This window comes from Bombus vosnesenskii, unplaced genomic scaffold (genome assembly GCF_011952255.1).
Source record: "Bombus vosnesenskii isolate JDL3184/JDL3185 unplaced genomic scaffold, Bvos_JDL3184-5_v1.1 scf7180000016261, whole genome shotgun sequence".
NCBI classification, from domain to species: Eukaryota; Metazoa; Arthropoda; class Insecta; order Hymenoptera; family Apidae; genus Bombus; species Bombus vosnesenskii.
Window position 1 is genome coordinate 2,136,439 of NW_022884330.1, and position 227,788 is coordinate 2,364,226.

The 227,788-nt window shown below is 39.4% G+C and overlaps 8 protein-coding genes and 1 long non-coding RNA gene across 32 annotated transcripts; 3 read left to right on the forward strand and 6 right to left on the reverse strand.

Annotated features, from left to right (window-relative positions):
• Positions 1-8,561: 8,561 nt before the first annotated feature.
• LOC117241743 (sodium- and chloride-dependent GABA transporter 1-like) lies at positions 8,562-22,873 on the reverse strand. Of its 2 annotated transcripts, XM_033507813.1 has the most exons (11): positions 22,432-22,873; positions 18,521-18,826; positions 17,739-17,873; positions 17,539-17,667; positions 17,304-17,448; positions 16,668-17,039; positions 15,808-16,024; positions 15,119-15,271; positions 14,840-15,043; positions 14,154-14,324; positions 13,532-13,669 (listed from the first exon to the last, which is right to left on the reverse strand). In XM_033507813.1, exons 2-11 carry the CDS (start codon positions 18,819-18,821, stop codon positions 13,532-13,534), a joined length of 1,965 nt encoding a protein of 654 aa, XP_033363704.1. In that variant the 5' UTR covers positions 18,822-18,826; positions 22,432-22,873. The 2 variants fall into 2 exon arrangements, with proteins under 2 accessions (XP_033363705.1, XP_033363704.1); XM_033507814.1 differs by lacking the exon at positions 22,432-22,873 and having other exon boundaries at positions 8,562-13,669; positions 18,521-18,821.
• A 1,002-nt stretch (positions 22,874-23,875) lies between these two features.
• Positions 23,876-26,524, reverse strand: LOC117241780. The gene is made up of 4 exons (XM_033507893.1): positions 25,933-26,524; positions 25,770-25,865; positions 25,076-25,326; positions 23,876-24,669 (listed from the first exon to the last, which is right to left on the reverse strand). The coding sequence occupies exons 1-4, from the start codon at positions 26,176-26,178 to the stop codon at positions 24,291-24,293; spliced, it is 972 nt and encodes a 323-aa protein (XP_033363784.1). The 5' UTR covers positions 26,179-26,524; the 3' UTR covers positions 23,876-24,290.
• A 402-nt stretch (positions 26,525-26,926) lies between these two features.
• Positions 26,927-44,746, reverse strand: LOC117241744 (laccase-4-like). Of its 3 annotated transcripts, XM_033507816.1 has the most exons (10): positions 40,179-40,346; positions 36,976-37,204; positions 36,525-36,624; positions 35,180-35,300; positions 33,795-34,005; positions 33,161-33,556; positions 31,432-31,788; positions 29,927-30,205; positions 27,586-27,801; positions 26,927-27,314 (listed from the first exon to the last, which is right to left on the reverse strand). In XM_033507816.1, exons 2-10 carry the CDS (start codon positions 37,097-37,099, stop codon positions 27,163-27,165), a joined length of 1,956 nt encoding a protein of 651 aa, XP_033363707.1. In that variant the 5' UTR covers positions 37,100-37,204; positions 40,179-40,346; the 3' UTR covers positions 26,927-27,162. The 3 variants fall into 3 exon arrangements, with proteins under 3 accessions (XP_033363707.1, XP_033363709.1, XP_033363708.1); XM_033507818.1 differs by lacking the exons at positions 36,976-37,204; positions 40,179-40,346 and adding an exon at positions 44,610-44,746; XM_033507817.1 differs by lacking the exon at positions 40,179-40,346 and having other exon boundaries at positions 36,976-37,292.
• Positions 44,747-44,988: 242 nt separating this feature from the next.
• Positions 44,989-52,612, forward strand: LOC117241748 (pre-piRNA 3'-exonuclease trimmer-like). Of its 4 annotated transcripts, none has more exons than XM_033507828.1 (12): positions 44,989-45,118; positions 46,338-46,572; positions 46,681-46,959; positions 47,027-47,225; positions 47,292-47,396; positions 47,478-47,585; positions 47,664-47,760; positions 47,846-47,945; positions 48,019-48,102; positions 48,178-48,266; positions 50,999-51,097; positions 52,304-52,612. In XM_033507828.1, exons 2-12 carry the CDS (start codon positions 46,366-46,368, stop codon positions 52,377-52,379), a joined length of 1,443 nt encoding a protein of 480 aa, XP_033363719.1. In that variant the 5' UTR covers positions 44,989-45,118; positions 46,338-46,365; the 3' UTR covers positions 52,380-52,612. The 4 variants fall into 4 exon arrangements, with proteins under 4 accessions (XP_033363719.1, XP_033363717.1, XP_033363718.1 ...); XM_033507826.1 differs by lacking the exon at positions 44,989-45,118 and adding an exon at positions 45,994-46,259; XM_033507827.1 differs by lacking the exon at positions 44,989-45,118 and adding an exon at positions 45,994-46,228.
• A 669-nt stretch (positions 52,613-53,281) lies between these two features.
• LOC117241784 lies at positions 53,282-54,757 on the forward strand. The gene is made up of 2 exons (XR_004495116.1): positions 53,282-53,741; positions 53,821-54,757. It is a non-coding gene; the product is annotated as an uncharacterized LOC117241784 (long non-coding RNA).
• Positions 54,758-69,490: 14,733 nt separating this feature from the next.
• LOC117241735 (calcium-transporting ATPase sarcoplasmic/endoplasmic reticulum type) lies at positions 69,491-121,753 on the forward strand. 5 transcript variants are annotated; one of them, XM_033507776.1, is made up of 14 exons: positions 71,328-71,563; positions 73,561-73,616; positions 74,143-74,330; positions 101,217-101,234; positions 107,250-107,332; positions 109,452-109,838; positions 110,117-110,604; positions 110,778-111,783; positions 111,880-112,100; positions 112,186-112,321; positions 112,398-112,550; positions 112,615-112,748; positions 112,833-112,950; positions 113,044-113,244. In XM_033507776.1, exons 3-14 carry the CDS (start codon positions 74,213-74,215, stop codon positions 113,242-113,244), a joined length of 3,063 nt encoding a protein of 1,020 aa, XP_033363667.1. In that variant the 5' UTR covers positions 71,328-71,563; positions 73,561-73,616; positions 74,143-74,212. The 5 variants fall into 5 exon arrangements, with proteins under 5 accessions (XP_033363668.1, XP_033363667.1, XP_033363669.1 ...); XM_033507780.1 differs by lacking the exon at positions 71,328-71,563 and adding an exon at positions 119,865-121,753 and having other exon boundaries at positions 73,245-73,616; positions 113,044-113,161; XM_033507777.1 differs by lacking the exons at positions 71,328-71,563; positions 73,561-73,616 and adding an exon at positions 69,491-69,921.
• Positions 121,754-125,221: 3,468 nt separating this feature from the next.
• LOC117241775 (actin-binding Rho-activating protein-like) lies at positions 125,222-129,711 on the reverse strand. 2 transcript variants are annotated; one of them, XM_033507884.1, is made up of 4 exons: positions 129,497-129,711; positions 126,692-126,822; positions 126,336-126,585; positions 125,222-125,607 (listed from the first exon to the last, which is right to left on the reverse strand). In XM_033507884.1, the coding sequence occupies exons 1-4, from the start codon at positions 129,512-129,514 to the stop codon at positions 125,500-125,502; spliced, it is 507 nt and encodes a 168-aa protein (XP_033363775.1). In that variant the 5' UTR covers positions 129,515-129,711; the 3' UTR covers positions 125,222-125,499. The 2 variants fall into 2 exon arrangements, with proteins under 2 accessions (XP_033363775.1, XP_033363776.1); XM_033507885.1 differs by lacking the exon at positions 129,497-129,711 and adding an exon at positions 127,965-128,134.
• A 17,021-nt stretch (positions 129,712-146,732) lies between these two features.
• LOC117241733 (myelin regulatory factor-like protein) lies at positions 146,733-212,065 on the reverse strand. 8 transcript variants are annotated; one of them, XR_004495109.1, is made up of 19 exons: positions 211,409-212,065; positions 158,381-158,474; positions 154,370-154,579; positions 153,832-153,923; positions 152,782-153,104; positions 151,991-152,254; positions 151,494-151,672; positions 151,082-151,298; positions 150,574-150,732; positions 150,163-150,492; positions 149,736-149,995; positions 149,300-149,647; positions 148,984-149,155; positions 148,824-148,899; positions 148,594-148,706; positions 148,264-148,517; positions 147,850-148,078; positions 147,558-147,755; positions 146,733-147,480 (listed from the first exon to the last, which is right to left on the reverse strand). XR_004495109.1 is itself a non-coding variant. In XM_033507771.1 (18 exons), the coding sequence occupies exons 1-18, from the start codon at positions 211,455-211,457 to the stop codon at positions 147,681-147,683; spliced, it is 3,432 nt and encodes a 1,143-aa protein (XP_033363662.1). In that variant the 5' UTR covers positions 211,458-212,065; the 3' UTR covers positions 146,733-147,680. The 8 variants fall into 8 exon arrangements, 7 of the variants coding, with proteins under 7 accessions (XP_033363662.1, XP_033363659.1, XP_033363658.1 ...); XM_033507771.1 differs by having other exon boundaries at positions 146,733-147,755; positions 154,382-154,579; XM_033507768.1 differs by having other exon boundaries at positions 146,733-147,755; positions 148,594-148,703.
• Positions 212,066-214,747: 2,682 nt separating this feature from the next.
• Positions 214,748-224,182, reverse strand: LOC117241746 (tyrosine-protein phosphatase non-receptor type 5-like). Of its 6 annotated transcripts, none has more exons than XM_033507824.1 (9): positions 223,936-224,182; positions 222,696-222,906; positions 217,116-217,308; positions 216,827-217,004; positions 216,535-216,750; positions 216,047-216,457; positions 215,653-215,948; positions 215,359-215,568; positions 214,748-215,253 (listed from the first exon to the last, which is right to left on the reverse strand). In XM_033507824.1, exons 3-9 carry the CDS (start codon positions 217,136-217,138, stop codon positions 215,139-215,141), a joined length of 1,449 nt encoding a protein of 482 aa, XP_033363715.1. In that variant the 5' UTR covers positions 217,139-217,308; positions 222,696-222,906; positions 223,936-224,182; the 3' UTR covers positions 214,748-215,138. The 6 variants fall into 6 exon arrangements, with proteins under 6 accessions (XP_033363715.1, XP_033363713.1, XP_033363714.1 ...); XM_033507822.1 differs by having other exon boundaries at positions 223,894-224,182; XM_033507823.1 differs by having other exon boundaries at positions 223,890-224,182.
• Between the last annotated feature and the right edge of the window lie 3,606 nt (positions 224,183-227,788).

A 227,788-nucleotide genomic window follows, 5' to 3' on the forward strand; every position in this document is an offset into this window, starting at 1 on the left:
AAAACGCTCGTTTTTTATATCGATTTGAAAGGAGAAATTCATGCAGGATACGACAAACGAAAGATGTTACGAACGTTTGTAATGAAACGTTTGTAATGAAAAATGTTGACGAAACGCCTCTTTAAAATCGCCATCCGGAACTCACTGACGAATTTTCCGCAGAGACAGAGTTAATTTCTAAACCGATAGTCGAAACTATTTTTCTTTTTTTTAAATTCGTACGAGCTTTTATATTCGATTCGCAGAAAGTAAGGAATTTAATACAACTTCGTCCTGCAGCGAATCGCGAAAGAAACAAAGTTTCTTTGGAAACAAAGTTCTACGATTGGTACAGCGTAATGTATCTGGCAGAATTTTTGACAACCGTCAAGATGATATTGTAATTTCACAGCTTGTAACGTTCGATCAACGAAGCGTGTGGACGAGCGAATCTGTTCGATTCTCAAATCGATCCACCGCGTAGCGATGCAAAGTAAGCGTCGACGGGGCGTCTGACGAATATTTCGATGGTCCGGTCGAGGGACTTACTCGATGAAAGATAAACCGAAGATGAACGACGCACAGTTTCGGTGATTTATGTGCCATCGGGTCAGTTCGCGTGGAAAATCGACGTTGAATCGAGTTTAAAGCGAATGCATTTATATCGGTTTATCGGACTTTGCTGCACGAGGGGATTGCGGTTGTTAATGGACACGAATCGATCGATTTTCCAGCGATAATCCAAAGATTCGGTGGCGCCGGTTCAACGGTCAAGCCAGACCAGCTTTTCTAACTTTTTCAAATTGACTTCCTCTTCGGATAATCCTGCGACTTGCGACTTCCTAACGATCTCGAAAATTAGATTGGTGATCGTGGCGAAAGAAAGGCGTGGCATACGGTTTACGTTTCGATCGCCGATCAGCTAGAAAATTTGTTCCTGGAGATTCCTTTTTCTCGTTCGTGTTCTCCACTTTACGTGGCAAGATATTTACCCTGGGCTTGCTGTTCTCGCCACTCGATACTTCGATATCGGGAAGCGACGTTAACCGAGTCCGAAATTATGCGTTTCTTGAAATTATCGGGTCGTTTAATGACGTAGTTAAGTTATGCTTTGACAAGATGCAATTTACGGAGGCAGAAAATTGAAACGCTACAGCGTATGAGGTTCCGCCGAGGTTACGTACGAACAAACGCTTCTCGATACGATCATCGAAGTGCTTCAAGCAATCTCGGAGTTAATTTACTCTAACGATTCCACGATTGCTCCACTGGTTCACAAACAGCGAAGACGCTGCAGATGTCCAAAGCAAACGAAGCAGCTGGTGTTAAGGAGTGCTTTTCTTCCAGTTAAAACACCCGAGCTTACTGTTTCATTTAAGAAGACGTTTACATTATCTTACACTTCCTTCTCACCGTGAACAACACCGTTTCCGTGTTAAAGTCCCGTGACACGTGCACATGCACACGCGAGAAACGCGAACGTTCGCGGCTTTAAACCAGACGCTTGTAAATCAAGTCACGTATCTTGGCTACGAAAACAAAAAAACGCCGGCTCGACTTTTCGCCAGCTGGTCGACCATAACGCGCTAAAAAATATAGGACTACTTCGCCGCGGATTTAAACTACATTTTTCTGTACGAGTGGCTACCATTTTTCACCGCTGTATCGCCATGCGGCTTACTAACTTGCATGCAAACCGTCGCCAATCGATGGAACTGCCAGACGATTCGATCTCGAGGATCGTTGGAAAATTTATTGCCACGTGCCTGTTGATCTAAGTTTTCATTATCTGCTATAAATTACACATATATATATATAATATCATTTTACGAAGAAAATATAGTGATCGTAAAAACGAACATAATCATAAATTACGTATTGCAAAGCTTTACGCGCGTACTTGACGCGTGACTGATCACGAAAGTTCTTTCTCAGCTTTTACGATTCTCCGCCCGCGGTTTTGCATTCGTACGCGACCAACGAGCCGGAAGAACCTGATGCATCTTTGATTTTGTCGCGAAACTATGTGTCCACGTCGTGAGTACGCACGCTGCTGGAAAATTAGTTTCTCTGTGATACGAAATTTATCAGTGCCATGAATATACCGATGCAGAGAAACGTAGAGTAACGCTGTAATAAAAATGTACATAATTTTCGCAAAATATACATAAATAGTTTATTTTCGTATATGAGAATTATCCGTGTAGCCAGTTGGCCTTGTGCGGCCTGGGATTAATTAAACACACTCGTCCCGAGACTTTCTCATTCCTACAGCAACTTGATTGACAACGAGGGATGCCGTTTTACGGGCAGGGGCGAACGTCTTAACTGCATTCTTTGAGCAACGCGAACTACATTATTCGAAACGGAGGCGCGTACTAGGGTGTTGTCATGGCGACGACGGCGACGACGACGAACATTTGGGGGTCGCATCCCTAAAACTAAACGTCCTTCGGTCCCTAAGAACGCGTGGGAACATTTTCTTAACGAGGATCGATTTTCTGATTATTCGACTAACCCGCACGTGATTCAACCCTTGTGATTCTACGAGGCAATTTGATTCGTGCGCAGAAGAATAGTGGTATACGTTTTTAAGCCACCGAGAGATTTAACAAAAGAGGGAGGAATGAAAGGGAAAGAAAGTAAACGCGATCTAATATACGCTACTGGCTGTACAGCGAGAGCCAAAAGAATTCCTACAGTTCGAATGTAAAAATAAAGGTGAAATATTTTTTATATTCTTAAATATACGCGAATAATAAATGCGTTTATATTGTTGCAGATACTTGCAGTAATAAGCATAATTAATTTTTATTCCTACAAATTTATTATCGTAAATGTCTGTAGATATATTAGGCTGTCCGAGTTTCTTTCGTTTTATAAGGAAATAATAGATTTTTCGTTTTATATTATTTTATCGAATTACGTAGGATTCATTTTGTTCCAATAGAACAAACATAAGTTTATATTTGCTTATAAAACGAAAGAAACTTTTGATGCAACCTGATATTAGTAATACAGAAAACAGAGACTTTCTTTTATCTCTACCAACTGTACGAATACTTGCGTCCTTCGCTGTAATTATTCGGACAACTAATCGTCATGTTTGTGTCTCGAAGAACTCTATCAAATTCTACTCTTTTTTTTTTTTAATACCTACTTTACATTACGAGCTATACATGTTTCAAATAATACAGCAATTACAGTAAAACAACCAGCACCTAAAATACTATAAGCAGCGAAAAGCGTTCAATTTGCAATATCAACCAATGCGTCGACTATGGCTGGATGAGAATTGCGACGAAAGTTAGCGCGCTGTTACTTGTTATAAAATGATACTCTACATTTGTCACCGTTACAAACTCGTATCGTTCCAATACAATGAAAACGTACGACACGGCAGAGCAAAGTTGCAACTTAAACGACTATGAGACCATAACGAGACGATACTGCTAAGAATTAAAATGTTTCAATGGCTGAATCTAAGTTTTCCGAATCTTCGTTTACGAAACCAATATCTTCAACTGGTCGTACGATACTTACGCTGCACTGTGTAGCTTCGAATCCATCGAGCACATACAGAAAGCGTTTGGTTTTTTCAAAAACGTGACGCTGCTAAAAAAATCTGAAAGGAAGCGAAGGTTCGGCTGTCGAGTGGAAAAAAGGGCAACGAACTAATTGGACGGAAATTCCGTCGCACGAATGTCCCAATCCCTCCTCCTCGATCAACCATCGGGAATCAATTTGCCGGAATGACGGCTCGGTTTTTCAACGCCATCCAAGGAGGGCGTTGTATGATTTATACGCGTCGCTGGTTCGACAGAGAACCGCGCAACGAAACCTTGGCAACGCGTTTGCTCGCTGAAGGCACGGGTGCCAGCCTGATTTCGATACGCGACGTATCCACAGGTGATTCGCAATTTATTCAGCGCGCGGACTCGAATCATCGATCGGACTCGCGTCACTGCCCGTCCGCGTTATTCCTTCGGACGAACGACTGCTTTGTTGTTTTGATATTACTAAGATCTAAACGACACGCAGAAACAAAATTGCCTGCAAGTTCGATAGAAACAGGTCCATTGGGTTGTTTGACGCATCGTCGAAATATTCATATTGGATTGGCAACCAGGTGATTGCGGGTTTTGTCATTAGGTGGTGATTAGTTGTCAACCCAGTATGAATATTTCGACGATGCGTCGAGCAATTTTCTGCCTACATCAGTGAAAGTGAGAGCATTTTCCAATTACTCGAAACAGAGATGGCCTCACCGATTCCGATGATCTTGAAATATATCGTCACAGTCGATAGATTGGATATCCTTTTCCTATACGTTGTCGCCATTACTCGACTTTAGCTTTCGAGTTACAAAGCTAAAATCGAGTTACGTTTAATGATCATTTTTCTATTTTTCTATTGCGAATAATTGCGAAGCGTTATTTAGTAATTTAGTTAGTAACGAGGTTGGAATAGTTGTCGCGCGGTTTCAGCCCCAGCAACTAAGTTTACAGCGCAGAAGTTGGCTACGAGTTCTGTATAATAATGATCGGTATGGGAGAGAATCGTTGATCTACGGTAAAAGTCGACTTAAATCTCAGAAGAAAGCGGAAAGAAATTGACTATGACGAAAGCCTGTCGTCCTCGACGTTCTTTGGGATCTTGATTTCCAGCTCGACAACGTTCTTCGAAGCTTGAAAGTTACCGTTCGAAAGCTACAAAGTTGGAAGATTCGAAGGCTCTGTAAAATCCAGGACTTGGGCAATTTTTATTTGAAAAATTGATAGAGGAATTACGAAAATAATTAGCCTTGGAAAAATCGAGCAATCGGAGGAAGATATTTGCTCGGTTAATACGAAAAGGGTAGAAGTTCGATTCTCAGATGAAATTACTCACGATCGAATGAAAAACCATACGACTTTTACAATTTTCAAAGGGAAACTGCATGGAAGTGGATCAACGATCGTGCGAAACTTACGAACGGGACAAATTGCCGATAAATTCGTATCGATCGGCCGTTTTGCGAATGACCAATGCGACAGAACGTTTAATCGAGGCAAGAAGGACAAGTTATTTAATCGAAGAAATTTGCAGAATTTTCATTAAATCGCTCGACGATCATTTTAAAATCGTAACTTGCTCGCGATATAGCGAATGATCGACAGCGATATTCTTACGAAAAAGGAACGATCCTCTTTAATATTAAAACGAATTCCGTATACGTTCGGATAAATCGCGTTTGAAAGTTAAGTAAAGCCTGGTTGGACATATGAATAACTGGGAATCGTTGAAACAGAATAAAAGATATGTAACGTGGCTAGTGAGCAATCGTTATTTATTCCGTTAATATCGTATTGCGGATGTACGATGATTCGATAAAAAGATAAATTGCAATAACGATGCAACATAAAACAAGATAATTCGTAATCGATGTTCGTTCGAAACGAAAACCGTTTTCAGTAACCGTTTTAACTCGCAATCTGTCGAAAAATATCTACCTTTAGAAAATAGAGAAAAAAGTTTAGTAATTGAAAACGAACGTTGCAAGATTCCAGTCATGGGATTCTAATTTCTGAAATATACAAAGATATTTGGACACTTTTAACCGCTAGCGATTTGTACTTTTAAATTACTGCAAATCTCGCTTAAAATTCCTGGAACAAGTTTCCATAAACAAAGTCGACAAATAGAGTACTTTGCTCGATTTTGATGTACAGAGTAACCGGTACGTTCTCATCGATCTTCGTAACAACGTGATAAGAGTAATCCCATCGATGGAAAGGGGAACGTCTCTCCACCGCCATACTCCATGGTTGGTAGTAGTTTCTTTCTGGAAATTCCGTTTGTTTGCCACGCGCGCAAACAGCACGATGCAATTGCACGAGACAGCGGACTAAGTGGTCTGCCAAGTATGGATTACTTCATCGCAACGTAGCACTGGGCCAATACCTTTCCCATCATTGCATCAGACGTTTGTCAAACGTAGTTTCCTGTTTGGACGAGCTTCCAGTTTCGTCTGACATCCGAATCGTGCTTCGATTCGTTTCTTCCATACTGTTCCGCATTTCGATAAACTTTGAGCTTTAAGATATTGCTCGTCATCCGCCAAGTTCCTTCTTTCTATACTATTTCCTCGCGATAATTTAATTTATCGCGATAAAGGAATCTAGGCAATTTCGACCGAGAGTGGAAGGATTCTGAGATCGTAAAGTTCGGATCCAAACTTTCGCATCGTCTCTATACTTTCAAAGAATTCTATATTTCGAATCTCGCAAGTTCAAAAAATGCTTCGAAACCAGTTCTCCAACAGCGTAAGTAGAAGATCTTTTGTTTACTATGATGTTACGATTATTTACCGATGTTAATTGCTCGCCAATATTTGCTATCGATATACGTACTTCCCACCGATATATTTTCTCGTATTTTCTACCATCGTCTGTCGTCTTTCCACTCGGCTCTCCATTCTTCTCTCTACGAGCCTCGTCATAACTTTCGCGGTTCTTGGAAAAATCGTGTTACTTACTTGCTTCGCCTAATCCACGACTACAACTTGTTCGATATACGAATCGAACTACCTGGAAATACTGCACCGAGTTCTTGGTTCCCTTCGACCAGACTGCAAAATGAAATTTCGCCAACCGACTCTAAAGCCACTTGTTCAAAAGCCTTCAAAGTGTACGCAGAGCGATAAAATAATTCGAGAGTCAAGCACCTATTTTGAAGGACGCTGTGAATATCCGAGATCCGGACTTTGAAAACCTGACAATAGACTTTTGGGAGAACACCGTAAGGACCTAGCTGGCGCAAGACGAAAGATGGAAGAGCGTGAGAGAGGGGAAATCGCGAAACCCTGTACAGAATTTCCGATTGAATTCGTCCGGTGACAAAGGCTCTATTCACTGTACAATCAACGCGTACCGCGTTCGTGCCGGTTTTCATTCTCCTTTCTGGAATATTCGTCGGCGCGAGGTCGTTCTCTTTCGCGAAGCGCGCTTTGAATTTTTCACGGACACGCTGAGGATAAAATGTGCGCGGGCTATGGTGGCGACAGACTGTATCAATTTTTCTAACGGCAAATAAATCCCAGTCATTCGTTCACGGGTCCTCCATTCGCGCTGATCCTGTTATCCGGTCACGCGTTCACTCGCAAGGTTCCCAAATTTTATGAAGTTTGTTTTTCGGTCCCGTCTGTGACGAAAATTTTCCCAGTAATAATTTAGCGAACTCGAGGAATATCGATTTCGTCCATAATAAATACGCAAAGGTTCGTCTGGTAACGACACGTTTGTTTGTCTCGAAGTTAATATGCGAAAATTTTATAGCGGAGAAGCACGGTAGCTACAAATTCTGTTGGTTTTCTGACTTTTATGTTATTTGGTCTTTAAGGGGATTGCTTTGGCAACTTGTATATTCGGTCCCGTTAAAAATCTGCGTCTTCCATGCAGGGTGTCTCGTAATAAGCGGCCGATGTTTAAGAGACGCCAGATTCAGCGTGTAAAAAGACAATAAAAAAGTATTCGTGTCAACGTGTTTTTCCAAATAAACCGATCGCCGAAACGATTTGGTAAAATCGACCCTTTCGTCCATTTAGTTCGCATACTCTTGAAGAATATTTTCGTCAAAAACATTGATTTATATACAGGCTGTTTCATAATATGCGAGCAATAATTTCGACTCAGCTCGTAAATACGATAGAGAAGATCGTACCCAGCTTATGTTAACTACCTGATCTTGTTTACGAGACTTAACGAGTATTCTATCGTTTCCTTACATTTTAACGCATCCGTTGGATTTTTATTTGTACGAATACTCGAGATGCGCTGTATACACAACGCGTGCCAAAAGCGTCGAAACATCTGGCCATAAAATTGAACGAGATTTTCAACAAATTCAAGGAACTTCTGTGGATATTGATCGAGTCACCGCATCGATAGCAAGATTTCTCCATTCACGCATTCAGACGCAAGCAAGTCGTTTTGAGCATCTGCTACGAAGCTGACAGTCGGATAAGAGATGATAACACTGAAAACTCGCTATATCTGGTAAACGAGATCAAATAGGACGTACGTTGATACGAAGCTTTTCGTGCTTTTTAGGTGCTGAATCCGTCACTTAAATATTGATCGTTTGTTATGAAACGTCCTGTACATAAATCAATATTTTTGACGCGAATGTTCTTCGGGAGAAGCTCGGCTAAATCGACAAAAAGATGGTTTCGGTGATATACGACTGGTTCGCGAGCTACTGAATTTTAAAATTGCTCTCGTGTATGAAAAAGAAAAAAAAATATGACACGTCGTATCTTTTCCCTGTGGTTCTCAGATGGATAACGTTATACATATGTAAATTCGTAAAAAACGATGTTCGTAGAAGGAAAAACTTAACATGCATCGATATCGTTCTGGTTTCGGGTAATTTTATCAATTCGTTGCGAGTATTTTGTTCTCGAAATGATTTCTGCCAGTGATTTTGCAAATTAAACGTTCGACTGACGAATAAAACGAAATAGAAGTGGAATATAACAAAGGGAAAAATTTGTACGAGGATCATCACCTTGTGAAAACGAATTAAAATAAATGAAACACGTGTCCATTGTAGATACATTTAATTTTCGCTTACAAAACAATACTGTTTCGAGACAGATTCCATTTCTTCGCACATATGTAAATAATTGAATTCTCCGATATATTCCATTCGAAGGTAAAACGGGAAATTTCCATTGAATTTCTTGTCGCAGTAATCAGGGTGGTTGCAAGGATAAGATGCGAAGAGGTGCAATTTGCAATTTTGTTCATCGTAAGGTGGCAACGATTATTTGAGCGAAATAAAAGATATCAAAAATTCGGAACGTTCGAAAAGATAAAAAGATGTCAAAAATACCGTATCATCAATTTACTGGAACGGTAAACGCCGAATTCAGGCAACCGCGAGTTATGACGCGATCTTGAAAAACCAACCGCTCGGCAAAAGACCGATACGTAAAAGATACGAAACGTACGAATGTGAAAAGGACCGTTCAAAAAAGCATCGAACAAAACGATACTCGAAACCATCGAAAGACAAATGTTTGCACGCGATGAAAGGATTTGAGAAAAATGGCGAACGAAGTCATCTTGTGCTAAAATGATATCTGCGCGTTGTTGTTCCCCTTCGCATTTAATCTCCTCGATGCTTAACCTATCCTTTGTGAAACGGCTAATTCGCATTGGGTAATTAACCGAGTTCGCACGCTGATACGAGCTTCCATGGCGTATTCTATCGTTCGCAGCGCAACGAGCCTATTATAAACGATTACGTACACTACCCACTGAAAGTTTGGAAGCAACTTGACTCTGCAAAGGTTAAACAACACGATAAACCGAACGCGTTCTTCGCGCTAACCACAAATGTAACTTATCGCTAATTCTATATGCTACGGTAAATAGATAAAACGACGAAGTATGTAACATAGATGGATACAATACGATCGATCAACGAGGCAATACCGCGAATATATTTCTTTGCAATATATTCGAATAAAATGTTAATTTATATCTTTATAAACGAGTGGTATAAATAAATACCACGTAAGCCGCAAGTTACCATCCTAAACCGAAAGGCAAGGATTACGATAGATACAAGTGACGGAGATAAAATAAAAGAAAATAAAGAAGACCTGCTGCTTTGAAACTTTTCGTCGATAGTATACAAACGCGCGCGTATGACATTTACCGGCCGAAACGTATTGGCACGAAACGAAACATCGATGTCGAGGCGATACGATTCTGCTCGTTTGGATTCGGTTTGCGACGCACCGTGGATATCTATGTCAGCTGTTGATTCGTGCATGGGAATACTTGTCACGCATCGCGTACAGCTTAATCCGTAGAGAAACGATCAAAAGTACATATATTGATTAACGTGACGGTAATTAGCGGTCATTCACTCGGTGAATTGCTCTATGCTCGGCTAATCGTTCGGTTGATCAATGAACGAGATTAGACGCACGAGGGCCGCTACTAAATTCCGATGAACCCGCGATACTCCATTGTTTTCGTTTAAGCTGATTTACGTTGTTTATGGTCTGCCGAGTCGAGCGATTCGACGCGTTGCGATTAATCTCTTGTAATTCCGTTTACCACCAGAATCTTTCCAATCCACGCATCGATCGATAGTTTGATGCCAGCTGTTCGATCGAAACGTTTCTCTTCGAAATATTCTTTACGCGTCTCTGTTTATTTTTAATTTCGGACATACGCCAAGACTTTCGTCAGCGATATTATTATTTCGACAATTTTTAGAAAAAATATCCTCTTGCCGTAAAATTTCTGCGTCATCTTTATCGTTTCCCTTCTGTATCTTTCAGATTGTGAATTTAATGGACGATTTATCCGTTATCGATTGATCGATATGTCGTTTTATACTGGGTAACGTCTACAAATGTGCGGTGTATGTTCGCATCTTGCTGCGTCTAATCCGTTCAGTTTACACAAAAATACACGCAGTCCACTAAACTATCGCAAAAATAAACGGCTTCAGAGCTTTCTGTACGAAAGTATAGATGTAACGAAACGATGACAACACGCGGTCATCGTGGAAAATATTGAACCACGTGGACTTGCAGTATCCTTAGCTCGCTATTAAAACGTCACTCGCGGCGTAACAATGCGACAATAAAATATACATAAACGAACGTCGTATAAAGCTTTCGGACGATCTCTCGATATCGTACAACATCAACAACTGTTAAAACTCGTTTAAATAGGGCGCAAAGCGTGTAAACGATTTAAACGACAGAACTATTACTTAGGCCTGTTTTCAAACTTGTAACGTTGCGTTACGAGTATCTTTATTGCTCATGTTCGCCAACCAAATAAATCCTGAAACATCCAGTTTTGCTAAAAACCTGACTTTTTATTTATATACAGCGTGAGTCAACGATCTAATCGTGTCTTTGACGAATGCAAGGTTGGACTTGAATTGGGTAAAAAATATTCAGGGACACGCGATTTAGCTCGTTCGATGCCGTACGAGCTTCGTCGATTCGTTTCATTTGTCCTACAAAGCGAATATTACTCGCAGCTAATTCGGTAACAGATTAGACGAGTTAATTTTAGCATATTTAAATAATTATAACCGATACTGCATAACTGAAAACATAGAATCTAATATTCATAGCTGGCAATTATTAAAGCGAGCATGCATAAATTGCACGGGTAAACAACTCAAACGTTTATTATTAAACGTTCACCTTTCCGATAACTTCATTTCGAAAATGTTGTACGCTCTATTTAAATTAAACTTAATAATGCAGCCACAAGTACAGGTCGTGTAACAAGTCTACAAATAGATCGATGCAAGATTAAAAGAAAGTATACGTATGTATCGTACGATCGACGTTTGACCCACTCTGTATATACAAATTTATAGATCGATTTCGATAATATTTTCAAACTCGTCGTTCGTTCGAAACGATATTATACTCTTTCTCGTTTGTTCGAATACTGTTAATTGGTCGTTCGAATTTCATTCGCAAAAAATATACTATTAATGCAAGTAACAGTGTCTCGAATAATCAATATTGAAATAGCTCTTATAGTAACTTTAGGATCATATATCGATAAATCCCTATATATATATATATCCTTCGATAAAACTAGTTTTATATATATTTTTATCTTACACTTATATCTTGGAATTACGAACCTTCGTACGAAACCACTGCGATCGAAACAAAGCTTTGATTTCTTCGTTAAAAGAATCAGCTAACAAGGAGTTTCCACCTAAATTCGAACATCTTCGTCGAACAAACATTTACTAAATATTAATCTCGGTTGTCGACCTTCTACGAATTGATCGTGAAATTTGTAAATGTAATCGTTTGTTTCGAACTCGACAGCTTTTAGGGATTACGGTACCAACGGTTTCTGCGAGGCACGTTTCTTTTCTCTGATCGACTCGATCGGTTTTAGTAGAAAAATCCTCTTTTCGTGGAATCTCCGTGGAAAAATTCTGTCTCGTTTTTATGGTACGATATATCACAAACTTGCCTTTATCGATTTTAATCAGAACGTAGAAGGAAAACGTGTAGAAATAAATTTGTCAGAGGTAGCTAACATTTTATAATTAACATCGATTCGAATATGTAAAATTCGTAAGAAAGTTTCGGGTAAAAAAGACGAAAGACGGCAGAATTTTCCAATAGATCTAACGTGTCGTTAAAATTTTTTCCATCTAAAAAACTGGTCGCAACGGTGTCAGCGTTGAGGCACAAATGTTATTATCTGTAATTTAATTTTCAACTGTTCTAACGATCTGACTAACCGCGTCATTCGCAAGAATTTCTTCGTGCGTTCCGAAAAACAAGCGTCCGTCGACTAATAAAAATGCTGGTAGAAATTTCGGTAGAAATCGGTTCGCGCAAATTCAATCTCGTAAAACTTCCGTTGAGCGAAACTCGCGTATTAAACAACATCTTAGAAAAAATAAACGAACGTTTTAAATCCGCAAATATCGATCGATCTAAATAAAAAGAAAAAAGAAAAAAACACGTATCTTTTTATGAGAGACACGTCCAACCATTTCTTTCGTAATCATCATTAGAATTCATCTTATGATCGAGACTTTCAAATCGATTTTCAAAGTTTCAAAACGTTCGTCCGCTGAATAAAAATACAGTTGCTCCTCCAAAAATTATTTCACGTCTCGACGTTTCTTTCTGCACGTCGGTTTGATCAACCCTTTGCCTCGTGATTTCCTTTCGTAGCTATTTAAATCAGTGTAATTACGACTTACGATCTTCATTTTTTTTTTAATTCAAATCACTTACGTAATTTTCAGTTCGAAAAGTTAAGGTTAAAATTAGCGTTTCGATTAAGCCACGTTACAGAAAATAAAAAAGTAAAATCTGTTTTTGTTGGACTTCAGTTATGATCCGTAACCTGTCTCTAGTTTCATATTACAAGGCAAAGGTTCAAGCTTTATTTTTAATCTCTCGTTTGCTCTCTCGAAAAAAAAAAAAAAAAAGAACCAGACTATCAACTAAATTACGTTTCTCGCGTTTAATAATCGTTCGTGGGAGCATCGCGATTAAAAATCGCGATAGAAAAATATACACACCTCTTCGACTTATCTTGGAAAACTAACGATATCTGCTACTATCGTAATATACTTTAGATTTTGTGTTCAACTTTTCTTCGCTCTCTCTCTCTCTCTCTCTCTCTCTCTCACTTTCTCTCTCTCTCTCTCATTTTTCTAAATAACTCTTCTTTTTACGTGGTATCAGTATCGTTTAAATATATCATGTAGAAGGAACGAGGCCAGTATTTTGATTGCAGCAGTCGCTCGAATTACGCTCGCTCTAATTACGCTTGCTCTACCGTACACTGTCGTCGTAGTAATTTTCTTAACGTCGATCGGTCTGCGGATATCTTCCAACAGTTTGTCCAATTAAACCGCGAGACTAAGTCGAGCTGCTCTGCGTGTTCGACACATACTTCGATTTTGAAATTCTGTTAAAAATACTACACTTACGGTAATTACAACCTATGACAGGGGATAAGAAAGCCGTTTACGACGATCATGTTTGACTTAGGAAACTATTGTTCTTGGTGATTAATCCGGCGCTGCTCTCTGACATTGGTATCACCGCTGATTTCTCGCCCTTCGGTAACTTTGGATGCGTCTTTAAGTTCGGCTTCAAACCTTTCAGGATATTCTGAAAATTATCACGTGCATGTGTTTACTCTCGAAAACGGATCTTCAAATCGCTAGAAGTTGAATAAAAGAATGGCGAACAAAACCGATTACAACTTTTAACAACGATACCAATCACAAACTACGTAGTTTGATCGAAACGGTATAAGAGATTTGTAACGAATCTGGAGAGAGATTTGCGTTTCCGAATGTTAAACGTTGCTCGTGTTTTCTATGTTCTCGACTTATTTCACTTTCGTTCAATGTCGAGAAAGATTCCATCGAATAAAAGAATTTTATCTCCAACGACAAAGATCGATACGTTTGCCTAGAATATATTAGCTTGTCCGAAAAGTTTCTTCCGTTTTACGAGGAAATAATAGACGCGCAACGTTTTCGTTTTATTTCGCAGACTTGGTTTCACGTTTGTACGTAGCTGCACTGTTGTACAGAACACGTTTGCGAAAGAAAGACACTTTCCGGACAACCTAATACTAATGTTTCACCTCCTTGATGGATCCCGGAGTAACGATGACGTAGTAGAGAGCGTAACCCGGTATCCAGATCATCGATGACAAGCTGAGGCAGACACCCACGATTTCCGCCCATGTTGGATACTCGTAACTGTTCCCGTATTTCAAGGGCTTGTACTGCACGCATTGGAACACGAAGATGAACTGGAAAAGAAGGAACGTTGAGAAATTTTCGAATTCGAGTTTAGAAGCAGCTTCGTTTCTCGCAAATCTCGCACAGTTATATAGATAGATAGCAAGGGACGAAGCTATTAATCTCGACTATTTAATTAATTTTCGCTCGCGAATCGATCTTATCTTACGTTTGCAATGTTGAGAGGGGATCGTTAAGCGTAAAATCGATGGAGCATAGAAATGCGCGATATTGCGCGAGGACGACGAGATAAATAGCCCTGTCATCCACCTTCGAGAAGATTACCTATCCGATCGATCAGGCTGTTCTTCGTAGACAGAACGCGAGAAATTAACGATCATTCGTCGAATCTTTCGCAGATCGGTCTTTTCAAATCGTTCTACGTTCGTACGAGAAAATTCGATCTTCGCTTCGAGTCCGGTCGCTTTCTTCTACCTTCGAACGATCGAAGAAGAACCGTTCGAAAGAGGAGAATCTTTCGTGCTGTTTCGCAAATTTTTCTTCTTGATACAAACACGATACTCACAGCCATGATCACTGGCGCGAACACCACCCAGCATATGTACCAAAATTTGTTCAGTCGTACGCCCATCATCTGATGAATACAGTCGCAGAACTTCTTCGCGCCGAAGATCCACGATATCGCGATCGTTTGGAAGAAACAGACCCACAAAATCGACATTCCACTCGCCGAATAGAAATCCATCAATTGGAATATGTAGACTCCACCCTGAAATGATAAAGAATTTTCCAAATATTTGCCCTTTTCGAGTAGAAATTTGAGAAATAGTCGAGCGATGCTAACGTTGGTCACCATGGGAAGACCCAAGAGGAACATGAGACTGCAGATTGCGACGGTGAACTTCTTCCTATGGGGACGAAGAAGTTCCGGCCAGTTGTCAACGACTCCAGTGATGAAGGATTCCACGATACAGAATTCGCTATCGATGCCCAGTATCTGTCAGAGAAAATAGAAAACCATGTTGTTTTCGCCGTGTTCTCGGATGCGACTAACTAGCTAACAAATGGCTGATCTGTGATCCTCTGCTGGCCGAGCTCATTGATCGAACGACGCGGCAACGATTGCCTCAAAACTCGTGAAACACGCATCTTGCGATGTCCTGCGATTCGACCTGATTTCATCGCCAGTTGGAAAATTATTCGTCCGAAAAGAGACACACAACGGATGATATTTATATTCAAAGATAGTGTGTGTACATATATAAAAGAAATACGTCTTCCATTTAAAAAGGCGATGAAGTTAAATCAACTTCAACGATAGATTAACATAAAACTATAATTATCGCGGAAGAAAAGAAAAGCGGACTTTAATCGCGTTCGAAAATGAAAGCGGTTGGAACGACGAAACGAGTCGAACTCGAGGACCTAGATTCACGCTAAAGTAGTGCATAGAATGTAATCGATTCCGATAAACAGACATTGATCATAGAAGAAGCGGAGTGCGATCGTTTAGCTAAGTCGAGTATGCCTTACAAGTAGCATGACGAAGAAGATGATGGCCCACATCGAGGCACCGGGCAACTTCAAAACCACCTCTGGATAAGTGAGGAACACCAGTCCTGGCCCGCTTTTGACCACTTCCGACACTTGAGTGCCTTGCTCCAAAGCGATGTGACCCAAGATAGAGAAAGTGACGCAACCAGCCAGTAAGCAGGTTAACGTGTTGACTATGCACGTGATCAGCGCGTCTCTGAAACGAAATCCGCGTCATTCAGTACGTCCAGCGATCGACATTTCTTAGATTTCTTTCGTAATTTGCGTTCTTTTTTTTATTTATTTTACTTTCGTTCGAACGACACTCTCGATTGCGAATGGACCTACCTGAACGCGCTCGTTGTGACGATAAAAACCAGAAGGGAAAATCAAACGAATTTTCCATAATGTCGCTACTATCGGTTAAAATGTATTGTCTTTTGTGGCGAAACGTTCGATTCGGAAATATGACAATGAATTTAGTTGCACGAAACGTGGAAGTTCGCGAGAAAAATTCTGAACTGGCCGTTAGTCGCCGAGACAATCGTCGAATCAGTGAGAAATAAATTTGTTGAGACATGTATAATTTTCTGTGCTGGACTGGGTTAAATGCGTACTTGTATGTGAATATCAGTGCGTGTAAACTAGTCAGTCGGTTAACAGTCGGGTATAGAGGAAAGTGCTGAGACGCGTGCAAGTGTGTATCGATGAATATAGAGGAAATCGTCCATGAAATAAATATATTACTATTTTAATATTAATCCTCGGTATAAATTTAGTGTTCCTATAACATTATTTCGGCTTCAAAGATCCACAATTCTTAACAAAATTACCATAAGATAAAGAGTGGCGACGCTTACTTGTAACAATTGTGGTGAAACTTGTTGTACGATCCGAGAGCAGGCAGAGCCCCGGTGCCGATACTGTAGGCGAAGAAAATTTGCGTGGCGCCGTCGATCCACGGGCCAGGCGATAGCAATTCGCACCATCTCGGCGTGACGTAGTACAGCAAGCCGTCGTAGCTGCCGTCCAATGTCACCGCTCTTCCCAAAAGAATGAAAAGCACCACGTAGGGGAACAAGGCTGAAAACCAGATGATCTTACCGCTCTGATGCAGACCCCGTCGGATGATAAAGTAAACGAGCAGCCAGCCGACGATCAGAGAACCCAACAGCTCCCATTGCATGCCACCGATGTTCTCGATACCGGAAGTGATGCCAAGAACTCTTCGTCTAAAATCGTCGAACACGCCATAGATTCATATATGTCGTTGTTTCACACCCATCGACGATTATTACGCTACAATCTCACACTTTATTCCAATCGTTGCGGTCGATAGATTTTTCGAGAAAATGAAAAACTGTTATCATCATTAAGTAAGTAAATTTCGTGCCGTAAAAATGTTTTCGTGGATCTGTTTGATCTTTTCTAACGTTACATATCGAATGTTTTACTCGAACAGATTAGTAGATTTCAATTTACGAAAGTTCGCTTACTCCCAGTACTCCTCTACCGGAGTAGTATGATGAGGAACAGCTCGAGTATAGTTGTCGTAGGTGGAATTCGTGGTGTTCGAGCTATCGGACGATTCGTCGATCTTTCTCAGGCCGTCGGAACAATTTTCCGTGTTCCACCAATTTTCTATAAAATATCGTTGGAATACATAGAAACATAAATAATAATTTTTTCGAAAGAGTAAAAAATTCCATTGCTATTAATCGTTTAACCAACCACAACCCCTCCAGGGTACGCTCGGTATGTTGGCGAAGGTGCTTATGAGATAGAAAAGCGTCCAAGCGATGATTATGCAGTAATACACGTCCAGAAAGAACACGATAGTCATCGTAGCGTATCCGACTCCTAAACGAAAGTATCTTTCGAATGAAAATGAAAGATGCCTGTTAGAAAAAAGTGATTTTATCATAGAATACCTTGCAGCAGAGGACACAACTGTCCTACCAGAGTCATCCCGCCTGCCCCGAGGTACTGGCCAATGGCCACCTCTTGGAAAAATATCGGAATGCCACAAAACAACATGGCAATTCCGTACGTGATTAGGAAAGCACCTAGAATTTGCGTTTCAACTTAAAGCTTTGAATTTGAATTTGTAGTTGAAGTTGAATCGGCATTTGCTTGATCGATAGAGCAATGCGGAATACGCGACTACCGACGCGATATGTCATTGTTAAAGGTGAATCGTCGTTGCTCGTTAGGAACACGATGCGTTCGCCGATACGCCCGATCGCGCTTTGTCCCACTTCCAGGAAATCGCAAATGTTAGATAATTCATGGAATTTCATAAGATCGAATCTCGTGATTCCACATGGATAACCATATTTCGTAATCTTCTCGAATGTGAGTTCGATCGAGTCGTTTCCTCGACCTTGTCCCCTCGGCGTTCTCAACTATATCATTTGCATATCTATACGATCGTTCGAATATTACGAAAATGACGAGCATCGATTAAAAGTTGAAATTGCACCAAGCTACTAGCCATACTAGCGATAGATTCTACGAGTAAAAATTCTTCTACCCACCCGATATGAACGAACCCCCGCAAATACGGAAAAGCAACGCCGACGCGACGTTGTTACAACGAGAGGCGGACTCGATGTTTTTCAGACCAACGAGCTTTCGCCTTTGACATTTACGCAATGCTCTAACGTGACTCAAACGGCCGAGTTCTAAAAGCTATGGTAATTCTCACACTCACCTCCGCCATTTTTGTAACACAGATACGGAAACCTCCACACGTTTCCAAGTCCCACGGAAACGCTGATACAGGAGAACAAAAAGTCCAGCTTGTTGTCCCAGCCTCCGCGTTCCGCGTCCTCTTCTCGATCCTCCACTTCCGTCGCCCTGTTCTGCGGCACGGAAACGATCGTCTTTGGCGCACCGTGACTCGAATCTCGTCGTCTACTCGAGCCAACCGATTTCGCCTTGAACTCTATGAACGTCTGCTCCGGATCGACCTGATCTTTCTGCTCTCCCCAATAATACATCTTCTCCGCCATAATTCCTGAAATCACGCGATACGTCTTTGTCGTTTTGCATGCTCGTGACCTTGAACGTGGTTCAGGAGACCGACAGCAGCAGACTAATTCCGCGTAATTGATCGTGATTGCGGCTGAGATTACGTAAAAGTGTCCTGCACGTGCCGAGCCATCTTCGTCGAGAGTGACACGCGACAATAGTGAAACACGCGAGTTATGAGACATAATCGAGGTTAGTTTCGCCTGGAGATTACTTCGTGGCCGTTCTCCGGTAATTGCTGCTACACGTAATCGCTTTTTTAGTTACAGCTTCGAATTCCGCGGTTTCCGCGAGGGTAGGTTGCGCGTGGGTGGTATACGGTTTCACGATTCTCTGACGTTCTTTTTACTTCGCGTCAAACGTCTTTCGCTGTCTTCGAGTTTTTGCAACGAACGATCCTCCTTTTTAACTAAAAATGCAACGGTTTCTGCGCTTCGACCGACTTTAATTCGTATTTCCCCGCTATCTCCTTTCGTTCGTTCTCCTGCATTATGATAGAAATTTAAAGCTGCAACTGGCGACTTCAACGCGTACTAAAATATCTTCTGCACAGTTAATTAACCCCTTAAGCTACGATTTACGTTCGAGAATTTTGGGCCGTAAACCTAAACAAGCTATTATATATTATATTTGGCCCGATCATCGTACTACGGGCTATGCCCGTAGTTGTAGGTTAAGGAGTTAAAATACGATGAAAGTAAATAGGCATACGTACGATTGCGATTCTGTTCCTGTGAAAATAGACATCGATAATACCAGAAACGCTTGCTCGTTCTTAACTATAAAAGCGAAAATCCGAGCTATTTCGACCGATCGATAATTCCAGCGTGAAGAATATTTTCGTTCTCTGATATCGTTCCCTCTAGATGAGACATAAAATTTGTTATATTTGCTTAAACGAATTTCGTCTAGTCTACCTTCCGTAAACAGACGTTAGAATTCGAACGTTTCAACATTTATCGTTTGCAGGATGCAAACGGACGTAGTAGATCAATTCGCAACGCAAACATTGTAACGTTCTGTCAGTTTGGCCGCATAATCCATACAATTTTCTCGTCAACCAGCGAAAGTCGATTTCCAGTCGATAAACAACGCAGCGTTATCTGGTTACTGCGTCGCGTCGTTTCCTAGAAATCGAAGCTAATGGGTACTCGTGTTCTTATGGTTTAACGCGGAATCGATGTTTATTATCCTATGAATAAATAAAGGAAGCTTGCGAAACGACGCGTGATTTCCGAAGAATACGTGAGCAGCGTAAAAAGCTTGGTCAATTTTCTAGGACGCGTACTCTCGCTCGCGCGGATTTACATTTACTTTCACATCGAAATCGACATTAAAAGCTTTGATTCCGATCTACCTACGTCGTTGCACGTTTCAACAGCGGTCGCAAGCACGAGCAAATAAGTAAAGATTATTGCATCACCTTGTGTATCGCGACGTAGATACGCTGTACAACTCAGTACGCTAGAGACTAAAACTCGCGTTTATAACGCGTTTCACTTAGTGTAAAAAGTAACGATATGTTAATAAGGTTTCATTTAATCGATATCGCCTGTTTGCGTTGTACGAAACGCGTATAAATGTTGCGAGCTGAATCTCCTGTGCATCTATAGAAACGTAAATGTAAGAATATCGGCTATACACGTATATGTATCCTTCTAACCGATAAGGATTGATTAAGGGTTCAATAAGAACGAAGAGTCGATCAAATGATATCGTACATGGATTTAAATGCCGCGCGAGACATACGTATTTTTAGACGTAGAAAGAAGATATAGAAACGAAGATTCAATGGAACAACGTTTATTTCAGGCTTGTAAATCTCTGAAAAGAATTCATTAAGTTAATCGAACTGTATCGTGGACGAATCGTGTACACTGTTCAAGATATTACACGTTGCTTGGCCGCGAGCAAAAGCAGCACGTAGCTACATACGTAAATAATAGATTTAATTACCATCCGTCTGATTCAGCACACGCGACATCGAATTTTCTGTTTCGACGTTGCATGCAACGTTTATAAACGTCTATTCCGATAAACCTCTCAATTTACGACTCTATCACTGTCACGCGTAACCTTTATTCTCATTAAATGGCATTTCACTCACATGTCCAGTCGATGGGAATGAAACTTATGCAGCCAGACGAACGTACCAAATTGGCAATGACGAAGCGCGAATTATAGCTCGGTTCAGCGATAAAATTCAAATCTCAGCGTTTCCATGTTCGTACTCGAAATTATTTCCACTAACGAGATTGTACGTAGGTCGTTGATTCAGTTCCTCAAAATCCTTCGCGATAGTTTGCCGCTATAATTACAACGATATTCGATGAATGTAACTAAATTGGAATGTCGTGTGTCGTTAGAACGTTCGTAGGTAATTTTCAATGAAACCTGATCGAACAAGAAGTCCGGGATCTCGCGCTGAATCGATGGCGTCATACATCGACGATGATGCTCTTGGCGGATGACGTTCAGCCAAGACAAATTTTGCGTACGAATCGTTCGTATTCCTATATACACAGTGGTGAAAAAATATCTATAATCCCTCGATTAATATTTGCTTCGCTAATGACAACAGCTACTCTATCCCTTGATATCCAGTTCTCGATATACTGCTCATCCCTTAGGAATTGATATCCAACCCTTCGATACGCGCAAAGTACGCTTCGCTACGTCAAACACAGCGGTGTCGTATGACACGAAAGTATCAATAAAAACACCCACCAGACGATTACGACGAAATGAAATAAAACCAACGAAACTGTAAATTCGACGAGTGGATCGATTTCTCTCGTCAATTTCCCTTGGACCGTATATCGTCTACGATCTCAGAGGATTATTTCTAATGCGATCTGTCGCACGATAGTCGCGATAACCGGCTCCGGCTCAATAAAAACCCGCCCCCTTTCCTCGAAAGGGTTGATTCCTGCGTGACGCGCGTCCCGCTACCCCTATTACCACCCAGCCGATTCAAAATGAGCAAACAGGAACTGCATAGGGAAAATGTACACGTGTCCCGCATCCGTGTGTCCTACAGGCGCAACTATTTGTATTCGTGTGGTCACGCGTGTTTCTACGCTGTACCATACGTACGGTGTAAGTGTGCGCGTGAGATCGGCACACGTGTGCGTACACGCGCGGTCGAGTCTGCTTGTATACAAATACTCGTGCGCGCGCTACGGATGCTGAACGCAAAATCAATAACAGCTTCGTGTCACGTTACGCCGTACACGTGGATTTGTATATTCTTCTAACTGCTCGTTTCTTTGCAAAATTCTCTGCCGTTTTTTACAGCTGTTGCTATTCCTGTTTACATCGTGTATTGGATCAGCGAGGGATGGTGTAATCTGCGACGTTGTAATCGTAGATTCGCTTGATTCTCATGGCAGAATAATTGGCACGGTCTTCGCGTCGTTATTGAAAAACGATGTTAGCGGGGAGGAGGATTGAAAAGAAAGACGTACGAACCTGGAGAGACAGATCTGTTCGCGAAGATGGTAAAAACGATACGAGGCTCGCGCGTTTCTTGGCGAATTACGGTATTAGCAAATTAGATTAGATTAGACAAGATGCTCCAACTTATCTTACCTGAAGGCTGCGAGATCTCAAGGTAACCACGAGATCCACGATTTTCGATTCGGCTGAAATTTCTTCGCAACGCACCTAAGCTTCCGTGGCTCGTATATTCTTCGAATTATTCGTCTTTCAATCGATCGTTTACATTGCTCGATGCTCGGCAGCCCCTTCAGGCAGCGGAGTACGACGTCCCCAGAGAAAAACAATCCGTTCACGCCCGATCTCTCAGCGTCGTGGACCACAGTTTCTCCTCGTCTTCCTGTCCGCGAGAGTCCAACTACTCAAAATCTAGTTTATCCGATGTTGATGCTTCCGATCGAAATCGTTCGTACAGACGACAACCGACGCGAACGACGCACTTTCGCCTGGAAACTGGTTTTATTACGTGTCAGATCGTGGAGAGTGTGCCTCGTGTCGACCTACCCTGCGAGGGATGTCGTTACGGAATAATGCTTTGCCGCAAGACGGGGAGTGTTATCCCTTTGAAACGCATGCGCGGCCGCGAACACCCCCTCCAGAAGCCTGGAACAAAGCTGTCCCTGGGCTTTGAGCCCCCAGGACCCTTAGATTCGGTAAATAATCAAACTGGGTGGCGAGAACACATCATAGATGATACATGTTCGACGTGTACGTCGAAATTACGTAGGGGTGGCGTTCGGCTTTATGCATTTACGCGCGGTCTGATCGTTTGTAATTGAAGATCGGATGGAAAGAACGTGGATCAGTAGACTGCGGAGAAATTGAAATGCGCCAAAATGTGCGGAATACTCGCGGAACGTAAGAACGTGGTTCTTTAATTGCGTTCAGCGGAATTTGAGTTTGCAGAGTAAGATTCGTTGATTTTCTCATTTTGACAAGCAGCACGATATCGCAGAGAGACTTTTCATAGGCTAAGAAGAAAAATTCGTGTAGGATAGGTCAGGTTTAATGCAGGACAAATACGTCAGAACGATTAAACGTATATATAATTATATATACGTTGTTTTCCGGATATTCCATTTGCCAGAACGCACTGTATCGCAGCATTAGACTTTGTGCGTAGGCACCATCGAACAACACGAACTACGTGTATATCTTTCTGATGAGTATAAAACCTTAGATTGTACACTGTACATTCTTCGATATTAGAGAGATACGTCTGTACATCTTAGAGACTTAACCAGGCAATAAAAAAGAGCATCAAGATTATGGAAAAATACGTAGGCGTATAATTTTTATGGTACAATACAATAGTTTCTATAATATTTTACACCTACATCGTTCTATCTAATCGTTCCTACCATAGATAGGAAAGATCAAACGAGCACTATATTATATAGTTTCTAAAAGCTTTTGAATTTTTCTGTGGCCTTTAAAAAAAAAATATAATACGTCGTCGACCAAGGATAGTTCATCGATAAACACTGTGCTATCCTTCCGCGTCTGTATTAAAAAATATACGACCATGGGCGTCCTTGCAACTGAACTTATCCATTTCCTACCCCACAGCCACGAACGTCTATCGAACTTCCCCTTTATTTATACCCTTGGAACCGGGTCGTTCGGCGTGTCATTGGAAGAACACGCGTAGCGACCCAATTTGTACCACGTCTCTCGGACCTGTCGCCAGTCGAATCCATCCTGAGCACGCAATGCGCTCATAAACATTCCGATTTACTCGTCATTGGTACGTCGTTGTTAATCTTCGCGTGTCGCGTATAAAAATCAATTTCTATATTCAGGCTCCCGTCCGAGCAACAGCGACCCAGAAAATCGGTCAAAATTTTCCATTGCCAGCCAGAATATCGGATCTCGTTTAGCAACGCCGTTTATCGTACAACAGCACCTTTAACGTTGGCCATTCAACGACGCGCAGCTTAGTCGTCCGTTCGTCAGCAGCCGCTCGACTGGTCGCTCGAGTTGTTAGGTATCACCGTGTGACATCCGCGTTTGTAACGTAATTGTCGGGGCGATAGGTCGTCGGAGTCCTGGATGTCGTTCACCACGGCTACCGTGTGCAGAGACTTCATGGACGCTTTCCTCTGAGCGTCCTTGTAGCCGGAGAAACTCGGCTTTGGCATCCAGTTCGTGCCGTAGGATATCGGCAGGATTTCTCTTCGAGATTCGTTGATCAGGTCGCTCGAGATCTCGGATCGGCACTCGTCGCAGATGGAGCTGGCCTCGCTGTCGTTCATCGGCGCGTTCATCTTCTTCTCGATTAGCAGGGGCTCTTGTTGCGGCCAGTGTGGTTGCAGTACGCACGTTACGATACTGGATTCAAGTGGCAGATGGAATTCTTAAGGTTAGGATCCAAGGGTGCAAGGTGTTTAGGTTCGTATGATATCGAGCGGATGTCGTTTTTGATCAAACAAACACGATTCAACAACGAAGAGCAGCAACGTGAAATTATTGGGATTATTCGTATTTAACTTTACAAGCGTTTGTTTGAAAACGTACGAGATGTAGGAATTACAGTTTGAACGCGTCTACTAAAATTCGCGATCGCAGTTGAATTAATGGTTGTTTGAAGATGTTCGTTTAACCAGTCGGTTCCGTTGACATTGCAGCGAGATACTTTTGAATTAAGCGAATTATTGCGCAATTTATGCATAACACGCGAAACTCAATTTGGTGCCTTCATACGTTTATGGCAGCTAGTTTATGACGTTATACCAACCTCTTGAAGCATGACTTTGCGTAACGTTTCACCATCACGAGCGCGTCCTTTGCTCCAGCCATAGATTCCGTGACCAAGTTCCACACTCGATTCGCGGAAATCGCGCAGCCTAAGACAGTTGTGGCGATCGACATCGATATCAACCAGCTGATCAGTCCAGCTGACATCGCTGGCGGTCGCAACGGCGGAGGATAATAGGATGACCAAACTTGTTGCCACCACTGGTAGGAGACGTCTCGATATTCGGATTCCTGAACGGAACAAACCCTTTTTAATTAGAAAACATATAGCAAACAGTCGATATACGAGAAATTCGTCAACGAAGAATTATACATCGCTTGTTTTCTGAACTCTTTTTGAATGCGACAGTCTTGATAAATATGGCTGTTTGCAACAGTGTAAATAATTTAGACGACGTTAGTATACGTTTCAATATATCGCAGCTGTCGGACCAAAACCATACCATACTTAGATACCATAATTTCTTCATTCGATGATTCCTTATCTTTTCACGCGTCCTTTCATATAAATACGTCGTGTCAAACTTCACGTTAAATTACTCGACGAATTCCCCGAATAACTGGATGTGGATTACGTTGCACGGAAAACACCGTAAAATGGCGAGCAACCTCGTGGCCCTCGAAGGCCACGAACGCAGCGATCGAATAGGTTACGCAAAGCTTTCGTAACTTACGTAACCCCAAGACGTCCAGACGCAGCAGTAGAGCAGCCTCTGCATCATGAGCCAGAGCCAGAAAACCGCGATAGCGACGACCCAGCTGACCAGCAGCTTCAATCAGAAACACGTGTAACGTTATCTTGCACGGACTATCCGAAACTATGCGATACGACGATACCTGAAGACCTTTGTACACCATCGTCGAGGCTACGCTTTCAGCTAACCCGTTGCAACAGGGTGGATTCCTCCACAGAACGATCGCCATAGAAGTCAGAATTAAAAACGAGGGCAAGGTGTGGATGAAGTCCGGGCCAACGGCGATCTTGGCATACTCTCGAAAGACCTTGTGCTGCAGGAAGAGAATCTCGTGCGGCACTGAGAGCAGGGAAACGATCTGCGAATCGAGAGCGGTCAAACAGGACATCGCTGCGGAGGCTGTGCACCAGCCTGGTCACTGGCTATTTATTCACGCCAACATCGACCACGATGGTTAGAGTTTTCGACGATAGAAACGTGACGTTGCGGTCGAAATGAACCGCGTCGCCGATCTTCCTCTATTTCTCCCCTCTTCGCTCTTGATCGGTAGGATCCGTGATAGCGATCGAGGTTTCGACGAAAGCAATGGTCGCGGACAACGATAACAGAGTGGCGTTTTTCGGGGTGAGAAAACGAGGTTTCCGAGGATTAAGAGGCAATATGGTACGGAGTAACCCTTCGCGTCATTAGAGGATCGAGTATAATCGTCAAATATCGAGTTCTTATTAGCTAAATATTAGGTGGTCCAAAAAGTTTCTTCCGTTTTATGAGGAAATAATAGTTGCGCGATATTTCTTGTTTTATATTAATACGTTGGATTACGTGTGATCCATTTTATTTTACTTATATTATGATGATACGTAAAATTGCCTATTCTTCTGTTTAATATCTTTCGTTGGCTAACCTTTATGGGCTACTTTTTCATCTGACGATGATATTACACCAGAGGGGTTAACACACCTAAAACACAGGGGAGAGAAACGAGCAGTTTCTGTTCGAAGATGGCAACATGACAGAGAAGGGATGTTTTTATCGCCCGAGATGTATGCGCGAAGCGATACGAATATGCTACATTGAATGATACAAAACAAGATTGGCGAATACACAGGGAGACGAATATAACTAGGTACTGGTACAAAATTGAAAATAATATTTATTGGCTAATGTTTATGCGAAAGTACATGATACATAGAAAAGTTCTCCGATGTTTATACAATGATAAAGCCACGTTCCGCGTGATTAACTTTTTACTTACAACGAAAGAAAAATGCGAATAATACAAAATCCTTGCCAAGGTGTGTAACTTTCAGTCTGGCCGCCTTTATTTACAACTATGTACACGGCGTACGCGATTCTTAGGGCAACTAACAGTCTATATAAGGAAGTAATCCGGTCCAACGAAGGATCCACATTTAGGGAAATCTTCCGGAGCGGGTACCATATCACTCGTGTGTCCAACCTGAAGGATCACGTCCAACCCACGCGTCCATTCAGCTGCATGCTCGTCTCGTAACATCCAGTAGCCTGAAGATTTAATCGAACGATCGTTTAGAATTAAGAAATTAATAATTATTCGACAAAAATAAAAATGATGAAATAATCGAAACCATCTTTCATTGTGCGTCTAGTCATCTGGTATCGTAATTTTCTCGACTAGAACATTTTTCCACGATTATTTATAGGAAGAATTTTGAAATGGAAGAGACGAGATATTTTTTTGAAAGATCGAGTCGAGAAAGGGCTAATACAGTGAAAGAATATTTTCTTAGACGATAACAGACAAATGATGTATTACCTGGATTATCCGCTTTAAACCTGAGGGCGACTGCCCCGAATTTCGGAACAACTACGGTATCTTTAGCCACGGTGCCGTCGAGATCCCGAGAAAGCAGTTGACCTCTGTCGTCCAGGCTTTTTAACTCTTGCAAAGACACGCTGCGACCGAACTTTCTTGCACCCACTACGTAGAAAGTGTATCCGTGCAAGTGGTACACCAAGTCGTCGAGACCGCCTTGTAAGAAGGAGAAGGAGATGTTAAAAAATATTACGAAAAGAACTGATGTTTAGAAACAATATGAAATATAACGCAAAAATATCAAACTGATATGGAAATTCGAATTTCTCTCTCTCTCTCTCTTTCTCTCCTGAACATTTCTATTCTTCGAGGACTAAGAACGTACATCAATTTAAAGAAACAGAGATAAGTCACTTTCCTCTCATAGAATTTGAACCGCTTATCGAATTTAAGTTACACACGAACGTTAAAATAATTACTTTTCGAAATTTGCTTTGAATCGAATTTTTATCATTTTTAAATGGAATTTGAAGCTCCAAGTACATTTTATCGTTTGAGAAATTTCTCCAGTTACACTTTCCCAGTTTACAGTTATTTCTTTTGAATTTGCGAAAGCGTTACCAAAAACAAGCTCGAAAACTATAAACGAGAAAGTTGAAAGGTAATACTCGTCAAGAACGGGAATGGAATTAAACGAAGAAATCGCGTTTCCGCTTATCGTGAGAAACAATCGTCCGGATGGAATAAAGTGGCGATCAATATACCCAGCCTCCGCGACGTAGAGAAATATGGATCAAGGTTCTTAACTCGAGGCAACGCTTCGGTGAGTTAATCCGGCTCGTCTCCTCGTCCGATCCCTCCAAAACACTTGGTGCCTTCTACGTACCCTTATACAGGGTGGTTGGTAACTGATGGTACAAGCGAAAAGGGGGTGATTCTACGCGAAAAAAGAAGTCGAAAATATAGAAGAAAAATTTAAAAATTTGAAAATTTGAAAATTTAAAAATTTAAAAATTTAAAAATTTAAAATTTGAAAATTTAAAAATTTAAAATTTAAAAATTTGAAAATTTGAAAATTTGAAAATTTAAAATTTGAAAATTTGAAAAAAAATTTAAAATTTAAAAATTTGAAAATTTAAAAATTTAAAATTTAAAATTTGAAAATTTAAAAATTTAAAAATTTTAAGAATTAAAAAAATAACGTCAATCGAGACAACGGTCTACAGTGAGATCCGTTATAACGAGACGCGATAAAGTGCACGCGTACCGAGCGAAAATTCAAAGTCGATTTTCTCGAAAACAAAGCCTCAAATGAAAAATTGTTATTCTATATTTTCGACTTCTTTTTTCGCGCAGAATCGCCACCTTTCCGCTTGTAATACCAGTTACCAACCTTAAACAATTATTACATAATTGTAATAAAATTTTCGCGTAAAGGAACTGGACGTAAACCTTTCTATTTTTACGAAGGAAAATTAAACATCGAAGATTATTTCCTCGAGTTGCTTACTCTTCGCTTCTCTACTCAGTTTTCAGAAAAAAAAAAAAAAAATAATATTCGTTCCAATGCAAGTAATTCGAAATTCGATTTTAAATCAGACCGGTTCTATCGACGAATAGAAATCGATGAAGGATATTTTGAATCGTGAAATCACGATGTTTGACAAGTTAGATAGTCGAGGAAGGCTAGAAATATTTATTGCAGATGGACGCGCGAACGTTCGCCACGATGGTAACTGAAAACCTAATTTCTCGTTTCATTTTATGACGAAGCCTTAGGACGGTACACGTATGAGGTATCTTCCGTAAGACGTCGATACGTGTTAATATAATCAGCGCGATATAGACAAATGTTGGAACAAGAGGAAGCGTAATTTGTTTTTCTTTCCGCGATTTAGCCTATTTTCACGCTGACTCAACCAGTCGTTCAACTACGCGTTAGTCGTAGAGAATTTTTAATGACGCACATGAGCAGCGAAATGAGGAATCTTGTGTATTTTAAAATGTACGATGGTAGATGCTAAGAAAACAGAGATGCTATTCCGCTCGTCGTTTCTTAGCGGTTCGTTTAAACGAGCTAACATTAGCGAAGGATGAATAGTTTCCTTCTCATTTTCGAGATCGCCTCGCTATTCTATATCGTATGTTGCTCTACGAAATTTCAAGAAGCAAGAAAGTAAAAGAAACGAGCATCTTTTTCTGAAATTTCGCTACGATGTTTCCGAGCAGCGTGACGTCATCTCAAAGTAATCGAGCAATTACATTAGGAGGTTTCGATCGGAGCGGTGTTTAATAGAAAAATTGGATCATCCGATAAAAGCGACGAATTAAAGTTAGTTACCTTGATCGAGGAGAATGATCTCGACGGTCGCCCCGAGCGGTATATACCTCACATGAACACACTCGCAAACGTCTGAAGCGGTAGCGTCGCTACGGCGGCAGCGTCGCGACGACAACGACGCAGTTTCGTTGTTCTCGACACGAGCGTCGTCCTCGTCGGGGGTGGAAGAGCACATAGTCTCTTCGGAGACGTCGGCGCCCTGTGTCAACAGCGGTGACGACGGGTACGTGAACGTGGCGTTGTTCACGTTCAGAACTCTCATCTCCACGCCGCTGTTTCCTTCGATAACGTTAAATACAACGAATTAAAATTAATTTCATGTGTACGAACAGTTTTCTTTATTTCTAAATATACAACGTGTTCGGTTCGCGCGAGAACGTTGAAATAGATGGAAAAATGCGAACGACACGAAAAATTGTCGCAGACAAGGATCGTGCGATATCGAGTCGTCAGATGTCGAGGACACGTTACGTTTTCCTTTATTTGTCCCTGCGAACAACTTGAAACGTGCGCACTGCGAACGTTGCAGTCAAATCTTCGAATGGAAACCTGTATTTTTTATGACATGCAAATTACGTCCTGCGAGAATGTTTTTCAGTATATTCGCGTATGATGGAATGTATGACGTTATATAGGCTGTGAAAAGTATATTCTACTTTCTCGCGTATACATTCGGAAATAGACGAGAACGTCGAGTGGACTGTCATTTTTTACTACGTTTGGAATAAAACTATGGAATAACGCCGACGCGGTATGAGTATAGCGATGACGTCCGTAAAGAGGATGCTAGCGAGAAATGAAATTTACATTCACGCTATTGCATCTCATATGGTAGGAAGAGATCGCCTGGTTGAAATTTCTTAGAAATTACGAACCTTCGTGACGCTCTCTTTCGTTACCTTGTCAGACGCGTGTTCCTCGTAATTATTGAAAGTAAAATAAGATGGTTAAGGTCAGACACACGAAGACCGCTCGTTAAGTAGTTTCAACGTCCGTGGACGTTGCAACGCAGACCGAAGTTACCGCGATATGTGATAAACCAGGGATTAACAGTATCCGTTTTCTCTGCGGCATTGGTTAAACGTAACCTGTCCTCGATTTTTCATCGTTTAGCATATCGACCGCGTGCGTGTCAGATTTCGCACTTTCCCCGCGTGTCATTAAATCGAGTTACAGAGAACTACACAGAACCATATAGATTAAATCACGCCGTAACTCGAAAGTTCAGTGGGAAGAAGAGAAACGAGGCGCGTGAGAAGAATTAGAAAGAAGAAACGGAGAAAAAAGTCTGTTACGGTTGACAGCATTCATTTTGGTACGTCTATGAAATATCCACGTTGATCTTATAGATCTGACAGAGTTTTTCTTCCAAAGGTAATTAAAGACACGCGCGAACAAATCAAATCAAATGGATAAATCAAAGAAAATTCATAATTTTAATTCACGAAACATGGTCGTGCGTTTCAAGAAAATTACTATTTATTTACCGGTTGTTGGTCGCTTACCAACGATATCGTTCGTCTGCAGCTTGTAATTAATAGGCAAACGGATGGTGACGTCGGTTTTCGGTTTCCCTAGAACAGCTGGTATCTTCCGCAATGCGTGCAATTCCGTCACGCACAGACTCTCTGGATTTTCGCACTTTGCCGCGGGGTTCGTCGTCATCGCCACTCCAACTTCCTCGACTTCCGACTGTTCAGTAGCTTCCGCCACGGGCAACGGATCCTTCGTTGAACTTCCCTTGTATTCTAAGATCGCGGCACCGTTTATGGGACTGATCGCACATTCTTTCGACGTGTACACGTTCATCCAGTAGGAAGCAACTCGCTTGTTCGCCTTCAGGACAAAATCTGCTCTCTCGCCTGCGATACATTTTGCAATTTTTCTGTATGTGTCACGGTCTGCGTGTGCAGTTACGAGAATGAAGCAGTAGCTGGTCTGTCGCTTACTGATAAAATCAATATCTTTTGGAAAGACAGAAAAGCGAAGTTTCCATAATCTGAGAATCGTTCGCTTCGGCTCTTTGAAAGAAAGAAATCTGAAGAACCAAAGTTGTAACTTTAATCTTATACGTTTGTAGCGATTTTAATTGCTACATATTCGTTGCAACAATTATAAATGCCAACATTTATGAATTTATGCATTTATGCGCAAAGGTGAGCACCAGTGCGGAAATATGTAAAATAAATACACAAAAATAAAGTACGCGCAATAGCTAAGAAGATAAGGCACACTTATTCGCGTTTCGCTTCTTTATGCGTAAAATATATGAATTTTCATATCGATAAGCAACGTCTTTAATTTCCATTTGCTTTGGAAATTAGCCTGTTAGGATCTGGTACATCCTACATTATACAAGGTGTCCCAGTATTGATGGTACAATCTGTAGGAGGTGATCGTACATGAGAAAACGAGTGGAATATATGGAATAATATAAATTACAATCGAGTGATATTTCAAATATTCGTTCGAGGTTTCGTCTTCGAGAAAATCGACTTTGAATTTCCTCCGAGTACGCTTCACTATGCCGTGGTTAAACTCATCTCGATGCAAACTATTATTTACTTTACCCATTTACGTAGAAACGTACATATTAAATCAAAAGTTTACTCCGAGGACAACGCAGGTCTTGGACGATTAAGAAAGCGAAGATCATTTCGACGTTCGAAGAACTAAAAACGAAGAATACGTTGAAAATCGTGCACGAAGTATTAATTGAAAAAATTAAATTAACTCGAATAAGAAAGATTTATTCCATATTTTCGACTTATTTTCTCATGTATTAAGTTCACAAAGGATATAACCCAACAAACACGAAGATGGTACCCCGCTGGGGGTAGCCACCCGCGTGATAATCAAACAGCCAAAAAATTCTACCAAATGTCCAAATCGGACAAATTGTGAATGCAGACAACTAAATAAATAAAAATGTATTAGGTTGTCCAAAAAGTGTCTTTCTTTTACAGACGCGTCTTTTACAACGATGCATCTTCATCCAAACACGAAACCTAATCTGTCGAACAGTGTGATCTTTACTTTGATAGAACCAAATGGACCATACGTAATTCGATAAAATAATATAAAACTGAAAATGTGCATCCATTATTTCCTTATACAACGAAAGAAACTTTTTGGACCACCTAATACAATCACCCCCTTCAGTTTGTACCACCGATACTGGAACAGTCTGTATTTTATATACAGAGAATACACGGTGCATGCGACAACACTCACCTTTCGCCAATGTAATCGATGCAATTTGTCGTGGTTCCACTGGCTGGCCATCGAGAGCGATCAGAAGAAGGGGATGAGCATCGACGGAGATCGTTATTGGACAGGATCCAGCACCACCAGCGTTCGCAACGCGGAATCTGTGACGTCGTCCCGGGATAACTGTGAACCTGGTCAAAGGGACGTTCGGCCCATTTGGCTGTCGTCCCCTGCCATTCACCAAAAGGATCGCTGGTTTCGCGTGGCCGTCGGTGAACGTGATTTCGGTGGAATGTTGCCACTGGCTCACGAGAACCACATGATTCGAATCGTCGATATCGTAAAGAGCGCGATGAGGATCTTTGATATCGGCTTGCTTCACGATCAACGCGCCAAATATGCCATTAGTAACGTCGGCACCTACAAATCGAACGAATGTCCTTCTAATTCGCCGTGACGTTGTTCATACAAGTAAGAAGAAACAATTCGTAGATTCGTATGGAAGTATCAATTTTTGCAAAGTATCGCTCACTGTACTTTCACCAGCAGGCTTCGTTGCTAATAAAAAGAACGATTCAAGTAATCGGAAATATGGTAATTTCGCTATCAGGCTGTTACGATCGTTCGTAACTGGCGAACAAAAGCATTAACTACTTACCAGCGTGAGCATGCCATAGATGAGTTCCAGCGGAAGAAGCGCGGAATTTATATTGGAAGGTGGTGTAGCTCGGTATCGGGCACTGAGTGACCAGAGGTGCGCCGTCCATATGCGGCGTCTCAATCTGCGTTTGGCCTCGCCAGTGCATCGCCGCAGTTTTACCCGGAATCCGATTAATCACGTCCACTACCAAGATATCGTTCTCGCAAACCTAACAACCAAAGAAACATTCGGTATGCGTTAATTGGCTAGAGATAAATCTTGTTTCTTATCTGTAGCTAGTTTCCAAGAGTTTTTTTGCAAGACCGCTATCTAAATAACGTACGATACGACAAAAACCAAGTACGAATGCTTGTTCGAACATTCGCGTGAAACGTCGGTCTTTCGGGATACAAGTTGCACGGACAGATACGATAGCGGAGAAGATAGCGATTATCCGCAAGCACGTGATACGACGCACGAGTGAAAATGGCAAATGTATTTGAGAAACCAACATAAATTGATTCGACACGGTTGTCAGAGGAGAGAAAGTCAAAGTGATTCTGCATAAGCGACTCTAACGTTTCTGTTTCTTTGACAAAGGAATCCTTCGGTGTAGTTTCGAATTCTTCGGTTCTCGAATTCAGTGAATTTTCCACTTCAGTTTTTGGAACTGCGGTGTGTTTCACCATCTCCGTACGATCTCTATATTCGTCTTCTGTAACCTTGAAATTCTCCGCTTGGAATTCTATCGGACGGGACCCTCTATTTCAATTTCTATCGCTGCCAAGCTCTTTATTTTAATTCATACAACCCCCTTGGTCGCTCGCTTCGGTTTCTATAACCCCCGGGGTCCCCTATTTCTGCTCATACGACGCCGGAAATCCACTATTTCAATCTCTATAACCTTCAAGTTCTTTATTCCAACTTTTACGATCGCCGAGTCCTCTACTTCCACTTCTGTAACCTCGAGCTTCTCTCTTTCTTACGATTTTTTACGGCTTCGGCATCCTCTAACTTCACGGTCACTCGGTATCGACTTTCTCCTTACAAACCACGGTAAAACCTCGATTATCGGAATATTCCTGGAATATTTAAGGACTCTATCTTTTAATTAAACAAATCGAGACGCAAGGATAGAAATTGGAAAAGATCGCAAAATTTTTATTCGAGGGTCCGCCTTCCCATTTAATATCGACATTTACCAAACAGCTCGAAACGATCCTCTTTAATAAAAAAAAAAAAAAAAACAAACTGAATTTATTCTATTCTCCGAACAATTAGTTCGAACGACCAAGATTCCGTGGCATAAACGTTTCCAGTTATCTCCCACGAATCGCAACTCTTCTCTCTTTCTCTCCCTTTCAACTTCGTTTCGATATTCGTAAGAAAATTTCGAGAAATACCTGAATGGTGGGGCCAGGCAGCTGACGATTCGCCGTGAGGATCCCGCGTCTTTGTCCATCCGCCGAGACGCAGTGATCGGACAAACATGCCGTTTCGTTTTGTGGACAATCGCCGCACGATCTATGGAGCAGAGATTGCGAACAATGAAGAAAAACAGGTAGCTGTGTAAATCATAGAGATTACAGTCGGAGCGTGAACGATAGGACAGCGAGTAGCGGCGCGAAAGATTTCCGCATTTCAGCGCTCGAGGAATTGCGTAACAGTGGTTCGTGTTGGTAACTCGGTCGGTGATTCTGATGAAGATGATCGCTGGATGCGGGAATCGTTGCGTCGCTGATATAACTAAACGTAGCGCGCTATAACGCGATGTGATGTGGAAAACGGTATCTTCGACGCGTATTTACTGCAAATTACGTACAAAATATATGCATAAATTTATCGCGAGCTACTTTCAAAATTTGAAACCTTTGAAAAATTGAAACGGTCGGAGTCTTCCTCGAGAAGTTAGGAGAATTGTTCCGGCAGATGAGGCGTAAAAGAAATTTGAAAAAATTGCAGTTGGTCGAAATCACGAAGGGACGAGCGAATGCCGCATTTTTCAACTTTTTTCTCTGGCATCGTAATGAGAATTTAAACAACACGTGTTCCACAAACAACGATTTCTATAAAATGTTCGCCGTATATAAATGTTGCACACGTATTGTTTAAATTTTCATTAGAATCCCAGACGAAACAAGTTGCAAAACGCGACCTTTATTTCTTTGTTCGCCATTCCGATCGATTGCAAGTCTCTGAAACAATTTTTTTATACGTCACTCTTGGCGAACTAAACCTCTTAACTTCTCGAGTGAAACGAAGTCGTTTGATCCAATTTTCAAAAAGTTTCGAAAGACGTTGCCACCGGTTCGAAAGTCACCTAATATACATTATGGAAACGATCGGCCAATATTTTCCCCCTTTTTCTTCGCCTTTTCCTTGCTTTTTGCATGATAAGGAGATTTAGCCGAGCGTCTATAGAAATTTGTAATATACAGAGTGTCCAGGGTTTAACGGTCAAACTTCATCGATATTTTCTATGTATACGATTAATCGTATTTTCATGCTGCGACGTGTCCAAGAAGCATCGAATGACCCGTATTATACGTAACGTTCTTCTTCTGCTTGATCCTCGCCAGTGAATGTACCGGCACATCGTGATCGCTAAAACCTGGGATACCCTGTACATTTAGCGGTTTTGTTACAGCTTTTTTAACACGTTCGCGGCCACCGATGCGTGCATCGCGACGAAATATTACGGTCAGTTGTAAATAATGAGATGGAGAAAGAGACAGATGATAATCTTACTTGCTGAGCGACTGGAACACTTCCAGAGTGAGCTTCAATCGACAAATCATTGGCCAATCCAAATGGTGGCATGGTCTATCGCAGGAGAGGAATATTTGTTCTATAATAAACACAAAAGCAAGAAAATAAATCATCGTGTAAGATCGATCGAGCAAACACATGCGCACATTTCTGTCGTTACTTTTAACACGATTTCTCTGAAAATTTCGCTCGATCCATTAATTATCAGGTTTCCACTTTGAGAACTACGAAAGGAAAATTGCTACGAATTTCACGATCCTCGAGATTGGATTTCGGATGGTACGGAATTGCGTATTTTTCTCTATCGATAGAATTACGATCAAAGATTCTGATCAAAGATTAGATCAAAGATTCTGTCGGATGGCAAAGATCGGTTAAAATTGTGTCTCGCGTAGCTGTGCGAAGGAAAACACGCGAAACGAGCACTTACTGGGCCTATAATTGTTCACGTGCAAAAAGGTGGCCGCAGCCGCGATCGTGAAGACGACCACGAGAAATCGTAGACCGTAGGTGGCCAGCATCATCGGCAAGTCGGCACTCGTTGACGCGCGCATCGTCTACCCGAATTGTTATGCAAGGATAACAGCAGGTGACTGCATTCTTTGCAGGATCATTCGACTCAGAAAGTCTGAGAAGCAACCTGCTAGCTGCTTAGACCTCTGATGTATCGCAGTCGTGTTTCGTTTTGACCATGCGCGTATGAAATTATAAAAATCAGGCGAAACGATTATTGAGAGTAGACGAAACGAAACGAATATTAAAGGATGATCGATGGAGAACGTCGGACGAAACAGGAATTAAGGAGAAGCGGAGGGGGGAGTTGGTCGATTACGAGGATGAATTTTCAAGCGGCTGAAGATGACGGTGAATCGATAGCCAGCGACGAAATTCTGATGTCAGCGCGGAGAAAGTGAACCACGTGGAGAAAAAGAGCGAAAGGAATAATCGTTCGGCTGAGGATGAAAGTCGGAGCTGTTTGACTTCTGCTCGCGTGGCTAGCTAAGCAAATACGCTCGATTCCCGAATTTCTTTTTTTCTCCTCTTCGCCTGGAAAATGAGAAAGAAAATGAAATTCCGAAGATATATATACTTTGCGGATTATTACGTACGAAGGAAAAGCAATGTAAAAGATGATGTAACGTATTTAACGATGTTGCCTCGATGTAGAGATTACGATTAGCGAGATGTTCCTTTAGCGGCCTGCTAAGCAGAGTGAACGCGATTGGTTGCTTTAATAAAAGAGAATGTTACTACTTTTTACAAGTCGGTATACTGAAAAACTTTCTATTAATTCTGTTAAGCAACTTTCACTCGATCGTGATTAAAGAGATATTTTGATAACTCGTGAAACAGAAAGAAAACGTTATCCTTTCTTATTCGTGGTCCGCGTAATTTCTCGTTGAAGAACGAACGATTGTTGAGAAAATGAGCGAACAACTGTCAAGGAAGAGGGCAAACGGATACTTGAAAATGACCGGTTTTACTGCCGGCAACGTACATGATGTAATTTAATGAATTTTCTTTGCGAGTAAGAAAGCAAGCAGGAAAGAAGGTTGAATAACGTCTGAGGCAGATGCACGAAGGCCATCTAATCGCGTTCCCCATTAAATCCAGCCGTTATCATTACGTAAAAATTTGTATAATCTTCGCGTAACAGAGTCCCATCGTAACGTGATTGAACCGCGCGTCCAGCATAACTCGAATCGCTCAGCATTCCTATCAGTTAGCTTCCGATTGAAGTTACTCCACTGTGTACTTATGTAATTGCGCTAATTTCGATCAAACCGACAGGCAACGAGAACATTTCTTCCCCTAAAGCAAGAAAGAACGACGATGTAGTTTCGAACTGGCGTTGTTTCCAAGGAATAAAATAAAACTCGCGAGTCTACTCACGAGATGGCATTGATCGATCTTGATATTTGGATTTCAGCGAAGAGCGAAAATGACCTGTTTCGATTCGGTTTCACTGGAAAGTCGTTACACCAAGGAAAAAGTAAAAGGAAAAAACAAATAGCCGAGAGTTTTCTATCGAACTTCACTGGCTGTAAAAACGGATTCCGATGAGAGGACGAAGAATCTTCGTTCGATCGAAGAGGGACATTTCGAAGAGATCGTAACTTTGACAAGTGGCAGATAAATGCAAGGATTAAATCGATGGTACGGAAACCCATATCAAACCTGAACAAGGCACGTGTGAGCTCGCGAACACCGTTACGCTTTCCGATGTACAACTGAGTAGGCCGAATTTTCGTAGCCAGAACTAAACTCGGTTCCTCTCTCTTCCTCTCCCTTTCCCTTTCTCTCGTTGCCTTTTTTCACAGACGACCAGATGCCACATGTAGATCGATTATCGACACCTTTTCTTTTTATTTGTCAGGACCAAACCGTGCATGAGAAAAACAAAAGCGATAAAATTGTTCGTTATTTTCACAGAACGTCGCGATAACAATCCGTACCGTCACTTCGCTTCGTCCACTATCACGTCGAAGACTGTAACAAGGAACGACTTCTATTTTTTCTTTCGACTTTCTATTCGGATTAGAGAACGATCGTGCGTACTGTTGTTGTCTGGTTTTTTTAGTCAAAAAGTATCAATCCGCGTGAAACGAAGAATTACATCCACATGACGTAAAAGGTCAATTTGGAATCAAAAACGACGTCCATAGGAATCTGAAAAAGTAAAACGTTAGAGGTGTTCGTATAAATTTACGCAAATACTCGACCATCTCTTCGCTTTCTTTCAACAACGACGATCAGATGGAACATAGAAACGAAGCTAAAAGAGAAACGAATTTCTACTATTTTTCGAAAATCAAATATGCTAATCGCGTGAATATATAGGCCAATCAATTTCGTAATCGTACGTAATACAGCGTAAGAAGTTTATCGAACGGGACTATTAATATGATTTAATCGTCATAGCTGTCTGAAAGTCAGTGGTCAATTACGTAACAATTATAGTAATTGCCGTTGACCGATAGGAAAATTTGATTCGCGTGAGCCGCGTCGATTAAAACTTGCGTAACGTCCGCTCCATATAGTCGAACGAAGCAAAACTTGAAAAAGTTAAATCATTCGCGTAAACGTTCGATCTCTGCACCGAACTGACATTTCCACTGCTAAGCGAATAACCGGTGAAGGATCCTGCGAAACGACCGATGGAAGACCATCTCGACCGCGTAACTAAACGAGTTTCCGCTTTTCGCAAAAGTTCAATCCGATGTACTCGGATAATGGAACGGTGGATGATTTGAATTAAAAATTCAATCGAATGATTTACTACGATCGAAGGATCGAACGATGAAACCGAATGATGCAGGCGAATTAAAAACGAAAGGTAATGACAGGGACGATGAAAGTAATCGAAGAAGGGTAGAAAAAGTCTAGTCCGAGTCTCGGGCGAAGATACGAAAAAATGAAAATGTCTAACTCGACCCAGATAGTGGAAGCAATGAAAAATTCCAATGAAAAATTCAATGAATACAGCAATTAAAACGACGAATGGAACGGCAAATCGAATGAACGATAATACAAATGAAAATGAGAAAAAGAATAAAAAATGTTGCAATGTAGAAGCGATGAAGACGACGATGAAAAACCAAAGAGAAATTGACAGTTTCACTACACAGATACCAATTCAACACGATCAAGCCAGAACGAGAGAGGAGACAAGACACTGTCACGGTTCTCGTGAACGACTGACGAGCAGCCAGCAGTTTTGGCAGAAATTTCATTGCCAGAACTGGAAATAATCTTCACCCCTCTCTCTATCTGACCTTCCATTCCCTCTTCTGCCTCTGCGTGACTGCATTTCGTGTATTTCCATTTTCTTCTCCTCTTTTTTTTCTTTTTTTCAGCTCTACGCTCTCGTTTAGTCATCGTCGAGGCTCTTTCACGATAGTCAACGATTGGACAGAGACGATAATACGATGGTCAGTATCGTAGTTGCCCCCTCTTGGTTCTTTGAAATCGTGCGACCATGTGTATATCGAATATGTGTCAGAGACGGCGATATGGCGAGTGAAAGTTGGCCTGAAGGGAGCTGGTAGAGGAACCACTTCACGCCCCGTGTGTATCTTACCTCTTCTCTGATTACGTTTACTCACGCATACACATTTATTTATCATTTTTCATTCTGCATTTTTCCATCCACCTGCCAGATACGTTTCTGCCTTCTTCCAGATATTTACCTTTCCCCTTTCTATTTGTTTTATTTACTTTCGCTGTTTCTTTTATCGAGTACCAGCATCGAGGAGCTTCATCGATTAGGTCGTCGCGTGTCCCACAAACTTCTTGGCATTTGTGGAAGCTGCAACCGTGATTTACGAGTCTGATATCTCCTAACGAGTTAATCAGCTGCTCCTTAAATCCAACTCTCGTTGCCTTTTTTCACAGACGACCAGGTGCCACATGTAGATCGATTATCGACACCTTTTCTTCTTATTTGTCAGGACCAATCCGTGCACGAGGAAAACAAAAGCGAATGGATTAATCCCTCGCTTCTGAACTTTTGAACCACAGGATACGTAACTCTTTCTCTTACTCTCCCAATCCATCAGGCTTCGTCCCTGTCTGCATCCAACTGTATCTGTATACGTTTCAACTTGGATATCTCTACATCTATCTCTGCTTTATAGTTACAAACTGCTTTATGTATTTCTGCTTGCATACCGACATCTGTCTCCGTCTTCGCGATTATACGCATATCCGTCTCTGTTCGTATACCTATACTGGTATCATCAAGCCCGGTTAGTCCGTTAGATCGATTGCCACGAAACAAGCGTGGCTGTTCGAGTCTGGGAAATACGAATCACAGCCCGTTAGCTATGACTTTTCTTCTCTCTTCATTCGTTACGTCGATATCGTTTAACGGTAATCGACAAAACTTTTATGTGATTTTCCAAGCGCCGTGCAATTTGATTTATATTTTTAATTCGCCGGTCTCCTTCGTGATTTTCATCTCGGTATCCCTCCTCTTCTATCGCTGTGCAACTGTCTCTGTCTGCGCGATCGTGTCTATCTGCATCTCTGTCTCTTTCACTGAGCAGACCGCGACGGGTCCAAGAGATTTCGATTTCGCTTTCGCTGATGCTGACGAAGGGAATTCCAGGTTGTTTGCTCTGCTCACTCGTGAAGCGAGTGCCGTTCTGCCAGTTGAATACCGCCGTGACACTTTCTACTTGTTACACCGATTCGTTTAGCTAGTTAAAAAAAAAAAAAGACCCGCTAATTAATATCGCTATTGCGATCTGATCGCGGTAATTCCCGATAAAACTGTCGTAATTCGTTACTTATTCGGAAAATAACGGGGTCGCAACGTTTTCCACTAGAGGGATCGCACGTGGAGAATTTATGATCTCTCGATGAGACATACAGAGTCGTAATATACCTGGTGTAAACGTTTAAACGAGCGCCGACTATCTAACGAAAGCTTTGAAGAAAAAGATCGTACGACTTTAATACTGGCTATTTGATACTTGTTAACTGGGATTTCTAATTGCCAATTATAAACTATCGTCTCTGAGACGAAATAAAAGATCGTGTTCTATTCGAAAAAGATCGACGTTTGGATTTTTTATACGTCGATTAAGCAGAGGTTTACGCAGTCCGACTTACCGCGTATCTCGTGTGAAGTTTCTAAAAAAAGATGCACTTGAGATCAGAAATTTCTAATATTGAAGTAAGTGCGTGTAACCCAGACAACGTACGCAATGTCGCTGCAACAAGCTTACTCCGCCTTGCAAGACAGAATCATCCCGATCATCGATTTCTCTCGGCGAACGTTCATACTATTTTCTCGTCGCGACGAACGGATAGTCATTAATCATTGGTTGCGGTATGTTCTGAATTAATTCCAGTAATTTCCCGTGCGTAGCTATATTCGTAGTAGAGCGACCTATATCGATAATTATTTACGAGACGAAAGCGTCCGAAATGCCTGTGTAAAGTTAGACGCGGAAATCCAGCGAGCTACGAACTCAAAGATGTCTTTTCCTTTTGTCGCCATGGTGTTTCGTTTCCAAGACGGTAGAGCCGTTAGAAAGCCGATCGATGAAACGGATACCAAGGCGCGCGTTTTAAGTTTCACCAAGGATCGCTTAACGTCTTTTTAATCGACCTGTATCGCACATAAAAGCGATTTCCCCGTTGATACAAGAAAACAGACTAACAGAGAAAAAGTTAGAAAAATGCACAAAGAAAAAGCTACAATAAAATACAAGGAGGCGTTCACGCGTGAGTTGGGAACAATCGCCTTACGATGTTCGCTCGCTTTCACTTCACGCTGCAGGGATGTCAAAGCTGCGTTCTATTAACGAGCTTCTGTCGTTTACGATCTTCGCTGGCGATCGTAACCGAGCAAAACCTTCAGCTTAGGATCGGTGACGCGTCTTTTTCGTAAGAAGAACGCGCGAATGAAGAAAAACTTTCTTCCTCGTGGAGTTATGCAACCTGTTGCCAATTACTTTCCCCGAAAGCAGGTTTCGATCGATTGTCATCCTGTTTTTAATTATTCTCCAAAATGACTTCATCGTTCGCTTTCTTCCTCGAGAAAGAAAGTGATTTATCTGCGGATACTGCGAGAACAGGAATCGATTAAACTTTCCTGTAACCTTTCTGGTGGCCACGAATAAAAGGCCGGGTGTCGAGGAGATCGTAGAGCGAGTTTGCAGAAGCCTGTGTACCGTTTAGATGCTCGATATCGTTGCTCGAGGGTGAAAGTAAAGCGCTACACGATCGCGATTTCATGTACGAATAAAGGATAATGGTCCGTGTGTATAAGTAAGGAAAGAAATTGGCTCGAGTGGTAACGACTGGTACGGGACAGGAGTTTAATGTCGTAGAGGAACCGATATCAAAAGCGGAAGAAAGCGAAGATGCTACGTATTGGGATGAGAAGCGGATGGGAACGATACGACGCGCTTTCTCGCGCAACTTTCGACCATTTCGATCAACGTATGCGTGTTTACAGCTTCACTCGCGTTGAGACGTTGCTAACCCTAAGATATTTATTGGACAAAATGCAAGAGGAAGCTTTAGTTTCCAACTTAACGCTTCCTTTTTTCAAGTTCGCGTTCGCTTATTTACTTCCTTGTCTGATTAGTGGGAAAGATACCGACGATGCTTTTCGAAGATAAAAATACTAAAAAGATATTAAGCGGTCCGGTATGTTCGGAAAATACAGGAAACTCGAAAATATATTGGAACGTTGCAGGTGCAAGGATATTTTGATAGATGTCGGAGATAGTTTCAGTTTCGTAATAAAACGAGTTACGATATCAAATGGTAGGATGAACTGACGTGATGCGACCAGTTGCATCGCATCTAGCATACATAACGGTTATTTCACTTTTTTTTCTTAATAATATCGTATCTATAATTACTCGTTGTGAATGGATATCCTTACGTAGCGATATCTGAGTTGCTGAATCTTGGCTCAGGGTCATTCGCCTCGGTGAATTCCACGCGAAATATTTGCTACTTTATGTCGACGATTTCTTGTAAACGCAACTCGGTTGCACGTTCGATAAGCATGAACTATCAGTATTCCCGAGTGTTTACTTCGTTCGCTACGTATCTCATTTTCCTCCTCACCGTGATTTTAGAATTCTATGAAACGTTCTATCAGCTTTGCATAATTTTCAATTTTCCAAATAAGCATCGTTCGCATTGGTACAATTCTAAAGAGCAACACAGGCGAACATAACAGGGACAAACATCACGTTAATTAGGAAATTATCACTTGGAAAATGTATCGCAAGAAAGGTACGATTATAAATCCCTCGCACACTGCGAATACGTAAATCTCACACTAAAATTGGAAATTCAACTTGAACGAGATGAAGAGTAAAATCGTGAAAAGAATCGGCCGCAGTGATTCGAGTAAATCCATTTTCACCGTGTATTCGCAACAAAAGTAGCCATTCTCCTAATTCATTTCACGCATAATAAATACGACGAACGTTACTTTCCACTTTCATGTAGCCGATCTTCAAACAACACGTGACTTTTATCAATCTTCCGAGAAATGAAAGAAAGAAGGAAAATATGAAAAAATACGCTAACCTGGTATAGGCGTCAAGTAGATGATGGTTGCGACGACGGAGCTCAGGCCGACGAATACAGCGAGCCTGAAGAACATCGTTGACGAACTCTGGCTCGGTTCAAGGATCCTGTGTGTTCAACGACGACGTGCACTCGGCTCAAATACCAACGAAGGATCGAAACGATCAACAAGCCGAACTAGCCAGTTTCGTGGCCGCGGATACACTAGGCTACCACGATAGAGGCAAGTTCATTGCCAGAGAGAGAGTTGTATGCCGATTAAAAAGAAAGATCTTTCGACTGCGGAAACATACGTTTACCAGCTGAGTTGCGCGCGCTTCCGACACTTTTTGCTCTTGCATAAAGAATTTATCTGTCGCGAAACACGTGAAGACTGACCACGATCGTTCGATGCTTCGTACGCGGCTGAGTGCTGACAACGACGATGATTCTCGAAAGGGAATGTTGCACCGAACTGCACGAACGAAAAAGGCCGCGTGTACGAAAGGATGTTGATATGTAATAAGGAAGTCAGTATTGCCTTCAGTTTCGTATCTTAGTTATCGAATTACTTTACACGAAGTTCCTCGTACGCTATGACCGTATCGAAATTGATCGAAATAAATATACGTGTAATTGGTTTATTTGTTTAATGACTTTCAGTCGATTATTTCAAACGAATTATTCGATCGATTAGGTACACTCGTTCTGTATCGTTTCGTTACTTCACACTGACAAAAGTAAAGTAGCTTTTTAACGATCGTTCGATTTGGAAAGTTTTTGAGAAAGAGATTGTCGAGTTGAATTTGTCTCGTAACACGTGCAGATCCTTCCTGTCTCTGGCTACCTATTGAATTTGAATTGAATGAAGTTGTTGCTGCTAATTAGGAAATTAATAAACCGCTACTGTGAATTTACTCTCGTTAGAGAAAGTGGAATGTATTAATCACGACCGTTGAGTAGGTGATTTCTGTTATGATCGATTGTTCGATTAATTATGTCCGTATTCAAAGTTTTAAGCGCCTCGACTGACGCCGATCATGTATATTTTTAGTTTCTATAATTATGATTTTTGTATATTATATGTATATTATATTTTAATAAATTGCGAAAATTTATACAATGAACGAGTATTTTATATAAGCGATTAAATGTATTAGACGATAATTAAAGATGCTGTTTGATGAACTAATAAAAACAAAATAGAGAAGCACGGTAAATTGAAGGATAAGAAACGTGGACTGTAATGTATTGATTCCTAATTCATAATTCTATTTTTGATCCTGTTCAATTCCTACTTCCAGCGTCTATCATCTTGTCATTTTTTTTATTGTTATTAATATATTTGAATCTTTAAGAATTTTTTAAACTAATCATATTTTCATAAATAAAATTTGGATCGGATAAAACTTCGTGATTTCGTTTGATTGCAATATTCATTTTTTGTAACCAAGTAATACTGTAGATCAGTTAGGTTATATTCACGTGATTATTCGTTGAAAGTCAGAGTTACTGTGTACATAAACAAACCGAATTTAACATGAATGAAATTTTGAATAGCAATTTTGATGCTGTGTATCCACGGATAGAGAATGCTATAAACAATGCAGCTTTCATTGCGATAGATGCTGAAATGTCAGGTATACATTCGGAGAGAAATTTGAAAAATAGGTTAGGTTTACTCAGGATTGTAAGGTTATCTTAATATTAGTTGTACTTCTTTTCATACTAATCTTTTCTGTATTTCAGTTTATTTGATACTCTCAATGATCGTTACATGGCATGGAAAAGAAACATTCAGCAATTCGTAATTGTACAATTTGGCATTACAACTTTTTACCGTGTTCCTTCTAACAATGCCTATAAAGCGGACAGCTTTAGTTTTTACTTGTTTCCTAGATCTATTCCATTAAAAAATAGACAATTGTCGTGGGAAGTGGAAGCGATAGATTTCCTTTATAAACATGGCTTCGATTTTAATAAAGTATGCTCTCAAAATACAATTGGGGTAAAATGTTTGTATGTTCGCTTAGGCAAATTTTTTAACTCGGCAGTATCAAATCTGTCATAGAAATATCGATATATTTTTTAGTTCTTAGTCGGAGGTATTTCGTACGTTGACGAAATAGATGAGAGTTTACTGCGTGATCACATGGTACATGGCGATGTAGAAAATTATTTATCACTGTTATCCTATGACGAAGAAGAAAATTTCAAAAAGTGCAAGAGCAAGGTTTATGAATGGATTTCTAATAAGTTAGAAAATGCACCATTAAAGTTGGAAGTTATTACTCCTATGGTACAATATGTACTACATAAAGACTTAAGAAATAATTACAACGATATTTGGATTACATCAGACAATAAATCAGTACGTATGTAATATTATTTCTATTTGGATACTAATGAAACATTATATAAGATCGTCTGTTTTTCAGATAAATGTTATGAAAATATCGAGTAATGCGCAGGATGATTTGTTCAAGAAGGATAATTTGGAAGAAGCACTGCTAGGTGTTTATTTAGGTTTTTCCAAAGTATTTAAACTTTTGTCCTCTAGTAAGAAAACGATAATAGGGCACAATATACTTTTGGATTTAATGTTCATGCATCAACAGTTCTATAAGCCACTACCAGGTATTAAATGAATACATATTAACAATAATTGATAAATCATATAATTCGAATTTGTATGTGTTTTAGATTCATACAAAGAATTCAAAAGTAATATACATACATTATTTCCACAAATATATGACACAAAATTCTTAAGCTTTGAATTGCGAAAATTATATAGCAGAGATGAAGGTAAAGAACATTGATAAAGAAACGTAAATTGTAGACCAATAATGTATCTGTATAAACGTGAGAACATGTTTTTTTTTTAAGTAAACTGGAAAATAAATTCATTGAATATTTTGTACGAATATTTTACAACTCAAGGACGAATTACAACTTATAATTCACCAGAGATTATCTTTAATGAAGAATTTTCACGTAATTTAATTTTATGACGACTTGTTAAACCCTATTGTATTACATGGCACCTTTTTCTCATTTCAAACTATATTGTAGATAAAAAGAATTATCATAGCGCTGGGTGGGATTCTTACTTTTGTGGATATGTATTTGTGAAAATGGCACATATATTTTGTGTAAAGAAATTTGGGACGTATGCTTCATATTCATATAATATTTACATTGCAACATATGATAATATGTACTAATCGATCATGAATAATGTTTATTATCTTTAGGGGTTTAGAAGAAAGGACAGCGTCCCATTCTGAGTTAATGAGCAGTGTAAAAGATTTTATAAATTCTATAAATATAACGAGAGGCAATGAAATGTATATGGTAGGAAAGATATATTTTTCCATAACTACAAAGCACACAGGATAATACTTTAATTGTACTATAAACATTTCAGAAACTTGATGGAGAAGATCCAATGTTATCGAGACCACAATGGCTTCATGTCAAGTTGAAGTCACCATCTCTAGATATTAAGCAGGTATTCTCAAACATGAAATTATATTTGAAGGCTGTACTTTCAACATTTTTTTGATCAGTACCAACTTTTTTTCAGTTAATGGAGAAATTCTCATCTTATGGTTCAGTGGATGTAATGCCTTTTGCTCGGAGACGCGTTTTAGTAGCTGTCTCAAGCCACAATACGTAAGTATAGTTTTTGAACTTATCAACAGTATGTCTTATCGTTACATAAGACAAAAACATTTCACAAAAAATGTTTAATCTCGATCCGTAATACAATAAAATGTCCTATTTCCGCCGCTCTTTGGAGTTAGTAACAAACGGAACAAGGCGACTGACAGTCCGCAAATGATAAAGTACGAATCTACGTAAGTACTTTTAGGTAATCGGCTTATTTAGCTTGAAACAAATTTAAACCTCGTTGTCGTCCAGCATAAATATCTTCACGGTTGGCCGTCAAACTGACACAAGACAAGCTCCCAGAAACTCGTATTTCACGTTTTACACATCACGGTATTCAGGTTAGCAAAACAATGAGGTGAGATTAAAGGAAAGGGGCAAATACGGTGAATCCGTGCAAAACTCGTGACACGCGCGATTTTCGTTGATATTAATTCTTTCGGTCGTCTTTCATTTTTCCGTTATATTTTCCCTCACGCATTAAGCAAATATAATTAGGCATTAAGTACGCAGTTGGTATTTTAGTATGAAGCTGCTTCGATGTAAGGTGCCGGAACTATTTTGGATCTTATCCAAGGGCAACCACGTATACTCATCATTGCACTTGCAAAGTGTGATATCGATGCACGTGATTTTATATGACGTAACCGTATTTTCGTTTTGCCAAAATTTGTCCTAGTTAATTTACTCTTAATATTTTAGCCGCGTATTGTCTTGTGTGATTTTAGATGCGTACATTATATATAGTTCTCCTCGAAGAAGCAACGATCGAAAGACGTTTGCTTCAACGTTCGAATAAGTACATACCATCAGAAGCATAGAATCTTGTCTTTCTTGCTACACTGTTAAAACGTAACGAGACCGATATAGCATTACTCGGAAACGGATTAATTATAATCGTACGTCTTGTCAGCAGAGCATCAGCAGCAAAACTATAAATACCAGTGGGAAAGGTGAACGACCTAAGATCCCTTAAAGATAGTACGGATCTCATTGATATTCTTATATCAAATTATAATTTGATACACATTACGCTCTTCTAAATAGAAAGATATATTTTTACAAATAATATTACACAAACTCTAATTTCGCTCGATTAATATACCGAACACTCTGTATTTCATTGTATGTATAAAGTCAAAATTACATTTGCTGTTTCAGAACATCGCTTGATTTTCAACGTGAATATGGTATAACGTATATAACTTGTTGACAAGTAGTTAATACAACAACGTGATCGATGAATCTTATTTCATGCGAGTATCGAGTTGTTCCAACTCCCTCTTCCTTGCGGTTTATTTCTCCGGTCGGATCGATTGATCAATCGATCGTGTTTTCTTAATTCAGACAGCTTGAAATCACAAACCACCATCAGCATCGATATCAAATCCATTAGAAGCCCGTTTACTTTTCGTTCGCCAAGCTATCGGAACAACGAGCACTTATACATATAAATGAGCATAGCTGTCGGAAAATCACTGCACCCTACCGTTTTAAACCCGATCTCGTCCTAACGTTTATTGTTCCACCTACCACTTGGTAGCGATTCCCTACGGAATTCATTAAGCGAACGTTGTAATATTCCGAGTGCTTTGGCGGAAAATGGTTTTCTTAACTGTCTCCTAATTGTATTATTAATAGGATAAATATATTCAAGTGTACAATATTTAATATATATATATACAGATAAACATAAGATACGCGTCGTAAAATAAGAATAGATACAAATGTTCAAGTATGTGAAATGTGAAATTTTTTAAATTTTTTATCTGCAATATCTATACACATAAAATGTACACGCGTAATCGAAAAATCGGACATTTGAGAAACGATAAAAGCAAATCGCTTGGAACCGTGAAACAATAACTTTGTACGCGAAACGAAATCATTCAACCCATAGAACTCGTCATCGGGGATGCACGCGAATCAGCTGACTTCATCAAGCTCGAATTAGATCGAAATGAATTATGTAGCGCTTCGCTATCAAGTATTGCATTTCACGAGCACGATGCATTTTCTTTCGAAGCGTTAAGCGTTCGGCACAATTCACCCGCGTTAGATTTTCCTTGCCGCTGGCATTTTTCCAAGCGTTCCCGCGTGTCTGTGTATCATTGCTACTGGACAACTTTTGTATCGGCGCGTGCATCGCATTATTACAGTTAAATGATTCAATGACCGTCGTTATTCAATAAGTTTGATCGCGTAATTCTTGATAATCGTACAAATCTTTTGGTCGAGTTTCGCGGAAACGAATTGCTTTAGCAAATTGTAAATCGTCCGAGTTTAACTTTACCATTTTCCATTGTACCACGAATGCCAAATAATATTCATGTATTTCATTGTAAAAAAGAACTTTATCCTATAACACTGTTCGATACGATGAATTTCTATTTTTACATTTTTTATTATTCATTTTTAGTACGAGAGATTCTTTACAAGTTCCTTTATAAATCTTTATAAACAGCAATCTACTAAAGCGTATCTCGTTCAAGTAACACAATGGTTAAATGTGTAAAAGGAATATCGATCAGATAGTGGAAAATTGAATTGCACAAGATTTAGCAAGCATTTATTTGTTGATTTTATTAATGTTATTAATAAAATAGTAACCCAAGCTTGCCTTGTAACGCGCGTCGATCAGGCCAGGTTGCACAACGTAATCGATATGACATTATTTTTACCCATGTATTATTAATGTATTATAAATCGTGATCGCTTGAAAAATTCTGTTGCAGCGCGTCGGAGATATTGCAGCGATTCAAGAACAGCGAGGAATTACAGGTGGCACGGTACAACCGCATAAAACACGCGACGTCCATGACCATTTTTTTGTGGTAAGCTTTTCCAAAATTTCCCATTTCTCGTGCTTCTCTATTTTTTTATACTACATATACCTATACTGTATTATTATTAAAACGTAGAATCTTGCAGGCGAATACAACGTAGAAGTAGATAGGAAGCCTATAGAATTTAAAAAATTTATAATTTATTGCTCGTGAATTATCAGAGTTATGAATTCAATTTACCAACGATTCTTTATATATGCGATGTTCCTTAATTAGAACGTAATTGTCGAAGGCCAGGTTATTAATATTCTTGCTATACTAAACTGTACGAAACATCTCACATTTCAATCGTTTCGATTCCGAAATAATTTACAAATAATTGTACTCTTTAAACTCAAATTTATTACATTGTTATTTCATGAGAAAACAATCTTCAAGTACAATGGTTCATCCCATCGGAGGAAAACGGACAAGATCCAGGGGTTCGTCCTGCGACATGTCGTTAAACGGTTGGCTGGATGTCACGCGTGACCATTTTGGGAATTGCACTAATTCGGCGAGGTTCTGCGCGAGCCCCTTGATGACACGATCACGATTGAAATTCGGTCTCGACACCGGCGAGCCCTAAATTCGATCGCCGTGTTTCAGCTTAAACGAGGCTGTCCGCGTTACGTCAAACAAATTAATGGCCCTTCCACAGGCCTGTGCGCCACCGCAGAATCTCTAATTAGCACGAAGATTGCCGTAGATGCATAAGTGGAGATCACGGTGCCAATTGTTGCGAAGCTGGGCCCTCGCGACGCCCATCGCGTCGATGTTGAAACTGTAAAATTGTCGAATTCAATGCGGCTCTCAATGTCTATCGAGATGATTTCGAAACGAGCGTTATATAACGATTCGTCGTGGATCGCGTATTAATCGTACGGGTTTACGTCTGATTAAAAATTTATACAAGCTACCGATGAATTTCGAGCGAAACGATCGGCACAGCGTTGATCGTTCATGATGAGATGAAATCGTATGGGACGGGGACCATTTCTATCTTTGATACCTTTATATTTAGCCAGTCGATATTTCTCTAAAAATCAATGTCCAGGCTTTCTATATTTTCTCAGCTTTCGAGCTTTTAAAGATATTTTTACATTTCATAACTGTTTTTAGCTTTTGAGACGATTTTGATTAAAACTATTGATAAATGTAGCGTGCCTGTGCTACGGTATATAACTGTTAGCAACTAATTATTTTTAATTGCAGGAGCGGAGCTGTTCTATCCGGAGGTGTTCTTGCCTGGATGTTAAAAAATATTTCTAAAACGTATATCAATCAATAACAATAACGAGGAACAATCCTTTTTCACGTATAATCCTTTATGCATATTGATAATGGGGAACGTTACAAAAGCAAATCTCAGTAACGAAACGATTATTCCAATTGATTTTTGTATGGTAGGAGATACAGAGTAAAAATTCAATTTTATTTTCCACGCGTTCCATCTGTATACCAAATAATTATATACACGTGTTCGAAGATAATGTCTTTAATATATCTTTTTATATTAAGAAACTGGCCAAATTGTTCAGTCATTTGGCACCGTTTTTTAGTTGTCCTTGTATTTAGACAACGAGTCTTTCTATACAAAGCGAACAGTGCAACGTTACAAATCGTACGCTATATAATTATCTGAAACTTACTTTATGAAACCATGTAACTATATAACGAAAGCAAAGTGCGTTAACGAGACGAGCGTTACACATAGGAAAGAAAATCATAGTTATCCGTGCGGATGGGACTGCAATTCATAGATCAAGTTCTACCAACAAGACAGCATTTCAATACGTTCATTGATTACACCATGATTCTCTTGCATAAGAATCTATATAAGAGATCATGAAAGAAGAAATGAAAATAAGCATTCGTAAAAATGAGAAAGTAAAACAAGCTTCGATTGGATTTCCAACTGGCCGGCCAACCCAGAAAGAGTACCTCCGTCTCTGTCTTCCTTTCTTACGTTCGTACGCGACCACCAGCCGCAAAATCTATTTAAATGTTAGATCGAAATCGCGAGTGGAATCTTTGCGTGAGCTGTTATTATTATTTCTCGTTCTGGTTTGTCGACGTTCCGGGCCAGAGCTCGTTTTCGTCAAGGAACCTATTCACCGTTGTGCCAAACCTCCGTGCACTCGCGAAAAATCCAATTATCCCTGGCTTTGCTGCGAACCGGTCGTATTTTCTTCTTTTTTTATTCACACACACACGCGGACACATACACACGCGCGCACATACACACACACATAGGCGCGCGCGTCGTTAGACATTTGGAAAGTTTTTCGATTATGCTTTCTCCCAGTGTGTTGCACCCTTTCACCTTTTTTTACAAGTAGAACGTTACTCGAATACGGTTGAGCATAACGTTTATCGTTGCTACGCGCGGACTGATTTAGGCTTGGAAATTCTTAAAAGAATCGCATATTGTAAGGAAAATGAAGATGTCGTAGGTATTGGCGATACTCGAGTGGTTATATACGATTCTCGCACTATTAAACGAAAACAAGGGACAAAGAGTAACACGTGACAGGTTGTATCGTAAATTTCGTTGCAGTCTTGGCAAATGGTCTGGCATTCATACTCTAGAACAACGACTTGTTACTATCAAACGACGTTCAATCGTGTGCGTGGACTCCTTAAGCAAGCGGTAACGTAGATAACATTCGACAAAATCTTGCAGAGAATCGTTTTCAATGATATTTATTATATTGAATTATTGTTCGCAGAATGAAGATGGATAAGCAGGACGAACCAGGTGATATCGATCCTCCTAACGACAAGGTATCATAGTACGAAACGAGACGATGTTCTCGTTGCGAACTCGTTGCTGTTACTCGCCGACCACTTTGTGCTACTTTGTGCTTATCTTGAAATCCTGATGGCCAAGGAAGAGACCAAACGTTCCCCGATATTTCAAAAGTTTTCTCTGGCGGCCACCCAAGGCTAAATCACTCGAAATAACGCAGTAGCAATTTGTGTAGGCGTGCTGCCGGACGGTCAGCCTGGTCACACTGGTGTCCGGTGGCAGGTGGAGCAGCTTTCGAGATGGATCTCACGCTCTGTCTCTTTGGGTTCTACTTCGACCGGTTAAACGACGAACGTAAAGGTCGCGAGCGCCAGCAACGAGGTCTATGGAACTGGGTTAACCAAATTCGCTATTTTCTCGTCTCATCGGGTACAATTTGTATTCGGATCATCCTTAGTCTACTTGGATGTTCCTTTGCATCCTCTTGGGAATCAACGTTGATTACTAACCGTCGTTTTTCACCAAACGAATGGAAACTTAACCCATTGGTCGTTAAGGTAATTTCCTTCTTACCGTTGCTCTTCTTTTGGTAGATGCATTTGTCTAGTACATGGAAGAGGCGAAAGGTGAGGGCGCGTGATAGATAGAAGACTACTAATTGGCAACCTTGAGCGATCGGCCGATTCTACCGAGGCTATAGCACGTACACTTCTCTCGGTATAATTCCTAGTGTTCAATCTACGGATTTTTCTTAAAACGAGGAGCTAATCGTCAAGGTGAATTGTAAATCTCACTAACCATTAAATCCTTCGAGTCTCTGATCTAAATCGACAGGGTAATCGTGGATAATCACAGAGTCGCAAGTTCTCGAGAAACGGAGACCTTGCGATCCTGGTTTTACAGAAGAATTAACAGAAAAAAAAAGAAAAGAAAAAGAACAAAAAGAAGGCTTGAAAGAAAATCTCGATAGTCGGTGACGAGGACCTACTTCGTAACTCGTGCACAAAGTGGAAAACGGTATCACGTGGCTGCCCAAAAATACGTCGAGAGGTGACTCGATTCGATCGCCTTCACCTATCGGTCCGGCCAGGACGAGAGGCGAGTCGGTCGGACCGTTGAACGCACTGCCAGCAAAAAGAAGAGACGATTGAAAATACCCACACGTCGGCGTTCTGGTCTCACGGTTTCGAAATCACTCGTGCAGCCGAGAATCGTAGCGTTTCACGGGAGCACGGTGTGGGCCAGGCTGCGCTTTTGCTTTGGCATGGACCGAGCACCTGTCGCGCGTCGCCGACGGTGGAAATAGCCGTTTTCGACGGGGAGAAACGCGCGCCTGCGCTGACACAGAGTAACGCGATTATGTGGGTGCGCCGAGATTAATTGCTTCCACCGATTACCGAAATAATTGTAAATCGTCCGCGTCCCTACGATCGCATCGGTGTAATTAAGCTCTGTTCTCGAAACGCAACGAACGAAGGTTTCGTTGGTTCGGTTCTTTAAAGAACGTTGATCTTTATCCTATGCAAATGGCGGGGAAATTTCAGGAAAATGGATGTTCCTTTGTATAAGGAAATTGGTAGAAGATTGTTTTCTTTTGTCCAAGAAAATTGAAAATTTCGTGCAGAAATATTGGTCCCTAGTGTCGCTTTAATTGTTTAAAGTTTGTTTGACAAATCTCGGCTACTTTGCTTCTATCTGTATAATTGTAAAAGCCAGAGATTAAACTGTAGGAGAGGAAGCGAGATTAATGGATGGACGACCGGTGGAAATTGTCGAATATAAAGAATATTGCTCTCGAAATGTCACAGATAAGGGAAATGGACGATGATATGGGATTGAAGAGGTTCGATTGAAGTGGCGGAAGTACGAAAATCATCTTTCTCCGACGGAGGGGTACTAGAGGTCCCAGCAGCAGCTTCTTGTTCGAAACCTCTCTAGGACTATTTTTGTCCATAAGCTGAATAGCGGAAATAGCCTAGCCTAGCCCCTGGCCTAGAGCGTAGGCTTGACCGGCCATAATAGCGCCTCTTTCAAGGATATATCGTGACGTCACGATTTCTTTAGAGACAAAAGTCAGACGTCAGTGATCACCTAAATGACGTTTCTCTTTCGATTATAAAATTTGGCATGTTAATAAATTAGACGGGGCTATATTATTCTCTTCTGAAACGTAAATGAAAATTTCTTTAGAGTTATAATTATCTTATGGGTTAAACGCGATCGTATATGTTTCTCTTCAAATTCTAATGGTACGCGAATTTGTTACGTTTGTATGTATGTTTTACCTAGGATAAAGACGAGTATCGTATTAGACACCTTGGGGCGCGTTGTCTGGTCTCAGGATGGCAGATGTAACGTCTTCTCCGATCAAACCACACAAAAATAATCTAACGTTTTACAGAAGCATGGAATTATAAATACTTCTGAGCACATTCGTCTTGTTTGAATAGGCTTTGCTTCGTTCGCACCGTCAATGAACATTTTTAATCTTTACGCGTTTCAGGCAAAATCGTCAAACGTATAATGTCCATTGCTTCGTTCATCCTCCATTTATTCCTTAAATAACCACATTTTCTAATTTTGTTAATCATCTTTGTGAAATATGTTACGTAATTATTTAAATGCAAATTAATACTTTCAAAGATGGAATCTAATAAAGAGAAATTTCTTTTATTGCAGAATACTAAGTGCTGTAATAATTACACCTAGACATCCTGACGCCGTTCATCCTTCAAAAAATGAAATTTCCTATTCTCCTGTATACAATCGTCCACGCCTCCTAATATCATCTTCAACGATTGTTAGACAGAACGAACGACGAAACTGGACGACTACACCTTCAAAGGTAAGCCGAACAAAAATATTGAGACAGAACTCGAGTTTATGGCATTTTGATCTTTTTTCGAGTCGTGACAACAGTTGTTCCGTTTCACGACGCTCGTCAAAAGCTGCGTCGACACGGATCCACTCACATAGTCACAATGAATATGCTTTATATCGCATTTGTGATATTACTAGCTATTTATACAAACTTTCATAATTGTCTATGAATAGTTCCAGTGCCTTGATGAGAATAGTAAGCGCAACACAGGTTGTAAAACTTACAGTTTGCTTTCTACAGAATTAATAGAAGATTAAGAACAAGATTCAACGAGACAGAGATTTTTAATATTGGCGTGATTTCTTAATCGGATAATAATAATAGAATATAATAGATATCATAATGAAAAATAATAGAAGATGCAACAGCTCTGTTGATACGAATTCTTGGTTATCGATGTAGCGTATCTTAAAGCGGATATTCTTCGTAGAAAATCGCTGATAATTTGCATTAATAACACAATCGTTATTTTATGTCTCGTAAAGTTCGCGAGTAAACAAAACAATTGACTAACGTGTCATTCGACGAATTACATCGGACTTAAGTGCACATGCACCTAGCGTACCATGGCCTTCTTGAGAACAAATTTTGTGCAACGTTTTCGGTTTGTCTTTGCGCGAGCCATCGGCTTTATAGCGTCGTACGCAGTTTCAATTTTCAGAAGAATTTCATTAAATTCAACCGATTGTAACATTCGAGGTTTCCAATTGTCTGAACTTTCCAACGTCCAAACATCAGACCTCCACATTTCCAAGCGACAGACCGAAATTTTCAAGTCGTCGACCATTCGAACGTGAAAGTTTTTAAATATCTCGACTTGCTAGCTTTCCAGTTGAAATTTCCCGATTCACATTTCTAGACAAACATTTTTGAACATTTTGAAATATCATGCCAAAGAAGCCGCGCGATCGAAAGCGGCCGACGCGAGGATGGCGAGAGTGTCGCGGCAGCTGGTGCGTACGCTTGATAATCCACGCGCACCCTTGACGCCCGGCGTCCCGTCCACGCTCTCGCCAAGTCCGACCTCGGTGTATCCTTGCGACTATTTTCGCGCGTAACACGTTTCGACATGATAGATGAGAGTTTTCTGCGTTTCCTCCACGTCGCCTTTGCTCGAAACCTGCCAAAGATTCTCGTTCGTACTAGTGGCAGGGAACGTCGAATAATTTAGGACCGCGGACAATACCTGTCGTTTTGCTACCGTTTCGCCCTCCGTCGTCTTGTACGCTTCGTTCGTTTATCCTCGCGCCGTGAACGCTTGCCAGCGGCAATTTTTGCGCCGTTCGAATTTTACTACTTTCGATTCGACTATACAGCGAACGAGATATTAAAAGAGTATTAAAACCCTTTAACAGGTCGATACTTTGAAAATACGCGTACGACTATTTACGACACGTTTGCCGCACGTTGGATTACACGTATCGCGTGTTTTATATTTCGAATTACCGCATACCGAGAGAAGAGGAAATAATATTAGGTTGTCCGGAAAGTTTCTTTCGTTTCATCAGGAAATAACAGACGCACAACGTTTTATATTATTTTGGCGAATTACGTACGATCTATTTCTTTCTGTCGAGATAAACACCGTGACATTTCACAGACTTGGTTTCACGTTTGTACGAAGCTGCACTCTTGTAAAAAGCACGTTTGCCGAGGAAAGACATTTTTCTTTTACGACAACCTAATACCCGCTAATGTGCAAAAGCTATAGGCAAACTTTTATAAAAGCTGTTGTTACTAATCGTATAAAATAATTAAACGTGAAATGCGTGCACATCTTTGATAGTTTATCGATCATAAAACGCTATTAAATGTTAACGAGCGGGAAGATAAAAGGGTGAAATGACAGAGATGGATGAATAGAATTAAGGACAGATACGGGTTTCTCCGGGCGCCGCGTATTTGATTGCGGACAGATTTCTTACCGGATGTAAAAATAGATACCCGGTGCTTTCGTTCAGCCGTAAACACGTGTAATGAAAGGCAGGCTTCGCCGTGACCCTTTTCCTTCCTTTCTCTTCTTTCTTTTTTGCTTCCTCTTCTTTTATATTTCCCTTTTTCCCTTAACCTTTACGCTTCTCTTCTTTCTCGCTTTTTTTATTGCGCATGGAACAATCGGTTTTCCTACTTTCACCTTTACCTAGTAGAAAGATTAATCGTCGAGTAGAATGGAAATTGGCGGAAGATGATGATCCGTAGAATTTATGGACGAAAAACAAACGTCTGTAACGACGTATCTGTGTAACAACGAGTTCGAGTACTGTCCTTCTATAAACGTAATCTCTGACTCCTCGCCAGCCGTAGTTACGTCGGTTTCGTCCGTTTCTTCTTCCCTTTCTCTGTTTTGCTTTTCCTGTGCTTCGTGCGTCGGTCATATGGAATTCTTCAGAATGTCAGAGACCCTGTGCTCGTTCGCTTTTTCCCCGTTGCGTGAGACGATAGAGACGATAGAAAGAAAGGTATCTTGTGACGTTACTTAAATAAAAATGCGTGGAAGTGAAATGTTCGGAGACGCTTGGAATCAGATATCGAAACATCATTTTTTAAATTCTTCTTTTACGTTTTTCTGTAGAGGTAAAAGTCTCTACTTTTTTTTTATTAACGTCTTTTCAATACTCTTTTCTTCTCCCGCTTTATCGTTATTTTTATCTTTTTACTCCTCGTTCTTTTCGATCCTCTCTTTTCTCCTATACATTCTTTCGAATATTTCTTTGAAAAAAAAAAAAAAATGACACTTCTCAACAGCATTTTTCCTAAAATATCGAAAGAACGATCGACCTCCGCGACACTTTTTTTCCTCGAACCGATCTCGCGTGGAAACCGCTGTCCTTCGAACTATCCGACCTCAGAGGAAAAAAGGAAAAAGGAGGGAACTCCTATCGCGGAACAGGGTTGCGTGCATAAATTTCATGCGTTATTTATACTGGATTTTCCTTGAGAGCGAGCGATATTTCCTTCCCCTTTGTCGCATCCCTCGCGCGATCCATCAACGTCTCGCGGCAACGAAACGGTTCTACAGCTCGCGTCGCGGATTTCCAATCAGACGTCCGATGCAAACGTCCACGACTACTTTCACGATGTCGTCAGTCACTATCGACGTATAAACAATCGCGTGCCATTTATTTATAACCGTTGCACGTGTCGTCGTAGATCGAATTGAAGCAAACGTACGATAGTGTAGGTTTTCTGGCAACGATCTAGCGCGAGGATGCTCCGCTGCTCGCGAAAATCGCAAAATTAAGTTGCTGGCATCGGCGCGTTCCGACGAGATTCCTCGAAAAATCTTCTTCTTAAGCAGAGAGATTTCAACCTAAGCGGAGAATTCGCATTTCATTCGAATTTTCTCGTTGATTTTGGACGCGAAGGATCGCCGAATTTCTATTTAATACACTTGACATTTTTATCTTTTTTTGGACAAGCATCGATATTTAATCGAATATCGTTTTACCATAGATCGTCTGCATTTAGATCTTCAAACGTGACAGGATCTTCGGTTCGTTGATTCATCGCCTCTGGATTATAATCATTTACTTCCTCGCCGATCATTTGCTTCTTACACGATGCATATATTTGCTACGACGAATATGGATCAAAAGTAAAATCAGTTTTACTCCACGATCTTTCAACGTTTGCAACTCTACGAAGAAGCGAGCCAGAGAAAGAAAGAGAAAAATCTTCTGCACTGAACGATTCGCGGAGCTAAAAACTATTTCAAGGTTTTGACTTGCTACCAAAGCAAACGTAATACTTTGCCGCGAAACCAGCCCAAAGTACTTCAGCAACCTACTTCATCCCAACCATCGAAATAAGCCATCGCCATTGTTCGGGATCTCTCGGCCGCAAATCTTCCAACCTGCAAACCTCCCTCTCTCGATTTCAACGAAAGCACACGATCGTATACAGGGAACAATTACATCAACGGAGCAAGAATCTGAAGAGAAGACAACATGCGACCCACCATCGAACCATCAAAATTGTCCTACGGATTCTCCTCTCTCAGCTGCAGCGAAAACACGCGTCCATACACAGGACGAATTATACCAACGGTTTGACAGAGTCTGCGACGATTCGAAGAAGACGAACGCGTAGGAAATTTGGCCGCGTTGGGAACGAGGAATGAGCGGGAGATGATCGAACGATAGGAATGTCATTAGGGAATCGTGGTGACAGCCGCTATTATACTGTCGGTGATGTTCGCACGTTGCCGCGGATGCCAACTATCGGCACTCCGCGACTATATGTACAGATGTCGGACTATATTTGGGACGTTGAGCTACGGTTACTTCACTGGCCCAGTTGGCCGTTGATCGGACCCCGTACGTATTTTTAGTTTAGGTCGTAAGCACGTCTAACGCGGCGAGGATCTTCTCCGCGCAGCAAATTACTCTTCTGACTGCGACGTTGTACGCGGTCAGGTAGGTAATGAACGCGTTTCTACGTTGCCATGGGCCAGGCCTGACTGCCGTGTTTATTATTAGAATGCCAATGTTACTCGTACGAGATTTTACATAAGCGGCACCGATATTTCGCCGCGTTAACCCTGAAAGTAAACTAGTGGACGAAAGGCAGGAAGACAGAGAGGAAGAAGAAAAGAGGATAGCGGCCGATCGCGCTTTGATTCGCCGCTGTCACGGACCGCTTGACAGACACGACGACGACGACGACGACGACTACGCGTCGCAAACTTCCGACCGGAAAGAATGCGTGGTCGTGACGCAACGACACGAGCCAAAGACCCGTTGTTGTTCTTCGACTGCGTGCGTATGTACCTTTGTACGCGTTGCGCCGGTACTTCATTTACTTCGAACCGGTCAACCGATAAACAATTTGTTATACGATTGTACAGACACTGTTATTGGTGGTACGATGGTGGAGGAGTAGTCGATTCTACGTGAAAAAATAAGTAAAAAATATAGAAGAAATTCTTCTTATTCGAGGCTCTGTTAGTGACAAAATGGGATTTGAAAATTTCTCTGATATATGTAAAGTTTACCCACAGTCAAAGAGGAAATAGCAAAATATAGCGACAGATATAGCAGAAGATTCAACAAACACCGAAAGCCCCTAATCACTGGACTACTTGATACGTCGGACCAGATCCGCAGGCTGAAGAGACACTACCCGCTGGACCTAAACGCTAGATTCAATTAGTTATTTAAATTAAGTAATATTTACTTATTTATAATACTTACTTACAAATCATACTTATCTGTAATGAGTATTAACTTATTATAAATAATTAGCCTTGTCACTGCGCCACGCCAGAAAAATTACTGAAAATTCTCAATGCGAGAGTTGATTGTAAATTTTAATAAATATAAAAAAAAAATATGTAAAGTTGAATACCTAGTTGTCGATTGGATACGCGTGATCAATACTTGCATACTTGTCTACTCCAGTTCGAAATTAGCAGAGAGTAGCAAGTATACTTGAGAAATTTTCAAACTCGATTTTCTCCAGAGCCGAGCGTTATGTGAAAAAATCTTATTCTATATTTTCCATGTGCTCTTTCACGGAGAATTGCCCTTTGCCGATTGTACGATCGATAGAGGGACACCCTGTGTACTATTTGCGATAAAGTATCATGCGTGGAATCATGTTTGTCGGGACGAAATTGTAATTAGTCGCTACGTAAATGAATTACTCGCAATTGGACTTGCCTGGAGAACGTATCTCGATGTATCACAACGTTTGACAAGTAACGAAATTCGATATCGACATATTTACATGTCTGAGAACAGATACTGTTCTACTCAATGCTTCGAATTTCTATCAAGAACTAGCGATAAACAGGTCTCGTCGTTACTCCTATAAATGATGTGACGAGGTGTACCTCGTATATCCAACGATTTCCTGCCCCTGCTCGGCACCAACCACGCAAACCTGCAACGCGTATATCCATCAACGTGCACATCCTCCTCTGTTGCCATCAAACTCTGGTAAAGAAGCCTAAATTGCCAGCAAGGAGGCTTACCGCCATTAAAATTCATCAAACGAAATTGCAAATTCTTCCTGATATCGTAGATCCAAAAATTTCTGAAGAAAAGAGCTCGTAGGACAGGATCCACACCCCTTTCCTCCTCTTTACGATAAATTCGGTTCTTGTAAAATTAGAGCAGAATTATCGATACATCGTTCGATCCGTTACAAAATACACAAACCAGCCGAACGTTAACCGATCTACAAATCAAGTAGACGTAGAGTGGCTAGAGCAAGTATTGGCACGTACCCTTATTTTCTAATGAAGTGGCGCGATTCGATTTCACAGTAGGGAAATTTTAGTAGCCGTTTAAAAGTACCGCTAAACGATACGTGATTTAATATACCCCGGCCGAGGTATATTAGAACGTGAATGCTGCAACGACGTTGCGCCGATACAGTTTATAGCCACCGTAAATCGACAAACGTTCGCCTGTCTTTCCTTAACGATCGCGACAAAATTCGCAGTGGAGTTTCACGGAAGAACGAGCCATAGATCAATAATACGTTCGTCTTCCAGGAAGCTGCACGATTTATATCCTTCGATTATATACAGGATCGTAAATCATTCTCGGGAATGTTTGCAAGCAGAGTCCAGCTCGCCATCCTCCATCATCCATCCGGTCGACAATTTCGCTTGATGTTATCGTCGAAGCATCCGTCAACCGGCAAAATTTCTCGCTTCCTTGTTAAAAAGTGAACGTACCCAGGCTTTTTGGTTTTGTATTTTTAGCAAGCGACGCGCAGGATAATACGAAATTAGACCAGGCGGCCTTTGTACGAGCCGCGTTATTAGTTGTTCGCGGGAGCACGAGGCGCGTGTGTTACGGTTGGTCCACTCGGTCCGCTGTCCCTGGCGGGCATTATTGTTGCCAGAATCCAGAATAGACGTATCTCGCGCGCTCTGCCCCTCCCGTAACCCCTATCTGTCATCCAAAGTCTCAACTTTGATCCTCCCGATGCCTCGCTTGTAAATCTTCAGGGACCGTGCGTCTCGCGTTCAACGTGATTTGTTGGCTGTTGGGAACCGAACGGTTCGGCTCCGTTGTTTCTCCTGCTTCCCCTTGCGTCAGATCGTCACCTGCTGTACGAGTATTCTCGATGATTCAGATTATTTCCTTATTTCACGGTTCCTCGAGTGCATTTTTCGCTGCTGACCGCTTTAGGAAGATCGCAAGTGGCAGCTAGCAGCTTCGCTTGCCTCGTCCGAACTGACGTTATCGGTGAGGTTTTAGTAATTAGAAGCAAGTACGGGAATGATAAATTTGACAACGAGCCATACGGCGCTTCAGAAGTAAACTTTATCGTTCGCGAGTTATTTGATTATCGTAGACTCGATCGAACGTCCAGTAGACGTTGAAGGATACCATCGGTGAAGAGCAATGAAAAGACAGCCGGCTGTTTAACCAAGCAATTGCCAAGTTATAAACCTGACAGTTCTCATCGACAGTTTCAACGTCGGTCTTTTCATGATAACAGTGAAATGTTGATTAACGGAGGAATCGATTAGTTGGACCTTCGATCGACTGGGAATTCGAGAACGGTCCCTCGGTAAGAAAAATCGGGCAGCAAAGACGATGGCTGGGAGAAAAAATATCGCGAACGAAATTCGTGATAATCGACAGACCTAAAATTTCAATGAACGAACGGAAGTATCGTTTGTTGTGCCATTCGACAAGGTAGATACGAAGGAATTTAGCACAAAGTTTCGTTTAAATTTCTGGTTGCGCGGACACGTTTGTTTTTCTTTAGCCACGCAGATGTCAAATACACTCGAGATTTTATTGCAGGTTACGTCTCAACTTCTCGCTAATAGAAATAACGTGTTTCTCCTTATTGTTAGAAGATTCATTTCGGGGCAGATCCTATGGATCATCCGATGCCTGACGTCCGATGTCATCGTAGATGTTTAGCACGTCATTTATAAAAACGTTCATAAATAAAATCGGACTTGTCGAGTTTCAGGCAACTAGCGGCTGTCCCACGCTATTTCCAGGCTCTGCTCCATGAGATTCACGCTAACGTGGACTATCAAAGCTTTCGGAACACGTGTTCCACTTAATAGAATCTCGTTAGAGGCACAGCCCGATGGAGGCATTAAACCCGAATCGTAAACGCGAATACGTTGAATCTCTAGAGCTCGGGATTAGTAGGCGCTATTAGCCGGCGACTGAATCAGGTTGTTTAATTTACGTTAATAAACAGTGGTAAACCTAATTATAGAAGAGGAAGTTACAGAGAAAAAGAAGTCCATTCGCGGTTAGAAAGAAGTAACTTGGAAATGTAGAAATTTAGAAAAAGAACTTGAAAATAGCCGGAGAAGAGAATAACCTGATGAATTCGAAGATACGAATTTTTTGAAAATACGTGATAAATCTACAATGTCGATTAAAACAAATTAATATTAAATTGCGTACTAAATGTTATCGATATTTGTTAAATTCGAATGGAAAAATATGTAGTTTTAACGTGCAATTGGTTGGCAACGCGTAAAGACGCGTGTAAGACAGAATATGTGAATTTTTTCATCCAGATTCCAAATAAAGAAAACGCTATATTATTGCGTAAAGTATCATTCGTACGGAAAGATGTAAATACGCCACAATTAGAAAGAAACGGATCAACGATATTCGCGGCGAAGTTTCGAACGGCGAAAGAGAAAAGGGAAAAACGAAGATTCGCGCGAAAATGTCCCGAAACGTCTGTTCGACGTTTACGTAACGCTTTATGTTTTACCTAAAAATAAAGCCATGCTTTAAACCGCGGCTTCGTGTAAGCGACGAAATAACGATGTCTATTTTTGTTGGTTATAATGAGAGAATACCGACTGCTCGTGTACCTTTTACGAGACTCGACTGATTGGCGTATAGTTCTATCGATGATACGTACATCCAACGTCAAACTTCCGTTGTTTCGTAAAAGCCGCGGATGTACATCGTTCTACGGAAGCTTAAATTGCTGGTGAAATGCAATTGACACGCGATATTCTGCGCGCGATTGATTCATTGGCCGGTAGTTTTATAATAAATTCTCTTCCACGCGAAATTTCCATTTCTCGCGATTTCGCGTTTGCTTCGATACACGATACTTATATCTTCGTCAATCGCTAGTAACTTATTACACATGATTCCTTCGATTTATAAATATTCAAATATATTTCTTAGAAACTAGGTTTTCATTAAGAGATTAAAGAGGATGAGTGGTTAATACAGAAGTTTAATAAAATGTACGTGATTCGCTTAGAGAAGACATTGGGATCATCTCGAAATTTGGGCAATTTGTTAGAATATTATCGCATATTTTTATCTATGCAATAATAAAAAGTTCACAAAATAAACGACGGAAAAATACAGCAACTACGTACATTCAAGGTCCATAGATTTTCATGCTCTCTTTTACCTTCTTTAATCCGCCAGAAGAAAGCGTCCGATTCAAAGTGGTTCCTGAAAGAGAAGCATTTTTAGATCATCCTGTATATCCAGAATTAAGTATCGCTGATCTGCATGGCAAAGGGACGATCCGATCCGCAGGTTAACCACCTTCTTTGGTATCCTTTACACGGTGTTCGTTAACCATATAATAGGTTGCAATCGACGAAGTAGGTAGAAACACTCGAGGAACTGCGACCTTCCAGAACTCTTTCCGAAATCCCTGACCGTCCTCGCGGTCGACCTCGTCTCTTCGTTCACTCGGAGGACGCGACATTTCCCATCGATCACCGCTATCTCCCCGGAATCGAGTTTGCGTTTCGATCTGTTCTACGTTTAGCCCGGCACCGTGCGTAGTTTATTTCTGATCGGCCGGTAATATATTTATTTCCGATTTTCGGCGCGATGCGCGCGATCGAAGGCCCTCGCCTCGATCAGCTGGCCTAGATGGAACGGATTTAACGCGTACCAAGTTTTCATGGACGACGAACGCTACGCGAGTCGAGCACGACGCGCTCATATATTAAAATGTATTTAGAATCCGCGCAAGAAGCAGAACGTTGACCGTTGCGCGGCTCTTCTCTTCCTTCTTCTTCGCCTTCGGCCCCCATCCGTTGCTTCGCGCACTCCGGCCCTCCTCCTCTTAGGCCTCGTTCACATTAGTCAAGTTACTCGATTTTGGATTCAAGTCACCCGGCTGTCGATCCGTTTCGTTTACTCGACGCTTCAGCGTCGTTCGGATTAATTAAACGATATTAGACTAACCTGACGTCGTCTGATACTATAAGCAACCCAATTTTGAGCGTCTAAAACGGTGTCGAGGAAGGTGGCGTTTGCTAGAAATATGAAACGACAGTAAAGGTCGTAGTAGCATAGAGTACGAAGAAGGATAATGGTACAGAGTATGAACGTGTCAGGACGGAAGAAACTATGAGCGAGTGGTTAAAAGTTCGGGAATACGGCTGAGAAATTGGTCTGCCGCGGGGTTGATATTTTCTTTAAATGGAAGATCGAAATGGATGGAGACGGCGAATCGAAAGAAAACTCGTCTCCCCTTCGTGCGGGTGAAGCAACTTGAAATTTATTTTATTCGACCGGGGTTAAAGAGAAGTAACCTAAGTTATATGAACCAGACTTTATACTCGAAACGCCGACGCGTGGGCGACTAATGCTTCTTTTCTGCTCCTATCTATGAATAATGTTCCTGGTACGCGAACCTTACTGCATGGGAATGTAGGATCGAAGAAGCAGAATCTTGAACCGAGGGGCTCGTGGGGTTAGACGCAACATCGTTTCAGCTTCGTACCTCCTTCGATCTTTTCGCTAGAAATTCAACTTGCGAAATTCCGCTTTTCGTCGTATAATTTGTCTGCCTATTGCGATATTTTTGAATATCATAGCAGAATAACATACCATTGTTAGATTTATATACGTTGGATGTTTGAAACGATAAGAAAGTTCTATTCGCCGATATAATATGGCAACGGAATTGCAACATTCTAGTCACGCAATTTAATTAGGAATTCAATGCTTCGACTAAGTACGGAAGACGTATTACCTAGGCCGAGTAAATTTGGATCGGTACAGCTTATTTCTTACTAAGCTCACATAATCCTGCACCTGAAGATAAATGTGATGTATGCGCAGGAACTCGGCAAACAACAACTATATTCGCAGACATATCGTTTCTACGAAAACTGAAGTCAATTAAAAATGACATGCCTCTAGTCTACGTCGGCAAGCAAGTCGCTTCTTCAAGCTACATGTACGTCGTGGTCAAAGGGTGAATAAAGTCCGTTTCAATTAAACCTTAAACGAACGGCCTATGATCGACAGCCGGGTATCTACGTATTCTCTACCGTCCTTGAAAACATTCAGAGTATTTATTTGACGATGCTCGTGGGTGAACGAAATGGATGGAAAATTTGGCCGAATGGCGACAAGGACGTTGAACGTTGGCGAGCGATTTCCGATTGGAAGAGGTTCCGGAGCGGCAGAAGTCGGTCGGCTTGTCGAGACAACGAAATTAGTGTGGAACAATTACAGAAACGAAAATGGCACGATCTTATTTTAGGTTCGCCGCGTATTGGACCATAATTACATAACCAGCCGCGGTTCCTACGAGAGGGAACGGAGCAAGGTTCGCCAACCGTTGTTCGCGTCCCTTGCCCGTGGTACATGATCGATCCATCGTCGTGTTCGGCCCTTGATTGGCCCGAACGTTGCTAATCATCGGCGAGATAATAAATGCCCCGCGATGTTACCCATCGGTTGGGGGTCGCAGTCGATGGATTGTCTTCGAGGTTCTAGTTGATATCGCATTTGGACATACGCCAACCACCTATTTTCGATCTTGAGAAAAACGCGTACCTTGAACGTTTCCAATAGGAGCATTGTGTATCGGGGAACTGGCTGATCGTTTGTTAAAACCTGCATCTTACGTGGGTCCTTCACTCAGCCGATAAGTGGAATCTGATGGATCCCGATCAGGATCGCGCGCGTAAACCGCGAATCGGAATTTCTGGAAACAGAAATCCTTGACTCGCGTTAACGTGGACGTCGCGGAGCAGAAGTATGCGCGAAGTTACTCGGAAATGAATGATTCTGCCTCGTACGCGACGAATATAATGAAATGGAAATGATGAAATTTTAGGGTTGTCCGAAAATACTGGCAGAACATGGCGATCTTAAAAAGTTCGAAACTGCCGCCTGCGGGACCTTGAGTTGCTTCCACGTAATTCTATTTGAGGTCATTGAATTCTTGTGTCTTACATCATATTTAAAAAAGACGCACCCCGAACCTGGCTATGAAACAATCTTAAAAAGAAGGAAGAAACAGCAATACCATCGGCGTTCCACCTTGAAGGAAACCAGTATCTTTATTATCGCTCTATGAAACAATTAACACGTACGTACCATTTCGAGCTACGCTTATTCTCCTATTTTCTACGCACAGATCGCAAGCGAAAGCACGAACGTAATTTATTCGAACGGGGAAATCTACACGAAGCAATCGCTTCTAAGTGGTAAAGTTCAACGCGAAGGATTTTCGCAATGGCGGCCGTGGTGTTCCGGTACCGGAAGTGGCTGGAGCGAACTGCTACCTGGAGTAGTACCCTTTCGCGTAATTCTCGCGACACAAATTTAAGGCTAGCGAGTAGCAGGTACGGCGGGCTGGTTCCCGAATCCAAGCGTGTGCTGGTGAAATTCGAAGGTTAAATGGAAAAAACTGCGACGAGAAGCGAACCGGGAGGCTGTGCGGCGGCCGCCGGGACCACTGGCTTCCGGCCAGAGTTTTCCCTCGTTCGGTGTCTGGCCGCCAGGTAGCGACGCCTACGGACTATTTAAAGGAATTTCGGCGAGGTTCGTCGCTTCGTTTCGTTGAGCAGCGCAGGCGTTGCCCTTTGAATGTTTGTTTGTTTTCGCCCTCGACCACCCTTCATGTAAAGAGGAAAGCAGAGGAACCAGAGGAAAGCGCGCGTTCTCACGGTACGATGTTCAGGGAGGAGTAGCGAGTCTGTAATCGGGATCGTCGCATCAACGGGCAGAGACAGGCCTCGCAAAAGTTCGTCGCAGTGTGACACACTCGCCGCCTTCTCTTTCGCTTACTTTACCTGTTTCCACGGTACTCTTCTACGCATTGTCCGTCGTACAACGCGAGAGAAACGCGCGGCCGATCGTAGAATCGCAAAGTGCGACCGGGACCCAGCCGCACCGGTGCCGGTTTCCTTCGAGAAATCGATTCGGTGAGGAAACAACAGCCCGGAGCCAAGCACAAGAAGACGAAGCATTGGTAAGTCTGCTTGCCGCGCGAGTACAACCAACAGGTGAACACAGGAGGTTTCCCAGATACCCATAGTGTTTTTGTGACGACGATACATGTACACAGTGTGATACGAAAATCGACTGAATCGGTAGAAAAGAAAACGACGATCGGACGAGATCAGTGTTGTGTGACCGAAAAAAGCCGAAAGGGACTTAGCCGAGGGAGGCCGTGAATCGTTCTATTGTGGATCTCTTAACGAACAGCGTGAAAGATCGTACGCTGTTTTTCGTCGATGTCCAATGCTTCTCGAAAGAAATATGTGTGTTTGGTCGAATCCACGTACTCGATATGCTCCGTTCGGTGTACAGTGACAAAAATCTCGAAAGGGTCCTCGACTCGAACTTGGAAATTCGGGGGGATTTCGTTCCGGTAAAATCGATTTCGAATTTGTGGAAAATTCGATGGAATACGCTCGAGGATTAGGACCGCGCGAAGAATTTGATAAGTCAGTACTCGTAGATAGGATCGTACGAGAGGGATAAATTTAGGAGCAATTTCTGCGCGGGTGAAGATACCAAAAGTTTCGAAAGGCGATCGTTCGTCATGTTATACGCTCGATTTCATGTTGTCATAGATATTTAGTGACGTATATCGAATCGGCGTCCAGCGAATGTTTCTTACTCGAAAGTGTATCACTAGCCTAAGTAGCCAGCCAAACTAACATAGCCTATGTTACTTCATCGAAGACGTGTCGATGTGGAGCTCACGTTACATACAAACACGACCTCTACTTGTTTGCCAACAAACGTACTACATTTCCTATCTTTATAGCTCGTCCACCGTGTTGCATCTCATCTTCAAATAGAAACTGTTCTGCCACGCCGCCAACCATCCCCGATATTATATCATCGTCAATCTATTACCTAACACAATTATGCTATTAACATATAAGCCTGTTTTTATTCAAATGATTCATCCTGTTTGCTGCATCCTTACGTACATCTTCGTAACTGCTAGAACCAGAACAAATTAATCCAATAACAGTTCCATTGATCCAAGGGTTAAGAAACTGCAATTGAGCCAGTCTCTTCGCAAAATCAAAAGTATTTGAAAGTAGTGCGGTTAACGTATCGCAGAAAATTAGGCAGAAAATCGTTATTGACAGAGGCGAGGAGAAAACGGAAGGAAACGGGAGAAAGAAAATAAGAACGGGGATAGAATTTGGTGGACAAGAAGAGGGATTCGGTGCGTAGAACAGGGACAGGGGTACCTGGTGAGATAGAGACGAACGTAGCGGCTAAGGATGGGAGGGGTAGGGAAATCAGTGGCTGCTGGCCATCTCTGCCAAAATAATTAGGAAGTCGTCGTCAGAGACGTGCTAAAATGGTCCGCTGGGGCGCGCGCGATTTGGCCGGTTAGTCGCGTCCCGGGCGTTCGAGCGAGCTGATCGTCCGGACGGTGTATCGGACCGGTTCCCAAGTGTTCCGCAGTCCTGTTCGACCAACCGACCAACCTCTTCGTCCGTTCATTTTGGCGCGCGACTTTCTTTCAAGTTTTCAATCGCGACTTTTGACCATGATCGTTGCTTGTTCAGGTTTCTTGTAGCCACAGGACGATCGAACGCATCAGCGTCAAAAGGATTGCTTGACAGGATTCCTTGAATATCTTCGTACGTTCGAATTGTAGATTTTTTAATCGAAACAGTAAGAGAGAGAGAGAGAGAGAGAGAGAGAAAGGAGGAAAGGAGTCGAAGTCCGACGTCGAGGAATCGTTGGAATTTTTTTTTTCTTATCGCGTAAGATCAGGGCTTTCGGTTGTGGAACTCGTTCGGGTGAATAGGATTACAGGTCGAGTTCCGGAGACGCGGAGTCTGCCCGGTGACTGATTCCAACGGCCGTAACCCCGATCGAGTCTCCCGGCTAGTCACCGCTCTTCCATTCACACTTAAGTTTAGCGCTAACCTTGGCTTCGGCGTTTGCTACACTGGCTGTGCGACCTTTGCACTCCATCCGAGTTTTAAGTCGCCGCGACGTTGACCTTGAGCGTGCGACGATCCAATGACTTTTGGAAACTCGTCGTCGATACTAGCTTCGCGTGTACTTTTTCCTATTAACGTGACGTTTTAATAATCGCAAACAAACAGAATTGTTTCTTGAAATTGTTTTGCTCTTTTTCTTCTTTTTGTTGATATTTGAATCTACATATGTATACATTATGTATGAATATGTGTATTCAAATGCATATATAGTCGAGAAACGTGAAAGAACATTGACTGGAAGTTTCGGATTATCGTTGAGCATATTGGTTGATATAAGTGTTTTCTCTTTTTTTCTTTCAAGTATTTATTTGAATTAGTAATAAAACCATACATTAGTAGTAGTTGCAGCTTCTACGTCGTGAAAGCTTACTGGTTTATGATGTTTGAAATGATTCGATGTACTCGGTTCAGTTTAACGACTACCGCTGCTACGGTTCGATGAATTACTGTTACTGTAACAGTGAAAAGTTACAGGCCCAATTTTAGGCACGCGCGTGAACGTTGCATATTGTACATTTCGGTACTGATATATTACATAACATCATCTCATTTGGCAAGACGAACGACAAATTGAACAAAGTTGACTCAGCGAGCGATAAAATATCGATCTTTTATTCGTGATCGATTAAATGCAAGAAAGATTCGGATGCAAAACAACTCTATATTGTCGAGTCATCTTTCGTTAGGTTATGTAACGGGTTTCAAAAATTTTATACAATCTACGGACAGCCGGTTACTTAGTTATATAACGAAACCACCTAACAATCATTCGGTGTCGATTCGATTACCTGGCCGCCGTATTTAATCGAACGAAAATTGTCGAATGGCGCGAAAATCAACGCTCCGTCGCGAATCATCGACCGAAGCGATCGAAATGAAATTATAAGAGCAATAGTTATATAACGAGAATATTAGCCATGTCCTTTGAATGTCTTAAAATACGCGCCAAGGAAATAGACTAGCAGAAGCCTGAAAATAGCTGAGTGCGTCATACTTGACGAACGCTGTCCAGCCAATGGCGTCGCTCCACATGCTCGGTTCATTCGACTCGCACGCATTTTCATACTATACGGTGCGCCGCGCTGTGACGTGGATTTCGCGAAATACAAAAGTGAACGAACGACTCGTCTTCATAGAAATTCCATAGTTTGAAAAGTGAAGGGCTATTCATATGGAGTAATCGTAACGCGTTAATGAATCTCGATTAACTGGATATTTATGTTTATAATTACGTTTGCATTGTAGACGGCGCGCGGGCAACTACGCTGCAACTTGTTAATGGCGCATTCCGCGAGGTGGCGCACGTGTGCAATGATTTGTCGTTCGCCGTGTCAGTCTCACGGAAGAGGAGGTTTGCTTAGCATTTAGGGGAAATATATCGTGAAGAAAATGACGAGCGTCTTAAATTTCTGTGCCCGCGTATCGTGATACGTCGTTAATCGGCCGTAGAACTTTTCATTTCAGTGCCCGGCAAGTTTGTTCGTGCCAGTTCGTTTCATTTTTTTTCTCTTCTTCGTCTTTCTCTCTCATTCCTTCCCTCCCTCTCATTCTCTTTCTCTCTCTCTCTCTCTCTCGCTGTGTGCTTGAGTGCATCTTAGGGACCTGTAGCTAACCTAAATATTCGACAGCCGTAACGTAATTTCTCTGTGACACGTCGCCAACGAATACTTCGTACTGGTCACTGGTGAGTTTACTTCTGTTCTGTTACCGAACTTTGTACGTTTCGCGTCGAACGATCAGGGGAAATCACGGTGCGTACACCTTGAAAAGTTTCGTTCCACGACAAAGGTTTAACCTGAAACGGCTTGGCTCGTAATTGCGAGCACGCGGTGACTTTTCCTCATCGCCTTTATCTAAGCTCCGTTCTCTGGGAATCTTTATTTCGACAAGTTTCTGCAAACTATGTATTTTTACGGCCTTACGAAGTGTTTAGGATTTATCTGAAGGAGTATAGCTCTCATTGGTTATATTTCAGCTTTGAAAATAATTGAAATTAAAGTGCATCGAAACGTCTGTCTTTGTAGAATCATTTTGTTATCTGTCTGGTTATTTAATAATTTCTGCTGTTTTCAATAATTGGTTACACTTGTTATTTGCAGTTGATATTTATGCGATGAGCAGATCAGTTTATTTGTGCATGTTTGCAAAGAAAATGAATATTTATTTGAAAGAACAAATAATCTATAATTGTTTGTCTGTTTGAATTACAGAAAATTGCAGTGTGAATGAACGTGGACAGTCACTGAACAGATAAAATTAGTGACTAATACAGAAGTAACCATGGAGGACGGTCATTGTAAAACAGTGGACGAGGTGGTAAATTTCTTTAATGTCGATTCTGACAAAGGATTATCTCTTGACCAAGTTAAGAGGAACCAGGAAAAATATGGTCTCAATGGTAAGTAACTTCTTGTTCCTTACAATTATTTTTATCTTAAGCTTCGATATTATTGGTTCGTACGTGCAATGGTCCTTGCTTTCATTACCTACAAACTTTACATATGTTACAAATCAATCTTACGTTTCTAGGATCAGATTAAATACTGATTAAGTATCGTTTATTGTCCAAATGTAACAGACACACAAAATGGTAGCGGTAGCATAGTACTTGGTGGTAGTATAATATCCTATTTGTAGTATCCAATATATAAGTTAGATAGAAGATTTAAATCTCATATTTATTACAATATCTGTCATATGTAAAGAATTTGTAAAACGAAAAGAGTTTATAGATACAAATTTGGCCATGCTACTCTGTAAAAGTTCAGCGTATCGCGAAGTTATTTACTGGACTTCGTCGAGCAGCGCGGTAAAAGCATAGTGACTATCTAACTGGGTGTTAGCTGCTAGTGCATTGGTTCGTGCACGACGCGCGATGCTTATCCCCACCATGCACGGTTCCACTGCCAGTCCTTTGGTACACGTGTTCGAAGTTTCCTCAATGGCCCGCATCGGTAAAATGCCCTGAATCATTCTGCCGCTTCTGAACGTCGGTATTATACCTTTATGAGGGTGTCTTTCATCCAATATAACGTAGTTATTCATCTAATCACTTTGAAGCTACCAAAAGCACGGACATTTCTGAATGCTATTTTGCATAAGAACACCAAATATTTCTATGCTATATTATACAGATTCATGGCAAGTATATCTTAGATCATTCTTTTTACGAGGTAACACATTTGTATAATATTAAAAATAACACTCTCGAAAGCAGGTTTTCTGCGTTCTAGAAAATATTTAAACGTTTCCATTTAAATGGCATTACTTTAAATTCCATTATTACACGTATTCTCAATTTATTGGAACCACGATTGTTGACAATGTATGTATATATACGAAGAGAAAGAAGAATGGTCGACAATAGCATCGTACGATAACGTCGGAATTAAGTACCCGATAAAAATTCGATAAGCTATTCGTAATGTTCGTTTGCCTCATGAAACGATTCTCTATATGAATTTCCAATTCCAATTTCAATTTCATTCTTCGTCGAGTTAGAAGATACGTTCTTTAGTTTACTCCTTTCTTTTTCTTTTTTTAGCTAACAATCGACGTTAAAATTGAAAGGAAACGAGAAGAACTAAGCAAGGTTGTTCGTAGCTCGACGTCGTATTTGAAAATAATAATAGGTCGTGGATTGTCAATAGTGGCCTTGAATCATTAGTATCGTGGCATTCACGGACGACCAGTCGGAAGATATGCGTTGCACCTTTTCTGAAGCAGCCGGGAATACCTGCGGGTTGACGTAAAATCGATCCGAGACGCGTTTAACGTACGATCACGCGCAATTTAACGCGGTTTTCATATTGAAAACGTCTCGTCTATGAAAATTACAATATTTATCGAAAGAAAGCACGACCCACTTCGCTAATATTTAATTTGTCGTCCATTTCAATCACTGAATCGGTCGAATGTCTGTGATCTTTTATTAATTTTTCATTAGTGCGATGGTCTGTATTCTCCCCGCGTGTCCCTTCATTTTTCTATTTGAAATCTCGCGAATTCGTTGAATTCGGAACGACGTGGAAAAGCCAATAGACTGATGCTACTGTTGGAAAATCGATTACATGGATTGTTTAGTGCTTTCTTTTTATTACCTTGGACAGCGTTCCTGCGCTTCAATTAGAGAAAGAACGTGGAAGTAACGTGAATCGTTCGGGGACAATAAGTATTGATTACGTAATTTCAGTTAAACATTTTTTCTCCGAACAACCGAGTTATCCTACGTTTCTAAAATTATGTTTCGATTTATATAATTACGCGCGCATTCAATTTTCACAGCAAATTCTCCAGCAAATCGCGTGTAAATGGTATATCGAAGAGAACATTTTAATGCTTTCAGTTTGAAATACTTTCTGCTACAAAGACCATTCTCGGCGCTTTTTCACTTTCGATACGCGTTCTATCTGTCATATATTACTTCGATAATGTATCCAGCTAAACGTTATATTCAATGACACAACACTGTCACGAACATCGAATGCATACAAGTGTCCTTAATTCATAGTCAGGATTTTCTCTGAATGGTCGTGAAAAGGTTAAGAGGTTCGCAACAACGTGACACGTACACCTGTTGTCTCCGTCACGAACACTTTCCAATTCGATATCGAAACTAGTTAACGCGCCATCGAGCCGATTCTACGATCATGAATGAGTTCACGGCCGGCGAAATACGCTTGGATCACGCTCGCGAGACACGCAAAGAGGAACCGTTACGAGGATGAAACAGCCTTTTCTCTTTTCGTTATCGCCGAGCCAAATTAATCGTGCCGAGCAATCGCACGTGGCATTCATCGTTTATTTTCACAGAACGCTCGTTTAGTTGGCTAAACATCGAGTACCAGATATTCTTCTCGCGCTCCTCGAGCGAGCTACGCTGATAAATATAATCACGGCGATTTACGCGATCTAAAAACGATCTCGATCGTACGAGAACTCGATAAAACGCAGATAACGATTTCCATTGTACACGCATCTTCGGTAGCTTTGAAAGTCCATCGGACAATCTGTCGTCGCCGTGACGAATGCGAGCTCTTGCAGCAAATCGTGTCCTGAAAATCCTAGTAGCGCAAGTCAAGATGTAGAAAATTTGAATTCAGTCACGTTCACTTCCGTCTATAAATATTAGAGCATCTGGTTTTATATAAAACGCGATAAATGGCTCCAGTTGATTTAGGGAAGCGATTAATCAATTAGAACGCCGTGTTTTGTACAAGCAAACGCTCCGGAAATTTTTCCAAATTATTTACACGAGTCAGTACTATTCCGCATGGGCAGAGATTAGTAGGTATAATAAAATGCACACGACGAATTAACGATCATACACCGGCCTTCGCGATTTTACTCTTATTAAAAATCTGTCGAACAAGTCAAACGAAAAACCGCGAGAAGTTCATTTGTAATTTGTACTAAATAAAAGCGAATACGATAGATGAATTAATAATAAGAATGTGAAAATTGAAAGCAATAATTGAGGAACGTGGTGGATGTAAAAATGAGACTTTAGTCTAACATTGAACATGCAAACTTTATTTATGTAGGGTGGAGTTAGAACTTGTGTCTTAATTTCACATACATAATGTTTGAACGTTCTATAAATATCTTGATGTTTATGAACGATGGCGTGTATCAATCCTTGCGAATATCGCTCCTTTAGTTTCATAGTTCAATTATAGCTTTAGCCTTTCACGTGATAAGTTTTTACGATTCAATACAAGTACAATGGATTTTCCTAATAACAAATGTAGAACGTTATTTATTACAGCGCTACGTATACTTACAACGCTATAGATATTCTTATGAAAATAACAGTGAACTATCTTACGCTACCCTCTGAGTGTCAGTTGGCCATTGACGCGCCTGTACGATCGTATCTAACGTCTTTCGGAAAAGTCAGCGATTATCGCATTATCGGTCGTGTTGATTCGCGACCATGATCGTTCATTCTTAATGACGTACGTATTTTCCCATTTGCATTCTGCTAGTCAGAACTTTGCTGATTCCTGTGGTCGTCGAGGTTCGTGAGATATAAACTTGTCGGCTGTGAACGCGCAATATCGTGGAATTTGTTTATTTCGTATTACGATTGCGCTGGGTTTAGTTGCGATCGAGAGTTCTTCGAAATTATCGTATTATCCGCAGCGATGGAATTTTTCTTAATGTTTCGAAGAATTCGTGGCGGAGTGGAAGAAGCTTTTAAATATTTGATTCTGGGACGTGGAGCCAAGCATTGCACAGTTTGTTCGTAAGAGTAAAAATAATCTGTAAAAATTCCATTCTCCGTATTTCTTGATTTAAATTCTACGAGCGAGCTACAATAGTTGCGTATCGTTTCTCGTTTCCCGCGGTTATACTTTAACGAATAAGGAAATCTCTCGCATAAAGAATATCGTAATCGTTAACGCGCAACTATCTCGAAGATAGCAAGATCGTTACTTACATAATCGTCCTTTATCGATCATCGAACAATTGACGAACCTCCGCTGGTTTCTCATTTTAGAGGAACATAAACTACTTTGCACGTTTAAAACAACGGTAAATTATTCTTTCGTGATTGCGTTTAACGCGTAAACGTTATATCGAGTCGTCGAATCCATTTTAAAGGAATATAAATATCCTGTCGTATTTAGAACTACAGCAAATTATTCTTTGATGATTGCACTTACCGCATGTAAAGGGTATATTTAACCCTCGTAAATCCTCGAATTTTTATGCTCCGATTTCGCTCTCGTTTCGATAAACGAAAAGGCCCTTAGTGTTTTACGCGATACTTTAACACGGAATTCGCGACGTATCATCCGAATGATCGGCAAAGTACAAATGTTGGCGGTCTGAAAGACGAAATGGAAACACCGAAACTAGCGTCTCGTTACCGTTAGAATTTATAGTTTGGCGCTTACGAGCCCACGAATCACGGGGTAAATCGACGATCTTCGACCAGACGACCGCCAATTCGAGCGTTACGATCGTCGATTACGAATCCTACGCAAAATAGACGATTTCGCGCCGCCAAGTATCATCTTTCGTTTACGAAAATAAAGCACGTATCTACAGAGAGGGACAGGCTCGGCTGGTCGGAGGTCCATTTCTCTTGGATCTTGGTCGTTTAGAAGGCGGTTTCTATAATTGTTGAACGACGGCATTCTAATTCGTGCATCGTCCAAGAAACGTTAGGATCCGGCGCATTAATCGAACAGACAAGGCTACACACGGTTTCGTTACGTTGCTTGCACAACGGTCCTTCATAGTTGCGAAGAACCCGTTGCGACTGGAAAACGTTGAACGCTAAAATTGGATCTCGTGCATTCGAATTCCGGGATTAATTCGATTCGATTAGCCGGAATTCTTTCGCGGCTGATCTCATTTTCCTCGAATGCCACCGCGTTGGTTATTTATACCAATTATGAAATGCATCGGAAACTATCGAACGCGAGTCGCTTCAGCTACGTAGATTATCCGTTATCTGCTACAGGTTACAGAGATCTTTTCATTTTTCACGTTATGATTATTTATTTTCATTTATTTCCTTATTCGCGTGTTTACAATATTCGAATGTTGCCACGTGAACCACGTACGGTGGAATTCTATTTGTTTTATCTATTGAAAGATGAACAGTTTGTACAATAAGATCTCGTTGATTCTTATAATCCACGATTTCTCGTCCGTAACATACTGTACATAATTAATAGTAGATAATTAATTTCTTAGAGTCTATGCACCTTCGACAGCAGAGTTGAAAATAGGAAATTTCTTAGGTACAGGACACTCCACGTTCTCGAGTTCTACGTTTCGTTCGAAAGGATCTGTTCGAAATCACGAGACTCCGCGGATCCTCTTGTTGCACGTGCGACCCACATCGATTATCGCGGAAACTCGATAAACGATATCGCGACCGGGGTTAATACACCGTGTTACGCTCCAACATCATCGACTATTGTCTCTGGATTCGCCGTTCCGATCGTTTAATTACACCATTCCGACTTTGCGCAACCGCATACGCGATCTTCTGTTCTCGCCAATGTTGCAATTGCAACGCGTGAAAACGATTCGTCTCTTCGCTTTTCTCGCGATAATTCCTTGTCCTATGTAGCATTTTCTCAATTATCAGGACACGTTCAAATATATGTGAAGTCTTCCCTGGTTTTTATCTTTTAAGTGAAATCCTTATTCTTCTTAGACTGTCGCGAGGTTTAAATTAAAATTTAAATTGATTTAAATTCAACCTCGTTTTTCTCGGCTGTTTCGCAGTGAAAATAAATGTCCATTACTAAATTACGTTAAATCGTATCGGAGGGAAATTTGAACTGAGCGTAAGCGACATAGCACGTGGCGTTTCGGCATCGTATGGTAAAATCTGCCGCCTCTCTTTCCAGCTTCACCGACGAAGTAATGTAAAACTAAGAAAGTCAATAGAAACGGATTTATTATGTAGCCCCGTGTGATCTTCGCTTATGAAGAATATACAACGCGCGTATACGTTTCGCGCTTCGTTTATTCCGTTCCAGAAATATTCGAAGGCGGACGTCGACACGGAGGTGCTCGCAAACGAGTCGTTTCTCGCATCGGTTGCCGCGTTACGAGCGGTTTTTAATTCGCGATTGAAAGCGCGCCAACGTGGCGACAGTAAACTCGCCAAGGTACGATGCAAATAAGTCTCAACCGTCTCTTCACGAAAGGATAAATTGCAGCCTGGATTTCGCGCACGCTAGCGAAATAACGTGCGAATAACGGGTCGCGATATTCGCTTTGTTCGATGGTAAATCGACCGTGTCAAGTGTCAGAGGCTCGTTCGTCAAAGTTTGGTATCGCCGGGGCCTTTTAATTAAATTTTAATTAAGCTTTTAATTAAAGAGACTTTGTTTCGCGTGCGTTTAAATCTGGGGCTTATTTTTAGTTTAATTCGTGTAACTTTTAACACATACATGTTAACGTCGTATATGGTTGTGTCGCAGAACGAAACACGCAGTATAGGTGAAGCGATCACGTTTCAATTTTCGCATTCAAATTATATTCTCGATTCAAGATCAACGCCACGAACATACGGACGTTAATTTCTTTTATTTTCTTCACAGATGTTAGAAAATATTCGAAGATTACAACACTGTGACTGTCACGTTGGTCATATGATCGACTGTGGTTTTTCCTGTGACGCCACCGTGTGGTCATTGGTAACCGGAGCGCTTGAACCTTTTACGATTGTAAAAATTGAATGACAATTAACAGTTAGTATTGAATATGACCGATAAATAGAAGATACTTTGAAATAGAAAATGCCCCATCGAACAATTAAACATTTTTATTAGAACATCAATAAAAAAAAAAAAAAAAACAAATGAGAACAAGTGTTGCATCTAACGGTGCACTGTGATAAAACACTGAGACGTTCTGAGTGAAACATGTGATTTCGGCGTGGCAGTCAAAGTGTTAAGACATTAGCCGACCTTAATGTAGCAGATGACTTCTTTTAAAAAAATTTATGGACGCATTATGATTCGAAGCTTTTAGACGATAAGACACGTCCCACTTGGAAGATATAATTCCTTTTCTATTATACATAGAGTCATTTCCTGGATTATATTACAGTCTGCATAATATACGATAAATATTTGTGCGATGAAGAAAAGAAGAGCAACCCAATAGGATTTTCTCTGTTGGAGTGGCGTCGATATGGAAATTATTAATTAAGAAATGTGATAAAAATAAGGATAGCGAAAATGCAAAATTTATTTTTAATACTCAAACAGCTGAATGAATCTGGGAACGCAATTTAATGCTTCCTTTTATCGCACATCCTTGCGTGGCACGTGCACATTCGCTAGATAACGAAATTACGCTTCAAATAGAACCGAACGGCCTTTAAATCTACGACCATGCTACGTGCCGCAGCGTAAATACTAATTAGCTATGTTTTCCAATGGTGCAAAATCGTTAAACGTATCCGTGGTCGCGTTCTCGTTTAACGAGTTCCGTCGTGTCGATCTTGTAGCTCTACGTTTGCAATTCTATCCGCTTTTCGTCTAATTCTCGCAATGGTACGTTTAAGTATGCTAACGATGCTAACAGCGTTGTTAATGGGAAAATTATTGATTTTATCCTACTTGGAATTGTTCGAATATTTCCACCGTGTATTCTGTAATTTTTTAAACGTTATTTATGATGCTGTCATTTATGTCATTATTTATTTCATCCTGACATAAATTTTACAAATTAATATCGTTATAATATTTCTTTAAGACAAATGTTCCTATAATCTCTCCAAAGCTGTATCTTTATTCGGCTAATAGCGTGACGATGGATAAACAAAAATATGTTATTCTCGATAAGCGACCATTTCTTTTAGATTATGATCACGGCTATGATTACGATCATTTGTGTCGCAAGGTTGAACGAGTTGCAAACATTTTAATTAATTAATTGGTTTAATCGTGCCCGTTTCGTGACCTTTTAAAGCCTGGACATTCATTGTTCCATCACTGCTTATGTGTTAGCGTTTCAATTGCAGATTAAATATTTTTTTGTCGTTCCATTGTCCATGTGGTTTTACGTGGAATGGATACGAAATAGCGATAATTCGTATAGAAATGGAACAATAGGAAGATAACAAAGATTAAGTCGGACAGTGTTTTAACTCCTTTCGTATCTCGTGGCGGCGACGACTGACTCGCAGTAATCGGACGCAAATAGGGCTTCATATCGAAGAACTTGGGATTTAAAACGTTTCTTTCTTCTTCTTTCTATTGGAAAATAAAGTTATTTTAATCGTATTATTCTGCTTTCAATGAAAACGCACGTAAAAATGGGCGGAAACGTTTGGAACACATTAGGATTGTTATTTTTCTTCAATTAAGTATACTCCGGTATATATTTCTCTTATTCTAATTTAAAATTTTACTTTTCCCAAACTGTTTACTGTTTCTGGAATCTATCAAGCGGATCGCAGTTTAGAACCGGGCTTATGGTATTTTTTTCTTACACCACGGGTCGTAATCTTTCCCTTTGTTTAGAACAAAATGAAATATTTATCTCGCGTATTATTGCCATTACCAACGATATTTATTTACACCTTTTTCGCTTTTTCTTTTTTCTTCCCAAGTGAATACCTTTCTATTTATTCGATTCGATGTATATTTGCGCTGAATCCATCGGAAACCGCAACACGCTGCGATACCGTCGATTTTTGCGACCGCAGCGATTGCGTACGAAACGAACGTACAACGTCGTCGGAATGAAAAATAAGTTCAAGGTCTATTAGCTTCGTACAAAGCCAGATGTAGACGTTGTGCAACTTTGCAAAGCAGGAAACAGCAATTATAACGTTTCGTGAAACACGCAGTTTTTCTTTGTTCGGCGAAAACGCTCAGGGAAACGCTCGATCGTCTAGAAAAGCGACGAGAGTTGTTTTCGCAGAACGAGTCCGTTCACACTTTCGTAGACAACGGACGATAGAAAGCGAGAAATCATTGGTCGGTCGTCTTAAAATTTTCAAGCTTCTCTGTCGAAATACACGAGTTTTAAAAACGTTATAATTTCAAGCTTTTCATCGTTGTCCCATTGCAGACGAAAATTGCGAAAATTCTTCGAGGCAATTCCCTATCGAGTTTACTTTACGAGAGAAATTCCACCAATTTCCTTAATAATTTTTCTTTATAATTCTATCGAATTTGAAGAATTCGAATCATTTTATAACACTGTGACAGGCTGTAATTTTTGAAATTGTGCAACTTCTGTTCGTCTGGAAACAAGACAACGTCGTGCTTGCCTTTTTAATGACGTTGACAGAATTTTTACACGTAATTTCGCCGCTTAGCATTTCTTAGTCGACTGCATAGGAATCGAACAATCTTCCTGCGAGAGAATTTTCTTTGAATATCGCCCGATATTTTCGTTCGATGAAACCCTTTCTGGACATCGTTAACGTCATCGAGATAGAGATTTCACTGGAAACGATAACAGATTTCTTTGAAATAAAGCGGGTCTTCTAAAATCCATGCCTGGAGTCGATGAATCATTCTCGTAGAATTTTCTTTCACTATACCGAGAAGTCTGGCAGTCATTGGATGCACAGTACATTGACTTGCGATTACGTTTGCCATTAATCGAAACTGATCGTTCGATCAATTACATTTTGGTATCTGTAATTAAATTATTTTTTACGCGACAGGTAAATAATATTTACGCGCAGGCTATTCGCTACTATAAAACCTAGTCGCGATAAAAACAGCTTATCTCGAAGCAATTTGATTAAAAATTGAACTACTTACCTTGGCGAGAAGCGAGGAGATATGGACAAAAAAAAAAAAAGAGCGTGAAACACGAAAGTTATAAAGAGGTTGCAGCAAAATAAAGGAGAGCGGCAGAAGCTATAAAAAAAAAAGAAGAAGTTGTAAGACACAAGAAGAAGCAAAGCGCGCTGTAATAAAAGAATTGGGGGATGCGACAAATATAAACAACCATAAACACTGTAATAAACGTAGAGCTTAAAAGTAGCTATAAAAAATATTTTTAAAGAATTGTACATTTTTAAAAAATCGTAAAAAGCTCGTAAAAAATAGTGCTTAAGGCCATCGGGACATTTGACACTAACCTTACAAGGCCCGGTCGAACGATCGCTTTCAAAATTTAATTTAAAATTCTACATTACTCGTTATCCCTTTCGTTCGTCTAACTTCATGGTAAATCCCTATATCGTCCGATTAATCTCAATTTTTGTTAATACAAGAATATACATAAAGTTAGACGAGGAAAAGAAATAACGATGAACGTGCAATTTGAAATTAAATTTCGAAACCGGTCTGGTCGTGTCACAGTTCGTATTCCCAAAAAGTATAGCGTTTCAAGGAAATACACACCGATAGAGATAAAGTTGATTATATTTCATCCACCAACTGCTATGATTCTTCTCTGAGCTTTCCCGATGACTCGAATCGTCGATTTATTAATTTCTCTCTTTCTCCACGACGAATGGAATTAATTCTCAAATCAAACTCGCGTCACTTGAAAATAATCTACTCTCGTGTATCCGTCTACATATCGTTAAAATACTATTCCATTTGCCGATCTCTATACTTTGATGCTCCATTGCTAATATCGTTGTGTGCCGATATCGAGCGTTCAAATTGTTTCCATAATTCCTTTCTATTTTTCAAATGAAAAGCCAGATTGCGTTCGTTCGCATTATTTCCTTGTCAGAGGCGAAGGAAATTGCTGTTATGGGGGGTTAACGTTCCAGGAATACACGTGGCGACACAGTTAATTACGGAATTGTCACAATCAACGGTGGATGGTCACGAGATCGGCGTGTAATTTCATCGTCCGATCGAGTTTATTATGCTTGGAAACACGCTCACAGGGAACGTTCCACGTTTTTCACGAGATTGCTGTTTGATTATACAGCAGTGGATACAGAAACTTCTTTTTTCGTGGCTACCTTAATGCGTAGTAAAAGGCTTTGGAAACTCGCTAGCGCCAAATCTCCAGTCATATCTCGAAGATTCTAATCTTTTTTTTTTTTTTTTTAATTATTTAATTTGTACTTCATAATTTGTCCAGCTGGACGTTTGGTAAATTTCTCTAACTTAATTGCTAAATAACCCGTGGATGGCTACTCCCAGCGGGATACCATCTTCGAGAAGATTCCAATCTGACCGACATCTTCTAATCAGTAGATGTACGTACCGATATGATCGTAAATTATGTGCCGCGAGTCGAACGTCGAACGAATTCGTTTCTTTTGTTTGAGAACGGTGGATTAAAGGTCGTATTTTTCCTTCGCTCTTTTTACTCCTCACTTGTCCTATCTTAGTTTTTCAGATCTACGATTCTCGCAAAACTGACGTGATTGGGACAGAATATTGATTTTCGTTTAACGAGATTTAAATCGAACGTAATTTTTGCGATTGCCAGTTCCGCGGAATATTGGAAATTCAATATCGACGGCGGAGAATCATCGTAGCGAAAGAAATTGCAGATTTTCTCCGTTGAAAATCGATAACGAATATAATGAGAATCTTCGACGCTTTCAATTTTATTATAAATTTATCGTATTTTATTTCATATTAGCAAATATGTTTCAAGATCTCGTGATAGATCTAAAGATACTGACGAAATTGTGCAAAGAATTCTGTTCGCTTCTGAGAATCATATTTCACGTTTTTCTTCGAAATTTCCACGTAGCCAGATACTCGCTGGAAATTCATAAATAATTAAACGAGCAACATGAATGATTAAAAACACGACGCTGCAACGATACGGCACGACGATGTAGTAAAAGTTGTGAACCTACGATTAGATGAGGTGGATAACAGGTGAGAAACACAATGTGAAAACCTGTTATCTACTACGGCGTTATCGTAAATGTTCATCGTTGTTACCATTCCGAATGTAAATTGTCTTACGCGTGGAATGTTACACGTCGCAAAACTTTGTGTGTCCGTTTTGCTGTCTTTTCTCTTTTCTTTAGCATTATCCGCTTTCCTTTTCTTCGTCTCTCGTAATCGGAATTAACGTTTTATCTTCAATTTTCAGAAATTTCTTATCAATAGAAAAGTACGACCGAGTATCAAATTAATCAGATTGAAATTAAATGAGAAATTTAAGAGATAAAATTCTTTGCAAGTATTGCTGTTAATTGCGTAGCTATATCGTTTCTGAAATTTTGTACGAAACAAAATTTTGTGAAAGTAGAAAGGAAGAAAGTTGGAAACGTATCGATCTGCATTCGATATTGAAAATTAAGAAATTTCGAAAGACAGCGGAGAGAACGTAGATTCTCGAAAGCAAACAGAAAATATAATAAACAGCTTTGAATCGCGATAAAATCGGAGGACGCGTATCTTAGCTTTTGTATGGCTGGAAATAAACGATAATATTAGCGCCGGTTGTGCGCGTTGCCTAAATGCCAGGCTTATATTGCCACGGAACACGACGAACTTCATGCTAAAAACCGCTTTTACGGCCCATCTACAAATTGGAATGGTAACAGCGGCAGAAACGCGAAACGCAACTGGCACAGTCAGCAGAAGAAAAGCGGTTTCCGACGTTACAATTTTGCTGAAAACAAATCGTAGCTCGAGACACAGCTGGTGGAAATATCCAGCAGAAGAAAATAAATCATCAATTCTCTACACTTGCCGTTGCAACGCGTTAAATACTCCTTTAATACGATGCAAACGCTTTGGGTTCGTTTAAAACTCGACGGACCGAAAATGTAGCGAGTTACGAGGAGGAACAATAGCGAAAAATGTCTCCCCTTGTGCTCGAGGTGAACGTTGCAGAAGAAACGTTCGACGATTCGCTCGTTTCTCATTATTTGAAAATAAACTACGAAGATGAAATATTGTCGATTATCGGCGAAAAATAGATTTACTTGGCAATATTTTTACACTCAAAACAAGAAAAATAATGGAAGAATATATGCGATAGACGTATAAATACGCAAATATTCGGCGATCAAATATTTCCAAATAAACCGTCGAAGGGAAATATTTCTGGCTATCGGCAGCGACACATAGCGGTCCATTTGAAATTCCCGGCTATTCTTCTTCTTCTTCGTTCTTCCTGTAAAAGTAAAGAAAAAGAAGAAGAAGAAGAAAAAGGTATTTTTAAAGTAGCCGAAAGTAGTTCGTTAAAATTAGTACAAATAAAGAAACGAATTATTGCCAGCAGATTCATGCTGGAAGAATGCAAGCCATCTTCCTGTTATTGGTTATTTATAAATGCTTTAGTCGGTGCAGACATACACCTGACGTGGACAACTTCGAGCGTAAGCAACCACGTCAGGCCACCTCGCTGTCTGATTCATTATTAATAAGCTCCTCGGAAAGTTACACTCTCTACCACTTTATTCGTCCGCGTTACGCACAGAATTCTAATCGAACCACGCAAAATGATAAAATCGTGCACGTATTCTATGAAACCTTCGTCAAAGTTAGACACTAGTCGAAACGTGAATTTTTTTAGATTTGCGATGCCTGAATTCAAAATTCCTAAAGTCTCCATCTTCTTCCTTCGTTCTTTTTCTCTTATCTCTTTTTTTTTCTTTTTCAAATGTTTTGACCGTTCGAATATTTCGTTTCTAATCGATAGATTGCGAATGTTCATGGAAATTTATATCTCCATCGATATAAACATAAACAAATGAAGCATAAATATAAAAGATTATAAAAGATTATCATATATATCAAATACTATAATTAATATCGTAACATGTACTTTCCGATATTCCGTATATTTTTACATATTACGCGAATTCCGCACATTTTTCTCTGTATAAATTTCTTTTAAACGCGCGAACGTTCGCAATCCGCCAATTGAAATCCATTCACTGTTCGAAAGAATCTGTTCCTCGTAATATATACTGTCTTGGTCGTTTCTGTAGACGCGGAGAACATAAAAATCGGCCCGTGCTCGGTAAATCGCACATGTTACGGTGAAATTGCATTAGAAGTTATCGCGGCAAATGGGGTTAATTCGTTTTAAGGCCGCACTTCAAAGTTATGGCTCGTTGCGGCGTTTAGCCGGAGTCCCTCGCTCTGCTCGTATGTTTCATCGATGTCTGCTGCTCGAGTATACCGCCAGCCTCTTCTCTTCTCTTCTCTTCTCGTTCTACCGTCTTCATGTCACTCTTTTTTTAATAGTTGGCTGAACGTCGACTGGCCGTGAAACGTTTCAATTTCGAGCCAGTTGACAGGGTAATGAATGAAACGAAGATGATCGCCAGGGTAACTCGTTACGAGCTCGTCGTACCGCGGATTCTTTTTCATAATAATGAGAATAAATGGTTCTTTTGTAATTGCTGTTGCTCTCCTATCGTTCTCGTGGATGCTGACCAAGCATTCTTGAAATCGCCGAGTACTCTTTGCCGAGTGTTCTTTTCCTATTGCGTTTTTTTTTCTTTTTTGACGATTGCCATCTGAGCTACTCCTTTGAGACTCGTTTATCGTTAGAAAGTAGGCAAGGGTTCGCTTGTTCGCTTTTCTTTTATCCGTTTAAAGAAATTTTTCGCTACTTTTATCGAAAGCAATTTGTAAGAATAGATGGAAACTTGTCTTATTTTTTCTAGCATTTTTCTCTTTTCTTCTTCTTTTTAAGGATTCATTGTTATTTTGATTTAAAGCAGTGTTCATGAACCGATTGGGAAGGACAAATGACGAAATGAGAGGAATATTTGATACACGGCGTCCAATGGAATTTCACTAACTCAACAAATACTCGGACTTGTCTTATTTTTCCCAATATTTTCCCCTTTTCTTCTTCTCTTTAAGGATTCCTTGTTATTTTTATTGAAACCAATTTTTAAGTACACTTGGAGAAAGACAAGCGAGGATACGAAAGGAATACGATGGAATTTCATTAATACGTAATCAAAATTCAGAATGCTTCGTATCTGAATATGCAAGTTCGTTCTGAATGTCGCCTAACGTGATGGGTTACTATAGATTGGCGAACTAGATATATAGTTTACTCGAATTAGTTAATCCATGCGTATGTAATAGATTAAAATAACCAAGTGGTATAGGTATAAGTATACGTACCCACGTGCAGCAACGAAAAGGTCAAAATGTTTGCCCACGCTGGCGCTATGTCGTGACAATTCAACGCTGGTTAAATTAACCTGATTGTTCCTTATTTTTATTCGCATGCTGCTTTATCGAGCAAACTGGCAAAGCTTTCAAAGTGTCGGGATTTTTGACGCGACAATAGACGATCGGTGACAAACAGGCTGGGCGTGTATATAACTTTGCGTTTTAGCTTCAACAGGGACGAGTTCACGTAATTGAAACGAGTTAACGATTTTCCAGCTTTTGCGCCAGGCTAGTCGTTATCTGCGTGTCGCCGTATCAACCGCGCGTTTACAGCAATCAGAATTGTCACCGTAATACATTAAACACGGTTTGAAAAGCGTGTTTGGCTTTGGAATTTTTAAGTAAACGCGAGAATTTAATGCGAATAAACACGACACAGATAGCGCTTTCGAACGAACGTTCGGTGAAATAACAGGCAATTGGATGTCGTTAGTCGAAGAAATTGTTATTTTCCTGAGGAAGAGCGAGTTATATATTTTCGAACGATATTCCGATGTACTGTCTTAAAACAGAACGACGTGTCGTTCTCGTCGCTTTAATGTGAAATTGCTGTTGCATGTATAAACGCTTTGTGTATGATGGTGTCAGAGAGGAAACGTATGATAATAATTATTCAGTACAATTATATAACTACAAAGCGAAGCAAGGAATATTTTAGAAGATAGAGAATATCGTAAAAAAGTGTTTCTATTTGCGGTATATATTCTATTGCAATCTAATAAAGAAATAAAAAAAAATAAAAAGAAGTAAATAATTAAAACAAGATTGCATTTATATTATGTGATCTTATACATGAAAGTTCCTTCTCTCTTCTCGTCTAGCCAATTGCCCCAAAATTGTCCACTTTCTAAGAAATATTTTCATATTCTCATTAATACTCGCGCTAACTTTCGCGACTGAATTAATTAGCATATCGAAGATCCCACTGCAGCAATAGACAGAAACTTGAATATCTGTTTGAAAGTAGAAAGGCTGCGATACGCAGAATATAAACGTGCAATTGCCAAAGAGAAACGTGTAGATGTTGACAAACTTTCACTCGTGGCAATCAAGAAAATTCTGATATAATGAATTGACGTTAAGGAGAATATTTTGAAGAAAGCAGCTATCGAGATAGTAGAAAGAAGTAGGCAAATGATTGGTAAAAATTGGCTGGAGAAGATCGTAGAAAATTACTCGAAAATTATCTACGTGAATCGCGGCTAACTATGGACTAGGACAATTTTAGACGACAAATTTCATGCTCGTGTTGCTTCGATCGATCGAAACATCTTCGACTATGATTGCACAACGTTAGACATTTCCTCGCGAACAGCATAAACAGGAAACGAACGTGGACGATGCGATCGATCGAAAATGCGACAATGGTTTAATTGATTCTTAATTTAATTAATTATACAGTGATCGGAAATAGTATCTGTACAGGATTGTATCGTCACTGTCGATCGACGTTAAAGAAAGATTGTTACTTATACACGTGTCTACTCATACAATTTTGTAATATTATTACCTCAGTTTTGTAATTGTCGAAAGCGTAACACAAGAATAATAATAATAATTTAAAAGAAACGAAAGATTAAATTCATAAACTCAACACCATTTTTTGATATTAGAATATTAAAATCGTTTATATAATCTCACATTATAATATAAAATAAAACGGAAGATACAAGAAACAAAAATGCCCTTCTTTCGAAGCCTGGGAAAAATTCAATTTCCTCTTGAAATAGCGGTTTTGGCTGCGAAAAAAAAAAAATACAAAACTCGGTGTTAACTTTGTAACTTTTCATTCGATATTTAATGGACTTTCTTTTATGTTTTACATCCATCGATCCGTTACGTATACCATCCACTAACTTATGCGAAGTTTCATTTTGAATATCCGTCCACGCGGATTTTATTCCACCTCTAAGCTCAACCATATTTTCCGTAGGTAGCTTACCCGGATCGTAAACTTTTCTTGCTAGAATTCCCCGCGGGTTCTAGATCGATTTCGCATCGGTACACAATGTCGTCCATGATAATAATTCCATTCGGAAATTCTGAAACCACTTTTTCGTACTAACAGCTGTACGAAAAGCAGTAGCGTCGTGTTGAAAAATCCTCCTCTCGTCTTCTATATTTCAATTATCGGAGGCCGTGTAACGTCTCCTGATGTCCTTTAGCTACCGATCTACCGATCTACTCTTTACGTGAACAATTTCACTTAACATATTCAGACACGAGCAGTGGATTTCTTAGAAATGACGGAGAAATATCGCGGAAGACGCGTTTCAATCTATAATTACACACGTTGCTGGTAGAATCTGATAAGAAAACTGTTGGTTGGAAAATAAGAGTATACGCGTAAGAGACGTGACACGTGGGAATTGGAATCGAAATAGAAACGTGTTCGTATCTATCCGAAGATGACAGTAATGGATAGTCACCCACGTTGAGCTACTCGAGCTCCATAGGTTTCTAGGTTTAAAGATAGCGATGCACGTCTATATTTTCGAACGTTTCGTTATCGTAATTCACGGCGCGCGTAATTGGCTCGGAAAAATGCACGCTGATGGTTTCCACGGTAGTGCCGCTTCCACGATGCACGGCTAGAGCCGATGTTTTCCCTCTTTTGAAGCGCTGATAAATTGTGACACGTGCTGGCGTAATGTAACGCACCAGAAATAAGCAATGTTATGCACACAGTGTATCCTAGCGTAAAATAACTTAGGGACTTGAGGAGCCCAGTCGTTTCATAGTCGCGATACTTTCTAAATAACCAGAATCAGTTATCGCGAATAAAAAAATTGACGCAGACGCTTGGTCGACAGGTTGCTAGGAGGAATTTCGGTTAAGGTTTATTTCGAGAATTTTACACGGCGCACAGATTTTTCTTGCTTATGCAATACTCGTCGAGTATATATCAAGTTGTTGGATAAATAGGTTGGGAGGTTAGCGAGATTAAGTTGTTTAGTGGATTAAGTAGATTGGATAGTTTAGGAGATTAGGTAGCTAGATAGGTTTAGTGGATTGGGATAATTTATGTTTCATGTCTTATGTATTTATGATGTACGTATTACCTTCTTTTGCAAAATATATGAAATTATGACATTGACTTTTAACGTATTTTTTATGATATTGAACTATATTGAACTTTATTATTTTCATTAACGCAACAATTCCATTTTTAGTTTCTACGTTCTCGTTGGTTAATCCTTTGGATCTCGTGAAAAGTGATTTATTTTAATTCGTGTGTAATCTCTGCTCCTAAAATTATCATCTTCGTAATATTATTTCATTCGGTATAGCAGTTTCCAGTTTTTATCAATTATAGCGAAATTCGATATCGGAAGAAAAACAGAAAGAGCTTACACGGTCAATTTCAAAATTTCCATTTGTAAACTCGTCAAAGCGCTGAGTTAATCTACCAGATGCTGAACAGTTTCAATTTCCACGTTTCTTCGAGACACGTGCTGAAGCGACTTCGGGACACAAAAACGGGCGGAAGCGAAGTCTTTGGGTGCGTTAAATCCGATCGTTCCTCGCCTTCACACTCTGCAAATGTAATTACATTGAAGCAGATCCAATTAACATTTTGCCTAAGGGGAACGCGAGCACGCGAATCGATGGCCTTCTCTTGTGCAACTCGTAACGAGCTAACTTAATGGTTTCGCGTGAAAGTGTGTCGTTATATCGGGCGACCTGCGTTCTCTAATTGTACCATTTCAATATCTTGACATTTTCCCAATTTCAGCCTTATGTAGAATAAACGAAATACAACGTAAAGTTATTCTTTCCCAGAAAATTTCTCGATTTTCACTACCGGAATAAGCGATCAACGTTTAACCTCGACTAATCGTGGAATAACGTTAAATTTTGAAGATTAAAAGAGAAAATTATGTAACGATGGTACGGGCTTGTGATCGAACGATTGATTCACGACGTCAAAGTATTCTCTAATATCGCTGTAAATTAATTAAAATCGTCGTTATCTTCCTATTTCACCGTAGATAAGTTGAAAATATAAGCGTTGCGACGAATCGCTCTAGGCACGTATCTAATTGTATTGCCATAAATTACGATTATTGCAACGAATGCGCGTTAATAAATAACAATACGCGCAAGGCTATGTTTTTACAACGCAAATAGACCACCACCTCGACGCACTTGCCAAAACTTACGTAACCTTTTATCAGATACTTGCATTCGCTGGCATTCCGTAACCTACATTTCAAAAATACACAATCAGATGGGAGAGTGGCGGGCGAGAGAAGCACGTGAAATGTTCGGTATTTATATCTGGGCCAAGTTTCGCTGTATTTTCGAAATTTCGAAGCGCGACCTGCGTAGGAAAGTTCTCACGTTTTAATTCGCGGAATTCGACCTCTCCGACGATGTTCTAAATTAATCGCGCTCGTCGAACTTCGTGGCTCGATGGAGAATCGCTTTAACGTGGAATAAAAATACGTAGATACTGGGCTGGCCCGTGACCGATGGTGCAATTGGTTCTAAGGCGATTCTACGAGGAAAGATAAGGTGAAAATATAGAATAATATCTTTTCACGCGACGTCGCGTTTCCGAGAAAATCGAGTTTGAAAATTTCACGAGTACACTTAGACCTGACTCGTTTCGGACTGAGCAATGGTAAATATAATCAATAGGAGGTTAAACTATGTGTGAAAATATGTAAAAAAAAAAAACGTTGAATAAGATTTTTTCACAAGATGGTTTCTTTTCGAGAAAAATAAATTTCACGATGTATCACGCGCGTGCCTCGGATCAGTTCTTAACTGATCACGTTTGAACTTTCTTTTCTTGAAAACGGGAGCTTAGACGGAAACTGTGCTGACATATTTCTTGCTGGTAATTTATTTGATCGCGTGTATGGTAATCTTTTGCTGATTGTTTACTTATACTTAGCCTGTGCTTAGCCGAGTTTAAACAAACTTGATAAACGTTCAAACTTGATTTTCTCAGAAACGAAGCGTCGCATGAAACAATTTTATTCCACATTTTCGACTTATCTTTACACGTACGATCACCCTGTGGCCCGACCGAAGCATCCTTTTATATGGAAATAGTGAATTCTACGCGGATCGGTCGAGTACCAAGTTCCAGAGTGCTTCTGCAGTAAAGTTTCCTTTCTTCCCGATAATTCGTCGATTAAAACTCTACTTGCCAGCGTTGAGGAATCCGAGGAACCATAGAGCTTCAACAAAATTTTTCCAATCTGTTCGTTTAGAGAGCGACGTGTCTGTTCGTATTTATTTTACAAGATAAAGAGAATAGCGCGCGCACGAACAATAGCACCGGCAAGTATCCTTCGAAATTGGCTCTTATTTTGCGTTTGAAAATCTTCTTTGCGATCTGTAGAATCGTATCGTTTCCTATATTATACAACAGATCTACATCTCGTCACGAACAGCCACTAAAACCCTGTCTTCCATCGTAAATTCCGCTCCAACTACTGCAAACCTTGTAACGAGCGAATTAACGCGAAGTTCGTGCAGACTTATCAACTCTGCTTCGTCACAGCTGCTCCTAAACTATTTAAAACTTCCACGACCACGGAATTATCCTCTTTCCATGCAGATTCTTTCAAAATTCTCCGATTCTTCGAAAGATAAAAAAAGAAAAAATGCCAATTTACCCTAAAATTTAAATCTGGATTCTGTCCAAAACTATCGCGTGGTTAAATCATTTTTCTAACTCGAGATATCCAGCGCATGAGCGAAACCGAGATCCAGCGACAATATCGCGTTTGTCGTATCTGCTAGCGAGATTCGTCGATAGTCTCGCCGTGTGCCGCTAGCTCAGCTTTGTGGCCCTGGCGTTGTCATCGTGTGACATCGGCTCAACGTCGCGTGATTAATCCGCAACCGTGACGCTCCAACAACGGGAAAACTGCATTTTTTTTTTTATTTTCCTTTCTTTTTTTCTTTGCGTCCTCGCGTGTCCCTCGTCCGCCAGCTGTTTCTGATCGCGCTGAATACACCGGAGATGCTGCATTGTTTTCGCGAGAGCGTGTTTCGTTGTTGCGGATGTACGTACGTTGAGCGCGTTGGTCGATGTGCATGTAAATGAATTCGTTGAAACAACGACGCGGGTATTAAAGGCCAATGAGTATAATGAGCGCGAAAAACTTCGTGACGTTCACGAGCAGGATTTGCATACCTATCGCGAGTCTTCTATGGTTGCGCGATGCTTATGACGACAATGAGTTACGCTTACGGACCTTATTGTTAGTCGTAGTTGTCGTTGTTGCTTGCTATGGTGGCTTAGCATCGTTTAGACAGACTTTTATTGGGCTACGCTTCTGTAACTGCAAATTTGGCGACAATTATTCTTATTTAATCGTTTTCGACACTTCGGTAACATGGTGACAAAATTTCAGTTTCTTTCGCGAAAATTTCGGATTATATTTTTTAATTAAATTATGGAAGATTATTTTCACAAACTTCGCGTTAATTTCATTTGCCCAATTAAGAGACAAATAGGTGGGATAAAAGGCACGACATGGAACAGAAATTATTAACGTGTAATTTTACAAAATATTTTGCGTCTGGTTTAGCAGGAAAAAATCCTGTGTAGCGTGCGATCAGGGAAAGTTTAGCGTAGAGGGTACGTAACCCACGAGGCAGGGAATGTGTTAATATCGTATTAACCTTCTTTTAACCAGACTTTTCCTTGCTCGTCGGAAAAAAAGTTACAGTCGAATCTGGTTTTCCATTGCGATGCGAGAAGTAATAATTGGTAGTATAAATATATTGTTTAACGAAAGATTACGGCTTCCAGGTACACGCTGTTGCAATTTATCTTAAGGATAGGTACTCTGAACCGTACAGATGTCTCGAACAGTTGGTTAACGTCGAAATACCCTCGTCTATCGAGTAGCTAAAACTGGTTCGTCACAAATGAAAAGACACCCTTGTTAAATAGGGTCAACTCTCCCCCATATTATCATAAGAATTAAATGGAACAAACATATGGTGCTAGGGGCGGCTTAGGTCCCCGAGAGACTCCTATACTGTAACACCTAAATAGTAAATCCATAATAACAAGCTTTTGCTTGGTCTCGCGAGGAGAGTGCAAGATCTTGCGTTTTGTTTAATTCAAAATTCCCAAAATTCCTAATCTTATAGGAGCATAAACTGTTTTAAACTTGAGATGTTTCTCAAGGTACGCTTCACGGTTGAAGATTCGCTAATGCATCGAACTACGGCTGAATTATTATTTTATTATTGTTACTACTGTGAAAATTAGTATTCTATATACGGTGTGAAAGAAACACGGACTACCGCGTAGGACAGCATGTAAATAGAATTGAATTTCAGTTCGATCAAAGTTCGGTCAAGGATAGTTGGTTGGTTCAGGAGGTAGAATACAGGTTAATTGGTTTGTTTTTACAGCGAATATCGTACAATATTGCGTTGTGGTTCGTACATAGATACGTTAGTTCACCGCGACGGAAACCGCGAGGCGTAATTCGCGCGTGTGAAAGCCGCTAAACGCTCGAATAATCCAATATCGAATCGACCGTGTTCGAATGCCAATTGGCGCGACTCGGAAGAGCTTGAAATTACGAAATCCTAGCGTACGATGTCTACTCGTCTAATAGAAAATAAACTAGACAGAAAAAAAAAGAAGCTGAGAAGATACGCGGAGTAAATTTTTAATGAAAATAAACGGTGGCGTTGTTGAAAAAAGACTATGATCTCTTTCCGATACTCTTCGTCGTGTTCGATACAACAGCGAATGAGAATGATACTTTTATGTATTCTTTGTTGAAATATGAGACGCCGAAGAAAACAAGTTTCTGCTTTCAGAATTGTAAATTGCCTTCATACGGCATTTCTGTACGCGTGTATGTGAGCACACGCACATGCGCTTACATTGAATTCTTACAACGATAATCTGGTTTGTTCCACTTGCGAGAACTGGCTGCGTTTGCACTGTATGTCAGCAGGTAAACGTTGAAAAATATACGAAGTTTATTTCATTGCATCGAACTTGGTGAGCCGAAGGAGATGTTACTATTCGCGTGTATGTTATTAGCCTCTACGATAGTTAAAGAAACAATGGGAAATGTAAGAAGATGTCTGAATTAATCATTGGCCGTGGAAATTGCTATTGAACCGTTGAAAACCATCTAACCGCTTATCTTCCCTGAAAACCCGGGCCAATTGCCACAAATTCAATCCCCTCGAGCCTGTCATCCGCAAAATCCAAACAACCCCGACCTCTCTTGGCTTCGCGCCATTTCCTCGTACGAAAATTCGTAACATGCACGTTCCACTTCTCGTGTTTCGGCTCTCGCTTTCACTCGATGCGAGAAACACCTCTGTTCCCATTCAATCCGCGATTTATTTTCCTTTCGACGAATTCTCAACATTTTACCAATGTAAACACGATAGTCGCGTCTCGTGTCGGTACCAATGAAATCTCAAATATTTCCTACAAACTGCACCACGTATTCGTAATAATTTCCTATGGTAATTGTTGGAGTATCTCTCAACACAGTGGAATACTTTCGCGAGCCAAGTATACTACACACGTTGTAAGTACGAGCAACGAAGACATTTTCTCGTTACATTTATCGAAGGACACTGATAAATTTTATCCTGACACGTTCGACGAAAAATCGACGGAGTCCTTTCCTGACGACGTTTTCGTTAATATTTTTTCAACGACCTAACGCGTGTTTTAGCCATTTCTCAAAGAAGAGTTCTTACAGTAAGAAAATATTCTTCTTTTAATTATTTTCCTCGCGGAAGGTAGGAAACACTAGGAATCGTAAAAATCTTCTATCTAGGAAAAGATAGCACATTTTTAAAGTAAAAAAATTAGAAAATAAAAGCGGCGAAGAGCATTCAATTTTTATCGAATATCATATCGTGTCCTGATACTTGATACTTATGGCAGATAGTGTACGTGGATCTACATAATTCGTCTTGATGGTCGACTGTAGAGGCTCGATGATTCAGGGGCTCGGGAAGAACGTTTGCATAAACAATCCACGAGCGCGTAACTTGCGTAATCGGCTGATGCATCGAAACATTCGATCCATTAGCACCGCGAGCATCGAATTCTACGACAGCGATGTTGTGTAGTGCGAATGCTTCGAAGGTTTTCGGGTTATTTTAAGTATCGTGTGTCGATCTCTCGAGAAATCATCGATCCCTATCGATAATGCATTAGCTGATGCGTCGTGATTAATACAAAAGCTCTCTGTGCTCTTCTTCGCTCCGACGTATGTTACTAGCTTTTCAGTTCTTATCTGCTTCGTATTTTCATCCTTTGGAACTTTAAGATACGAACGAATTTCTTCCTTGTGATCCATTTCTAGAATAATATTGTACAAATTTTGCAAACAACCAAAGACGCGCGTACAACATCGTGACAATCGACGTTTTTTGGAAATTTTGGTCAAATGTAAAAGAAAATATCGAACCTCACGCGCGAACTAATTTTAAAATTGCTTATCACGTTCTTCCCTTGTAGTTTTTACTTTCCAGCTATCCAGATAAACAGATAACGTTAAAAATAATCAGCGTTACCTGGAAAAGAATTATAGAACAAGTAGGAACAGTCTTGCAACCTTCCGAAGACACAAGTGGCATATTTAGACTAACCAGGAGAAATCAATCGCTCGTAGAGTTTTCAAGTGTCGAAGATTTAAAGAAGGAGGCGAATATAGCAGAAGAATATAAGATTTGCTTTTCTGTGTAGATTCTATGTAGATTTATGTTCGCATCAACTACGATTACCTTATTATTAACGAAAGACGAGAATATACTGTTGTTCCGTGTAAGAAAGTAAGATTACCAAATTTACATAATCTTCCTTCCAGCTTGAGCGATATAGTTGCGCTTCCAAAGCTCCCCCGTTAAAATGGAAAGCATCGAGTGTACGGTTCCCACACGAAGTATCCCGAAAGAACAGTTTTCTGCCCTTACAATCGATAGGAAACGAGAGGGTGTGCCTCTATCTACTGGCGCGTTTCCCGGGGAATTCAGCCGAAAAGCGATAGAATCTGAAATGCTTGGGGTCTGAGACAGAAATTGCACCGGATAATCGGGTTTTCCTTTGGTTTACTTTTCAAACTGGTTCCCTATCCTATAGATTCATTTCATTTATATTAACTTGGCCAAGCAGAAGTTAGTGAAAAGTGGACGTAAATGAAATTTACAAACTTTCTTCTTTCCTCTAAAATTCATTACGAAATTAATTATTTAGAAAGCACGCAGCACCAGTTCCTTGTTTAAATAGGTCGTAGGAGCGGAAAATTAGGGGGAAAGTAAATATCATCGAAGAGATACGTGAACAGAGTTTTGAAACTTTCCTGAAGAATAAGATTGCTCGTAAATATATTAGATTAATGCGTATGGGACGTTGCTGCTTAGAATAGTTTCGATTTAAAAGAGATGGCATCAAAGTTACCAAATATAAATCCGACGTTTCAGAAGATCAAAGGCATTCTGTATGTCCTACCTGCACAATTTTCAATACATAAATTATTTTAACAGAGGCTCTAAATTAAAAGTACTTGCCAGCTAAATTTATTCTTCTCTTTCAAACTATGAAGGAACTAATTCGTTAAAATTATCTTAATAGTACACTGTTCATTTAATTATTTTTACGATACACGCACAAGCTCCAAGAATTCTTTTAGAAACGTAAAATAATGAAACCAGTTAATCGCTGGGACGTTATACGACTCGCGAACGTATGATATTTCGAACGAACTGGCGCTGTTCAAAATTTATTTGGTGGAAACGATATTTTCTCGATACGACAAATCAAATCTCGCGAATGACGATTGATTCTAACGAGATAAGGACGCTCAGCATCCCTGTATTTCGTGTGTAAATCTGTCAAACACACGATACGACGGGCACCTTGCCGGCTGCCGAATTATGTCAAATGCAGCGCGTGTCATATTAATGGCGTTGATCCGCAGGACTTCAACCGGTACTCGCCTGGTTTCTTCGTTTGAAAAGTCTCGTTTGGAAGAACGGACGAATGGTTTTGCATATTTCTGCCCTTGCGGCCAGCATTTTATCGGTTGTCACGGAGACACGCGTCGATGAGCCGTCACCGTGTAAGGGCGTTTATTATCGACCAGGAAAACGTTGTTTGCGATGCCGGTAACGCGAACGATGCTTCGGCAATTCGAAGTAGGCCACCTTAAAGGAGATGCTGCGAGCTACTGCGACTTAGGCGACTTTCAGATTGCACGTACCAATCGTCTATCCGGCTTTTTAACCAATTAACTTGGGGCAAACATGGGGTTAATTTGTCGCCTGCATTGTCTATATCTTCGACATGGTCATTTGTTTACCCACGAATCATTCCTTTCAGCGATTGATTCTTACTGATTGTAGATACGCTTGCGAGAAGTTTATAGAAAATTTATAGAAGATATTTATGGAACATTTGAAGACGTAAAAGTTCATAGAACATGCGTGATGTTTAAAGAATATGTTAACTATCTAAAGTATAGTATTTATCGTTATAATTATAACGTTAAACAGACCTCTTTGCCTAGGTATTATTGCTTTAGTTGTATTCGTAAAAAAAAGAAAAAAATGAATTTGCACGACGGTATTTATAAATCTAATAAATCTAAAAATGAAACATATAAAAAAGCTTATAAAACTAGGAATCATCCTGTTTGAATCGGTTATTTATTTGCGTTACATCTTGTCTGTTTCAGAATTGCCAGCCGAGGAGGGTAAGTTTTTCCCAGCGAAAGGTTTCTTCCCTCTGTGACGATCGATACGGTAAGCTGTTTGGATAACAAATTGGCATTGATGCTATCTGTAGAGTGTCCCGGTGTAAACATCGTATTTCCAGATAATGGTAGGATACTTTGCGACAAGCTGGTAAAAATGATGATGATGATAAAGAAATCAGATATGTATTTTAAATAAGTATCTTTATTCAAGAACTCAAGCACTTGTGCATTTCTTTACTACTTTATCGCTTTTATAATCGCTACCGGATTACTTTTATGTTAACTGACGCAGACACATACATACACAGGAGCACATAAAATGTGCATATCGATATTTATTTATTTTTCCATTCAATTTGTCCAATTTAATCGCCGAAATAACGCGTTAACGAAGGTATGCGAAAATAAAAGGAAATAACGTGCGATGAAAGGTGGCGATTAAACTAATATTTAATCAATTTCGGGCATAAAATTACACGCGATTTACATACCACACGCCCTTACACTTGTCAAGAAAAATCCTCGTTGTATTTCTCACAGCATTTATATTTAATGACCAAGTCCAAACGTATTGATCTAATCTCAGTTTACTGTGTTAAGTTCAAAGCTCGATACCGCTAGAACGAAACGTAGAACCAGATAAAAAGACGCTTGATCGGAAAATAACGTTATGTGACGATATTCTTTTATAGCGACCATGTTTTGGCGTTCGTTCCTTGGACATCGCGTAAGACGAGGCTTATCTCAAGACACTCGATGACACGCGCTCGACGTCATTACCAATGTTCTTTTCGAGCGAGAAAATATTCCTTGCGTCGTTGATCGCTTTACAGATCGCACGACGTAGAAACACAGTCGCGACTCGTCCAATGCCAGACCCCTGGCAGTCATAGGTTCTCCCACAGGTTTCAGATCATGTAAAATCGAGGCTTCTTTCTCCTCTTTGTTTACGTATTTACCGCGTAACTCGTAGTACCTTTTGACCCTTTAAAAATAGACGCACTTGTACGTGGTCGCGCCTCAAAAGCCATTCGGCGATCCACTTTCTTCTTATCGTTAGCCTTAGAGCCGCTAACTATTTTTAAAATGATAAATTTCGTGAAATGCGCCGCGGTTCATCCAATTAGTCCAGTTCCACGGTTTTGTTCTTAAGCTGTCTCGAGGGGTTTTCGAGTAATTTCGATGCAGAGAACGAGATATCGGTTTCGTTCCGACCGTGTTTCCTTTTATCCTCGCTTCTCCTTGTGTAAGAGGCACCAGTTAAGCAGTTTAACTTGGAAAGCGCATCTAACGCGACTTCGAAGCGACGTTCCTTTAGATCGGAGAAGAAGATTGTCTCTTTGCGGTTGATTTTTCTATCGGGAATTTAGTACTAGTAGTTGCATAAGCCAATCCTTTTGTTCTTCAGGTCGACTGGAATCAATTTTATCGCATGGAACGAAGATCATAACTTCAGTAGAATAGAACGCGTCCTTGACACTTTTTACATGTTTCGTATATATTTGGTTGCAGAGTTCGCTTGAATACAGTGGAAATCCATTTACCTGAACCAAGCGAAAGTTCGCAAAGAGTTCGTATAATAGTTGTTCCAGGCTAGTTCACCAATTTCTTCGCGCTACGAGCTTACTAAATATTTTCGATTCCCATAACGAGGAATCACGTTCGAAGTACGTATTTTAGATTTTCATTCGGATAAGTGCAAATTCGATGAGCTCGCCTCGAATCAGATTCTAAATCACATTCTCGTTTCAATAACTCAAGTTCGAATAGACTGAGTTCCACCGTACTTTACGTTCGTCTTTATCGTATGATTGATCCTGCTCCATATGAAATAAGTAGATTGCAAAATTTCGGTTTAATAACCGGAGTTCGGATAAATGAATTCCAATCATTTCATATCCAATGTTTCCAGCATGATCGATCGTCTTGCTCGTCGGAGGAAGTTCGAAATTCTCGCCGAAAATGCAGCAACCAGTGGGACGCTGCAATTTTCCCGTTATCGTACTCGATCCTCGTTATTACGGCGCTTAAATCGATCAAGAAGCTCACAGCTGTAAACGACGTCAAAGGAGTTGGTCGATCGGAGGTGTTCAAAGACGCGAGATGCCTTGGGAAATGCGGAACGCGGCAATATCGAGCACTTAGGCCAGCGAGCTGTGTCTGGATGCGAAGGCAGATGCCGTGGATGATAGTTGGCGTCATTATCAAAGCAGGCCAGGCCTGTCTACATTGCATTATCGTTTCACGCGTGCACGTGGTCGTGTACATAGCATAGAAAGAGGAGAAGCTGAAGGGAATAAACGCGAACGTCGGTTACGTCTGTAGCCATTTAATTGCGAGTCAACGTTACGCTGGATCATAAGGTGGTATCCCATCACCTTCTTTGAAGTCGATCTTCCACATCGTTAGGATCCACTCGTTTTCTTGCTTTCTAGTCGGAAGAATAGGACGATTGCCAACGATGGTTTGAATTACGGTTGGATTTATCAGGTGTGAGCCGAGGAATCATGGAATGGGAAGTTGGATTGCTTTGAAATTAGCCGTGGAACTTGGCATGAGAATCGAACACAGGATTTTTTTTTTTTTTTTAGTATTTTTGCAACGTTCTTTTGTGTTATGGAGCAGGCAGAAAGTTGTTTCGAATGAAACAGTTGTTGGAATAAAGATGGAGAAGCGAATGATTTTTTTAATAGTTTTACAACGTCGATTGAATATTGCTGTGCAATTGATCATGGAACTTACTGCTAGAACGAACATCGAGGGAACATATCTCTTAGTATTTTCGAAATATTTATTTGCCTTGTGGAATATAGCTATTATGTTGTTTCAGCTGGAGTTAAATTGACTGGATCGACTTAAAATTGGCTGTGGACTGTTACTCGAAACGAACGATCGGCGTTGAATCTTTTAGTACTTTGGAAACGTTAGTTTGAAATACGACGCAGCTATGAAGTTGTCTTAAATGGAATATTGGCTAGGATGAAAGTCGAGGAGTGTTGAATTCTCTAGCCATTTTCCAGCATATAGGTTCGACCATTAAGATATTCCGGAACGAAGGTGTTCGAGGGGAAAAGTATAGTTTGGAATAAAGTTTCACTGAAATTGAATACAATATTCTAATTTCGAAGAAGTTTTCGCTTGAATTTTATACGATATTAAAATTTCGAATTTGGTATTCAAATAAATGCGAGACTCGTTCAACGTTTCTAAGACAAACAACATTTTCAAGCAGCAAGAGCTTTATATTTCCTTTGCGTCCATAAAATCGCGACACCAAGTATAACTATTGGTAATTGAAGAGAGTGGCACGCGATCCGTCACCACGAGTCTCGTGTTCCTCTATGCAGTTTAACGTTCAGTCAGAGAGAACAACGAGACGTTATAAACTTTTCTCGCGAAACGATATACGTTTCTTTCTACCTTGAATCATTACGTTGCTTTTCTAATCAGATCCACTTCTTCACGTTGTATGATCCACGTCACACGTTGACACGTCGACTGTCACGCGAATCCGATACATTTTCTTCTGGCAATAGATCAAAATGTATAGTACGTCATGGCGTTTAATTTCTGCCAACTGTTATACCTACATCGTATTTACGATCTTGTTTTTTGCGACGATATTATCAAAGCCATTCTCATTGTTGAAAATTGATTAGTCCATGGCATTTATCTTACTTTAATCGTTCTAAAAAATTGAGTAGCGTGAGTCACACCGACGACCGTCGTCTCTGTCGAAGTGTTCAACCGATTTTTCCGCAAAGCAACGATATTTGTTCGAAGAATATTTCATATCACCCGAGAGAGCATAACAGGAACGAACGACGTAGAGAGATACTCGTAAAAGAGACCTCGTAACTCGATTTAACTTTAGAATTATGTGAAACTCGTCCCTTAACGCTTCAGTTTCTCCCGGCCCGTAAATGCGAATCCAGAAGTTGGAAATTGGAATTCTCGATTTCCAATCCCTGCATTTCCGCGCCAGCAAATTACCGGTAAATCGTTGCCTTTTCGGCGAGTCATCATCGGCTTTCTCGAACGAAGAATCGGCTATTGAAAATCGACGTGTCCAAGTTACGTCGAGCTCTCCGCTTCGCGTAATCACGCGCTTCCGTTGCTGTTAATTTCGCATCATAACATTCTTCGCTAAAAATTGTATTGACGTAGATTTGTTAATCGTGGCCGCGTTAATGCGATTTCTTTCACAATTTAACGACACCGGCCGCGATCTCGCCGTGGCCTGTCTCTCTTTTCTCTTTCTCGTCTTCGTTCGTTGCTCGTTCTCTGTCCGAACGTCACCGATCGACTAACAATATCCGTATTGCGCGGACAAATACGGTGATGAAACTGATGCTTGCACAAGAGACGTCAAAAAGTACTCGGATGACATTATCGTCGTGGAATCGTGTTCGAAAGAGTCACCTTGATTGCCAACGCCATACGAACTTTTCAACTTTCAATCGCTTTCGTCCTATTTTTCTTTCTCTCGTACTGAAAAATGAATTACGTATTTCAAGCCTTTGAAGCTTTTTCCGTGTTATATCTGAAAATCGGATAGACAATGTCCGTGCTCTGGTTCGTTTATTTTAAACGTGTCAAGCTGTTTCGCGCTTTTGGAAGCACGTACTACTCTGCAAGCGTTTTCATTTAAGTAAATTCTAAAAATTTACATATATAATTCGAAGAATGGTTTTATAGAATAATTTCGGCAATATCTTTTACCTTTCGAGTCTTCTCTGTATAATATCGAGAAATTAGATCTGAAACTATAATTTGTCGCGCAAGATACAACTCTACAAAATATTTTATAGTCAAAATTGTAACCATAGAAGATTACCGACCATGATAGAGACGTAAAGTGCATTACTCCGGCACGAAGCTATTTTATAAAAAAATTAAAAAAGGAAAGGGGGAAAATTCAAAAATTTTAACGAAATTGGAGTGCAAAAAGTGAACGTTAAAAGTGCTTCTGGCGGAGGAAGAGGATCGAAAAGCGCGGGAGACACGGATGACGAGGTAGAAACGCGTTCCTATAATTGCTCGGCAATCTGATTTTCACTTGTCTTTGCTCGTAGATTACAATTAATGAAATCGTCGATCGTACAGCACGTTGAAGCGACATGACGTCAATCGTATGCTGGCAAAAGGCACTTGCTATCAAGGACACCATAGTCTGCTCCCGATTACTCTCGGTTCTGCCATCTTTTTCCTCTCTCTCTCTCTCTCTCCCTCCCCCCCTCTCTCTCCCTCCCTCCCTCTCTCTCTCTCTCTCTCCTTTTCTCCCTTTTTTCCACGTTTATCCATAGAAGATAGATCACGAAGCCAACAGATCGCGATAGGTTTTCCCTTGACGATCGCAGTTGTACCTGTTGTTTCAATACATTTTGCAATTGAACCTTTTTCCCTCAATGACACATGAAGATGACATACGAAGATTTTGATTTCCTTTTTGGGAATGACAATCGACGTAGGATTTTATTGACAGTGGCATCGAAGTACTTAGCTTGGAAAGTTATCATTTCTTTTTTTCCCCAATGACAATATCTTTTTCCTTTTTTACGTTAAATCGAAATATTTAATACTATTGTTGTCGCTGATTATTTGCTATCGTTCGATAAAACCTATGTTACTCTTGGTCGTACGTTATGTAGGAAAATTTGATGGATTTTTCTAAGATACCGCGATTCAATGATATCAACTCGGTGGTTGGAGTGTCTTCTTACGTACATCCATCGATTCTCCAAAATGATACTGATATCATTTCTCTAACGAATAAACCATTTTCCTTCTGGAAATTAAACTACAATCAGTTTCGTTCAAAAAGAGAAGAAATGTTAAAAAAAAAATATGCCAATTTGTTCCTTCCATCCAGAAGCTCCTATTTTTATAATAACGAAACGAATCATAAACGTTGGATCTATTTACCGAGACGATCGTCCTGTGTGTGAAGATATTTTATCCGCAAGAATACGGAAGAACGATAAAAATTTAATATACTTTTGGCAATTTCAGGAAAGTCCATATGGCAACTCGTGTTGGAGCAATTCGACGACCTTCTAGTTAAGATTCTTCTATTAGCCGCTATTATTTCTTTTGTACGTATACATTCTATCCACGAATTATGACATTTTTGTTCCATATCTATCTATCCCATCGGTAGTTCATCGACGCGCGATAAAAATTTTTCTTCCAAATCTCGCGGAAAAATAGCTGCTATCGGTTTTAATTTCGCAAAAATAGCGAAACGATAACATCGGTTACAGCGATTCTGACGTTCACATGGCTTGAGATTGTTTCAAGTACATCGATGACGATCATAGATAGCATTTCGATTGTGATAAAAGGGGTAAAAAATTTGTGAAAAATTATCGACACGCTCGAATCGTTAATCGCCGTTCGAAATACGTCGAAACGTTTTGCTTTTTTCGAAGGTAAACGTTCGAATGCAAGCGGCCACCGTTTATTTTTAGACGTGACGCGAAACAACGGTAATTAATAAAATCTAAACGGTGCATAATAATGCTCGTCCGCGGGCCGCTTAGTGATTATTAGTTAGCAACGAAGTCGTACGTACTATGTTTACGAGCGGGTTCAAGGCTCACTCATTATAAATACATCTGGTTTCAAAGGTGAAAAAATAGCCTATCGATCTGTCGCCGAGCTACGCAGAGTATAGTTATCCTTACGCACGTGTAGAAGATTCGTAATAGATGTTGCGAACATATCGTCGAGTTTAAGACGTAGAAAGTTATCTGTTTAAACGCGGCAGATGCAAATCATTTGATTCTCTGGATCTTTCGAGTATTTTAGTTAAGCTGTTTTATAGTATAAAATAATAGTTGCACTAATTTTTCTTAGTTTTTTATTATCTCGATCAGTGCTTAAGTGTCATTAACAAAGGAATTGACTGATACACGCTGATCTGATTAAGATTTTGCGCAAGTGTTTCGTTAGACTTATTTAAGAATTTAGACGTAATTCGTTCGTACCTGTCTTTTTTTCTTTAATGTGTGTGGATATAAATCATAAACGCAACAAGATATTAAAAAATGGTTGAAATAGAAGTTATATCGTGTTATGTGTGCGAAAATTGTTTTGAAAAATTCATCGTTCTTCAGAAATTATATAAAAACGAGACTTTTTTTCAGAAAAATTTTCGCACAGTTTTATAGATCTCAAGACATGGTATAACTTTTTGATGTCTTTTGTCGTTCACGATTTATTAGCACACTTGCATAAAAAAATCAGCTCAGTTAAAAGGCTTGATATCTATTTTAAAATAAAAAACAGGTACGAACGAATTACGGTCAAATTTTTGTATGAACACTTGTACAAAATTTCATCCAAATCCGCGTGTATCAGTCACCAGGGTTCCCGTGTAAGTTTTATATTCTAAAAATTCTTTTCTGTTCTTTTAACTATTATTCCATATACAGGGTGGTACAAGCGGAAAGGGGGTGATTCTACGCGAAAAAAGAAGTCGAAAATATAGAATAAAAATTTTTCGTTTGAGGCTTTGTTCTCGAGAAAATTGACTTTGAACTTTCGCTCGGTACGCATGCACTTTATCACGTCTCGTTATAACGTACCGCACGCGTACCGAGCGAAAATTCAAAGTCGATTTTCTCGAAAACAAAGCCTCAAACGAAAAATGTTTATTCTATATTTTCGACTTCTTTTTTCGCGTAGAATCACCCCCTTTCCGCTTGTACCACCAGTTACCAACCACCCTGTATACGAGAGCGGAACTATCGGGCAACATTTGAGCTGCAAAAATAAAACATACGTACACGGTGATTTAAAATTTCCCAGTCAAAAATCTTTCGTTTGTTATTAATAAAAATATTGAACGCGCGATAAGAGATTATACAACGCACCGATCGTTGCTGCCGCTAAAAAGAATTTCAATGATCTCGTATAATAAAAACGTCTTGTATAAGCAAATTAGAGAAATGTCGCCGACCTATCGGTCCTTCGACCTGTCGTTCTTCGTTTCGGGACAGTACGACAATAAGTACGTTCTTGCTTCCTTTGTTATACATTTTCCCTACTGCCTTTTAGTGATAACAATACTGTTCAGAAGCATTTTACATTTACACAGTCATATATGTATATCATATATTTCATCTATATCTATAACTGAGGCAGGAAAAATCGCATGATAGAAACCTGCACGAATGTATATTTCTAACGAACGAATTCACGATTCTCCAGGTATTAGCTTTATTTGAGGAGCACGAGGATGCGTTCACGGCCTTCGTCGAGCCCTTCGTCATTTTGCTCATTCTTATTGCCAACGCCGTGGTCGGTGTGTGGCAAGAACGTAATGCCGAGTCTGCGATCGAAGCGTTGAAAGAGTACGAGCCTGAGATGGGCAAAGTCCTGCGAATGGACAAAGCCGGCGTGCAGAGGATTCGTGCCAAGGAGATCGTGCCCGGCGACATCGTAGAAGTGTCCGTCGGTGACAAGATCCCGGCCGATATCCGTCTAACCAAGATCTTCTCGACTACCCTCAGGATCGATCAGTCTATCCTGACCGGTGAATCTGTCTCGGTGATCAAGCATACGGATCCTGTGCCTGACCCACGTGCCGTCAATCAGGTTCGTGTAGTTGATATAATATTCCTATGGTTTTACGAACGATGAACATTAAGGCTAAAATTTTCTTTCGGGTATTTAGAGTAATATTTGGAATAATATCTGATAACGAATTTCAATAACGATATTGAGAAATTGACAGGACGCGAAGTCGGTCAGTTTGACATCTAAGGATCTGCTAACTGATCAGACCATTGACCAAAATTGATAAAACGTTCATAATCTTATTTCCATCTTACTTTTTCCTTCCGTAATAATTTTATTTTCCTTTCGTCACACAGGACAAGAAGAACATCTTGTTCTCTGGTACTAACGTAGCCGCGGGTAAGGCTCGCGGTGTCGTCATTGGAACTGGACTGAACACCGCCATTGGTAAGATCCGTACCGAGATGTCCGAGACCGAGGAGATCAAAACGCCTCTGCAACAGAAACTGGACGAGTTTGGCGAACAATTATCGAAGGTTATCTCCGTGATCTGCGTGGCTGTCTGGGCTATCAACATTGGCCACTTTAACGATCCCGCTCATGGTGGATCCTGGATCAAGGGAGCCATCTACTACTTCAAGATCGCCGTTGCCCTGGCCGTAGCCGCCATTCCCGAAGGTTTGCCGGCTGTAATTACCACTTGCTTGGCTTTGGGTACCCGTCGTATGGCGAAGAAGAACGCCATCGTGCGATCCTTGCCATCCGTCGAGACCTTAGGTTGTACCTCTGTCATCTGTTCGGACAAGACTGGTACCTTGACCACCAACCAGATGTCTGTTAGCCGGTAAGTTATGTCGATGGACTATTAGCACGATGTTCGTAATTTTTATGCTGATTTGGGAATTTTCAAATTTTCGTGGTACCAACGTGGCACTAGTCGAACGTTCATAATGATGATTTTGTGGCCAATAATTAATTCTTGTATATTTTTCTCTAAGAATTTACAAATTGTTACAGAATGTTCATCTTCGATAAGATCGAGGGCAACGACAGCAGCTTCCACGAATTCGAGATCACTGGTTCGACCTACGAACCAGTTGGTGAGATTTTCTTGAGAGGCAAGAAGATTCGTGGTCAGGACTACGAAACTCTTCACGAAGTCGGTACGATCTGTATCATGTGCAACGACTCCGCTATCGATTTCAACGAATTCAAACAAGCATTCGAGAAGGTCGGCGAGGCAACAGAGACTGCTCTTATCGTTCTTGCGGAGAAGATCAATCCGTACGGTGTCTCTAAGAGCGGACTGGATAGGCGTAACACGGCCATCGCTGCTAGACAAGACATGGAGACGAAATGGAAGAAAGAATTCACTCTGGAGTTCTCTCGCGATCGTAAATCTATGTCTTCTTACTGTACACCCTTGAAACCAACTAAATTGGGTACTGGACCGAAATTGTTCGTTAAGGGCGCCCCAGAAGGTGTTTTGGACAGGTGCACGCACGCTCGTGTTGGATCTACCAAGGTTCCTCTTACATCTACTCTGAAAAATCGTATATTGGATCTGACTCGCCAATATGGTACTGGCCGAGACACTCTGCGTTGTCTGGCTCTTGCCACTGCTGATCACCCAATGAAACCCGACGATATGGATCTTGATGACTCCACGAAGTTCTACACGTACGAAAAGGACCTCACCTTCATCGGTGTCGTTGGTATGCTTGACCCACCTCGCAAGGAAGTATTTGACTCGATTGCCAGGTGTCGTGCCGCTGGTATTCGTGTTATTGTCATTACTGGCGACAACAAGGCTACTGCTGAAGCCATCTGTAGACGTATCGGTGTCTTCGGTGAAGATGAAGATACGACCGGAAAGTCGTACTCTGGACGTGAATTCGATGATCTTCCTTCGTCGGAACAGAAGGCTGCCTGCGCCAGAGCTCGTCTGTTCTCTCGTGTAGAACCCGCTCACAAATCCAAGATCGTTGAGTTCTTACAAAGCATGAATGAAATTTCGGCTATGGTAGGTTATTTAATCGATACTGTCTATATATCGTAAGAAATGTAAGTCGTGATTTTTATTTTTATTTTTTATTTTTTTTTCCTTTCACGATCATAGACTGGTGATGGTGTAAATGATGCGCCTGCTCTGAAAAAAGCCGAGATTGGTATTGCTATGGGTTCTGGTACCGCTGTCGCGAAATCTGCCTCTGAGATGGTATTAGCTGACGATAACTTCTCTTCCATTGTCGCCGCTGTTGAGGAAGGTCGTGCCATCTATAACAACATGAAACAGTTCATTCGTTATCTGATTTCTTCCAATATTGGTGAAGTCGTAAGGTTTGTACGGATAAACCAATATGTGTGTCAAATATTGATTAAAGAAACGGTAAACAACTTACTTAATTCTTCTTGATAATTATAGTATATTCTTGACTGCCGCCCTTGGTCTTCCCGAAGCTCTGATCCCTGTACAACTTTTGTGGGTCAACTTGGTAACTGACGGTCTTCCAGCTACTGCACTCGGTTTTAATCCACCTGATTTGGACATTATGAGCAAGGTAACGTTGTCAAGTAAATAAGTTGTATTTTATGAAAATGTAAAAGGAAATTATAATTATATTTATAATATTATAGCCTCCTCGTAAAGCCGACGAATCTCTCATCTCTGGTTGGTTGTTCTTCCGCTATATGGCTATTGGTGGATATGTAGGTGCTGCGACTGTTGGATCAGCCGCGTGGTGGTTCATGTACAGTCCGCATGGACCGCAGATGAGCTATTATCAATTGGTAATTATCATATTAGTCGATGCTCTTGATACGTCATCGTAACGATAATTGCTGTGATTTCCAGACTCATCACTTGGCGTGCTTGGGTGGTGGCGATGAATTCAAAGGCGTTAATTGCAAGATCTTCACAGATCCTCATCCCATGACGATGGCTCTGTCTGTACTCGTAACCATTGAAATGTTGAATGCTATGAACAGGTGATACCATACAAACGAATCTCCTCTTGTAAACGTTTAAACTTATATTAATTTCTACTTTACTTTCTTTTTATTTCCTTTCAGTTTATCTGAGAATCAGTCTCTCGTCACTATGCCGCCCTGGTCTAACATGTGGCTCATTGCCTCTATGGCTCTTTCTTTCACACTCCACTTTGTCATCCTTTACATCGACGTCCTTTCGGTATATAAAGATGCAACAAAAAGAACTGCTGTTCATTTTCTCACTGTTCTTATATGGATGTAATGTAATAACATAAATTATTATTTGTTTTAGTCTGTATTCCAAGTTACTCCTCTAACGGGCGAGGAGTGGGTTACCGTTATGAAGTTCTCCATTCCAGTGGTACTTCTCGACGAAACTCTTAAGTTCATTGCCAGAAAGTTCGCAGATGGTGAGAATCCAATTGACTCAGTGCTTTGGATCGTTCTAATGTGGGCTGTGTTCTTTGGACTATTAAGTATTTGTCCCATATAGAACGTCCGTGAAAACAAACATTTAGTCTAACAGACAGTGTTTTTCCTATGGAAAACATTTTGCAACTGAGTTCTCGGACTTGCAATTGCATTTAAACAAAAACCGAAGTTCTTCCCCGTTGCCCGGGAAGCCTCGAAGATAAGTTATTAATTGAAGTGCGTTTAAGTGAGATTTTAACCAGTTTGACTGTTGTGCATGGTGTTAGTACAACCAATACAGATTTGCCACCAAGGCCCACCATGCCCGCATCACACCGTACCCTGAAGTCGCTCTACAATCATATTACGGGTTTCAGTGGCTTCGAGTGATAAAAAAGAGACCCCGCGCAATCAAAACTATTGTGATTGTTAAATTATTTTCTACGAGTGCCTTTTAAACATTAACTTTCCCTCCCCAACAAAAGAAAAGAAAGAAACGACACCCACCAATGTTTTTTCTAACCTTGATACATTAGTACACCCGTTTCCCTAACCCTGTTGTTAAAACGTATACACATTGCATGATATTTGAGCACAATGCACTTCTAAAACATTAATTTATTCATCGATAGTTTGTGGTAATACCTTCAATTCTGTGTAGCCTGTATATTACTGTTTTATACGTACTGCACATCTGACGATGTCTTAGCGTTTTATAACTGAGAAGCAAGTTATTGCAAGTAAAGTCGAATATCAAAATTCTCTTTGAATTAGTTAAAACATCGACAGAATAGAGTCCTAGAGAGCATGTTGCACGATATTTTGCGGTAGTTCTATTTTTGGGCACTTAACTTTTCTAACGCACAGCAGCACACACATCATACAATTTTGTTCCTTTCATTTTTACTTGAAGAACATCCTTAGATGTTTTATATTTTCCATGCCGTATTTATTCCTAATTTTAATTTTCTCTCACTGTTTATCTTTCTATCTAACTCTAGCCGCTTTTGTTGTTGCTTGTTCTTAAAACACTTGTTGTTATTCGTTAATCCTTAGCACTTGGAGTGTCTCCTTCGATCAAGACGACAAAACTGGAACTGCCTAACCCGTTGCTGAAATATCAACGCAGAGATTGTGCATGAAGTTGAAAAATTAATGGATCTCACCTTTGAACCCGTCTATTAACTATGTCTTCCTTCCCTCGTAGACAAGTAATTGCATGCACAACCGTACTACCGATGGTAAATCCTAACCAAAACAAGAATATTCACCTCGTAGAACAATCACTATCAATGGTTTTCGAATCCTGCTGTGCTTTACCTATTTCCTTGATGATACTCAATTGTTACATCTGTTTAAGGCATTCTTTAATTACTCGATATTTAGCCTGGTACAAGTAAGAGTCAACTTCAACAGTGTACAGGTAAAAAACGAAATTTACGTATACTTTAAACTTTACCTTTGAATTACGTTAGCACGGCAGGATCATCCTAACATCTTTGCACTATCATTGCATCCACGCTGTTACCTTCACGTGTACTTTACTGGATGTGATTTGTGTCTAAACAATCGATGCCACGTAATAGATTTGTAATACCACTAATTCACCGGACGCGGACTGCAAAGGCTCGTGCGTATAAGATACAAAAACGAAATAATTCGACACTGATCTATGGTCTTTGACAGTCCGTGTCTCGTCATATTAATCTCCCTCAGGATGGTGGTCTGAACACGAGAACGCTCGATCAGGAAGTATATCTTTGTTCCTATTAACAACAATTGCCGACAGTTCAAGGCATTGGAATCTCTTCACTTGACTCTTTCATTGTGGAATTATAGGTAAATAGCGGACGATAGTTTTAGCGTATTTGAATAATATATCATTTCTACGAAAGTACACGTTATCATATGAATAATCAATAAGTCGACTAAAGTGGATCACCGCGATGAAAGAGTTGACACCATCACGAACGTTCACTGTCCGATAATCTATTTTTTCTCTCTTTTCTTTGTACAGAGACACGATATAGTTTTCACATATAAGAAATTGTAAAAATGAATGTTATGAATGTTATTTACCCTGGACAGTATAAATGTGTTAGATCAGTTCTTGACACGTTACAAACGTTGCTCAGTCGAACGTCCAAGAGAACTGCATACATAGCTTTTCCTCTATAAATACTTTCATATCCTCATTATCATCGTCGTCGTCGTTTTCTTCTTTCTCTTCTCCTAGTTGTTCTTGTTGTTACAACCAACGTAGATAAGAATGCTCGAGCATCGAACGAGATTTCGAGTTCAGATTCGCCATCAGATACACCCCATGCTATATAATATACACGCGCCACATGCGAAAGCGAAAGATCCGGTGTCGTCACGAGTATACGTGGGCCTTTTTAACGCATCTAACTGCTGTCTCTTAGTCATTTCTCTCATTCGGGGTTTTATAAATCGTACCACGTTAGGAAGATACGAGGAAAAAAATAGTGTCATTCGGCCGAGTCGAGTGCCGTGTTTTCATTTTATTCTTTTTTGGCGAACAAACTAAGGCGAAAGATATAAAAATCGGATAAGCCATTCCTCGACCACGTGCAAACGCAACAAGACTGACGATGTGGCCTCGAGGATCAGTTTGCGTACCTTTTGCGTTCAAAAAAAGACGAGACGATGAAAACGTTCTCTCTTTTTTTCTCCGTTCTTTTTTTTCTTTGTGTGTCCACCGTTCGTTCGACGCGACGAGTGCATATAATTAATTTAATTCTGCGTGAGACAGCGCCATTCGCAGTGTAACGACTAGTGTAATATATAAATATACATATATGTATGTGTATATATATATTAATTACCGGTTAGGGCGCCATACCACTTTGGTATGGACATAATTAAACTTAATCAGACCCGTGAAGCAAGGATTCGTAAAGAAACATCGAAAAGACTTGTACAATCCGTTTGTCCACGTGCTTAAGGTGCAGCGCTACTGCGTGCGCGCACTCTAAACCACGCTTTTATTTTATTTCATACTTTTCCCTCCTTTCTCGGCTGTATTCAACTCACTAACTTGTATGTTTTATTCGAAATAACGGAATTTACTTTTTGTACAGCGAGATATGATGAAGTATCGGCACGATTTTCTCCGATAATCTCGTGCGAGACATAGTCGATAAACGAAAAATGAAAGTGTAACGTTATAAATGTTTAGCCTTTCCTCTTTTCTTCTTTCCCTCTCTTCGAATTTAATTGTCGTATCAGCACGGAGATATCAGCGAGGATCGTGGTGCCGATACGGTCAGAAAAAGCAAAAAGAAATATTAAAAAGATGATCGAAAGAAAACAAAAAGAAAAGTAGAACGGTCTGACAGCACTTCATCAACGCTCAATAAACATTGACGAGAGAAATTCCGTGCTTTCTTTCGTTCACTCGACGTCTCGAACGTTTGTAAGTACTTGCATATTGTGTGGATTGTGTTCTCTTCATCTTTCACTTTTCCTTTTCTTTTGCTCTTCGTTCACTTCCTCCCTTTTAATTAACTCTCATTGACAAAAGATCCGTGACAAAGAAGCCGAGGAGCAGTAGAGAGTGCCATCGATGAAAGAGAAGGCCAATGCAGCGTTGGGCAATTGATCGCACTATTGAATCGCGATCGGCGCGCGCCTTCGAGTATATATCTCCTTCGATCGACGATCGAACGAGAAATTATTTTGCAATTTGTCAGGCAAAAAAAGAAAAAAAAAATAGATATATATATAAGTATATATATTTTGACTTATCTACCTTCGTAGTATAAATCTTCTCATTCAAACCTGAAGAAGATATAACTCGAAACGTATTGATTAACAATTGATTAATAATAATAAAGAAAAAGAAGAAATAAAAAGCAAGAGGGGGAGAGGTAAATAAATTATTGACAGTTCCACGTTTCTTCGCAAGAAGCTTGCCCAACGCTTCAAGTAACCTAATCTAGTACGATATAGCTACGATGATGAAACCACGGTCGCATCGTTCGTGCAGGAAGTACCTATTTCTAATGATATAATGAGATAATAATAATATTAATAATAATAATGATTAATAACTTATAATAGAGAGTGCGACTACATTAAATGATTTTTTTTGATGCATACTATCATCGCCACGGATGCACGTTGTGGCGAGCCACGGTGTGTGATGATCCTAATTAATTAGACCCGGGTATATTCATAGTTTAACGAGTAACCGGGACGAGGTTCGATCTTGTACACGGAAAGAAGAAGTTAATAGTAATATAAAGAATTATAAACGATCGCGAGTTATTCGCAGGATCGCTATGAAATAGAACAGTCTATATATATATATGTATATACATATATATATATATTATACGTGTATACCAATATTTCGATCGATGATTGTAAATTAACAAAAAGACAACGTCGATCGATTTATGGGCGACAGATATTTTCATCTGTCGTTAGTAAAAATCGAAAGGTTTATTTATCAGTTTATTTTTATTTATTCGAGTACACATACACACAAACACACACATATATACACAGAGAAGTTCGAATCGAGACCGGAACAACAATTATAAGTGAAAGTATAAATATCGCATCGCGGCTATCATTAATCTCAATACGATGATTAACTGCGGTCCGATCTAGTGCGTTACTTGTTGTAATAAAAGATAAGAAAGAAAAAAGAAAGAAAGAAAGAAAAAAAAAACAATGGTGTGTTACTAATGCGTGTTCGAAGTTTCATTGATCGGCCTACCACGAGTTAGAAATTACTTGATAAGAATACGGTATATAATTGAGAAGTGGCATCTGCCGCGTGTACGAACATCGAACACTTAATACAATGTGAACTGTAATAAGTGTTTGTCTCCATTCACGCCTGCGACTATTTGTACCTTCTTCTCTCTCATTCATTCACTTCTCCTGCCATTCCCGTGATCTGTTTGTATCTTATCCTTTACTGTACTACGACGTCCCGTGCCGTGGTTAATATTGTTAGCGATTTCTGGGTGTACATGGTACTTCTTTTTTTTTTTTTTTTTTTTAAACATATTTTCTTTCCTCTTTCTAGTACTTTTCTTTTTTTGTTTATTTATTAGGTTTGGAGATGAAGGTAATAAAGGTTTTTGATCACTCGAAGTGACTTTCTTAAACTTCGTTCCTATATCTTTTTTTCACTCGGTTTCTCGTATTTTCTTCTTCTTTTTCAATTTCTAAATCGAAGTACCGGCAGAACGTTTGTTCGCGGAACGTTTAATGGACACTTGGAGACCTCTACCATTCTTAACTACCGTAGCCTGGATCAGAAATTGCTCCAGGATTCCGACTCGCTCCGTTATCGACCGGACGTGCGAGGAATGGTCGAAAGGATGTGAAATTCGCGGGAGTTCGCTCGTGGGACCGGAAGCGGACCAGTTCGGAATCGTCATCCGCGACTCGAAGCTCGAACAGTCACAACCATCTCGCGTTATATTATACATCATCATCACCGGCCATTCTGTGTTCCCCTCGGAATTGTTGTTTGAATTTTTTGCATGCTTCCTCAGAACAGAAAAAAAAACACAATTTGAAAATCAAAGACGAACAGAATACCAATTTATAACTGTCCTGTTGGCCTGAATGACTGAACAAAAAAAAAAAAAAGCAATCTACTCCTAATCGAAGAAGTTGACCCCGACACACTTTTCTTTGCTAACTCCTGCCTGCTGATGTGTGAAAACTATTCAGTCACAGAGTAAAAACGTAATGTCCGAGGAGAGATCGCTGCTCCACGCGTGGATCCACCAGGTAACAGTTTTTATTATTTCCATTGTTTCTTCTACTAGTTTATGTATCTTATTATTCCCCGCAGCCCTTGAGAAAACGCCACGATACATGACGCGACGTATACGACAATATCAGTTGAAAACGACAGTAGAAGAAAAGGAAATAACGTGAAACGATTCGAGCGATTATCCTCGCTTGAGAATGAAAGCGAACTTACGATTTGCTGGCTGTAGGTTTCACCATTTCCTTTTTCTTCGTTGATTCCTGTAGCCATCTATCTTTTACGGTAAATGATTTTTCGTTTAACGCACTGCGCGTGGATTATGAACTCGAAGGAATATCTTCTACTTGGAATTCAAGCGTTTCGTGTATTATTCGAGAAGCTTAGCCGTCTGCTAGCTGTTTCTTTCGGCAAGTTTAAATTCGACCGTAGGTTTTCAGTTAGTTACGATCTTTAGCTTCGGTGAATTATAAGCGCAAGGTTCGTGTTGCTCGACTTCGTCATTAAACGGGAGAAAGAAAATACTGTCGGTAAGGAAAAATGAATAAAATAGATGAAACGATGCTTAGAAAATCCTTCGTAGCGCGCCAACAAATTGTTCCACGGTTGTTAGAAAATCCCACGCAATGCGGTGATAGAAAAAGCTTCCACGTAAAACTCGAACGTATATATTCCGATTGGACGATATATGAGCAATCTCGGTTAAAATTGTTCGAATCGAACTGAATGACGCACAGACCAGAACCGCGTACGCAAGAGAGAAACAGAAGTAAAAAAGAAAAAAAAAAGAAAAGGGACGGATAGGGGACAAAAAGTAACATGGACGTTACGGGCCCGGCTGTTAGGATATGCGGTAACCGGGGAACAATGTTCTGACGCGCGTGATTGTTCCCCGTTCACGGTTTCTTGATAATTAATCGAGACTACGTGTGATATGCTTGCAGTGGCACCGCCTGTGACGCCGCCGAAATAAAGCTCGGGAACCGCGATAGGACGAAAATCGCCAGCAGTCCGGACACAGAGAAAAAGATCGTCAGAATGGCACTTAAACAACACCCACCCAAGCAACAACAACCCGCAAGCTGACCGATGGGATCGAGCCGAAAACAGAGATCTTATGAAATACCATCGACACGTTATACACCGACACACGCATATGTACACACATACATACACCAACCACACACACAATGCTATACAGTCGTATACATATAGAGAAAGAGCGGTCAAAACGGAAACTACGAAACGACGGGGCGCGTTCTTCGCTTTCGTTGAACGAAACGATTCTGTATCATTGGTAGAACGAGTATGGCGAGTTTCGAGGAAATTTCATAGCAAGCGTAGACGAGGTGCGAGTGCCTGGGTTTGGGTGTTAATTTCGTTGGCTGTTCTCTCGGTGCGTTGACACGTTTGCCATCGGTGGTTTTCTGTGTTGCTCGCCTTCCCCCGTTTTCAATGAAAAAGACGCTAATTAAATATGTAATAAAGGAAAAGACAAGATGTATATCGTTGAACGTGTCGATATTTCAACAGTTTAGCAGTCCGATAAGAAGTTTACAAATTGTATATTAATAAAATATGTTTGAAATATGTCTTCTATCTATAGACAACAAAAAAACTGATCGAACACTTCGCTATACTCGTTCCACCGATTATGCTCAATATAGTGACCGCGCCCTAATAGAGGGGTGTTTAGAGACAGACAGACAGAGAGGGAGAAAGAAAGAGAGAGAAAGAGAGAGAAAGAGAGGAGAAGGAAAAATTCACATTCGAAGAGACAAAGGGGGTACTCGTCATTCACGGCGGTGCGAAAAATGATCGAGGAAGTTCGAGGCAAAGAAAGAACGGAAACAAAGAAAAGAAGAGATACGATCGATCACAGCTTCAGGCTCGGGCTTCGAGAATCCAGAAAAAGGACTCGAGTTCTCGAGGCAGTTGCAGGCAAAGAGATACAAACGAACGTCTAATCGGAACAGCTTGCCAAGTTTGTCACGGTTGATCCGCACGACAGATCGAAGGATCGACGAGCAAGTTGAAAAGCCTTCGCGACGCGGTGTAGGAAAGAATCGAACTAATCGATGTGTGCCTGTGTTATTATGTTGCAGCAAACGAAGCGGTTGTCGACAAGTGGGCCTAGGCTTGTCTCGTCGTGCTCCGTCGGCAACAGAATTCCTCTGCCAAGCACGAACCAAAAAACAATCCATACACGCGTGTACACACACCATATACCAAAAAAAGATCAATATTAATAACGATAATATAACACTGTAACGAAAAACTAGGTGAAAAGGAGACACGGAATAAAAGCAGACACGGCCGAAAGCGAAGACACGAAATAGTGGAACCGGTGGAAGCGGAGAGGAACCAGACTGGAGCCGTGCGAGAAATTCCAAAATTCCAACACTTTCAGGGAAAGTCGAAAGAAATTCCAGAGGAATTCGCGCGAACGTTACGACGATGTGATAATCACGAGTGAGAACGAAAGATAAATGAAAGATCGAATGATGTTTGGGTAGAGACACGACCTGCTGTAACGTTAGAGCGGCTGGACTGCGTCGGTAATGCAGGGAGGAGCTGAGATAGATCGCTCTCTATTATCATTTTACACCTACTCCGATTTCCTGGCTGACTACCGTGTCACGCACTGCCGCTGCTTTTCCGTTTCATCGTCTACTGGTCCTGGCAGGAATTTTGTTCGCGTGTTTCCTATTCTTTGTACAGGGAATGTATATGTACATAATATATCGTGTCGTATCGTGTCGTCGGTGAAGCCGAAACGCCGCGAAGAGTAAATGAAGAGATTGAAAATCGTGGTTTCTGATGAAGAGTAGATTAAAAAACATGAATGGAAAGGGGGAAAAAATCTTTTTATGTTTTATCTAGAGCAATACGCTGATTTAAATCTTTCGACCGACAGTATGGTTGTTTCTTTTTTTTTTTAGAGTCGCGTAACGATCGAATGGTATAACCATCGACTTTTCGTTATCATTAATTCTATAACTTCTTTAACGTCGGTAGAATTTATTGTAGTGTTAGCTGGTAGAGTTTTTTTATCTTTAAAGAAGCTATGTTTTCTTCGATTAATTAGCAAACTAACTGCAGAATTATTGATATCTTTCTTTTTTTAAACTGAGTAAGGAACTTATTACCGGGTCCATTTATTTCACATTTCTAGCTCATTCTCTTTACGAACAACTTTCTTCTTTTCCTTTTCTTCTTCTTTCTCTCTTCCTCTGGCTTCTTTTTTTCTTCTATCCATTCCTTCTTCTTTCTCGATCCTTTTTCTCTCTGTCTCTCTTTCTCTGTCTCTCTTTCTCTGTCTCTCTTTCTCTCTCTCTCTTTCTCTCTTTCTCTCTCTCTCTCATAACTTCCACGCGTTTCTTTTCTCTAATCGTGTCTTCTTATCGCTATCCTTAAAGACACTCTATATTTTCTACTGAAAAGAGACACACCTGTGCATCATCCTGGAAAGACTTTTTCCCTTGAAATGTATTCAAGGTTCCTATCTGAAAAATACTCCAATAACCACGAAACGCTCCAACGGACACCGTCGAACGTCTAGCAGAACGCTTGAAACGCGATGAAACACGCGTTTCCGCGATGATGATCGTCACGATGATTCTAGTTCTCAGCCACCGAGGACGTCGTTGTCAACATCACCGAGTTCACAGTTCTTTCCGCTCCAATTGTCGTACCTCGAGGAACATGCTCGAGCGATTTTCCGCGAGAGACACAGCGATCGAGGTGAGGAAAACCGGGACGTCGATCGTCGAAAGTTACAGAAGGGACTTCGTCGTTGAAAATTCTGTCGAAGCTCGGCTCCAGAATGGAATTCGCAATGGCGTTGAAGGGTAACAAATAAAGACGAAGGCGACAACCGGTGGCGGAAACGCGGTGGAAAAGCAGTGAGAATCGACGATGCGTTACCTCCCTTTTGTCGTTGGATCGTGTGGTACACGTTTTTAGGACGAGTGAAAGTAATAAAAATGGTATATCCTGATCGGTGACGTAACTTTCAACGGAGGCTTCCGGCGTAACGGTCGTCGTTTCCATTAAAACGACGATGGATCGGTGCCACCCACTCGGAGGGTGTAACGATCGCGGAAGCCTCCTGACGCTCACGAAACTTACGCCACTAGAGAGAAGAATTTAAAAAGAATTGTTAATAATAACGATGTTAAAACACACACAAAACACACACAGAAAAAAAAAAGAAGGAAAAAAATCGATGAAGCTCGCGAGATATAATTATTGTACATAAAAAGAGTAATGAAAGGATACGTTGTCACGCGCGATATTTAGAGAGAAATTGATTATTATTATTATATATATATTATGATTAAGAGACATTAAATATATATATACATATATTTTTCTTCGTGAAGAAAGCGCACAGACAGTCGCTGACCCGAGCGACCTCTCGGACAATCGAACGGACGCCTCTCGAGCGAGAAGGATTCGAATCGACAGAAACGAAGAAAACCCGGATCCCCTGTGCTTTTTCTTTCTCAGCTTCGTTTCCTGATTTTCTTTTTCTTCTTTCGAGTTTATTTGGTTTAATATTAAGATGGAATTAACTGCCTGTGAATATTTCTGATTGTTAGGAGAGAAAAAAAAAACAAAGAAATTATCTTTCTTTTACCTGGATTCCTTTTTTCTCTTCATCTGCTTCCTGTTTCTTATCGTCGATATCGATGGAAGATGTTGCCACCCGACGAGTTACTCTCGCTTCCTTTCGTCCGTTTTCGTTCTGTTCTTGTTTCTTCTTGCTTGAGACCCTTGCTCGTAGCTAATATATCAGACGGTTCGATGAAACGATCAGTCGATTTCTACGAATCTTGGCGAGAACACGAACGTAACGAGGAATTCGATTCGGTTACTTTCGCTGTCTGTGCCAGGAACACAATGACTCGTGGCTTGTTGGCAAGATTTTTTACTCGACATCCTACAAAGAACTAACAATCCCGCTGGCTAAGCTACATTCTGATAAAAAAGTTCGTTATCTTTAGAATTAGAAATACGGAACTTCGTTCTTACGAGTTTAAACGTCTGATTTTCGAATTAACGAGCAACAGGCATCGTGTATCGTTGGTCTAGAAATCGTCCAAATATTACACACTGTTAGCTGCTAATAAATTACGTAATAACGTGGCAATAATTAGATATCTTCGAAAATTCGCCTTTGACGCGTTAAACGCGCAATTAATTTCGCTTTGCCTTCCATTTAGCGCGTAAACGCGGAATACGCGCCCCAGTATACGAACAAAAGACGAAAGTTTACATACATAAAACGTTTAGCGTGTTAAGGCTAAGTAGCTGCGCATTTTTCCTCGATAGCGTAATTTTCAAACGCTAACGTGTTCGAATTGGGCGACAGCACCGATCCACAGCAAACCGATGACCCAATCAACCACTGAGTCATCCGTAAACGAGAACGTTGGAACGCGCAACGATGTCGTTTTCAGCAAACTGTGACACTTTTGATCCCAAGTTTTTCCATCGTCTAAGCTCGTTTCTAAGATGCTCTCCCGCGTTCTCTGCCTTTTGACATCTATTTTCCACGTATCGTCACTTCTCCCAATTTTTCAAACTATCTTCTAAACCACTGATTGAAGCTTTACGCAAAGTTTTAGGAAATTTTTAATAAGAAACGATAGTTATCTTGTCAAATTTAGTAAGTTTAGCATATTATCGCGGTAATTATGGAAAGACGAATATAACAAGAGGATTGACGATGGACTCTACTTCAAAGAAATAGAGCCAATCGCAATTTCTTCAAAGAAGAAAGGAAAAGACAACGGTGGTATGCCAGCGAAACGGACGTCGTTTTGGTCCATTGTTACACGAAAGGACGTTGCCTAATCGTTCTCGCTCGAGGTCGCAGTACACGTCGAGAAATTTCGTTGTATTCTTCTGAAAACGGCGGCAAGCCTTGCGTTATTTTTAATGTTGTACGTGAACAGCTCTGTACGAATAAAGGTTTGGAAGTAACGGAGCGAATGGTCTACGCTGATCCCGCTTCTTTTCAGCAAATGGCGAAGAAATTGGATTTGCCAGGACAATCGACAGTGTGTCGAACGGAGACGCTCTAAACCGACGCTACTCTTCGGTAATTTTCCCGGATTCTTAGAGTGCAATCTCTGTACGAATGTTTACGTCCAAATATTGTGAAACTTCTTTATCTACGATTCTCAAGATTCGCCAGTTTATTTTCGAGATTTTGGTTTGGTCATGACAATTGTTTAGTATAATCGTTCGAGACGGTTAAGATTGACAGAGGGAGAGAGAAATACCGAGGAAATCTTTGCTAGAAAAGAATCTTTATTCCTAATAATTCTATGGAAATATCACATTGCACATATTTGTCCTTCATCGACCTACATCATCATCTCATTCTTCGACTTCAGCCACTCGTTCGTCTCACGTACACTTCGAATAAAAATTACAAACTATACAATGGCCGTTCGCGTTGCTTCAACGGCTGTGTCGTAAATAAATACAGGATAACGTTGGGTAACACAGAGTTGCAGCAGGGACTCTTCACCATGGAATTCATTCGCCGAACGACGAAGACGATTGTTAGCTTATGGGCGTCTCCTGTGCAATTTCTTTTAGCCGCTGTTTGAACATTTCCCGGATTTCGTTGATGGGCTTCACCAGGTAGATGGGTACGTCGTCGTCTCGTCTCTGTAATAAGTCGATGGCGATCGATTAAGATGAAAAATCGAGCGCAATATGTTTCGAGTACAAAGTCTTAATCTTGATTTACGAGGCCATTTTATCGGCTAAACTTCGTCATTAATTTTAGTACAATTTGTTAATCCGTTCCCGAGTTTCGTCACGCGCGATTCTAAGCTTTCGTGAATCATTTGTTTGCGAAAGACATTCTGATTGCTCAACGCGAGGAACGTAGTTGCAAAACCATAAAGAATATTTTTAAAAAATAGAGAAATATACAGGGTGGTTGGTAACTGGTGGTACAAGCGGAAAGGGGGTGATTCTGCGCGAAAAAAGAAGTCGAAAATATAGAATGACAATTTTTCGTTCGAGGCTTTGTTTTCGAGAAAATCGACTTTGAATTTTCGCTCGGTACGCGTGCACTTTATCACGTCTCGTTATAACGTACCGCACGCGTACCGAGCGAAAATTCAAAGTCGATTTTCTCGAAAACAAAGCCTCAAACGAAAAATGTTTATTCTATATTTTCGACTTCTTTTTTCGCGTAGAATCACCCCCTTTCCGCTTGTACCACCAGTTACCAACCACCCTGTATATTAAAAAAAAAAAGAAGCGGAGAAGTATTTTTAAAGAATAGAACAATTTGAAAGACGTCGAGTTGTGTCCATTGGTGATTTAAAGCGAATGTAGTTGCACTCTAATTTTCAAGGAGAATATAATTATTAATAACGTGATACCTGAAACAGTACTTCTCCTTCAAAGTCCACGAGCTTCTGTTTCCTGGCTCTCAACAGTAGTCCTACGCATTTGTCGCTGATGTGGGTGTAAATGTTGAATAGGTCGCCAAACGTGATTGCGATGATTTCTGGTCGATCGCGACACGGCGTGCCCTCTTGATGAATAATCTCGCAAAGTTCGAGCACCTCTTTGAGGATGTGCGCCGTGGCTTTGCGACCACGAATATCTGTCAAGGAGCCAGCTTCTGGTCTGAAGTTCAATCAAGTATTTCGTTAAACACTATACTTCTGAAGACTAATAACGATCAGTCGCTTAAGTGCAGGAAGAATTTTCTTCCAAAGTGACGCTAGCTCACCTGCCGTATTCTTCTTTCGAGAATTTCCTTTTTTCGATATTCGAGCCGGATGTGAACGGATTTTTGCTCTGCTTGTCTTTGTGCTTGTTCGCGTATTGGTCGAACATCGCTACTTTGTCGCTGAACGATTCCTGAAAACAAGAAACAGCCATTGAATTCTTAACTTCTGACCAGTTTTACGTTATAAGGCGCACAAGTGTATTCTTTAATTGTTCTGCAAAATTAATTCCATTGAACATTGTACGTTTCGAGCATTTTTACGCGGAACTGTTGCAATTAAAAATATTTCGTCCTCGGATTTCCATCACCTCGCGAACGATCATCGTTGCATCAACGAGAAAAATTTAGATCGCAGCGAATGTCACGGAGAAGAGAAATGAAAGTTACTTTGACATATCGATAGGACATTGAACGAAATATTCGAAGCAAGAAAAGTACCTTTGCAATGAGAAAATTGTAGAACGCGCAACGTTCGAAGCGACCAGGAATATTCGCGAGAAGACTACAACATGGTCGAGCGAGAACTGACGCGCTGCTAGAAGCAACAGCGGGGCTTCTAATGCTCGAATAATCCAGCTGAGAAAGTATTCGCCTCGCGTAATCGTGAAAGCAGCTTGAAAATACATCGATCTAGCGCGTATTTACGACCATTCGGTGTAACAATCGAATTTCCAACATTTTTTTCTTCTTTAACGAAAGAAATCATCGAGATTAAGGCCACGTCGGAGATATTTCGTATCACTTTCACTTGGAAACGCTCTTTCGACAAGCAAACGAAAAATTATTCAAACAAATATTTCAATCCAAAGATTCTTTCAATCTGAACCTGTCAAACGGATGATTTCTCACGCAAAAGTTGCAAATTATCGCGATTTGAGTTATTAGGTTGTCCCAAAAGTTGCTTTCGTTTTATAAACAATTAGTGGATGTACGCACAACATTTTTCGTTTTATATTATTTTATTGAATTACGTTTGATCCATTTTATTCTATTACTGCAAAATGTATCATATATAAATCCATAAAATAATATAAAATAAAAAATAAAATAAAATAAAATAAAAAAGTTGTGCTTCACTTATGAAACGAAAGAAACTTTTTGGACAACCTAATACATTGCCTTAACTTCTTTCCGATGTAAATGTGGCATTCGATAATTAAAGCGAAGCATCGAAACAATTTTATCTCAAAATGCAGGAATAATCGATAAAAACCGATCGTCTTGTTCTACTAGTTTCGTCCGCGAACACTGTTAACAGGTGAGCATCACTTACTTCGTCGGAGTCACTCATCGTGCAAAATTCTAACGTTCGTGAGAAGTTTGCAGTTTCGAATAAATTTTGAAGTTCCTATCGCTGATGCACGGAGGAGACTGAGGATTCGAGGCAAGTGTTAGGAAGATGACAGTGCTACGGTACGCCTAATCAACGACGTTGGATGATGGCCAGTTTCGACCATTAAAGAGCGGTCCTGACCATATAAGACACCTGGCTGGCACTTCGACAAATTGTTGCCGATGTATACAATCAACGACCGAATTAATTTTCCGAATCGAAAGAAATGACCACAGCAGGGTCTTGCGTGGAACGAGGAGTCCGGATCTCGAATAAATATTAGGATTATTGTCTGACGCGTGGTTACGATTTCCTGTGGTTTATAATTTAGAAATATTAATTACGTTCATTCTATATATTCCACATAGTAATCGCGTATTTTATATTTTACTATAGGAGTTACTATTAGCAAAGATCCCTCGTTGCTACGAGATTTCGATCACCACTCTACAAGAATTTATTTTGTCGTAATTTGTACCAGGAGCTATTTATAACGTTACTGTGAAAATAGAAAATTTGTAGAATTTTTAGAAAAAGATAGAGATTAACGGCGACGTTCGTTTTCAAAGAAACTTCCATTGTAATATGTACGAAATGATAACAAAATTTTACTGCATGAAAATCGCCATCGTACGTCGATCGATCAAAAGACGAAAGAATAGAAGAAAATATATAGATACTTGCTAACCGTGTGCAAAGAGAAGCGTAAGAGAACTAAGGAAGGAACGTATATTCAAATGACCGAAAAATCTAAATGCACGGAAGGTAAACTCTGTGCAGGCGCGATGACGCGTTCGGTTCAGTAGAATAGGCCCACTCTGACCAGACGCAAGTTCACTGTCAAGGCTGGCCGAAACTACTAGGTCGCTCCACGAGTAATGTAGTTTCTGCGACGCTCGAGTTTCAAATTATGAAATTCACCACGACAGGTATTTCACGCGCTAGGAATAGAAAATTTAATAGAAAAATAAAAAGCAATATGGATGATGAGAAAAGACGTTAGTGTCATATAACCCATTGCAGAATAGAGAAGAATTATTCGTTACTTATCAGAGCAGAATGGAATTAATTATTAGAAAGAAACTAAGAAATATTAATGCAATATAATCGGACGAAGATATAATTGGTTAATTAACAAAGAATAGCTATTTATTTTTTATTTATCTGACATATGGTAAGAAGGAAATATATTATGCCAAAGAATCTGCATTATCTATGGAGTGTAAACGAAGGAAACTATAACTGGTTAATTACCAACAGATAATTAGTTATCTTCAAATGCACCTGACACGAGTTACGCTTCTGCATCGTGCATAATCAACTAGACCAATTAAAAGTACAATCTCGCGAAGGATAGATACGTTTGAAAAATCCTGTATTACATATATACAAATATCTAAGAAGAGTCACAGTCTGTTTCATGCATAACCAACCGAACCAATTAAAAATACAATCTCTCGGAAGATACTCACTAGCATTACCGAAGACATTGTTTCGCCGTGAACTGTGATAATTCGATGAAACGAACTAGACGACGAAACGAAATAGAAAACTAGAAGAGGAATAAGGAACTGGACTATCCGTAATACTGTTTGGTGCTGATTCGTACGATTCGCGATGAAGATATTCTCGCGAGGTCTGCTAGTCTCTGGTCACTTGTGTGCGAATGCAGCGTCGCGACGCCTCGCGTCTTTTTATAAGATACCAGCTACGTCAAAAGGCTCCCACCAAGAAATTCCAACTGCCGAAATATTTGCCGCGTTTCCGAGCCAATTCCACGGGAATTCGCGCCGTGTCAGCCGACACCAACACCGGAAATGATAATTCTTCGGCATTGGGACGCGCGCTGCATCCACCCCTTTATCTTGGCTTGGTCCGTTCATCAAAACCACGGCTATTCCAATCAGAAGATCGTACATCTTTGTCGAGATTTACGTTTCTACTTTATTAAACATCCGTAACGCCATGACACTTGCAGTTCGTATTTTCGTCGTAACGTTTCTATTCTATTCCAATACATTTCAAAAATGTCTTTTATGCCGCTATCGTGGTATTCGTGGCGCCACTGTATTTCGTCGACTTGCGACACGAATTGATGGAATTTGCGGCAATAGGAAAGCAGCTGCCATATTAAAATCGTATTTATCGGAAGAGAAAAGAAGATACAAGTTTCATATCGTAGTTGCGCAAAAGTTTATTACTACGAATACTAGTTGACGATGAATTTATTCGAAAGTTTCGAAAAACCATTTGATTTGAAGCGATTTTCGGCTGGTTTTTATTCGTTTGCTGAAATTACTCAAAGTCGGAAAGCGGAGTGGCCAGTTCATCGCAGCGGACTCTTCAGTTGTGAGTTCGATTGGAATCGTTTTGGAAGCGGATTTCTGACAAAAGAAAGCCACGTTTTCTCGATTCCACGTGTTTTCTACCTTTGCAAATTCTTCGCGGACGATTACAACGAAGAGGACTCTCTCAAAATTTGATAAATCAAAGGGAAGCGAAGATGATCACGATCGAAGATAACGCAGCTTTGAAGAACATCTTGTACCTTAAATTAATTATCGATATAAATCGCGACGAGATGATCGGGAATAAAATCGAGGACGTTCCAAACGCTCCGCCAGGAATTAATTGCAATTTGAATATCGTCGCGCGTTTCCTACATTCGGCTCCATGTTGTGATATTTCATTTGAAATTCCTGTCATGTATCCGCCGTATTTTATTAATAGCAAATAGCGGATTCGCGGGGGATACGCGGCTTGATTTGAAGATACGTAGATTCCTGGAATATCGGCTTTCAAGGAAACGCGGCACACGTATAAAAGTGAAAATACGCGAACGTAGAATCGAACGTTCGTTTGGACCGATGCGTGCGAATGATACGCGTTCCGTGCTAATTTTAAATGCCGGCATCTTCCAATGAAATTCCAGTCCATACACATGGCCATCGTTTTCAGCATACGCCGACTAAATTAGATGCTGAGTAGACAATTCGGTTAAGATAGAAATCGATGAATGAATTTATTCGTCACGGACTTTGTCGTTTCATTTATTTATAGATTCTTTCTTACTACTAGCGAAGATTACTTGCTAGTTTCTACGCGTTACGATATTAGTATTCATTATCTAGTATTGAAATAGTAATACTATTTAGTATATTGAGTTGTCCGAAAAGTTTCTTTCGTATCATAAGTTGATAATAGACGAACAACAATTTCTGTTTTATATTATTTTATTGAATTAGGTATCATCCATATTTCTATAATTATGTTCGTGCATAATTCGATAAACTAATAGAAATAAAATAGAAAACATTGTGCGTCTTTTATTTCCTTATAAAACGAAAGGAACTTTCCGTACAACCTAATATTAAATAGTACAATTAAATTGGTTTATGGTGTTTCGTTACACTCTTTACGTTAGTCGTTGCTCGTTGTTTGCTATTTACCTCTTACTGCTATTTCTTGTTTATTGGTTTTTACTTTTACTTCGTTAATTGTTACTTATCGCCTATTCAATAATATCGAAGTAATTACTTGAAGAAAAAATTTACATCTTTATTTATGTATATCCGTGACCTGGAGACTGCTATTACGCAGAAATATTCTAAATAAGGAGCGCTGCATATTATTGTACCTTTTAGTATACAGTATATTTTGGGTTGCAAGGTCTAGTAACAAAGGAATTAATAATCAGATTTCTATTTATGTTCCCTGCAGCCTCTAGCCAAAGTTTAACTTTTTTGGTAATGTCCTTTTGCTAGAAATATATGAACGTGCTTCCTATCGTTCCATCGTCTAATGACACTAAGAGAGTAATGATCTGAATCAGCATAAACTTATACATTATACTTATACCTTTAATTATCGCAATACAATTTTCTATTACAAATTCATCCACTCGTTCATCAATCGGTCAATCTCAACCTCAACAAATAATTACTACGTGTTATCGATTTATTTATTGTTGAAGTGGTCATCACGTCTAAGAAAACTCTATATCTGAACTTTTTAGTTTTCTCAAGCACCGAAGCCATCGACAGCGTATAGACAATAGACTGGGACGAAGGCAGACCATAGACAGTAGACAGACTTCCGGGTTTTCAGTTATAGGGTAACGCTGCTAGTGTGCGAACCAGAACCAGCTCAAATTATATTCCTACTTGTACTTACACTTCTGTATTAAAATATATTTTCTATTTTGCAATTTATCCACGCGTTCCTCTGTTCATACATCTAATAAACTCAACATTTATTACCTGATTATACAGGGTGGTTGGTAACTGGTGGTACAAGCGGAAAGGGGGTGATTCTAGGCGAAAAAAGAAGTCGAAAATATAGAATAACAATTTTTCGTTTGAGGCTTTGTTTTCGAGAAAATCAACTTTGAATTTTCGCTCGCTACGCGTGCGGTACGTTATAACGAGACGCGATAAAATGGACGCGTACCGAGCGAAAATTCAAAGTCGATTTTCTCGAAAACAAAGCCTCAAACGAAAAATTTTTATTCTATATTTTCGACTTCTTTTTTCGCGTGGAATCACCCCCTTTCCGCTTGTACCATCAGTTACCAACCACCCTGTAGATTGCCATATATCTACTTATTGTTATTAAATAACACCGTCACATTATTTAGTCTACCACTCGTTATAATCGTTGTTACTCGCTATTTCTATCAAATACTACATACAGTACCTTTGTGCACCAAAATTAACATCATCGACGTCGTTATGGAATAATAATTTGCTGGTTTCAACGACATTTTCCAGTCTCTCGTTAATCATCGACGTATCAACCACGTAGAAATAAAATTCTCGAATTTGCATCAAAATTTCTCGTGCGAATTTCCTGCATCGAACAGAACACGCAACGCTCATCTCCTTCACGTGTCATCGACGGATTCCAAGTTTCCCCTTGGCATGCACACAATGCTTCAGAAACATCGAGCCTCTGCACCAATTTCAAAATCGAGATATCGATAAAATTTCTAGCCGAGTTTCTGATTTATGATCAGCCATAGGGCGTTCGTCTGTCCGCTTAAGCTCGTATATCGCCATCTCGTCAGTGACAAACAGTTTCTGTCGTGTTAAGTTAATTTAAGACGTTCTAGCGACGACGCGAGATTCTGCTCGTTACAAGAGACGAGTACCCATACTCGTTCCGGTTCTCGTTTTGGCACCGATTTCGCGTCCAACATTCGCTAGATTGTCACGCGAACGTCACGTGGACAGGCTCAATTTCGAGGACTTCCGTTCCGGAGTAATAATAATTGGAACGATGACGGCGTCGACAAGAACTGTTCACTCTTAAAGGGGTGTCCTGAATTAGAATGTTCTAAAACAGCGTCTTCTTGTGATTTTTTTTAGAAGGGAAAGGAAAAAACGAAGTTATTGAATTTTGAGGCATGGCTTTATATATATGCAACGAATACAAAGAAATTTTTTTTAAAGTAAAAAACAAACATTACAACAGATTTCTAAGCCTATTTCATGGGTTGCAGTCTTTAATCAGCGGGAAAGATCCACCTCGTAATTCTTGACTGAAATAAAAACCATAAAAGGATTAAATTATTGTATATTTTTCTTCTGGGTGAACTAAAAAATTTCGTCGAAAAGTTTATTTGAATAATTGTTATAGCACCTTAAAGTTTATTTTTCTTATTAAAACAACACATTTCTGTCTAAAGTAAGTGGTCCCTTGTTGATTTTGCGCAAAAACGTTTTAATCGAATCAGGTTGCATTTTAATGGGCTCGTCGGACGCACGCAATTTTATTTCCTAATATCTTACGTTTTCTGGGAAATTAAGGTGATCGAATCTTTTCAATGGCATCGTACGTATTTTATAACGTTGCGACAAATATTGCTTCGACAGGTATTTCGACTTTAAAGACAAGGAAAGAGGCGAAGCGGTATCTTTGAGTTCACGTTGTCTTCGTCTTTCGTACGTTAAATTTGACAACTGAGTAATCGCAGTAGACGAACGGCGATAAAATGAAGAAAATAAAACAGTCATTTCGTTACAACTTAATTCTATGTTCTAACTTTTATTTCCAATGTTACACACTTTTCAAAGTGGTCGCGACAGCTAACTGGTTAACAGTTTGTACTTTTTCGCAATTATCGAAACTCTTTATGAAAAAAACGCGTGGTTAATCTCCGACTATAAAACGAATCAGTGCGACTGTCGTCCCGAGAAGAAATGACAAAATGCTTGGTCGATGAGACGGGCTCTTCCGTCATCGTTTCGCTATACTTTCGTATTTACTTTCGTATCTGAATAGTTTAGCGCAACGTGTCCCCTTCGAACGTCTTCGAAGACTATAAATACACGGACAGGTAAGCACGGCCAGAGTCAGTCGTTGATACAGAGAAATATTTTCTGGGAAAATGTCCACCGTAACCGAAGCAACCCCAGCGCGAAGGTTCTTCACTGACCCACGCAACAGCCCGTTCATTCAACGTGAATCACAGGTTCGAATTCTAAATACGCGGCCCACGTTCGCAGATGCGATACTATTGAAAAACCGAGAATTCTGACGCATCGCAGGTAAATTTAGTGCAACGTCCTCGATCGAAGGCGGAGGGGGCGGTGCGAGCGTACGCGAGCGATCCGTGTCGTTGCTAGCCGACTCGTAGCTTGTGTTTGTAGCTCGTCGTTATAAATGTCAGCGGTGACGTCGTCGTTCATTGATCACATCCAACCACGTACAAACGTAACTAATTCGTCGTCGTTGTTTCTTCGACGCCGGAGCTGATTCCTTTTACGGTTTCGCGGATCGGACGTCGGTCAGTTGGAACTCGCTAGCGACGTTACGCTAAAAGAAGAATGAGCGGAACGTAGCTCGGAACCGTGCGACCTTCCACTTTTGCGTACTGTCGGCGAATCTCACGTTGGGTGTTTGGAATTTCGGGTCGTTCGACAGATTCGTAGGGAAGTTGCAATTCGAGGATCGCTAAATTTTCACTGAAAACTGGCCGATGTTCGAACTGCTGGAACTTGACGAGAAGAAAAAAAAATGGTCTACTCGGGTTCGTTTTAAAGAGCACAGAGTGTGCTTTCGCAGCTTCGAACTTAATTCTCCGGTTATAGCTTCGACACCGCGACGGTACAGTTTTCGTCTGCGAACGGCGAGAAAATATCGTAACTCGACTGTTTACTGTCTTCGTCTTGTTGTCTTAATTGTCGATTGTCTTTGTAAAGGGGAGATTCGTCAATTGCCTGGATTTGTCAATTTTGAGAAGAAGAGCGACTTTAGTTTCGTACTTCGTTTGAAGAGATCTTTGGCCTTTTAAAACGAGTCCAGACAGGCCGTTACGCGATTTTCTTCGCGAGATCGCTACGAGTTGAATATGGACGATCGTTCGGTGAAAATTCAGCGATCCTTCGACTTTGTTGTGGCGAAGCGTAGGATTGAAATTTCATCGAATGGTATGCGCAGAGATAATATTTATCGGGTAGCTTAAACGTAAAATTCTTAGAATTGGCATGGAAATAACGCGATTCGCTAGTATGTACGCGCGATACCATTGCGTGGTTTTGATTATCAATGGCGATTCATCGAACAAATCACGGGATGTTTACGACGAAGGTCTGCTGTTAAGATGTGCTCGTCGACGCAGTAAAAATATTTGTCAGCACGTGAGAAAATATTTGGATCAAAGGTTATGAATAAATTCTGTTTTGCTTGCACACCGGCCTCGATGTTGCAGGCAGATTCTCTTACTCGACCAATTAAAATAGCGTTTAATTCTCGCATCTCGTATTTCCTGTTAATTCCTCTTCCAGATATTATGTTCTGCCATAACATTCTACGATTTACATCTCAAATCCAATGTTCTCCAATCTGTACGTACCGTTAACACGTCGCTCACATTCCGTATATCGCAAATTGTATCGTGGACGAGGGGCCTGGGGGATGTCGGGCGAATTATAAACAAGCGGTTGCGGAACACGAGGCTAAGACAAAAGACAAGGGTTTGCTAAGGGACATAAACGAATTAACATTCATTGTGAGTTGAGAAGTCAGAGAGTGGGAGTTGCGTTATCGAGAGAGCGTTGGATCCGTGCTGACGAGAGCTTTAAATTAATAATTATCTAGTTGTCTTAATTATAATACGTTATTGCGATTAGTTCACGTTAAACAACCATCGTTTCCTGTTTAATCAACATCTGTTGTCTAATCCATTTATTGTAAGTAAACTAATCGTAGTATTGATCCTACAGTATGTTCGCCACTTTGCCTATAAATTAATTCGTAATTAACGGCCTTGTCGGTCTACGAATGTTCGAGCCAAGCACTGGTTCTAATTTTCTTGGTTAATTGTACGGCATAAATATTGCAGCAGTTTATAAAAGATTAGAAACGATTTAATTGAACCGAGGCGGTGCAGCGTGTCTGACATATGATGGACGCTTTCACTTGGACTCAGACGTACATATTCTCGGAATAAATCTCAAGAAAGTTGGTATCGGCGATCTAAGTATTAAATATTTACACTGTTGATATTTTCAATTCTAATTTTTCCATTGAATATAACGCAGATAAGAATGTTTCGTACTTGATATATAGACGCGGGATTTATGCGATTGTCCGAGTCTGATTTATGGCAGATAATTCCACTTTCTGCGCACGGATTTGCACGTACGTTTGGATAGGGTACAATTATGAGACAGGTGCTTCGTTACAACAGAATGACGAAACTTGCGTCTACGTATGTACGTGCATACGTTGCGTCTCGTAGACACACTGTGCAGATCTCAGAAAGATATTTATACAGCTTCGAATATATTAGCTTGTCCGGAAAGTGTCTTTATTTCGCAAACCTGTTTTTTACAACAATGTACAACAAGTCTGTCGCGGTGTTTATCTCGACAGAAGAAAATGGATCGTGCGTAATTCGACAAACTATTATGAAACAAGAAACGTCTATTATTTCCTCATAAAACGACAAAAGCTTTTCGGACAAGCTAATAATAACGTTACACGTAATGTGTATCGATAAATGAAATATATTTCGACACTTTCTATTTCAACGACGCCTCGCTTGTACGTTTTACGCCTTCTATTTAATCGGAGTTGTCTTAAGATGAAAATTAGAAAATTACAAGCGCGCGCGATCTGTCGTCGACGTATTTGAAGTTTCTTTGACAAAGGTAGCACGTGTGTGATAGATACACGTGTCTGATAGAGCATTGGAATTATCTACGTGAGCACGCTGCACACGATAGCGTCGCGTAGGAGACACAAGAAATCACTAAATTAACTGATCGAACGTCTCGTAAGTTAACAAATTCGCACTTTTAGATATGACAGTAACATTTATTGTACGAATCCAACAGAGTAACGGTGCAGAGTGTTATAACAGAGTGCGTACGGTTGAGAATCTTGCGACAGAGTGCGTCGAGTGCTGATTTTGGGTAGGTTTGTATGTTTCGGTAGGTTTGAGCCCTGTGGAGGAGTCGTCACCGGAGGTCAGTCACAGGTGGCTATCCTGTTACTGTCTTCTCGGCTTGGGACTCGATGACTGTGGCCTGCAGGAGGTTTGTCAAGCGTGGTTATCCTATTATTGTTTTATGGCCCTGTGACAATAGCCTTGCGATGCTGTTTTTACGAGAAAACCTTCTAAAGTTTTCCTTCTTATTATTATTTAATTTGCACTTTACAATTTGTCCAGCTGGACATCTGGTAAATGACTTCCAAAGTGTATCCTAAATCATATGAAAATAAATCGGCAGAGTTGAATCAAGAAATCTTGCATGAAAAACAATCTTGAAAGATTGAAGCGAGTAAGAAATATTTCAAGCAAATAATGAGAAAGCTCGACAAATCTAGAGGATTTGGAGATCTTAAAAAAGAAATGTACAAAAGACCATAAACTTTGTATTATTCTTCGATTCGAATTAGAAGAAGAAACCCGAAAATAACAGGAAGAAGCCTCGAGAGAAGCTTGAGCGAGTGGTCGTTGGTGTTTCGATAAAACTATACGATACGACAAGCGCCAAGAGGAATCCCGCAACGATGAACCACGCGAAAATCACGCGCCACGTCCTTCCGTGCTCATAAAAAAGCTTCTAAAATTAATTTTAAGGAATTTGACACGGCACGGCGCTTTATCGAGCTTCTCGCCGGCGACCTTCACGATGGCGATGCTCCTGCACGTTTCTCTCGTCGTTCATCCTCTGACTCGCGCTGTCGCGAACTGAGAAAGTGGAAATAATAAGCGAAAACGTTCGGAACGCGAAGTTAATGTAACGTAACCAGGCGGGATCAGAGCTGGAGCACGTGTAGGATATAAATAATTCAAAAATGTGGTCGTGTCGCTCGTGCAATGTTCCACTGTTCCTGAACGGAGGTACGGCGGTGTCTTTGTCAGCGCGGAAATTTCTATCTTCCGATTCGTCGTTCAACCAGACGACAAACTCGTCTAGAAAATTCCTTTTCCGCTTTGTAGATAAGTTTCGGTATCGCAAAATGCTACGGCATTTGTGTCGTTTCTCGCGTTTCGTACGCTAAACTTTTCTCCAATTAAAGCTCGAATGTATAGACTTTCCAATTGGTTGTTCACAGATGTAGATATTTTGGTATTTCTTTTTGTTTTTTTTTTTTTTTTTTTAGGTCTGTACGTATGTGCGTGTCAGTTTAAAGAAATAGAATTGACCTCGAAATGTTTGAAACGCCTTCGCTTCCGGACCGGACTCACGCGCCACGTGACGTACCATTAAAAAGCGTTTAATTTTACCTGACGAATTTTTCTCCACCTTCTGTCGTCTCAGCTCTTCCGATTACGGAGAAACCTAGAAACGATATCGATATCGATATTTAATTAAATCTGATCTTTTTTTTTTGTATATCTCTTTACTAGAAGAAAAGCTAGAAGAAAGACAGAGGTTTATCATGTTTTTAGAAAAGCTTATATTTACCATATAATGTTATATTATTATACTAACACGTACATAACGACGCGTCCAACGATACGATATTTATCCTGGCGGTAATTTTCGAGCCACCGTGACGATCGTAGAATTAAAAGCGACGTCGTAAAAACTGGGCTGTCGCGGCTGTAGTTTGCAATTATCGCGAGTTTACAATTTTACAATTAGAGTGGCGCGTGAGACATTCTGAACAGATAATTCTCGAATTTGTCACAGTTCGAGGTTTCCGACGCTCGCAGCACTCGAATGTTTCTCGCCGCGTTCCTTATTCTTTGGTTTCTTCTTAATTTCGCGAACTGCGCAGCAAATTCGACAGCAGCTGGCAACCACCACCGAATCCCGAAGTAATTAGGCGAATCAGCGTCAACGTGCTTACATAATCGCTGTAGATTCGAGTCGTAAAACGTTGCGAGACGACACCCTCTGCCACCTCGAACGACCAATACACGAACACGCGGACGACAAACTCAATTGCACCGAATTGCTTCGCAACAAGAAGAGGAGGCAGTCGTTATAAATAAATTTGAGGCAGCTCGGTGCGTCTCGTAGAAAAATCTCGACCGTCTATTCGCGAAAGAAGCACAGAGTTTCTAGCGTTTTTCGCGTGGTTCCTCGTGCTCGACCCTGATTATTTATAGGTGGTAGAATTTGCATCGGGAAAGGCAAATAACGATATCGTCGATCTTACGTCGATAATAATATTTTCTAATATTCTAATCTTAATTCTCAAATATTCTCAATCGTTAGACGATAACGTCTGACGAACGTCCGACGAAGCGATAATCAGAAAATTGGTAATCGGAAGAAGAAACAACTTTTAATAATTTACGAGGATGCGAATAAACTGGATAACATTAGGACGTTTTCATAACGAGATGAATAGCAACGATCGACGTAAGTTTGTCGAAATAGCGAACGAAGTAAGTTTATTGAGAATTATTCAAAGTATATATGTTTATGCTGGACGTTTTATTTTGAAATTAGAGAAGGAACAGTGAAATTAACGAAATACGAGGAATATGGTTTATTTTTCGTAAGAGAAATTCGAGCAACCTCGGACGATAAAAAGGGGAAGTTATGCGAGCCATCTGGAGAAGGTCGAGTGCTGGCGCCTAACCAAGGTCACGGATAGAGGAATTTACGACCTTTCGAGTGTTCGACGAACCCTCTTTTGTGCCTCCGCTTCGAATACCTTTCACAGATTTCACCTGCCTGCTATTATATAAAATGTTCCATTGTTGATTGTAAACAGAAGTTGGTACCTAGAACTTTAATGAATAGAAAGTCTCATTCATGGCTCGATTTAAAGAAAACATTTTGGCTTTGTGTGGCTCGTTAAGCGTTTCGCTCCGCTATTATTATTTTGTTCACAGCAGATACGAGTTTACACACTTACGCTTACGTAAATAAATAATTCGTCGTTCGAAGGATTTATTTATAAAACGGCAGGTTTTATCCTATTTATCGAAGGAACATCCGCCGGTGAAGTAAATCGTTCTTTTTCCCTCTTCTGTTTTTTGAGATAGAAATATTGATTTATTTATAAAGTAGCAGATTTTAATCTGTTCGTCGAAGGAATAATTTATCTCGATGGAAGATATCAATCTTTTAACATTTAATACATCTCGATTTAATATATCGATTTCTAAAGTACATAACACATTTTGTTCTATTAAAAATGTATTTTATTGCTATCCAAATGTATAGTTTATTTGACATGTATATAATCATTTTATCCTCTTCAAATTTACGAAATAATTTCTTTCGTAAACGATTTCCCCTATGCACGAATTACTCGAAAATGAAGTTACGTATTTCCTCTTATTGTGCCTTTCTGTATCTTTGCCCGATAAACATCAACAAGATATACATTGTACACTTTTGTCTCTCCTTATTTGTATAAAACAATACATTATAAAATAGCCTACCTACCGAAAAAAAAAAAAAATAAATTGCATCCCACAAGTTTGTCCGAAAATGAAACATTCCAAGTTACATATTTCATCTTATCGCGTGTCGCTACTTCTTCATTAGTCACGGTAAACGTTTCAATTTCTCCGAGAAACTGTGAAACGATGAGCCAGTTCATTCTACGATGATGGTTCTATGCATTTGGACGGAAATATTCGCACAAATTGGACACGGAATGGTCGCCTTCTATTTTGAATGAGTAAGTGGCACCGATCCAGGTGAGAGCTAATCGTTAATCGCGAATACCATTCGTGACTAATGCAACCATCACTGCCAAATCTCTCTCTCTCTCTCTCTCTCTCTCTATACATTTATATATATCAAATAGCCGGTAGCTAACGCTTGAAAATGGTCGTATCTCGATGGACGCGTGTCGTTGACACTGTGTTTAGCGTCTCGACGTTATTGTTTCGAATTCCTCGAGTTGCTGCCCGCTGGCATGCACCGTCCTCTTGGTGGGTGTAAATTTCTATGCAGCGTGACGAGTCGTTCAATCTTCAAGTTGCAATTTCACGCACGATGCTCGCACGTGTCGTTCTGTCGCAAGACGAGCGTATCGTAGGTAGAGTTGAAGCTTTGCGCACAGTGTTCGTGAGACGCGTTTAATTACGCTGAAATAGCAGCTGTGACGGTGATTACAGAAGGAAACGTGGATCTTTGGTCGATTTTTCAATTTTCAGATTCTCCTTCATTTTATCCTGAAGTTTCCAAGCATTGAGTTATCGAACCGTGGAACTTGTACGAATGTGCAGATCGACACGAGTCTCGAGTCTCTCAGCTCTGAAACTCGAATCTTCGAGCTATTGATTGTTAAAATCTCAATCTTTGGATCTTTCAATTCTCTTTTCCATCTTTAAAGTTTCTTCGAATTTTTGTTATTTATTTCGTTGCGACGATGTTTGGAGCTTCGAGCCGCTGGTCTGCCCAGGAACCCGCGATCCTTCGTTTCTGCGAACTTTCGAACTATCGATCCTTTGATCCTACGAGTCGTCAAATTCTAAGCTTTCGAGTCTCCGCTTGCTGGACCCTGCGAGCCAAGCGACAAGACGCTCAGCCGATTCGAATACAACCGGAAATCAAGCGAAACAACTTGTCAAATTTGTCGATATTTTCGAACTGGATTTATAGGTTTGTCAAAGTAGATGTATCCGTAGAATTTGATACAGCAAGAATAGACGGTTTACGATAAAAGCGACTGAAAGAAGACACGTTTCGATGTTGATGACAAGACGTCGACGAAAATATCGACGACGCGTCGAACAGGGACCGGACTTGTCGAAATAACAGACGAGTCGTGGCGGTAGCTGAAAGACAGGCGGACGTCGAGCAGACGCGGAAACCGCGACGATGGCTGTATGCTATTTAGGGACCGCGAACGATATTTTCGCTCTTCCACGTCACGTTTTTGGCTTCCACGAGATGCTTGATCGACGATCTTTCGTACCGTGGCTTTTCATTGACCGACTTTGCATTTACTGTGGCGGATATCCGTTCCTCGAGATAAATAAATAACGTGTTTCCAGATAGAACAGAGTGTTCTGTGAATGGAAACTTCTGCCGTACGATGGTTTCTCGAAACTCGCGTAAAACTTCAGAATCAATGAAACATTAAGGCCACACAAGAATATTTTTACGAATATCTCGTGAACATTTCTGTTTCCGATTCAAGAATAATTTGAACAATTCTGAAAAATGTCCGATAAGTCGTACGATATCGAATTCGTGCGATGGAGAATTTTTTCTTAAGTAAATCGACGTTGCCTTGCTATCGATCGATGTTAAATTCAAAGAATCGTAGAAAAATTACGATTGCGATCGAAGTACGCGAGTCCAATCTGTTTCGTGCCATGACGTCCGACTACGATGTCTTATTCCACTTATCTAAACGCCGAGACTCGTTCCATTTGTTTAAAGACGAGAAGAAACGCGGGGCTATTCCACTTTTACGATCCGCGGAACATTCTGCCGAACTCGTCTGACCACGATTCTTATTCTACTTAATAGCTCAAGGTCGGATACGGTTCCTATTCTACTGGCCTGATCGAAATCAACGGGAACTCCGCTTTTTTATTTATTTCTCTTTTAGCGAGGTTTAATTTACAGTTGCAAGAAAATTATTAGAACGTCGGTGCGGGTATTCTTTTCGATTATTTGATCGATCGATCAGATTATGATTAATTTAAACGTAGCACACAAATCGAGACGAATAGTTAATTCTGTTTTACGCAGTGAAAGATGAAAGCAAGGTTTCTGGAGCAATATCTTTATTTTCCTGCGAATACAGTTTCGTTACGTGTATGTATATATTTATATGTATATATATATATATGTATATTTGGCTTAACAATACGTTCATAAATACGTGAATATAACATTTACATGCGTTTCCCATCTTTTGCTTTTTAGTCTGTTCAAATATACATAAATAGCGCTATTCGATGCTCGACGAGCGACGATATAAATCATCTGATTGATCAAATAAAAGATGCGTCTGATATTAATAAAAAAAGAGAAACGTTAGAACAGAGTATAATGAGACTAGCGAGTCAATCGTTCAATTGCATTTATTCATTGATCACGTTCAAAGTATCCTCTCTTTCCTTTTCTTTTCTTCTTTCTTTTCTTTCTTTTTTTTTTTTTTTTTAATATACCTCGTTCAAATTGCACATTAATTATAATTAGGATTAATTTCACTCGATATCTCGAGTTTTAACAACTATGCTTTCGCCATTTTCAGAGATCACCGAAAAGAAATAAATAAAACAAAAGCGTTCAACAAAGAAACCTTTCGCCATCGTTAAAAATTCGTCGAAGAAGAGATTCTAAAATTAATATCCAGTTTATCGTAGATTCGATTTTACCAGGTAATTTCCATAAATATAGATACCAATATATTTAAATATTTAAATATTGTAAATTAACTTATCAATTATACGGATCGATCGGATGATACGACGCGTACAATATCACTGAAAAATTACATGTCTCCGTGTAATTCGTCTTTTTCCATCGACAGCATTACAATTACGTATAATTACATATTACGATCTCTAATTCGCTCGAAGACGAACGTCTTTCAGAACGTTCTTTTACCGCAAGTAGTACACGTACCATCGCTATACGCTAGAAACTATATGTACAAATCCTACTGACGATTACTTAGGGCTTACGAGATTATGCTACTTATATTAAAAGAGAAATTCTTTCTTTACGAAATATGTACTTATCGTTATAGACGTTCTATCTTATTGCGAAATTTTTGCCTTGCTTCCAACACTATGACACTTCTGCGATCACTTCGTCTATTTTCGTTTTAGTTAGAAAAAACAAACAAAAGGAAAAGAATCAACCCTCCTGCGGAGTCATGAAAAATGAACTAAAATTTGTATACGTAGATCATTCTCTTCCCTTTTTCTTCCTTTTTTTGCTTCTTTCAGATACCTGTCGGTATGGTACATGGAAATACAAAACAATAACAAGTTCTGATACATTATAGCGATACAATAAACGATAACGAACGTAAAAGCAACAATAAAGCGTTACAAATGATAAATGAAAAATATACAAATGTCGATTGTTCGTAGAATTCTCCAAGGAAATAATACATCAAATATTCTCTCTCATTCGATCCTTATACAAGACCTACTCGTCTTTTTTTTTTTCTTTTTTCAGTAGATTTTGTATAAAATGAACATTTACGAACGATTATACACGGAATATCAATATTACTGTGATATCATATGCACACGCATATTTATATTAAATATATATTATATATATATATATATATATATATATATATATATATATATATATATATATATAGGCAATATAATATTAATAGTCAAAACACGATTCATCCTTTGTTATTCTTGACAAATCTTTTCACATGTTTGTAATCATTTTATCGAACCAGAAAGGTATACATAAATAAAAAGAAATCAGAAGATGAAACTGCGGATGAAATAAAGTATCGAGAATGCGATAATACTATGGAAACTATCGTCGAATAAATTTGAATTGAACGGTCGAATTTTCTTACATGACTATATCTACTTTACTTTCTAATGAACATTTCTAATGTTTCGGTGTGTGTTATACGTTGCGTGTATATCTGCGTTTATACATATAATTATTATTATCACGCGTATCATTACGTATAATTACTGTACAACAGCGTCGTCTTCTTTTTACACGATCCACATACATGAAAAATTGATACGCGCTAACCGTAAGTTCGTGCGTGTGAGCTTATATTCTCTGTAAATATATATATATATATATATATATATATATATATATATATATATATATATATATATGTATATATGTATATATGTATATATGTATATATTATATACGTGGATATTTGTCAATATTCGCTTAAAACATACAATAAAATGTCTCCGCGTAAGGAAAACGTATGGACGGCAGAAGTGGCGCGTTTCGATCGCATATACACGAGAGATAAATACAAAATTAGAAGAGTGGAATAACGCGTGAAAGAAATTGGATTTTGTCTCAGAGAGATACAAATGAAGTTACGATAAATTATGTTAATCGTATTACAACGACGATGTGTTAATTTGTACGTACACAACTGGCCGAAAGCTTGGAATCTTTGCACGATCTCGTTGAACGTATGCGTTCAACGATATATCAACTTGCTTTAGAAAATTCTTTAGTCGAGGTTCTCAAGAGGTTTGATCAATGTTCTTAGTCAATCTATTTAATTCGAATCACATCGAATTAATAACAGTGTCAACAAGAGGTTTGATGTAATAGAGCTTGAACTAACTGGATTGAAATTTCTGGCCAGTAGTGTATATATGCAGGATACTAAAAAATGTAGCAGTCGAGCAAGCAGCATACATTTGATCAAAAGTTATCGAAAGAAATAAAAATATCTGAATAAAAAGGAGCACAAAATTATTCGCTTGATGGTCAGAAAATAGTTTTAGCTACGAATGTTACTCTGATGGAGTAACAGACTTAACTAGGTCAATGTTTAAAACATCTAAAGCGAGCTGTTACGACTGTTCGCTTATTACAAAATCAAATAAAATAAGCTAGTACAACTAGTATTACATAATTGTAGACAAACATATGATGTCACTCGGCAATAGTAAATAAAAGGATGTCGTTGTAGTTTTACAAGCATAGAGTGCCAATAAATCTCTGCTATTATGTTAGAAGATAAAACTTATTAAAATAGTAGTTTAAAAAATAGTACAACTTTGAAACTTTGTATTCCTGCAGCTATTTGCTTATTAAGATGTTTTGCTTGTTTCGATGCCTTTAAGATTTGACTGCAACGTCTTTTAACATCCTGCATGTCAATAGATAATTATTTCTTCCTCTTGTTTTAAGATGTTTAAAAGTAAAGTAACTAATTATAGGATAGCACTTGGAATCTCATGAATGCAAAGATATAACTTGAATTTAATTACAGATACGTAACGATGATAGTAGTCTTATTAGGTATTATAATTAGCAACAATAATAGTGATATCAATAATAATGATTCGATGTGAATAGTGGCGATCTACTCGCATGAAACGAATAAAGATTGCTTAGAGAGTAGGTGCAAATAAAGTGTATGCAACTAATTCTACCATACGAAATGGACAATTATCATACAAATACCTTTTTTAGGAACTTGAAATTCTATGATAACGCGCCTCGTGAATGTTTATCGTATCCAAATGAAATTTAAGATCGTGCAACATCAAGATCTTAAGAAGAAAGTTAATAAAGAATGACCGATATTGCTTTGTACACTTTTAATAAATAGACATTTTTGATAAATTATTCACGTTTAGTTGAAGGTCTTCCTAGTTTCTGTCCCATTGAAAAGTCCATTTTACTTTTTAAAGAATATATCTATTTTTCTACGTGATACGTTTTGTCTTTAGATAGTGAATGTGTAAATCGACAATGAAGGAAAATATATAGGCTGTACATAGAACATAATCGATAAATTAAACCAAAGATATGATTTGACTGGAACATCGATCGTTAGATTTTTTTCTCTTAATGTAGTGCGAATATTCCTTCGATAATAATAATAGTAGTAACAATAATAATAATAATAATAATAATAATAATAGTAATAATATTGATAATATTCTGTACATGAGTATAAATAACGTAAAAATGATTGGAACGATAAGTTACGATCCTTGATTGTAGTTGATGGGTGTGATTTTGAAATAATTCTGATTTAAAAAGAGATAATAGGTATATATGTATTGATACAAGTTGAAAAATTTCATCTTTAACGTTAAATTTAATTCATTTTGTACAATATTTTACACTTAATAACGTTATTTTCGCTACAGCTTTTCATGTTTTCTACAACAAGAAAAATAATAAAATCTTTGAATTACCACCCATCAACTAATGAATTCTTTATACCCTCAATGTCTTTAACGCAAAGGAGCACGTATAATTTCCTAACCGATGAAATGGAAATTCTAAGTCCTACTACATTACATCTAGTTTGAGTTTGTAAGATCTATCCGTTCCTATTGATCATCATAGTCTTCGTCCTACATAGTATATCGTAATAACATATAAAATACAGTTACAGAGTTATTTGACGATATGTATATTATAGATATATTACCAAACACATTGTATATAATTTCATAGTTGGAGAAAATGGAGACGGAATATGTCACGAAGGCACAAGAAGGTTCTGACTGCATAGATGTTCAACGGATAGAATATTTTTCCGTTAAGAAAGTAATCATTCGTCGCAATCTCGATAAAAGTGCAACGTGTACTCCGAGTAATCGACACCGTGTTTATTCTTGCAGATATTCTGTAACAGAGAAATCGAAAGAAGAGAGAAATTATAATATTTATGAACATTTTGAGAGAAAACAGATTTAATTTGAAATGACAGGATTAATTACTTCTTGCGGCTGTACAGTAGGTACACGAAACCTCAACGTTCTCCTGAGATAATGAGCAACATCGAGGGGAAAGGATTGATCTCCCCGTTGGTTGTTACTTTCAATGTCAATCTTCAGCTGAGCCTGTTGTTGCATCGTGTATTTCCGGCCACAAATTAGAGACTCATCGACGCCAGGACTTGTTGGCGAGGAGCACTGTTGCACTACTTGGCCGTACCAAGGCATTCCACTGAAGCACAAGCGAAGAATCAGATTATAATTAAACATGCAGAATATTCCAATGTGAAACATATTCAGAATCATACTTTTATTTATTCTGTTACTTACTGCACCGCATTTAGATATATTTTATTTCACTTACAATTTTTTTTATTTTATTAGTATCTTAATAGTCTAAAAAAGTTATGAACTTACATAAAATGTAACGTGAGTTGAACGTCTGGCATATATTTGGACAAAGGAATGATGCAAGATATATTATTCGGCGTATCCTGCGAGGACGCGGAACAATACTTTTGATCGAGCGAAGTATTAAAGCTTTCTGCCACTATCCACAACTGTGGCTTTGGTTCTGGTGGTAATGATCCAGCAGCGTTGCTGGCAACTTCCGCCCAATCTCCACTACCGGTTTCTCTTCTTGTTCTTTTATGCAGATATTTGTAATTGTTCTGTAACAAATAGAATAATTTCTTACGCTATCCAAAATGATCTTTAACATAAAAAATTAACTGATGTTTCTCTTACTTCTTTTACAAGTGTCTGCGTGCTTGGATCAGACGGGCTGATACCATTTTGGAAACTTTTGCTTATTTTACGCTTTTCCTCGTACACGTTCAATGGCTGTTCTATGTGATCTGCTGAAAAATAAAATAGGAATTTCTTGTTTGCGCACATCAACGGGAAACTATTTCTTATTGCGTCGTATTAGTATATCCGGGAAAACAATTTTAGAGACAAAGTAACATGAGACTTACAGATTGATTTCTTCTCCGGAGGATGATCAGGTTGAGGATCCTCGAACTGATGAATCTTGGCTGTACAACAGAATATCTAAAGCACAATATATATGCATTTAAAATACAAACATTAAAAGGAATAAGACAAAATAAAAGATTCGATTCGAGAAAATGTTACCTGACAGGGATTTTCAAACTCGCTAAAGTGTCTAGGACAATTTGACGGTCTACCTAGTGGAATTGGACCTTTGATCAAGGACGAGTCCACTTCCGATCCTTGATCGTTCTCATCCACGTTACTGGGAATAGCACCGGCGCCATGTCTACCCAACCAGTTTCCAGGAAATTCGCTAAAATAATTTAACACGACACATTGAAATATCTCAAACTTCAAGGGAATAAAGGATACTGTAAATTGCTTACATCGATAATTTTTAATAATTATTAGTAAATAATAAAGCAAGGAATAATTAAAATTATTAATAATTACAAACCTATTTTTCTCAAGTTTTGGTTGCGGCCCAGAATGACTAATAGGATACCAAGTAATTTCTTGAGAGTAAAGCTGTTGTTTCGTATGAGGCGCCTGCGTGGAGAACGCGTTGGTTTTCACAGACAAACTACTGTCCAAGCCTCTACTATGGGATCCGTGCTTGGTATACGAAGACGACAATGTACTATCTAACAACGAATTGTACCGAGGATCGTAATTAGGCGTACTCGACGCTGTCGACGGATGTACTGGTCTTATAGCCAACATTCCATTGCTAGCTACCGCGGTCCACTCGAGGCTGCTACGTTTCTGATATTCTAAGAAGTATAACGTCGCCATTGCTACTAAGCTGAAATTGAAATACACTCGATCAAACACTCAAGTCATTTGTTTAGTACAAGAGCATATACAAGTTGTATGTAAGAAATTTTAATTACCAAAACGCCATAATAAGGATAAGTATAACAATGATAATCTGGATAAACTTATTACTGCACAGAAGTTCGTCCTCCCGCTCGCTCTTCTTTCCTTTACCTTGTACGGTAGTTTTACTATTGATAGAGGATGAGTATTTGTTACTTGATATACTAGAGATTGTACTAATCGAACTTTTCAGACTGTCGCCCCTCTTCAGCTTCGCCAGCCGCTTGTTTATTCGCTCCAGTTGGTCTATGCGAGTTTCCAAGCTATCCGTTACCTGACAAATTTCACAAAATCTCAGCACGCTGTCTGACGACGAGTTCAAATTAAAATCACAAAAATAAGGATACTAGAGGAATTAAAAAAGATATAGGAATAATAAGTGGAGGATAAAGATAGAAGGAAAAGAAGTTGAAGGATGAAAAGTTTGGATGAGCATCTTACTTTACACAGTTCTTTTACAGCACCAACATTCTCCATGAATATCCTCTCCTTGTTCACCATTAGAAAGTTTTCGATTCTCTGGCCATTTGGAAGGACAATGTCCCCAGCTGGCAGCACAGCTTCCGGCAATATCTGCTGCACTTCCTGCGCTATGACACCCGTGTCTTCTTGTTGCTTGATACCCAAACCAGAATGCTGTGCAAATTCTGGCGCGTATCTATAACGAACTACTCTCAACTGTTGCACGTTTCGCAATTGTTCACGCGTGTCCACTTCCTGTACGTTTTGTTTCGCCCGTGCATCACTGGGTTGAACAATATGGCCAGTCACCTGTGAACATTATTCATTAGCAATGGCTCCATTGTTAAGTCGTCATATCTGTGCTACAGCATTGTAACTAAATGACAGTACTTTCATATTGCCATGGACAACCAAAGCTTCGTCAGGCCTATCCGTGTTAATTCCAACTCGGCCGGCATGGTAAACGCTATCCGGTGCTGCTCCTCTTTGCCAACCACCTTCAGCGCCAACGCCACTGCCTTCCGACTCGAATTGGCCGGGATTACTTGCCTGCATCGTTTCATTTCGTGACAAATTTTATTTTAAAAAATATTTCTGCCTAACAGCTTTTTATAAAACTCTGTCTATCTATCGGCTATTTTCAGAAAACATCGTCTTTAATCCTGACAAATTCTTTTCCTTTTTATTTCCTATCTTTACAAATAGGAGAAGGACGATACGACCGAAGTGTGGTGAATTTAACACAGTTGTTACTCTTCGCTAAAGAAATAAAAATATTCTACAATTTCTTCGGTAAGATTTATAGCTCGTAACAGGATAAAAGCGCGTCTGCTTGTTTCTACGACAAGTTAAGTGGCAGATTGAATCCGGATGATATCGTAATTAGAGATATAATTACCCTGACGATTATTCTTTCGGACGCATGAGCTACCACCTGATAGCTGGCTTGGTCAGCGGTGTGTGCGTGCAGGCCAACAACTAAATGGAAATATCTTTGATCCGGATTCGGTTTCCCTTTCTTTCGCATATTGTTGCTGGTCGTCTCGCTGAAGTGAAGACGGCCAACGGTTACTTTTGTAACACGCTCGCCGCCTAGTTCCACCCTGAAAGCAGCTCTATTTTAGTGTAACGTAACCATTTTAATAGTTTCCGTGAGAAAGCGGCTAGAATTTCGCACCAAAGATTCCGAAACGTTTTTGCTTCATGATTTTCACATCGCGTGTGATATTAAAATGTGAAACAAAAAAAGAATAATGCACACTGTTCGATCGATTCATGTGGAATCGTTGTAAATTTGCCTGTGTACTTACGTCACTGGATGGAACGGTTTCTTGCTCCTGTCGCTTTGACTTTGCTCCACTCTGATAGTCTGCGTCGGAGACTCAACTTTGACGCCGTAAAAGTGTAGCTGAAAACTGCTTATCTTCTTCAAACCTTCACCGGTTCGAACGAATATAGCTTCACCTTGGAGCTGAGCGTGGCAAGTAATCTGAAGATATTTCATGTAATTACATTCGCTGATTTCATTGTCTCAAATAATATATAAGAAAAGTATTGTTAACCCAAAGTGTGATTAATGTAACGCGAGTGGTACAGATTGCGGATTTTTATGCAAATTCACACGTTTGGGAATATCGTTGGAAGAGTAGGACTTGGATACATTATTTACCTATCGAATATTATAAAAAGCGCTATACTTTGAATATTTCATGTATCTTTTGATACTATGATATCGTATAAACGACATATTGTTAATCTAAACGGTATTCAACGGTTATTTTGTTAAATTCTTTTGGAACTCTCATACCTGAAAGTGATTTTTCTTCTGGCACACAAACGCATCGTCGGAATTGCTGAAATTGAACCCCTTGTCCGCGTCTACTCGGTAATGAGGAACTGGAAGTTCCTTCAGATTATGATCGCATAGAACGTGCCAGGAAGTTTGCTGAAAGGGATGAAATCGGATGCACTGATAGCTGGCATCTATATAGCTATTGTCTGCCACTTCGTCGCCATCGAGAACTGCACTGCTGCTACTGCAACTGTGCTCCACGGTACCCAGTTCAGGTTCCTGGAGAAATAAGAATGTATCAGATCGGTCGATGATACTTTTTCAATCATCTTTCAAATATTTACGAGCGTAAAATACATTTTCACTTGTATTCTCTGTCTATCTACTTATACTCCAAGACGTAGAATTCTAATACGTTGAATCCGGAAATAAAGACCACAGGAAGGAAATATAATTCAGTTCACACGTTTAATTAAATACGAACAATCAAGTACTACAATTTTTCTGTTACGTTGATAAAGATCGAAGAATAAACGATAAATCCATGAAATTACAAGGTGTTGCGTGTAAGAAATGATGGATGATGTTTAAGCGATTCAGAAGTGGGAAAAATTATTCTTCCAAACTGGAGATTAAATAAAAACACGATTTTAGCAACATAGTACGCGGATTGATAGAAAGTAATATCGCTCTCTTACAACAAACAAAAGATATACTTTATTATATTCTTTTCCTGTAGTCGTCGAATCACAGTTTCTTAGGTATCTAATTACTTTAGTATAATCATGACAGTAAAAAAATTTTACTCGTTGCACCTGCTTCACATGGACAAGACCATCCTGGCTCAATTTTCTCTTCTTGGGTGCCGATTGTAACGACGAGTACAACGTGTTCATGTTACCAGGGCTGTGCTCATGTGGTAGAGGTACTAAAGCCTGACCTATCGGTTGTTGCGATTGGATATTCGGCGTTCCTGGGCCGAGGTGAGACGTCAGCACTGTATGAGTTAGCAGCATCGAATCCGTGGAGGATGTTAAAGTCCTCGGGGAGGACGGTAGTAAATTTGGTGCATAATTTGCCTGATTGCCTTGGTGATGAAGAAGCATCTCCTGAAGAGCTACCTTTTGATCTGCAATTGCGCACGATTTTTGACAATTTTTCACAAAATACTTTAAATATCGTCGTAAATATTAACTAAGTGTCGCGGCACGCGAGTCAGGACAATTCAAATCCTGTTGTTGTTTTGTTCAGTTCATCGAACAGTGTCGAAGAGCATCAACGTGCGAACAAGTATCGAAGTGATCTACAGAGTTTTTCCGCGTATTTATCGGGTATTTATTTCGCAATTTATATTTGTACCAGCGACTCACAATTTGTCTGTAATTTATTTATTTATTTGGAAATATATTTAACGGATCGCGACAGCGATAATTCGCTTTCGTTATTTCGCTCAACCAAATGACGACTAATCCTCCACATAAGTATGTTTACCAAATATATTCCGGGTATCATTGTTACGAGACGTTCAACCTTTTAGCCTACGGTATCGTGTGAGAAACGTGTTTGTTACGTCGATGTTATTGATTTATCATTTACTTCAAGAGAGTAACTTCCTTCTTGTCGATCAATTGGTAGTAATTATTTATCAAACATCTTGCAAAATAAAATTAGCCACCGACCATGTTGTCGCTTATGGCACGCGCTATTGGAACTTAAAACGTAAGTCAAGTGGTTGATACATAAAGAGAGAAAGTTGGAATATTTTTATGAACTTGTAGTTAGATGTAGGAATATCTATCGATCAAACATCGAACACAGCTTCGTTGAATATTTAACAGAATATTTTGTGAACTTACGCGGTGAATGTACATGTTGTGTGTCGTTGTGACCTGGCGGAGAATACGGTGGTTCGCTGCCGCTGTCCGGTGGGCTTTCTGGCAAAGCATGTCTACAACAAAACAGCCAGCTAAAGCGTTTCAAACTTCTGAATAATTCTCCTACTAATTTCATCCTACCAATCGTGAGTATGAATCAATGTTAGAACGTCAGTACGAATGATTTATTTATCGCAAAATTTCTAATTTCCTTAATAGCCTCTTCTCTATGTTACCGTTACAAAGTGACATAACCGTTTCCGATTTCTATCGCGTTAAGTTGCCTGTAGTTTTAAATAAAATTAAACAAGAAAAGAACCAGCGTAAATATTCATTAAAAAAAAGAAAAAAAAAGAAAGCAACGATTCTACCTGTATGGCGACCGTTAGATTATTTACACGCACAGAAAAATGGCTCTCAGAGAGTATCAATTTATAAGGATTTAAACCGTGAATGGTTTCGAATTGCTTAATCCACGAGGTTGACATTCTAGCCCTCGCCTTAGGCGAACTCGACTTACGGGTGAACGTACGATTGCGGATCCTTGTAAGCGGCGCCATTTGGTACAGTGGTGGTACCGGATGTGCACGTACTCGAGGCCGGATGACTTTGGGTAATCGGCGATGGTAATCGAGACGGTGGTTGTTGAGCGGTTGCCGCCTCCACACGACCACCGTGTGTCGTCGTTCCACCCCCGTTCTCATTATGCGCCAATGTATCAGCGAAATATCTACCATGAAATAATTAGTCGTGCAATTGCAGCGTAAAAATATGGTACACAATGGGATGAGAATTTGATCGTACGACTGAAAATTGCGAGACATTCCGTGCTAATAAAATGAGATATCATAAGCTACGATTTTTATGAGGTATCAGAATACCGGAATAGTCGCCTGTTTCGTACAAGAGTTCACAAATTTAGAAGCGTAGAAGTTTTTATTTTATTTTATATTGCTGTGGATTTACAGAGGTCCTATGATGGAAGGATCGCAGGAATTTATCGGACGTTTACATCTTCCAACGTATCGTATAAGGAAATGAATTATGCGCTATAGGTCATTATCCAATCATACTCTTGTCTTATTAATTATAGGTTTATTTCAAGTAAATTGTTTTCCTATGTTAAGGCTCGATATACGAAGCGGATACTCTGCTCGAAAAGAATGATTGGAACTTAACGAATCGATCGATATCGACGGCTGCAATAATTATCATCGATAAACGAATGATAATAACAAATTACTCGATGTTTCAATGTATTCTTATCGATATTAGCGTTTGTCTGCTGTCGAGAGAAAACTGGATTTTCGGATTTTCCGTTCGAGATTTTTCTACGAATTCCGTTTCCCTGACACGATCTAAACAAGGATTTACATTGAATAATAGATACGATTATGTTGCTCCTCGTAATTATGCAATTATCCTGTCGCGATTTCAGATCCACGAATCCTTGAAACTTGTACCAATTACCATTGAATATTTTCTTCTTGGCTCAAGAACAATTACGTTCTCCTTTTTTATGCATTCCTTACTAACAGTTTATTGGAAAGAATTTTATCTCCCGTTCGTGGCGATCAGTAAACAGTATCGTGACGTTGATATTATAACATCGTTTACCAAAGCTAAATCTAACGTCTTTTCTTAATTCGTTCGATCCTTAATTCCTCGCTCTTCAGATTCTCAATTTAATCCAAATTTTACGTCTGCAATAGAAGCTCATAAAAATTGTACTCGATAGCCTGTTACCAAGCGTCTTAGAGTCCTACACAAATCCTTCAACTTCTTCAACTTTCTACAGAATCATGCACGCAACGTAGGACCTACGTTGGACGATTTCTAGCTGTTTTAACTCTATTGACTCTTGACACGACAGGGATCGCTCTTAAACAGTTGACATTCGATTAATTTTCTCAAACAAAATTCCTTTTCGACCAGTCACTTGATTCGCAATTTGCTGTCTCTCTAAATTTCCAAAGCGACAAATGTTCGAAATTTCCTCCGGAATCATCTACGTTAGACAATTGCCAGCTGTTTCGATCGACCCTCGACGCAACAGAGATCACGCTTTAAGTTTCATTTTCCCAAACAACCTTTATTTTCCAAGACTCGAAACTTTCGAAATTTCCAAAAAATATACGAAACACCGAACGAAAGCTACGATGGAGCATTTTTCCAGCTATCGTAGTCCCAACCGATCTTACCTCGATTGCCAAATGAATCTTGATTTTGCCAAACGAAATTTATTTCGAGACAACCGCACCATCGAAAGTCGCACAGAATCGCATATGAAACACGGAATGGAAGCTATAATAGACAATTTCCAGCGGTTTTAATCCCATTGACCCGCGGCGCAACAGGGATCAAGGGTGAAGAGCTTCCATTCGGTTGATCCGTGAATGAAATCTGTTTCTGAGATCAGCGCGGGGCCTTTAATGGGACGAGTGCGTTAGGTTGGATTACCAGGCCTAACACGGCAAGCACTGATTCCATCAATTCCGTCCAGCCTGTCTCTGTCATTATATCATTACACCTCTGCGGTCGCTACCACGCGATATCTGTCTGCTTTTTCTACACGCGTGCACGCTCCTATACATACACGATTATTGTGTTCGACGACTGTACTCGACGACTGTTCGTACGTTCGTGTCTATCACACGCGTGCACCATCCTTTTTCTTCTGCACGCGTTTTATGCAGACGTGTACACTGTCGGCCATAAGTTTTCCATTATCTGTTTTTATCGAATGTTTTCAGATGCACCGGATGAAAGTGTCAATTTGCGTGTGGCGTTTGTAAGCTGTGAATACGGCGAGCAGGGGAACGTTGATAAATACGTAAATCGTGAGCAATTTACAGATGGGTATTCGGTGATCGAGTATTTTCGAGTTACCAAGTATATTGTTGTACGTATGCAATAATTTCGAGAAGTAACTTGCTGTAGATCCTTTTACATTTTTCTAGTAATTATTTTACAACTTCCACGTTATTTTATAATTTTCTTGGTATTCGAGCGTAAAGTGTGTACGTATAGTTACGGTATTAGGTGGTCCGAAAAGTTTCTTATAAAGTTTTATAAGGAAATAATGGATGCACGACATTTTTCGTTTTATATTATTTTATCGAAATTGTTGTTCTATCAAAATAAAGATCGCAACGTTCGACAGATTAGGTTTCATGATTGTATAATGATGCATCGTCGTAAAAGACGTGTCTGTAATAGAAAGACACTTTTCGGGCAATCTAATATTTTCTACGAATTATTGGATTTGTTTAACGTAATAATTTGCAAACGCAAATAGTAGGAGATTTCTTATTGCAGTGACTGACGGAAGCGCTCGTACACTTTTCATGGATATATTACGTGTGTGTAATGACACCCAACTGTCATGATCATGTTGGAAAAATTTTAACGCTTCTGGAAATATATACAGAAGTTACAAGTATGTACTTTGCGGAGACAGCAAAACCACTTAAACGTGTAATCATCCACAATGTTAATAAGTGTCGGTACTTTTGTAATATTTTTCATATGTTTAAAGTAACTATCCATACCGTGTATCTAATTTTTTACTAAATATAACTTTACAACGAACATCCTGCCGCTGTTATATAAATATCCTGCGATATGATAATGTCAGTCGCGTCAGATTACAGTGTTAATAAAATTTCAAAACGTTTAATACAACAGGTGCGATATAAATAATAAAAGCTTGCCGTGACAAAGGTACGAATACTTTTGCGAGCCACTTTCTTCATGAAAAATTTTATTTTGCACGAACACTTACGTATGTTGTCAGTATATTTTAGAAAATGTATATCTAGTTGCAGTATATTGTACGAGCTGGAAATATTTTAAAAATTGACAAACAAATGTACAAACAAATTTTCGTTCTTATCGAAGAATTCATGAAAGTCGATGCAAAGAGATTGATAAGTAGAACACACTGACGAATCATGGCAATGGAGATTCTGTTTGCTCAACGTTGTTACACACGAACACGTGTCTCTGTGATGTAGGCGTTAACGATGGCTTCCAGTTCAAGTCAAACGTCGTTGTCGTTAAAACAAAAGAAAAAAAAAAAAGAGAGAGAGAGAAAGACAACTTAAAATCACGCGTTGTCTGATCAAAGTGCGACATTTTCATCGTGTAACAAACGTGGAAAGGAATCTTAGCTAAGCAGAAAACTCAGCTTCTGTTAATTGCAACATCGAAACAATTAACGCGTCGCGTCGGCGTGAAAAGCTTGTTTATCGATTCGTTAAAAACGAATTCGATTCGCAATCTTTTAGCTGTTTATCGTTTCAGTCAGCGTGCGCTTCCAAATTTTTGAAAAATCCGCTACAAAACACGAGATATCCTTCGAACTAGTTAATCAAATGATTAACTTCTAACCGAAAATTAAGCAATTTTTTAAATAAAAAATTTCTATTGCTCTGGATGAATATAAGATAGAAAATAATTGTAAAAAATAATTAGAAGATATAAAAAATTATATCAGAGATAAATACGTAGAAGGAGAAATATCACTTACGTGGCGGGTTGTTCGCTGTCGCTGTTGATGAAATCTTCCAACTGCGAGAAGTCCAGGGCCTCATTGTCTATGCCTCCGACGAAATCGCCCCGACCTGTGTAAAACGAGAAGAATCCATGTTTCATTCTGCTACCTCACGATTGTTATCTGGCAAAGATCTTATGAGATCGTGATAACGCGAATCCCGTCTAAATATACGTTTTCTCGTGGTGTCTTACGGTATACGATGTGAAAACACAGCACAATAATAGAACGACCAAGTCAATTGGTTTTAGTAGAAAAATTGTCTACGACGTATTAGCCGGTCGTTTAATACAATCGAAAACGATGGTGAAACGTTCGTTTGTTATTATGAAGTATTAAAAAACGAATAACCGTTCCTGCAAGGTTCAAAGTATTTCGAATGCGCAATAAGTAAGAGAAGATGAAAATTAGAGAAGAATTTTCTACAAAATTTCTAATTGCTCTTCTTCTTCTAATACTTATACAGATAAAGATCCCCAAATCCTGGAAATTGTGAAATTTTGCGGACACGTACAGGTATTACGCAATCTCTTTTCGCCGCACGAATTTATTTTAAAGGCTTGAAATCGACACGTGAATATCCAATTGCTTTGGATCTTGCGTTATAACTCGCTATAACGTTGATAAATCGTTCTCCAAATGAGAGATCCTAATTAACGTGAGTAAATTTTGTCCGAAACATTTTTTCCTATCTCTTGGGATTCCCGAGTTGTGACGCGATATCGTAAAACAGTCGGATTTTCAGGTGTCGATTTCTCCCTTTCACGGTGAATTTAAACAGAAAAAAAAAGAAAAAAGAAGTAATGCAATATCCTGTGCATATTGCCAAAGTTTCATAATTTTTTGAACCGATGGTTTCTTCGATAGAAAATTAGATCTTCGAATATAATCGCGAATAAAGGCGAGAAACGACACGTATCCTGGTTTACGTATCCGAGTTGTTTCTTGCAGCGAGCTGCGTTTAGGAACAAGGATGCAGGTAATTCAGGTATTCCGTGAGAGAGACATCCGCGTGGGAGTAACGAGGCGTTACAGGTGAGAACAAGCAACGTAGAGGCACGAACATATTTCACCTCGAGGTCTTCTTAAAGGTCTCTCGGCCGAACACACGTTAAGGGATTGATTTCGAAATCATTGGACAATGCAGTCGCTAATTCTGTGTCTCTGTGGAATTCCGTATTTTACTGCGTTTTACCATCAACCTATGTCTTCCTATGTCTTCGCTTTTCTGGCGGATTTGTTACGCGAATCCCTAGAGAAGCTAAACCAATCAACTCCAACGTCGAACAACGATAAGTCGCGAAGTGAACTTCGAAACAACTAATGCTCGTAACGTAGTCGCTAATCTCTACTTTTCAATGATTAACTGCTGTAATTTTATTCTGAACGATTCGCATAGCATTAAGTGTTTAACGATAGCTAGATATAACAGAGTTTAGAAATGCAAAAATACAGCATGCAAATAATACGCAAACATATACAGGCTGGTTGGTAACTGGTGGTACAAACGGAAAGGGGGTGATTCTACGCGAAAAAAGAAGTCGAAAATATAGAATAAAAATTTTTCGTTTGAGGCTTTGTTTTCGAGAAAATCGACTTTGAATTTTCGCTCGGTACGCGTACACTTTATCGCGTCTCGTTATAACGGATCTCACTGTAGATCGTTGTCTCGATGGAAAAATTTAAAGAAAAAAAAATTAAAAAAAAAATTTTATTCCCTGTATATTATATTATACAGTCAAAAAAATAGAATTAAAAATTTTTTTTTAATTTTTTTTTCTTTAAATTTTTCCATCGAGACAACGATCTACAGTGACATCAGTTATAACGTACCGCACGCGTACCGAGCGAAAATTCAAAGTCGATTTTCTCGAAAACAAAGCCTCAAACGAAAAATTTTTATTCCATATTTTCGACTTCTTTTTTCACGTAGAATCACCCCCTTTCCGCTTGTACCACCAGTTACCAACCACCCTGTATATAAAATATCCGACGTGAAGTATCTATTAATTATAATTTCTAATAAATAAAGCAGATTTCTATTAAAATTCTATTTCTCTATAAAAAAAAATAGCCTGTACAAAAAGACGTAGGTTTTCGTTTTAAAATCCACGATTTAGTGAGAATAGCAAGTAACGTTAAATTTAGAGACGCAGGAACGCGCAGTACGCGTATAACATGCAAAACTGTATGAAATATGCGATATAAGTTGCTCGATACGATTTCTAAGTGAAGTAAATTTCTACTGAACTTTTCTTACTCTGTAACAATTCGAATTTCCATTAAAATTCGCAGTCTAGCGATAAGTAACGATACGCGATGTCAGGAATCTTAGGAAACAGCTTATGGATTCTAATGATCGCGGTGCAAGAGAAAGTGCGAGTTCATCGAGTGGGAGAGAATTTCACGGCCAATTAGAGGTGGAAGGCTATGCGGCCGAAGGATCAAAGTGTCAACGTACACGAACATGTACATCGCGGTAGAATCGTACCGGAATTTCTTCGATCGTGTAAATTCCTTCCCCGTAAAATCCTCCATGGTGAACACCACAGCGTTGCTTTCTGATTTACGAGGTTCCACTCGGACGAGAAAAGTCCGATCGACGATCGGTATCGCAGAGAAATCTCGATTTGTAGTTTCACCGTTGAACTACGAAACTTGTACAATAGTTTCGCAAACAAACGTATTTTATTGCCAAGAACGAGTAATTGATAAGTTTTTTTTTCTTTTTGGTCCAAGATCTAACAGAATCTGAAGTTTCAACATTCACGTAAAAAAGAAGATTGAGTTTCAGAAAAATATTGTGCCATCGTTTTCATAGATCCGACGAGGAAGTTTGTGCGTTTTGAGTGATCCATAGGTTGATGGTTAAAAGGAAATAATTTTTACTCGGGAGTTTTATCCAATTTTGCTACACGGAATGCGGTCGAATAACGCGTACAATGCGCGAGGCGATTTCTTCCGAAAAAAAAATAAAAGAAAATATAGATGGAATTCCCGCGGCGCTTAGTTTTCGAGAAAACTGACATTGGAAGTTTGTCTGATATACGTGAATTTCGCTAGTTACCAATTAGCCGCGAGTAAACGATCAGAAGCGGATTATTCTACGTGCGAAAACGAGTAAAACGCGGGCAATAAAATTTGTTCGTTTAAAGTTCGTCCACGCGTATGATCTTCCAAATTTTCTCTGAAACAGTGAGTTTTATGGGACAATTTTATTCCACGTTTTCCACTTATCTTCTATTCTATTATTTCTATTTTCTCCTATTTAGCCTGGAATTAACCACGTTCAAGTATATTCGATAAATGTTGAAATTCGATTGTCGCGAAAGCTACGTCTCCGACGAACAAATTTTGTTGCGCGTTTTCTCCTTGTTTTTTTATAAGGAATCGCCTGATCACCGTTTGCACGTGTTATTCGCATATCGGGTAATGTATAAAATATTATGCCGAAACTTGCAGAAAAATGTGTTTAGATAAAAATATCTTATCGAACAGCATAATTTATGCTTGCCGTAATAAGAATCCGTAATTAAGTAGCTTAATTTCAATTCGACGAAATTCGTATAACGTCGAACAATTGTTTTGTAAAATTGTTTCTGGTTCTGAATCTGCCCAAGACTAAAATTAATAATAATGTCAGCCTACTGGGAGGCTGGTAATTACAGAGGAGAATCAGGCCATGTTTCTCGACTGCAAGCGCCTGTGTACGAAGAATACAATGTGATCACGCAGCTTGGCCACACTTAAGCGCTTAAGACTCCATGTCAAGTGTCATAACTCGTGGCTTCCGGTCGGCCATTCATGCTAGGGAGCAAGTGTAAGGGCGCCTTTAAGACTTCGGTTCGAAAATACGCATCGTACGAGCCAACTCGACCCATCAATGAACGTCATCACGTTCGTAACAACGACCGGCCGACAAACATGTTACTCGTTCGTCGAACTGCTCGCTGCACGTCGCTGCCAGCGAGAAATATTGTCAGGCCCTCGATTAAGATTCAGGCGAAAAGAAAAAAGTTCTTGAAAAGTCTGGTGTTTCGAATCGCAGATTTAAAAGTCCTGGAACTTTCGACTTTTCAAAATTTCGAACCTTTGAACTGCCAAATCTTCCCACCTTCGACTCTTCGAGCTCTCAAATCTCCCAATTTTCAAACTCGTAAGGTTTTCGACGTTCAAGCTTGCGAATTTTTCGATTTCCAAACTCGCGAGGCAATTAATTTTCAGATCTTCGAGTGCTAGAATCTGCAATTTCGGGTTTCGTTAGCTGCCTTTAACACGGTTGTACTGGCTGGCGGAGATACGTCGCTTCGAACGCGAAGAAACTCGCAAGGAAAAGGCGAAACGAGACGAGCAAACTCTAAACTCTGGTGCAACGAAGTAATCGATGGAATAATTCTTCTTCTTTGTTCGTTTCCTCGCAGAGATTCGAGGAATCGCATCGGCGCGCTAGTGCAGCTGTATGTCTCACGACGCCTATAAAAATGCAAAGACGGAACAAGGACACGCGTTAAGGCGGACATTAAAACGAGTTTACGTTTTCATGCGAACCTGTTTACAGGCAGCCGCATAACAGTTTCTGGCTACCTCTTCCTCGAAACGTTTCGAAAGCACTGCATCCAGAGACGGTGGTGGAATTCGATTGAAGAGAAACCTGTCGTAATCGATCGAGAATCCGCGACAACGTGTTCTAAACTGCCTTATTTGCATATTTCCTATGCAGATAATAAATTATCGTCGTACATGACGAAACTATTCCGCGTGTCTGATTATCCTTTTAAATAACTCCGCGGTGTTTCTACGTTACGATATAAATAAAGAGAAAGAAGAAGAAAAGAATACGAGGGAATTGGAGCGGAACGGGAGGAAATTAGAAGCTGCTCAAATAGACTGACGTTTTGTAATATGGAAATTCGCGTACGTTCCAGTTTCTCGTCGTCCTGTCTTTATCTTCCTTTTTCTTATTTGGTTGGCTCTTTAGGAGAATCCCAGGTGACCGTCGTCGAAGGTGAAAGAACGCACTGGGACGGAAACGCGTGAGAAAAATCGTAATTGGCTCTTCTACTATAAAAAGAACGCTGTCTAAAAGTACATCGATCGCTTTGCATAATCGCGTTACACATTTTCGGGAATTTAGTCCCGATATAGCGGGGCGAACGAAGTGGGAATTTTAAGCGGGCAACTGTTCTTCGACGATCGCCAAGCTTCCGAATTATCGATAATTATTGGACTCTGGATTTTTGCGCGTTGGTGAAAAATTTTGAAAGTTGAACGGTGCATGGAATGCATAAAACACGCAAATATATATGAAATATCGTAAAGTTTAGTATATTTGTTACGATTAAGCTGCGGATGTTCATGGAAATTTATACTTCTAAGAGCACAAGCCGAAGAATGGAACGTGTGTAGTTTATTTCATCTACCGAGTATCGTAACAAATATTACGCTTTCCATGTTTTGCATATTTTTGTATACGCATTCTGTGCGCGTTTACGATGTTAAGTTTCCCGCAAACCAATCAACGTTAATATCAACGCAATACAGTTATGATATTTAGTATGCAAATCAAACGTCTAGATTCTAACTTTTTAAATTATTTATTTATTTATTCGCTTGTGGAAAAATCTCCCATTACGGATCAGAGTTACGATATCTTAGAAATTCTGTTCCCCGTAGCAAAAGTAACGCTATCGTGTAATTACAAAAAAAAAATAAAACAGCGATATAAGTTTAACAGTTATAGTCTACAACGGGTGGGACCAAAGTTTCGAAGAATTTGACAAATGCAGAAAAAAGTGCACGGTGTTACGTACTTCGTTTGTACACGTTCTATCGAACGAATCGGAGCAAAGCGAGCTAGTTGCGAAGCAGTTTCATGAAAAAAGTGGAGAGGGAGGAAAAGATCTGGAAAGAGTCATCGAAATTATATCGAGAGAGACTTTTTATTTACAGAAAAATCCTCACTCTGATAATTAATCTGTGTCGTAATAATATAAATTAAACGATACTCTACGTATATCGCATATAATTGCGACTGTACGCGTTTCAAGTAAAAATTCTGTATTCCATAAAAATTCATGCAATATAATTCCGCTTACTCGGCAATGATAATTCCATTTATCGTCGTTCTAAGGAAGAGAACGAATCGAAAATTTCCACGCAAGAAGCGTTCACCATTTTGAAACGGTCAGCCAAGTAATCGCTGGGGGAGTAATATAGGCTGAAGCCAATATAATATACGCGACAGAAATCCGAGGGTTGAATTATACCGGTGGTTGGGTCGTTGCCAACCAATCCCTCCTCGAAGTATCGACCAAACACCGCCCCTGGGCTGCAGCAAGATGGACTTAAATCTGAATATTATTACGACAACCGGCCGTGTATATGTATAGATAAACAAGTGTGATTTTTGCCGCACAATCGACAACGATAGAACAATGGAAATATTACATTTTTTTCAATTATCTTTGAAACGCGAGAATCTAAAACGCGGCGATTCTACGTAAGTCGATTGTCGATCCGCGGATCTGTAAATGCGAATTGACATTTTTCTGGACGCGAGGATATAGAACTTGACCTAGATTCTATCTATCAAAAAGATTATAACGAGTATTCTACTTTACATATTTTATACGTTCTCGCACTGTGTTATAGCCATTCTTCATAACTTGGCTGTCTTTTTTCCACTTTGACTGCTTGACTGTCGGTCTTGTTCAGTTTCTCGACGTTAAGCGAATCCACCTGAGAAAATATATTCTCATTTTTACGAAGTAAGTCACACTGAACTACGTAATTACCGTTCTATGTTCAATTTTGCGTTTTCGATACGTAAAAACCTCACGGTCTATCGACTGCCCTCTTTTCTTTCTCTTTTTTTTTTTTCTTCTTTTACACCAAGGTATACCGAAAAGTAGATTAAACTGTCAATGATCTACCTTTTCGTCTCTTCTTAACGTCCCATTAATTTATTTCGAGAGAGTAGAGGATAGAAAAAAAGCGTAGGAAAAAGCGTAGAAACGAACAGGTTATATTTAGAATGGGCAGGAAGGCGAAGAAAAAGGAAAAAAGCGTTTGTGAAATTGCGAGGAGAATATTTTTCGATTCAACTAGAGGCAGAAGCGAAGAAAAGGTAGGAGAAGACGGGATGCGAAAGTGAGAAACGAAGACGGACGTTCGCGTTTGTCCGCGGGACAATTTCATTGTCCGCGCAAAATCGTCGTGCCAGGATGAATAACTTTCTAAGATAAGAAAAAAAGATTGTCTTTTTTCCACGGTGAGCGCCAATGGCGGCGTGTACACCATCGGGCAAGTTCGGAGTTTCACCGAGTTTCTGCCTTTTGCGTAATAATTACATTGTTATTAGGAACAAAGCAAGAGGAAGTCGTTAGGCGACTCGAAACAGCGGTGATTATACATTAAATCGGCCGGCTTAAAAGGTAAAAATCGCTGTATTATTAAAGATCGTTCCTCGGACCTTAGCAACATTTTCCTTTTTACCACTTTTCCAGAATCGAGTGAAAAATATTATTAGGACGATCGCGAATCGAATTTGAATTTCCTACGCCTCTTTAATTCGCCAAGCTTCGTACGCGATCGATCTGAATCGGAAATTGTGGACATTTTTTCTCAAAAAATCGTTCCATTTCGTCTCTGTTAGCTGACCGATGTTTTTACAAAACAGAAAGAAAAATTTGTTTAGTCGACAGTGGAGAATCGATTTGAATTTTTCCGTCGTTTTAATTCATCGAATTCTTTGATTAATAATTCTTCGATCAATGAATCGAAGATTATTCTCGAAGAATTTTCAACGTTGTCCGTTTCGAGCTTCGTATATTTCGGATAACAGAAGGAACAATCCCATGTGAAGTAATGGAAAGCGGAATCGTAGTTTCGGAAGCAAACGGAAGTTCTTATCGTTCTGACCATCGCAGCTCCACGAAATCATCCGAATTGAAGCTCGTTCCAAACAATGTAATTAACGTGGATTCCATTAACAGTGTTACGTGTTTACGTAAGTTCGTGCGCGAACAGGCTCGAATTCACGTTTCGATGGACCAACGGGCAACCTTGACTGAACGATTTCGAATCCCATCTTTTCCAATCGAACATCGATCTTGTCGGAACGTTCACGGCTACCGTTTTCTAGGTCAAGGGTGTATCCTTCCAGCACGTGTTTAACATTTAATGGGCAAAAATTCAGAGCGCTACAAACGGGATGTTCCATCCGATAGACGCGCACCGATAAAATATCTTTAAGACGCGTCAAAGGATGAAGACTAACTGATTTGTTAAATTTGTTCGTTTAAGCAGCATAGAAAGAATTGAAAAATGAATTTTCAAATAAACTTGCGAACTCTGACAAATTTTTTCATTACGTTCATTTAAAGAATTTCACGAATATTTCAAGAAAACCTGTTCGACGATAAGTTGAGCATTCGAGCCTGATCGTAATTTCGAAAATTGTAAACACTCGGTCAGAGGTATTTAATGACAGTTAAAGAACTTAGTTAAGCAAGCTTACTTTATATTCTCGATAGGTGCAATGTATCTAAAACGCGATGTCGTTATACCTCTTATCTGTGCAGTTGCGTCAGTGCTGGTAGCAATGATTGCCCGGTGATCACGAAACGAGAACTAATCGCGCGCAGAAAATTCTTGCGCCGGATAAAAGCGGTAAAATTTAAGCGTGTTCACGAACGAGACGTAATCGACACGTGGCGGTGTGTATACGTGAGATTTGATATTACCGAAGGCGACACGTGTTCCATACCGACGACGTAATCATTTGCACGTGTAGCTTTCGTGTGGTGAACAGGATTTGCCACGAAAATTTATTATTCTCGCTTCCAGCAATATCGATTAATTGTGTTTCAAACTGTGCTGTTGCACGATAAGAAAAAGCAGATGCTCGTTCCTCAGAAACACACTGAAATGTTGCGTAACGATCAAGAGGCAGTATGTGAAAATAATCGTTGTAGGAGGTGTACGTTTCTAAGTGAAGTCAACAGAAGACAACTTATTATATTAATCCGGCTGCAATTATCGAATTTTTATACCTCGTTCGTTCTCTCGTTTTAACCAGCAAAGACGGTTTATAACGTTACAAGATCTTTGACGTGAAATTGAAACCAGAAATCGCGCGTGTCGACAAGAATTTTGTTTCGATATTTTTCGACGTTGACAACAGTATAAATTGAATCGAAAATGATTAAAAGAACGTTGAATAATACCGCGATGGTTGCTTGTATGTCAAGAATTAAAGAAATTCTTTGTCGTGTTTTTAGGGAAGTTCGATGACTACGAATATTCGGAATACAAGTTAAAAGGTAGGGATAATGAGCAATTAAGGAAATATATAAATAGATAATGGTGTTATTGACCGTCGTAATGTTAAGCAACGTTATATAGAAATATAGTTTCTTCCTTGAAACTACTCCTTCTCTTCTTGCTTGATAGATTTCTCGTAACTTTGCATTCAGGAGACTTTAGCAAACACGAATGTGAGAATAAGAACGAAAGTATGGTTCGTTCGAGCATTTTATTTTTATTCGGTGTGACGCAAAACAGGAAGTTTCATATGTAAATGCTTCGGTTGGTCAATAACCTGCAGGGTTCAAGAATAGAAAAGACACGATTTTAATTGCGACTCTCCGGGCATAAAAATGGACAGACTCTCGTCCGGTTCGATCGATCGAGCCCGAAACGATGCAAAACGATTCGTGCACCGACACCGTCGACTTTCTCCGACAGTGCAAATAGAAATGCGCTGTAAACCGTTCGAGCCGTGTCGCCTCTATGAAAATTAGCTCACTTTCGTTCGGCATCGTAAAAAGTTCGTCCGCTGTCTACGAAACTGATAATCATACTAATTACCTGCAACAAAAATGCACGGCAATGATCCGAATAAAATATAACTTACAGAGTACTAAAATGTTCTCTCAGACGGAACGTTTTTTTTTTTTTCTTTTCTAATATTCGAGATATCGTCTAATAAAATACTTCCCCCGGCTCTTTTTATTTTACATAAAAAATTTCCTAGAAGTATTTAACAAAAGAACAAACTAAGGACTTTCTAATAGTTTTTAGATGTACAACGAAAGAACCTGACTGGAACGTTGTCGTTGTTTTCGCGAAAAGAATATCCAAACTTCTAACAGTGACTCTTCGATTTTCTTCAGCGGAATATTTCCTATAATTTGTAATCTCTTCGAACGAAAGAACTGCGAATATTTTGAATTCCTTCGATTAAAATATTCTAGAAATTGCAATGGTAGAATTACGAGATCTACTGCGTTTGTCGAGTTATCGAAATTACAGCGATCACCTGTCGCTGGAACTAATTTTCCACGGAATCGCTTCTCAACCAACTGACCCGTGAGACTCGGCCTCTGATACTCGTAGCCGCTTGCAGAACCGGAAGAACGCTTAAACGGAGGAAGTTAATCGAGCCGAATCGACGATTTCACCCCCTTAATCGTCGGGGCAGCTGCCAAACTCACTGTGTTACCGCTTAAACGATCGGGCAACGCAAGCTTCGACGCAACTTTTTTCACGGCAATTACAGGGTCACGGAGGGATGAACCGGCCACCGACAGGTGTTGAACCCCACGAGGGCACGCAATCCCAGCGATTTTCATCGGATAAACGCGGCACACGTTTAGTTCGATGCTCGATAATAGGTGTCGAAAGAACGTCACGTGGCTATTAACTGGGGTTCACGAGGGCTAATTTACCGAGACATCGATGCATCCTAAGCTTCGTCGCTCGATCAGTGTACCGAGTAAACATCGTATAACTGTAATTCCCGAAAATTCTATAATTTCGTGCGGCGGAATCTCTGTACCGAGGACTCTTATCGAGTAGCTGTTTAATTGGAGAAAGAGCATGACGTGACGACTAGAAAGGTCCACGGGAGACAATTCAGGATGACGTCGATGGGTCCTCGGTTTGGTCACTCGACTAATGTACAGAGACATCGAATAAACGTTGTACAGCTGTGAATTGGCGAAAATTGCACGATTTTGTGCAATAGACAATCTCTGTACCGAGGACTCTTATCGAGTAGCTGTTTAATTGGAGAAAGAGCATGACGTGACAACTAGAAAGGTCCACGGGAGACAATTCAGGATGACGTCGATGGATCCTCGGCTTGGTCACTCGACTAATGTACAGAAACATCGAATAAACGTTGTACAGCTGTGAATTGGCGAAAATTGCACGATTTTGTGCAAGAGACAATCTCTGTACCGAGGACTCTTATCGAGTAGCTGTTTAATTGGAAAAAGAACATGATGTGGCGATTAGAGAGGTTTATAAATGGTAATTCAGGATGGCGTCGATGAAACCTAAGTGCAATCAGTGTATAAAGATATCGGATGAAGGTGATGTAGTTGTAAAGCAAAAATTATGCAACTTTGTATAATAGAATATCTGTTGCGAGACTTTCGTCGAACAATTATTTAATTAGAAAGAGAATGTCGAGTGACATTTTTGGACGAAGTTGGCAAGGAGTAATTCACCGGAGTATGCGGTTGGCTATGAAATAAACATCGCGTAACTGTGAACTTGCGAAACTTGTTAAAATAATCTTACATAATGGAATCTCTGTGTCGATGCTTTTTGTCGAATAACCGTTGAATTGAACTCGTTAAACTCGTATGTCTATTCATAGATGTATAATGATAGAGTTTTATAGTAACGGTACGCGAGATGTTACTTTATTTTTCTTCCTCTGAATGATCTCTTCTTTCGCTTCGTTATAAATGGGAAGATTGTTGAAACTAAATCGAAGTGTTAATTTAGGCTCTTAGAACGGCGAAAGAGATTTAGAAGGAATTACGATGATTCGTTAGCAAGATAACGTTCCTTTCATCCCGCGATGAAACGGCACTTTTATAAGTTAATGTATAGTTTCTCTTTTAGGTAGATTCTTTTATTTCCTTGTTTTATGGGCGCAATGTTATCGAGCGTAATATGAAACGAAAAGCAAATTAATTCCAGTTGCCCGAATTGTACGTGCAATTTCTCTCAATTTCAATTTTTTTTTCTTTTTTTTTTTTTAATAACTTGGAAATCACTCGAGTCGAAATAAGAAATGTAAATTAACGACTTCATGGTACAAATCGTTCGATTCGATAGAAAAATATTGCTCTTCCGCTATTACCGGTATTATTGGTTAGAAAACGACTATTGCATGTTACAATTCATTTTCAGTGACTTCGAGCGATATTACTTCCCGGAAGTTTCCGGCGAACGAAGATAGCCAAAGCGCACGGATCTATGGATCGCCATTACGATAACAATAAAAAGCGTTTCATTAATAATCGGAGAAAGTCGTAGTCGCACGTTTCTCCATTGTTTCGCTACGGTATAGTTGGTCCCTCTAGAACAGACTTTGACTAATGGAAAACACGAACACAATTACAATTACGCCATTTTACATGCATCTAATGATAAACTTACGACATAAATAATTACTTCGATTCCCTAATTACCTTTCTTTTTAACCCGTATGTATCATTGTTACATTCAATTCACGTTTTTATGATCCCTTTTATTTACGATTTCTAATCAGATTCACGAGAGCAAACCATTGTCTAGCACGAGCTGCATTCGAAGATTTTAATATCAGATTGGGATAAAAGTTCGTTTGCTTCCTTGAACGACTGTTTATTACAAATGAAATCGTATTGTATGCATTTTTAACCCGTTAATTGGAAAAGATGAATTAACTCGATATCCAAGATTTATTCAAACGATTTCAAAGTCGATAGCGATATCTTTTATTTGCTCGATAGTTGCTGCCAGCTTTTAAACTGTATCGTTCCACAAAATACCCTGCACTTTTATTTCAACCACGTTTCTTACGTTTGTTAATTAATAATAGTTGGTTATTTAACAATAATAAATATCTTAATAGGTCGAGGAACATTTCGAGAGGGAACATTACACCGCTTTCGTTTCTATCGGCAAAGAAAAAGAAAAAATATGGTAAATGGCATAAGAGCATGCTTCACCAAAACGCACCGTGACTACCGAAGTTTGCCATTCGATTTGGTGCGAAACTCGATGAGACATTCGACGTGGTTACATAACGCGATACGTGCAAACAATACGACGATCTCGTAAAACCGTGATTTAACAGGAAGCTATAACAATGAACATCATAAAACTCACCTGTCTTATAAAAAAAAAAAAAAAAAAACACACGAAAACAAATAAAGCGCAAGACAAGAATAAAATACCACGTTACAACATGAAAACTAGAGGGGAAGAAGTTGTTAAAATTCTCATTTTATTTAATTTTCTTATCGCTTTGGTAAAATGTTGCTCGACGCGATATCGAAATGTCGAAGATGTTAAAATATTACTTGTCTTAGCGATTATACTTCTGCTGGATCTAACAGGCTATTCCATTCGAACTATTTGAAATTCGAAATATTCCTTCGTAGCGATAACGCGACTCTAAAGTCAACAAACCGCCATTCTAAAATGGAAAAGCATAATACCCGTTGCCACCTGCTCTGATATTTAATAACCGGTCGAGCGACGTGTTCCCGTTTCCAAGAAATTTTTCCCAAATTTAAACTACCGGTTCTGCCGGCCTCGATTTGCTCGCGGATATTTTTTCACATTTTTCCGCCAGTCGAAATTACCTGCAACGGGCAATAATCGACGAGCGCCGGCTTGATTAATTCCAGAATCCTCGTGATGCTCGGGCTGATGGTGGCTCCGTGGGTTTTGAACGGGATCGGCCGTCTGGTGCTGCAGGGTCCATGGAAATTCCATGATTGGACCGATTTCGAGGGAACTCGATCACACTCGGAGGAATGTCTGGCAGAAAATCACGACAGCACTCGCACCACTACATAACTGCGCTTCGAAAGTCGCAATTGGTCGTTGGAAATCCGTGGAACCACTCCGATCTTTCCATGTTAACGAAAAATGTGCCTCGTTACGAAAAGAAGGAAGATGGATATTTATCCGAATACTCGAGTCCTTGAATTCTTAAATTTGTTAATCCTCAGAGTCTTAATTAAATCTTTTTAATTTTTAATCAATTTTCACCCGCCACAGCGATCGGTATATCGCGCGTTCTCGGTGTCCGACTCTCGATCGCTCCCTCGAGTTCTTCCCTTGAAATGTTCGAAGGTCCGGATGAAGTTTAAAATTCACTATCGAGGAATATTGAAGAAGTCCGTGCGGTAAAATTGTCACGAACACGTGAGAATCGCGCAGGATCGCTGGATCGATGACGTTCTCGATAACGATCGTGATGGACTGTCCGGGGATGGATATTTGGAATCGAAACGAGACGATGGTGGTACGCGGCCCTTGCTTTCTCGTGGGGAAACAAAACGGCATTATCGTGGCCCTCTTGGTATCGACGAGGGTCGTTCGTACCACCACCATGTTACCAAACGTAGTGGGGGTTTCTACGGGCGATCGGAGGGCGGCGCTTACCAGCAGCCTTCGAGACGCAAGGGGTTGTTTCGTGCAAGCCCCTCGTCCGCATGAAAATGCCCCAGAATCTCCTTGTCCTCGTAGATGGTCGTGTTGTTGTAAATTGGTTAAATTACTGGCTGGTCTTCAGGGTCTGTCCGACTATGAAACTCAACTTTTTGATTTATGCATTTGTGTTTATAGTACTTCGCTTCGAATCGTTAATAACAGAGTTAGCATAGTTAATTCGCTACCTATATCGTTGTTAATAATTCGTTGTTAGAATGGAATTAATTAATATCTAGCAAGAGAAAGTATTTCCGAAGAATCAAAGCGAAAGACACCTTTATCGTTTGTTTGAAGAGCAAGATTTGAAAATGATCGATCTCGAATCGTTTCATACTCTCGTATTCAGCGTTCATAAAATTTCTTCGACACTCGCAGCACCGGCCAAACCTCATAAATATTCCGATCATATTTACTTATTTTTCTCAACGACTCTATGAAGTGTCTGAAGCAAAAACTCCTCTTCGAACGAGGCTACAAGATGCGTTCGAAGACACTGCGTCTTCCATTCGTACATCGAATTGACTCGTAAGGAAAACGTAGTAACAATCCATAAAAATAAACGAACGATCGTGAGCGAACTATAAATAATCGGGTGAGGTGGCTCGATTATCTGCAAAAGCGTCGTAAATCCTATCGAACGAGACGCGCGTTGAAAAGTGGCTGTTCGTTAGAAACCGCTAAACCCTCTAAGTCAGAAGATTCGGAAGGAAGAAACGACGTCTTCATCGAACGACTAACATCGAATCATTTGCCCAAACGTTTACGATCGCTCCGATTACACTTGGCTTCTTTATTGCGTCGTTCGACCACCATACTTGTAGCGTAATAGCGTTCTACCCCTGAACAAGGAGGGCGGTGCTTCCGCGGATCTTCGAATCAATGAGGGTAACTTTGCACGATCCCTAAAGACACTGAATTTTATGGATATCCTAATAAAAGACTGTTCAACTATTGTTGTTTGTTCGTAAAACTAATCATTGTACACTTCCGTATTTCGTCTTCTATTTTTCGATTTAATATACGTCGCGGAAAGTTACAACGTCTGCGATCGAGTATCTGTTGTAGTTGACGTTGGAACTATCAAGATTTGTTGTACTTACAATTGATAAAAATGTGTAGACATTTTTCGACGAGTTTTTCATGCGAATTAACGTTGGAAGATGTATCGAGATTTTCAGTATTTGCGATAATTAAAAATACGCAGGTGCTTGTAAAGAAACGTCTGCATATCAGCTTTTTCTTTATTTTTCAATTATCCAAGTTATGCAGGTGCTGTTACGCAAAAGGAAAAAAATAATGCAATTGGGGAATAACAAAAAATTAAATTAGTCGACTGTTATTAAGATAAAAAAACGTAATTATACGGAAGCCTGCATTTCATTGATGATATCTTTAATTACTTCAAATAATTATGATATTGAAGATCATTGCGACGTTAATGAGGATTAGTCACGAGAGGAAGGACATTCTAAAAATTCGTAGGATATAAATTTTGATCGTCTAAAATACGCGAATCGATAAACAGAAGGAGAAACTACGAGAAGGTATCGCAAGAGGGTAATGGAGCAGCACGAATTGCCATTGTAAATTCTAACTTTGTTTCATTCGAAAATCGTTTCGCAGTAATGATAGGTACTTTGAAGTTATCACTATTTCATAAACTATAGATAAGAACAGCGTAGTGTCTATATAAAACGAACGAAGCAACGTAGAAGGTTGGCAGTTTGATTAATAATTGCGCGTTTTGATCAGAAATTCTAAGTTACAAGATCGATAAACTTATTAATAGTTTGGAATAATATTAGATTAATATTAACAGATCGGAACTTTTTAATTTGCGAAACAAAATTATGGGGTCGTACAAATTTTTCCGTCTACCACGTACCAGTGAAATGAAAACTATGAATCATCTGTCGCTAAAGTGTCGAGAAGAATTCACCGAGTTATTAATTGACATAAGTATGAAACATCAGCTTTTTAAAAAATCGCTTAAATAGACCTACGCTTGCAATTGAAACAGAATTTTGAACGATTTCTAAGATGATCTTAAACACACGTATAACATTTTACACTGCGCGTGTATCGCGAAACGACGTCTTCATCGTTGACGATGATAAAATCAAAATATCGATTAACTGCGAAAAACGTCGAAAATGAATCATATTATGTAAAATATTCAGCCAAGGTTCAATTCTTTATGCGAAAATAAACGAGCACGAAGTAAATCGTAAAAATTTAATGTTGAAAAGAGCATCGTGTTAATGTTGAAAAAATATTACAAGATACGATATAAAGAAATATTATTAATTTCTTGAAGACAAAGAACCATCCGCTCAAGCCCATTTGGGAATTTCATGTACGCTCGATATATCGTTCTCTGGTTTTGCAGGCGCTTTTTTTATTCGCCTTTGGTTATCGAGGAACAAGCTTCCTTCACAGGACTGAATTTCGAAACGGGACGAGCGGCATCGATTACCAATTATGGTCGCTAATGACCAGCATTTAGAGATATCCGCAGTGCACGAACGAGAATAACTCGACGACACGAAACTCGCGAATAAATTCGTAGCATCCTTCTTCGTTCGAAATCTCACGAATCTGGCGATCGCGGAAGTGGCGCATTACACGTTATTTACCGCCAACGAGATCTTATTTACGTTACGTGAAATAAGTTGACAGAAAGATTGGAAAGGACATAAGGACGTGAACATTTTGAATTTCTATAAATTTTATAGAAATATTTTTATTAACTTATGTATGTTTTCCAATGCTTCTTTTTTTTCATAGAAAGATTTCTACGACAGGCAATTTCTCTTTCGGTAAAAATTAGGATCGAAATAATTAAGGGAACGTTGATTATTGCGAGAAGAAACGGAACGAAAACCTTTTTGTGATCGATCGTTAAAAATCCAATCGAATTTCGTCAAGGATTTTTTAGGTAATTTCGAAACGCTTATTATCCTGTTGATGCAATTTGGAGAAAAAGGACAAGAAATCGCGAACAAGATCGTTACTTTCATCTTCCGACGTGGATAAAGCGTTGACGGAATTTTACTCGAGACTATTTCGACTCATTAAAACTTCGTTCCAGAGAAACTGACAATGTAACGAACGAATTCACACATTTCGTTGTTCGCGTTACGACGCAATCTGTCTCAACGCGTATTATTAACGCCAATTACAACGTAATATATAAATAAACGAATCCTTCAAATTCTCAAGATACGTAAAAAACATGCTTGGTTAAACAAATTCCGTTAATCTCCATTCTGAAATTTTTCATTGCGTTTATATCACTGAAAATGTAACTGAGAAAATGTAAATGAGATTTGATATCAATAGCGTGACAAAGAATTGGACCCCAGACTATATCTGACCGGAAACGAAGCGTATTAAGTGCACTTTTGGTTGTTTTTGGTGCATTTTTAACAATCTTTTGGTTCTGAATTATATCTTGTAACAAAGTTATTGCAACTTTGATTTGCAATTCTCTACGGTTTAGAAAATGTGACTTAACACTAAATTACCGTACCAATAAAATTGATTGGTTTCATAATTTTATCTTAAAATTCCTATTTCATATTCATATTCATATATTTTTTCTCCGCAATGATGTAATGATTTTCGCAACGATAACTAAAAGAATAATGTAATGAATTTTATTTTGTCTTTTACGTATTCGAACTCAAAATAATTTTGCATCAAGGCTACTTATACCAATACCAGTGAGAATGACTGGTACTCGTCGAAGTGTAAAAGGGTGCTGCAATCTGTTCATCGAACCCTAATTAACCAGTTTCCTCGTTTTCTACAACTTGCCACACGTTTTTCAAATTTTTACTGCGTATCATTCGACACGACGATATCGGTTATCAGGAAAATTCCGAATCGATCGCTAGATCGCTAGATGCTAACACTAGAAATATCACAGCAGTCAAAATGACTGTTTTCTACAATTGTATAAACGCAATTTAGGGATCATGGTCGCAGATGAATTAATAATACCAAAAATGTACTACATAACATGGAATTGCTTCTGTAAGAAAGTAGTAAATTCATAAATATAAAAATATTCCATTATAACGTATTTTTTAAAGACCAGTCAAAAGTCATTTTCACTGGTTTTGGTAGAAATAGCTTCCTGTTAACTATCGGTAGTTCTAGTGTTAAATTATAAATAATTATGTTTGAAACAGATAGAAGATGAACAATCTGTTTTCTTCAAAGTGCATCATTTTCAAGAATATTTGAAGACGTCAATCATACGGAGCAAGTCTCAACAAAACAACATTCCATTCTTTCCAAAGACAATCCTGTTCGTTTTTTAAAATAACTAGCAATATTTTGAAAAAAGACTACAACACGTAGTCTATGTATTTTTAACGAATACAAACGTAAGAACCCTGGACACTTTTGACGTCCACTCGTATTAATCTTACATCATGATACTCGTATTAAAAGTAGCTTTTTCCAAGAGCACCTACGTATCTTCAAAAACTGGATAAAAAAAAAGAAAGAGAAGCTGACCATATCGCTGCTTGGCATCGATAATGGCGCAACTGAAAAAATGTAAATTTTAGAGGAGAGGCATTTTAACATTTACAGAAAGATGTTCGTGAGTCGTTTCAACGAGGTCGCAAGATTGACCTGACTCGGCATATGCCACTGTTCGCGAAAACGATACAGCCTTTCGCTTATAGCGCCAAGAACAACCGAAGATGAACCGGTGTCGTAAAACTAAGACCAGGTCGATAGCGGCGCAAGTAATAATTTTGCCCTCTGACGCACAACTGATGGAATTACAAATACACCGTTTCACTTGCTAGACATGGAAACATAACGTACACCTTTCGCTCGATGACAGCAAATTTGACGTTGTTAGAATTGTACCATTATCGATGCGTCGGCGACGTAAATTGACGATCCCAAAGCGTTGATCCCAAAATCGAAAGGGTACGAGACCAATACGTGGCTCGTGCGAATGTTAACAAAGAAAGAAAGAGAAAGAACGGTGGTGACGTGTCTCGGGAAATAAAGGTGTCCAGAGCGTCGAATTGGCTCCCGTGGAATTCTTTTGGTAACCACCTGCTGTTGGCTGAGTCGCGTGCGTGTAGCCACGGGTGCGTGTAATCGCACGCATTAAGTGGCCGCGTGTGTTCCATCAACCCCTGCGCTTCTATTACCGTTACGGACGAGCGAGCAGGCCGGCGATCATTCCCAGGCGCGCTTCGAAATTCTTACCTCGCAGAAACGCAGCCAACCCGATAATATGTAAATGTTTGCTGCCGGTTAAATAGCCCACCCATCCGCGACCCCTGATTACACGAACCACCGTTTGTTTCCCGTATCGTTCCCATCGAACACGCCAGATTTCCTCGTTCTCCTCACTCGTTACGACTTTGCATAATTCTTGCATAATCGAACTACGTAAAATAAGCCAGGGCTTAGCGAGTTTTCCCAATTTTGGTTGTTCGTAACGTAACGTTGTTTGGAACATAAGAGAATGTTTTTAGTCGATTTTGAACATCGAGCGGATTACGTCGAAAGGACATTACGTTTTTAGGATACTACGTAATTACGCTGGGCGAACAGGAGGGAAGATTTACGAGTCGACGACTGTTATTTATTCGCGATCTGATATTTTTGAGGGGAATTTTATAAACACGTATTTAAAGAAGCGGAGCTCGAGCAGAAAATTATCTCATCCGCTGAGTGGTACGAGAAATTTTAATATTTCGTGTGTTTCGTATATTTTTCTATGTTGTCTGCATTCCGCGCGTTTTTTGCGACTTTAAACTTCCTTTAAACGCGCGTAAACACGATCATAAGCGCGCGAACGCACATAAGCGTGGTTTGCTGATAGCGGTGACGTGTGATTATTTTCCTACGTGGATTTATATTGTGTTCCGTGCGAAGGATACGTTTAGTCCCTGATCTAAAAATGAAATTTTAGGCAATTCATTTTCGAAGTTGTTGAGAAGCAAAACTTACACCACGATACGGATAACGACAGCTACGCATTAAAGCGAATGAAGTTACGTTTTTCCTGTTACCTGTGGGAAGAGCATGCGAACGTTAAAAGATTGAACAGTGACGCGAAGAATCTTACAATGCCAGAAAGTCTGTGAGTGTGACTCGAGTAATCCAGATGATGGATCAACGCTCTAATTGCCAGGCGTAAAAAAGGAACGGCGGATGTTTCAATCGTAGATTAACAGGTCCCGTTTCGCTCCAGCAAAAACGTCGCGTATTCTTTCTTCTTTTTTTCTTGTCCCTCCAATGTAGTTCGCTACGAATCGATACGCGGAGTCGAGAACGGCTTATGTCAGTAATCCGTGTTCACGTGCTTCGGTATTATGATAATAAACAGTGAGTAACCGTTGATCAACCTTCCATTACACATGCGACGCTGCAACCGCTACGCAAGAAAGCATGAGGACAAAAAATATTGTGCAAGCGAGTAAGAGACGCTCGTTTTGTCCAATAACGAACTATCGAATCGTGGGATTTAAAAAAAGGGGAAAACGATCAGGAAAATGAATAGACAATCTTATTAATCTACGTTTCCATGATTTCTATTTGGGAATAATAAAATGAGATATATGCGGTATATACGTTTCATAGCATAGTGATTCTTTCAAGTTATTTATTAATATCGTTAACTCGTCATCTACTATCTTTCGCTTCCTATCGTTTCATTTTTCTTGGTAATGAATTACACGTGTCTTTGCAGCAACTAAAGCAGCTCGAGTATCGGAATAGTATAGCGTTTTTTTTTTTTTTAGTTCGCGTACTTTAAACGTCGTTATTATACGGAGTATTATTAGAATTATACTATCTGTGTGTCGTATCTTCTGAAACGATTGAAATGTCCGGATGATACGATAAATTGTTTACTTCAAAGAACTAAAACAAGTGTAACGAAAATGGGTTTATATTAATTTTGATATTCACTATGATAGAAGTTTCTGTGTGAAAGATAAATCAGATAAAATTTGTGTAAAGTCTATAGATTTACGATAATGAAAGATATTAATTGGACGATAGAATATGTAATTGGAATATAATAAAACTTCTCTAAAATGAATAAATCCGCAGAATTTAAAATCATAGAAGATCCATGTTCCGAGTCGCGAACGGAGTCGCGGGTTTCGTTGAACCGCCGTATTGATGCAATTTGCAGTTGTTTTCGGTTTTCCCAAGTTTCCTCACGCCGATCTCATTGTTCGAGCCTTTATCGCCACTTTATCGGGATTAGCAACAATCCTCATGTTGATTATGCTCGACTCGTTAAGACATGGTCTGAAAATTCGCGCGCACGCGTTCCTTTATCGTCGATTGTAACGCAACGCGCGTTATCGTGCGCGAATCGAGCGACCCGCGTCTGTTTTCGTACGGCACGGCAAGGTATAAGCGACGTAAAAGAAAGTCAACGAATCTTTTCGCGATGCTTTATCGATCATAGGATTAGATTCCATTTACTATGCAACGAGTTTCATTCTACGGCATCGTCGAGTCGTCCGAGTTGCACAATAGTTTGGCTCATGACACGTAACGTTGGAATCAGCAGCTCAATTAAAATAACTGATGCGAGATTTGTTCTTTTTGGCAATTACAAAATACCAGGTCGTCCGGCAAGTTTCTTCCGTTTTATAAGGAAATTACAGATGCACAACATTCTCTGTTTTATATTATTTTAGTGAATGATCATAATAATAGAAGTAGAACAAAATCGATCATACGTAATTGAATAGAATTATAATATGAGACTCGACTATCATGATCATGATCGTAATATGCGTGCGTAATCATATATACATATACATAGATAAATTGTTATTCTCTATGTTACGCGATAAAGATTATTACGTAGCGATTTTCGTTTATTTTTCTTTTTTTTTTTTTTTTGTGAAAGTTTAATGTCGTGTTAAGTGCGCTTGGTTATTAGCGAAGTCTTTGGGATTTTTATTTTTGATAGTAAATATTTCAGGGAATTTTCAAAGACACACGATATGTATGGTACATTGGTTGGAACAACGGTTTGGACGATCCGTCGGCAAAGAAAAATCGCACTCTGTCCTCGCTTCGTGACGCTTCGAGAGCATCCAAGCCGTGACCTTAACTAACTGGAATTAGTGTGGCAACGAGAAAATTATCACGGTCGTTTAGCAATCATCCTACACGATCGTTCGAGTTAATGCGAAAGCCGCGTACGCGAAAATTAAATTCTCAAATGAAATGCAGTTATTGTAATTGATACGCCGCTGGCGCGTCTCGCCTCTTCGTCGCTTTTCTTCTTTCTCGCAATAAATAAAGTTACGCAATGCAAAAAAATAAAAAGAATTTCCTCGGAAAAAACACCGATAAATCATCGCTTATTTACTTCGAGATATCGTGCAAATGGAACTAATTTAATTCAAATGGTAATAACTCTGAGATAATAACAAATATCTTCTTTCCCTGACACGTGGAATTAACAGAGTTTTCCATTTTGAGCGATCACTCGTGACGCGATATTCGATGTTTCATGATACCAACAATGAGAGATCATTGACCGTCTATTTATTTTAAGAAATTGTATTATCTATAGAAAAAAGTGTAGTACCAAGTAACGAAATTGCTCAACTGTGTTTTGGTGTATTTGTATTTTCGTTGTACCGAGTGTGATCTCTCACAATTATGAAAATAAGAAATTCGACAACGTGTCAACTTGTCGCAATCTCTGAAACTATAGTACAAACTATACAAACTATATCCTCCACCCTTTCACTGCATAGTTTCTCCACTAGCGATACGTGCGACACATCGATCGCGTACCAAACAATCTCGCTGTTGCACTTGAAAGTGTCGAGAAGATATTTAGTAACACGACGCCGGCGTTAAATGCACACAATCACGTTCATAAGACACCGGACAGTTGGTAATGTTAAACACGATATTTATTAACGTAGGTTTGTAATAACGGTTTAAAAATATCGACTAATCAACCAGTATTTAAATACCTACACGCGTTAGATCAAACGTTCCAAGTATCCTTCAACGAAAATAGAAACAGAGAGGAAGAAAATTCAAGGACGAAATTTCGTTACAGAAGGATTCTGGAAGATTAATTCCCGGTAATCGCCTGTAGATAGAATATTTCTTATAGAAGAAAAATTTGATCTATGACATTACACGCGTCATACCGATGGTAACGAGCTATTGTCTATGATCGACGACAAGCGTAAACTCGTAATAGCAAATTCTCCTTCTTCGTTCATTAGCTTTCATTAGAATTATTCCTTTTTCTTTCGTTTATCAAGATATCGTAATTGTATTCTTCGACTACCTTGTTCGACTAAATTAACTTTCATTCGTTTCGATATGAAAACAGTATACAAGTTGTAGCGATAGTCGAACTTATTTGCTCAAGATCAAACTTCTTTTTTCTCTGTTGTTGCTGTTGCTTTATTTTCGATTAGTTTTCTATCGATAGCGAATTCCTTTACGAACGTTTTTAAATAAACAGCGTTATTTTTCAGTGTCAGACAACGCTGGCGTGTGTACATGGCGTGGTCGAACATGCGATCAGAGATTTTTCCTCTTTTTTATTACGAGACAAGCATGAATTCCCTATGGTACAACGATAAACGTATTATCGTGTTCGAACGTTTGACGTCCACGTGCACGTGTCTATCATCGCTTCATGTCTAAAACGAACTCTGCGATCGGCAGTTGTAATCGTGGCAAAAGGACTGCAAGAAACAGTGCCTTTATTTCTCCTGAAAAAATAGAAAAGAAAAGAAAAGAGAGAAAGAAAATGGTATATAGTATCGTAGAAATTTGCGAATAAATTCTATTAATCGCAGCTGCGATCTTCGTTTATGGAATTGCTTTGTCGGAAGGCGAAAATAAATAAATGTTATAAAAATACGTAACTTGAAACAGTTGATTCGATATTGCAATTATTTGAGAAAACGACTCTCGATTTCTTCTATGATGAAAACGGTATTATTGGGTTGGCAACTAAATGATTGCGGATTTTGTCATTAGGTGGTAATCACTTAGTTGCCAAGCAAATAATTTAAGAAAATGTAGCCTATGATTGAAAGAATATAGAAATATAGAATATATATAGAATATAGAAAAGCCGAGTCGATGCAAGGATTTTCGAAATTTTGTCTAATTCAGATTCTTCGATCTCGATGAAATCGGTGATAATTTGTTGGAAAAAAAATCGAGAAATATTTGATACGCGACTGGAGTCAGTCCGTTGAAGAGATGTGAAGTTTCCGAAAGGATAGAACGCGCAAGACAAACACAGCGTGGCGCATAGATAATGGAATTGCAAATGATAAAAATACACTGATCTACAGAACGCGTTGTCGTCAAAGCGTGAACAGTATATAGAAATGGCTGTATCGATAGGGAAGCACGTAACAAATTACAAAAATAATTAAATTATTAAAACTGACAACGAACTGTTTGCCTTAGCGATACATCCGATCTTTTACGTTCGCGTTCATTCAAAAATCTCTATATATCGTGCACGATATTTTGGCGAAATTGTTGGAACCTCGTTGCACGATTAAAAGCGATACTAAATGAACCATTGATATCGGCGTAATTCAAACGAAGAACAACGTATACGTAAAAATTCAGTTGACTCCGGTTAAACACGTTATTCGCAAGAGTTATTTAAAACGATGTGTTACTTTATTCCAGCATTATATATTGACTGTTAAATGCAATCGTGTTACCTCGTTCGATATAATAGAAACATCATTGAAAGCAACGAGTGTGCGCGATAATGGAATAAATTAAAATGGAGTCAATTAAAAACCCGTGGCGGTTATTTCGTATGAGCACACAATGATGCCATTCTCACATTTCAATTCGATAATTAGATTCATCGCATTTACCTTTCATACATGCGTCGTGTATCAGGGATTCTCCTAGGCTATGCTTGCGCTGCTCGCTCGAGGTGAATTTAAAATACAACCACGAGTTTTAAACATTGTACGCTCGTTAAGTATGCTCGTTAGTGTTCGAAAGGAAGGAACAATGAGCTTGTTTCAAGCTCATTGCGCGAAATCACCGTTATAATAGTACGGGCCACGATATACGTATACCGAGGTCGTAAAATCTGTCGGTAGCCAAAGTTTATGTTTCGGCCGTCTGGATAAAAGAAATGAATAGCGACGTTGGCGTACGGAAATTGTCTTCATTGACTAAACGGAAATTCTTAGCTAGACAGATATTTGCAATATAGGACAAACTTATGGTTTAATCGGTGTTTAATACGATATAAAATAAAAGTTTGCATAGAACAGATCGAAATAAAAATTAATATTCCTACTTTGTCTTCGGTATTCTCTACATTTTCATAATTACAAGGATTGTGCAAATTTTTGCATAAATTTCCCATAAACGCATAATCGTCCACGATCTAATAATAAAACATCATTTACGCGGAACGCCAGAGGAAGATAGAATCCCCACGGAGCTTGAAATGAAAATTTTAATGTACAACAAAACAAATGAATATACGGTGGTCTTCGAATTTACTCGTCCCTCTGTTAAGCTGAAATATTTTCTTTTATCCTACAATCTTAAGACGTTTGTCTGTGTTGTTACTCGATGATTTCATTCATGACCTCGCTATATCTTCTTTCATATCGTATATATTTATCCGCGCTTTATTTAAATCTCCTTATTACCAATGGAATATCAAAACGTTATCGTGATTCAAGCGTGAAATTTATTAAATTTTAACAACGAATCGCGTAACGTTTATTTCCATATTCTCAAACGTATCCATGCCATCGCATCCGCAGTTCGAAACAGTAAATCGCGGAACGATTAGAAACGTCGTTTAATATCAACAGGAACGTGAAAAGTGGAAACAAAAGAACGTCGTTCGACGCGTTTCGTCGTCGACAAAATTCTGGTGAAAACACGTAGTCGACTTGAACACAATGAATTATCGTCGTCATTATCATTGTCGTCAATGCCATTGCGATTGTCGAGCGTATCTGCATTGACTCGATGGTCAATAATTTTATTCTCGAGAAGCTACTTCCTCGTTTCGTCGATGTGATTCTCGAAGAAGTTTCGAAAAGTTGTAAAGATACGCCGCACATATAGACACAGGTAGGTGGAAGACGCATGGTCGTTTTTCGTCGCGAGGAAAGTTTCCTGATATTTTAAATCAACGTACTTTAGGAATCTTCTTCTTTGCGTCGCCAATGTTGCGACAATTTAGATAAGTATCGGAATTATGGAATTACAAAGCGATCTTTCCCTGAGAATTCTGTGTTTGATCGAGATTAACTGGATTTAAATGGAACGAATTTTTAAATAGAAAATTTACGTCATTTTATTTTTAACAATGTTTTGCCGTTTCCTTTCGACGACCTCCGTCTTCGTTGGCGACTCTTATACTTTCCCAGCAATTGAATTAAATATTTAATTTTGAGGGACCTTTGATAGCTTTACCAAGTTTACGAACTTTAAGAATCTGTTAAGGATGTTCCAATTTCCTACCAATTTTTTAGAAGCTCTATAAAACTATTGTAAGAATCCAGCGAAGAATCTCTCAAGCTTCAAAAATTGCTTATGAATTTTTATCATTTTCTACGTTCTATCATTTCACAAGAGCTTGGAATATTTTTCAGACGATAAATCTTAGACGATACAACTTTACGGATATAATAGAAATATGAAACACCGTGTATACGTAGTAACGTAAATTAGTAGGAAGAAGGCGAGACACGGGGACCCTGTGGGTCACCTGCAAAACGGGTTACGGAAACCGCCAAGAGTGCGTCGTAAAAACTAATCCGAGCTGTTCCATTTCTATACTATTCATTTATTCGTTGGTTATCGGTGAGAACATCGGTTCGATCTGGCTGGAAAAATCGGTGAGCTAACTCTCGTAGGTTAGCTCGAACAAGCACGGTAAATAAACGTCGGAGCCCAGAACAACTGTGAAGAAAAAACGATGGAATTTGCGCTGACAGAAAATTTGTACGATCGCTACGTAACTTCCTCTTACGCGTATACTATCGATCGATGCGTGTATCGTGAATCGAATGTCCGTGATTGGACATTCGAGACGGCGGATTATTTAATTTGTATCGACGATTGTTCAATGAAACGCACCTATGCACCTTTCACCGGACGAGACACGTGTCTTAACGCTTTCAACTATTTCAACAGTTCGTTCATCTTCGAATTAGAAAGATAATGGTAATTTGACTATGAAATTATGGATAAATTAGAAATCTATTAGAAATTTATTTGAAATTTCTAATTCAATGTTTCCCTCTAAAGTTTCTTACGATCAATTCTAAGCAAGTTCAGTGACCTTGTTTAACGATGTGAAAGCAATTTTATTAGTTGCAATGTACGTTGATACGATAATTATTGTTTTCGATAAACATATTACAAGCTTCGATAGAAAATCAGTTGAAAATACAATAACGTGTCTTGCTTGCTAGAAAGAGATTAGAAGAAGACCGTGCAGATGTACCAGCAAGCAACTTGTATTCCACATTTATCCCGACTGAGTAAGAAACATCGCAATGATCTGATTGACTAAGACCGTCTCAGTCTCGGTTAATTCGATTATCGATTAAGAATGGAAGATGATACGATTAACTAGAAGACTCGATAATCTACAAACAAACGTATTTAAATGTGAGGCAAGGGCTGCTGGGAATATGGCTGGAAATTATTATTCCAACACGTTATACCGCTTAATTTACCGAATGTTCTCGCGAACAGACTGTAAATTATCTTCAAGAAAATAAAGAAAAAAGGAGAAGGAAATAAATATTATGTTTTAGAGCTTGTAGTGATTTCGTACAGGTTTAAAAGTTCCTGTTGTATGTTGTTAGAACGCGACGATAATTTCTGGGAAAAGATCGGTATCATTTTATATTTAGAATTTAATTCTTCCTCAAATTCTAGACAAACGATAATCCCAAAGTTCAAACAGTGATAGTGCTGCAGTTATATAGTAGAACATTTAATATGCGATAACAAAATCGGCAATCGTAATTGTTGGGTTTAAATTAGGAAACTAATTCGTCACTTCAAATTCTACGCTAAAAATATAAATATAAATAGGTTGCTCTTTAAACGCAGATTGCCAAGGAAAAGATCGAGGTTTTTCAGATCAGCTCGTACAATAGCACGATCCAACGAATCGACGATCGTAGCGAATAATCGTCAGCTAATAACGGTATATTTCACTGGCATATGCGACGAACGCGGGAAGCGGAACGCGTGCCATTTTTTAAATATCCTCTAATCGAGCCGATTTGCATGTGCGAGCTGAATCGAATCGCGGCCTGACTTTTGCTCGCGTTATTATCGCCCATTCGAGTCGAAATGGTGACGACGATGACTAATGAAAAGCAGCTTATGATTCGTGGCGGTCGCGATTTAAGTACAGCCATGACGACATTTCGCGTTCGAGAAATTAATGGAGCAATTCTAGTTCTCAATGTGACGAACTGCCTGCGCTTAATTAAACGCCGATAGTGTCGTTAATCCATTAAGATATAGCATGATCCTTCTCTTCTTACCAACTTCATTTTTCCTAATAAATATCAAGAAAAATAGCCGTATAATAGAATTTTAATATCATTTTCAATTCTATGATATTGAAAGATCGTTCGCAGAAGGCAACAATTAATTAACCATTCGCCTTTCAACCTTCTTTCAGTGTTCATTTACGATTCGTTCGACCCCATTCCTAATCGTTCGCGATACTCACGATCACCGAGCGGAGTATTGTACCGTGAATACCTCCATAAGATACTGAAACACAATCGACGTGGAAAGAATTTTTTCTTTGATACCACTATGAAGAAGAAATCGCTTGGATCCTGTAGTCGAGCGTGTTCGCGTGCGCCTGTGCACTTAGCCTAAACGCCTGACCTGATCCACGCATCATTCATCCGTGACGTACACTGTCTGCGGACATAAACGTTACTGGCGAAGCAATAAATATGGTAATACGTTTAACGTGGGCGTGTACACGTAATATAATATGTGTATACTCGCGTAGAAAAGCTGTCTCTCGCACGCATCTACGAACGTTTATCCGTATGCGTTTGTAAACGTTTGCGATGGTGTGCGCGCGTGTGTAGGAGAGTGCAACCTAGTTTATAACGCGACACAGTTATCCGGCTTTTAGAGAATCCAATGTTATGTAAAAATCCTGATCACGTAACGAAAATCGCTCGCGAAAATCGTCGACGATGGACGTAACTATAGTGGCTGGTCATTTTCATCATCAGCTGGATAAGAATCACTCGTTAAAAAATACAATTAAACGGATAATAATAAAGTGCTATTGAATTAAGTATCGTCCATGTCCAATTTACGGCAGGAAAATCCGAATTATACAGTGTGAAACGAACAAATTCATAGGTTTCGCTGGACGATGATCGACGTACGAAAAGGATTCTATGCAAACTTGAAAGAAAACGAATCATGTAAACGAGCAGGTCTGTATTGTGATCAATTTTCCTGTTCTTATCTCGTTCGTGGGAAAAGAACGTAATTTGTCCATTAAATCTTTCGGTTAACTCTCATACGATTAGTTTTATTTATTCGGGAAACAAAGACTCGAGAAAAATTCACTGGCGTCGAAAGAAAAAATTCCTTCTCCTCGCAAACGTACGTATTAAGAAAATTGTGATTTACGATGAATATTCTGTAACAGGCGATCCATAAACATAAGTATGTACAAATCAACGTGTCACGAAGAAGAAGCGAAATAAGAAGGAGGGACCAATAAGCGAGGGAGACGCAAGGTAGGCGATTTAGCGTGACCCAAGCAGAAGACACGGCAACGAGACATCAAGAGAAACAACCGAGGCCATGTTTCTTCCGTAATGGATACGTTCCACGGTTTTCTACCTCGGCATTCAATACGCGTTAAATCGTGGCCGGGCAAACAATCGTTCGGGACCATTTATCTTGCGATTCACGGACAATAATCGTCCTCGGGGCACGATCCAACTTCTTTCGATCGAGTTCCTCGATTTTTAGCCTCTTTCGAGATACGTTTTCGCAATTCCTTTCATTTTCAATCGAATTTATTTACCAAAGAATTGCTTTATCCGCGTTCTTTCCTTTCTTTATTCCTCTTCCAATTAAGTTCGAACTTTTGCGAAAGGAACGACTGAAAATGGTTGATCCCATGGATTTCTACGCGTGTTAGGTTGCATCTAAATAATTGGATAACCCAAGTATTCGGATATTTCATCAGCTATCGTGAAGCTTATTCGTTGAAACTACATTTATAACGTCTTTGATTTTCGACTGAATTTATCAAACAAAATATATGGAACTTTTTCAATCGCATGGAATTTTCCCTCCATCTTATCTCTTCAATATGCTCTCGCTGTTTCTTTAACTTTTCCGATTGAATTCCTCGTTAGAGTCCTTTTCTTTCTCTCCACTCGTTAACAAACGATCACGCGAAATTCTACGCACGTCCATTACATTTGAATGGCCAAAGAAGCGAAGTATTTTAGACTTAACCTTCCCTCTTTTTTTCTTCTTCTTCTTCTTCCTTTTTCCATAGAATTTATCACCAAAACCGTTTCCTTCTGTCCACTCGTTAATTTTATATCTTTGTGAAGACAGAGACGGAAGATGGCCGATCACGTGCAATTCTATGCACGTTCGTTGCACTCGGATCCTTGGAGAACCGCAGTATTTAAGTGTTAACCTTCCATCGGTCTTTTTTCCTAAATCGTATTCCGTTGAACGATCACGATATTCGACGATCGTTCTCCTTCTTGGTTGCACAGGATGATTTAGTGGCGGGTAAAAATAGAAGTTACGAATCGGGTAGCTGTCGAGGAAGGAAATTTGATGGACGTGTTTACCAGCAACGTAGCTTCGATTCGTCACGATATTTATTAACGAATTAGATTGATACAACTGTAGGATGTTTACGAGATACCCGTACGCGTTTTATTACACTGCAATATTTATTTGCCATAGTACTATTTATCCTTATCGATCGTCTTTGCGATATCAGTCTATTCGTAGTTTTATTAGAAAGGAAATTTCAAGGAAAAATATGAATGAGAAATATAGTACGCTATAATGTAATGTAAAATATATTTGGCAAAAGTCCAGTGCCTCTTTTAGTGGGAAAGAGCAAGTTGTTCTTGCCAGATTTAGGATTCGACACGCTAAACTGACACGCTCTCATCTTATAATTAAAAACCAGCCGAACAAGTGCAATATCGCTGTAACTGTATTCTGTGGTGTCAAACATTCTGTTCATTGTAGTAACGTTTCCCGCGAAAATCTTCATATTTCTCAAAGATGTTAGTTTGTATCACCAAGTACGATGTAGGCTATCCACTTGGTTCACACATGCGCTGTACGATATTAATTTCAGTGTAGATTAATTGTACTGTAATTGTACCGTGTATGATAGGATAGAAATTATTTAAGTTACTATTACTAAAGTTTGCATAACATAATTTATTCTACTTCGTACTTCAATTTCTTCTATCTTCTTGTTACGTAATTTGTCAATCGCGCTGGCTAATGATCATAAAAGATGTTTGACGCGACGACTAATAAAATAGCTAGCAACAATAATAGCACAACGCAAGCGATATAACGCAATTTCTCGTATTTCATTTACCCTTGTTATTCCTACGGTATTTAATACGATAATTCGTTTCTCAGTGAGTAAATTAACAAGATTTGATAAAAAAAAAAATATTACAAACGGCTGATACGAGCTTTAATTTTCTTTTCTGCGCTTAATTCACGTGTCGATTGCGTCTTTCTACAAAATAAATACCAGTCGCTTTTAAGTACGTAAATTGCCTCCTTTCATAAACGAACCTTGACATATCCAGTTCATTAAGGTTTCCAGAACACCATAATTGCAGAGTCAACTTTCTAACAAATCGCAGACAATCCTCGTCAAAAGTAAAAACCATGAAGTATCGTCTCATGCATCCGATTCCCATGCATCTGTTTTCCATCGAGCATCAACGACATCGTCGCAACTACAATTTGTTCCAACTACGATGTACAGAACTCTGCACGATCGTAGTCACCTTGCAACAGCGCGAAGCAGCGAATGATCGATGCGTTCCTCTCATAGTTGAAGCGTAGAAAAGTCGCCTGATTCCCACACTGATACGCTCGAGCTGAACTTTACCTCGTGGAATCCTGGTGTCCCGGCTTTCACCGGTTGCGTCACTTTTACGATGATACAAATCCAAGCCGGTGTACTCTGTGGACCGACGCTAATGCCAATACCAGCGTAAGGAAACTGCATCGAATTTATCCACTTAAGAAGAGGCTGGCGGCTATAGAGAACTCGGTTCGAGAAACCCACGCCTCCGCGTGCATGCAAATCTCTTTTTCTCGTTGGCCGCGTGCTCTCTCAAGGCTCTGCCCGTTGTACCATAGCGTATAAAGCCTGATTCATACGGACGCGCCATCCTTGCCGATCTTTTTACGTAATTATTTATTTCCAGTTATCTGTTGCACGATGTACGGTATAATATAAAGAGCCACTCGGCACACGTGCTCTGGCTACAACGTTCGGGGAACGACTCCTGATCCTCTTGCGTTTGATCGATGACCCGGATATCGTTGGGGGCCGATTGTCTTCTTGATTCTGTGCCACGGTGACTTTGACGACTTCGTGTCGTGGAACTGGCGAGAATACGCGAGGTGACCTATGGTGCTCTTCCGTCATAATTATTATTTACTTACCATAAACGTTACAATCTACGTAAATGTACGGAATAACGAGACGAGACTCGGGATCTTGCGCGTTCGCTGCGAAGTTCTTGAAAGAGTTCCGTTTGCCGATTCTCTTGTATTCGATCGATGATCTCGTGCAGGGCGAACAATTGTCTTCTTCGCATTCCACACATGTCAAATAATATTATTTCCGCGTCCAAGTTCGTTTGAACTTTTCGCAGACATCGAAATCGCTACGCGAATCCTCAAAGCTTAAGAAAGAGTTGAGACGATCCGCTATGGTAGATCGATTCAATTTGAAATTCGAATATCAATTGCGAGCGTATATCGACTATGTACGTAAACCTTCCTGTTTATTAGGAATATTAAGATTAAAATAAAAGTTAGTATTGTGACTCGCGTGGTAGTTGAGTCGCGACGGTAAATCGCAAGGGTCGCTAAACGCTTGCGTAAAATTGTTTACACTCGTTCCGGGATATCTTTGCGCGAATATCGTAGTTGCCTATTGTCGATCAATTGCGTAGAACGACGTCCGTGTGAATAGGAAGATTGACGGTGCAAGTGTAAGTCGGGCTTAACGCAGTGAAACTATCTCGAGGATAACGCGTCGTCACAACGGCAGAACATTGCGCCCACGTAAAATACCAACGCGTCACGTGAGCTAACGCGACAAACTAACAATTGCGAGATCGATCCTTGGAATCGATGGTCGAGAAATATTTGATCGCCATCGAAATCAGATGATAATTGCGCGTACGCGAAGCACGGATCTGTTGCTCGGTTTGACGAACACGACGACCGAAATTATAACACTTAAATAAATCTTTTCAGAGGGACTGTTAAAATATCTCTACGATTTTTCTCGTACTTTTTAAGACGCTTGATATATATGTTTATTTGTTATTAGACACAAAAATATATTTTATTGTTATTGTTATATTATGATATCGCGATGTTTATTGAATCTTTAATTTCAAAATTGCCTAGCGGCAGGACAAAACATTTGCCCGTAATTATTCTGGCCATTACGTAACGAGGAAGCGACTCGTGCAAATATTTTGACATTTAGAAGCGTGCAAGGGTTGTTTACATATCGGCTGAAAGTTGTCCGCGATTCTACGATCAGATTCATAGGAAAGTAACATTCTATTTCATAATCCTAAATACGTGGCCATACGACCACCGTGAGAACACGTATAACGAGATGCTCGAAGCTTACTATAATTTAACTGCGTTTACAATGAAGACGGTTAATAAGCATCGATCGAAAGATGATGATAATAATAAAGATACTAAGTTAATGTCATTATTTAGCTGATTCATCGTCGTACGATTGTTTTATTGGTCCAGTCCAACATCCGTTTTCACTCGCCAATTTCTTGATCATGTAATAATTCAATTCGAGATAAGTAAATTCGTTTCGTGAACAGACAATGCTTTGTGTGCGCAGCGTCGAAGAATTTAATCGCGATGAAGATAACGAGGGGACAGGAGGCGCCGAGGTGTTGGTGCATCCTCGTCGAGGACGATAGCAATCAATGAAGGTGTTGCCTAAGACCGCAGGTAGAGAGGATGATTAACGCGACTCGCGGATTTCCACCGACGTAAACCATCAACGTGCTACCATTCTACCGTTATTCAGTATTTTTCCTCGCCTGCGATCGAACATTATCCACAAAATAATCCGAAAATGAGAATACACGAACGGTGGGCGGCGAAGAAAAGGGGAGGACGTGGAGCTTTGGTATTTTTCAGATTTTCTCATCGATCTTCAAAATAGAACATCGTTTTACTCTTTGTTTTATTCTGCGTGATTTTCAACCTTTGCTGATAACTTGAAGCGATATTATGACACATTGGAGTGCAAAGAATGAAAAACATTTTTTCGCTGTACACGTCAATTTCTTTTATCTATGCAACTATTATCGTGAAACTCGGCAGATTTTCATTCGCAATGCGACACAAGCCAGCGATAAAGAGCAGATACAGGAGCGTACGAAAAAATGTTACGTTCGAAATTCGTTAAAACTGGCCGTTTTTTTTTTCGGTAGACTCTTCAGACGGCAAAAAATAAAATTACTCGAACCAAACCAAGTTTCTTAAACGATTTAAAATTCGCTTTCGAACTTTGTACAGGTGTTGTCGTACCATGACACATCTTTAGCGTGTGATATAACAACGAAAGTGGGAAATTATCGTATACTTCTACTACGCGTCCAGCAAGAGAAAATATCAAAAAGAAGAAAATCATTCGAATAATCCTACGATAGATTTATTTAAACCACCGAGGGGCTGATATAAATAATATAGCAATAATATAATATAAAATCTGCGAGTTTCGAGTGAAAATTAAAAATCTTTTCGGCGAAAATCTTTTTACTTTTATAGAAGCGCGGTACTTTCGGAAGAATTCTATTGAGAGTTAATTTTCATTTTGAACTCCTCTAGTCTGTTTTATTTACTTTCGATAGAAAATAATGGAAGATTTTGGGAAGAACGAAACAGTTGGAGGAAGTTTTCTATGGTGAAGATATGTTTTCCTGGCTTAGAAAGAAGACAACTTAGGGTATATTTGTACGTGAACTCTACGAGAACCGACGGAAACTCGAGTTCCCAAGCCACACCGTTTCCGATTCTAGCCGAGATATCCAAGTAATTACGATATTAATGTTTGTTTTCGTATTACTGCGTGTCGTTGTGCCGAGCAAGAGATATTCAAGCCGCGGATCTTTATGCTAATTTATGTATATTTCGTTGCACGTAACTAAAGAAATGCAACTTAGGTGCAGACTCTGTTCATTTCGAGATTCTTTTCTATTAAAATATATAACGAGATCTCTACTTTGGATATTTTACGTACGAGATTTTTGTATATCGTAAGCGTTCTATGGATCTTCAAATTTCACATAATAAAATATAAAATAAAAATCAGGGATCTAGTCGTATCGAAACGTTTCACTCGATAATTGATATAACACTCTACGATTAGAAAGAAATATCAGACGCTGTCATCATCGATGTCCAAAGGTGCGCAAACAAAATCAGCATAAACGAAAATATCGGAGACAATCGTCGAGAATAAATTATTAAAAAACTGCGGGTTTTTACGCAAAATTTGTATCTTTATGAACGTAACCAATGAGATAGAATTTAAATGGTGATTTGCTCCGCCTGTTATTCAAAATTATACAACTTTCGATATTTTATATATTTTTATTTAGATGCATTTGCTTAAAAATCCGCCATCTAATGGTAACATTCGGGAACGTTTCATTTTTCCCGCTTTCCTGAAGTATCACGATACAGCGATTAGAATTTTTTAATATTCGAAATATTAAAAACTACGATGCACCGCGAAACCGACCAACACAAAATCGTTGCGCCAAACTGGGACCTTTTATGGTTGTCTTAACCTACTTAATGTTGCACAAATAATTTGTCCAAGATAAATCATGTCGTATTTACGATGTTTATACGACGAAAGACTAACTAGGAGAAACTGGCTCGTATATCGAGCACGTACATTTAAAAGTATCCGAGTAAATGCTTATTTTACGCGTGATGCAATTTATCTATGAAATTGCAAATAGAATTAATAATAATTTTTGTAACGGATGCAGGTTTCTTGTTGGAAAATAATTTTCCTTTCCTCCGATTAAATTGTACGCATAAATTTCCATTTAATCGAACGTGCAGTCCATTTAGCAGCGAATTCATTGACCCGTGACGTATTACTGTCCCAAGGTTATTCAAGGTCGATAGTTTACAACCATTTAAAACCCTTCAATCATAACACGATAAAATTGACTTTTTAACAATTAATTGGTTTGACATTGGTAGTCAGTTGTCAAACATTACGAAGCTGCTTCGTTATTCGAAATAACGTTGTTTCTGATTTACGAGTCAAATGAAAAAGAAGCGATAGAAGCACCGTTTACAAATTAACAAAAACATCGACGAGTTGAACTAAAAAAAAAGGCAGAAAATAGTGTGCAATTAAAAATGTTGGCGGGTTTAAAAGAAAAAATGTGTTTTATAAAAAGAAAAAATAAACTTTAAGGTGCTATAACAATTATTTAAATAAACTTTTTGACGAACTTTTTTAGTTCATCGAGAAGTAAAATATACAATAATTTAATCCTTTTTTTGGTTGTTTGTTTCAGTCAAGAATTACGAGGTGGATCTTTCCCACCGATTGAAAGCTGCGGCCCATGAAATAGGTTTAGAAATCTGTTATAATTTCTGTTTTTTACTTTAAAAAAATTTCTTTGTATTCGTTAAATATATATAAAACCATGCCTCAAAATTCAATAACTTCGTTTCTTCCTTTCCCTTAAAAAAAAAAATCACAAAAAGATGCTGTTTTAGAACATTCTAATTCAGGACACCCCTTTAAATACATCGCCACTAAATCTCTTTCGATAGGGTCTTTAATTAGAAATGGAAGCTGTGAAATAAAAGCCTGCATTTCCATAAACATCTGCAGTCTAGTAATTAATGTTTAATCGACGCGTATTTAACACTGTTGAATTTTCTCAGCTACACTGCACTATGACACTGTTACCGTTAGATCTATCTGTATAGATTTTAATATCATGATATAGTATGAGATGTAGATGGATGTATCAGGTTGTCCGAAAAGTTTCTTTCGTTTCATAAGGTGATAATAGACGAACAAGAATTTCTGTTTTATACTATTTTATTGAATTACGCGTGATCGATTTCTATTATTACGTTCGTGTATAATTCAATAAACTAATATAAAACAAAAAAAAATTGTACGTCTATTATTTCCTTATAAAACGAAAGAAACATTTCGGACAAGCTAATATATAATTTGATAAAAAGATACCAAGTATGAAATATAAAAGATAACAAGTGGTTGAAGCGCCAATTTATTGGCTCGTACATTTCTTTTTGTCATTTATACGTTGTTGTTATACAAATACCGATAGCACAGAACATGTGGATAGTCGGGAGCATTGTGTGTTACCTCGATTTTTACGAGGCTTCCCGTTCTCTCCTCTGCATGTGGAACGTCGAAGCGTTCCGCGATCGCGGCACGACTCGCGACTCGCAAAGTAGTCCACACATCCTCTCTCTTGCATTATAAACAATCTCCCATGAAAATCTAGAACGGTCGACCGTAGTAAACTCGCCGTGGCGTGTTTTGCGCGCCGCCATGTCGCGGCAATTTGCTTTATAATTTTCGTCTGTTATATCTTCGCCTTTCTTTTTATATTTAAAAGTAGAGATTTCTCGGTGGAAACACTGTAAATGTGTAGAGGATTTCGAGACACGGATGACGATTTCAATGCTCGAACGCTCCGTTTAGGGTAGCGAAATTGGTAAAGTTTGTATCTTCTTGTTTTTATCTATTAAGAGATAGAAATCCGTCAGATTTTGAAAGTTTGCAATTTTACTAGAATTTTAATTAGTTGGGTGACTCGAGTTTCGGATAATAATGTCGTGAAATTTTCTTCAAATTCGTTGTAGTTTCAATAGCTATGGATGTGCAAGATTTTTTACATTCCGTTTCACGGGAAAAAGTTTTTCTTTGAATTACTGCTACCGGTGAACGGAGCCTTAAAGAAACAGTAGGAATTAGCGATAATTGCAGAGACAGACATTGTGGAAACGTCTGTTAATTGTGAAAATTTTTAGATTTACGCCGAGTCTCGCACAAAAGAAAGCCATACGTTTCTAAAGAAATACTGAATAACGCTCTTGGAAACCAACAAAAAAAAAAAAAAGAAAAGAGGAAGAAACGGAAATTATTCGATCATCGCGAGTTAATGAAATTGCATGTGCGTTTTCATGAAACTTTAAACGTTTAGATAAGATGATAGATTTTTTTTCAAGCGTGTTGCATAAGAGGAATCAAACAGAAATGTAAGCAGAAAACGCAAAAGCAGAAATATAAAAGAAGAAACATGTCGTGGATAGATATTTATCAGCGTGCGAGTACGTGATACGAGCCTTGCGAGTAGATATGTACACGTGGGATTATCGTGAGCGATGCAAATCGTCATTAAGCCAATAACAGGCTACGACACTTGCGAAATCAACCGAGATCTCCTCAAAATGTATTGCTCTCTCGTTGAACGTTCTAACTTAGAGAAAAGTTGCTCGTGTATTCCTCTTACGCGTTGCTAACAATCCGACTATTTTTGTTCCAATCGTTAGAATTGATAATCGATATCTTAGCAGCGTGTACATTGAAATACATTTGAAATGAAAAATATGTGCATCGGGCTTTGTATAACTTTTCATATAGACGTAAGAGATCGTCAAAATTTGTTAGAAGCGCGTTGAGAGAAGTCGAAATTCACTGGATGATCGAAGATTTAAAAGTATCCAAGTTTCGTCGAAACGTATCAAAATTAGTTAAAGATATGTCTAATAGAAACGGAAGTTCACAAACGATAAACAGAGATCTGAAAAAGAAATCGTAAAAAACAAGATAATGCTAGAAATTTCAAATCAGTAAGAACTTGACAGAAATCCGTAAAAATTCCTAGACGATCGATTAAAAACCCGGCGAAAGGTATTCGAAGGAGTCGTTAAAGATCGTCGAAATTAGATTGAAAATCGGCCAAAAGTCGATAGAACTACATGGAAGTTGTTTAAAGCTGCATACCAGAAAAGTTAATAAAAATAAAAAAAAAAAAAAAAAGAATGATAAAGTCACGGATTCGTCCGTACGTTTACCAGAAGACAGCGTTTGCTTCGCGACGGATGACTTTGATTTCTTACCCGGAAGTGGCGCGTACCGCCCTGCTTGATGTAATAGCAAATTAGAGGTTCGTGCGTGGGCGTGATCGAGTGTCGAGGAGACAGAAGGTCTCGGAAAACGCGATGAAAACGGCTAGGAAACTCGTGCTCCGATCAGACGTTCGAAGCTGCCCATTTTATTAGAATAAAGGTCGCGAATGCGATAAAAGATCCCACTAGAACCAAAGCCTATCATTTATCCCTCCTCAGTGGATAAATGGAACTGGAAAGTTCGCTCGCGAGCAACCGATTAATTCGAGAGGGTTCATCGGCGGAACTAGGTGTCTGACGTTTTGTACGCGGAATTTATTACTGCAGCATTTTTATCACCTCTTCGTTCAATTTCATGGTCGATAAAACACTTTCAGTGATTGAGATCGAGCAACTTTCGCCTAGAGATGAAACGAATCTTCTGCCTCCCACACTCGCTGCTAGGATCGACCGCCAAGGCGATAATTATTTCGACGTAGCTGAACAGCTTCCGCGGCTGAAGAATACGTAGTATATGGATGGCCTGTGTCTGACTGTGTTGATCTACTTTAGAGGCGGATTAATTTCACCAGCTGCGTCTCGCGCAAATAAGTATAGATAAGTTTGTTGATGATATTCGTCTATAAGAGTAGAAATTCTTATCGAAACGTGTAACGAGATGATGATAAATTGAATTGATAAATATAATTAATAATAAATTCGTAGTTGCGGCATGTTCGAATTGAATTTGATACCGAGTGAGTCAGTAGAAACTACCGTCTCAAGTAATTCGTTGTCTGTTGACTTTATGAGAAAATGTTTCCAGGGAAATTTATCGTATTTAAGGAAATTACTCGGATGAGTATATTTTTCGAGACGTTAAAGGGACCTTAATTTTTTTAAATGACATCTTTTTAAAGACATCCTCTACGAAAAAAGCTATTAGCTTACTTGTACCGGAAAATCGTTAGCTTGGTTGATATCTTAACTGCAACTTGTCAAAGTTGACGTACGAAAAACAAAGCAATGTAAACGCAAGAGTGTCGCTTCGCGTCTTCCCTTGTCTTTCGTACATTAAATTTCACAAATTTATCGTCGTTGTATTTATATGTTATATCTTTGCTATATTCTTTGTTATATTCTTTATCGTATATCTCGCAAAACGTTTGTTGAACCTTTAGTTGCATGCGATATACATAACGAAGATTAGTTTCTGGCTTAATACTATATACATATTGCATATCTCTCCTAATTAGATAGTCTTTGTATCTTTCTAACGCGTTTCGTTTTCCTCGCAGTAGCAGACGTTTCTCTTAACGTCCGTGTCCATTAACGAAAATTCTAGTTTCTGGCGTATGCAAGGCGTATGTAATTACTCGGCATTAGCCTTACTAGCTTTGTGGCGATGTAACAAAGCCGTTCCTTCGCATAAGCAAGTTTCCGTGTCGTAACGCGCGATTCCCATAAATTAAAGTTCCACGAAGACGTCTTAATTTCGTCGAAACGATCGACAGAGTTGCATACGATATATACGTTGCTCCAGATCTTCAGCGTAGAAACGCGAAAATCTTTCGTAAATCGATTCGTCGGATGGCATTTCTAGCGCTATTACACCAATTGACGTATGAAGCAACGAGAACATTATCCGTTATAATGGTTGGTGACTTTCGTGTCTCGTTATACTCGCTCGTACCGCCTCAAAGTTGTGCAACCACAATTTTGTTTGATACGAGCGCGATAGAATCATTTTGCGAATCGTTCGTACGAACGAAACAATACCGTCGTCCTCGATTAAACTCTACAGATCCTTCAATCTTTTAATTATACAAGTGATTAAGAAGAATCTTTTAATTTAACAGAAGCACTTCCGTTGTTAGTAATAAATGTAAAGTATTATAGTAAGGATATCTAGGCCCCCGGTATATTTTCATATTTGTTCGTTCTAAGTCGTTCAATTTTTAATATAATAGCGTGAAAATCACATTAAATGCACATGTTGTTACAAGGCCTTTTCAACTTTGATTTACCCTCCTTTGGAGTTTGAAATTGAATTGAAATTTTGGCTCTGTACTCAACAGCAAATACTATGATTATTATTATTTTTAGAGATATCAGATAGAGAGAAAAAGTCGTTCGATTTTTAATTTAATAGCGTGAAAATCACATTAAGTGCACTTGCTGTTACAAGGCCTTTTCAACTTTGATTTACCCTCCTTTGGAGTTTGAAATTGAATTGAAATTTTGGCTCTGTACTCAACAGCAAATACTATGATTATTATTATTTTTAGAAATATCAGATAGAGAGAAATATTTAGAGAAATTAGAGAATTTTATTTGCTTTCTAACAGGCAATTTGGTGATTCCATAAAAAGTTAATAAACAGTGTTTCTGGCTAATGGTACATTGTTCATTCGTAAAATTTATATGCTGTCGTTAAGAAGTATTCAAAGTGTCCGGATATCTATAAACGTCCGTGTACGTGACTTCAAGAACACACGTATAATCTTAAGTAGAAAATCTTAATGATCGTGAATAGCATATACGTGGATGGAATAATAATAAAAAAAAAAAAGGGAAACGGAGAAGAAAAGAAGTAATTGGCAATGCAAACGTTAAAAACTGAAAAATTTCACGTTACGTCAACATTTTATATGACATGCACGTCCAAACAAACAGCTATATTAACCAGCTAAGTGTATAATCGTATCGAAGTATACATATATTTGAGATACCATCGAGATCGAAGCGAGACTTGAAAGCCGGCGAGAGCGTATCCTTGAAATCTCTCGGTTCTCCATTTCAGGATCCCCGTCAATCTACGATCAAGACGGTCTTTCTAATTCATGCATCGTGACGCCGTGTATGGACGTAGGCAGACGATGATCTTGAGATTAGAACGAGCTCCTCTCATTCTGGAATTCGCTGAGGACCGTGAAAGGTAAATACAAGAAGTCGAAGGAGGAAAGGAAAATATCTTTACCAATTTATGCGTGAAACCTAAAAATCGCTAATGGTTAATTAAACAAAAGAATTACGAACGTAATAGATAATAAATAAATAAAACTGATAGTTTTTTTCTATAAATGCGGATACTCGGATTACATATTTGTAAAATTCACTCGTAGCGTTGCATTCTACTTTATTAACCAACTTTTATCATTCTTGTATAAGGTGTGTAACATTTCTACCAGTTTTACCAATAACGTTAGTTTCATTTTATTTCAATTTATCACGATTTGGATTTATTTATTTAATCTTATTTCGTTCCCATTGGTATTCGATATTTCCAGGTCCTCGATAGATTTCAATAATATTTAAAGAATTAAATGATAATAAAATAGATTTCAAGGAACTAAAGTTGCAATCGAATAACTCGACGCATACTTAGCATGAACAGTTGTGTTCAACGTATGACCAAAGGATACCAATGGAGGATTAAATAATCACGGAAGTGAATTTTTCGATGACCCAATGCAAGAATAGAACGCTGTTTACTTTCACGAATCAGTGGCATGCAAAGGAAACAAAGACCGCGTTGTGGCCGATTCGCATGACTGTGAAAGCGTACGGAACACAGAGTTGTGGACACAACGGGATCAAAGAGTCGTGGCATCGATTAAACAAACCACCCCTTTAGTTCGTCCCCTTTCTTCCGTCTAGAAAACGAGTCTCACCGACAGTTTTTCGTAGACGTACGTACACTTCAACGCACAGTTTGTAGTACACACGTATACATGGGCACTTTAAGGGAGCAGCTTAGGGAACTTTATAGCTGTAAACAAGTTTGCTTTGTGGAGCTGAGGTAAACAGGTTCACCCACAGGTGCGTACACAGAAACGTATCCAGGCGGTGAGAATTAGCCATTGCGTATTCAAACGAAACAGCTTTTTCTCACACGTAATTCACGCTTGCTTTTAATAACGAATACCGCACATTCAAACAGTTTGCAGAATTTTATTTATGATTTACAGTAAGAAATCGTATACCGCAGTTTAAGATAACAATCTCGTAAATACGTTTGGTCGCTTTCTTTCGAATAATTGGTTAAATTATAAGATTAGTTTATTTCTGTTGAATTGTAAAATTCGATTGCTTGTTTTACAACAATGAACTATAAAGAACGAGAAACTTTACGTAAATCTCCTGGACAGAATAATCGACGTGTTCGATCGTTTTATTTATGTTGAGGTTATTCGATGTGTAAACAGAGAAAACTCGTGGATAAATTGTAAGGCAGAAAATATATTTGAATAGAAGTGTAATTATAAGTATTTGAGCTATAACAATTTGAGCTGGTCCAGATCCGCACGCTAGCTGTTACCCAATAACTGAAAACCCCGAAGCCAACGTCGCCTGTCTACTGTTTATGGTCTGTCTTCGTCGCAGTCTTTTGTCTACACACTGTCGATGGCTTCGGTGCTTGAGAAAACTAAAAAAGACCAGATGTAGAGTTTTCTTAGAAGTGGTGACCACTTCAACAATTTAAACATTGAGTTTCTAATTTAAGTATCAAGCGCCGTGCGCTTTTGCATTTTCTGATTTTCCATAGATGCATATGCATGTACGGTCTAACTATTATTTTCTAAGTAATATATTACGACGTTATCGCGACTTACTTTCAATGAATTTTATTTGCAACGAATCTGTCTATTTAACTTTTACCTGCGCGCATCCGTACGATTGACGACCTTACGTATGTACATAAGCTACGATCAGGTGTCAAAATCTGCATAATTGCACGCCTGTCATCGAAGTATATGTCACGCTACCTGTTCCCCTGTTTGCATACACGCGCGAATAAAACGCATGCACTGCGGTTATTGCAAAAAAGGGACAAGAACACGAGGATGTCATCAACAACGGCGTTCCACATTAACTTCCGCCCGGACAAATAACAGAGATTTTCACAGAGAATCCGGGTCACAGGCACGAAATGGGTTTCACAAATCAATTTTCTACTCCTCGTCCTCCTCGTCTTAAGAGAGGAAAAAAAAAGAAAATAAATAATTCATTTAATCTCGCTACAATGCTTCAACCATTTTAGTATTCGATCGCATTTAGCATTGCTAAACTTATCTTAACCCGAATCTCTCGCAGCTTCCGCTCATAAATTAACCGTTCCACTACAAAAGCTTAAACTCGACGCGATCGCAAATAATAAAGCAATTACTATCGTAACACGCTCTAAAGAACAAAACCCTAAAACAAAGAAAAACTGTATAATCTAAGGGGAAGATCGAGATGGCTCCCATGTTTCTTTCCAAACATCTTCCTTCTCGTAGTTACCAAAGTCCATTGTCAAAATGGGTCTGGCGAACAATGGGAACGTTCTTCGTAGATTAAACCTAATGTCGGTAGCCTGAGTATGTACGCTTCCACGTAATATCTATCTTAACGATCTTCTTAACGAAAATATCACAAAACTGTTTCCTTAGAGCTATAAACATTTTGGTCGGCTACGTAACGATTAATTTAGAGAAAAAGCTCAATCTTAGAACCAATCCTTGCAAATAGTTTTCGCTCCTACGCGCGACCCTGATGCGGTGCCATTTAAATAGACAACAGACTGACACTCGGTTACCGAACTTAAAATATTCGATTGTTAACCGATTACTCTCTCGATTAAATCTTTACTTGCTACTTTACTAATCATCGATGATTGAATTATTCGTAGGATTAAAATCGACGATTGTATCAGGCCGCTCTGCCAACAAAACAAAGATACCAACGATCTTCCGTAACAACGAGGACGCTAACAAAATACTCGTTCGTGTCTCATCGTTATTTATATCGTTCGCGGTTGTTCATGGCTGGTCGCATGGCAGTAGGGAAAGTAGTTCGAAACGAATGGAAAAAGAGAAGAGGAAAGGGACAGCGACGATGACGATAATAACAATAAAGAGACGATAGGCACCGTGTGGCCTGGTGCAGCGAATGGCACGGAAACTCGGCGCATGCCCGAGCTTTTAGACGAAAGGCGGAACCACACAGCTTTTCGTCGACCAATGTGATGTTGTGGGTGGTTCAGGACGACCTCCAGCTTGCGCGGTGCTTTCCTCAACGGCCATGTCGCACCAGCCGGTCCTATAACTCATCCTTCAGGTCCGCCGATCACCGATAAGCGGCCACGATCGAACGGTTTTATTGTCGCTGGCGTGCGTCCGTTGTCGAAAATAAACGTTCACCCGGTGAATCGATACGATTTCAACACGGTTGGTAGAGAAGGCAAGCAAAATAAAATGAACGGTGTAACGGTGGATCGGCATGAAATCGCGAGCCGAACCAGCATGTGTATGGTAAAACGGTGGTAGATATGGCGAGGGAATGTAGGGGAAACAACACGTCGGAGATAAAAGAAATAGTAGGTGATTAATGTTATTTCAGAGAGCTGGTTTCCATCGATTTGCACGCTACGGAAATTTCAAGTATAAACACCAGATTCGGAACAGTTGCGGCTCGTCGATGAGCTGGAGAAGGATGCTGGTAATAAATGGAATCTTCTGGTGATACGTTTGTGGTGATTGCTACGATATACAGATGAGAGATTTTGAGAGCTTAATGCGATTCGTTGTTGTTAATCGGTCGGAGAGCAATGGTATCAAAGCAAATATTTGATTCCGGAGTATGCGTAGATTCGCTTCCATCATCAGCCGAAACATTAACATTTTCCAAATATTCTTTGTTTGCCGATAATGCGTGGCTGCTGCGTGTCGAAGTGACATACAACGGATTCTATCGAAACACGAATTGTCGAATAAGTACTAGTGGCAATTAGATAGGCAGCGATGAGAAATATTATCCAATAGTAAATTGCATAACGCTTCTTTAATTTATGATAATAAAATCTCGTATTCTACATATTAGAATCATATCGGTAAATACGCAATAAACTTGAAACGAAATCGGTGTGTATGCATTCGAGGGTATTTAAAACCCGAGATTTCTTCAATTTCTCGAGTACGTCTTTTTCGTTGAGTTTTGTGAATCGTACGGTTTCGTTAAAAGAACTCGAAAAGATCCCTTTTGCACTGGTCCGATATTGATTTGAGGAAGAGCATCGAGGAAAGTTGCGTTCGTAGAGGCGCAAGGGCGCGAGTGGCAAGTAGTAAATTGCCTCTCGTGACGACACCGTTTGTTGCAATTTATGGCCGCCATTACTATATGGAGTATAATAAACTAGTGCTACCGGTACAGCTTACCTACCATTCGTCCCTATTTATAGACAAATTCGACGAAGGTGAAACTAGAGCGACAGATGCGATCATCCGCGGAAGAACGGAAGTAGAGGATATTCCTCTAATCGATAAGTAGCTTTGATTATTATCGCTGCTGCTGCATTTCGTACCTCTACGTTGCAGAAAAGATTGCAGAAAAATTAGATGAGAAAGATACAGAGGCTTCGTGTCTGTTGCTTCTCCGATTTTTATTTTAATTTAGCGAGAAAAAGATTTCTGCGTTCATTTCCTACTCTTCTTCTTCCTCTTCCTCCGATATATTCAAGGATTTTCGTGTGGTGATAGTTTAGAGTTTAGAACGAAGCAAACAGCTTTGGCGCGTTATACAAAATCGGAAGAGACCGGTATTTATTCTCGCGTTTAGCGACCAGTTTACAGTTATGACTCTCGGTAAAACCTTCTCTATACACCGTATGCCTCGGGTCTCTAGATAACCTTGTTTCCTTTCTTTCCTTTTTTCATAGCAAGAAAGAAATAGAAAAAGAAAGATCCGACGAGTTGGAAGTTGGTTAAACTTCTTGCCAAATCGACCGTGATTAATCAATCATTTCATGCACTACAAAAAAAGAAGGAAAGAGCGAAGGAAAAGCTGATCAACTTCCATCAATTTATCTAGTAAAACAGATGGCACGAACAAACATAATTACCGAGATAAACTTCAAAAAATATATCTACCATCAGCCTTTATATGCTTGTTTTTTATTTTATACGATTATTACGATATCTAGCCATCTTATACAGCGATGATTATACAAACTCAGAATCAAGCTACATAATTTAATTGACGCGAAACAGACTTTACCCACTGCCCAAACAACTCACTTACGTCCGAGAAGAACCGTTTCCTATTATCTATTCAGCGCAGCGAAAAAAGGAAAGAAAGAGAAACAAAGAAAGAGAGAGAGAGAACGTTTCATAAGTCTAGGCGGTACTCGAAAAATCGATTGTTTTGAAACTCTGCAGCAAGAATAGGATCGCGTCACGCTAATCGTATCTTTCTATTCAATGACGCTTGATATACGTACGTATATGGAACTGTGCACAGTAACCGCTGCATAGACGCATCCATCTACGTACGCAGTTACATAGCGTAGACAGGCGTGCACACGTGCACAAGCACGTTGCCATTAACGCTCATTTTGCGTCGTTGCGTCGTTCTGCACGGACCAGCGATAAGCAGCGTACAAATCAGGAAAACCGCTTTTGATTTTATACACAGACGAGCAACCCTTTCCTATCAGATATCACGCAACGCATCGTTCAAACGGTGTGTCTTTAATTTCCGATATACAGTGTGTTGGGTAAAACAGTGTAATTATAGGAATGTCAATGAGAGGATGAGTGAAAGATATGTAATCAACATGGATCGTAATATGTCTCTTTTCGATGAGAGACGCAGATGCTTGTTTTCAGCATTTTAATGAAATATATATTTAAGAAAGCGTATTGTAAAAAATAAAAAAATGTTTCCCATGCGTTTTCTTCTCATTTTCATCTTTCTCTCGCTTGTAAATGGCAGATGGATTAAATCGTCTTGGCTCAAAGATTAATCGAAATTACTACTGTTGGCTGTAGTGAAACTTCACTCGGGTCTGAAGTCCATTTATACGATCGAGATTTAAATCGGTATTCGATCAAAGTACTATCCAGATTAAACAAGATGCATTTATCCGATCGTGAATTGCTACTATTTAAAAGAGAAATCACAGGTAGCAGAAGTAATCAATGAACTGATAGAAACTTACGTACGTGTATACGAATTGTTTATTCGCCAGGTTCGAACAAATGGAGCTGCACTGTATTCGAACTGACGATCGAATGCAGAGATCGAGCTTACATAATAATATACCGCGGAGAGAATTAATTAGCAACGAGGAAAGTTCGCGCGGCTATATTTAACACAGCTATACTAACTTCGTTAGATGTTCTGTACGTCTTTCTTGCCGATCTTCGACGGCTTTCACGGCTATCGTTACGACGTGAGAAAGATCGATGGTTCGCCATGAAATCGGCGTGTTTTTTTAATTACTACGGCACGCTAACTTTTAACGTTAATTATCGTTTTCTAGAGGATGCGTAAACATCTTTAGATACGCGAATGAGGATAATATCAGAGATATTAAAATTAGAAAAAATCTAGAAGGAGCCGACGACGAACCTTCCTGGCAACGAACGTAGCAACGAACAATTACTTTGACGACAATCGTGCGACTGTGAATAATAGCTGATAACGAAAACAAAAATAAAGTGAAATGTTGTCGATGATGTACACGGTACGCGTTGTTTATTGACACGGGTTATGACCAAGTATCGAGCTGTTAATTTCAAATAAACGGAAAAGCACGTTCACCGCTGCAACTTTCACTGTCTGCCAGCCACTGCGAGCACAGAGAATACTGGAATTGTTGGTAAAGACCGACGAATTGCGGTAATATCCGAGAGAGTTCGATCCATCCAGCGAATCTCGGCGGTCGCGCATCGGCGTGCTTCTCTTTCTCTTTCCGTTGTACTTTGTGTTTTCCAAAATATATTAAAACCTTTTGATAGATTGTACAGTGGCTATGAAAAGCACGTATCAACACGCCATTGTATCTATTCTATCGTTAACTAAATTCAAGTATACCGGCTCACGAACCTATTTAAACGGTTACCATAGAAAATTTCTATGCCCGTACTGTATGTATTATAAAAATATTTTGAAATTTCATTAGCACTGTAATGAGACACGACCACTATATCGTAATACTTTCACGAGCATGCGTATATATTATAATAAATTTCGTATCATTTAAGTAACACTTTCATAAGATATTATGAAAATGAAATGTAGAATCTGATAAAAAGCCACTTCAACTGAAACCGAATGTATGGGCCAATACATTTTCCAGTCATTGTATAGAGCGTTATTAGATGTATGTAGTTAACTAAACGTGAAATCGTTAGAATACAAAACGATCTGGTCGGAAAATCTCGGCAAGGACCTTGAATCCACGGCAATTATTTGACTTCGTGGAGATCGTATTTCATTTCCGTTCATCATTTTCGTTGCTTTTTGTTCGTCATTACTAGGAACTGATAAAGATATTTTGTTAGCTATTCGTAGTGATAGCAGACAGATCTGTGCCAATTACCTCCTTTACATAATCCAAGTTATTTGTCTACCTATTACTTCACTGCCTGGTCCTTAACGAGTTAAAGTGACACGAATTAAAATTTAGTAGCCGTTGCGTAAATTCAAATTGCTTCAATGACAGGTATTCTAAACGAGATCGACCGAGCTAATTCAGTAAAAATATACGTTGCCATCCTATGCAACAATACGCGCGCTATTCGAAATTAACCGAATTATATTAGGAAATTAATCGAATTTCCATTGAAAGAGTTTCTTATGGACTCTTTCCGAAAATTCTGCTTAACTTTCGAACTCGAAGGAACGCGTAGCGATTGCAGGCTTTCCATTGATGGCGTATCTAAGAATTTTTAAAAATATCACGTTTTGACTGAAAAGCTACGCTGCGAGAAACGATAAAACAAAGTGTACTTATATTCAAGTGTTTGGTACTTCGATGCTAAAGAATCTTGACACGTTACGTTAATGAAAAACGTGAGTCTACTGTCTATAATTTTTTAAATGTCAAGGTCAAGAAATGCAAATAGATGTTTTTCATCTTAGAAGCATTGACATATTTTCTAAAAACGTACGTATGGGAACTGGGGTGAAAATTTATTTCATAGCATGCTCTGTCAACGATATGTTAATATTCGACTTAATCTAATTGTCTATTTTCTCATCTTAATCGCGTTCGACGCATTTAATCATATTAATCCAGGAACGAATGATTCAATGTAGTCGAAAAACAAGTTCTCCGTTTGTACACTGCTCGCGAGAGCATGCTCGTGGAAAGATCAAGTTGAACGGAGAGAAGCATTACATTGCAACCTCCGACCCAAATAAAGAGTGCTACGGTGCACTCGTTGCAGGTGAATGCACCCGGGAGTCCAACATCCAGTGCGATTATTAGAAAAAAATCGTAAACACGGGGAAAAACGACGAATAAGACGAAAGAATTTTTATGCAGATGCTGTTCCGCTGATGCTATATAACAGATAATTATTACATATTTCGCCGATAACTCAAAGTTTACTTAAATTTCTCATATCCACGAAATATTTTTTATTCTGATTACGCCATTTTATCATTGTGAAAGAAACGTTTTATGATGATGGATATCTTACAGAAAAAAAACCTAATTTTAAAAGATACAACTTACAACGTAGTAGAGATTTTTATGCATTTATAAAGACGTAAATAATGTAAAGGGTGTACGGGTATATAATTGGTTTCATTTTCTCAACTATCGTCGTAAAAACCTGAATTCTGCTTAAACACGCATAAGTTAGTGACGATTATTAGAAGAAGAAATAGTAATTTCGTAACCACAATGTCAGAAAACTAACTTAAATTATATAGACTGACTAGAAACGGAAATTACGAATGAAATGTTGCATTAACGCATCATTGATCCTTAATGAATTAATTTCGACCGATGCTTGGTACGGATGACTTAACGTGACTTCTTACGAAATTAAGAGACACGATGACTCATACGAGTTTTGGTTCCGAGGGGAAGAGTATAATAGCGGTTGTTGCATAGTTACAGTGGAATAATGGCAAGAAATGATGCAGCACGATGCATTGAACTAAACGTGTAACAGGTATGTGAAGGCGGTTTTTCCGCGAGCATGGAGGGGAGCTGCACAGTCAAGGCAAAAGTAGGGTAAATGTATCCACGTAGGCACACGACTCTCCTTTGAAGATCAATCAGAGCGAGCTAAGCATTTTGCAAACAGAATTCTTCGGATTCAAGCGATTCAGGAAGAATCTATGAATGATACTACGCGACAACAATATTTGAATTATTCAACAACTCCAGTGTACCGACACACCTACCACGCTAGCGTACATCTAAATTGGATCTATATCGACGCTATCTTTAGAAATATCTGTGTTCTTACATAGTTTTATTCAGTTACACTACATGTATAAGATATTTCTGGTTTGGGTAGTTTTAGTACATAGTAGTTATGATAATTATGATAAGTTAGTAAAATATACTTATATTTTTATATAACTTAATAAAAAAAATAAAGATACTATAATGTTCCGCTATATTCGTTTACCTATGTCACGAAAGGTTAGCCCTGCAACTGTTTGAAGCATCTCCGTTAAAAACAAACTCCTCCATATTTACTACTTGATTCGTTGATCGTCCATACTACGATCAAAAGTATCTACATAAAATCCAACAAATAATAATTCGCAATAAGGAGAAATTTCTCTGATCATTTTCATACTCTGCATCACTAAGGAACAAGCTTATTAGACTCTAGAATATTCGAGCAGAAAAGGAAGAGAAAAAACGCAGACCGGGTAAGGTCAAACTGGAGCAGGATAACGCTGTTTATCTGGTCATCTGTTTGAGAGTAAGGAGGCTGGAAGACGAAAACGCACGATGAACCGTGTCCGGTGCGTTTAAGGTCAATGCACGGGGAACTCGAAGCAACCGAAGAACGCATTTGTATGGCGCACACGGTAAATGCAAGGTATATGGCGAACGCTAGGGATCCGCGACATTCCCGTGGCTGTCATGCTTGTCAATCGTCGCGAACCGTTCCACCGAGCTGACTGGTGAACGCTTGCAATTTATACATATATCATGCACTCGAAACACAAGCGGTAACAAAACGAAACTCTGATGGTACTCACCGAGAATCGCCTGGAGGGTTTGCTCGTCCCCGTCCCCGATGACATCCATACCTCCGTTGATAATCGGACCCCTGAGATCTTCCGGGCCCGATCAACGGGCCCCATTTTGTCTCCAGGCTAGAATGTCACTCGACGCGACGTCCCACATAGTACGCAACGTTTAATGTAACTCTCTTCCGTTTTTCTCTCTATCTCTCTTTCTCTTTCTGCCTCCTTCTCTGTCGCCTTTCTATCTGTTATTCTCAGTCTCGCGGTTGCACTGTCTGTCTCTTTTTAATCGTATGTTTCTCTCGAAATTTCACCAAATAAGATAAGTTCACTCCTTCCGTGTGGTCACTCCGTGTTTCCTCGCACCTTCGAACGCAGCGACACGATCTACGAGCGATCGACGTCGAGAATCGACACGGTGAACGACAATGAAAGCATCGCAAAGGAAAAAAAGATTAATCCAATACAGTATCCGAAAGAAGTCACTACTTGAACCAACTTTTGTATATCGTCCTTTTTGTTCTTCCTTTTCTTTTTTTCTTTTGATTCTTTTGAATTCAACGAAACGATTTCTCCGTGCGTTATTCTACTGCTGACTCGTACACCCAGGAGCCGTGTCGAATCCCGAGGCGCGGACTAAACTTCAGTTCCGTGGCCGATACCACACGCACACAATACGTAATACATGCAAACGCGCCCCGTGCATGTCGCGCCGAGAACGAGCTGGTCACGTGATACGCGTCAGTCTTCGAACTGCAAGGTTTGAAAGAACCGCGCATCGTCGCTCGCTTGTGGAAATGTCCTTTGATTTTGTAGTTAATGGTTGTTGATTCGAGTTTTCGTTGTGGAGTGGTTGATGTTACTTAAGATATCATTACGTAATGTATTCGTTGAAACGCTGTAACAATTTATATGGTGATTTTAAGGCGCAAAGAGGCGTAAATGAAGCTGAATATCGATGAAGCGATTTGTACGACTCAAGATGGCGGCACCGAACTTAACGGCGTTTCGCGCGGTAAAACGAAATCAGTGGATTTGACGTCGGAGTGGTTATTTTGAAAATTGCGAGTACATTTCCTGCAGATTGAAAGGATTCCTTGTCATCAGTTGTACGTGTTTGGAGATATGTAAGTTATTAATATATTTTTCATTTGTATGTTTGAAAAGAATGCAATGTAGTTCTCGTGATTATTTATTTTTTTCACTTGTTAATGATAGTATATGTAAGTATGTATAATGGGATTTCTAGAATACAGAATAATTTCTGATTGGCTATAAAAATAGAATTTTATTCTTAATAAATAATGATCAATGTCATTTCTCAAAGTAACAGTTATGTGGAACGATCGTAGCACATATGTTGTATATATAATATATACATACATTACATTTCTTATAATCTAGAGAATATTAAACAGATGATATGTGAGGAACGTTGATATCATTTTTTGTAATATATACACTACAGATTGAATTAATTTCATGGTACATATAATGCAAACGTTTGATAACATTTTCTCCGGAAATTTATATTTTAATGTATTAATCAAAATGGCGGAGTACGAGTTGAATCCACGAATTGAATTTAACGGACTTTATTTTTGGAAATAAGTATACAAATAATTTGTTGGTAAAGTATAGGAATTTGAATAAACATAGAAAATAACTTAATAAAATTCTATTATAAAATCATAATAATTACAAATAATTCTTCGCAAACAAAATTCAACATACGTGGCCGCGATAGTACTCCACTTTGCCAAAAAATTACACGTAAACATTGCATGGGTACTATAAACATTTATTACGTCACATAAGTACAGTTGAACACCAAAGGGTTTCTAAATTATTGTTATTGTTATCGTTACGTTATTAATACGTTTACATTAAAGTTTGCCCAAGGCTTTATATGTATACTCATAAATAATTTACTCTCAATTTGCTTACACAAATACATAGTCTCTTAAATATATTTTGCTCTCTGTACAACATATGTACAAGTATATATATGTATATATATTAGTATATATGTATACATATCACAATCTTTCGCTCAAAAATACACGTTCACACTTGTTCACTTACAAAACAGAAGAATTCTGAGGCATTATATCGACAATTCGAATAGTTGATGTTATAACACATTCGATTAACAGACTGAATATCTTAAAATAACATTTGAACTCGCTACGGCATATCCATACAGACAATTGTCAAAATTGCATACAATTGTAACAGTCTGAAATCGAAACGCACAACTTAGTGGAATTACGGTGAGAATTAATTATAAAAAAAGAACGAATCAAAGATTCCATTACAACGATCGATAATCATAGATCTTACAGGGTCTGCAATATATCTCGTAACGGTATGCGATAGTAATGAATATTAATAACTTTGATACAACGTCGAAATCGAGTTATATGCAATATTTCTATGCAGAGAGACATTTTTGTTCAAACTATTGCCATTCTTGTTAATAAGTTCTTTTCAAATTTTCCCTAGAAGCTCGTAACCACACTTATTGTCACCTATAGACTAATACAATATTCAACCGAGCAAACTGATTATTATCAAGAAAAAAAAAGCAATGGCTCCTTTAGTCACTAATTCATAACATTGTATTGGAATTTCATTAAATATTAATTTATTCAAGCAGTAAACAGAATAAATAATTATAGTTTTGTACATAATACTTAGAGAGAATGTTATACAACAACTATAACCTTGCTTTGCTATATGAGGAATCGATAGTTTGCTTTTCGAGGTTCAGATCAACAAATCCGTCCTACAATTTGCTATCTCTTTTTCTCCTTTCTTTTTTCAAGTAAAACTACGTTTCTTACGATCTTATAACATCATGGATATTGTTTTGGATCAGAGAAACATATTATCTCTAGTTAGATTTATAACTTATATAATAAACATATTGTACTACCTGCATTCAGTCTTTATTGATAAATTAATTAAAAGTCATGGAAATCAGCGTGTAAGTTTTACCGTTAAATTAACTAGGAACTACAAATAGGATAAAAATATTTTAATCGACGTGGGTCCCAATTTTATAATAATTTGCTTTTCTGTATATATGGTTTCATTTTGAAATAATCATTAACAGTTTTTAGCATTCATTTCTTTAACTGTAGTATTAGACAGCAACATCAATTTTGTAACAGTTTGCTGCATTGGAAAGCTAACAAAGAACTGCTTGTAGAAAGTATAGGATTCTGAGAATATTATAGATGCAAGTATTTATAACTGACAAATCTAATTTGTAACACATAGAGAATGCATAAAAATCTGAATCGATACTCAGATAAACCCTGATATCTCGTGAGTCAAATTGAAATATTTTTTTTTTCATTAGTCAAACAGTTTTAATTCCGTTTAAGAACATCGTATTCTTTAGAACATGAGTCAATAAACCGTTTATCTTTGTCTTGAGCTTTGTGACTGATATTAATTGTCAACGATTCGTCATGGCAGTATAGAAATGGCAGCTTATTTAGTGAGACATAACTCATCTTGAATAGCTGAAAGTCAGATAAGACATCCGCTGGTCTAAAGTTGAGATTCTTTTCATAGAATTTCCTCCATGGTATAGATATTCACACCTGGACGAAGTAATATGTTGCAGACAATATCTCGTAGTCGTTTCGTAAATCTTTTCATAGTAATTCTCAAACAAATTTTTTCTTCTAGTGAACTGTTATCAATTCCCACAATCGCCTTATTTATGGTTTCAATCCCCTGAACTCGACGCTTTACCACCATCAAGTGTCTGTTCATACAGACAAAGTGCACGATGAACGAATTCGTACTGTTCTGCCGTTTGAACCATACCGCCCCTGTCATATCTAAAAAAAAAATGTAATTTTTAAATATTTAAATCTAGCAACATATAATTTAACTCGCAATTAAATTGCCGGATTTCAGTTTAATTAAAAGAAAATATCTTGTACCTCATTTGACATAAAATACCCAACACATCAACATTTCCATCTCTTAATAGCTGTATCATTCCCGTGGCTAAAGCTATGAAACAACCAGTTCGTCCAATTCCTGCACTGCAGTGAACAATAACCGGACCTGGTAAAGAATTTATTTCTGCGGCTAAACTAACAAGGGTATCCGCAGCTTGAGGTACGGCATGGTCCGGCCATGAATCATACCTATAATTGTTTGTTAGTATTACATTAAGTGCTTTAATAGCACCACTCGAAATAACCAAAACATAGCAAATTTAATCTAATTACCAATAATGCTGCACGTGTCTTCTGTCTCCTTCGTATCGAAGTTCTAAATCTCTGATTATGTAACCTTCTCTCGTATCGATAGAGTTAACGATGATGGTAAACGGTCCACTTTGTATGCGATTATTTTTGTCCAGCGGAAAGTATGCTTCGCATTTTGTTTTAGCGGCCTCGTATAGCTTCGTCATCATAACTATCGCTGGTACTTTTTCTGCCCAGACCATTCTCCAGAAATCACCCACAGTGTGAGGTAATGGTCCCTGCGTTGCAATATAGCGAACATCTTCTCCATCATAACCCTGTTAAATTGAAATCGATAAACTTAAATTGAAATTTTGTATATTTAAATAACTTCAATTTTTGTGTATTTATTTCATTTTGTCTTGAACGTGCGTACCCGAATATAATTGGCGTTAATATAACTAGAAAGAGGATCATCAGCAGAACCCGGTAAAACCACCCTCGACTGTGGGTTTGGTAATACGGAACAATATCTATTCTTCACCCCGGATCCACAAATATCTAATTTCTCAGGCAAGTTGAGAGGAACCTCCCAAAACTCTTTGTGCAAGGATGCTGGATCACTGATTGCTTTTTTAAGTTGGGCTCTTGATAGAACGTTTCCGGCACTTAATAAAAATTCCTCCGCGGTACATTCGCGGGTAGGCGTGACAATGTGTGGTGGACTTTCTGGAGGAGGTGCCAATTCTATTGTCAAACTTGCGCTTGATCCACGTCGTTCCAATAATCCTTTAGCTTTTATACATATTGGCTCCGGTCTGCGTTCTGGTATTGCCACCGACATTACCTAAGGATAGAGGAATTTGTCAATATTGTAGTTGTTACTTGACGACTATCTACATTATTCTAAATAATGGAACATGCCTCTGGTAAACCAGTAGCTTGTGTGACTGATTGGACAGTCTGAACAGACTGAATGGATGGTTTTGCTGCAGGTTGATGAACCCATTCAATTGATCCTTTTGCAGGCTTAATAGGCTTTTCTGGATGACCTACAGCACCTTCCTCTACCAAACCTCTCCTGTCACCATCCTCTGTATCTTTTTCACGCGACATTTGTTTCCGCAGCCATAACAAAACCTGAAAGAGAAATGAAATTAGACATAAATATCTTGCCCAACCATATGCAATGGGTGATATAGAATTGAAATCTTACCAGGAATGTAAAGAGAATAGCGCCACCGATGGCGCAAAGTACTACGAACATAGGCAATTGCCAGTCTGGCCATGATAAATTTGCAGTGGAGCGTACCTCCTGACCTGTACGGGTACTAAGTTGAGCTGCTTGCAAATCCATTCCAGCATCATCCAGTCCCGTTATGGACTGTGGGATCCTGTATACCAAAAATTGCATTTTAAATTGATATCAAATTTATTGCTATGTGAGTTAATAATATTTATTAATATATAGTTAATAATAGGCAGAAAGTTTTTTGTTTATGTACCTATGATGAGACCTAGCAGACATTCCCTCTGTAGATGGCAATAAAGGAATAGGCAGCACAGTATCTGCGTGCCACCTTTGTCCAGTAATTAAGTAAAATTTCTCCAAGGGATCTGATCTGTCATCGTTGCTAGAGATGTCGTAATAATTTGCATCATTTACATAATGGTTAGTCAGAGGAGTACTCGTACTTCCTGCAACAAAATTTTAATTCATTGGATTCAAATTGTTTTAAAAAATCCAGTATCATAATATATTATATTGCTATCTTACGTTGTATCATACTATGAAGATACTTAATACTTATCGATATATTAAAAATAGTCCAATTAATTTCTACAAAAAAATCTTATCTATATCTCTATTACTATCTATACAAAGAATGTTATTAGATATGAAATATCCTTTAATGTCATAATATAACGACACTCATAACACACTCACAGTAATTGACATTCGTTTATCTCGAGAATAACAACCAATATCATTAAGATATACAGAATATAAATATAAAGTATTTGCGCGACGTGACACGTGGGGTAGCACACGCGTTATGTCAGAACCTCAACAACAACAACAAAAAAAAAAAAAAAAAAAAAAAAGCAACATGTTTCGCGTTCTCTCTTTTATTAACGCAATATCAAACACCTTTCCATGATTTCGTACGATTTGTCATTTAACAACGACATGTTCCACTCGACGATAATTTGAATTCCTTTGAGTCTCATAAAGAGATCCTCGGAAGCGATTCCTTCCGACTTCCGTGCGGTTACGCAGGAAGTAAACATCGCGTCAATTTTATGAACGGAACACCAAGGAAACTCTGAAGTGGGGAAGGGTAACAAACGCGAGCAGATGGAGTATACACCAATGAGAGAACTGCATGTGACAAGTGGATGAATAGACGTCGTTCCAGTCACTGACACAACTGTACACCGTGTGTATACATCCACTTCCCATTTACACACAAATACGAAAGCGAAGAACACGAATAAACTACATCCTGTTTTCTCGACCGTGTGTATAGAGAGAACTAACGTATATGTATCAATGTATGTATATGATGTTCACACAAATGAAAAAAGAAAAGTAAATATTTAAAAATATAAAAAAAAATTCGATCGGTACCTCTCGTCAGAAACAAACACACGTAGAATACGAAGACTGTACGATTAAGAATAATGTGCGAGCCACGATTTGAAAGTAGCGGTTGCGTGGACATGTAAACAGCCATGTTGATATCGTTAACAGAACTAGTCTGTCTCGTCTGCGCAAGCTTCTCGTTCGAACTGTCGAAGACATCGTTCGTGTACCCTGACCTGGGCTTCGGTTTACTTCGGCCTTGCACTCGGTTATGTACGGGAGTATATACCAGCCAATCAGCGGTAAGATACACGCAAATGACAGCCAATCGCGTGCTCGATTTACTACCAACGCCAGGAATTTGGCGGGAGGGACTCAAGGTGAATGAAAGCGAAGCACGTGCAACTAATGATAGTAAAGTGCATTCGGAATCAAGTTTTACGTTTGCCCATTGAGACCGGAGCGAGAAGCGTTTCTGTGTTCCGTCTCAGCCATCGCACGACTACACGATGTTTCGATTCGTTCGATTTCGACGTCGCGCTCTCACGCGGTCGGTGTCGTATTCTCTTCCGGTAATACCGTTCTTTTTCTTCGCGTTAATAAGGAGTCCTCTTTCGACGATTACGCGAGTACACCGTGATTCATAAGTAACGGCACATTCCGAAATATTGGAGTACATACAAGTTTTAAGCTTTTGAAGTTTCTACGATCTCTTATATTATGTAATATATGAGATTTTGATCTATTATGCTGAAAATATTTGACTTCTTTCAATATGTTATATAAGTTCCCAGGATTTTTACGATTTCCAAGATGTTTCAAGATTTGTCGGAACTTTGCATATTCAAGATTTATTAGAACATTAAAGATTGAAGATTTATCGATACTTTTGAGAATTCTAAATCACTCTGGAAGTGACTCGAACTTGCACAGTGTCAAAAACCTTTGAATCGCTTCCAAGTTGAGATTCGAATATCTGTCACTATTCATAAATTTCCAGATACTTTGACCGACGGCACAAATCACAAATTAAACAACTTAAAGACAAACAATTTTTCAACCAAACAAGATTGTTCTACGAATATCACAACTTTATCGTTGCATATTGGTTTCTAAAAATGAACTTTATTTCGTTGTAATATACTATTACGTATAGCTCGGCAAGAAGAAAATTATTGCAGACCTTTTCACTTTTAATTTCGTAATTCGGTTACACAATTACAAAGATAAACAAGTGTCTGATTACTTTTGAGCGCCAGTATACATATATCCACAAAGAGTTTGTCGCGATGAACAAAGGGGATTATACTATTTATATTACTTCTATCGTTAAGGGAATTCAGTTTATGAATAAATCAAAGCAAGAAGAACACGCGTATCTCCCTAAGAGCGTTTATGGGTCATGGATACCCGTCACGGTGGTTAACATTAAAAGAAATATTTTTCTGTTGCGCTGACGCATCTTGGGGATGAATCATTCCACGCACGTATACTCTATGAAATTATAGTTTGTCACGAAGAAACGAAAGAATAAAAAAAAAAAGAAAAAAGAAAGAGATGAAAAATTCGATCATCTTGTTACATATTACCGTGTATAAAAACTCTGTCGAAACACTGCCTCATGTTTGCGTCGATATTATACTTTTCCATCCGTTTGAAATCGTTAAGCGACCGTGATTTTTCTACGATTCTTTCTTCACACAAGCAATATCGATCGATTGACGTAAAACAAGCGATGAAGCAATCTTCCTTTATCTCGTGACAGACACATGATGCAAAACAGCGTCGATCTTGCTCCGAATTAAAAAGCAATAGTCTGTTAATATTGGCTCGATTTTATCAATTGTTCATCGGTTAAGACAACATTGAATCGAGCGAACGTCTACGCGCGAGTCTTACGCGTTTCTCAAGAATATCTCAGTGAATCAGAAAACCGGATGTCGCCCATTCATCCTTGCCATACGGCCGACATCCAATATTCGTTCTGTCGAATTGGTTCTTCTGCTTCTATTTATTCTCCTATCTTCCAAATTTCCACAAACAAAATTCTACTATCGTAATTTATAATTTCGACATCTAAAATTGTCTTGTTTCTCTAAAATTGTATCCTCTGAAATATTTCTCTTCTTTCTTTCAATCTTTCCTCGTCGATATGTATTTCTCTTTCTAACGAGTCTTTCAACGTTCAAGTTTTTAACGTTCTTCCCTTTAAGTTGAGTCAATGTTGAGTAGCAGCATACTGCAATAATTACTCATATAACACAGTACCGGTACTGTATTCCACGAAGCTGATGTTCAACGAACTGCGGTTTCTCTGAAGCTGCCTACCGATCCCTGTCACTCAACAATACTGATCAATTGTCATTGTTGTAACACCGGTACAGGCTGAAAAAATCAATAAACCACCGTAGCAGAGCCGAATCTTCGAAACTACCCCTTCTTTATCCGACGGATTCGTAAATTAATTGATTCGAGATCAATGTCATGGACGAGCGGAGCCAATTCTGCTATCCGTAAATACCCGAACGTCCTTTGACATGATTGATCGTACAAAGTAATTCTTAACAGAAAACATCCGTGTTTTCCATACTTTTCACCTTCAAGAAAATATATCTAAAACGCGTGTCGGTTGACTACGTTTACTCGATAACACTGAGTACGTTAATTACACGAACGACTCTACGACTAATCGACTGATCGATCGTATGACGGTAATTGTTAAAAAAAAAAAAAACATTCAGGTATTCTGTACTTTCCAATTTTCAGAAAATAATATTTCGGATACACGTTACTCGCTCACGTTTACCCGACAGCACTGAATACTTCGATTACAAAACGATCTGCCTTTTAATAAACACTTTTTCCGCTAACATTCGATAATATCCTTACAACTGACTCAACGATAAGATAAATGGGCGAATTGTTAAAAAAGTTCGCTGTTTGCTTATGAATCACTCGTCGAATTTAATGTGTATCTCGACATGTATTTCAATTAGGTTGAGAAATAGCGATGTGGAGTCGAGGTCATAAGTATAAAGAGAAACTGATGTAAATCCGCAATGAATGAAATGAAAATCGATGGAACACAGATCGAAGCACTGGGAGGGAAAATTATTGGCAGAGACGAAGTTTTGCGAGTGTACGGGAGCGTAGAACCGTACGGAGCGTAGGGCGGTCGTGGCACCGACTAAATTAGAGGCTCCATTCACCCTTCGGAGAGAGCTTGCGAGCTTTCGCAGGGCGCACGCAGCCAGACACGCACTTGCGTAAAATTGCGTGTCGTCGATTCGAACGAGAAACGCGTGGGCAGTATCGAGACGTCTCTCAAGGGTTTTTTTTTGTCCAGTACTTCGCCGAGGGAAATGCAAACATACGAGGGAGAAAAATTGAGAGATTCGCCGGAATAAAATCCTCGTTGCCTAAACGTCTCTCGACTATTTATGACTGTTTATCATTTCGCAAATTCTTTCAATTTCATAAAAAGATGAATTCCGGCTATATATGTAAAAGATTATTTACACGACACGCGTCACATTTGTAAATTTAACGAAAGGAAATGGGGGTTGATTTCCAAATCGATTTTTCGACGAGATAATTGAGGAACATTCGATATAGAATATAAGAACTTAAGCGAAAAGTGAATTACAATTATATTCATATGGAGAATTATTCGTAGTATAGCGCAGTTAAAAAATATTATCGCGAATGTTGAAATTAATTTTTCAAGAACAGCATGGAAGAATATTCTGGAGAATAACATCGTGTATATAAATTACGATTGTAAATTACGTAACAGGATGCATTGACGTTTTCCTTTGTTAAAAAAGAAACTTGGAATCACCCTATTAATTACCGTAGGGCGGCGGGGCACGATAAATTGTCAGTCAAAGGATTTTACCATCCTTGCCGTCCTCGAACTCGATGAAAAGTCGTTTAACATTTACTACAAAACCTTGGTTATTCATCGTGAGCCATTGGCCGCGGTGCTCGTGACGACCGTTGATAAAGCGCATTTGTAAATCGTCGAACGCTCTATCGATTACCTCTATAGCGTTAAAAATATGCAACATTCTTCAATTTATTTTACCTTATTTGGAAATTGTACAAAGAGAATTTTAAATTTCTAGTTATACAACTTCTATAATTTTACTTTTATCTTTATATTTATCGCTGGAAAATATTGAATTAATCGCGTGTTGCCGACCAATTAAGGGCAAATTTCTAACTTCTAATTTTATAAATTTTACAGCTTTACTTTTATACTTTAATGCTCATTAGGTGGAAGTACCTAATCTGGCCGCGATTAAGCTGTTTGAAAATTCGAAATTTTATCCAGCTAGAGGAGAACGACAGGAACGAGTGGAGATATAACGAGCGTGGAAAGAAAATCTGCGAAAATTGCGAAAGTTTTACGGAGCTTATTTTCGAAAGCGTGGGTGGGAAAGAAAATCATGGGACAGTTTCTAAGAGCAATAAACATAACCATTCTAAGCAGTACCTTGACATTTCCTTTTTGAGACGTTTTGCTTGGTCAGTCGGGGCTTCCTTCGTCCAGAAAAGCGGCTGTCACAGCGTGTTAGAAAGCAAAAGAAGAGAGGATAATCCTACGGCAATTTTCTCGATGCTTATTCGCCAAGCACGTGCGACGTGCAACTCCGCGACTTCCGTTCGTTATCTCTGACTTCCTTCTTTTTTTCTTCCTTGCACGCCTGCAATCGTACGAAAATCACGCACATATTGAATATCTAATGTTAGGGCGAATATTTGAAAATATAATCGAATATTTAACATTAATTAACATGAATATCTAACGCAGATCTTCTGAGAAACCAAACCGGTGAAATCCACGTTTCACTCATTTAATTAATATATTCAGTGCCCGCTAAAGAAATGATTTACTTCAATCGGTTCATACGTCGTAAGAAGGCGAAACGAATAACGAAAAATTCTACGGTAAAAAACAACAATGATTGTATCGTCGTATTCTGTAACTGAATCGAATTGGATACAAATAAGACATCGATTAGAAAAATGTATGGAGTAATAGTGACAGAATGTCCGGCTGGAGAATTCCTCTTGAAATATTAATAGTTAATGGTGATCGCGTGATTGCATTTTTAACAAAAAATGATACGAGCCGCCACCGCGCCGTTAAAGTAAATTAGACTATACCGAATCGATTTCCCGGCGGTAGGTTGTCTCATGGTAGAATGACTCATAGGAAATCTACGTGACCGTACTTCTGAATCGTCTAATTAAAACGTTGCTTAGCCTCGCACGCGAATGTAAATTTCAATAATTTCATTTTAATTTCCTAATTATCCTCGAGCAAATTACGATCCTATGCAAATAAGAAAAAATTTACGATCAAAGCTTCGTTTATATTTCCTTGGATCGTTTTATCGTTCATCTGTAACGACCGATCTTTAAGGAATAAATGGATCGCTGAAAAGCCACGCCGGGCAACCCCGTAAATGATAACGCACAGAAAAATCATAATTACAGGGGTTATTTTTAGCAAAATTGATCTCAGAACTCGTAATTACGTATACTATCTGCTACGAACGAGTAATTAATATTCATCGAAGAAGACAATGAATTTATTTCCGAAGAATTGATTTATGTGTCTATAAATCGTATCGCGTAAAGGTGGAGTTAGTCAATTTGCGCGATTTAATGGAAATCAACGTACTCACCACCTCGGATCGAATCAAAATCCGTGGGTAACGCCCGCTCACCTTTAAGTACACATAAAACACTGGTCGGTTAGTTTCTCGGTCAACATCGCGTTCCCCATTCGGTGTCCCCTATCAACGAGCGCGATCCTTGAAAAATTCATTGTCCCACGTCTGTCACGTTTCAAGCGGAACAAACGGCAAACACCACCGCAACGGTCCATTCAGAGATCACCAGCGGAGGATCGTCGGCGTCGATTCACCCTTCGGCGTGTTGCGGTTGTTACAAGTAGTTGACCATCGGCCGCGCGCGTGTAGTCCGCGTGAGATCGACTACGTATATCCTTGATAAAACGGTGCTTTCGCGGCTTTTCTGTCCTAACTTTCCTCGATTTCTTGTCTCGTGTCGTCTTATCGGTCTTTGTCCCCTTTCGAACCTTTAGAACGATAGATATCGGTCAAGATTTAATCAACGCGTAAAGGTCTACTATGTAGCAGTGTACCAACGTTCGTCGTCCGTGTTTGGATCGAGGAACAACGTATCAATCAGATCTTGTGACGAGGTGGAAGTCGCGCGACGCCGACCACTTGCATCGGACGCATCTGAATGGCGTCTGAACGGGTTGCAAAATGACGGCCAACTGCATTCACCTCTTTCGGTGGCCGTGGAGGGTGGCGAGGTGGAGTGCAGACGCGCGCATTCGTGACACGGATACGAGGCGACCCACCTTCCCCTCTTTTACAGTGCACAACCACCAGCCAACCCCGCTTCATCCCCCGAACGAACCAGCCACCACGATCGACAGGGTGCTGCGGCTACCGATGGTGTCGCTCTTTCTTCTTCCTCTCTCACGAACCACCCCTCCTGGTTACTACCTGCATACTTTTCCATTGCCTCCACCCCGTTTTCGAGGTTGCCACGCATCGTTCGTCTTTATGAGAGAGGACGGGACCATGGCTCGCCTGTGTGCGCTGCTCCGTGTCTTCGTGTGTCTTTTCTTTCAGCTTCGACGGTAAGCAGTTTCACGCTATATTATTTTCGGATAGTTCAGGGACGGTTTAATCTCGCGTGGAGATTCATCGGTCCGGCCGGCGTTTTGCTCGACCTATTTTACAGCCGTTAGGGTAATTCGGTTTTCGAAGGCGTTCGACGAATCGCTGGATGGAAAGGCAAGGGCGGATCGATCGAACTTTTAAAATAAATCCTTGTTAAACCCTTGTAATAGAAAGTCACGCCTCCGGTTCGTAGTATTTTACGGTGAAAACGCAAAGGAAGTTGCTTCTATTTGAAGAACTGGCGGGAAAGTCCATTTTTCTTGATTCTTATTTTTTTTTTTTTTTATTTTTGTTTCATTGGATGGACGAGAAGAAGAATTTCCATTTGATAGATTGGAAAATATACATCTTTCGGAAATAGTCGACGTATCGATACTGTGTTTCGTAAGAAACAAATAGCACTAGTTTAATCGTAGTGTCAGTCGCTTGTTAGCGTTTCATAAAATGTTAGACGTACACACTCAGCCGCGTATTCAACTGATTTTAAAATCAAATACGAAGATAGTATTGATGTGGAATTAGTCGATAACATGCTGGATTTTAATATTGCTCCTCTATAAAAGATAGGAAATGTGCACGTTCATGTATAATGAATTTCCGGCCTGGCTGTTAACTTGGGGTGTTGAGTTACGCTTAATGTAATATTAAGTGAATATCTAATAGTAAGTATGATAATTAGAAACACGATACTAGCTATTCGAAAGATAAGGGATGAAATTTACAGTGATACTATGGGGTTGGTCATCGGTGACAAGAATTCACGGAGCCAGTAACGAAAGAATTACCCTTCCTCGTGGCTACTCAATTTTTCACCGATGCATCTTACCCCTGAAAGACAGGGTGCGCAACGTTGTCTCTTCGCTACGATTTACGTTCCCATCGTACATTTTTGCACGCGAGAGAACACGAGGTGTCTCTTTCGACTCTCATTTTCGCCTTCCTGTCTTACTTCGAACGAGAACGAGTCCTTTTAACGATGCATTATACTAATGCGAAGGGAAGAGCAAAAGACGAAAGAAGGAAAAGAAGAAAAGACAGAGAAGAAGAGAAGATACTCAACGAGTACATATAAAAAGGAAAGGGAAGAAAAAGCAACTTGGTGTCTTACGTATCAAACTTTTTGCAGCTTAAATATCGATTATCATCAGTTACTATCGGTCGTTCTCCAACCCCTTTTATTACGTAGAAGAGAAGGTATAAAAAGTGACTTCGATCTAAATACTCTACACGAAATTTCTTGTATCACATGATCGATTACAAGCCTCTACCATCTATCCACTGTGTCGTTCGTGTATGTACAAAACTAACATCGATACAAGTATTTCGTGTCAAATTTCTTGTACCATAAAATCGATTACAATCTCCTATTGTCGACCTACTTTGTCCTAATTCGTTTTTCAATCCCCTTCATTCACGTAAAAAAGCAAGTTCGTTGCAAATGCATTGCGTCGAGTTTCTCGTACCATAAAACCGATTACAATTTTCTATCGTCGACCTACTTTGTCCTAATTCATTTTTCAATCCCGTTCATTCACGCGAGAAGGTAACTTCGATCCAAGTGCGTTACATCGAGTTTCCCGCACCACAAAATCCATTGCGATCTTCCACTGTCCTAACCTATCTTGTTCTAATTCGTTTTTCAAGCCCGTTCGTTCGCGTAGGCAAGCAAGTCCGTTGCAAGTACGTGGCGCCAAAACTTTCGTATCACAGAAACGATTATAATCCCGTAGTAGCCATCTATCTCGTCCTCGTTCGTTTCTCAATGCCCCGCCCGAAAAAAGTAACTACGATTCAAGTGGGTTGCGACAAGTTTCTCGTGCCATAAAATCGATTACAATTTTCTATCGTCAACCTACTTTGTCCTAATTCATTTTTCAAGCCCCTTCGTTCGCGCGAGCAGGTAATCGAACCGCGTTACATCGAGTTCCTCGTCCTATAAAATCGATCATAATCCTCTGTTATCGACCTACTTTGTTCTAATTCGCGTTTCAACCCCCTTCATTCAGCCGGACCCATGAAAGGAGCTTATACTTCTTTCAGTTATTCTATCCGAATCCCGGGGCTCGACTGATTCTTTGATTTCAACCCTCCCTTTCCCTCCTGTTCCGTTGAACCCCTCCCGCAAAGTCTGCGTTACCCCTCTTTTCGTTCATCCGTGTCCGAGTAGCAATTGAAAGGTAGGAAGAAAGGGGACGTTGGGGAAGCAGAATGTGGAGAGGAGGGAATGTTGAATGAGGACTCGAGGTTGGGGCGAGAGCTAGCTGGTTTAGAGGGAAAACGGGGTTGGAAAAGGGGAAAGTGGGGCGGGAGGTGGAGGGGGGAGAAGTGGGGTTGGTCGCAGAGGGGTCAGACAGAGGAAAACAAGCTGGCCAAGAGAAGGGCGAAGCAAGCAGCAGCTCGAATGTAGGCTAGTCTCGTGGGCGAACCGCGTCCCCAATCGATACACACGCAGCGAACAACCACTTCTCCACCCCCTACCACGTTACCTTTGATTTCGTTACGATCTCGAATCGAATTGGCCCGGCTTTTATCGATCCCGCGCGATGAACCCAGTCGCGCGTCAAATTTCTAATCCGTTACTGAGAAAAAAAGAAGGATAGAACCGGGCCCTGAGTCTTTCGTTTCTTTCGTCGTCGTCGTTTCTATTTTGTTTTTTGCTTCCTTCGCGAATGTACGTTGATTTTCACGATACGGATGAACGTACTGGTATAAATGGACGAGACAAGGAAGTTCTTAAGTATGGCGAAAAAAAAAAAAAAGGAACGCGTCGTGACACTGCTCCGTTTACTCTTCGTACTCGATGTACGTAAATCGTTTTGTTGCTTGGTTCTCGTCTTTTTTTTTTTTCTTTTCGAGAATA

Coding starts and splice junctions, on each gene's coding strand:
- LOC117241780 (XM_033507893.1), bottom strand. CDS start 26,178: ATGTCCTGTTTGACCGCTCTCGATTCGCAGATCGTTTCCCTGCTCTCA. Junction 25,866..25,932: donor TGGTGTACAAAGGTCTTCAG/GTATCGTCGTAT, acceptor TTCTGATTGAAG/CTGCTGGTCAGCTGGGTCGT. Junction 24,670..25,075: donor GCAAAGTCATGCTTCAAGAG/GTTGGTATAACG, acceptor ACTTGAATCCAG/TATCGTAACGTGCGTACTGC.
- LOC117241733 (XM_033507767.1), bottom strand. CDS start 211,457: ATGGATGTCATCGGGGACGGGGACGAGCAAACCCTCCAGGCGATTCTC. Junction 149,996..150,162: donor CTGTAAAAGAACTGTGTAAA/GTAAGATGCTCA, acceptor GAAATTTGTCAG/GTAACGGATAGCTTGGAAAC. Junction 148,079..148,263: donor CAACTCACGTTACATTTTAT/GTAAGTTCATAA, acceptor CTTGTGCTTCAG/TGGAATGCCTTGGTACGGCC.
- LOC117241746 (XM_033507820.1), bottom strand. CDS start 218,348: ATGGCTGTTTACATGTCCACGCAACCGCTACTTTCAAATCGTGGCTCG. Junction 216,458..216,534: donor AAGCTACTGGTTTACCAGAG/GCATGTTCCATT, acceptor CTCTATCCTTAG/GTAATGTCGGTGGCAATACC. Junction 215,569..215,652: donor AGACACGTGCAGCATTATTG/GTAATTAGATTA, acceptor AAACAATTATAG/GTATGATTCATGGCCGGACC.
- LOC117241735 (XM_033507777.1), top strand. CDS start 74,213: ATGGAGGACGGTCATTGTAAAACAGTGGACGAGGTGGTAAATTTCTTT. Junction 109,839..110,116: donor ACCCACGTGCCGTCAATCAG/GTTCGTGTAGTT, acceptor TTCGTCACACAG/GACAAGAAGAACATCTTGTT. Junction 112,951..113,043: donor TTTACATCGACGTCCTTTCG/GTATATAAAGAT, acceptor TATTTGTTTTAG/TCTGTATTCCAAGTTACTCC.
- LOC117241748 (XM_033507826.1), top strand. CDS start 46,129: ATGAATGAAATTTTGAATAGCAATTTTGATGCTGTGTATCCACGGATA. Junction 46,573..46,680: donor ATGGCTTCGATTTTAATAAA/GTATGCTCTCAA, acceptor TATATTTTTTAG/TTCTTAGTCGGAGGTATTTC. Junction 48,267..50,998: donor GCTGTCTCAAGCCACAATAC/GTAAGTATAGTT, acceptor ATTCTGTTGCAG/CGCGTCGGAGATATTGCAGC.
- LOC117241743 (XM_033507814.1), bottom strand. CDS start 18,821: ATGGCGGAGAAGATGTATTATTGGGGAGAGCAGAAAGATCAGGTCGAT. Junction 17,874..18,520: donor GTGTTACAAAAATGGCGGAG/GTGAGTGTGAGA, acceptor CGCAAATTCTAG/GTGCTTTCCTAATCACGTAC. Junction 14,325..14,839: donor TCGCGCCAGTGATCATGGCT/GTGAGTATCGTG, acceptor CTTCTTTTCCAG/TTCATCTTCGTGTTCCAATG.
- LOC117241775 (XM_033507884.1), bottom strand. Junction 126,586..126,691: donor TCGAAAGAAGAATACGGCAG/GTGAGCTAGCGT, acceptor ATTGAACTTCAG/ACCAGAAGCTGGCTCCTTGA. Junction 125,608..126,335: donor AAGGAGAAGTACTGTTTCAG/GTATCACGTTAT, acceptor GACTTATTACAG/AGACGAGACGACGACGTACC.
- LOC117241744 (XM_033507816.1), bottom strand. CDS start 37,099: ATGCGCGCGTCAACGAGTGCCGACTTGCCGATGATGCTGGCCACCTAC. Junction 36,625..36,975: donor CGTGAACAATTATAGGCCCA/GTAAGTGCTCGT, acceptor TGTTTATTATAG/AACAAATATTCCTCTCCTGC. Junction 27,802..29,926: donor GATCATTCTCCTCGATCAAG/GTAACTAACTTT, acceptor CCTTCTTACAAG/GCGGTCTCGACGACTTGGTG.